Below are 252,897 nucleotides of genomic sequence, written 5' to 3' on the forward strand. Positions count from 1 at the left end.
ACTTCTTAATCAGCTGACTCTGATTTTGTCATGATTAAATCATCCATCATGTTGTTGCCGTCAAACTTTAAACCCACCCTCCTCTCAGCTGTCGTCAGCCGTCTCCATTCGCCTCCAGTTCATCATCAGCCATCGTCTTCATCCCGTCACCAACAAGCAGCATCTAGGCTCCATCGGGGAGATATCTTATTCCACCCTGCTTCGCCTTCCTTCTTAAAATAATTGCCGAAGACTCATCTGACATATTTAGTCATTCAGAACGACGTCTCTCCTGATTTTAAATGGACGGCACATAACAGCTCAAAACCCTCAAAATGAATCACCCACTGAAAAAATGTGATGATGCAATTATATTAATATGCAAGATGTCAAACTGAAGAGGCCACATTTCAATATAGCTGTTCACGTTGTCATATTGGGTTATTGTTGTGTTTTCAGATAAACTGCGGCCCGAAATACTCGTTAATGGATAGAGAAACTTCTACAATCCTCTAAAATCACATTCAATTAAGCTAGAAACGAGGCTGACAGTGAGAGTGAGACACAGTGCACTCTGAGCAGGTATACAGTGTAGTACCATCAGTCTTCATTAGAGAGAGCTGTTGCTCCATGAGCACGTTGTGACCGCTGCAATGAATGCAAAAAGCCTGGAGCGACACTTCTACATGTTCAGTCAGACATTCATAAAAACGCGTGAATCGCTGAGAGGAGTTGTCGTTTACCTGTCAGTCCATATTGCCCGGTGTAGTCAGACATTTACATCACCCTTCTCCATCACTCCCCACCTACCCTCATCACTGTACTCCTCTCCTCTTCCTCTTCCTCCCCCCATCCAGCTCTTCATCTCTCTGGGGAGCCCATCAGGCCATTTCACATCTGTTGAGTGGTAGAGGACTGTGAGGACCTGTCAGGGGCTCTCATTCGGTGGTGTTTTATGGGACTGAAACCCTCCAGTGCTGCAGTACTCGAGTGATAGGAACGGAGGAGGAGGAGGGACGTGGACGGTGACTGCGTTCCACCCTGTGTGCAATTCCACCGGAGCATTCGTGGCACCGTCTCCTCTGCAGATTTAAGGTGACTGCATGTGCCAGCTTTGGGATAATTTACAGCTTGTTTACACCCGGCCCGCGTCCCATCAAATCCCTGAAAAAAGTATGAGGCAGCGTGTGTGTGTGTGTGTGTGTGTGTGTGTGTGTGTGTGTGTGTGTGTGTGTGTGTGTGTGTGTGCGTGCGTGTGCGTGTGTGTGTGTGTGTGTGGCACCATGTGGTCCTCTCCATCCTTCAATTCCTCTGTCTATCTATCTCCTTCTCCCTCCCTGTCCTTCTCTCCCGCAGCCCACCCCCTTTCCATCTCTCTCTCTCTCTCTCTCAGACACACACACACACACACACACACACACACACACACTGACACACTCATTATGATGAATCTGATTAATGAAGAGGCTGAAACAGTGCCAGTGGGTACTCTCCTTGATTTGACTGCCCACTCCACAGCTGAGCTCCACGTAACGCCAGCTGTCGTCCATCACACCATCTCAATATTTGGACTCCAATTACACACGTTTTCTCAAAAAGCTCAGTAGACTTTTTCCATATGTTTTCTAGGTATACAAGCAGGTGTATAACACATTAACGTGGTGTGAGGGGAACTAGCATGTCAGCACAATAACATTGTGGAAGGAAGGGGTTCATTAACCCAAATGTTAATGTTCAAATCATGAACAAAGCAGTTTTACTTGGCTATTAACATCTTCAACGGGGCAAAGTTATGCAGCTGCTTCTAACATCTGTTTCATTTTGTGACCTGAATGAAAGCTGGAACATGTTTTGGATGTTGGAAGATGCTTTTTAACCCTCTTTAAATGATAAGTTCACCCAAAATTGAAAATTCAGTCATTGTCTACTCACCTCCATGTTGTCTGTAGTCTACAGAACATTTCTGGAGCCTCACAGTAAAACAGCGTTGCAGCATTTTCCTGACACATAAAGCGTTTCCATAAACAACTGACTGGGGGCATGTTTTAAAACATAAAAAAAGAAAAAAGAAAATATAAATATATAAATATGTACAGCTCATCAAGCATAATCCAAGTCCCCAGAAGCCCAGAGAACCCAGACTGATTGATTGAAAGATTATTTACACCCTTGACACGTAATCAAGCTCGTGCACCCACTTCAGACGAGGTGCACGCAAACACTTTTTGTTTAGCAGCTACAGTGAAGACTTCAGACCTAAAAGGGGTGTAAATAACGTCTCTTCAAATCCTTTTTGGATCACAGGTCCTCATCTCCTTCAGTTGTTTAGGTGAATGCTAAATGTTTTGTGGGCAACAAAACTTCACCTGACTTTCCGTCAGCATGGGGATTTTTTTTTCCTTTACGGTAGGTTTGACAGTAGCATAGGTGATGCTGTGGTTGAAATCCCTATTCTAGCAAGTATAATTTACTATGTTCGACCTTTTTAGTTTAGCCTGTTAGCATGCAAACATTTGCAAAGTAGCACAAAACACAAAGTACAGATGAGACGGGTGACGGTCATGTCATTAGTTTTGCAGGTATGTGGTTATTTTTGATAATCAAAGTGAGTATGAGACTTTTGAGATGTTTCACTCACAGACACTGCCGTCTCCAGAGCAACACCTCTAAGACTTAGAAATTCCTTTTCACAGCACCATATCCGCCAGAAAAACAGGAAATATAATCGGCAGCATACTAAAAACAGTACATACAACCACATACAGTAAAACCACACAATACCAAAACTGCAATTACAATCCACACTCAGGCCTGTTCAGGCTTTTCCCAAAGTGAGCCCTTCTGCGCCTCAGTGCTCTGTACCTCCGCCCTGAAGGCAGCGGGGTGCGATGGTGTTGAGTGGATGTGTGATATCCTGTTCTATTGAGGTTGCAATGTGTGCAATGGTCATATTCAGCTCTTTAAGGTTGAGCGTGGGGAGACCAATTATCCCGGCAGCTGTGTCGGTTATATGAGTGTGGCCCAGTTTTTAACAGAAAGCAACCGATCACCTCTGTCATCATTCGGTTTTCACATCGACAGTATATAGGTGAGTCAGTACGTCAGCAGGAAGATCTCAACTCACGGCTCGGTCTCCAGGATAAAGCATTTATGCAAATCACTGACGCATTCGCATTAGTATGTGTCGCAGGCTGCGTGCCGTACTGGCATTTCAAAATGTGTCACATCACATTGACATTACATGTTTACTGTCATAACGCGAAGAGGAGGGGACAGCGGTGCAGTTACAGGCAAGAAGCTTGCCAAGCTAGTGACTGCAGTTTGAGACTGGCTGTTTCATTGAGAGGTGTGAAACCACTGGATATTTGTAAGGAGACCTCAGGCTGTGTGGTAGTTATTTTTGACGAGGGGATGGGACATCTCCTCGTGTGCTTGAGGCGACCAAAACAGGATCTTCTCCTCACGCTAACCAAGTGATTTTGTTTGTTATTGTTTGCCAAAACCAAACCATAATCATTAGCAACCATAGCGCTGTCACATCATAAAACTGAACACTCAACATATCCATGGTTTGCAATCCATTACTATTTATAACTAAAATCAATATGTTATTCATTCATCAGTGCAACTGTTTAACTTTAAATGCCTACCTTGAACATTAACTAATGACGAAACAGAGGCTGAAGTGAGATGATTTAGGGGAACACAAATTTGCAAGTGCGCCACAGAGTCATGTGACCCGACAGGGTGTGATGAAACACTCGCTGAGTGGGAAAGAGCACTACAAAGGTCATGATGTTGAGTCACAATACCCCATCCTCACAGTCTAAACAGAGACTTGTTGACTCCAATGATCCAACATCTGGAACACATGCAGTGTGCAGAGGCGTATGCTGTGTTAGAGTCCAGCCAGTTTTCCTCAAAAAAACTGAATAAAGTTATTTCAGGTGCTTTGTAATAACAGTCATGGCCACCAGGGGGCGGTGCAAGCTCCTGGGAGAAAAAAACACTGCTGAGCTTCAACTGCTTGAATCCATAAGAGTACATTTAATTATTCCCTTTCTGCCCTTGTGCCTCCTCCAGCTTTAATTTCCAAACGGGCTCCGTGACAAGTCACATCAAACCAATTTAAAGCACAATGCGTACTTTTAAGATTATTTTAAATTCAATGCTGAAATTTTAATATTTCACACTAAATGCCTGAAAAATGTAATAACCGATTGAGAGTCATGTGTGGGAAGTGAGAGGAGAAAAGTACAGCAATGAGAGTGAGATAATGAAATAAGTACCACGAGGGAGAAAAATGCATGAGAAGGGGAGAGATGAAGGGAAAAGTGGTGACGGACAGGTCCATAAAATGTAATTTGGCGGCTGGAGGAGTGGGAGCAGGGAGCCCCCAGGTGGACATACTGTATAGTGAGTGGCACAAAGCAGTAGGTGTGGAGGTAATGACTCATTAGTGCTTAAATTAAAGACGGGTGACTGTCTCAATGTGGATATCAGTCAGCGTATTTGAGTTTTGAGGACAAATATGACGTGGTGGCGTGTTATCTCTACATGTGTTGAGGTTTGTTTGAGGACACTTTCTGTAGTTAGCGATTCATATTTAGGTTCGTGTGGGGAAAATCCCTGCTGGCTCGTCCACACGGGGGTCACAGTGAGGACAGCTGACGGAGAACTGAGTGCCGGGGGCCTAAATGTATCTCTCCCAGCTGAAGAGCAGTCACGCAATGCTTTGAAGAGATGTCCCCAGAGTCCGAACTGATGTTCAAGGTCCAGTATCTTCTTATTTCTGTCTGTGTTGATCAATGGCAGCTTTTCAGACTTGTTTATTTTGAGCAACAACCTGAGGTATGAAAGCAGGCCGGTTCGGCTCACCGCAGATACGCTGTGTAGTTACCCTCAACTGACATGGCCACATATTTAATTCACTTTATTGGGACAGCAATGTATGGAGACAAAGACACTACTGATTACTGCTGAGACTGGAATTCTGTCAAGTGGCCGTCCAACACAATCGGCAGAATAAATGTGAGCTAAGTACGTCTCGGTAAAACCACGGATAAGATCAAACTTTAAACATTTCTTTATGTTGCAAGTTTATTGAATTTTCTATTTCTCTCTTGTCACAATGCTGTGCTTATGCTCTGGTTAAGTAGACGCACAAAAAACACTCGGTCAGGGTAAGGAAAAAAACATGGTTTGGCTTAAAATAGGTGTTTTAGTCGCCACAATCACAGACGGAGATGGTTAAACTTCCCGTGAAAAACACCTGATTTTGACGCTTGAAGGTATCCAGAGGTGTGACTCGAGCTGCAGTCAGCCGTTTGGCAGCCTTGTTGGCTTGTGTAAATGCCACCATACCCTCCACCTCCTGATGTAAAAGTCAGCTGATGAAGATACATTGTGAACATGATATGTCATGTGTGGTACAAATGTCAACCTCGTATCTGTGGTTTGCAGAAATGTTAGCTTCTGGCGACCGGGCTGGACTGTCAGGCTGGAGTGCCTTGCAAAATCTGTCACTGCTTCCATTGTTTTATAATCCGAATCACAACTTTCCACATTTACACTGACTGATTTGTGACTGCGGTTGTGTAAGATGTACATTATTAATTATAACTCCAGCAGCTGTACATCATATGCACATCTGCGCGTCACAGAGAGCGCGTAGGCCTAATTACTGTCAGCAGGACGTGTGGCTGTGTAGGTGTTTATAATTGGAAAATCAGCAGGGTGCCTGAGTAAATGTAAAGGCCTAATTGGCACGTCAGTAGGGTGTACAGCTGCACCCTGTGCAAACAGTGCAGGAGCGACCTAACAAACATCTTAATGAACGCTGAGGTCTGGATTAGTGTGTTTCGGTCTCGGCAGTTCTCCACATCACTGCAAACACACGCATGACAAACAAGATGTTTTATCGCTGCAGGAGAAGATACAGTATGTGAGCTGTAAGTAAACATCCATTATGATGTGGAACGCCTCGGGCACTCTCTGCCGTCCAGACACATAAACCTCCACAGACTGTGATTCAGACTGTGATCGCAGTGTCTCCAGTGACATGTAGCGCCATCATCAGCAAACATCGAACTCATTTAACCGTCCAGCTGTTTGATTTGTAACTGAACACCCGTAAGACAGTCCCCCCAGCTGTACTTTGTGTTTACTAATGGATAAGTTCAACCAAAAAATTATCTGGTCTTCATCTGCTCACTATCTCTTAAACAACTGAAGCAGATTAGGACTTGTTTTAAGACTTTAAAAAAACAACAGAAAACAAAAGTCTTCATGCAGCTTGCCACATGTAATCCAAGTCTCTGGAAGCCCAGAGATCCCAAATTTATGGGCGTCTTGGAGTTTTCTCATTTCTTCAACAATGATTCAAGCTCCTGTGATTTTTCTTCCACAAAATAAGTATGATCATCCATCCTTTCAAACTTCTCACAATACAGATTGTTTGGCCGGACACAGCAGCCACTCGCTTTTCTTCTTCTTCTTCTTCTTCCAACCAGTGCATTTCTGGAGGCCGCCCACTAAATTTAAAAACGTGAAAGGCCCTCAGTGCCAGGTTTGTCCGTTCTGGGCTACTGTAGAAACATAGCGGTGCAAGATAGCGACCTCCATGGACTCGTTCCCTTTGTAGATATAATGAAAACACAATGAATCTTATTTTTGGGTGATTATACACTAATTAAAACATACTTATGAATATTATATTCTATTTCTGCCAAGCCTGTTCTGCTAGATACCACTACATATTACACACTGTAATAGGTATCCAAACCTTTAAGAACCTCCTGAAAAATAGTCCCATAAAATACAAGAACTTTTCATTTATTTTGCTGCCTTTCGTCGTCTTTAATGCAGTTTTACTCTACTCTGTGTATACACATAGAGACAGACAGCATGTAGGTCTATGTTCTTTATTTTTTTAGCATGTTTTTTTTTTATGTTTGACATAGATTCAAACAGAATGAATACGCTAGTAAAAAGATGATGATACAATGATGATAATGAAAACAGTGATTACAATTTCCAGTAGTTTGATCATTATTTCCTACAATGCCGCTGCCCAGACAAATGAACAGATTTGACAGACCAGAATGCTTTGACAGATAATACTGCAGGGTGAAATTGGCCAATTATCCTACTGTCTGATATTATATCATTAAAACACCGTAGTATACTGTATATTCTATCATATCATATCCTTTTGTAGTCACTGAGGTTAAAGGAAAGTGGAGCTAATATTACGCCTCTCAGCAAATTCAATCAAAATGTCATTAAATGCTGTAACTCATCCATTCATTCACAGTGCTATGTAGGGCGGTGTTGTTTTATGTATGTTTTCAGGGTTTTCTCTGTTATATGAGCTCCCTGTGTGACACGGCTGCAGGACACGTAAATGACGAACAATTTGTAGATGTCAGAGTTTATTGGGGCAGTAGAGCAGAATATTGTTTTACCCCTGAGGTCTTTTGTCCCCCTGTACCCTCCTCTGTAAAACTCTCATTTCTGCCTCAATCTCTTTTCCAATTTTCCAGTAAAGTGTCCTCATTTTTTCTTTGCTCCTGCACACAAAGGTGTTTACCTGTTTCATGCGATGGCGAAATTACCTCAGCCATTGTCCAGCTGTGTGGGTTGTTGAGGCAACCAGGGGTCTCCATGGAAACCCGGTTCAGGGGTCAGTATATTGCAGATGCACTGTGCCGAGATGTAAAAATGTTTTAAATTGAGGCATCGTGACCAGACTTTTGAGTGAATCCTGGGTGTTCATGCTGCGTTGTTTCCTCTTTGTGTTAAAACATAGTCAAATGTCTGTCCACACATCCAGGTCCCTTGTTTTTACTCTCTGCGTGGCTTTGCTTTTATTACATTGAATTTCATGTGTTAACATGTTATTTTATCTTATTATTTTTATTTATTTAAAGGTGCACTATAAAGTTTTGGGGAGGACATTTTTATCAGACCTAGTCCACACGTACACAGGTTATTTAAACAGTACTCTTTGGTCAATGTTTCAAAACGGGTCTCAGAAACCTGGTGCTTTTTTAGGTGGGCCGGTCCCCACCCTGGTTGACAGTCGCGCCACACCACTGCAGAGGAAATGCACCCAGCGTGGGCCAACCAGCACCAGCTGGGGCAAGCCAGCACCAGCTGGGGCCTCCCGGGAGGGGACTGCACCAACACCGAGCAGCCGTCTCCTACCTCAAACAAAGGAGACAAGGGAGGAAGGCCAAAGCGCAAAGAAAAAGCTTTGTTTTCAGAAATACCCGTGTACGTGTGCCCTTTTAAACCTAATATATGTTTTTTTATTTTTTATTTTTTTTGTTAAGCAGTTTGTTGTTTGCAATAAAGTGTTGTAAATCAGTTATTGTCACTTTAGCGTGAAGAAAAAAGCATTTTTAATGTAATATATTTTTCAGATTATTTGACAATCTAGAATCTACATGCTGATCTTAAAAAAACTAACTTCACGGACTCACACAAAAACAAAAAAAACAGGCACATGACATACAAAGCTCTGTGCGTTCAGCCAGAGGTTTAGGGACAAGTGTGTGTGTTGTGGCTATAAATTTGTGTCAGTGTGTCAGGCCCAGTGCTGGTGATTAGCTCTGGTACTGATGCGCTGTAACACAATGCAGGCTGGATTAATTGAAAACTGAGCCTCCCCTGAGCCTTTATAGATCATTCGCCGTGATACGTCTTATCGTGTGCCTTGTCTTACCACAGTGCACCGACCGCTGAAGGACTGAAAGTGAGACTGATTGGACTGATGCACAAAACATTCTGTCTTTGACCGGGTCAGCTTGGCTTAATCGCTCACCTGGAAGTCAAACAACCATTTCTAGATCACAAAGAGTTTTAAAGTGGCTATGACACAGTCTCAGTTTAATACTGATGCCGCTACACTGTATGACCTACATAAGCAAACGAGACCAGCAGTGGGAAGCTTGGCTTTTTCTATAAATTATTCTTAATGACTGCCTCTGGGTCGAATTTCCAAAAAATAAAACTATTTTCAAGGCAGAGTGCTGAGGATGAATTGAGAGGTCTCACACACTGAGAAATGAAGCTGCTCTGTAGTCTGTATTGCAGACATTAACTGGCTTATAACACAGTTTCTTATGTTGGCCTTGCTACTGAGCTACATCTTGCTATTGACTTTTTAAGACATAGAAGTGTGTTGCAAATAGCCGGTATTGACGATAACCGTGATAGTTATCATGAGAAAATATTGTTATTGTCTCAATAAAACACATGATAATTTATAGTAAAAAAATCGTGTTGGAGCAGACGAGTTAGCTCGAGTTGTGTGAGTTTTTTTGGTAAAAAATTCAGCGTGTTCGTAGACAAGTCTGTAAGAAAATGGTGCTCAAGAGTACCGGCACAAGGGGGAAATACCACCAACGTGTTCACCCACCCTCATCGCCACCTTCCTGAAGATTTCCCTACGGCAGAGGGAGTAAGTTACAGTTAGTTTGCTAGCCCTGGAACTGAATACGTTACATCAACGTCTTAGTTGTGATGTTAAAGGTAAGTCATCATGATGTTTCTCTTTGTTTACATCTATAGGCACAAATAGATGCATTATATCATCACTGTGCATCCTGTAAATAGCTGTGGGACAGAAAAAAATTCTAGAAAATGCAGGCGTCTTTGTTTCAGATGCACGCTACAGCCAAATCAAGGTGCTCAACAGGTGTCGCCAGAATCAACACAAGATGAGTTCCTGGCAGCAGCTTTAAGGACAGAGCTACTGTGTCACAGTCAGTTTAGCTCGTGCTTTGATGAATAAGATGCAACATGTAATGTCACAGTCGTTTGTTTCTTAGTACAGAAACATCTGATAAATGAATGTGATGGGTTTTTCATGTTCCATTTCTAATTTGTACGTAACAGCATGGATTATTATGCAGAGAAATGATGTAGTTGTTAAGCACTTGGAGACTTAATGTCTATAGTTTGTGTACAGTCGGACAATCTGATGTCTGTGAACAGGGACACTATCTTTTTTCAGTCTGTATGTGAAGATCAGAACACAGATAAACAGAATATTAACAAAGTGTACAGTATGTGTGCGTTCTTAGTTTTAGACCTTGAGCGGTTTGCTCTCGCCTTGCGTTTTAAAAGAAAACCTTTGCAAATACACTTTTGCAAATACCTTATTTCCCCTTGGGGATTAATAAAGTTATCTATCTATCTATCTATCTATCTATCTATCTATTTTATTTGCTTCCTTACAAAGAATGAGATGAAAAAATTGATTGATTGATTCTTATGTCTGTGCGACTAATGTAAAGTGCGACCAACAGTCAGTTAGCTTACCTTAGCTTAGTGTAAAGACTTGAAACAGGAGGAAACAGCTACCCTGGCTCTGGCTGAAGGTAAATAATGCAGCTTGATTTTTCATTGGCTTTTCTTTTTTTTTTACTTAGCTAGCCAGGCTAGCTCTTTCACCCTCTTTATGATAAACTAAACAAGCTGCTGGGAGTAGCTCAGGGATCTAACAATTCATATCTGGATACAGCGTTGGATATAAAGCCATAAAAGCACCAGTGCATCACATGATGTTGTAATTCCACTATGAAACTTGGCTTCAAAGCTTGCCGCTCTTCCTGGGGGCTGAGGTAAGCTACATATTTACCAAACAAATGCAAGAAAGCAAAGAAGCATATTTCCTTAAAATGTCCGACTATTCCTATTAAGGTGCAGTTGGCATATTTAAATAAAGATAGTTGAGTGTTGACTCTCATTTTTAGTCGTCAAATACCGAAGCGTCCTTATTTGACGACCTGGTAACGAGACGATCAATTATCTTTCTTTTAGAATCACCTACTGCACCTTTAAGGCAAAGGTAGGTTTAGGTCAACGTTAGGCACATAATGGATTTCAAGGGTAAATCTAAGAGAAGGTGAAATAAGGAATACTTACAAACAGACAAAGGGAGAACCACTCTCATGCTCACACGAAGGCCGAGGGCTGATAGGTATAGATGTTGTAAGGACATACTGCATCACTTTGAGGGGCCACTGAGCTGGAGAGAACATTGTGTCCTTACAAGCACTAATGCAAACATATGTAAGTGTTCATCTGAGATTACACCCACTTTTATTCAGTGTGTAGTTCTCCGGTCGTGCATGTCCTTAAGTGCACAATGTGTAGGTACAACTTCTCCATTATCATGTGTCATCACCATCCTTTTCACTGGTCCATTCATCACTGCTCCGTGCTGAACAATCAACAGGATGAGAAAGATCACGGCCAGGGAAATATACACTTACCTCCAGACTGATACAAAACAGGTTTGAGCAGACTTCCTCTGTATTTGTTTGCATCCTGTATATAACACACACAATGTGTGCTTTTAACATTGTCTCACATGCTGTAATGGCACAAAAGGTAAGGATAGAGATCATTCTGATGAATATACTGCACTGTAGACTGCTGCAAATTCAGTTCCCTGCAGGAAATCAAGAATATTTTTACTGCACATTTGGATCCAGAGAGCTCTGTTGCTGTGCTTATTTAAAGAGATTAATTTACTTGATTACAGCTGACGGTAATTTGATTAGCTCCAGGTGTAATTTTGCAATTTGTCTCTGTACATGCACATCCGGTTAGAGCAGATGAGTAACCGTAAGATCACCTCATTTCAGCAGCTTTTGTTCGAATACGCTGAAAACGACCCACTTTCTCCTGTAACCACACCCACGTCACACTGCAGGGGAACAATCAGTCCCCATGACCGCAGATTAGCAGCTAGGTGTGTTGTGTGCATGTGCAGGTGTCTGTTTCTCCCCAGAACTTTGTGTTCGATGATATAAGAGTCTTTGTTCTCTGATAACCTCACGAGAATTTAAGCATCTCATCATCAACTGAGGATTAGCCATTTATAATTCATTCATGTATAGAGAAATCTTTTTTTGTTATGAGAAGCGCCAGTCATACTCCCATCAGGCTGTCATATATACAAATAAATACATTTCTAATGCATAATCTTTACATTTACAGGATTATAAGCACAACAAAAACAAAAAAAAAAATCCCTCTCAGACACTTTCTGTGACTGTCCGTAATCCATTTAGTGCTTTTATCCACAGATTGCACAAGTGATCACAAGTTGCAATCACAAGATGTGGAACAACCACAATGTCTGTGAAACAGGACGGGGAAAACAGGAATGTCTTTGTTGTCTTGTTTGTGTCCTCGTTTCTGATGCTGACTTGCTGCGCCACATTTTTACTAATTCAATAAGAGCCTTGAAAACAGTTGAATTAAATGTCCCAGGTTTGTTAGGTGTGTGTAGTTGGGCTTTCTTTAACTCTAGGGAGACTTTAAAAAAAAAAAAAAAGGCGTGGTAAATAAATAAATTAAGAAAGTCCTGATCTGGGTCAGTCAAACTGTCCTGGGACAGCGTTTGATCTATTATTCACAACTTCTGGCACAAACGGCATCAGGTCAGACTAATTAGGGATTGTTTACTGATACTTTGTTATGTAGTCAGAAATCCTACACACAGTCAGAGAAGTAAGTAATGCCTAGATTACATTATGTGTACCGCTGCAGTTACCGAGGCAAGACATGATGTACTGCATATATAATTAGATTATAGCAAGCCAGCAATTTAAAGTAACTCGGTTTGATAGATTGTTTCAGATAGCAGGTAAGACAATGCTGTTATTCAGTGAGTAATTCACTTATCAGCTCCGTCTTTCTAACTTTTTGAAATGTGAACACATATAATAAAGTATTAAATTTGATTTAATCATTAATCTCACTTTATTTGCCACTAGAAGTACTGTGAGCTGCTGTTTTTAAAGGGGCCCAATGCAACAATTTATTGCAATTTACATGTATTAAAGGTGCAGTATGTAAGATTTTTAGTTTAAAACATACAGTAACAATAAAAAGTGTGAAGAAATAACAGTTTTGACATCAAAGAAGTCTATGTATTGTATTCCAGCGATATCTAATGAAGTTAGCATGCTAACCAGCTAGCCTCTAGCCACTTTGCCCCTTTGATGAGTCTGATAGTAAACAACACCAACACTCCCCCTGATGCTCTGAGCTCCCAGTCTGCACAGAGTCCATAAATACGCCTGCTATAGCTGCACAGTTAACTGAACTTACTAGCTAACGACAGCAACAGTAAACAGCAGTTAGTGGTTGCCCTGGTGATATGCCGCCCCCTGTTTGTTTGGAGGGTGACTTTGAGTCTTACATATTGCACCTTTAATCGCAAACGTGAACAGATCGTAACATGACGTGAAAAATGAGAACTTCCCCGTCTCTCTGTTGTCTTTACAAGTCTGTGGATGATTTGATTAAGTTGTTTAATGATGCTGGACTGTATCATGTGCCTCTGTCCGCCCCACTAACAGAGACCAACAGTAGCTAACGTTAATGAGTCCGCTATCCACAACACAGACGTTCCACAGAGCCCCTTTAAGAAACCAGTTGCTAGTGAGTTATGACATGAGACGACTTTACACCACAAGTTTTGTGCGGGCACTGGCATTAAAATACCTTTTCCTCTTCCTCAGGTAACCAAGAAACTCTCATGAGAAAAACAATAAAGCGTCGCTCTCATCCCACCTAATGTCTCTCTATATTGAATCTGGCCAGAGATTAGATGAAAGCTCTGGGGGACGTCTCTGAATATGACTGAGAGGTTTATGAGCAGGAAATAATAAATCCGTGGCTAAATTCTTCCAGCAATCCAATTTACGCAATTGACAGTCAACTCTATTCAATATATTCTGAAAGATCCTGGTGCTAAGTCTTGTTTTTGTTTGTTTTTTTTCTTTTCCACACAGTGATGCAGCTCGCAGTGTTTTCATTGCTCCCACTCACAGCTGTATTGAAAGAAGGATGGCGTTGTTGACAAAAATAATGAGCATTAACCACAGATTTGTCACAAACCAGCAGGCTCAAACTGCCTTGAATCATCTTTAGCAACTAATGAACTGCTCCCCCACTGACACTTATAAAAAATAATTTGGCACTGCAGGTGATCCTCGCAGCGATATCGCACACATTCAATGCTTCACTGATGGGAAATGTGATGGCTTTGTGCATGAATGTAAGTAGGAATCGTAGCCGTACAGGATGTGGAGGATGAGGGTGGGGATGGTGGAGCTGTGCAGTAATTTTCCTCCCAGCCCTGAGCTGTAAGTAGGTCCCCCTCCCTCCCTTTCCTCCATCTCTTTTTACCTCTCCCCCCTTCTTCACTTGTGTTCTCCTGTCAACCTTTTACTCATCTTTCTCTTCCCGTCCTCCTTTGTTCTCCCTTTTCTCCCACATTTAACTTATTCAGCCTCTTTGGTATGTGTTACCTGTCAGTGAACAGCTTTTCTTCTTTGTGCAAACACGAATATCCATCGTGTTAAAGGCACAATATGTCATTTATGATCCTATAAGTTACATGTATATTCGCATATAAGAGACTCTAGCTGATTGAAATTAAAAATGGAGGCTCAAATTACTGTATTTACAACTGTTGTCATTTTAAGGAAAACATGTATAACTTAAAAGATTCAGATTTTTATAAAACACTTTTCATAAAGTACAGGTAGGTAAAACAATTTGAGACTAATGCACATGAAAAATAAAAATGATAGATGCAAAATTATGAAGTAAATATAATTAATCCAAGCCAATTAAAAATAAAATAGATAAAAGGCAAGAAAAACCCATTTTGAACTAGAACGGCACTCAGTAGAGTGCATACCAACACCAAGGTCCAACAGCTCCTTTTATACTCACTCACAGACACAAGCCACCTGAATACGCCTGATTATTTTCATCAAAATCCAATTATTATTCCCTGAGAACATGAGATTAAGAAAGCGAGAAAAAAAAGTCCTGGATCAGTTAAAGGGTCTCTATACTGCACTGAGACCCATCCTCCATCCAAGATTAATAGAAATCCGTTCAATATTGGTGTAATCCTGCTGACAAACCAACCAACCAACCAACCAACCAACCAACCAACCAACCAACAGACACAGGTGAAAACATTATTTCTTTGGCAGAGGTTATAATACAAAAAGTGACATAAAAATAATTAAGACATTTTAATGAAAGTGAGGCTAGTTTTTCAATTTACTTTAAGCACTTTTAGAAACTCTCAGATCCTCTGAAATAGTGTTGTAGTCAAGACCGCACCAACCGAGACCAAGGCATTACCGAGACCGAGACAAGACCAAGACCATATATATCAAAGGAAAATCATAACAAAACATCAACATATGAGTGTTCTTTTTTTTTTTTTTTTTTGGCTGGGGGAAATCTTTACACTGCCAATGATTTGAGGTTATTAGCTGTTTTTGAGACGGTCCTTTTTCACTCTTATCAGTAAGGCATGGACAAAAAGCCTATCAGCAGTGGTCTTGACCGAGACAAGACCGAGTAAAAATGCCCTCGATTCCAAGACAAGACCAAGAACCTCAAAAAATGGCTGATCTCGAGTACTACAACACTACTCTGAAACCACAATACTTGTTCAGATTGGTTCATATGTTGCAAGCATAACAGAAGGTGCAAGACCCTGCCTGAGTTTTATAAACTAGTTTAGAAAAAATATATATATATATATGATAATCATCATAGATAAACGGTAAATGTATAGTTAATTAAACTTTAATTATAGTTATTTCACTGCTAACAAACAATAAAATGCATTAAAACCATGTATTAAGATATCATAACTAATGGTTTATATGGTTTATAAACATCAGCTGCAACTTTATAATAAACAATTGCTTAAGTCAAGTAAATTTACGATTTATTAATGATGGTTATTATATAAGTTTTACCAACCAATATAATGGCTTTAATGATTCAGTACACTCATTGTGCGGTTAAGGTTTGTCTGAGATTCATCATCCTGCCTCCTTTGTAGTCTGAAGAGATGCTGCATTCACTGATTAACTGGTTTCTCAGACTGAAGAGTTGGCACGTAGACCTGCTTTAATTACTGAAAACAACACCTACCGCGGCATGCTTAACCTGCTTGGAGTCAGGAATAGGTGTCAAAATCATATGCTACGGTAAGATCGTATGACAAAGATGCCTCAGGGCACAGAAACAACCTGTAGAGCCCTGCACCGAGCCCTCCCTCCACCAGAGCCGTTGCATAATAGCAGTTACTTCAGTCCTGTGTGTGTTCAACTGATTAATCTGGCTTAGAGAGAATATTAATGCCCGAGTTCCCAAACACACATGCACAGAATTATAATGTTCTCGTTATAACCACTGAGCTCTATGATCTCTCATTTACATCTGATGAAGGGAGCTGCTCTGCCAAAGGGGCTCTGCTGGTGTCTATTATGTAAGGAGCACAGAGTGCCTTCACACGCCTTATCAGCAGGGGTCGTCGTTCTGCCGCATAGGGTTATTATTCAAAACAGATCTCCCCACATGACTCTAATAAAACCAGACAGCAAGAGGGGGACCATACATAAACAAAGTCATGCCTTTCCTGCTGAGAGAGAAGACTGTTTTAAGCTGACTGGCGTAACCAAACAAACTAATCCGATGATCTAGTGCACCTAGCGAGCCTGGAGAGACAACATGTTTGTTTCTATTGCGGAGTCATGAGGAGAGAGTGTATTGTGGTTTGAACAATGGAGTTTATTGTAAAAATTACTAAAACATACACACTTATACAAACACACTTGTCTAGTATAGACGATGCAGTAAAAACTAGGTCATTTTACTTCACACACAACCTTTAAGGCCGAAGGCTGGTTTCTTCTCTTGAATGTCCATGGAGATGTCGCGCACAGGCCAGTGAAGAGAAGTTTTGTTTTTGAAGTGGAAAGATTTAAAAACTGAGCGTGAACATATGGAGTGATTTCTTTAAAAAAAAAAGGCAGGTGAAAGACACAAGGATAAGTGGATGACCGCAGTTTAGCTGACTTGACACCAGAGTGCCTGGACGCTCCTGGAGGATGGAGGAGAAATGAGGGACTGATGGATGGAGATGCTGAGGGTTAGAAAAAGTAGGCCAGCAGGCGAGAGACAAAGAGCGTGGACACTGCAAAAGAAGAGAAAGAGAGGCTGGAGAGAAGCTCATTGTTATATCTGGTATTGTTGGAGATAAGTGTTTTTCATTTTTTGTATGTCATGTCAGGCCGGGACAAGGACAGACAGAAAGAGGCAGAGGAAGAAGAAAGAGGAAGGGTGGAGACGTGCGTCAACAACAGCTCGTGCTTTTAGAGATGTGATGTTGTAGGCCACAGCGAGGGTGTGAGGGTGTTCTGGTCTGATTTGTTTAGCGTGCGCACGCCGCTCATACCTGTTTGTGGGTTTCATGTGTACATGGGTCATGCTTTGGTAAGTAGGTCAGAAACACGCGGCATATCATGCTGATTGATCAGGGATAAGTAAATCCTCAACAGCATGGCAGTGGCCCATATACAAGCCACCACGCTCATCTTAAGTCACCTTTTGAAGATACATTAGATATTAGGGACACAGCCTTCTGTTTGTCTTAAGGACTGAAAAACAACAAACGTTTCACTGCAGGACTCAAACATGTGCAGGTGAAAGATTATTTGTTTAGTCTGAGGGTGCACGTTATTTAATTGTTTCTGATGGAAGTTATAAATGGCGTTTGGAGTATTTAGCTTAATTGTAGTAATCATTAAAGGGGCAATTTAAATATACGGCCATAATTTGGGAATATTTGCCATACTTTACAAATTAAATACAGAAAATCTGTAGGAAAAAGGTGTCCAGCAGATCACTCAAACATGTTATGTCATAATCCTTTTTTAATAATCTTTATTTTTAATCAAATTCCTTTTTTTTTTTTCAGTTCAACTTAGCAACAATGTCTCGATGTATTTACGTTTTGCAATTATGTCATCGTTAGTGGTGGAGTCCGCCATTCTAGTGCTGGATTCTAACATTATGCACGTGGCAAGAAATGATTCACCATGTAATCCTGCATTACTCTCAGTAACCCAGGGATGGGATGTAACATTACAGTACATTTACTCACTGTGTGCAGTTTTGAGGTACTGGCACTTGAGTATTTGCATTTTCTGCAATTTATACTACTGCAATTCTGCCCAGGTGGTAATTGATAGAACAATAATATACAGTATATACATACATGTTAATAAATGTATAATTTCCTTCTCCTTCTAATTTGAATACTTAGGTACATTTATTGGCAAAAAAGTACTTTTTATACTTTACATTTAGTATCAGATACTTTAAGACTTTTAATATTCATACGGGCGACTTTCACTTTTACCATCAAGCAATATCTTCACAGAATATCTCCACTTTTACTGAAGTATGACTGCTGGGTACCTTTTACAACACTGGTGTAATTTTACCTCACTGGTATCAGCCTCACTGTTTATTGTTCACTCTCCAACACCTGTATCGGAGGTTTATTATGTTTTGGCTAATGTTAATCCAACATTTCCTCCTGCTGGTAGATCACATTAAAAGCCTGCAACTGGCAAAGCATGGGGTTAATTATGTGTTTGTCTCTGCTGTTAGTGCCAACAGCGATTGTTCATCAAACATTTCCAAAGCAAGCCACAGCTGTGTGAAACACTATCTGCAATGTGTGCGTCATGAAATTGAATCAGCAATTATTTTTTTTAATGCGACTTCTCGAAATTAAAGCGACATTAGTTTGTTTGGCTGCGATATGAACAAACACACCGTGCGCTCCTCTGTTGTAGTTCTGACAAAACAGGTGCTCCAAGACTCCAAGTCTCTTGTCACCAGTCACCATCAGTGTCGCCAAATCAACCACAACTTAAACAATTTAAGTGACATAAACATGCAACATTTTTAATAAACTGATAGAGCCTCCACTCAGTGTGTCATATCACACATTGACTTTGACTGGTTCATACAGCGTGCCTCAGTTTGGAGCTTAGAGCACTGATTTATCAGCACTTAAAGTGACTATGACTGTATTCATATTTAGCAGAAAGACAAAATAAATGAAATATCTTGTTGGGCAGCACTTTTTCTCTCTGCACAGAGGGAGATAGATAGAGGGTTTGCGTGAGGAGTGGAGAAAGAGAAAGATGGGGCCCCAGGTTGGACCTTAGCTGCACTTGAGTGATAGTTTGTCAAACATACCGATTGCCACAGGCCAAGAACGCAGAGCAGTCACGGGTATAATTTAAGATCTTTCAAGCATGTGTGAAATTTAAAGCTTTTCCTCCGTTTGATGGCACCGAGCAAAACACATCATCCATTATAAATTCAAAGGCCAACGTTTTCCTCCTTTCTTGGATGGTGTTACTGACTGTCGTCGAACAGGCTCAATCTCTCACTCACTGCACATAAAGGCATACCTGTGTGTGTGTGTGTGTCGGCGGATTGGCTTGACATAAAAACACACTCATACATACGTACTTGCAAAAGCACACAGATTCCAGGTGTGGCTCAGAGCCAGTAATCAGCGGGTCATTAATCAGCAGCTGGGTGTTAACTGCACTTGTGGTTTAACGTACAATCGACCTCTCTCTTCACTCAACAGGAAAAACAATCCTCTCGACGTAAACAAGTATGTGTTTTTTTTCCTGACTGCACTTCTGTGAGAAGTAAACAGGCGTTCTCTGAAAGCCAATCTGGCATGAGAGGAGAACATGGCTGTGTGTGTGTGTGTGTGTGTGTGTGTGAGTGTGCTTGTGAGTGTGCCCATTAATGTGTCTTGCCACGCGCCTGTGTGTGAGTCTTAGCATGCACATATGTGTGCATCTGTGGGTGTTATCTCACCTTCAGGGCAGATGATTCATTACAGGCAAGCCGTGGGGTCGGGGGCCCTGTCAGCGGCTGTTGTCATGGAAGCGAGCGTTGGAAACGGCAGATCTCCTTTCAGTATCATCTTCAGATTGTTGACTTGGCTTTCTGTCTCTAGCTTTTTCTCCTTGTTGTCTCCTTAACTGCTGCATCTCTCCGTCTTATTTCTCTTGCTTATGATTTTTTTTTTTTGCGTCTCTGATTTCTTGCTTTTGGTAGTTTTCATTATATCTAATATAAAATAATTGATAAAATAATTGATAAAAACAAATACATGCGCATCCTTACTCTGTGTTCAGACCACTGCTTTTACTACAATGCTAAATGCTACTTATGCAATGTGGCATTTTTCTGTTTTCCCGAACAAGCGGCAACATGACTCAAAATGACTCCGTGGTGGACACACACAACAGGTCACAGTCAAATGCTCAGATCTTCTTTTTCGTGTCCATTTCCACACTGTAGCATGCACGCGGTCACACACGCACACACTGAGTCCCTGCAACCAAGCTGTATGTACATATGGCTACCATATTTATCTATCTATCTCCGTTCAGCTCGGTGTCTCTGGTGGTGAAACCCAGCCCGGCCTTGGTAAACTGGTTTGAAGTGGAAATTCAGAGCAGGTGGCTGTGAAGAAAACGTGCAACACAACAGACACCCGTCTGACTGATTGTGTTTGATTATATGTGACGGGTATTGTGGAACACTTGTGAGTCTTTTCATTGGACAATACTTGTTTGGATGGTTACGCGACCAGAAGTGGGTTTAGAAACTTTTGCACGGGGGGAAAGACCGGTGGCGCAGTTTGAAATTGTTAAATCAGTAAAAGTGTGTTTAGTTTTCTTATTTAAAGCCCTAATCTGTTTATATAAACAAATATTTGATTTTTAATAGTCACATTGTTATTTTATTATTCAATGTTATAAATAAATTCCAAATGAAAGAAAGAGCCACATTATTGTGTCTTATTGATGTCAATTTGCATGTCTTTGGTTGTTTTGCATCTCTTTGCAGTTGCTTTGCGACTCTTTGGGGTCCTTCTGCATCTCTTTGTGGTGGTTTTGTGTTTTTTTGTTGTCATTTTGGATCTCTTTATGGTCCTTTTGCATCTCTCTGTGGTTGTTTTGTGACTCTTTGTAATCATTTTGCATCATTTCGTAGTAATTATGTGACTTGTGATCATTTTGCATCTCATTGTGATTGTTTTATATTTCTCTGTTATCAGTTTGTGTCTCTTTAAAGTAGTTTGGTGTAACGTTTTGATCATATTCCATTACTTTATGGTCATGTGTGTCTCTGCAGTCATCTTTCATCTCTTTGTGCTGGTTTGATTGACTTTCTTTCAGAGGTTCTGACACTAAAAATCAAACTTCCTATCAGTCTCTGACTCTGGCAGGGGAGGCACCGGTGATGGCCAATCAACTTCCAGACGGTGCCTGTTCCACCCCTCTGGACTTGCCCCTGTATGTAAAGGCCTCAGACTCTGGACATACATGTGCAGACGTGTGCAGACATCCAACCATGTGGACAAAGTCAAGTTTTCCTCTGCTCTTAACAAATTTCATTGTTGATTCACATGCGGGCAAGAATGAATGATGACATCACTCGAACAACGTGTGTTGTACCCATAAAAATGAGAAGGATTAGTACTTAATTAGCGATGAAGGGAAGGGTGGGAAAAAATAACAGCAGATGGGAGGAATGAGGTATGTGGTAATGAACTTCCAGGCCTACAGACAGAGACCACATGAATGCCTTTGGATCTCTGCAGCAGACTGGCTGTTCAAAGAAACTGTGGAAATGAAGGGTTTTATTCATAATCCAGTTAAGAGTCCCATTGTGGTAAGAGAACAATTTAAAGCCACATATGATTGTGTTTCAAGGTGGAAAGACTGATTTAGAAAAAGTTTCTTGTGTGTATCACACTGAATACACAACCTCATCTCAGCATGGATCTGTAATATCACACTGAGAGGATAAATAACCCAGTCCCGGTAGGTTTCTATCCCTGGTGCAGATCCATTCTTATTTAATATTCTAAGACTCAATTTCTATCTCACAGACATAATCTCTGCCATAATCTCTTCTGGGTCCCAGTATTATCTATTAGGCTGTCTAAATGGATGTTTATTCCTCTATCTCTTTATCAAACCCCTGTCACAACTCTGCAAATGCCTGTGGCCGCTTCTTCCTGACATGACTGTCAGATGCGATATTATCTAGATGGAGGCAGAGCGCTATCGACAGACAACAGGACAAACACCGTGTGAGGAAGCAGCGCGGACAGATACACCATGGTAAATGTCAGCTTTAATTGGATGCCTATCGTTTAAATATTGCCCATCAAGACCAAATAAACAGCACGACTCCTGATGACAGGATGTGAAGCTAATGTGCACCTGAGGGTAATAAATTCAGCCATCTCAGTTATCAACAGCTGCTGGGGGAGGACAAATACCAAGTCAAAAGTGAACTGAAGGGCACTCTAGACTGTTTGTTTAGCTCATTAGCTCTTGCTACCCGTGTCACATCTAAATCACCTTGCCGTAAGCATACCAACATAGTCGATGAAGTTGTAGGTAAGCAGCAGAATACTGAAGCAGCAGCATTAGTTTCAGGTGAAAGGTCTTCTGAGAGACAGCATTTGCCTACAAAGTCACTTAAGGACGATAAAAAGCTTCTCTACTTCTGCGGTTTTTAGCAATGCTAAGTGTTTCAGTTGGTCACTTCTGTGTTGGATGTAATCTGCATGAACAGAAACACAGAAATGTGTGTTCCAGTGAGCATGATGTCACATCACATTACTGACTGAACCTGAGGTTGGATGAGGAGGCAGCAAGACAGTTAATGTTACATTGCAAGCTCGATTAGATCCATTAATCAATAATGCATTTCATTTCCAGGCTTAAATAAATGTGTCACGATGTGGATTGATATTTCAGAATTAATTTACACCCTTTCTATCATATTATGTAAAGCTATGAAATGGCCATGTTAGCGAGATAGTGGTTGAATGCTAACGTCTGCTGTTGTCACTTAAGCTAATGAGCTATCAAATTGGTTGCTTTACCCTGAAATGTGGCCCCGTGTCCCTCTAGATTTTCATCATTCACATCATGGTACACAACAGTACGACATTTGAGCGCCCCATCCTGAGCGTGACATCAGAGTAAAATATGGTCTATTGCAAATGACATTTTGGTCACCTGGCTTTTCCTCTGGAGCTACCACGAGGCCGACATTTGTGATTTTAATGTGACGTCTCCTCAAATTATCAAATGAACAGCCAATTATTTTGATAGAGACATTCATGCTCACCTCTGGATGAATTTGTGATCCTCTGACTATTCATCTAGTCCAATCCTCAAGTCAATTTTTTGTATTCATCTAATAATTTGATTTGTGACGCAGTGAACATGATTGTATTTCTTACAAAACATATCGTCATTGTCAATGTTAGCACGATGTTAACTACTAGTGTAGCTGGTCTGTTCAAGCAGCTATTACACCTATTCTTAGATTTATTATTAGGCAGTGACATCTAGTTGGCTTCGTAATTATGTTGAGCAAAGGAAGAAGTCAGTGACAACATGTACATACTGAGGAGGTAAGGTGAGTGGTTTGGCCCTAACCCTTAACTCACATAACGTACATAACAAACATATATTAACCCAAACTATTACCTTTTCCTAAACCTAACCAAACTGTGACTGTTTCACATTGTTAACCACAGTTTTTTTCCTCCCCATATTTCACCTAGACCCACCCCAACCCCGCCTCTGACCGGGATAACTAACCACCTAACCCTAACCCTTACCCAACCAAGCAAACCAATGAAGGCAAAGAACACAAGGCAGACAGAAGCATCATCAGAATCAGAATCAGAATCAGCTTTATTGGCCAAGTATGTGAAACACAAACAAGGAATTTGACTTGGTTATTCTCCGCACACGATGTACGATCATAGGGTGGGTCTTCACTGAATACCTGTGGGATTGAATCATGCACATTAACCACATGTTTATTCTTGTTAACATGACGTAACCATACTTCGACCTGGTGTTCGTCTGGTATGCCTGTCGCTGGCCCTCTCCAACGGTCATATGTTGTTATGGGAGTCACCGGCAAACAACATATTCTGTCATGCAACTATAAGGACGTGTTGGCACTTTGCTGTAGACTAATTGGTCCTTTGTTGCCATCAGTTGTCAACAGATGGATGAAAGGCAGTAGCAGATAAAATGGGTTCCTACGCACAATTTTAATAGAATATAAAAACATGAGCCTGTCAGTCCTTTCTTGGCCTCTTGACGGCAACAGCAGCCAACAAAATAATTTCATCTCAAAGTCCACTTACTCGCCTGTTCTGGGGCTTTCAGCTGTGTCACATGGTCCTCATCAGCAGACTGAGTTCCCTCAGTTCCACTCAGCTGTAGATTGGCACTTGAGCAAACTCCACCTGCTGATGAGGACCATATACAGCTAAAGGGGAAGTGTGCGAATGAGTCTTGAACAAAACAAACACAACTATTTTAACCATCACAAATTGTCAAAACTTTCATACTGGTACCAGCGTGGCATTGAAACACCAGTCAGGACATCGTTTCAAGACGGGAGTGATTATAACAAAGTGTGACCGGAGGAAAAGGAAGAAGCACCCTGCAGTTTGGCACACTGACCTATTGATGTGAATCTGGTGCAGGTGAACGATAGGCACAAACCAGATTACAGCCACACAGAGAGTCGGAGTGAGAGAGATTAGTGGGCATTTGAAAGGGGAGAAGGGAGAGGGATTTAGCAGGATGAAGGAGAGGAGAGGACGGAGGATTATGGAAGCCAGAGCCCGGATCCCAAAATAATCCTCTCAGTATACTGGGCTTTATGCGCTGTGAGGCAGAGGCCAGTTTGACATATTAAATTGTCGCTGCGTTCATGTGCAGCAGTTTGAACGAGGAATGTGTGATGACTTCTGTTTTAGAGCTGGAGGTGTTTGGTTACTTCTTCGGTCTGTTTCTCTGACCCATCACACACACACAGAGTGCACACACACACACACACACACACACACACACACACACACACACACACACACACACACACACACACACACACACAGCGGCAGGCGCGCTCATTCCATCTGCCTTAATCTGGAAAGCTGGTCGGGAGCTACGTGCTTGTATGTGAAGCGCTAAGCGCCTCCTTCTTTCCATGCTCCATGTTCTAATTTGGGTATTGCCATGGTTACATAAGATTGAGGGTCAGGAGGTCAGTGACGTTGCAGGCGAACACCGGATGGATGTGTCGCTGCTTCATGGCGACAGAGAGACATGCTCAGGGACATAATATAACCCGAGAAAGTCGGCAGATGAGGATCAGGAAGGAAACCATAGTCCAAAACCAGCAAAATGGGAGGAAGAGGAAGTTTACAGTGAATATAATAAAGCAAAATAAGCTTACCACACTTTTCCCAGCATTGTTTTTCTTTAACTATGCATTCAGGAAGAAGCAATACATTACTGCCTCGCATTTATGTCCTTCCTTTTTCTTGACTTGTACAAGTGGAGAGGCTGGACATATGGAAAAGTGTGGATAAAACACTTGAGGAACAATAGACAGAGATAAGACCATAAAGCGCTGTAGGTGGTGCTAGGAGACTGTATGTAAAAGTGTGAGCTAACATGGAGATATGATTCAGGACAAAAGCGTTCACAGTGGAAAAAGACAGAGAGAAAGACAGGGGGAGAGTCGTCGCGCATGCACACCAGAGAGACAAGAGAGGGAGGGGTGTGAACGCTCTGTGTTGCTCCACTAACCTACTTTCCATAATCTCTCTCTTCTCCTCATTTCATAACTGTGCCTAAGTTACATGATACACTCGTCACCGTACCCACGCCTGCAAATCAATTATTTTCATCAACGCTTGTTATTGATGGTTGTGGTTAATGTCACAGGATTTTCAGAGGGTGTGCCCGCTCTGCTTTGTCTAACACACACCTACATTTCAAAGAGAAACACCAACATAAAGACGAACCTCGTGAACTGCTGTAAACTAATCTTAGAGAGGCGGATTCTCAATCAGAAGAGCCGTTTAATACACATGATTTCACCCTTTAGATAAACAGATCGTTGTGGTTAATGAAGCATTTTTTCAGTTTATCTTAACGCACCTTTTTTCATCAATAGTTTTAAAGCTTAAAAGCTGAACCTGGTTTTCAACATTTTCAGGAAATGGGAGGCAAAAGAAAGGAAAATACAGCGCAGCAGCTGTGTCCACATTAATTCCTCTACCAAGATTAGTGTTTGTTAATCCAGTGATATAATGCAGAGCTCTTACAGTGCTGCACACAGCTGAAGGGAAACTGAGGACACAGTAGCGTCTCCTTTAATAAATATTGAATTAAGTACCGTGCTAAATGTTGTCTTTATAATTTCATATGTAAAATCTCTATTTAAATTAGTATTAGTAATTTTAGTACTAGATTATAATTTGGGCCACCTTTAAATGGATGTTTCTATGTTGTCTTCTATCTCCCTTGTTCAGTGTTTGTCTCGTGCATTACAGCAGCAGCACTTACATAACAACCAAATACATGCATGCGTCATATTTTGTGTTGAAGGTGACAGAAATGTGGGCTTTTTTTTGAGCAAGCAAGGAGGAATTAGGAAAACTCAAATGCACATTCATCATCAGTATTGTATATTGTGTCCATGCTATTAAAACTAATGTTAAAATACAGATTTCACAGTTTTTGTGCCATACAGGATCATTCAAGTGGAAGTCTTAGATCGTTGTATAATACCATGCAGTTTTTTAGATTTTTAAACGCATGCTCTCGTCTATCTGAGCATGGTGGACATTCATTTCAGCAGTAATAGAATGTAACTAAGTATATTTACTCAAGTACTGTCCTTAAGTACAATTTTTGTAATCACAGTAACACATTTTTAAATTATTTTATTTTATTAGATAAAAAAGAAACACTGATTCTGACAATCGCAGAAATGCTGAATATCTGATACAATAGGCTGATAATCAGATGACCCAAAGTTAAATGTTAATATATGTATAATTTTACTTTTACTTGCTAAAGTTTAATACTTAAGTACATTTTGTTTCTATGTAAATGTGCATTTAATATCTGCCACTGTAAGACACTCTGTATAGGTGACTGTCACTTTAAACAACATTATATTTTAACATGATGTCTGTACTTTTACTCAAGTGTGACCTTTGGGTACTTTTTACAACACTGCACTTCATTATGTAACAATTTTTTTTTTTTTTTAAAGCTGGAATTTTCTGTAGTTTTGACTATTTCCCTTAAATATCGTCGATTATATGAAACATAATGTTTAGATCTGGACTTTTCTGCCAAAGTTGACATAACACACACTTTACATATGTTATATAACTTGTATCAGATATTCTGTCAATGCTAATTGTAAACTGTGATTTTGCTGTTCTGTTCTGTACATGGATCTCTCCTCTGTGGCTCCTCCTGAGGTTTCTTCCATCTTTTTTATTTTATTTTGTATTTTTTTAAAGTTTTTTTTTCTTAATATGGCAAGTTTTTCCTCACTTGAATCGACAGTAAGGTCACTGTGCGGGTTGTAAAGCCCACTGAGGCAATGTGATTGTGATTTTTGGGCTCTATGAATGAAATTGATTTGATTTGATAACTGACAGAAAATGAAACAAAGCTTATTTGAACTTTGAGCTCCTCTCTTAAAGCCTACTGTACGTGCTAAAGTCTAAAGTCTGTCAGTAATTCACAGCCCACATATCGAGGCTTGTGATTTATTCCATAACCTATAAACAACCACCGCTCCTTTTCATTGGGGCTCAGTGGGGAGTGAGAATAAAACTCCGCTGCTGACCATTAAAAAGGGAAAACGATGTGGCGGGAATTAAAACTGTGCACTTGTTATCAAACAGTTCCCACGCCGGCTCACTGTCGCTCGGGACTGACATACTGCCACACTTTCCCACGCACGCGAGCGCTTCCTTGAAGCGCGCTGAGGGTGGCGCGCGCACGTCAGCTCACGGGGCACGAGGCGGGCGGACCGCGGGGTGAGGATCATGTGTAGTCCACGCGCCGAAACTAGGTTACAGCAGCAGAGAGCAGGACAGAGCCGAGAGGAGTCGCGCTGCCGCAGCTGAGTTATTACTTCAGAGGTGTTTTACCACAACGGCACGTCTGAGCCTGCGCAGAGTCCACCGAGAGCCACCACGTCTGATACGCGCTCCTATTTATGTTTAAGGTCGGCGCTTCTGGAGAAAAAAAAGGTAGAATATCCATATGAGGATTTGGTGTTGTGTCAGTTTTCAGCTGCTCCGCTTTGGAGCGAATAAGTGCGCGTCCCTCCCAGTGCTGTTCCTTGACTTCGTTTCCACCTGGAGTTGTACGACTTGAAGAGTTGGCTACACTTTCACCGCCGACATGAGAGGTGAGTTGTTGTTTTTTTTTTGTTTGTTTGTTTTTTTAATGTTTCTGTCTTTGTGCAAATCATCACATTTGTTTGACTCGCCTGGTATTTGCAAATGACTCCTGTGAGTGTGATAAGGCACCGCTTTGAGAGCTAAGTCCGAAGTGCGTAGGCTGCAGGCGCGCACTGGAATAAACACCAGATTGCATAACGAAGAGAAATAAATTAAAAAAAAACTCTTTCTCGATTTATTTAGAGTCTGTGTAAATATTTAACATGTCACCTGGTTGATATTGAAAGTTTATTACGCGTTTAGGCTTTATGTGCGCATGTTGCGGTGTTTTAAAGTGGGATATTTTTTATTTTCAGTCCGTCTGCAAATATGTTTCAATACGAAAATGTCCTAGAATAGTGTGTTTGTGTTGGACTGTGACGTTTGTTTTGTGCATTTCTTTAGTTTTCCTTGTGTTTGAGCTGGGTTACTTTGCTTCACCGGCAAGCGACTCCGGTTATGTAAGAGAGAGAAGGGAGGGAGGGAGGGAGCGGAGTGATTCAGAGGCTGTCAACCCGCACGAAAATCTGTTGTCAGGGTTTGTTCATGGTGAATAAGTAGTCCCCTTTTCCTTGGATTTCTCTTATCTTCCAACCTGCTGTGATTTATTTCACTTTGGTATCACTTTTATATGATGAATGCATGAGTTTGACAGATTTGCTGTTGGCACTTTTTTTTCTTCTTTTTTTTAGTTTTTCTTCACCGTGCATGGTGTTTTAATGTGCCTGATGTTTTAACTCTGTTTTTACCAGTTAGTTCATGAGCCAGCGTGTTTTTGTTTTCAGCCTCAGCAGTATGGCGGCCAGTGAGAGGGGGTGTCAGAGAGAGAGAGGGAGAGGAGGTGCTCCATTGACCTAGTTCTGTCATTGAGGATTACAGCAAGTGTGTGCGTGTGTGTGTGCGTGAGGGTGGAGGAGCATGGTTTGTCGTCACCACTGATGAGACAACGTTGATAATTTAAATCAGTTGTGAGGGCAGAGCGCTCCTCTTTGCAGATATGAGCCGAGCCTGATATGAATGCACCCTGCAAGATGCACGCTTTTTTTTTTTTTTTCCTTTTAGAAGATTTTATTCATGAGATGTGAGAAGAAGTATCAGCTCTTGTGTATTTTAGCAGTTGGAATTGATGATTGGCTTTGTGGCGCTGTGAGGTCAAAGTCATGCACCGCTGTGACAAGCAGGATATGGGCACAGCAAGCCCACATGTAACCACGAAGCACAGCAGGGTTCAGTTAAGCTCAGTTTCCTCTGTCAGCTAAGGTTACTTACATCAACCAGAGTGTGTTTCAGTCCAGTCCAGCACGGCTTGTCAATCTGACTTTGAAAACTGCCACATTATTCGCCAAATCATCCCCAGGCTTCGATTAAAATTAATAAAAGGAGCGTATGGATTTAATTGTCTGAGCCCGGTGATTGATTGCAATCAACAGTGCAGTCGGACTTGTTTGTCCGGAGTTATTCTTGTAAACTCTTCTTTTCCCCACAAACAGGTTAGGCAGGTAAGATAAACAAACATCTTTAAAGCAGTGTTAGATTTAGTGCCTCAGTGCAGCTCAGTAGGCCCAGGATCAGAGGTAGCGCAGCAGCAAAGAGGAGAGGCCCCCTCTTTGCTCCCCAAGGCCACTGCTGTGCTGAGCTCAGCCCCAGAGCCACTATCTGTTGAGTGTGCAGCCTTGGGCAAGTTCACAGTGAGCTACAGTATGTGTCAAGGTGCCCTTTCTCTCTGACAACTGCACGCTAAGATTCCTCTCGCCTCATCTGAAGCTTTAACTCTCTTGACTACTGGGCATGCAGCTCTTTCTGCAGCACACACTTGTACACAATGATTACATAAGAATAATATTTTTATGTCCTTTAAGTCGATAGCCCGTATCTATCCCCCAAGAACGCTCAAGGATAAGTGACATCCAAACAAATAAAGAGATTTTAATTCTCGCTGCAGCACAGTCCTAAATTTGTTCCTGCGGTTCGGAGCAGCATGCTAAATTACACGCTGTGCACTGAATTCCTCAGTCTGGAGGCCCACTTGGGTTCGGGCTGCGCAAACAGCACGATCAAGTGAATGTACTTTATCTCCTCTGATCAATGGCGGGGGATTACAGAGGCACAGAGGGTGAAGCCTGGTGTCTTGGCAGGTGGGGCTTTGTTGTTCGGCATGTGGATGTTTATTGTAGGAAAAGTGGGGAAAAGGTGCAAGTATGAAAAAAGTGAAATCTTATTCATCAGAAGATTGTTTGCAAGGAATCTGTCAAGTCATCCAGTTTGAATTTCTGGTGGGATAAAAAAAAAAAATAACCAAAGGGAAATACAAAAAGTCAAAAGGGTTTCAGTTTCTTCACCTGGTGAGGGTGTGTGCACAGATGGAAATTCTCTTCCTCAACACTGTCGGGAAAGTTTTACTGCTGATTACATTGTGCCGACGGTGTCACAGAAAGATAAAAGGAAATATTTCCCGTCACAAGGACGGAGAGATCATCTCACAAATGAATTAGAAAACATATGTAGAGACGTGTGTCTCTCATTTGCCTCTCTGTACATAATGTACACCATGACGTTGCTGGAAATGTCCCACTTTTGTCTCAGTATTTCTTATAATACACATTTTTATAAAACACTGTTTCTGTTAGAACACTTTATTATAGCGACAGTAAAGTGCACCAGGTGTGCGCTCATACCTCTCATGGTGCTATCACGGCATCTGCTGAGTAATTACTCAAACCTGCCGTGCATTTTGAAAGAGCTTGGGGTGAGTGCTAGGCCATACTGTACTATTTGCCTCCTGTAGGTAGGTCAGTGAGGAGAGAAAGCTGTCATTACTGGGAAGAAGACACGTGGTAGTTTGACGCCCTGCAGATAGAGAGAATGGCAGACAGAGGACATTAAAATAACTGCCAACTTTGACCGTGCAAAGCTGCTCTGTTGGTAATCTAACTTTACAGTATGTTGCACAATACGTAACATATGCCTTTCCTTCCATTGGGGCCCGGGAGCCCCTCAGAATGTAGGTTAAGTATACAGTATGTCAGGTAAATGTAAAGTGCAAGGTAAATAGGACCTTGGACTCTGTTTGATTAGCTGGGATGAGAGGGCAAAGTCTCCCCTGCACAGGTTTACTGCACTGATTAAGAAAAGTGCTGATCGACGGAGACACATCGACACAGACACAGAAATGACTAGAAATCAGCACAATTGGCAGTTTCGTAATGTTTTTTAAGTTTCTCTGCAACGAGGTTCTAAAAATATAATACAAATTATGACTGAATTAATTTTTCAGTGCTCTGATTTACAATTTTTAGGTACTTGTTCTCTCCTTGAGCTTTCTAGTTGCTTTGGAGATTTAGTCTATCAATACAAAGTATGATCAAGAAATAAGTATTACTTGATTGAGATTAACTTTATTGATCCTCGAGGGTTAATTTACAAGCTAGCCTGCAGATAAAATGTGTATAAAGGTAGTAAGTCTATCTTTAACAGCTTCACCATTGAAGTGACGAACACATTCAGGCATCAGTGAGTCTAATTTAATAATGTACATCAGGGCTCCAGGGTGCCAATATTTTTGTCGCACATGCACGACTAGTATAAGATCTACTATACTTCAGTACAAGATCTCAGGTATTCATCTAACCTGGTCAAGTTACATAATTCAAAAATATTCAGCTATGACTACAGTCTGTATACAATAAAGAGATGATTGTGTTATTAGTAGCAGTGAAACACACAGAACTTTCTATCGGTGTTGCACAGAAATGTTCTAAGTAAACTGATGGGAATAAAGAAACTGTTGTTCAGGCCTGAGCTGGGGTGCAACATACCAGAAAATGAATGTTCTCAGAGTAGACTGTTTCATGTGTCTGAGACGGCCCCGTTAGCGCACTGTAACTGACATTGAACGTGGTTTTACTTCTGTGCCGTGTTGTGATTTATGCAACATTTATTTGCCATTAGATCAGAGCGGCAGAAGGAATCTCTGGGCAGCCAACTGCGCCGGAGTAAAAATAGATTTATGGTCAAGCTCAAACACAGCTGAAATTTCACTCAAATACTTGACATGCTGCAACAAGTTGAGAGCTACTATTAGCTACGTGTGTTCCCCCTGCTGCAGCTTACTGTACTGATGTTTTTGGAAGGATTTCCAGATGTTGCGCAAGTTGTAAAAACCTCCACTGTGGCGGATTCAACCGGTCATCCATCTTTTAGTCATTAAACCTCGCATTGTTTAACCTCCAAAACAAAAAGAAGAAGGCCTCCGCCCTCTTTTAACTTACGTCAGATTTGATTCAACCTTAAAACCTGCAAATAATCAGGATGTGTCCCTTGCGAGGCTGCCTACCGCCACAGGCACCGCCCCCTTCACTGAATGGGAAACTGTGTCAGTGGAGCAGCTCCTGCTCCCCGAGCCTGACGGTGCCGCTCAGCTGACAGGCAGGTGAGGCGGCGAGTCCCAGAGAAAGCCGCCCACTCCGCAGCCAATAGGACGGGGGAGGGAGGATCGTCACACCGTTGCCAAAGCAACCACCTTTGAATGAGTGTGTTCGTGGAATGCGGCCAGACAGCAGTTATATAACAGGCTGAAGGGTGGGGTGAGGCTCTGGAGGGGGAGCGATAGAGGGAGCAGTTGATTTTTTTTCCATTGGCCTTTATTTATTTATATCTCTCAGATGTGTCAGCCAACAGGGATTCTACCCAACCAGAAACACTGAAATATGTCACCTACACTGCACATACAGCCTTTGTTTAAGGAAATGTCGTGATTTTCAGGCTAATGTCAGTCACTTACCTCTTTTGCTTTGCCTCAGCGTGTGACGCATTTCTGTCCCCACACACAGTGACTCATGTGATTGGTCCGTTTGTGAGTAGTTTATAAGATAGCCTTTAGAGGACAGCAATTTTCTGAAGAGATGTGTTGGCTGGTCGGAGCCGCTGCCGCTGCTGCTGCTACTGTTGCTGCTGCTACTCTTGCTGCGATTTCCAGGTTACCTAATAACCTGTGTGACCCAGCAAAAGTGGTTTAGCGATTGTTTGGCACACCCTGCAGCCAGAGCCAAATCAAATCTCGCACACAGTCTTCACAGTAAACAGTGTTGTAGTTGTTTTGTGGGTTACAATTGTAGGCCTCGGAGGGTTCGGCCGCACAGCAGTAAGCCTTTTGTTAACCCGCTAACAATTTGTTCATCTTTGGAGATGGAAAAACGGAGTGAGAGAGAGAGAGAGAGCGAGAATGAGAGCGAGAGAGAGAGAGGGAGCTGTGAAACTTTATAACCCCGGGCCTCAGCTAATGCAATTGACCTGCTATTCTGGGCTTGAGGAGGCCCAGCTACTTAGATAAACAACATAATGAAAAGAACAGGCTGTTCCTGGGTAAGAAGGCTCAGGCGTCCACATCAACACAAGGTGTATAATGTATAGCCACCTACAGTAGTTTGCTTCGTCAATCATGACACTTCTCTTGTTTCTTCACACTCCTGTCGCACTTTTACATGGTCATCATTATTAAGTAAAACTTGTAGCTTTTGACTATTATGTAATTTCTTGTGAGTCTGCCTGCACTGAGAAATTTCACATGCGAGGTGGTGGCTGTAAATGGATACCAGCTATATGTTGTCTAATATGTGCCAATATGAAAAGCTTGCGTTCATTTTAATTTTTTTAAATCCTAGTGAAGTTTATTGTTTCAGTGCACTGATGTCATTTTAGACACTAGTCTTTTGCTCAAGTTATATTTTTCACAAGTGATTGCTAACCACGTCGGAGGGATCTGTGCATTGTATTAGCTTGTTTGAGTAAGAAGTCAGGGTGTTGTAAAGTAAATACTCATTATTTATAGGCTGTCCACTTCATTTGATTTGACTGAGGTCTTTTATTGACAGTATCTGCAATCAGTGTGATAGGCCTCAAAAGTCAATGTTGAATGTTCCTGTGACTTGCCTCCATTTCACAATGCTGCTGGATGGTGGCCAAATACGTGTTTACATTGCTGGGTTGGGCTCTCTGTACATTCAACCGATTAAAAATGTTTTAACTGACAATCAGTGATAGGCACAAATACATCAAAAAGTATGGTGTTAATTTCAATTGTTAAGGCAGCTGACTATCAATGAATTAAAACTGCTTGAAATTTGCATCCCCACCATATATGTTTATCTATATAGCAATTGCATAACAACTGAAATCTCCTCACATGTGTGTGTGTATCATCGAAGGGCTGCAAAAATTATCTTTATTCCTTATATCAATTAATTGTTTTTTGATTTTCTCCATTAATCAATTAATTGTCCTTCGTTTAAAATGTCAGAGAATAAAGAAAAATGCTCGTCAAGTGACATCTTTGAATTAAACAGTCCACAACTCAAAAATAATCACAGACTTAAAACAGAGAAAAGCTTCAAATTCTTACACTGGAGAGACAAGTTTTCTATGGACCACCTATTTATTGATTAATTGATTAATTGGCTATCATCGTTTTGTCAGATGCAAGAAATACACATTGTTGTGTCTGATATTATGCAATGATGGCAATTAGTATTTCATAATGCTTTCCCTGTGTTTTGAGGTGCCTGATTAAAAGTGTTTTGCTATTTTACTGAATTTTTTCACCCCTTTCCTCTTTCAACAGCTCAAATAGAGGTGATTCCCTGTAAAATCTGCGGGGACAAATCATCAGGGATCCACTATGGTGTCATCACCTGTGAAGGCTGCAAGGTGAGCTATAACCTCTTCCTCATCAGTAGTTGGTTGCAGTTATTAATAGGTAAAAACTGATCTAACAGAACTTTAAGGTGTTCTTGTTATAAGGCATTTAGATGCTCACTGACTCACTTTGTGCTTGTGTTTGTGTCTTTGTTTGTAGGGTTTCTTCCGACGCAGCCAGCAGAACAATGCTATGTACTCCTGCTCCCGACAGAGGAACTGTCTCATTGACCGGACCAACCGTAACCGCTGTCAGCACTGCAGGCTGCAGAAGTGTCTCGCTCTGGGTATGAGCCGTGATGGTGAGTTCAGCTCCTCGATCTATATTTAATTACCTCAAGAGTTTCCACCTCCCACTCTTTGCTTATCACATTGAATGCGTCATGTAATCCTTGTTCCACCCGGACCATACCTTCCTGAATGTTTAATCATCGTCTTTACATCCTCCTGTCGCAGCGGTCAAGTTTGGTCGAATGTCCAAAAAGCAGCGCGACAGCCTGTACGCAGAAGTCCAGAAGCACCAGCAGTCCCAGGAGTGTGCGGGGCTCGGTGCCCGCGAGGAGAACGGCGACATGGCCAACCACGGCTGCAACTACAGAAGAGGCTCCAACGCTGGGCTCAGCGATCTGGATGACATCACCACACTGCCAGAGGGTCTGCTTTTCGACCTGCCGCTGACCCCAGAGGATGGGGGTGGAGACTACTGTAACCTGGACATGCTGGGCGGCAGTGCAGGCAGCAGCTCATCCTCTCAGAGTTCACCAGAACAGACCAACTTGGACTTTGTAGACGGCAACCACAACATCAAGCACGAGTACCAGCTGTTGCACGACTCTGGTCTCTTCTCACATGCTATCCTCAACCCGCTGCCCGAGGGCTGCTCCCTGCTTGACATCGGTCAGTATAAATCCTTTAACACCAAGCTACTGTATCGTGGCTAAATGCCCTAAAAACAACACGGATCTCATCTGCCATCTTTCCCTCTTTTCAGAGCGTATAATTCAGAGTGTGGTGAAGTCCCACATCGAGACGAGCCAGTACAGCACAGAGGAGCTGAAGAGAATGGCGTGGACCGTGTATAACCCAGAAGAGACACGCTCATACCAGATCAAGGTATATATGACACAAGCATTTATCTAATGTAGTTTATCTAATGTAGTACAAGGACTTTAAACTGGTTATGAAGTAGTCACAGCTTGATACTGATGCCTCTGTAAGACGAGACCATCAGCGAGACGCCTGGCTACTTCTTTTTAATTATTCTTAATGCCTGCCACTGCGTCCAATCCCTGCAAAATCAGATGAAAAGATATACAGCCCGTCGGAAGAGCCTTACAGTGTTTTATTTTGCCAGGCAGAGCTTTGCAGCCAGGGCATTGACCCGTTGACATTATGCAAGACAATGACTGTCAGCTAATCTGACTTCCTGACACCAAAGGCAAAGACAATCGGCCATCATCTGAATTCCTCAGGAAGGATCAGCAAAGGGAGAACCGAAGAACAAAACAAATTCTAAAGGTTCTGAAATCAGGGGCAAAAACACAAGTCAATCTTGGTCGCTCATTCAACAGATAAGGAGAAGTGTAGTATTTAAAAGGATTAAAAACAAATCCTGATTTGGCCCTCTTCCTCCTAGACAGGCATGTAAAATGTGGAATGGGGAACTCTATCTGTTAGCTGTTGTCTTCCGTGAAACAGAGGTGTACGAAGGGCACTAAAACAAGGCTTTCTTTGTTTCACCATCCTGAAAAAAAAGATGTTTTTAACCGAGGAAAAAAAAGCCCGAATAAGTTGTATCTTGTTTTCTCTCACTTCCAAAACAAATGCACGCGCTAGCCAGATTAAGATCTTTAGGACTTGAGGTGGTTCGAATCACAGGGGCCGCCAGAATCAACAAGTGTTTTTTTATATTACTATATCTTATCTGATCACGCCCTCTTGTACGAGGTTTACAGAGGAGTGTTTTCAGTTTGCAGCCTTGCACAAAAATCAACAGTGAAGAAGTTTCCCCAAAACAAACACAAGCGCTCCCTTCTTATCGCTGTAGTCCAGCCATACGGTGTACATCCAAACATTTTTTTATCGCACATTTGCTACAAGAGAAGCAGCAAATATTATCAAACACTGGGTCAGGACGTCTTTTAGCGGTAATCACATCAGTCCTGGATGTCTAAATCAGAGTCAGCAGAGAACAATGCAACTTTTATGACGCCCTCCGGTTGCTGCAGTTCTAATAAAAGCCTCCCTGTGTTTTTCTCTTTCAGTCAGCTGAGGTGATGTGGCAACAATGTGCCATTCACATCACCAACGCAATCCAGTACGTGGTGGAGTTTGCCAAGCGCATCACTGGCTTCATGGACCTCTGTCAGAACGATCAGATTATCCTCCTCAAAGCAGGTCAGTATACACACACACGCACGCTCAGCCTGTAGTCTGAAATCTACACATATAACAGTCAGGAGCCTCCAACAAGGCAGCCAGCCTGCTGCGCGTATGTTTATGACTCTGCAGACGTGTAGCCGTGACAAAGATAGCTGCTGTCAAATGAACGGTATATAAGCCTCAAGTGGGAGCTGACTTCACAGAGTTAAAAAAAATCACATGGGAGCAGTGTGACTTGAAAGGTGCATGGTTGCTCTGCTTCTGAAGAATGGCTGGCCTTGTTTTCATCACGCTGGTCGTCATACAGTAAAGTGCCTCAGCTTGGAAGTCACAGAGGCCTCAGTGTGATCTATTTCTTCATGTACTGAAGGGTTGAAAGAGATGGATGGCTTCCAGTGAGATGCAAAACAATAAATCAGTCAAAACAAGAGATTAATAGCTTTCAGTGGCAGCCAAGTTATTTTCTTTCGTTTTCTCAGATGGCATTAAAGTGCAGACTTACGACAGCTGTGTATTATCTGCTAAACCTGGTCAGCGCCTGAAGGGTGGAGAAAGATAACAAACAACAGATAACAAATCCACAGCACCACATCATCAACTGTGACACAATCACTTACAACAACCAAGATGCAAACGTGTTCTATGTCATGTGTGATCCAAAGACTAAATGACAATGTGCATTGTCTGCCTTGATTACATTAATCACACCCTTAGTTGCGCTGGTGACTGTTTCTCCTTTCATTGATATTTTCCACATCATTAATGCTATATGACCATTATCTCATCATTATCTCTGCCGGCCTAAGCCTGGAGGGAGTTAAATGTTCGGTCATGTGTAGACACGTGTGTCGCAGCTAATCTCACATACGACTGGACCCGTCTTTTTTGTGCACATTTATGACCGAGCTCCATATCATAATTTATGTTTGTATATGCTTCTAAGCTTTTTTCTCTGTGTTTTGTGCATTTGTCCACAGGCTGCATGGATGTCCTTCTGATCCGTATGTGTCGGGCCTATAATCCCATCAATAACACATTGCTCTTCAATGGAAAGTTTGCCAGCGCTCAGCTCTTCAAAGCTCTCGGTAAGTCAATACACGAGCTCGATGAAACGAGGAACAGAGGATTTGTTCTGTTTCATCTTTGTCAAGTTATCACCGTCGGTTGTTCTGCTTTTGCTGATAACTTTGTTTTCCTCCTCCTTCACTCCAGGCTGCGACGACCTTGTGAATGCAGTGTTTGACTTGGCTAAGAGCCTGAGCCGTATACAGATGTCTGAGGAGGAGATGGCTCTCTTCAGCGCTGCTGTGCTGCTCTCGCCAGGTGAGATCACATTTCTTAAACTAAATGAGACAGACTTGTATGTACCAGCTCACTGTAGTATTTACACCCATACTGAATTCGTGAAATAAACCCGTAGAGGCTGTTGTACAGTATTTCCCACATCGAACCCCATGACCCTACAAGTCAAGGAGAAGAAATGTGTTTGCTGATACTGTCACAGACTTTAATGCACTTCAGATACACCTATAATCAGTGGAGAATTATAACTTACATCTGCAATGCTGCACCCATGGCAGCAGTACTGGCGCTGACAGGATTTTGGCTTAACTCCAGTGTGAAAGTCCCTCATTTCAGTTTTCAGTTCATTATACTAGAGTCTGAAAATCAGCTTACAGAAAAACAAAAAACTTGTCACTGCAAAGGCATTTGGCAGCCTACTGTTCAATCTTGGATGATAATGAGTCGTAAAAAACTGCGACAAGAACAGGTTTGAAAATGGTCCCTGCTGACAACTGCATTATGATGCAATGTTAATAAAAGTTTGATCTGTTCTTTTACTGTTGAAACAACAAAGCGAAACAACAACAAGCTAGCAAACTTCACAATGGAAATGGCGAGATCTGATGATAGATTGCGCAGTAAGGCAGGCCTGCGTGGCTCTTTTGCATGAATTTAGCCATTTTAATGCCAAGGAATGCAAACTGTTCCAACAAAACAAGCTCCGCCCCAGACAATCTTGATTGGTTTGAAGAAATACAAACAAGCCAGAACAATTTGCCCTTCTATACCAGAATACTGATGGGTACAGCCAGACCTTCCTCTGGCACTTATCTCAGACAAGTTGCATGTCTCTACAAACTCATCTTTTATTATGTCGTGAAGCGAGCGGCTGCCTTAATCAGTCTGATAAGTTACAACATGCTTTAAAAAAAGGTCAGCAGTTGTAAAATATACAACAAAACACTAGTGCCCTCTATGGTAGATACAACATGATGAAGTGCCCTCTTGGATGCTCCTCCAGTTGGAGAAATAGTGGTGAAGTGCCCTCTCTTAACTATAAATATATCACGCCCCCCGGCATACATGCGGTGCCCTTTTTATTTTATTCACCCCTGCCCCTCAAACATCCTGACTCCGCCACTGCAACAAAACACATGTAATGCTCAGTGCGTTTTGTATTATTCACACACACATTGTATGTAGCAGGCAACAGTAATGACAACACCTTGTCACTGTTGTCTCCCTCAGACCGACTCTGGCTGACAGATGTTCAGAAGGTACAGAAGCTGCAAGAGAAAGTGTACGTGGCTCTGCAGCGCTGCCTACAAAAAGAGGGAGCATCAGAAGAGAAGCTGGCAAAGGTACGAATCCTGCTGCATCACTCGAAAAACGGATGTTTAATTGATGCTCATTTCCTCTTTTAACTCGTTCTGCTATTCTGTATCTCCCCTCTAGATGGTGTCCAAGCTTCCCATAATGAAGTCCATCTGCAACCTTCACATCGACAAACTGGAGTTTTTCCGCCTGGTTCACCCTGAGACAGCGTACACCTTTCCACCGCTGTACAGGGAGGTTTTTGGCAGTGAAATCACCTTCCCAGACTCCACAGAGGGCTAACACCGCTTAGCGAAACAGCGTGATTCAAATAGAGACACTGGGGTGTAGGGAGGGGGAGATATAAAAATGTGGCAACCAGCTGAGGCAAAACCAACCAGCAGCTCAATGACAATCCTGCACGCTACACTTTAGGACACACTCCTCTCACCTCCCGCCCTGCAAGCTAGTCCGCTCAGCTTCACCGTAACACTACAGGAACTGCTGCTGGGTACTCAGTGCATGTTACCTCTTTTTTTACGGAGAAATTATTAAAGAGTAGCCTACGTAATTTTTATTCTCAAAAATATTTTTCTATGACGAGACCTTAAATCTCTCATTGTGTCGAATTCCTCTCAAGTGTAAATCTGACTTTCACCGTTCTCACAGTTCCTGTAAGCTATCGTTGAATGTACCCCTCTTTCCCTTAACCGCTCAGCACAGCCCTAGGCTTGATGTAGAATGTACATACTTAAAGATCCTCAGCCACTTTGTGGAGATTTGCAGTAATGATGCCTGTTTCAGTTCTCAGTTTAGCAACAGTTTCATTCAATTTTTTTCTTGGTAGCGCCCACATTTTGCAGTTTTGTGATGTATGAACAAACTGTTTAAAGGGACCATGATCAAACTCACAATCAGACAGGGTTTTTCTTTTTCTATGTTTTTTTTTTTTTACCGTGTGAATTTTGGGCAACAGTGTACGCCACCATTCACCTGCAAACTCTTGCACACAGAGCACAAAACATAGCACTTATCCTGATCTTTGTAGGTATTTTTACTAGCACACTCTCAGACACTGATGTAAGTGAGCTCTTTGATTTTTTTATTTTTTTTATTTTTTATTTTTATGCAATCAGTGACCTCAGTCCTAATACCTTTTCCCCTTTTTTGGAAATGCCACTTAGAGAGCGAGATTGAGAGAATCACAGCGGTATTGTGAAAGTATTTTTTTCTCATATAACACCTTTATATAACCATTTAAGATAAGAGCAGTCATCCTGAGCGAGCAGCAGGGTAATGTTGTACTTGTGCTCAGGTCTCTCAAACACACTGCCTGCTGGGGGGTTCTGGGATGGAAAGATTGTTGTTGCTGAAAAGAAAATCCAGTTGACCATTAGCACTTGTTAGAATCCAAAATGAACTCTTGGAACAAGATTTTACGGGTTCGCACTCAGACTGCCATCTGTGAAACTGATGTTAAACCAGTCAGAAATGCTAGATACGCCCCCTCCGCGCTGTAGATAAGCTGCGTGAACAAGGTGCTGGGCGGCCGACCACTGCGGGGGCTTGTGCTCTCACGGAGGAGCATCTGGACATGCCCACCCCTCCGCAGAAGAGTGCCATCGCCCCCAAAACATCCAGCAGCATCTCAACCAACAGGTTCAAAAATGACTTTTGGAGTAAACGATGTGGAAATGTGACGGTGACTACATGCTCGGATGAGGGGCAAAGACTAGAGAGGGGGCAGGTGGGTGATGGTCTTATTTAAGCTCCTTAGAGACACAAGTTTGAGGGGATTTACTGTCTGCGCCAACTTTCACTGCTTTGGGGTCAGACGGCCTGCGCTGTCGCTTGCAGCCAGCCAAGGTGTTCTGATTGGACAGTTCAATCCCAAGTTCCTCTTTCCCCCACTCCCTTACTACCTCACCCTCTTCAAACACTACATGGCACAGCAAAGGGTTGACAGAGCCATCAGCTACCCCCCTGAGTTAGTATTTCTGCGTTCATGCCAGAGAGCTTTTTTAAAAAATTTAAAATTTTGAAGGCCAGTTTTGACTAAAACTGTCATAACAATGTGTTTTTTGCTCTTAAAACTGGACAGAAAACAAACTAAAATGCTGGATCTGCTTATACCAAATATGTGTTTTCTGTCATTTGAGAGCCGGTAATGCCTTTGGGTCCAGGAAGCCGTATTTAGATACAGATCTCTGTGAAGAAAGGTCTCTGGAAAAACACCCGGGTGTGTCCGGATGAAACCTTTTTCTTCAGGGGGACGGATTCGATTTCTGTAGAGAAGCTACTAGAAACAAGTTAATCAAAGAAAACTGTAAGACAATCACATGATATACTGTTGGAGCTCTATTTAATATGTCAGCCAGGTTTTCCTTGCACTGCTGGAATAGTGCTGTCAGCCATACGTTATTTTATCTCACATAGTATGAAGTGGTGTTACCCTTTTGAGGGGACGTACAACAGTGGCATAGTGGGACTGTGCAATAATGTCTTTCCCATTGTTCTCAGTATGTTGGGCCTTTGTTGCCATCTATTACATTTGAATATTTCATAAGCACTCCAGCACAGTAAACCTCGCAGCACTAGTTTCACTTAGATTGTAATTAACCAAATATACAGCCAACCACAACACAGGTCAGCAATCAGCTGCCGTGGCCAGATGACACTTAGAGATTGTAACAAAGTGCAATACTTTGTGCGGCGAGTCCTCGAATGATAGACGTGCTGATTTCAGAAGAAGAGTCAGTGTACTTTCTGCAGGCCTGAACGCTGTCCGGGGGGCAGCGCTGAAGAGCTGCACTTACATTTCTGTTTAGAGTTACTCAGGGAGATAGCTGGGCTCTCTGTCCTACAGTGTCTGCAGTTAGTCTAGCTAAGCAAGACACCTTGCACCGACATAGAAGACCTTAAAACCTTGATCACTGTGTACAGTATACATGTTCTTCTTGTGAATGTTTGATTTCAGAAGTATCAAAGATTTTACCCCCGTCTAATATCATTATTGCAAGACTTTTTTCAGTTTGAGTCATAGATGAATTAGGATGTGAAAAAAAAGTAAATATAATAAAAAAAAAAGATATATATATATATAAAAGATCGATTATAATCTCTGAATCTTGTGTTGGTTTTGTTGTGATCTTTTGTTTCTTAATTTTTATCCTTACATGTACTGTTTTATTTTATTTTTTTCTCATCAGTTTAGTGTCCTTTTTGTCTTGGAGAGATGTAATTCTATTTTTTTAAAAAGCGTTTTTAAAGATGTCTCCCTAAAAAGTTTCTCTTTTGTCATGATCCTTCTGTTTTATGATATGTTCACTCTATTTTAAGATTATTATTATTAAATCAATATAGATTTTAATAAGAAATAATTTATGATATGTTATGGATATAAAGCCCGAGAGGTTTTATCACAGTGTTATTGCACAATGGTGATACAATATGTGGATTTAAGAATGTAATAAAAGTCTTTTTACAATTAAATGAAAACTTTGTTGTGGTTTTATCTTATATTGTTTAAACAGATTGCACTTGCAGTACATTTATCCCAGTTTCATTAAACACAGAGTTTAGTTCACCTTTATCACTGCTTTTTCTGCTTTGGTCAGATGATACAGCCAGACAATATATTTAATAGATATATATCTTAATTTGCTATTCAAGGGCATTTTCACACCTAAAAGATGTTTAATGACTAGTATAAGTTATTTACATTAGTACAGTTACTGTGCTTTGTTTCAAAATAACCCCTGTTAGCTGCCTCAGGTGCCATTCACATAAAGGATTTTATAACATGTGCTTTACATCACCATGCTGACATTACACTGTTAGATAATACAGTATATGTGCTATAATTACAGCTGTCCTATATCTATATTTGTCACACTGTCACGCTGTCTATTCAGCATGTGAGTTTTAGTTATTCTAGTCCATATACATTAACGCAGGGGTAAAGAATATCCTGCACTAGGGACATGTAGTGCATTATCACCACCATATTGTAGACAGCAGCTGTTCAGAGATGTATGTTTGGTTGAGTTCAGATGCCTCCATAAAGCACTTAGATACATTTTCAATTAAAATAACAGGGAATGAAAACTCCATATCATCATTAAAAAACAAAAACACATAGTAGTTAAGTCACCATTAACAAACCTGGCAACCTGAGAGGAGTAACTTAGCCTACTTTGATATCCACTACGACATTTCGGGCCATGAAATTGAAAGATTTTGTTACATAATCAGAAATGTAATCAAGTAATCGTTAACCATAACTACAATCTAACTACACACATATACACATATAAGCTTTATTTTGGAGCTTTTGGAGGATCCACTTCTGAAACGTCTGAAGTTTTCACAAAGAAGAAGAATCCAGAGTAACCAGCAGGTCAAGAAATGTCGCTGATGAGATTTTCTAATGTTTTGAGCACCGCAAATGAAATTCAATCCTTCGTTACACTGGGACTGTGGCAGGAATTTCAGAGATGTTCGCTTCAAAGCCTTGTCCCATAAATCTAGACTATCTAGAATCTAGATGGTTAGATACGGTTAAGGCAAAGTGGGAAAAGATGGGAGCGTTTGATGTTTCCAAGTCACGGCTGAAATGCCAACCAGATAAGGAGGGACACTGTCATGAGGCCCCAGAACTAACTGTGTGTGAAGAAGTTGATTTAACTGTAATTTCATTTCAGGAGTATAAACCAATATGATAAGGTCCTAGATTTAGTTTTAAGACTACCTTTTGATCATTGTTTCTACAGTATAGAAAAACTATACACTGTACATTAGTGAGAGGAAGGGAAGTTTTTTTTTTGCCTTAAGGCAATCCAGCTATGTTTCATCACATGCATGTAACAACATGAGACATAAGATACTTTGTCACTTGTTGTTCTTTGCTGATGTTGTTATTTTTCACCATAAAATCTAAGTGTCCATAAATAGACCTTTTGTCATTGTAGGAATATAAGAGGACCAGAAGCAATAGAAAACAAGGTTAAAAAAGAAAAGAAAAACAAGGTTGTTGGAGCTATTTGTTTGTTGTTAGTTTTGCTAATAACAAGTAGTAATTTTTGTTTGATTATTCTCGATGTTTGCTTTATTTAGATTAGAGTTTGATAGAATTTTTTTCTGCTAGTTATTTGTTTCCTCCTTTAGCATGTTTAGTTTTGTCTAGTTAGTATTTTGTTTGATTTTTTTTAGGAATTTGGGCAACACTGTGGGCACCCGAGGTCATATAGGCAGGATAGGAGTAGGACCATGATGCACCTGGGTGGGCCTATGTTTTGCAGGATCCCTTTGTTCTTTGTCTGCATGATTGTTTCTTGTAAAATAAATCATGAAAACCAAAGGAATGTTGAATGGACATTGAACATCTTTTGCCTGCTTACATTACAAGCCCGTGGTGCAGCAGTGGCTCTTTGACTTTTATTTTGAAGTTTGATTTAAAGTTTGATTTAGATTATTCGACAAATGGCCACTACAAAGGTAAATAAACAACATAAATATGATGAGGTAGATCCTCTATATACATTATTAAAATAAATAAAGGCACCTGGGATGAGGCAGGTAACAGTGACAGTGTAAATAGTGCAGTATACAATGATGGAATGTAACTAAGTACATCTACTCAAGTACTTAAGTGCAGTTTCGAGGTACATTACTTGAGTATTTTAATTGTATGCTACTTTTTACTTCCACTCCACTACATTTTGAACACACATTTTTCACTTTTTACTCAACAACATTCTTTCGACAACTTTAGTTACTAGTTAATTGGCAACTTGCTGCTGCATCAGAGCCAAAGAAGCACATTTTTACCTGAAGAAGACCATCTGTGGTTGAAATAATCAAATCAGTCAGATCCACATCAAATAAAAGACAGCAGTGTGCTTGGTGTTTGTGAAGTTACTCATGACTCAAGTGATTTTTTAATACTTTCATACTCTACTTTAAGTAGTTATTTTGATCACTGCCTTTACATTCTAAAGGCAGAGTAACAGTACAAGGTAACAGTACTTATGTTTGAGTACAGTTTTTGGCTACTCTACCGACCTCTTCCTGCACTGTCTCTGCATATTAAACTGACAGCTCTCAATAAGACAGATATCTGTGCGGGAGAGACTGAACGAAGAAAAGAGATGAGGAGAAACTGCACTGAGGATTTTTTTCACCAAAGAATAAGACAACACAGGTATTAACATGTAACAGCTCCATGAAAAAGATCTCTCTCTCTCTCTCTCTTTCTCAATCAACCTTTAAAACTATATATAATGACTCAGAAACTAGTATTTCGGTGGAATCAACCTTTAAAACTAAATATAATGAATCAGAAAGTAGTATTTGGGTGGAATCAACCTTTAAAACTATATATAATGAATCAGAAAGTAGTATTTGGGTGGAATCAACCTTTAAACTAAACAAAAAGTATTAAAGTCCTGACACTGCGGTCCTAAGAGCGCAGCCTCCTCTGCTGCAGGGACGTGGTGCAGGGGGCCACAGTCAGTGAGTCTGCCTCTTCCTTTGTGAGTTGTTGTCTGAGCTGGGAACATCTGGCCTGTACAAGGAGTCCCGCAGCAGACAGTCGGGTGTGTCCCCGCTACATCCAGCAGGGGGCGGTGCGCACTCACACATGAATCCATTGGCGCCTGCTGTGTAAACTCGGGAAACTGATTTCTTCTAAGTGGCTGGTGCAGATTTGGAGCTCAGTGTGGCGTACAAGTGTGCCCGAGACTGTTTGGATTTTAGTTCGGGACGTAATATCGTTATTTTTAGTGGATTTATCACATTTCTCTCCGTTATCTGCTGTGACAGTGGGAAGAATCACCCTCTCGACGTGGACGTGGTCAGTTGGCGTGTCCCGACTTGGAGTGACGGCTGTGCAGTCCTATGATTCATCCTAAACATTTTCTGCACTGGCCCCTTTTTCTAACAAACTGTGTCGCTAACTTTAGTTATATCGTGACCTATTTTCACCTCCGTCGAAAGTTGGAAGACGACCGGGCTTCAAGATGTCTGTAGCGGGCTTGAAGAAGCAGTTTTATAAAGCCAGCCAGGTTTGCAAAACTTTTCTCTAAGCTAGCAACTGTCATGTTAGCAGCTAGCCTCGGTTAGCATCAGTAGCTAGCGGTTTATAGTCGGCTAAGTTAAGGTTAATATCGCTTTGGGTTGTGACAAGCAGGAAGCTAATGTTAGAAAGGCTTGTGTCAACAATAAAAATGGCCTTGTTCTTTTAATTAGTTGGCACTTTACGGCTAACTAGCGCTAAAGTTAATGAGCATCTGTCGGACATGTTTGCCTGAACGTTAGTTGGAACCAGTGTTGACTAACTTTAGCTAACTAATGCTAATAATGGTGTCATGCTAATGACTGTTTTTATGTATTTAACATGTTGTGTTTTTAACTTTCCTTTCCCGGCAGTGCAGCAATTCAGATTTGAGTAAATACATCCTGTGGTAAACATTAGCTAGCGCTGTTTGCCTAAGGGGCTCTCCGGCTGACTCAGAGCTCGTAGAGTAAAAAAACAATGCACGAAAAGGTCGTGAAATATAAACCAAGCAAGCAGTGACACATTAAAGTCAGCAGGTTTGGACCTCTGCAGAGAAACCTTGTGCATCTGTGTGGCAGTATAACCTGAACATGAGGTTTTAATAGTGCTTATTTGGGGTGAAGACCCAGTTACCTGTTTTCCAGCTGTGTTTTTTTGTCAGTCTTTTGTTTGGGGAGCCAGATCAATAATTAGGGCATTTGAGGGGAGTGACTCTAAATGCCTCTGCCAGACAGGGACACATAATAGCCTTACTGTCTTATATTGTCCTAACCTTGGTGTGAATGTTTTTAATTTTTGCCAGCTCTCTCTAGCCATGGGCGGGGACGGTTAAAAGGATTTTTTTGAGTCTCTTTTTCTTCGTACCCCTGCTGATGTAAGCAGGAAAGACATTTGGTTTCTGCAGCAGCTTCCTGTCAGGAACAGAGTCAGATCCCTGTTGGATTGAGGAAAAATAACACGAGGTAGAAGCTGTCATGTTGGGACTGTTGGCACTGACTGTACTGGTAAAGGTGTTTTTGGAGTGGATTAAGTGGAGTAGTGCCTGAAGTGACCCAAGAAATGATGCAGGGAAGGAAGTGAGGTGGGAAGACAGTGTGCTGTCCCTTTATTTGACTGCAATGCAGCTGCTTTACTTGCCAAAACTCCTTGAGAGTCAATAACTCTTGACATACCTTAGATTTTCTACTCTGGAGGCATGCAGGAAGTTGGCTATGGAAATGGTTTCTCTGGCCTGTAGCTCACACGTCCTTGTTTTTCTCTTTTAATGTCTGTCTTCCCTGTTATTTGTTTTTCTGGGAGTTACTCTTCACAAAATGTTAAACCCTGAAATGCCACACTTGTTGGAGCACAAATAAAGTGACTCATAGACGTTTGAGGTGTGACAGTGGGGGGTGATGGCTAATCCTCAATGGAGATGACAGATTTCCACAGTATCCAACAGGAAATCCAAGAATACTTCTCTGGTTTATCAAATTTATTTGTGCACCGATTGTCATTACAAGTGTTTCAAGACCTTGTGTTGTTTTGCCAAAGCCCTCCGCATTAGCACCAGTCCAATTGAAATAAATGAATGGGCTGTGTTTCACGAGCAGGGCTGAAGGTGATCTGGATGCGGTTCTACTGTTTCTGGCCGACCGTGGTAATTATGTTATTGGGCATTAAGACACGGTACAATCAGGGCAGATTAGTTAATGGCTGCTGGTGATTTAAAAAGTAGATTAGAGTTTGGTGCAGACTTTATCTGGGATTAGGTCGTACTAATAAGGAGTGATAACCAGTCTGCAAAATAATTCCTATTTAAATCTTGGAAATTATTAGTTTTAATCTAGAGTGAGCCAATAAACGGGTGCTGGCAATGCTTGAAAGACTGCAGTTATTAGCTGTTTAAAGGGGGTAATGGTAGTTTTAGGCTTTCTGATTTACTATAAATAGCCGAAAGTAGAGCTGGAAAGATTGGTCGATTAAAAGAAAAATAATCGCCAACTATTTTGGTAATTGATTAATTGTTTCAGTCACTTCTCAAGCAAAAATGTTGAACATTTGTTGGTTCCAGCTTCTTAAATGTAAAGATTTCCTGCCTTTTTTTTTTTTTTGTTATTTATGATAGTAAATGAGGAGTCATTCGGTTTTGGACTGTTGGTTGGACAAAAGACGCAATTAAATAACATCACTTTGGGCTCTGGGAAATTTTTGTGCGTATTTTTCTTTTAATTTCTTTTACATTAATAAACTAAGATATTAATCGTGAAAGCAATTGGCAGAATAATTAAAAATGAAACTAATCATTGGTTGCAGGCATGTATGCATGGAGGTGGGAAAATATTTAAAGTGAAAACCACCACTGAAGTGTGTTTACAAATCTTTGGGAGTTAAGTGTATTAAGCCTTTTGTGGCTCCACAGGAAGCTGCATGTAATCTGATAAATTGCCCCCAGTGATGTCACTGGCTAAATTGCGTTATGGGTAATGTAGGTGCCATGTTTTGAAAAGGAAGAAGAATACATGGAATAAAAAAGGTGATATCTCTGGCTCGGCTTTATCGATTGATCATTTATTCTACAATGAGTCCAACAGTGTTATAGACGTGCAATGCCAGACCAGTGGACTACTTTTCAAAACATGGCGCCTGCATTACCCACAATGCCTCTTAGCCAATGAGTGACATCTGAGATTACATGCAGCTTCATATGGAGATGCACAAAGTTTTATATTACTTTTTTCACATATGCACGTCCTGTAAACACACACAATGTGTAAAATTGGTGTAGCGACCCTTTAAAAGCGCAGACACCAAGAGGCATCATTTAGTGAAGTAAGAATGGAGGAAGATTTAAAAAATGAATCAAAGTGTTTTCCTGTTTGAAGTGACTTAGGCTCCATTCATGTGTCAAGAATCCCTTTTTGTTTTTTGACCAGAAAGGCAGCTGAATCTCTCACACCTTTTTATATCTGATGACAGTAGGATTGTTTCCTCTTGAGGCGCGGTGTTCAGATACTGTGATGACAGAGCTCTCTTTTTATATCTAGGTCTGATCTCCAACCACACTGACCTAGTTTTATAGACACAATGTTGCATCTGTAAAACAGCTTTGCTTTTTACCCTTTAACGCGTCACGCTACAGTAAATACACAAGAGTTTTCTCATCTATAGTGGTTTGCCCTTTCAAACTTTCTCTGGCTACTCATTTAGTATTTAGGCCTGTGTGTAGGTCAGCATTTTGGGCCTGGTCCAGCCTTCAAGTCAGTGGATCTAAACTAGATCTTTAACTAGGCTTTGTGCTAATGAGCTGACATTTAACTTACCGCCAGTAGCTTAAATACCCAGTCATTATAATGAATAGGATACCTGTTAAAGACTGATCCCTTTGTGTAGCTCTATGCGTGTTTATACCAAAACTTCCCAAGGAAACCTTTTGTGGATGTTTTTGGGCTCCATTCCTTTAAGCCTGTGTGCATGTAAATAGTAATGTTACACTGACACAAGAATCTGATGTTTTCATTAACAGAAGAAGAAAAAACAACACTCAGTGGCTATCAAAATACTCCCGAAATTCCCTTTTTCTACTGAGCAGTAATGACTCAAATCTAAAAGAAAAGTTTAGGGTGCTAGAAAATATAAGACAGGAAAACTTTAGCCCTGCAGACTGCAATATTTCTTCAGACGCAGGGAGTCAAATGCTGAGTAGGCTGAGAGTTGAGGCTGTATCTTTACTTCTGACCTGAATCCCCCAAGGCCCCCTGTCATGTGCTTTCTGCACACAGCAGAGATTCTGCAGTATGACTTGAAGATCCCTGACTGTTTAACAACAGTCTGGCAGCTGCTGCTGCTGAGGGGGAGCAGTAACCACTACGTATTTAATTTTTAACCCTAACCCTTTTGTTAGAACACTAAATAGAGAAACAATTGTTTAAATTAAGGCTGTGATGTTGAACTTTGTGACTACATCCCAAACTTTACTGCTGACACACCCGTGTGAAGGAGGATTTCCTTCAGACACAAAAGTCCTGGGAATTCCAGTAATCCCTAAAAAGGTCACCAACGGTAGTTTGAGTCATGAAGGCAGTGACTCATACGACTGTCGCTCTGTCACAGATAAGTGAATTTGATTAAGGAAAGGAAAATGGCATCTTGTTCAAAGGATTGTAGATATTTACATATGTGAAAAGGTCATGTGGTGAATCTGTAAAGGTGTCAGGAGCATTGTGCTGAGTTATACAGGGCCTCTGTACAACTACACAGTCGGCTAAAAACTCATATTAGTAGACCTAGTATGCAATTCCTTATGTTATGTTATATAATGTAGATACTCAGGACTCTAGATAAGATAGCATACATAAGTAATCTTTGAACCTATGAATCACGTACATCTTCTCTAGTGGGATAAAAATATAGAGCAGGACTTAAACATAAAAAAGTCCCCTATAAGAAAGTTATAACATCCACCTCAAAGTCTTCAGGAACATCAACTATAGTGTCATATAGCATAAAATAAAAATCTAAAAATGCACTTCTGAACTAATCGCCTCTTTTTCTGGGCCTCTCTTGCAGTGTGTCATTAACTCTCCAGAATGTTTGAAATGCTCACGCTGTTAACACTGAAGGGCAAAATAATTAAACATTAACATCAAGGCTGCTTCAACTTCCCTCAAAACTGAAATGCACAAGACCATGACAGATTAATTACATCCCAGTTTGACGCAAGTCGTATCACTACAAAAGTGCTGTGAATAAGACTGGCTGGAATTTATTCAAAACAAAAGAGAAAGTAGTCCGTGTGGATCACTTTTGTCTTTGCAGAATAATAGGTGTCAATGTTAATCTACAACCAAGGACTGTTGCCATTTTCATTATCATGCTGCTTGTGATTGGAGTTATTTTCTGCCCATTCCACTTTGAGATACTCAGATAGGGAACCATGTAGCTCATGGCCACAGCAGTCAAGGATTGAAGTACCTTGCGAACCCTGCTTCTAATTTAAGGAATTAGCCAACAAGGATGTTCAAAAACACATGTACCGTGCATGCACAGGAAAGGGACTGTTTTCCATTTATTGGCTTTTGTCTGTGGCCTGAAAACATGCTGACAGATCTCGTTTGGAAATACATATGCTTGCAATCAACATGTTTTAGTCTACTTAAGTTGTAGCATATTCTCTTGATTGAAAGAGAAGTAATGGAGTTAGCTTGTCCAAAGCTGTTGTTTTTTTTTCATCCTGCTAAGTGTAAACAAAAAGGATTGCATAACACGGTTTGTGCTGTTGTTTTTCTTCGCTACACTGTTATCTGTTGTTCTGAATTCATATGTTGTTATCTGTACAACACGGGATGAGCCATGTTGTGCTCCACATACATATTTCTAAATGAGCTTTTCACTATGGCATTTTCTTCACAAAGCAGGCATGTGAATGATTAAATTTGAGATGAGTGTTGGCTTGATCCTCACTCAAATCAAAACCGTATGAGCAGCATTAGTTCATTTGCACTCTTTCTGCCTTTCCTCCCCCTTTCTCCTCTCTCCCCTCTCTTTCTGCCTCACTCTAGATGGTAAGTGAGAAAGTCGGAGGTGCTGAAGGAACTAAACTAGACGATGACTTCAGAGACTTGGAGCGGGTAAGAGAAGCATCTTTCTGTTGTCTTAAAGAAAAACATCTTTGGCCAAAGCTGTAGGCGTGGATGGAAGCCTGTGGGGTTTCAGTTGTTGATGTTTACACCTCATTTAAAGCATGACATCATCCTCTGTTGGTTCAGAAAGCCACAAAGTTTATAAAGCACTTCAGGCTCTGTGGATGACGACAATAACTCATTGCCATTAGGTTTACATTATAGTTAGAATGATAAGTCAGGTAGTTCCACAGAAAATCAATCAGCAACATTGTGATAATCAATACCTCTTGATAATTCTAATTTTTTAAAGCAAAAATGCCACAATATATAGTTTCCAGCCTCTTAAAGGTGAATTGCTTTTTCAAATGCGATAACAAACTGATCATGTTATTTTACTTTTTTTTTTTTTTTTTTTACATTTTGGGCAGATAAAACCCACACTGGGCCCTAGTTTACATTTTTGTACAGATGTTTAAAAACACAGTTTAGCCGATGCTGAAACCGATGTTTTGTTTTTGTTTTGTTGTTGTGCTGCTCTTTTTTCTTTGTGCGTGAAACTTCATTATAGAAAAAAACATAGCCCTTCATTATTCTCTCATAAGAGCACCATTTCAATCATACAAATGTACGAAGTGGCCTTTTAATATACCTTTCTTTCACATGAAAAAGAGAGGTACTTACATAGCCTTACAAACTGACAGCAGGGATGTCAAAAGCCAATAACTCATGAATATGCCAGTGCAAAAATTATGCTACCCAACAGGAAAACATTGGCCACTGCCATATGTGAATGTGATCAGGTTGCAGATTGGACGATAGCAGTCAACAAGGCAAATATATGCAAATAACTCCTTTGCCTGTAACTGTTTTGTTTTAACTCTATGACTATACTAGCTCTGCTGTACACTGTGTGTTTGCTGTGTTTTGTAGAAAGTAGATGTGACCAGTAAAGCAGTAGTGGAGGTCATCTCCAAAACATCAGAGTACCTTCAGCCCAACCCAGGTGAGAAGAAAACCTGTTTTCACGTGTTTATTTAAAATGTGTGAACTCTTTGATTAAGTTAGTTTCGACTCTTGTCTGCAGCATCACGGGCCAAACTGTCCATGTTGAACACCATGTCCAAGATACGCGGTCAGGTGAAGAATCCAGGCTACCCTCAGGCCGAGGGGCTGCTGGGGGAGTGCATGGGCAAGTATGGACGGGAACTCGGAGAGGACACTAACTTTGGTAGGTTGTGTGCGATTCCGTGTGTGTGTTTTGTGGTTTAGGATAGTACATTCCTGACAGAGGAATGTTGAGGTTTGTTATTTTGGGATATTGTGTGGTTGTGCTTGTGTGTATGTGGAGTATACCTAAAATACTGACTTATACATTGCACCCAAACTGCTTACAGGGCTTATGAAATGCTGTTTGAATGTTTAAAGACCTGAATTTCTGTCTATTTGTGTCCTGTGTTTTTTTTTTAGATATTATGTGTTTCTTTAGTCTGATGGTGATATAACTCTGTGGTGTTAAACTATAAATCTGATGTCACTGAGCTTTTAATCTGTGTCTGTGTGGCTCAGGTGGAGCACTAGTAGATGTTGGAGAAGCCATGAAGAGAATGGCAGAAGTCAAAGACTCTCTAGATATCGATGTTAAACAGAACTTCATCGATCCATTGCAAGGGCTCTGTGATAAGGACCTCAGAGAGATACAGGTACACTGACATGCTGTTTCACTGTTGGTCAATCTCCCTTATTGTGCAACATGAGAGGAAAACCCTTCAAACCTCTTATCATTATTTCCTCAAACTGTCAAATTTCATTTAATGCAACATAGTGATCTCCTCTGTGCCCCCTGCTACACTAACTATGGCTTTTATCACCGCAGCACCACCTGAAGAAGCTGGAAGGCCGTCGCCTGGACTATGATTACAAGAAAAAGCGTCAGGGCAAGATCCCAGATGAGGAGGTCCGACAGGCCCTGGAGAAGTTTCACGAGTCAAAGGAAGTGGCCGAGAACAGCATGTACAACCTGCTGGAGACTGATGTAAGGACTGATTTATTAGTCTTCAGTTTGTGGTGTCAGTGTCTGTCCTCTGCAGCATAATTTTAAGCACGATTTAGACACTGAAGTCCCTCTTTAAAATAATATATGGTTTAAAGTAAGGGGTTACTTTTCTTATTCCTTTCCTCAGCTACAAACTTGGCTTCTCATGTTAGCCATACTTGTTTCCACTGTCAGCACATGTTTGCATGCCTTAGATCTAAAAATACTGATTGCAAGGTTCTTACAGCAATAGAAAAATCAATAAAATCCTGTCTGTAATGTAGCAAGTATGCATATATTAATGAAAAACATTTCAAAGGGTAATTGCAGTTATTTTTAGCCTTGGTCTTGTGGTGATGTATCGTGTGAGAACATTTCATTGGGTTCTTCCTCGTCGAGCTTCACTTTCACATTAGATGGCTTCTGTCCAACACACACCCACAAGACAAACACACCTATAGTTACACCTACAAAGAGCAATGAAACACACCTGTTCAGCACAATAACACCGAAAATAAACACATCTTTAAATACCTGCATTCAATCACTTATAACATTTATTACTATTTGGGTTGGGGAATTCCAGTGTTTGTTTGCCCTGTACATAACTGAAGGTGTTCAGAACAAAATGGCTTGGAGCATTTACAGCACAGCAGTTGAGGGGCTACTGATAATGTTGACTGTGTGAATATGACCAGTGCTACCAGGAGGAAGTCTGTCCGTTGCAAACGTCCTGTTATTTCTCTTGTGTCAGCCTCTTTTATGTTGTTCCCCATTACTATTGAAACACTTCGTCGTAAATTTGAGAGTGAAAGATAATTTTTGACCTTTGGACCTGTAAATAATTTAAACTGAAGGTCTACTTACAGTCCTTAGATGAGTTTGAATGCTCAAAGCCAATCAAGAGTTAAGATTATTGTATAAACATGTACATTATTTATTACACATTAGCGACTAGATAATCCATCCTCCAAGGTGCAGGATGTGACCACATGCTGTCACTTGCTCTTTTATGAACTGTTATTTATGTTCTGAATGTGGAAATGTTTATCCATCTGGATGACAAATACAGTACAGTAATTTAAGAAAATTGATTTTGATATGTGTGTGTGTGTGCGTGTGTGTGTGCGTGTGTGTGTGCGTGTGTAGATAGAGCAGGTGAGCCAGCTCACGTCTCTTGTGGAGTCCCAGGTGCAGTACCACAGACAGGCTGTGCAGGTGCTGGAGGAACTTTCTGACAAACTCAAGGACAGGTGCAGTCATGAAACCTGTTGCACACACATACCAACATACTGTATAGTGCATCTGACTGTGCAGCTTTCCAAGGCTGGTTCAGCCACAGTTACTTCTTAAATATGTTTGGATTTACTGTGTAGGTTTGGAAATGCAGAACATAAGTCAAATTATCTTTTTTTCTAATAGGATGAATGATGCTCAGACTCGACCAAGACGTGAATACACACCTAAACCCAAACCTATCTTTGACTTCGGAGAGGACAACCATTCAAATAACGGCTACTCGACCTCAATGGCGATGCCACCTTCACGCAACTCGGGTAAGAAACGGCTGGTGGGCTTTGATGATGAAGTGGCTGACACCACAGAAAAACAAAATGAGTAGGATCTCTCTCTGGCATTATTTCATATTCATCCTTACAGTTATGTCAGTCTCTAAGCCACACAAAAGGGCAGCATAAGAGCTGTGGAAAAGGACTGTTTTATAGCAACAACAACACCATGTCCAGCTGTTTCTACACACAAAGACACACACACACACACACACACACACACACACACACACACACACACACGATGGACTAAGCCAAAGTAGTGTGTGTGTGCATAAAATAAACTCTCCACATTGCCAACATGATTGCTCAAGAGCTGCAACCAATCAGTACCACTGAGCAGAAATATGTGAAACAAATCCAGTTTGTCTCAAATCCAGTTTGTCTCACTTTTTCCTGTGGTGTGATTGAGGCGTTGTAAATGGTGGCATGCACTGAATGTTTGACTCTCGACTCGGCCGTTGACCATGAGAAAATGGATGTCTGTTTGTGTGTGTGGCCTGCCCTGTCATCTGGCCGGCCTTTCTCCAACTGACCTTGTTCCTCTTTCCTGTGACATCATCAGAGCCGTCTTTTCACTTGGCCAGATTGTCCTTTCGGAAACCCAGATTGCGTGAGTCACGGATAGTGTGGGCCATTTTTCCCCGTCACAGTTTTTGTGGTGTTGAAATGGTGCAGTGTGCCTGCACAGCTTCTGGTGTGAAGTGTAGGAAGCACCATAAAAGTTGCTTCTCACAGATTCAACACACTGGTCTATAATGCATGAGTAGTTTAACAGCATGCGTGTGTTTTTTGTTGTTTGTTTGTTTGTGGTATGAAATCCACATCCTGTGCTTCACATGCTGCAGCCTGACTTACTAAAAGTTGCTAACACTTCTGCAGCCACTGACCGAGTCTTCAGTTGATTCAAAATGCAGTCATTAACACACCCTTAAAGAACAGTCAGGATGTTCTTAAATAACAAACTTTCAAACCACCCTTTTTGTTACAAAATGCACAACAAAATGGTGACGTTGGTGAGTTTTGAATTCAGTGTGAGGCACATTTGAGCTTTTATAATCCAACTTTTATTACTGTTACATTTGTTCTAACAGTATTTCAGCATTTTATTATTTATGTCCCACCGTGATATTGTGTAGTTGGTGGAGACCAAAAACAAAGCAGAAAGAGAGTAAGTATTGTAATTCCATTCATCAGGTGGCAGAAAAGAGAAAAGAGTGATAATGTTGCTCCATATCTGCTGTAAGCAACTGTTTGCTAATGCTAAGTTCACAGTGCAGGATTTTAACCCTGATCTTCCACTCGCTGACGATTTATGGAGATCGCCGACAAAAAGCTTCAAATCAGAGGCAGATCAGCGCGTGCTTTCACGAAAAATGGTCGGTACGTGTGAACTTTTAAAGGACGCAATCCAACAGGTCCGCGACGTGCACTGGATAGCAGGCTAAATATCTGGTCAGGACCAAGCTACGGCCAATGAGAGCAGATGGTCCTTTGCTGTTATCTGCAGTAGCTCTTTTAACAGTCTTATCATCCATCTATTCGTATGGAGCAAGCACAATAATAGCTCATAGGTTTTATCAGAATACACACAAACAATTTTCAATATTTGTAATGGTGTCATCCTTGCTGATCCACAAAACAAACAGGAAGTGACACATTTCAGTGCAAAAATAATCCTTGCTGTCCATGCATCCTAGTCCATCCTCACTCATATACTTTTCTTTTACTCCCTTGTTGTTTCATGCGCTCAGCGCACAAACAACTTGGACTGCTTGGGCCGCATCATTCCCGTGTCCCGTCTAGCGTGCGTGATCTTGTAATTCGTGACCCACTGTCACTGATCACTCATGTAGTCTGGTAAGCCATGGCTGTAAGGCTCCGGATCACAAGACAGAAACTTGTGTAGTGTAAAAAGTTGTGTAACAGGACAGAGATCTGACGACTTTGAAAGACACGTAGTGTGACCAAGGCATAACATGTTGATCAGGGCTTGTTCCCATTGCCTCCAAGTGGCCAAAAATCGTTTTAAAGTAGCACCATCAATAATTGCTCAAGATTGTGTTTATTCATCTATGTTTTGATCTTGTTGTCATAACTGGATATGGCCGGTTTCAGTTCTTTTCACAGTTTCTACATCAATATCAAAAGCTCAGAGGGAAAAGTGTGTCAAGCCTGCTTACTGGCTAATTAGCAGTATTTTCACAGTTTATAATCCTGCAGATTTGCCACTTATAGACATTTAGTGTAACCTGACTACAGAAAAATGTTTGTTATTGTTGCTTCCAAATTAATTCTATGAACGGTTTACATAACCTTTGCGGCCCCTGTAAATTGATACAGTACAGAGTAAAACACACAGAATGAGTGACCAAAGCTTTCCCCATCTCGAGCCTGCCCAGCACTCTGTTGGGTGAATTTGATACAATGAGAAAATTGTTGGGAGACAAAAAGCCTAGTTTGTCTGTGTGTGGAGCCCCACTCTCACTCTGCTGATCTATGTGAGGTCACAGCGAAAGAGATAGAAGGAGGAAATGATGGATAACGGAGGAGGACAGTTATACAGAAACACGGAGTCATAGGATGTTGTGGTTTTAAGTCAAAGATATGACTTGTCAGCAATCCTTGGCTCTTTTGCAATGTTAACTGTAGCACATGTTAATGTTGTTCTAACATTATATTAACCAGTATGAGCTATAGTGTATGGTAAGTATGTGCAGTGTGACAACCTTTTTGTGAAACTGGTACTGCTGTGATCCTTCATGCTGTCAGAGAGCATCCTGAATTTTTGGAATCAGAGTTTCTTCTCATTTTCACTCATTCGTTTACTCCTTGTGTTTCGTCAGCCCCGGAGCAGCCGAGCTGTAAGGCGCTGTACGACTTTGATCCAGAGAACGAGGGAGAGCTGGGCTTCCGCGAGGGCGACATCATCACCCTGACCAATCAGATCGACGAGAACTGGTACGAGGGAATGCTGAACGGCCAGTCGGGATTCTTCCCTCTCAACTACGTTGAGGTCCTCGTGCCGCTACCACACTAATAAAAACAGAGCAAGGGAGCCGAGGAGGAGACTGACGGAGAGGAGGAGGAGAGGGCGAGTAGAATAAGTAGAGAGGGAGGAAAGTGAAGCCAAGGGATGGTCCGCAGAATATTCATTTTCACCTTCAGCTCCAGCACCACGATCACCAACGAGCACTTTTTGTCATCTGGAGTTCTGGAGAAGATGGTCACATTTCAAAGTCCAGAGCAGAATATCAGCCTGTTCCACTCAGAGGTTAAAGGGTCTAAGATGGACACAAAATGTCATTACTCGCTATCCGGCAGTCGGAAACATTTCTTGAGGACTAACTTATGACACATTTATAAGCAATATTTTTCTTTTATCACAAGTTACTGATGAAGACAATTTGTATTAAATCTGATGACTGGGGTGACACATTTATGCTATCATTTCTATGTGACTGCAGTCAGTTTAAAACTCAGGTGGTCACCAACTTAACAGTCAGTTTTCAGACTGTAGAGGCCAATTCGAACCTCACAGTAAATGTCACGTGTAACTTGACTGAATATTATCCTCATTTCAAAACCCAAAACTTTATTTGTGCCCACCTCAGGACTGGAGCGCATCCGTTGATGCCACCTGCTGGTGAGACTGAAAGTTGCCTTTAACTCAACTAAAATGGAACTACACACGACTAAAAAAAGAAATGCATTCATATTTTTAATGAGACACATGAGCCGACGTTAGCCTCAGATCTGTGATTTGTACCGTTTTCAGGTTTTGGCCGATTTGTAATGCTCTTTTTAAAAATCTCTAAGCTGAGCACTGACAATAGCTTAGATGACAGCGGGCCTGACACAGTGGTTTCCTTTTATTGTTTCAGTATTTGATTTATGTTTGTCTCAACCTACTACAGTAAAGGTAGAACTGCTTACTGAATATGTGAGAAAATGTTGTAATTGCACCTTGGTCCTCAATTGAGATTGATGTGTGTGCGTGACAGACTTCACCAACACACACAGACCCCAAAGTTCAATGCAGACGTTGCACGTTTTTGTCACTTGAGGCGGCCGTGTGCTTGTTGTGTAGAGACGCAGGATGATTGGTCGTTAAGTGGTTGTTGGTTCAATAGAGGAGACAGAGCCAAAAAGTTTATAAAATGCAATAAAAGCATATCGCTCGCTTGTTAAACCGCTAACTATTCTGTTACACAGCCATATATTCATTTAGCTTGGGGCCTGTTTGTCTCTGCATGTTAAGCCTTTATTCAGTCTTTTGACTCCCTGTATCAGGCGCCCGTTAACCTTCATGCAGTGCCTGAATTGATGAGGCTGCTGGCAGCGACTCATCACTAACTGTCCCACTGTTTATGTCTGCCCTCGTGTCTTTGAGAATGTGAAATTCATCTGTGCTTTGAAACCTTTTCTCACCCTGTGATTCTGATTATTCACAACGGCTCTGATTAGAGCTATTGTTAGTACGTTTGGGCTGATGTAGGCGGGTGTTCCTGTTTAATTAATCTATTTGGACAAGGCTGGTTTCTTGTCACAGTCCACACCTGCAGATGGAGTCTTATCCAACATACAGTGTTGAGTATGAGGAGAAGACCTGGAGCGAAAGGGAAAACATCAAGGGAAAAATAAGTGTAAGCTGGTTTCCGTTTTGACTCATTTGGAGAGCTTTTGTTACCAAAACATGAACCCTCACCCAACAATCATCAGTCCTGCTGATTTTGAATTGAGGGGGGGGGCAGAAAAAATTGAATTGTGAATGAAAACTATGTGCTCTTTTATCTTTTTGCTACATTTCCCCTCTTCTTATCTGTCCATCACTCCACGCTCCAAACACTTCCCCCACTCCTGAGTCTGGTCCTGGTCTAACATGTTTACATTTCTGATCTTACTACATTTCGATGTTTGTATCAAGTTCAGGGCAAAGTTTAAGGACTGTCGGGGGTGCTGTCTGGATTACACTGTTATCAAAAAAGTCCTTGATAGCTTTTGTTTTAGTGCCTTTGGAAAAGAAAGGAGGGAAAGTAATGCAACTAATACAGCAACCAAAACCTAACCTAGCTACTTATGAGAATGGTTTCTTTTCTACTTTTGGTTTTATTTCCAGCCGTTGGCACTTTTCCTGTGTAAAGATGAAATGCATGTGTGCACAATTCTGCACATTTCTGACACTACAGGCAGTTTCCTGGACATGTGTTGTTTCAACTAATGTGAGGTTAACAGCACACCACCAGGGGAAACTGAGTTTTTATGTTGATTTTAATCCATGTTTGAAAAAAAAAGTCCCACTGATTTCAGTTTTTAAAGGGCTATGTTTGTTTAATCAGTCTTAAATGCTCCTTTGAACATCATTAAATCATTCTGGCTCTCTATAGTATTATTTTTTATATACAAGACCTTAAAACATTTAAATTGATCTTTGCATGTAGTCCTATATTACACCTTGTAAAAATGTACGTCTTAGATTTAAGTTGCCTTTTTACTTTTGGTATGAGTACAGAATTTAACCGCAATATTTTGTCTTTTATTATCAAAGTATTTGTACATGCTTCTTTTCTTGTCCCCCACCTCCCCCTTCTTACAATAAATAAAACAGACAAATGTGTAATTGTTGTGTTTGATCAATATTGTGGGGGGGGTTTTTTGTTTTGTTTTTTTTACTTTACTTGTACTCATCAGTTCTTTTTTTTAAAGTACTGATCTGTTTTAAAAGTTTGAACATCACTACCAACTTTTCCTTTAAAGCAACCAGTTGCACGTCTTTTATGCTGTTATCCAATGCCTCTGGATAAAGTTTAAAAACACAAAAACAAACAGTCGTGTTTAAATAGTTCCAGTGTGTATATTTTAATGCTTTGTGGATCATCAGCAGGCTTAAGGCATTGCTCTGTCTTCGTACATGTACATCACACAATCCACAGTTAGTAATAAATACAGTACAGGTATAGAGGAAGCAAATATCTGTCCTAACCAACAGGACTCATGTCTCACACAACCCAACAGGGAGACAGTAGAGGGGCACATTCACAACACAGCACACAGCCCCCACGCACACTCACACTCGCACACCGGTTCATTAAAAAAAGTTGGCTTGGCACAGTGGAATTACTTGCACCATTTTGACTTCGAAGACAAACATTCACAAAACCTACTGCAGAGAACAGTTCATGTCAAACCAACACACGTGTGCATACTTTGCTAATGTAGTATGCTTTGCACTACTCATTTTCACTTTTTCCTGCCAGCCACTGATCCATTGGTCAGTCTATAAAGGCAATTACAACACATTAAAAGTTTACATTGTACATATCTGCTCATACCGAGGGACACTGGCACAGATAGGCACGTAGGTCCATGTGTAAATGGTAAGAGGCCGAACAGGCAGGCGGATATCTGGTCCATATTTAGTGTCCATCTGTAAAATATTGGTTCTCTGATCCGGTGCGCTCTGGTTTTGTGTATCAATTGTACATTTTTTCATTGTTAAATACAAGCTAGTACTAATATCAGATTTCTCCCCATAATGCTATTTCAATATCAAGCATGACCCAAGCACGAGGGAATTCAAGGCATCTTTGTTTTTCTTGTGTGTTTTTCAAGCAGGTTTTTACATCGTACATCCTCCAGCCGCTCCAGCCCTGTCAGCACAGAAGGTGTTTTGAAATGTAGAGCGGCCACATGCATACACGAAGAGCAGATCTGCTCAGTTTATGCTGCTCAGCTGACTGTAGACGTGCTCTAAGATCTGAGAGTAGGCCTGGTCTTTGGGAGCGTGGCAGCTCAGAGAGCCCTGAGGAAGGAGACACAAAGTTGTAGAAGTGAGGTTGCCTGCTGAAGTGTGTGTGAGGGTGAGATTGTCAGGAATGTAACGTGATAAAGAGTTGAGGTTTTCTATCATCCTACCTTGATCTTGTCCATCATGGTCGTATCAGGACACCAGTACTGGCTGAACTGGACGAGGTCGGGAGCTGTCCTGTAGTAGTCAACTAGCAGCATCTGTGGAAAAAACAAACAGACGTTTCTTATAATGATTTACAGTATTAACAGTACTGATGTCTCTTCAGTGTTTCCATAGGACTGAGGCTGTACCATCTCATTTAGAACATCACTGGTGAGGAAGTTGTCCTGTACATAAGTGACCTCGACAGCAACTGGGATACCGTAGTCGTTGGGCCTTTGCTGCAAGAAAAGCAGACGATGCACAAGTTTAGAAAAAACATGAGCACGGGTGTGTGTCGGAATTAATAGTATCAGAAAAGACTAAACAAAATAATAAAATTAGATTTACCCATGTCCTCACCTCAGGGGGTGGTACGACCCAGAATGGAGTTATTGTGGACGCCACACCTTGATTGCCGTGATAATAAGGACCTGAAAGTGAAACAAAGTTGAAAGGTTAGTGGCGTCAAACCTACCTGACTGGTTGAAAGCCCAGGTATTACTTCAGGTCTTCTCTCCCTGCTGAATGAGGCTCTTTAGAGCAGTCCACAACAACTGCTGAGGGGATCTTTATGAGGGTATCCAGCTGTTAAACATTTATTATTTACATGTACAGTATTTCCATCAACGTCAGGCAACTGCTGAGGACACTTTACCCCTCATTCAAGTGCAATATTTCAACTCCATGTTATCAAGTGCATATACTGCTATCTGTAGACCCAATCACCTTATTACATTCTTATTGGTGTGCAAGTGTTTGTGTAGTTCAGCTCATGATTCACTATTCCTGGCAATGGAGTACACTTTTTGTAATAACAATGCATACATACAATATATTATAGATTCTTTCTCCTGCTTTGTAATGTGCATTGTATTATTTTGGCAATAGTATTATTTCATTTCAATATAGTTTCTTGTCAAAGTATAATTATACGTAATCCCACATTGTATATAAATTGTGGCACTTACCACAGATGATGCCCAGACAAGGCTGGAAGCCGTTGTTAGAGCCCTGCAGCCTCAGCTGATGGTCCATCTGGGAGTCGATGTCCTGCAGCGACGGCAGAGCCGGACCTCGCGGGTGACTGTGGTACCAGCCCACCAACGACAGCCCGCGCATGAACAGGTTCTGACAGATCTGGAGAAGAGTCAAAGTGACAGACGCTGATTAGAATAAAGCCTTACTTTGGTTTAAAGATGTTTTACTTGAGTGAAAGTAAATAAATGCGTACTAGCACACTAATTATTGTAGACACTTCACAGAAGAAGCTCAGCACTTATTGGAGAGACAATTCTAATTGTTAGAGCAACACACTAAACACAAAACCTTACCTTCCTGTTTGCCGAATTTTGTTATGGCAGTTGGTTTTTAACCAACTTCCCACTGGAAGAAGTTGAACTACAACAAAGCTACCCTCGGGAGAAATCTAAAGCTACTTAGACAAAGTAATTCACACTACTTTGTAAAAAAATGTATCTAATTAGCAGTGTGCATGTGCAGAAAAATCATAGGCCCCACTATTCATGGGAAAGTGTGTGGAACGCCAGCTTCAGTAGAGAAGTAAAAATAAAAAATCCTCCCTCTCCTTTAATGGCCCATAATTGTTTGCAGTTTCAGAAGTTTACTACACAAAAGTGGTAAACAAGTAATTGAATCACTATGGAAAATACAAATGTAGTTGAACTTCCTGCAAGTGGTTCAACTGGTTTAATTACATCCAGTCCACGACCCCCCAACACTGCTTTAAAATACATGTCCTATTCATTTTTTGCACTTCCTATTCTGTTAACTTGTCCATTATTAGTGCTTACAATTTAAATAGAGTGTCTTTTGCTACATAGTATTGTTAAATTGCTAATATTAGTGCTCAAAACTAAAGTGAGAGAACACAATTTCATGTTAAGGTCTTTGTCCTGGGACATTTCTGTCCGTGCTGCTGATCTTGAAACACTTTTGTAAGGCTGAAGCTTAATAAGTGCAATAATTTAAGCTAAAAAACAACAAAACTCTTTGGGGTTAGCACATTTTATCGCACAGCAGTCAGGATAAACCTCCCAGTGATGGAAATACAATGTCAGTTTTTGGGTTTCTGGCTTTTGGAAAGACAGATGCATGATGACTGGCTGCAGAAATGTCCTCAGGCACTGGAAGAACTTGTGAATATTTTAAAACAGATGTCATTCACCATCATGTTTACTGAACAGAAGGCTCACATGCTAGATGTTAGCGCAGACTACTGATTCATTGTCCGTGTCTCACCTCCTCCTCCACAGCCGAAGCAGAGTCTCTGTCCGCCAGCCTGGTCCGACAGGGGAAAGCCCTTAAGACCGTCAGCACTGAAATAGATCCATCACAGACAGGAGGGTGCTGGAGTTAAAGACGGCTTCATTCTCATCTTCTACTAACGTCAATTTCTTAGTAACTTTCTCATCACGCTCACGTTGTGTGTTGGTGTCCCATCGTCCTCCGAGGTATCCCACCACCTCACTGGTGGTCAGGTGACAGTGGAAGTCCTGACGAGGATAAAAAGCAGGTTAACTCGGTCCCTTCATTGTTCATCAGTGGTCATTTTCCTGTTTTAGTTGTGGCTGCTTCTTACCATTAGCAGCAGTACATTACTGGACACGGCTACATTGAAAGGCTGGAATCTGTTGATGGCTGAGAAGGCTGACAGCTCCACCAGTGTGTGCGGATCTCTGAGGACACAAGTTAGTGTTTATTACAATCTGATTCACTCCTTTGGTCGCATGAAACTACGCTGATACTGAAAAGTCAGTACCTGGCAGCGTCCCTGGTGCCCAAGGTGCAATATCTGACAGGAATTCTCTCTCTGTCGGCTCTCCGTGAAACTACAACATCTGGAGGATTGAAGAACGTCTGTTTGAAAGTCTGTTGAAAACCACATAATTACGAAACGTGTTTTCAGTTACGAAGAAAAGACAGTTATACCGTGTAATCCAGGCTTGTTGTTCTTGTTCTTCTCATCTGCCTGCACGGCTGTCTTCCCTTCCTCTTCATCCTCGTCATCATCCTCCTCACTCACAAGGCTCTGTCACCACAAGAAATAAACACAATGATATAGACTGTATAACAGTGTTGCATAAGATTTACAGGAATGTGACCCGACACAAGATAAATAACAGTACGTTTGTTTGTTTGTCAGCAGGCTCGCACAAATAATACCAAACAGATTTCCACTGAACTTGGATGGAGGATGGTTCTCGACCCCGAATAGACCTCATTAACTTTGGGTGCAGATCTGAATAAAGGAAGGATGCAGGACTTTTTTTTTCACTTTCTTTAACATTGTGAGGTCGGGCCTTTTTCCACATTTTCTTTAATTTCTCAGGGAATAATGCGTGGATCTCGATGACAAAAATCTGGCGAATTTAGGTGGCTGGCATCCGTGTGTGAGTACAATTGTGACCTTGACACAAATTAAACACACAGACTATAATACAAAAAAACAAAAGGTTAAACTACAGATTCCTCTGTTCTCTCACCATGTCGGCACTGGGTTGGTACTTATGCAGCCAGGTGGTTTTGTACTGGACCAGCTTCTGTCCCCGGTAGCGTACAGATGCCCAGCCGCAGCCAGACTTCTTGGCTGGGTTGACCAGACGTTTGCAGTGTGTTGCCCAGGCGCTGGGGGAGTTGAAGATCTGGCCCGTCTCCACCCATCTGATTTTCCCATCATTCAACAGGTCTCCTACGAAGTTCTTACCCTGAGGGAGCAGAGCAGAGAGACATTTTGATTAAAAAACAAGACGTGTGTGTGAGTTTGCTCCATTGAAGTCTCTGTTTAGTGCATTTCATTGCCAGTGTACCACGCTTGAACAACACATTCGACCTCACATGATACTAAACTACCATAAATAACAATTTACAACTTTCATATTGTGGTGTGTGTTGTTACCAGGTAGTGGATGGCGAGCGCGCCGTCCCCTGGCTCCACCAGGCCGTCCTTGAGCAGCACTCTCAGGGTGATGCCTCTCCGGGTCAGCAGGGAGCCCCGACCGGAGCTGGACCTCAGGTCTGCCTCCTCCCCTCCACTCAGCTCCTCCTCGTCCTCCTCTCCTCCATCCTCCACCACCTGTGGAGAGCTGGGTGGCTCCGAGCCTGAAGAGACACACACACACAAACACACATCTTTTATCCTAACGTGCACCAGTTACATGCGGGTGTAATGTTGATGATTTTTAAAAGACACAATCTTGGTATGTTTGATGCATTTAATGTGTGCTCACATTACTCAGAGGCTTTAAAATGAGCCAGAACAGCTGGCTGCCAGTTAAACATCTGTATATCACAGTCACATCAGGACCAAAGCCAATGCAAATGTCCCATTATTGTAATTACAATGACTTTATAATGAAAGCCCCACTGTAATGGCAGCCAGCACCATTCATAATTGCAGCATGCTAAAGTGATAGCAGTCCCATCCTGGTGAAAAGAGATCTCAAGGGGGAGAAAACAGCCAAAAGATAATCTAAATTGGCATTTCATTAATTACGGCTAAGCTATGCGGGTTGGCCTTTGTTTCCACCTCCCATTAGGGCACGGCTCTCTCCGCAACAGCAGGCCTGTTTCCCCCTCCTTCTGTTAATTTGCCTCAGAATCACAATTAAAGCCTCTTTCATTATCCTCACCCATATCTCTGACCGCGTCGGAGAGCGCCTTTAAATCCAACTCGGTCCAAAGCTGCTCCTTTCCAGGGCACCGTGTGGGGCCGAGCTGCGGGGCAGATCTCACAGATACGGGCCTGCACTTCGGCACACTAGCTCCGGCTATTATTCAAAAACATAAAATGAAGGCGTCTGTGGCTCTGCAGTGTAGTTTCCTTGTTGTGTTGCTTTAATGTCAGTTCCCCTCCCCTTTCTTTCTCCCTCTCCCCGTCCTTGTCACTCTCCCTGTGTTCTTCGGAGCGGGTTTGTCTGGCGCGCCGCGCCGGTCTCTATCTGCCCTTAATCACACAAACATGACACCAAAAAACACCACAAGGTCGTTGAGAAGAGAGCACAATCGACAGGGGGGGTGGAGGAAATGTCTGGAGTGTTACTAAAAATGTAAACAATGCAGCGATACATCTGCGTTTCCTCCGGAAAGATGAAGTGTCGCGCCGTGCGCCTGAGCCGAGCGATATTTAACATCCAGGCAGATTAAAAGTGCATCGTGAAGATTGTGAGCTCCTCACATATGAGAAACACTGCACGGGAGCTGAAGCCAGTGATTTGTGTGGTGTGATAATGCGACCCCGTCCCCTACTTTCTTATGCACACAATGGTTTTCTTCACTACACCGAGATGTTCCTTCTTTATCTCCGGAAAAGAAACGCATCTACCGAGGTGCAGCCTGCGGAGGGCAGCAAACCTCCAGCAGTGAGTCCTCGCTGGGTTCAGTTCCTCTCACACCCACGTGGTGGTAATACAGGTCTGTGTTCACACGACAGGAAGCAACCCCCCAGCATAGTATTACAGGCTCATATTAAAGGGGCACTGTGTGGTTTTTGTTTGTTTCTCAGAGGAAAATAAGGTCGAAGCTCGAAAGGTGGCAGGGTCCGCCATATATAAACAAAGTAAAACAATACAGTGTGTTGTCCTTTAAGGTCAGTTTGTGCATTCAGTTCATTCAGTCATGAAAAGAGAGCTTGTTATCACGTTATCAACATCCGGGGGTGGCGCGTGAATACGGAAGGAATTTGGGATGCACCTCTCCAAGGACTTCTTATTACTGGACAAAGCGCTGGAGGTGGAGCCCCGTTCATTCCTGTGAAAGCTGTTCAGTGGTGTTGTGAAGCCGAAAATGCTCGACTTCCCAGCTGTGAAAATACCTGGATCGCCAACCGAGCCAGCAAACTTCTGGTTAAGCTCCCGGCTAACTTGAATGGGGATAAAATAATTTAATTGTGCGGCTCTTCTAGACTTTCCAAATGTTATTGGACCGTATCTATCCACCATTTTGCAGACCTAACCCTTCTTTCACAATGTGTCTGTTGTTATTTTCTGTTACAACTGTGACCGGCGCATTCGTGACGTGAAACGTGACGTCGGTGACGTACAACGTGACGCTTCAGATAAAAATCACAGACGGTATGCCTTGCCTGAGAAAGGGCTCAATAGGCGATTTTTAGAAGGTGTACCCGCGTTTAAAAAACCTGTGTAGACCCAGTAATTATGGTGGAAAAGGGATATTAGTTTGTTTCGGTGTAAAGCTTTGAGCCAATGAAGCCAATAAAAATCTCTCTACTGATTACTTCCCAAAAACTACATAGTGCACCTTTAATACCAGGACTATTATGTCACATATTATTACCTTATGTAATATTTCTTGGATAAACGTTTGGTCTTTGCCTCACAAATACTTTATTACTCATAAAATTAGCGAGGTTTCATTGAAAATGATACATACGTTTTACCCTGCAAAGCATTTCCATGAGAAATTTAAAGGTGCAATATGTAAAAATTTTAGTTGAAAACATGAAAAAATGTACTAAAATTATTAACAGAATGTGAAAAATAACAGTTTTGACCTTGACTGTGATGAAACGAACTATGATTATAAAAAAGTGAAGAAAAGGCATGAATCTATTGATTAACCTGCAAAATTATATTGACATAAATGCAAGTTATGAGCCAAAAGCCCTGTTTTAATGTATTTTACAAAGATTTTAAAGCCTATATAAAGAATATTTAATCTTGTTACAACAAAAATGTCATAAAAATTGTAAATGGAGGTTTTGCCTGTAAAGTGTGTAATTTATGAATTTACAAACTGTGCCTTTAATTAGAATTTAAATAAAACATTTTTTTTATTTATTCACTTTTTTTATGTATTTGTTTTATTTGTATTTATTTATTAGTATTCTAGAGACTGAATGTTGATAGAAGTGAAGCCGTCACAACTCTACTTTAAACATTAGTGCTGAGCTGCCACACGATGGAGCCATTTTGCATTAAATAGGTCATGAAAGGGTCAAATACATGTACCATCATGTTCAGGTTCAGATATAGATGTGTTTCATTATCATATTATCATACCTGCTGCTACTGGTATTTAATCAGGTGATGTAACTGTTTTATCCGAATATGTTATACCCCCCAAATCATATTCAACAAATTACTAATTGTTAGATAAATGAGTGTCTCCTTCCCTGGTGTCATAAATATGAGTCTGTGACACAATGCTGCAGTATTTTCTTAATACATACAACCAGATACAGTATTTGTACTCACACAAACTTGTACTTGTCAACTTGAAAACCAGAATTTATTTCAGTAGTACTGAACAAAGATTTTACATTATTTGGACATTTAATAACTGTAACAAAATGACATTAATTATACTGCCAACATCTGAATGTATTTTTCTGACACAACCTTGTAAAAGTACACGCTGCAGTTTTACATTGTCTACCATCACTTTAAAGGACTTTACAAAGAGTAACTGTAAAAATGGCAAGAAAATACCTTAGCTTTTGAAGAACCTTAGCTTTTGTTAAAAAAGTTAAATTCATGTTAAATGACGTTATGTGAATGTAAATATCCTTTTTTTAAAAGTATATAATATGCGCAGACAGAGTGTCATGAAGTTTATTATGATGCATTCAGTGGCTTCTTTTCCCCCGTACAAACCAATACATCTTCCAGATGTATGCACTCCTGTTGAGTGTGCAGGTTGTGATAATGGGTATTAATAATAATATTAATATATAAAACTGTGTTACTGTCGATGGCTATTCAAGGCAACAAAATTGAGACTTAATAATCAAATTATATTTCTCCATAAAGTTACATTCTGTTGCTTTTAAGAGTATCAGAAATGTTACAATAGGCTTTCCTCTACTACCATCACATAGCAAAGTAAAGAGAAAATGAAATCAATCAAACACAATTATCAGCCCTGAACAACTGAGTCACACATACAGGGCAAGCCTGGTCATGTTTTACTTCCCGTTTACTCCCATGTTTATGTAAAAGTTAATATGCTGTTCATAAATCAGTCTTGTCCCTATCCTCTTTGCTTACGTTCTGTTTTACTGAAACAGAAGCTAATTTGTTGAGTAATGAGGACGTATCACCACTGTGAAGGTGAACATGTTTGAGTGGCATGGACAGATTAGCTCAGCACTGCTCGGGACAAATATGATAGTCTTATCAGCAACAGCATCAAATTCCTCAACGTGGACCACGTACCTCCCTTCACACTCAATAACAAGCTGATTCTTGTACTCAATATTTCCCTCCATCTCACCGGGCAGAGCACTGTTCTCTTGCTCAATCTTCAAACTAACAGCAGGCAAAGACGGGCAAGTGACATGTTCAGCTGAACAATCTTCATCACTGATATACACTCTTGCTTTCCAGCGCACATTGCTAAAAGTAAAATAGGCACTGTTATGAACAGGAGTTTGGAAGTTAGATGTCAGATTCTGGATGAGCTGGCCATTAAGACTGTAGTAATTCAAATTCTTGTAAGCTTCAACATTGTAGAAGTCGAAGGTAAAGCTCCATGGGCTGCCAGTGTAAATCCTGGATGTGTAGACGTCTTGTTCTTCTTTCAGGTCGTTGAGCAATGCTGCGGAGGGCAGAGCATTAAACTGAAACCCCTGCAACTTACTGGCAGAGTACTGTGAGCCGTTGAGAGAGAACAAGTCCACAGCCGGTATCATTGGGAAACGGATAAGCTTCAGAAGGACCTCAGGAATTGTTGTGTTTCCTTGGGCTGCCGCCCATCTCTCCAGTCCATTCAGGATGACCATTTCACTTTGTACCACAAGGTCCGACCGAGACAAAAGAGCTTTGACAAGACCAAATGGAAGATTTTCCCAGGCTGGGGAACGGATCAGCGCCTCACAGTTCCATGCCAGGAAGCGAACATAAACTTCCTGTAGAGCCTCATCATCTGTAAGAACTGCATACTCATAGATAGAGTTGAGACTCTGAAAAGTGGTATCCTCTGGAAGAAACGGCCTGAAAATACTTAAAGTCTCATTCTGAAATTCAACCAGACCCCAGTCAAATGCCATCTTGAGAATGCAAATGGCAGATGACAGTGTAACTTTGATTTTCCTCGTGTAGAAGTATCTGAAATGTAAACATTTTCATTAGCATGGCTCAGCTATTTCTAAACGAGTGCATAAAATCAGACAGACAGTGACTCTGAGTGATTTGCTTTTACCTGACAAAGTCGTTGGCGTGTTGACTGCAGACAGACGTGACACCAATGATGAGGGGGCTGGAGTCTGGCTGTGAAATATCGAGGTTTGAGTCCAAAGAAAGGATGACCCTGTGAGCACAGATTGTCTCAATGGTGTTGTCCTCCTCCACCACCACCGTGATGTTCAAGTCACAGTCACGCCCACTATCAAACAGCTCCCCCAGCTGGTGAGAGAGGTTTGCAATGTGGTACAAACTGTACTCTTCGCTTGACTCTCTTTTGGTAGATTCTGGGCACAGTTTGAAGAAAAAATTAGCATCTGACTTTCTTTATTTCTTTATGGATGATGTAAAAGTCTTAGCTACACATTGCCTTACCTTTACTGCATCTAACACCAACATCTTCACTGTGACCACAGTTATTGATCCCCCAACCAGGAAATTTACAAAGGAGCAGGTTTACCTCTGTCCCAACACAGTCTACATTGTCCATCCAGATGTTTCCATCGCCTAACACAAAATCAACCACAGAATATGACAGTGACAATACAGCCAGTTGTACTAAATATTGCTCAAAATTACATATTTTCATCATTAGTGTTTGACACTCTTGTGCCATACTACCTTAAGTTTCAGAAGGTCAAAGTCAAATTGAGTTTTCTTACCCTCGCCAAATGATACCATAGCTTCGCTTGCACCAAAGAAATGGAGCTGGCGACACACTGCCTGCGCGTCATTTATGTCCCAGTCATCATCACACACAGTCCCCCAAGATCCATCATGAAAGATCTCCACACGGCCCTCAGAGGGATCTTGACCACCAGCCAGCCTAATAAAACCTTCCTGACCTTTAGAAACATGTAACGTCATAACCAAGTTTAGTTATCTGTGCCATATGGTTTCTAATGTGATCAAAAAAGTAGCATATTATAATATTTAAGTTAAAATACACACATATATTAACTTTCACCTGTATTGCCATTGAGAATATTGTTATTACCAGTTACATTTTATCATATTGATCTCATGCATAGTGGTGAAAGACACTGAGAGAAGAGGGCTGGAAAGTTTCTGGGGTGAAAATATCTTTTTTTGGTTTCAATGTTAAATTAAGCTCTTTAAGTGAGTTTACTCACCAGCAGACAAGCTGAAGCTCAGGAAAAGAATGCAGAATAATAAAGTATCGTCTTTCATTTTAACGCCAGTCCACTGGAGGAAAGAAGGAAAACAAGAAAAATTTATTAATTACTTCGTAATTGAGTTACTTGTGCAACATTTTCAATTAATAACATTTACTAGTAACACCTGCAGTATTTTTACAGTGTGGTAATGGTACTTTTACTTAAGTAAATGATATGAATACTTCCTCCATGACTGATTTTCAAGAGACATAGGAATATACTCTGAGTGCATTTCCTACGTATATAACCCAGTTTGCTCAAACAGATTCAAATACAACTTTGCTGAGCATATGGTGTGACTGAAATTTGGTGTGAGAAGCACAAACTTGTCCGTTCAGGTTCTCCACACAAATACAGTGTGATGCAATCAGGACCCCATTAATAATTCTTGTTAAATATAGGAATTAACTTACCAGGAATCAAAATGAAGTGAACCAAAGAATGATGTCGCACTTAAGAAATAATAAGGAGAATCTGTGCCCACTGTATTTTATGCAGTTATTTTCCAGGAATCCCCACACCCACTGAGGGGGTGTTTCCGAGAAACAGTTTGGCACTTGATGCCACATTTTAATCCCACAATAGAAATCTTTTAAATTCCAACTTCACAATGATTGCTACCACAAAGGCAAATATGTATGCATGTCCTCCTGTGGGGGCCAAAATGTGCATCTATTTTGAATTGTTTACTTTTGTTTAGGCAGTGCACATCATTGTTATCTTGTTATGATTTCTGCTAAGAGGAAGTGGGTGTGGCCTCCACATTATTTCACCTGCGCGGTTTGTTGGCGGGGTTGCGAGTAGGCAAAGAAGGTTGAGTGAGGCCCAACATTTTTTTCTTTGACCGTAATTTCCACTTAATTTTGACCATAACTTTTGTTAATAAAATCAACAAACACATCTGGAACTGGACTCTGGTTTTTCGTTCAACGAGTCACAGCGAGGAGCCTGCTCTGCCTCTCAGCGGACTATCCCAGATGCATGGGACACCAGGTGGGAAACCACCCGCCCGAGTTGCAAAGTAGGAAATCTCGCAGCTGTCTCGCGAGATTTCCCACTTTGCAACTCGGGCGAGTGGTGTCCCATGCATAGAAATGATAAAGAGTAGACGCCGCATCGACCATAGACGCTCCCATGCATCTGGAATGCAGCACATTTATGAATTAAATAAGCCGCTACATCTTAGTGTAAAAAAAAAAAAAAAAAGTACATTCTTGACACTGCACGGACAGGATTTTGATCGCATCGGCAAGCGCAGCGGAGTTTGGGATGAATGAACACTTCGGAAGGATAGAGGAGACGCACTGACTTTCAGCAGAAGCGCATCATGGCCATAGGAAGCGGTAGGCGGTTTTAATGCCCTCTGGGTACAGCCTATTAAAAGTTTGAACACCGTCGGAGGAGCTGTCGCTTGTCCACTGTTGGTTGGCCTGCGTTGCGCGTCTTTGGAGATTTCTCTTTGAAGTGTTTTGCTGTGTTTGTGGATAAAACGCGCATATTGGAAAATGCGAAATGAGTGACACCAAAGGAGTGGACGAAGTGGATGAGAGGAGACCAGTCAAGCTTACAGCTAAGGCTTTGGCTTGCAAAATTGAAAGTCTTTAGAAAGAACGACAAACAAACGTGGGGAAAAAAATTAAAGAGATTATAAAGGAAATTAAAGAGCTCGTGAAAAATGATGAAAATGCAAAGGATGTGCAATTTACATTGGAGAAAGCACATCTTGGAGGAACAGGAGGAACAGCTGGAACTGGAAGCAAACATTGCTGCCACTGTGGCCAAAATGAAAGTATTAAGCGCTACAAAAGGATCCAGTGGACGAAGTAACCTCTCAAAAGTGTCCGATGGTGCGTAGTCATATTTTGCGAGAGGACAACAACAAAAGAAACCAGTTGATGTTGAAACAGATACTTTTGTACCCCAGATACTTGGCGTACATACACGTGGACAAATACCCCCAAAGCACAGTGTATGTGATCCACAAACAACAACAATAACAGTTACTGACAGAGCTGCAGTTGCTTTACACAATGTCCGTTAATAATTACCATACATTGTTTCGCAATTGCTATTGTTATATTGTAATTGTTAATTTTGTAATTGCAATCTCACTCACACTTCACGCACAGTCTCACTCACTCATTCACACACACGTGTCTGGTGAGATTTTTAGAAAAAATTAATATTTGGCACTTTGGCATACACTGGTGTTATATCTGAAACTTAATTCTCGCATTCCATTCACTCTTTATTTAGAGCAAGTACTGACAGGTGCCTTTGGGGTGGCCCTTCCTACTTTTTTTGTGTTAAAAGAAGGGATGTGGAGGGGCCCCTAGCTAAGTTCGCCTTGGGCCCCCAAATTGCTAAATCCGCCACTGCTTTTAGCCCATATGTTTGTTTTTATTAGAATCAGAATCAGAATCAGAATTCCTTTATTTGTCCCGCAAATGGGGAAATTTCTTTGTCACAGCAGCCAAAGGACAGTATCACACATAAACAGTAATAAAAGTAAAAAATAAACAATATAATAAGACATAAGAAATAGAATTTAACTGGTATATACATAATATCTACAATATGAAATCGGTATTTACAATATGACATAGTAATTACACCAAATTATTATTATTATTACACCAAAATGTTATCCAAAGGACACTTTCCTACTCAAATGTATATAAAAAACGTGTTTTTAAAAACTACATATAACATATAGTGTGCAGTTTATACATTATTAAAACTACAGGGCCACCATTGATCGGCTCTGATCGGTCCGGCTACACCATGGTGGTGGCGTTGCTAAGCAACCTTTAGCTAGCTGCTACAAACGAAGTGGAGGAAGACAAATCAAGCCCGCGAAACATGAAGAAGACAAAGGACAAAAACTAAGTTATCTACCCAATTTGAACATTCAAACAAACAAGCGGGACAGCAGCTACAACCAGTGCCCTACCTGGCTCTGGTTCTTGGTGCGGAAAGAGGCTTCATAGCGTTCAACAACGTGGAAACAATGAAGACACACACGACGTCCACGCAGCAGGAGGAGCAGGCGAATATCGGCAAGGTGCTCACTTTTCTGCGAGAGTGGGACCGAGGGGACGGGACGGTCCGCGGCCGCATGCTGAGCACTTTCCTGGCTCAAAACGCAGGGAAGACGTTTTACGAGCTGGAGCTGGAGTTCGCACAGGTTGCCAGCCTCTTCCTGGCTCGACTCACCACCTGGATGAGACTCACGTATCCTTCATGGATCAGGTTGACAAGCCTGCTGGTGCTACAACAGTTACAACTGTTGTTCTGGACACAGCTGTAGTCTTACACTAATTATAGTCTATTGTATTTATCATATACCATACTGTATGCCCAGGGGCGCAACTACCTACTTTCTGAGGGGTATGCAGACATATTATAGGCGCCCCCCCCCCCCCCCCCCCCACCACCACCACCACCCTTTTTTTCTATTTTCTTCAATGTTTCACACACTTTTATTTTTCATATTTCAGCAGGTGATCAGCAACAACAAAAAACAATGTAATAACATGTAGCAGTGGGTCTGTATTGCAAATATGACATTATGGCATCTAAACAACAGTTTTTATATGTTTCAGTGTTACCACTACATTGTTACATGGCGTGCCCTTGCACTCGCCCATTTATCAAGAATGGCATCAAATGAAATAGACCGTGCCACACTGTTTTCAATTGAGATCACTGCTAATTGGGTCAGGCGATCATTGCTCATACTCGAACGAAGGTATGTTTTGATAAGCTTCAGCTTACTCTTTTGAAAGGTAACACTCTGAAGTTTTTCCCCAAACTGAAATAATCACTGTAAGTGCTACTACCATTGAGTAATCTAAGTTGGAACACACTGAAGTAGAATGTTTTTATTCTCGCCTGAATTTTTTTTTTGCAATCAGATGCCTGCTCCTCCTCCTCGTCCTCCTCCTCCTCTTCCTCCTCCTCCTCCTCCTTCCCATCATTATTCATACCTTTCATACATTTCCAAATGTTTTTAAATTAACTCAATAATATCTCATAAGAAACAAATCTCTATCTGTCACTAAATGAAATCATATTCCTGGCATCTAAATACTAAGTAACGTTTTGAAAGAATAAAGAACGTGTTTCAGTATCAGATCCTTCCTCCTCTCCTGTCTCTGCTGTCCTCCTGCTGTGAGCCTGCACGTTAGAGGGAGGGGCTGCTTGTCTCAGTCAGCAGCGGTATACGAGAGTTTGCAAGGTATTAGATTTGTGACAAACTATAGGATTAACGATTAGATGACACACAGACAGCTTTCTTTTTAGCTTGTTTAACGTTAGCTGCTCTGCCCCGTGCTGCGACTGTGAATGCGGAGACGGAGCAGATTAAAATATCGTGCTCTACATGTTCACGTTAATGCATGTTGAACAGGTGTACTGATAAAGTTTTGGTAAAGGTTTTATTACACTTTACTAAATAGGAGCATTGACAGGAGCATCACTACAAACATGTTCCTTTATTTTTCTTGACATGATCTGTAATCAGTACACAGTTGCAACAAGACAACAGTAACCTGTCGTTTTACTAGTAGTAGCTTTAGCTAACCTGAATATTTACAAGCCTCCTCTTGATACACTGACATAACTTACCCACTGTCTTTCAACCACTTAGAAAAACTTTTTTTCATTCCCTCAAAATCTTTATCCTTCTCCCTCTTTCTGTTTTGTGCCCCCGAGAGCATTCTCTTCTGCCTCTCCATCTCTGCCCCCCGTCTGTCATGTAAACAACACGATTCAAAATGGGGAAAAAAAAAAAAAAAAACGCGCTCCAGCGCGTGCTCGAGGGGGCGCGCACTGGAACGGCTATAGTGTGTTGTGTGTGGGAGGGGGCGTGAGGAGGGGAGGTGAGGGAGCGGAGGGGCGCCTAATGACATGCCTCTCTGTTACTGATCATATCATTGATTTACACATGCACAAACAGCTGTTAAATACATAAAATGCCGACTCAAATTTTTTTTCCCCCCATCGCTTTGGCGCCCCCTCTAGCGCGGCGCCCCTATGCGCCGCATATAGTGCATACCCACTTTTTGCGCCACTGTGTATGCCCCATGTTAGCTGTATGAGCTATAAAGCATATATGTATTGACTTTTGACAAAGTGGATGATGAGGATGTGGACCTACAAGCACTTATAATGATGGAGAGCTGGATTCACTGTCACCTTGTCCTTCACTGATTATTCAGATACATGTTTGGGACATTCTTAGGCCTGCAGCTTAAAGCGATTGGGATTTTCCTTTCAGCATCAAGCCAGTGAGTGGGATGAAATACTACTCTAAACTGCCGTATCTGTGCCTTACTCTTTGTGTCACTGACCCACATTTCTCGCCTTCCTCAGTGATCAGTACCTGATGGAGTTCGTGGAGGACGGAGGTGTCCTCACTCTGCTGGAGGTCATGAGCCGCTCTCGGAGCAAAGAGGAGGAGAAGGCAGAGGCCCTCCGTCTCCTGCACACTGTCTCAGATGCTGGTCGCAAGTACAAAGAGATTATCTGTGAAAGCCGCGGTAAGTTTTATAAAGACATCTGTATTTTATTTTAGGGGCCGCAGCAGCCGTACCCTCTCTTTTTTTGTACATTCTTGCAGGTGTAAAAGTCACAGCAGAGTGCCTGGTGACGTCAAACACAGATGAAACCAAAGAGACAGCATGCACCCTCCTGCGGTCCCTGTCCCATGGAAACCCCAAATATCAAAACCAAATCTACAAAGGTCTGATTGCCCTCATGACCTGTACCTCCCCTAAAGCCCAGCAGCTGGTCCTGCACACCTTACACACCGTACAGGTAAAGCAAACGAGAGCACACTGAGACATTTATTGATGCTGGCATTGTCTTCATTCTCAGAGCATACACGTGCCTTCATCCTCACTCCTTCTCATATGTATATCTTTTTATTTCTTTTCTTTCAACATTAACTTAACCAGGATGCTGAAAAACTGGTTTTGTATTTTTATGGGAAATTTGATATATTAAACATATGAGAAGAAATACAATAGTTGTCTTTCTCTGTGTCACTCTCTCACAGTCCAAAATGAAAACAGCCCATCCGAGCATTGTAGAGCCTCTGCTGAATACGCTCAGGTCCCTGCACCTGGAGGTCCAGGATGAAGGTAAGCAGAACAAATGTTGAAGTAAACTTTTGCTGTGGCTGATGAGTTGGTTTTTTTTTCTGTTTGTGCTGAAACTTGATTGAAATGATAAATTAATCCACAAGCCAACCTTCTCTCTCCCTGTGTGTATGTTTCTGGCAGCTATTAATCTGATCTCAGACCTGTCGTGTTACGATGTGAGGTCGATGCTGCTCAGCGGACTGGTGGTTCTGCTGAGGCCTACTAAAGGAGATGTACAGCAGCACCAGAATCATGACGGTAACAACTTGGTCTATTAGTGTGTTGGTTTTTCAAAGTGTCCAACCACGTTATGCTAATATGGCCGCAATTTCTCAAACAGATATGTCATTTTCCATTTTCTCTCGACCCTGTTAATTAATGTGTTAATGTTCTGTGATTGTTGATATTATTAAAATATTTTGTTGATACATACAGTCCCACCAGAGTCTGAGATAATCAGGACAACTGGATCTCTTCCTGTGTTTGTGCAACAAGCTGCTGCAGCTAAAACGATCCGGTACGGACACAAACATTGTCAGAAAATGACTTGTGTATTGCTCTGTTGACTCTAATAGTTTGAGCTGTTGCCATTCAGTAAGGTTATGTTTTTACGGTTTTGTTGAATGTGTTGAAGCTTGCTGGCTGAGGACAGTCGAGAGGTTTCCCGTGAGCTTCTCTCTCTCGGAGTGATCCAACATCTTCTTCATGCTGTGGGCAACAGAGAACACACTGATGCCCAAATACAAGCCAGTCTGGCCCTGGAGGTACAAACATGCTTTCATATAAACTTAAAATATGCACATACACAGATGCATGCATACAGCTGTTCATGATGATTTCTCACTCATGTTTGTTCCAGAAAAGTCCATAATTTCCTAGTAAAATAAACCTCTGCTTTCATCTCTGTCCAGCACTTTGTCCGCTCATACGCAGTTATTGAGGAACAGGTGGAAAGAGTCATTGGCAGCACCCTGTTTGCAGCATTTATGGTAAGTTTTAATAATATGTTAATATAATGATGGTGTTGGTAAAAAGGTTAACGTGAAAGCTACTGAAAGGCAGCTCTAACAAACTGTATCGTCTTTCTCCAGCACAAAGCTGAAACTTTGTACATGAATTTGGATGAAACACAGGCAGAAATCCTGCTGACTAACAATGTGAACATAACTGAAGGTAAAGAGTTATGAGTTCATCTTAGAGTTCGTCTGAAATTTGTCTTTTTCCCTCAGCTGCCTGTCGTCTGTGAGAATAATTGTTTTTCATTTTGTTTTTTACATTTCAGTTTTGGACGGTGATGAACAGTGAATGCTGACGAGAGGAACAAATCATTTGCAGCAGATGAAGACAATTTTGTGTGAATACTGTTTGTATTCAATATATTTGTTATTAAAAGTTTAATTTTTGTTTTAATGTCTACTTTTTTCATTCATTTCATTTTTCATCAAAAACAGTAATAACTTTCAACTTGCACTGTGTTGTTATTTATAATTTATGGTGAACTTGTCTTACTTTGCTTTACACAACATGTGACTTTAACCTATCAGAGAGAGCTTTCAGCATTTTACTGACAATGATCGTCTCCATGATAAATGACATTTTGGTTATTTTGACAATGCACTAATCAGTGGTGAAATGTAACTGTATACATTTTTTTCAAGAACTCTATTAAAGCATACATTTAAGGTGATAGTACAGTCTTTTTATGCCGCTTCCTACTTTGACTCCACTACAGTCCAGAAGGAAATGTTGTTTTTACTTGTTTTTACCACGATCATTTTGCAGCTTTAGTGACGAGTTTAAAGTTTGCTTTGATATAATAGTTCCTGGAATAGAGAGCATTGGTCTCAGTGAACCGTCTCCTGAATATACGTATAAAGATTTAAAAAAAGAAGAAAAGAAATAAAGTGATTTGTAAACTACTACTATGCTACTAATATACTACTATAAATACAGTACAACTGAAATGATTCATCAGTTGACAATATAAATCGGCAACAGTTTTGATCACTTTTCATGTATTAACATTTCATGGTTCCAGCTTCACAAATGTGAATTATTTTAATAATTTTTATTTATTCATAATTCTGTTCACAATCACTGCAGTTGTTACTTTTGGGCACTTGGCTCTTTATTGTTTATCTATTTTATGAATGGAGAAAATAATCACTGTATTAATCCACAATGAAAATAATTGCAAAATAATTTAACCAACCACAACAGCAAAATTGTGTCTTCACATTAATGCATGATAACAATCTAATGATATATAACTGAATAATATCACAGGAGACATTTATCTCTGAATACTTTTATTACAGACTTTATCCTGATTACACTTCACATCCTTTTTACAGTGTTTTGTCATATTTGTTGCCATATTAGTACTTCTACCGCAGTAACACTGGCACTAATGAAGTTAATGCATCCTCCAATACAGTATAGTCACTAATAATCAATATTAAATGAGTTGCACAACCAAATAATCCGCCTTTACGTAAAATTGCTTTTGATCCGCCCACCGGATGTGACGTCAAACGCTCGTCTCCTGTTTCCTTGCAGCTGATTGGACGAGCAGCGGCCGTCCGTCCTGAACGTGGCGGGAGTGAAGTGAGTCCGTGAAGGCAACACGGCTGAGAAATAAAAACTGCACATGAGGAGTTTGATCATGAGCAGGTTACGTTCAACGATGCACAAAGGCGAGAGAGCCGGACTGGAGGCGGCAGGAGCAACGAAACCGAAGCGGAAGAGGTCAAAGACCGCTGTGAAAGAAGGTACCATGTTACTTCATAAAAAAGACTTTGGGTACTTAAACGTTACAGTGATGTATCCACACTGATGTGACAGTGAATATACAGCAGTACAGTGTTTGCCTGTCTGCAGACATCCCTGAAACATGCACCAGATTTATGAGAGACTTAATAAAAGCAACACATGCACAGTGTGTAATACAATCTGCATAAATACCACCACTGTAATGTTTACATGTGTTGTTAAAACTCTGTCAGAAAGCTTTTCATTCAAATATGTGGTGGATTTTACAGCCTCAGGAATAACTTAAAGGTTCATGGAGAACCAGACGTTATCCTGTGAGCTCATCTGATATGTTCAATTTCATGCTTTTACAGAGAGTAAACTGTTAGTATAGAAACAGTATTATTTATATAAAGCAGGCAGTGAAGTAGGAAATCACCCCAGTATCACCTATTCTCTTCATGCTCTGTCAGCCAGTATATTTGATACCGATAGACAGACAGGGCCAATTATAGGTCTACCCCTAAATATTATATTTTGTTGACTTTGAGTAAGTGTGATGTTTTTGTTCCTCCAGAGGAAAGCACAAGTCCTTCCTCGCCGTCCACATATCACACTTTCCATGATGCTGCTGATGTGGTGCTGCTGCGCTCTCAGCTCCTCCGCTGGTACGACGAGGAGAAGAGGGAGCTGCCGTGGAGGACTCTGGTAAACACAAGCATCTCTCCAGCTGCTTTTTAGACACACGTTCGGCACGTTTTGACAAACTTTGCGTCATTGTGAAAGTGCAGGAGGTGTTAAATCACCCACCCTTTGATTACACACGTTAAACAATGTAAAAACAATGCAAACAGTTACTGCTGACTAATATAATTGATCGGCTCTTTGTATTTCTTTTCCAGGCTGAGACAGAATCAGACCTCAACATCAGGACATATGGAGGTGAGACGATGTTTTCTCGTCAGAATCACACAGTTTTAACAGCTGCCGACACCATTTACATTAGTTTTCTCTCCTTTTTTTATTAGTGTGGGTTTCAGAAATCATGCTGCAGCAGACACAAGTTGCCACAGTAATAGATTACTACAACAAATGGATGAAGGTAGGTGGCAGCGAGGTCTTCACTGCATTAAAGTGATATGTTGAATGTATTGCACTGCATCATGGTTAATTTAAACACTTTCCTCACTTTGTTCCAGCGGTGGCCCACGGTGCGGGATCTTGCAGCAGCTACTTTAGAGGTGATCACTAATAAAGCAGTTGCTGAAGATGATGGCAGTTTAAAAATATAACTGATCTTACATAAAAATGTATTGATTTCATTTCTGCGCAGGAAGTGAACCAAATGTGGGCGGGCCTTGGCTACTATTCCCGAGGAAGAAGGCTTCATGAGGGAGCTCAGAAGGTCTGTGTCGTGCTTTGTACATCTGCTCCGAGTGCATCAAAAAAACAAAAAAAGGGTCATAGTATGGTGTTTATGTCATTACATGTAATTAGAGGTAACTATCATGTTTTAGGTGGTGTCAGAGCTTCGGGGACAGATGCCTCGCACAGTCGACAGCCTGCTGAAGCAGCTGCCTGGAGTGGGACGCTACACCGCTGCAGCTATAGGCTCTATCGCTCTGGGCCAGGTTGGTCATCACACACAAACACACACACACCTGGAGACACGTAACACTTGTTCGATGCTGAAGATATGTGTTGCCTAGGTGACAGGAGCGGTGGATGGCAATCTGATTCGGGTGCTGTGTCGCCTGAGGGCCATCGGAGCTGACAGCACGAGTCCTGCAGTCACAGAGGCACTTTGGTGAGATTAAACTTCAAACTATCATCCTCAAGGAGCCTGAGTTTTGACTTTGGTACAAGCGTCTCCTTTAATATCCAAGAATGTTGTTGGCGCCGTTGATTGACAACCGCCGCTGTTTGATAGACACTGCCCCCTTGTGGTTTACTATCCGTTTGTTTTTTATTTGACATCGGGACATCAGAGCAAGGAGGATGTGTGTGCATGGCACGAGCCATCAGAGACAAAAATATGGGGAATATTATCGCCAAGGCCAGGAAAAAGAAAAAGAGTGAGGGTGACGTCACCAGCACAGAAAAGGCGGAGCACTCGGAAAAAAAGCTGAGTGCTGCACCTTTCTCTGGGCGGCCACAGACGCTCTCTCCTCAGTGGGAAGAATTGAAGAAAGATCCTGGGGCTCAAAAAAAAAAAAAACACCATGTGAACCTTATGTTTTCAAAGCACAAACAAATAAAGACTTTTAAATGATTAAATATAGTCTTAAGATTCATCGTTTTCTTTGTTTCAGGAGTCTAGCCAACACGCTGGTGGACCCTGAGAGACCCGGGGACTTCAACCAAGCAATGATGGAGCTGGGAGCACGAGTCTGCACCCCCAAAGGACCGCTGTGCAGCCAGTGTCCAGTACAGTCACACTGTCACTCTTATCGCAAGGTAAAAAGCACTGCAAGCGCTAAACATGTGCTAGTAGATGTAAGATGTAAGCTCACCGACAGCAATAATGCACAGATAAATAAATTCAAGCACTTTCAATGATCCTTGTCAGGCTATATCATTACAAGGCCTTGCTTTATTTCCCTCAAATTCAAGTGCAATCATAGATTATTAATGCCTCGGCTCACACTGTACATGATGCCGTATGTATGTGCAGGTTCATGTGAAACAAGAGGAAAACTCCAGGAAGCTGTTGGGGAAGCTGGACAGGAAGCCGTCGGTCCTGCCTGATATAGAAGACTGTAGTAAGTGTTCCCAGTCCTCTCACACCTTCACCAAGTCATGCTGTTATATCTAAGTACTGTCTCCTCTTCCTTCAGTGAACAGCGGGACATGTCCGCTGTGTCCCTCCGAGCCCTGGGATGATGAGTTGGGTGTGCAGAACTTCCCCAGAAAGCCGGCGAAGAAGCCGCCACGAGTCGAGCGAACTCTGACATGCGTGGTGATCCGGGAAGGAGAAGAGGGAGAGGACGAGTACCTGCTCACACAGAGACCAAACAAAGGTCAGCGCAGTAAAATGAACTCGTCTGTCGGCTAATAGAATGCTGTTAGAAATAATGTGTCTCTGGTGTCACACATTACATGTTTAACTAGTTTTGCTGTCGCGTGTGTGTGTGTTGTCAGGTCTGCTGGCAGGCCTGTGGGAGTTTCCGAGTCTCCTGCAGGAGGAGAAGAGCTCCGAGGTGAAACAGAAGAAGGCGCTGTGTGCCGAGATCAGCAAGAAACTGGGAACCCGCCTGACCGACAGCCTCCTCCAGTATGTAGGAGAGGTCAGCGTCATGTTTATCCATCACACACGCTTTTATGTGCACATAAACTCTTTCTGTAGCTGTGTGACCAGCCTCTCGTGCATCATTCATGGGCTGTTTGCAGGTGGTCCACATCTTCTCCCACATCCACCAGACCTACGTGGTTCACAGTGTGCGTTTGAAGGACGGTGACACACGGACGCAGACTGAAAACGCGCAGTGGCTCAGCAAGTCGGCTCTGCAGGAAGCTGCTGTGTCCACAGGAGTGAAAAAGGTTTTTATTTTGTTTACTCTGTGTGTGTGTGTGTGTGTGTGTGTGTGTGTGTGTGTGTGTGAAGCCCTGCTGTGTGACTGAGGTCAGCTGCACCTGCAGGAGTGGACTTGATTATGACTCGTGGAAAGCGGGCAGTTAATTACAGTGAATTTCCCGTGTGTGACATTACAGGATTACATTGATTTGAAGTTTTCCCTGATAATAAGCGGCAGAAACTCTGGTTTGTTTCGGCACCTACTGAGATTTCTTCGATGCCCCATTTCGTTCTAGTTGAGGGAGATTGTGTTTATTCTTCAGCCCAGTTGAGTGAGCACCAGTCATCTGGGCTACCTGCATCAGGGACATCCTTATTTGTGCAGGTGTTGCTTGCCTTATAAATAGCCGGACGGCTGCAGCTTTTCTTTTTTTTTGGTTTATCTTTGGTTTATCTTGACTGAACCCCTTGAAACCCAATCCCCTCTATACACCTTCAGTTTTTAACATTTGATTTCATTGCAGCCTTGAAGAGTTGTAAAACCACATTCCAGTTTGATTATGCCCTGAAGAGGCATTTGTTTATCACACAAGTAGTTGACACTTCCTGTAGATTGCATCTACTAGTATGACTTTGCATTTATTCTGGGCATTTCCTGCTTGTTTCCTGTGTAATCCATTTATAACTATATATTATTAAACCTTTGGGTATAATGCCACACACCGGGTGTGTATAACAATTATGAGTGCAGTAATCCTGTGCAATCATCTGTTATGTCTATGTGAAAGGTGTATATTCTGTACTTAAAGGTGCTGTATGTAAGAACTGGCCACCTGTTGAATTCATAGGCCTATCCAAACAAATAGGGGCAGCGTATCACTGGAGTAACTGCTAACTGCTGCTTCTGTTTGCTAGCAAGCTCAGTTAGCCTCGCAGCTTGCAGATGTATTAGTTGACTGACTGGACTGTGAGCTCGGAGCACAAGAGAAGTGTTGGTGTTGTTTACTATCGGACTGTCAGCTCTTGAGGTAAAAAGTGGCGAGGTGATAGCTGGTCAGCATGCTAACTTGACTAGATATTTCTGCAACACAATACTAATTATTATATTATTTCTCTGGTTAATTTAAGTAATTTTTTTGAATGTTTCAGACAAAATTCTTGCACATTGCACCTTCAATCAACATTTTGTTGTATTTTCTATTTTGTTCTTGTTTTTTTGTTTCTAGTTTTAAAGTCATCTATGTCTCTGTTTTTCCCTCTGCTTCTGACTCTTGAGCTGCTCTAACAAGTGAATTTCCCCTGTGCCGAGTCAATAGAGGTTTTATCTTATCTTTCAGATTGTGAAGCTATGTGACTCTGTGGACGGTCAAAAAGATAAAACCACTAAGGCAAGTACTTCTGAATATTTATGTATTTTTTTTAAATATACCTCACCCTGAATTACTGTACTAACGGCAGATTCCACTTTTATCATTTACGTCTGCTCGTCTCGTTCAGGATGGAAAAAGACAAAAGACCGGCGGCACAAAGAAAGCACAGACCTCTAAAAAGCCTCGACTGGGTGCAGCTCACGGCGGCGGCAGACAGCTCTCCCTCAGCTCCTTCTTCAACACAGTCAAACAGGAATCTTGATGGAGTTGTGTGTGAACGTCCAACGTGAAGTCTTTACACGAACGTGTGCCTTTTTGTTACAGCGTCACCCCTGTGGTGCAGTAGTGATGGAATTAGACACAAAATGGCATCAAAATTATTTTAACAAGATCATTTTTTAAACTTTTATAAAAAAATCTGTGTATTGCTCCTGTGATACTCCTGTTGGGACTCAGCAGTTATATATGATTCATTGTAGATGATGTTTTTTATCACTGTATTATTATGATGACTAGTCTCGCTATAAAGTTACATTGATGGCATCCTAAAATAAGAGTAATTTCATGTCAGGTTAAGAGCCGTTTCACGTGCATCTTGTGAAATAACTGTCACGTTTATTAGCACAGTAAATCTACACTGTTTGTGCAAACTGTTTGTGAACAGTTTGTACTTTTGGATAGTGAAGCCCAGACACAAGACAAACAGCAGGATTCATGCAAGCTGATGGCACGTGTCAACTGTCAGTCAAGATACACTCTGTCATAATTTGTCATCGAGAAAGGTTTTTAAAAAAATCTATTTTTGGTCAAAATAAAAATCTGCTTTCATATTGTAATGAGTTTCTGTCTTGTTACTGCCACATGCCGAGTTATTTCATTTTATGGAAGATCTTCCTGGTGTGTTAAATGACTGAGAAGCTTTCACCGGTTATAGCAAGAATAAAGAAACCTGAAGAGAATATATTGTAGCTGTATTGATTTGGTGTTTTTCGAATGAGACAGACAACTGGTATTATGTGTGTGAATACTTCTCAGTCCCAGTCCTGGATTAAAGTCCACTATCAGTGGGTTTTCTCCACTGAGGATAATTTTCACCACTGAACTAACAATAGGTTTAACAGAGAACAGAAAATGGATCGAAATAATTCTGTATTACTTTAGAAATATCACAGCGAGACTGCTCTGGCCTCATTGTACTGGTTACCCATGGTTTTTAGAATTGGTTTTAAAATTGTATTGCTTGTTTCTACTGTGATCTCACTGGTCGGCCTGGCTCCTTCTTATATGAATGATCTTTTAACTCTTTACACTCCTGCTTTGTTTGCTTACATCTGCAGACCAGCTGCAGTGTCAGAACCAAGGGCAAGGCTTTAGACAGAAGGTGGTAGGACATTTGCTGTAACGGCTTCACAACTGTGGATTCAACTGATTTTGAGGATCAGGCGAGCTACTGTGTCCTCAGTGTCCTTTTCAAACTCACTTTTATAAAATGACTTTTAATTAGTGTATTTTCTTGTTTATGCTCTGATTCATTTGTTTATTCTCGAGATTCTCTTTGTCTTTAATTAATGTTTCCATTTATTAGATTTTAAATTTCCTCCTGCATTTAACTCTCTAATTGAACTGTGTACTTGCTGTGTTAACTTTGTAAACTTGTTTTTTTTAGAAGTGCCATATAAATAAAGTTTATATCATTATTATTATTATTGTTGTTGTTGTTGTTATTTAAATGCAAATATATATATATTTATTTATATTTGAATCTATTTATGTATATATCTATATTTATCCACTGGTGGTTATGGATAAATATGGATCAAGATTAATTAATTTTGATCAATTTTACAACAGGGTTGCATATAACAAGACAGAGAATGTGTCTAATCCTTATATGGTCCTCAATAACCAATTATATATATGGATTAATAATAATAATAACTATAATAATAATAATAATAATAATAATAACAACAATAACTATAATAATGATGATAATAGTAACAACAATAATAATGAAAATAATAATAATAATAATAATAATTATTATTATTATTATAATAACAGTAATAAAAATAACATGGCACAAAACAAATGAAAAGTGGGATCATGCACTACTGACAGTCACTCACGCTCTTGAAGGAAACAGCGCCCCCTGCTGTGATGAACGCGCGACATCCAACTGTTCCGCCCTGAAAAGACAAAAAGTTCTTCAAACCAAAGCGAAGAAAAACAGGAAGTGATCCAAACCTATTCAGTTACTTCCTCCTCAGGTTGAAGTGTGCTCTCCGTATCTGTAGCTACTGTGTGCACAGATTGATTCAGTGCCCTGAGCTGTAGTGTAGTCTGCCGCCGCCGCCGCCGCTGCTGTTTGTTTGTGTCGCAGCCGGTCGCTCCAGTCTGTCCTCATTCATTTACCTCAAGGAGGACGACGACCTGATCCGTCCGCAGGGCGTGCTGCTGCTGCTGCCTCTGCCTCTGCTGTTGCTGCATGTTGAACTTTGCTAATAACTGGTTACCAGCTTGTGTCCAAAGGTTCTCCCGCGTGTTGAAACACCGCCAGTGAGTAGACTTCCGTCTTTGAATGCTGCAGATTTGAGCGTTTGTGATCATAACTCTGTATTTTCCCCCCCAGATGGCCTCTCTATGGCAAAGTGTCCTCTCTGTGCACCAGAGGATAGTGGAGAATGGAGGTATGATTAAGATTGTTTTTCCTCTCGTAAACAGTTTATGTTGCCTCGGGTTTGCTCTGCTGTTGCATTTGTTTAAGACATTGTCAGTGTGTAAGACAGGCCTGTACTGTGTGTTCAGTGTGGGGGAGTTGTGACATGCAGATGTGCCTTTACAATGACCGCTTTGTGGCTTGTCACATGCACGACCACCGTGACACTATTCAAATGGCATTATCTTGTTACAGTGGTGGATGCATAGGCAAGGAGGAGAAGGAGCAGGGACCCAGATTTATCAGACAAAAACTGATTTATATGCTTTTTGAATGAGGGTTTGGTTGATAAAACTGCAGACAAACTGTAAAAACCTGACTGTTCCTGTGCCGACTACAACAAAAACTGTCTTTAAGAAGAGATAAGAGTTTGGGGGAATCATCGCAGCCCTTAAAATGTATAACTCGGATGCTTTAATGCTCAAAAAAACACATCAGTTGTCTTGTACTGTCCTGTGTTTCAGCACTGTGCTCCCCCTCCCTGTGAAACGCTTTGATTTGGCTCCTGTCTCTTTAAGGCCCCCTTCCAATACCCAGTCTCCTCTGATTGGTCAGCTCGCACACGCCTGAGCCAGCAATGTTTCTCCAATCGGCTCTGTGGTGTTTTCAGCGTCACTTCTGCTGAAAATATATATTAATTATGCAAATGTGTGACATGGTGACGACGTGTGATGTCACAAAGTCTCGGGATGTTTCAGGAGGGTTTTCTGTGGGAGAGAGGAGCTTCTGTTTGTGTGGACTTTAAACTTATAAGACCTTTTACACACACAAGAACCTATAAAACACTGTCCCTTATAACTTATTTCCAAATGATGCCTTCAAGTCCCTGACTCAGAGCTCTGTGTGTTCCAGACAAGAGGACGGACCCGTGGCTGCTGGTCTACTCCCCCGTCCCGGTGGCAGTCATCTTCCTAATCTACCTCGGTGCGGTCTGGGCCGGCCCCCGTCTGATGAAACACAGACAGCCGTTTGACCTCAAAGTCGTTCTCATTGTTTACAACTTCGCCATGGTCGGCCTGTCTTCCTACATGTGCTATGAGGTGTGTTTTTTGCTGCTTTTTAACATTAGCACCATGGAAATACTCAGATTTACTTGCCGGGTTCGAATATTTAGTTTACGCTGCTGCGTCCTCGTGATTTAAGTAGTTATATTACTTTCATTTGAAGTAACTTTCTGAATATTTACATATAGTTCCTGGTCACATCCTGGCTCTCGAACTACAGCTTAAGATGTCAGCCTGTAGATTACAGCACCAGTCCACTAGCAATGAGGGTAAGTATGTCTCACTTCATACTTTGGTCACTTTTGATGTGTTTGGTCTGTCACAAGCTACATAATTCACCAAATGAAGATCCTACCAGACAGCTGATTGCACTGTTAAAGCTAAAACATACAGTACAATATGTACAACTCGTGGTTTCCCTCCTCTAGATGGCCAGAGTCTGCTGGTGGTTTTTCTTCTCCAAGGTGATAGAGCTCAGTGACACGGTAAGTATCCATGAAAACATTTGATATTAAAGGATTTGAGGTGTATTAGCGAGAACTCTCAGGCGTAACTGTCTCCTCTTTTCATCTGTTATGAGCAGTTCTTCTTCATCCTGAGGAAAAAGGACAGTCAGGTGACTTTCCTTCATGTTTACCACCACGCAACAATGATCTTCAACTGGTGGTTGGGAATCAAGTATGTGGCCGGCGGACAGTGTAAGTCAACTGTTTTGGTAACAAGTAGCCTGAGTTTCAAATGGAGCGTATTCTATATGTATCTTATTGTTAACAAAACCCGCCCAGCTGCTTTCATGTACAACTTAGCCCCTTTCAAGAACAATTAAAACATGTATTTGTGATCCGTTTTTTAAAAATGGAACAAATGGTTTTTGGATCAAGTGCCACCGACAAGTTAGGCAAGTTGGAAGTTATTTAGAGATGCGCTAACACACCGCTGGTTTGGGTCTTTTTAGTTAAAATAACCATAGAATAGTATTTTTTCCACATTCTAGATATCAGTAGTTCAGTTTTGTACCCAGGGGCTCAAGACAGAGGGAGTGAGAGGTGTGTTTATTGTGTGATTGTATGATGATGTTGAAGTTGGAAAAAAAAAAAAAACAGGACTATGTAATTCGACAGATGATCAGAAGACACAAGATTTTTTCAGAAATGTAAATAAGAATAGCTTAATGACAATGTTTAAGGTGACTGAACTGTTCTGAAACTAAATCTAAATATTGAGATACGATGGACAAAATTCCACTTTAAAATAAGTAAAAAAAACAAAAAGACAAACAAGGTGTTGCTTTCTTGCGTTATGTAAGTGAGAATTGTCTAAAAACAAGCGTCCTATATCTGACTGAAATATAATTTTTAAGTCTAATGAGGTATTTTGAAGTTTTTCAGTTTTTGCAGTGTCCTCAATTCACTCACTATCAATACTTGAATCGTCCGTTCTCTACATCTTTTATTTCCTCATGCCACTCTGATTGCTTTTGCTTGTTCGATCCACATCCTGCAGCCTTCTTCATCGGCCTGCTCAACACCTTCGTCCATATTGTGATGTATTCGTACTACGGCCTGGCCGCCATCGGCCCTCACATGCAGAAGTACCTGTGGTGGAAGAAATACCTGACGTCTCTGCAGCTGGTGAGCGTCTCCTCTCTATAAGAACAGAGCTGAATGTACGTCATGTGTGCGGTCTGAACTTGTTCTGCTGCCTCTCCAGGTGCAGTTCCTGATGTTCATCCTGTACACAGGCAACAACCTGTTGACAGAGTGCGATTTCCCCAACTCCATGAACCTGTTGGTGTTCGGCTACTGCATCACCCTCATCATCCTCTTCAGTAACTTCTATTATCAGAGCTACCTCAACAAGAAGAAGCAGAAGTGAGACGTCCGCAGTACTCACCAGCGTCCACTAGAGGGAACAACATGCCCACAATCTGCAGGGTTTTCTTATTATCAGCTGCCAGTTAAACAGTCAAACCTAACGAGCACAATTTGAGTATTGTTTCTGCATTTGTTTGTATTTTATATAAAGTGTGAAACACATGCCAAAAAAGACATTGTGTGATCATTCAATTATTTATTTCTTAAATTGAGAAATGACAAACATTCAAATGATTGCTGTAAACAAACTGTACATTTTATACATATTATAATAATAACAAAGTAGGTTGGTTTCTCTGCATTATTGCAGAATTAATGAGTTCAAACCCTCCTCCAGAGATAAATCCAAAAAGAAAAGAAAACAACAACAAAATATGGAAATGCAAACAATTTTTTTTTCCACTTTTACAACAAACACGGCAAAATGATATATTCTTTTCTACACTTCAGTCTAAAATAGATTGAAAAGATGTAGATCAGAGAGAAAAAACATGAAGAGGAGGGAGAGGGCATTTCATTTCTAGTGTCTGAAATTTATATATTTAGACTGAAATAGACGGCATGTGAAGTTTGATCTGAATAAACTGTGAGTGTCTTAGCACCAGTGTGAGTCAGATTCTTTGTACATGATGAGATCTTGGCCAATAAATGTAATTCTGTGCCTTTAAAAGACAAAAGACTTCTTCCTTTTAATCATAATTCTTCAGCTACATTACTAAAAAGAAAAGGAGACTTCTTTGTGATTTTACTTGTTTCATTACTTCATTTATGAGTAAAAATCAGAAGAGCAGGATTCAATAGCGTTTTTTAAAATCATTACAGTATTGAAAGTCTCTCTAACCCAGTGGTTCCCAACCTAGGGTTTGGGGCCCCCACACAGTCACAAGACGACTCTAAAGGGTCACAACGCGATTAAAGGGCCCTCAGGGTGATTAAGTCATTAAGTTGGAGGACTTCCAAGAGTTAAATTAAAAACAGAACGGTCAAAATAGATGCAGAAGAGGCTGCAAAAGTTGCGAAAAGTGCAATTGAATGCCACTCAAAGTCGGAATTCGTACTTGCAAACTCGAAACCCATCTGCCCCGACTTCATAATACAAATACAGTATTTGTGTTAGAATAGTGAATGGAATATTTAGATATGTTTCCAAGTTTAACAGAGCCGCTTAATAAAATGCACAGTATAATGGCCTTTGTACCTCGTGTGTCGTTTCCCTGTCCTATTTTTTTTTTTTTTAATTTATGTAAGAAGGCTGTACTGCCGAGGCTTCACTTGTGTGTCCACTCGCCAAAGGCATATCATCTTGTTACGGTCTTTTTGTTTTTCTGGCACTTCTTTAGGTTTTTCCTCAGAATAGAAAGCTCCCTTCTCTTCCACAGAAGTGTTTTTACAGGCTGAGTAACACAGTACTCCTCGTGACAATGAAGCATGAGTTCATGAGTAAAATTGTCTGAAAACACTTCAACAGAATACATAAGCAGAAAAAACCTCAAATTATGTTTTTTTCCCCAAATCTTTGCTTATTTTGTAATGAATCACTTACAAACAATTTTTGGTTTACTGGTTACAACTGGCAGACATCTGCAACCAGTGATGAGACATCCTTGAAACAGGTTGGGAACCACTGTTTTTACCTACTCGGACTATGAAACAAGTAATTTGTACCATGAGGGTTCAGATAGTGTCAGATAAGCAGCGCATCCTAGTCATCTAAGCTGACTGACTCCAGACTTTTTAATGTCCGTCTCATGTTGCCCATCTACCATCCATCTGGCAGCTAAGTAGGTCATAATGAGCTCTAAATGATTGTGATTTGCTATGTGAAAAAAAAAGGAAACAGTAAGTAGAGATCCAAGTGTGACAAGATGGCTGTGGAGAGAGTTGGACTGCTGTGTGGTAAAGTAGGTGTGGTGAAGCGTGCCCTGCTCCAGTGTGCCTCTATGTCTCTGTGTAAATGGAGGACATGTGGCTCAGGCTGCGGTCGAAGCTGCCCACCTGGAAGAAAACGCTCTCCTCTGGGCTGGAGGAGAACTGGCACCCCGCGCCGCCCTGCAAATCCTGGGTCAAGCTGAAGCCTGGAACGGACAAGATAATGTGCAGTTGGTCGTGAAATCAATCATTTTTGATTAGTCTCGCATATAGGCTCTAAGGTAAACTGTCCTCACCTGCGTTGCCAGTGTTGCTAGTCGACATGTGGAAGCCATTGTGCTGATGGGAAGTGTAGGCGTGAGAATCTCCTGGGACGTGGGCGCCACCGACCGTCTGCTCCATCCTGTAGGAATCTCCAAAATGGAAGCAGCTCTGAAAGCTGCCTTGGTATTCTAGGAAATGAAGGAGGATGCAGGGGAGCAGGGAGCAGGGAGGAGGAACAGAGGAGAAAAATAGAAACCAGACTTGATCAACTGCTACCAGCCTGCACGGCTGATTGTCTCCAAGGTCAGTGAGCGTCCGCTCCATCCGGCTGAAACCCGATGTGGATCTCAAATTATGACAATGCTATATTTGTGCTCGTGCTAACTGGGCCAGCCCCATAGTATGCAACATTTGTCCCCATCGTCTCAGTTCGTACTCAGGATCGACCGCAGGAGTCACGATAATGGGAAAGCAGCCTTTCCTGGAGCGCTTTTACGCAACTCCCCGACCGCAGCGTGGTTAGAGAGACGTCCATGTGTGGATCTTTACAGGGAAAACAGTGTTTAAGGCATTAGGAAAAAAGCTCGGGAGTGACAGCTGAGCCTGCCATGTTAGGGCGCTGAGAGACAGCTGAGTACACGAGCCAGCATTTTGTTGGCTAATTCGGCGCAGGAAAAAGGCTTCCGGCATGTGGTTTTCCCCACTCTGTCTCTACGACTCTAATCTCTTTCTGTCCTAAAAATGCTCTGACAGAGCCACAGGGCAGTATGGCTGCTCGAAGAGACAACTTCCTCTCTCTGAGGCCTTTCATGTGGGTCTACGGCTACAGTGAGTTTAAAAAAGTACACGGGTGCTCTTGTGTGTATTTAAGTTATCCGACATTATGAATTCTCTTATAGGAAGTTATACAGAAGTGACACCTGCAACAGGACACATATCAGAATATTACATTGAAACGCCAATGAACATTTTCACATCAAGTTGAAACAGATTTCCTGATTGAGCCAGATATCTTCGAGTCTGTCCTACCGTCATTAGCAGACTGATGGTGGTGATAGTGAGAGTAGGGCTTGTGCTGATGGTGGACATGCTGTTTCTCCAGAGAGGGTGGAGGAGGAGGTGGCGTCCCCGTTCCCTTCATCCCCGTGGAAAGAAGGGTTCCCGACACTCTGGAGGAGACACAGAAAAGTTGAGCGAACCTCTCGATCAAGTATTTAGACCCCTCTCTAGACAATCTGTGTAATTTCTCAATAAAATGCTTCATGCATTGTGACATCCCAATCAAAGTCGGAGCAACATGCCGGCCAGCTAACCACATGATCCGACAAACCCAGCGGAGCAGTTAGTGATCCTAAACACACAGAAGAAGAAACATTCCAGGCGTGTGGAAACTCGGGCTCCCCACACGTAATCGTCCTCCTACCACATATTATGATCTTAAGTCAACAAACAGCAGAGTGTGCATTCAAGTGAAACCAACCCACCCCCACCCCATCCGCACACACACAAACACACACACATGAACACACACTGCCCACCATTGCAGTAACTCCGGGCTTTGTGGCCCAGAGAGAAGAAAGCACAATAGTGTTTACATTCATGACTTTTGAGAAAGAGAAATATTAAGATGACATGTTTGTGACTCTGTGGAGAACAACCGCGTTTTCCACATCAGATTACATTTGTGGATATTGATCATTTATATAAAACATTCAATACAACAGCCTCAAATAAAAAAAAAAAAGACATTATCTCAAACTCTTTTAATGGAGCGTACTGCTCAGTCACACTGTGCGCTGGGAAAACCACAATCAGGCGATCAAAGAAGTCAAAGCGAATGGTGAAATATTACGATCAAACCACCTGATGGTAATCCCCCCGTTTAGTGTCACAGTTAAACCTGTTCACCCTGTAAAACTTGCAGAACGCAACGAGCTCTCTGCAGCTCCAGTGAGTTTGTGCAGAAGCTGTCATCAGCAGCTGAGACCACGTTCTGTACAACATCATATCATCTAACATGAAAAGTATGCTGTTTCTTATTTTAAATTTAGTCTTCGCTGTTAAGTCTGCACATCAAGGGATTTCTAAATATTTGGAGGGTTGCATCATGCACTTTAAGGGGAATTCCACCTCAAAATCATCAAAGTTGGGGAAACATTAGCGCAAACCTCCTCAGTTTACATGTCTGTCTCGGGCTGAATACTTTGAGCGCCTGAGTCACTTTTCCATTATCATGACACAAGTCTGACCTGAGTCACTTTAAAGGAATAGTTTGAAAGTTTTTCAGGATGACTCCTATTTGATTTCTTGCAGAGAGAAAAGTGAGACCACTCTCACGATTAGCGTGAAGCTAGAGCCAGGACATTGTTAGCTTAGCACAAAGACTGGAAGCAGGGGAAAACAGCTAGCCTTGTTCTGTCAGAAGATAACAAAAGTCTGCCTACTGGCACCTCTAATCGCATCCTCAAGGAAGTTTTAAATCAAATTAATCTCCATAAATTCTGCTAGAACTAGAATTTTGTCTAATCAGAGCAACTTTTCGTGAAGATGCAGACATGTCGGACACGAACGTCTCACATTTACCAACAAAGATTACTGCTAAAGACCAAGCCAGGCAAATCTCAGATGTTCTGCACTAAAGCGGAAGTAAACTGTCTCGAACCACATTCAAGGTTGTGGTGGACAATGAGTCACAGTTTGATAAACACTTTTCTCCCGCAAAACAAACCTACAGCAACACATGGACAACAGACAAATCACCATGACAGATCCAGAGTTATTGCAAGTGCTGAAAAAATATGCATGCAAATAAAAAAATCACTACTATTTTTCCAATTTTCTCTTGCAGCCAGAGAAATCCTGGAGGGACTATCTAATACTCTTTAATCAGTGTTGTTTATTCATTCTATGCAAAAACAGGTACGTATTTAACAAGATATTATGTGTTTACTGGTGAGCTGTAGAGGAGCCAGTAGGCGTATTTGGTAGCTGTTTCCCCGTTTCCAGTCTTTATGCTAAGTGAGACATATCTAATGTGCTTCTTGTTCCGCCTTCATACGATCACTTTAATAAATTCAACCAGGAGCAGTGAGAGCCACGTCTGGTATTTATTCAGCCACTTAAATGTTAAATGTGAAAGTTAACAAGAAACTCAAAATGACCACCGACTTAACGACTTCATGTTGTACACTTGACATTAACTTAATGAAACAGCAATCTGGTCCAAATCCAGACTGATAGCCAACAGACCTGCAGAGCTTTTTAAAAATATTCAACAGCTACTTAGTACCCTCTCATGAGTGCATATCAGGAATGCCAACACATAAACTGCTGCTGTGTTACTATGTGCTGCTGTGCCGTGGAAGCATATGGTTTGCACTAAGCGCTATATGAACGTGATGACAGAGTGTTGCTGGAGGCGGCCGAGCCCTCAGATGACTGCTCGCTGCTGGCCTGGCTGGAGCCGACCGTATGACCTGCTGCTGCCCGCGTGTGGGGACGTCCCACCCAGCACTCAGTAGCTGGCCTGGCAGTGGCTTTGTGCAGGTCAGAGGGGGGCTGATGAAGGGAGATGGTAAACGAAGCTGTGAAGAAGTTCCTGCCAGTGCTGAATTTATTTTACATTTCATTTAGCTGAGGGACATAGCTTCAGTGCTCGCAGTGTGTCTGCCTTTATTAATAGAGATTATCGTAAAACTGTGAATAAAAAATATATTTTGGCGTACTCTTATTACTGACTCCATAAGAGAACTTGTGTTTCTCTCCTGTGTGTCTTCTTTCTGTTTGTCGGCCTCATACACATATAAATGGATCCCCTGACAGTTTAAAAATATGATGTTTGAGTATTTCACTGGTCATGTGATTCTGGGATTTCCATTACACTACCCGCCAGTAACTAAATACATTTTATACATTTTTATGGTTATATTCTACTACATTTCAGAGGGAAACATTAACCTTTTTATTAAATTAAGTTATTTTTTAAGCTTATAAAATGTGATGTATTCTTAAAAGGTGTCATTTGTAGGAAATGACCAGGATTTAAAGGCAGCTCCAGAACTACAGGGGGCAGCAACACTGCTTTTTAGTAAAACTGCTGTGGCCCAGATCTGGCCCACAACAGACACATTTATCCGGACCACATACCAAGTGTCATCATTCCATGCTACCACACATGGGCCAGATAAAAGAATTAGTGAATTAATGAAAATTGTATTCCATGTCAAAGCAAAACAAAACAAGTTAAACTAGTTCAACAAATAAGCAGAATAAAATGAAAAGCATGTTCCAAAGTTTGTTGCATTAACAAGCACCAACATGCCAGAAAAGAAGTAGGAGGAAGTATGCACTTTATTTAATCCTACTCCTTCACCACAACTCAGTAATTTACCAATTTACTTCCTGAATGTGTCTGGTACAATTTTGCTATCTGATTACTCACTATTCTGGACCTGCTACTCTTTGCTGTAGCTGTGTTTGGCTGTAGGGACTTCCACTCTTTAGCAGGCATTACTTGGCAGAGGACGAAAACAGCCATATTTTCACATCTAAGTCGTGAATTGAGGATGTATTTTCACCAAACCATGTTGTGTTTGAATAAAGTGTGTTTTACGATGCAATTAAGCTCATCTTAGTTCGGTAAAAGAGAGCAACTTGAATTCAGAAAGTGTAAGGTTGCAATTTTTTTGTTTAGTGAGGAAAATAGGTGTAAAAATATAACTGTAGGGGCTATCAGACTATTGACTACTGCCTCTTGTGGTACAAAGTGGTACTATGAGACAGGATGGGCTGGGGGTAGCTAGTTAGCGTGCTAACTTCAGTAGATATCTCTGCAACACAATACAGCATAATTGACATTTGACATAACGTCAACACTGTTGTTTCTTCACATTCTGTTGATGATATTATTTTATCATCTGCACTTCAACCAGCTACAGTAAATCTACTATCTAATACATACATACATCTAATACATCTAATACTAATATTTCAATCATGTAATATAACACAGAGAGGGGCCATTTTTTCTGATAATAGGCTTAATTACTCAAGTAAAAGTATGAACACAGAGCTTTTACTTGTAAATGGGTATTTTTATCGTGTGGTTTTGCTGGTATGCCAAAGATCTTAATACTTCCTATGTCACTGCTCCTGTTCTGCAGGATTAGCTACTTGATACAACAGATTTAGGTGATAAGATTGATGCCAGCTGGTTTGGGAATTATTCTAAATAGGAGGTTTTTCGCTCTGCATGCTTTTTTCCTCATCATCATGTTCATATGGCTATCAAATGTAAGTGTTTAACTGTAAATGGACTGCACTTGACCTCCATGTGTACCTCTACAAAGTTGAGGAAGCTTGTGATGCACCTTGTGTTAGTCCAACTCTGGAGAAGCTAGCTGTTAGCGAGCGTGGCTAATCCATGGGTTGGCACGGGCCCAGTGCGTGGCCATGTGTTCCTGCAGAGAGCAGCATTCCCCCAGGAGCTGCTGTCAGCACAAACTCAGGAAACAGTTATACTGTTCATATTTTTACAAGCTGCCTCTATGTGCAGCTAAAGTGAATCATAAGCTAATCACTGCCAGCTGCCCCCGGCCCTGCTCTCGCTGGTCTCTAGCTTGCTGGCTACTCAGGCTCGAGGTATGAGGGGAATCTTTCATATGCAGCATTAATCTCTCTCCTGATATTCATCTTCACTGACCATCCTGCTTTTTCCAGCCAGCCCACCCACTCCTGTCCCACTGCAGTGAGAGAGTGGTTTGACCGGTGACCCGTTGATTCCTGAAGGTAGAGTCGGGGGGGGATTTTAAGGTGAGGCTATCAGATTGATGGACTCAATATAAGAAATATTAGGAAGGTTGAGGAGGTTGGGGAGAGTGTGGACAGATAGCTAAAATACCCTTGTGTGCTGTCTACTATAGCATGTGACCTCAGCTGCTTGAAGATGGTGTCAGGAGGAGATGTTAATACGGAACATTTTTACAGTGATGAGCTAGAAGTTTTATGAGACCTCACTCTTTGCTCGGTGACTTTGACTTGAGTGGCTCAGTGACTTTTTCTGTGAGTAATAAGGGCAAGTTGATGTCATTTGTGGGAATGGAATTTGTTTATGACTAAACTCTGATCTCAGTAATGCTTCAACAGAAAGATGAAAAGGACTTCCAACCTGAACTGGACCCTGAAGTCCAGACAGGATGGCTTGTATTCAGGCATGTGTGCTTGCACATCAACTACAACTATGATCCAGAAACACTACTCCCAAGTTGATGTACTCTTGTTGTGTTAAAGAGAAGCTGCCCTTGGACTCCTGCCTCCTTGTACTGAGGCATGATGGGAGAGAAAGAAGATTCATGAGCAGTCCTGCTCTGCTCCTCGTTCGTCTTCCTTCACCTGTAGCTAACTGTCCCACCAGGGAGCGAGGATCAGACCCTGTCCTCCACAGACCCTTCGTTCTCAACAAACACCCTCCACCTCCCCTCTCATCTCCCCCCTTTGTAGCCGAGTATTAAGCCCCTCTGATGGATGACAGGGGCTGCTTTGGCGCAGACTGGTGGGAACACTTCTGGTTCTGGTTAGCAAGCTAATGCAGTGCTTGAGAGACAGACTACAGTATCCAGGCTAAAGCTAAGCTAAAGCTAAGCCAGCCCTGCAGGCCCCAGTGTGAAGAGCACAGCCAGGGCTCGGGAGAGATAACTGCCCTAAACACACAGGATCCGTCCTTAATCACCATCCGTCTTGGAGGAATATTGACAGTAAATCATGTGAATCTTTTCTGTGCGTTAACCGTTTGTGTAGACGGGCTAATTGAAGGCTGAACATTTTACAACCGAGCACCACAAAATGAGTGACTGACCACACGCTGCCATGAGCGACTACCTCAAAAATGTTTTTGTTTGGGCTGCGAGACTGACACTCATTTTCTGGATCATTTGTACAATGATAATGGCTGGAAGACAGACAGTGTCGAGTTACGAGCCGTGAACGTCCCCCTTCAGAGCAGGAACTCTTAATGTAGCTCTGTGCCGTCTCCGCCGCCGCTCTAATTCAATTAGCCCGTGTCAATCACTGCTGAGGTATCAAACCACCTCGCACCAATATTTGCAGAGGGGCTCTAATATCAATACGCAGGTGAAGGCGGGAGACTCTCCCCTCCGCAATTATATAACCGCATATGGCTGAAGCAGTGAATGACAACATTTACCACCCATCTCTCTGTGAGCACAGGCCGCCATGGTGGAACAGCCATCGCTATGAGAGAGAGACTCACACGCGCATGCACTCGCGCCACGCCGATCACTAAATGTATTTTAACTGGCATATTTTAATATTAGCTTCAGAAAAATGACACTGGTATATACAAAGTCAAAAGAGTCTAAATGGCATATTTGAGCCAGAGTCAACACATTTAGCTATGAGGTCAGCGGCTGCCACACTAGAGGCAGGTTAGTTTGATAATTTTGTCAAAATGTTTAATGTCCTGCTAAACCGTTTGGGAAAAACAAGTGCGGCCCCGATATTGACTTTGGCAGCAGTCTGTATACTCAGGGCTTTAAACATGTAAATCAAATGCTCCATCTTCAGGCAAATGTGAGTAGACATTTCATGCCCGGCGAGGTGCACTGTAGGACTCTGCCACAAACTCGCTTTTTGACTCCTCAACCCCACCCTCCGTCCACACGGTGATGAACAGATAGGGGACTACAGTGTGCGTGTGTGTGTGTGTGCGCGTGCGCACTTATGAGCGTTTTTGGGTCAAGCATCTTGATTTGATGAAATCTGCAAATTTGGAAATTGCCGCAATTTTAATGCCGCTTTGTCATCACGTCAGAAGAATGTAGGAGCTTAAGGTGGGAAATACATACATGAACACAGGAGATTACTTATATGGCATGATGGACTCTTACGTTACATGTGTAAGCACCGCCAACCACACACACACACACACACATACACAATGTTCAGATGTTCCTCATCAAGCACCCAAAGGAACGAGCCCACATCTCACATCCAATATGTCACCCTGCCAGTGTAACCGCTCTTACAGCATCCCCTACTCAGGTCCTTTCACTTTCCATTTCTCTCCTCGAGCTGGTAATTGTGCACGCCGGCGCGAGAGAGAGGCACTGAAACCGCAAGGTAATTTCAACAGCGTTCTCCTCCTGCTTTCAAGGCTTGAAACAACACATCACCTTCCAGATGCTTCCAGGGCGACCTGACGTTTCTGAGCGGCGCTCGGACGTTTACATCCAGGCGCTTTCGCCGCGCCGGCCCGCTGCACTGTTTGTGCTGGACGTCTGCTGTGCCTCACACCCCAATCACATGCAATCATGTGTGTTTCCTGGATTACTATATGTAAACTCCTCTCACTCACACACACTCCCACACACGGAGACGCACACGAGTACAAATACATGCACGGCCCTGAGAGCAAGAAAGCCATCAAACCTCATTCTGTCATAGGCCTGTGCTGTGTATACTCTCATAAAAGTGTATATACACACACAGACACCCAAAGAGCAGACCACAGAGTTAAAAGAAAGCATGTTTACGTAACACGATCACTTTTGTTACACAGGGCTTATGATGGCTGATTCCATCCACTCTTTCTCAATGTTATTAAACTGTAAAAGACTGTTTTCTTTCTCTACCTCCCTGGTTTTCGGCACATTGTTTAGTACAGTACACACTGTGCCTCCTGACGACACTCGGCCTCTGCAACTCTGCTCCGCTGGCTCTCTGGGGAAATCATCAGCACTAATAGGAAACATGCTGTGCCCCTCACACGCACACACACACACACACACGAAAAACAACACAGATGCATGAAATGCGTTGTTCGTTCCTGCTGAAGTGTCCTTGAGCAAGACAGCTGCTCTTCAACAGGTTTCTTTGTGGTTACTTTCTGGTATCTATTGACAGAGGCAGCTTTCTGAAAAATGTGTTTCTGTCAATTAATGTTTTCTTTATTTTAGTTTTATTTTATTTTAATTTAAAACAGGACTGAAAAGAAAACTCGTTTACGCCTTTGCCAAAGATGTCACATGTAACAATAGGCTACTGGCACACTTACTAAATAACACTGAATTGTCTTCAGTTTGACAGTCTTCTCTTTAAAAGTATGCCCAGTTGTACTTTACATAATTATCTGGCAGATGCATCTTCTTTGAATAATCTAATGCAGTTCATTGTTTGTATCTGTCATACGCTATGATGGTCTGTAAATCATGAATGCGAACAGATTTGCACAACGTGAATGTTTGGTAATGTTTTCTGTTTTCACAGAGAATTTGAGGATAAAACACCTCACAACGTAAATACCAAGCGATGATCCTATCACGCTGCTCTGACAGTTTACCCTCATTAAAGTGTGAATCATGTCCGGCCAAGCGGTTTGGTCATCGTGCTGATGCTGTCGTATCCAGTGGAGATATGGGACCTTACGAACACTGATCCCAGTGCCAGAAATAGAGCCGGTGACGTGTCACGTTGACCCCGTGGTGACCAGCACGGCCCCACTTCCCACCAGGGATGTCTTAGTGGTTGTGGACTTGAGTTTGTTTCCAGAGAGACGGCCAAATAGGTTTGTCAGCAGGACCGAGAGGCTTAAGCTAACATGATCTAAGTGGGTTCGCCCTGCGGTTCTGCCTTGATAAATAGATGAAAAACAATGGAAACACAGTGTGAGGATCATAATACTATCAGTGTGATTAAAGGAGGGAGAAAGTTCATCTGACCTGCGTGGGTTTGTAGTTATGGGGATGCTTACATGTTAATGTGTAAAAATGGTAAATATGTTGTCATCGGCAATGATTTCGGTTTTGTTTAGATGTTGCTCTTGTTCATCTCAATCCAATTTTCATGACTTTAGTGAGAAAAGTTTGTCCTAACATGACTTTACCTCACGTATTTGAGTTCACTGAGAAGAAGTTTTGGTCATTTGACAGGATTGTGACAAATACCTACATGAATTTTCCTCTCATTAATCAGGAAAATGTACACTTTTACCAGATTTAATGTTTATATTTCCCACCCTTCTGGCACATTTATGATTTCGCCTCCCTCCACAGTGACCCTGAGTGTCAGAGTGAGTATGACACATCGCCACAGCTGAATACATCCATGTGACACATCCACGGAGGACTCACCCGTCTCTTGGGCCATCCATGGCAGCCAGTGGGGACAGGTGGTGAGGGCTGCCGAGGTCCCGGTCCAGTCGGTGTTGTCGGGAGGGGAGGTCAGTGGCGGAGGTGGAGGGGGTGGGGTTTGGGGTCGGGGAGAGGAGCTCCACGGAGGCGCTGTGATGGGGGGTGCTGGAGCCAGTGTACAGGCCTGAAAGACAAACAAAGCTAATTTGTTAAACGTGCCAAATAAACTCAAGGGCCCTGCGCTCCATTTTTCCTTTGAACAAATTAAAAGCCATTTCATGGCAACGGGATTTTATTTTGACAACCTTCATCCAATCAGAGAGCTTTATGAACTGAAATTCTGTGTTTGAGCTGTTTGTGATTTAGGGTACATTGTTTGTGCTGCCACAGGGATTGGCCTTGTTTGTCCTTTTTAGCTGTTTGTTCTTAATACACAATAATAAACTAAAACGTTACACATGTTCGAACAGTGACTTTAAACAGTAGGACATTTAAAAGGGGGAAAAAGTTAATGGATAACCTCTGTTTTGTGTGTGTGTGTGTGTGTGTGTGTGTGTGTGTGTGTGTGTGTGTGTGTGTGTGTGTGTGTGTGTTTGTGCATGCTGACACTCGTGGTCATGGTTATGTGAGCACGTGAACGCGTATATGTGATGTACTTCTGCATGTGCTGCATTCACGCTGCACTGAATAAGTCATTTTTTAAAACTTCTTGGAAAAAAGAAGGGAATAGTATAATTTCCTGACTCGTAAACGTCCAATATATCTTTCACTTTTCAATCATCGAGTATTTCTAAATCATATTTGATTAACATTTTGATGACACAGTGGTCTGCTGGGGGGTTTCATTCTCTACCGGAGCCAGCTGCATGTAGCCAACTTTTGTTTGATTGTTGCAATCTGTGGACTCAGAATACACTTCAAACCAGGGCTGCAACTTATAATCATTGTTTATGTATTAAAAGGTGATTTTTCAGTGGAAAATTCTCATCACAAGTTCACAACTTCCCAAGATGATGTCGTAAAATGTCCTCATTGTCTGACCAGTAGTCCAAAACCCAAAGGTACTCATTTTGCTGTCATATAAAACTGAAAATCAGTAAATATCTTTTCATTCAGAAGCTGGAAACAGCTAGTGTTCAGCCATATTTGCTGGACTACATTTCTCCAGGAAATCCCTGTTAATTTGTCACCACATTGCGCATATGTCTGCCAGTCTTGGGAGCCGCACTTGGACATATCAGTCAACAAATCTGCTGTACTAAATCTGACCTTTCCATCAGTTCCCTTGACAAGCTTCCACCATTTTAATGCGAAAATGTTGCTCCAGGGAGAGACTTGTGGCAAATCATAGTGAATTCTAAATATTCAGTCAAGAACTAGACATTGTAGACAGTGAATCTTAGTAAGAAGTTATACTTGATCTCCACTTGTTCTCCCAACACAATAAATCTGCTCTCGCCATCTTCCCCTCCGTTTATCGGCTGATTTCTTTCCCAGCATCCACGAGGACTGTCTGGGGCAGTTAACCAGCGACGAGCAGAGGAGACAGGAGGAGATGAAAGGAAGAGAAAAGATCGGTGCTCCTGGTTTTGCCGTTTGCAGGTCCAGCTGTTCTCAAGTGGAAGCATGCCGAGGCCTGATCTGACAGCACTCTGAAATGGTTACAAGCTTGATTCATTACCCCCAAATCATCAATCACAGACCTTAAATGTTTTCCCCTTTAGCCCCAACATCTGCTACCAGACCGGCAAAACAGTCGACAAATAATGGCTGTGATTGCCTCAATTTCGTCGCTAGTTCCTTGTGGAGGGAGAGAGAGGGGGGGACCTGGTGGCACTCTTTAAGGGTTAGTGGAGGATTATGTTGTGGACATGTTGTGGATTGGCTCTGGTCAAGTTCAGGAAGAAAGCTCTGTGCGAAAGGGAGATGTAGGGTATATCAGCCATTCAGCAAAACAGCAGGAGCATGTAAAACGATGATGAGTCCTTCCTCTGGTTAATCAGAGAACACCCTAATTATGCTCTATAAAACAGAGAGGGGCTTCTCGTAAGTCTCGCTGCAGCCATGTGAATAAGTGCAGACTTATAACAGGCGAACAGGAAAACAAGTCGAGCTCTGACTGGAAGCATGACTCATTTTCTGCTCCACAAGTGTTAATGATGGGATGGCTGCCCACTTTGCCCCACCTCTTCCATGCATCCTATTGGCTCGGGAACAAAGTGGAATTCATGTAAATGGAGACCCTGCATGCCAACCTGCAACATCTTTGCTGGCCTCGAATAACACCGCATCTCCAAATGACTTGGCATTGGCTCACGAGAGAGCTCCTTTGGGCTTTAAGACATTTAAAACAAGAGAGCAAGAAAACGTCCACTCAGAAACAGAGGGAGGCAAAGGGGGAGAAGCCAAGACTCTGAGGCCTGGTTCCACATTCAAAGACAAGTTGAGCGTTCACAGTCGTCAACGGTGCGCTGGAGTTCCAGCAACAACAACAGAAAGCGATGGGGAGTCTGGATGGGGTACAGGCGGAAAACAAGGACAGATGTGTCCATAAACTGAGGAAGCTGCGGGGCAACTCTCTTGTCTTTAAGATTGTTATAATGATTCATTTATATCTCTCTTGTTCCCGATGCAAAGTTGTGTTGACATTTGGCGATGGTCAAATTCATCAATTAGGAAAATGGAAGTTTAAAGGCCACATGTGATGAATAAAACTTTCTGTTTGTTACTGTTGGTAATGGTTTTTGCAGTCTTTGCAAGACAAGATGACAGTTTAACATGATATGGTTATGAGGTAAAAACCAAACAAACAAAAGTGCAAGGTCGTAACACTTCCTTCTAAACTTAAGTTGTCCAAGTGCAGTCCAACAGCTAAAATGTTGATATAAAATGTGTATAAGCAATTAAAGACAAATTATGGTGGTGTAATTTGCTTATGTTTGACCAAAGGCGCCATATGTTTGATTTTTACTGCCTGAAAGCACAACATTACCATAATACATCTGCAGGAATGTCGACATGGCTGTTGATTACCACCATTGACTTGGTGATTGCTTTGCCAGGTGTTGGGATTTCTGGCGGTCAGACCTCACTTGCTGGCCCGTTCTTCTGTTTTGGAACAAATACTCCCTGGCCATCAATATTTTGAGACACGGCCAGACTCTTGCATTCACTTTGGGAATTGCTCAACCACAGAGAATGATGCTACTACCGGTGTCACATGACATGTTGTATTGCATGTGTGAGGTATTACTCATTAAAATGTGTTTATTTTAAGAATCTATGCCGCAGTTGACTTACGTTCTAGTATGTTTTATGAAGATTTGAAATGAGGAAGGTGTCGTGAGAAACTTGTCAGTTAGATTTGTGGTGTTCAAAATATTAAAAATGTATACACGGAAGCCGTTAGAGGCAAGTAAGTAAAATAACCCAATGTCCAATTTTTTAATTTGATCTAAATGGTTTTCCCGTCTGTGTGACACAGATTGAACATTTTCTCACGTTTAAACTTTTTCCACAGATAAAATCAAAGTAATTTAGAAAAAAGATCCCAGGAAAAACCTTTTTTGCCTCCTGCTTGACAGATCAGATGAAAACAATATTTAAGAAACTTAGAAAGATTATCCCAAGCTAAACCTTTTTCCTTACCCATTCTTAAGTCATGAACACAGGAGAGACAGTCAGACTTATAAAAAAATAATTTTATGCGTCTCTCTTGCCTCTCAGGGCTTCCGTATATATCAGATACAAAATTATACAAATGTATTAAAGGGTAACTCCACCAAATGTACACATTAAGTGTGTTAACAGGTCTTGGGGAGTACTACTGCATATGTGAACAAAGTAGTATAAAGCCTTTTGTGGCTTCAGAGGAAGATGCATGTAATCTGATGAAATGCCTCCAGTGATGTCACTAAGTGGCTAAATTACATTGTGGGTAATGTAGGCGACAGATTTTGTAATAATGTAGGTAAGCATGTGTGAAATAAAAAGAGCAATATCAAAACCTACATTACCCAGAATGCAACTTCGTCACTGAGTGCATCTCTGGAGGTGATTTATCAGATTATATGCAGCTTACTCTGGAGCCACACAAGGTTTATATGTCTTTTTTCACATATGTAGTAGTACTCTCCACTTTAATGTGTAAAAATTGTGGAGTTACCCTTTAAAGGTAAACATATGAGAGTAACTTCAAACCAGCTCAATATGACCAGTATTAAGTTATGGCCAGCAAAAGGAATATAAGCTTGGTGTGCCTTTGGAAAAGGAGAGCAGGAGAGTTTCCAAAATCTGAGACAAAAATATGACTTGGGGACACATTATTTTTCCAGGAAAAGTCTGTTTCTTAACTATTCCCAAGGTTAAAAGGAGGCAGGTAATTAGACGTCAGAGAGTTGGATGTGGAGACTAAAGTGTTTTTCTTGGAAATGTCAGAAAATAACACTTTCAAGAAATTGTATGTAAGTGCTACAACAAATACTATGATATAAGGTCCCTCTGAGTTGCATCATACTTAATCTCTGTAATTTCTCTGAAGGAATTATAACAAATACTTTACAAAAAAAACCCAACAACATAATATCATGTAAAACAAGCTATGATGAGGGACTGGGGGATAAAAGCACCACTGACACAAGACCAATGGCTACCAGATGGCTTCAGTGGTAGTCATTGGTCTTGTGTCAGTTCATTATAAATGATTCATGTATTCCCCAAATGATTTGTTTTTCTGTTGTTATTAAAAGTTGCAAATCTATCTCTAACAATGGTTTAAGTGGAAAAATAACACATGGGAAGTACACTGAAAGAGAGAGCAGAGTTCTGAGTTGTTGTTGTTGTTGTTGCTGACAGAAGTATTCGATTACTCAGTGGGAAGAGATTACATTATCAGGGTGTTACATGACAGAGCAGCAGCCTGTGTGCACCTGTGAAGATGTCTTGGCCCAGTCCAGGTGAGCGTCCATCTTTGCCGTTGTAGAGGTGCTGCGAGGAGCTGGAGCTCTGGAGGTGCTGCATGGACAGACAGTCACTCAGGACGTCCTGCTCCAGGTGAGGACAGGGCCGGAGCTGTCATGTAAGAATAAACAGAAACATGTTTACAAGAAATTATGTTGAGTCATTTCAAGAGAACTCCATCTGGTTTGCAAGATTACACAACCCGAGAACAAAGCACAGCTTCAGTTGTGTCTATTTGTAGGTCTGACTCTATACAGGGTGTGTTTTGTTTTCTCTTTTTGTAATAATGTGATTTTAATGTTGATTCGAAACAGTTACTCAGCAAATGAGAATACACTCTCAGTCAGGGGGAACCGGAGAGAAGATCATACACTACTTTTTGAGTCATTTGTTGGCCTTGGACAATGTGGTAAGTGATCATGATACCAACTCAGAGCCAATGTGAGATTGCTTCTGTTTCTCTCCCTGCCAACAGTAATGGGGGCAACTGAAGACACACTTAAGCTGGAGAGTCGATCACACGGCATGCAGAAGAAACATAAACCTGAGACAACTTGTATCAGTTGGAGAAATGGGACATCTGCCGTGTGGATCAGCGGAACAGCTGACCTCTGTCTTATATATCAGGGGATTTCTATGTAATAAAACATTATAGTTGTTGAGGTACAACCACGTCTTTCCTTTTACAGGAGAGACAAGATTTACCTTTGAAAAATCTGTAAATGCAACAAAAGGACTGAAACAGGACTATAGCTGACTATCAGAAGAAGTTAGTAAGAAAGACACTTTAAACAAATACAGCATGTTGTGCCAGAATAAAGACGCTGACAAGAAGGGGAGTAATCAACTCAAGGACTCCAATATCAGATGATGCTTTGTGGACAAACAATCAAGTGGACATGATCTGGTACAATAGATCTACTACTCATCCATATTATACTTATCTTTTGTGCCATAGACCTTCATCGTTTTCCACAAACTAATAAAACACATCAAAGATCCACAATGTTGCACTGAGTGACATGTTCCTTAATTATGATAAATGAAAATGCAATTACGCTAAACTAATCGACACTGTTATTTAAAATGTACCCAGTTTACATCATCATTTAACATTCTAACATCAAGTGTGGTACCAGATCTCAACCATGTTCAATTACCTACTGTATTCTTCAACTTAAAGGGTTCATCTGTAATATAGTAGCAAGCTAATTTTAGCTTTGTCAGTGCTATAGCCTGGCAGTTACTATAGCACTATAGTTATGTTAGTAACTAGTCTCAGTTTGAGCTTAAAGGTCCAGTGCGAAAGATTTACCGTAATAGGCTACTGTAGAAACATGGCAGACTTTGTGGAAGAGGACCTGCTCTAAATGTAGATACAAAAGGCTCAGTCTACGGTAATGAAAACACAAAGATTCTCTGTTTCAGGTGATTATACACTAAAGAAAACATAATTATGAATATTATAATACATTTCTAACCATTTACCGTCCTAAATACCCCTAAATCTCAACACTGGGCCTTTAAGAACAGCTGTTGCAACTGTTTCTGTCATCTTTTGAATTCACCATATGTGCCTTCAGTTCAGACATGTAAACTGTTTGTTAATCAAATTTGTATTTTTGTCATCATGCTGGGATATTAACTATCTTCAATAAGACATATTTATCAGCAGAGTGTATAATAATAAGAGGCGATGACTTTACGATGCCAAGAGGCATAAAAACCTGGCAGTGTTGCCTTGAGTCATGTGGACCAACACGAGTCAAGTGTATGTTTAAAAGACAGATGACAGGTTCGATTTTGTTCACCAGGTTTTTTCTCCATCATCATTTTAACCGTATCAATCTGCCCATCTGTCTCCTCATGTCTGCCTGTCCGTCCATCCATCCACAAATCCATCCTTTGTTATTCCACGAAAATCAATTCCACGTTTTGATTTTGTGGTTGGACTGTGGTTGGAAACATTCTTCAGCATTATAACAAAAAACTACTTTACCCCCTGATTATTCCCACAGAGTTCATCGACAGCAAAGAGCCAAGTGGACAGATAACAATTATATCATTTTACGTGTCCATGAGTTATATCTTTTAAGACATATCTGGCCAGCTAACTTTTCAGCGTGGTTTTGCTCAACAGTTTTACAGCTGGCAGCATCCACGTTATGATTTCACACTCAGATACCGTGTGTCAGTAAATGTGTGTGCGCATGTGCTCCTGCAGAACATTCATCACATGTAATTGGGGTTCTGTTTTCCCCACAGCGACACTCCTAGTAGATTTTCTCTGGGCTGCTCCAAGAGTGGAGTAAGAGCGTTTGTTTGACATTTGTCCATAACATCTGGCCACTGGGGTATTCTGCAGTACAGCTTATTAACAATGCTACAAGCACACATGTGTTTCCCTTTACGACGCTAAGCAAAAGAACACATCATCCAGCCTGCCACTATCCAGCCCCTTCCACAACAATGAGCCCATTCTCTCTTATTTACCCGCTTCCAGTCCGGGAAAGAACAGGCTTTTTGACCATGAACATGATGAAATGTGGTCAAACCTGATCTATTGTGGGGGGAAACGATTCTCAAAGATACCATTCTACCACCCAGGCCTCACAAACCCCTCAATTAAAGCAACTAGATGGATCTGTGGATAATGCACATCAGGACATGAGAGATTACATACAGAGGTCTGTTTGTAAAATCTGTAGCTCTACCGTAAAGTCCTGCTGGAAGAAAAAGGTCCACAGTCGTTCTTCGTCATGTAATCTACATGATATGCAGGCAAAGGCAACATATGTATGTGCAGTATTTATGTCCACTATGATTTGTTTTGACTGCAAAATGAATAAACACACAAAAAAATCAAAATCAAAATAAAATGTGATGGATGAAATTCCTTTTTAAATCGATAGTCAAATTAATTTACAGCCAGCTTTAAGTTGGAGACACTTCATTTATCTTCCAGTTGCTCTTATTGAATGATGAAATGCGTTAAAGAAGTCAATCAAAGAAAAATACAATGATCTATATTTTTTGTTGCCTTTTTGTTTATATTTTGGAGCAGTGTGTTTTTGACAATTTCGGTTTTATTTCTTGTGTGGGCTGTTGTTTTAATTTGTATTTCTTGACGTTGAAGTGTAAATAAAGACCGCATGAGGACTATCAACTACTCTGGGGAAGCTAACGCGGTACCATTAAAGAATAAAGACTGAATGCCAAAAACAAGGAACTTACAATCTTAGAAGGTGTCTTACCTTTCTACGCACCTGTTGTTCTTTGGCCGAGTGGATCTTGACATGTTTGCGTAGGGAGCTGGGATCTGTGTAGCGCTTGGTGCAGCCAGGGATCTGACATGCATATGGTTTCTACAAAGACAGAGAGAGAAATTTCACATCAGTTTAAAGTGTGAAATACATTTAAATCCACTTTATTGTGAGGAAAGAGATACAGGAAATGAAGGTGTGAGTAAGAAAAAGTAAAACGCATTAAGTTTGAAATCTGTTGTAGTAAAGGCAAAGTTAAAGTCCTACCTTTCAGCTGAGGAGGACAGAATTGGAAGGAAGAAGAAGAGGGAAAAAAGCATGAAAAAGAAAAAAGAAAAGATCCATTATAAAATATTTCAAAACCAAATTGTCTCCCTGTAGATATCTTAAAATTCAGGCAGGAAAGCCCCCCAAATTTTATATATTGGATATTGTGAAAAAATCAAGAGTTACATGTCATTAAATCTGTCTAGTGGTTCTCTGTACCATCAGTCTGTACGTCAGTGTGTACGCTGACAGACTGGTTTTAAGGAGGCGGATTAGAGTAGCAGACATGACATCTGTAAAACAACTGCAAAGTCATGGAGTTTCCTCATCATTTCACATTCTTCTCATTAACCAAGCAAATATAGCATGTAGCTAGCTGATTGAGGGATTTTTCCCCTCACGGCAATTTTTCTTTCATCCTCAGGAATATAAGTTGGCCATTAAAGTGTAAGGGGATACGCGTCTTTATTAGCTCTGCCTCCATGCCTCAACCTCCTCTGTAAATAAGCCATTGTTATTGCAAGGCGCTTACAGTGCCACTCATCTTCGCCATGTTTGTTTTGCCAAGCAACGTACCCCAATACAGCGCAGAACCTTGAGCGAAAAAGAAAATCAAGCACAACTTCTGTGTAGAATAAATATCATTAAAGCTTGAAAATGATTTTCCTCAAAGTGTTTTTGGCAGGGCCGGCGGCTGGGCAGGCACAGTGAACGCCTTAGCAGGGTGTTAATGTGAAGCCGTAAGCATCGGGGTCCCAGATTAGCTGTATCATTTGTCCTACTGTGGAAAGAGTGGGTGGTGGAAGAAAACTCTTAACCGATAGAATAACACAAGTCTGCATTCAGGACTCTACTTAAGTAAAAGTTATGAATGATTTACTATTTCGTGAACCAAAAGCATTGGTGGCTATCCAATATGAGAACACAGGGGGAGAATATTCTGGAAATATAAATATATATATATTTTAAAATAAACTTAAAATGAATCTCTTTCAATTAAGTTTGGCAGAAAGTGGTGAATTTGAGTTCACTGATAAAAAAAAATCTCACCCTCTGCCACTACAGCCTTTGTTCTACCCATTTTATTCTCTCTGGCCGTCTCATTGCTTGTGCTTATACCCTGAATCCAACTCTCTGACATGAGGTAGAGTGAAGGAAAACAAAAAGTAAGGAGGACTTTCCACCATGTCAAAGAAGAAGAGACAAACTGAGAGTTAATATTTTTAATCAGTTTGATTAAAAAACTCTCTCTCTGTTTCCACATGTAAGAAAAAATAGTTCTGGTTTAATGGCTTTGTACCCTTTAAGATTAGAGGACACTCCTTTGATATTTTCCCTATCATTAATCGGGATAGTTGCATTATATACTGGACATGTTTGTTTTCTTTTAGGTTAAGCAATTGAACAAAATGGCCTTTGGACAATGGACAAAAAGAGGGTGAACACATTTAAAATAGTTCTGAGAAACAAATTTAGTTCCATATTTGTATGAATCTTGTAAATGATCTTAATTGAGTTGAAGAGTTGTTTGGAGAGTTTTGTTCTCTTGCAGAAATGTAAATATGGGACCTAATCAAGTGTCCGATGAGTTGTATGTTATTCAGATTGTAAAGTAAACTTCTGAGACAAATATTTGATTTTGTCTTTACTGAATATAACTCAAGGGATGCAGAGCATTTACCATCAACATTAACTGAATAGGGGATTTATATAAACACAGTCTTCACTAACTGAATAAATTCAGATTACAAAATCAGTATATCCCAATACTATCCTTGATTTCTATGATTAAATCTTGTTGCTATATCGAGTAATAGTCTCAAACATAGAGATACTAACAAGAGGGGTTTGTATTGATATCGTTGACAAGAGTAGAAATTACTGAAGTACATAATTCGAGGAAAACAACTTGTTTACTCCCTGGCTGTGTTGGCGTGCGGATGGTGATAAAGTGAGGTATTGGTTGGGTTACTGAGACATGACGAGTGGCAGCGATGGCTGACTCAACATTTCCTTCTCTCTCCACAGGTCAGAGAAACAGGCGAAGCTCTGTCTGAGCTCGCAGCTCCAATCCAAGTCTGCTACGGCCCAAGCTGCGACTCGGCTAATGGAACTGATCGTTTAATGATCTGTGGCGTGTCACTGCCAGCGTACAGCGAGCGAGAATGCCACACTGCTCACTGAGTGACAGCAAATTAAAGTCTAACACTGTCAAGATGTGAAAAATAAGCATTGAGACTTGGACGGCAGCTCAGGTTTTTAATGTGGGTGTTAAAGCGATGGAGGGATACAGTATGAGCATACACACCCACACATAAACTGACTGGCATTCACAATTAAATTTGTAATTTAGCGTACAATCTAATCCCTGAATGGATTTTGTAGAAATCTAATTGCAGCTTGTACCTGACACATGCTCACATTTATTATCTATAATTTCAGGCAGCCATCCTTTCTGCAACACAGTGACCACCCAGACTATTTTAACTGTTGGCTCGACACAGGTTAACCATTAATCTGCTCTGGAGACACTTTGGGAGGTAAGACAGAGCAGAGACTTGGTTTCTGACCGTGTCCAGGTGAGTGCGCTGATGCTTGGCGCGGTCGCTTGAGTTGCTGAAAGCTTTCTGGCAGCCGGGGTGCTGGCACAGGTACGGTTTCTCTCCTGTGTGGCTCCTCAGGTGGATCTTCAGGTTCTCCAGACGGGAAAACGCTTTGTTACAGCCCTCGAACTGTGGAGGAAGGAAGACAACACACACACACACACACACACACACACACACACAACAACAACACAGGAATGCATGCACACACCGACACACGCACAAAGACAACCACACTCAGGCAGGTATGCACGGGACCACACAAGGAAATAAACATGTGCCCACACACACACATATACATGGAGAAGCACACCAACCCACACACACACACACACACACACACATACACACACAGAAAAAAGAAATCAATCTTTGTAAAGCTGGTAAATTCTGGTACAATGTGGGCTCTGTATATGTGTGCGTGTGTGACTCAGAAAGAAGCTGTCCCACTCTTTTCCTCAGTCCCTTGATCACTCGCACAGCTGGAGGAGTTCACTCTACACCACATATTCACCGGCTATGGAAAAGTGAGAGACGCTTAAGAACATGGGTGGTATAATCGCAAGCATTTTTTCCATGGCTCTTGAATTACGCGGCCAATCCGAGAACCTTTGTTGAAAACCACGTGCACTTGAAAGACAGCGGCAAGCGTGACAGTACACCTGCCTCAAGGCTGCCGCTGCATCTAAATTGCACGGGAAACTGGAGTGTGCCGTACAGCGGCGGTTAATGGGCTGTAATGCATAGCTTGAGATAAGTGTTCTGCTGTGTATAGTGCATTAGACTGACAAGTGACAGTGACTGTAAACAAGCTCATATCCGACCCAGCTTGGCCCATTTGATCCAAACCACTCAGCCAATGAACACCACAGATTTGTTAACACGTGAATGATTCATGAAGCGTCTCGCATGTCCACTGCTGCTCTTAGGCAGAAAACATGGCTGATTGGTCGATGAGGCGGTCAATGTCAAGACCCCCTACAGGGGCTGCTGTGTAAAGAGTCACATAGCGTATGGGAAGCATAGCTCGATGTTAGTAATATCTCAATTATATATTCAACAGCACCTTGACATCAATATACCTAAACTTAACAGTCACAGGGTACAAAAGTGAGGAGCTCATGTTGGCATCCTTCGCCTGTGAGCCTATGAGGACTTCAGATGCATGGCTTGTACAACTGCATTAAAAAGAGAGAGGCAGAGGACAGCTGGACACGCGAAGGTGAAGACAAAGGAGTACAGAGAGGTGGAAAAGAGTATAAACTCAGGAACTAAACGTCCCTTTTGTGCATTTCTATTTGCATTTGACGGGCTGTGTTTCTCCAAGAGTTGAGGGGGTTTCAGCTTTTTGCGCCTTCATTTTTTTTTTTTCAGAACCCCCTGCGGCCAGCGCTGCCGCAGCCAAAATGGACTACCCTCATTAAAATGAATGGGAAGATAAGTGTATATTTCCAAGAAACAATAAAGTTTGTAAATTTGAACAATAAATATATTATCTTTGTACGTTTTTCAAATAAATATAGGTTGAAAAGGAATGGCAAAACAATGCTTTCTGTTTATATTTAACTTTACATGAAATCCTAACTTTATTGAATTGAGGGTTGTATTTTTTTTTTATAAATATAGTGAGAAAGATAAGATAATAAGATTCAAGAAATGTTTATTGTGTCAAACAATGAGATGACTGGAGACATTAATTCTATGCCAATCACCTAAATATGAGGTTAAAACCACTGAGAAGCAGGCAGCCAGGAAGGCTTTCAGTGTGATGAAAACATGGTGGAACGACTCTGTCTCCAAACTCTGAAGTTTCCACTTCGATGTCAGACGATATCTTCTAAAATAAACGCTTCCCTACTCTTAAATCTCTCTTAAAACCAAGTTCTTTCAAAGAGCTAAGCTGACCTGAACAAATACAACTTCACGGACAAACTGTTGAGGCGCTGCGGTCGCTACTGTCCATTGTAGCCTGACCTTTAGTGAAGCCTGCCTACAACAGGTCGGGTTACGGCTAAGGAGAGAGTGACACCATTCTTCTAATGGGCCTTCAGCATCATCTGGGCTCAATACTCATCCCTGGTCTCCTTCATTCACTCACACAGCACAGGCAGAGCCTTCTATTCACTGAGGCTCCATTTAATATAGGCGAAACCTAAGCCAGTCATGGTAGAGCCGTGTTGGGTGACCAGGCTGATCTGTGGGTGTATGTGCCTGTGTGACTCAGTAAGAGAGTCTTAATCTGCCCGATTATGGCTGCACCACGAACAGCTCCGCATGAAGTTTGATAGACCATTGAGCTGATGAGTTTGGACACAAATCAACCTGTAAGCATGATGGTACAGATGCCTTTTCTTCCCATTTTTTTTTTTTTCACAACAAACTAAACTTGCGAAGTGGATTTTACTGAAAAAACTCAGAGCCACATAAGAACATTATGTACATTACCTCAATTAAAAGTCTAGTGTGTAGGATTTAAGGGGATTTACAAATGGACTATAATATTCATAATTGTGTTTTCATCAGAGTATCATCACCTGACACTAAGAATTGTGTTTTAATTGATTTAGAATGAGCCTTTTATATCTACAGAGGGAGCGGACATGGACGTATAATATATATATAACTAAATATAAATATAACTGCATACATAATCAGAGGCGGGCCCTGTTCATTCTTATGAAAGTTGAAAGTCAATAGCCCATGAAGCCAAAACAGTTCGACGTCCAAATATAAAATTACCCAGATCTTCAGCATTGTGGGCCCCACAGAGTGCGCACACCAGACCGCTAACTTGACCGAGGATACAATTATTTAAATGTGCAGCTCTTCTAGACTTACCAAATATTATCGCACCTAATTAATCAAATTCTAATAGTGAAACAAGTCATTTGGTGGGCGTTATGAAGCTCAAAAAGCTTATGGGAGAACATATGACGTTGTAATTACACGGTTTGGCTACTATGACAAATTGGCTTCAAAACCAGGCTTTATTCATGGGGACTTGGGAGAAGGTCCAACTCCTTGGAGTCCACCATGTTGCACCGCCATGTTTCTCAGCCAGCCCAGAATGGACAAACCAAACACCGGCTCTCGAGAGGGCCTTTCGTGTTTTTAGTGGCCATTTATAGGGAGGGTCGGACTAGGGGTGTTACATTGGTTGCAGTCTACAACCACACTGCCTGATGCCACTAAATCCTACAAAGTGGACTTTTAAATATCATGTTGTTGTACTAGACGGGCGGTCTGTGTTATGAGCCGACAGAAGGCAGGACTGCAGCAGGACTAGAAGAGGCTGACTCTGTTTAAAACATTGATGCTTAGTGCTCACACACAGTCAAAGTTGATGGAAAATGTTTCCCTGCTGTCCAACTCTTGATGATGTTAAGATGCTGTCCATATTATCCTCACCATCATTTTGCTTCTGTTTACAATTACCCCCACGCAAATTCAAAAGATGCACTAGGTGTTCATGTATATTTGTATATGAATAACTGTATGAGATATATGCAGTATAAATACTGCATGAAGGAACTTCCATTTTATTATGTTACCCTGATTTGTATAATGACAATTAAATAACCTTGTACATTCTAATTTACATCAAGAAATACCTGGCCAAAGAATAAGTAAACAAGACTAAGATTTTGACCAAACATTTTTGATATTTTGATATTTGAGTTTTAATGCTCACTGATATCGACACATTTCAATCTGTAATTGAAAGGAGGTTCAACACACAGCTGGATGTACAAGACTGTGGCATTTAGGGTCCATCTTATCAGCTACGTTTGGACCTGTGCACTGTATGGTGTGGGTAAAGCTGAGATACAGTATTATCAGCAGAAATGCATGACAACATGAGTGACTTATTGACTAGTCAGCACCACATAAGTCATAATGAGGCAGAGGACTAAAATGTAGTATGAATAAAAAACCTGAATTCATCAACACATTCTGTCCAGACATATAGCCGTGGAAAATGAGTTCACATCGCACAGGGTTGTACAGCAGAAGTGTATTATTCTAAAGTCATGCCAATCAAATGTTTCGGATGGAAACGAGAGACGCGGTGAGGGTGGGAAAGTTTAATAAAAATCTCAGCACTGAGGAACATCCACACTGCCATACCAGTCATGACAGACACGGTCTACTCTGACTCCTGAAATATGGCGCCGAGCATTTGAGTTTGGAAAACAAACACGCCTATTATTGATGTGCCAAATGTGTGTATTTATGTATAAGGGAATAATCACTCTTTCATTGCTTTCTTTTCCGCAATACAAATTTGAGGCTAAATTATAGTTACGGGTCCGTGGAGGAAACCGTGTTAATCGTGTAGAGCGTATTATTACTCTGGAAGCTGGACTAGCAGCGAGACGGCTGAGCATGAGGTTTTCCTGCCTGCTGGGAAACCAATAGACACCGCCACCTCCAGGCATGGACACTACCCAGAGCCCTGCATGAAAAATCTTATGCTACAGTAAGTTGTTTTGGCCAGCCTGCTGGTGAAAATGACTTCTTTCTGTGAGTTCGTAGATTATTGAAAACCTACTTGGGGTTTGGATATTTGGAATGTGCAGTTAAAGCCCAGCACTGCTGCTGAAGGATGAAGGATGTGAAAGTGTTTTAACAGTTGATGTGGGCTGTATGTGGTCTTATATTGGTAAAAAAAAAAAAAAAAAGTGACCCATGGCATTTATACATCCGAAGTTATGGGTTTGATTCCCACCAAATTGACCAAAGTTAAAAATATAGTGATGATATAAGACTCTAAAGCATGTCAGTAGGCTCTCTGTGTCGTCCATAAGGAGTTGCCTGAAATATAAACTGTTTAGAAAGTAATGAACACACAGGTTAAAGTGGCATAAACAGAGCGGTGGAGGCTTCTGACACAGGATTGATTTTAGCTTTGATATTATCTATGAAAACAGTTTAGACAGCGCTAATCACATTAATTGCTTTAAACATGTTTAGTTTTCCTCTCTGAAACCTCCGTCTAAGGTAAACGGGCAGATAACCGCATGAGGGGAGCGGCACTGGCAGTGTGGAGGGATTTGATCCCCGTTTGACACCATCTCACTCTTGAGTGGGGGGTTCAGTAGCTCGGTAAACATTCGGGATGACAGCGGGGTCTTGACATGGCTGAAGGGGGCGAGAGCGGGTTGAAAGGGTGGACAGGCAGCTGATCACAACAGACAGATTATGGGCCCAGCATGCAGGCGAGTGGAGGCGCGCCTGAGGCCTTCATGGGAAATGACTCCTGACTGGCAGGGAAAAGGCCAAACAGTGTCGGGGCTAAAAGGCAGCAGTGTGCGGCCCTCCTCGCATGCGGCGACTCATTAGTAACCTGCAGGAGCTGCGGATCATGGAAACAAACCAGCCGTTATGGAGGGGTGTCGCAAGGAAATATGGCTGCTGACATGTAGGACAAAAATCTGATTAAAAGCTTTAATGAATGGTGTAAGAATAGAAATGCTGAGAGAGAAGAGAATTATAGTTAAGGTAGAGGTTTTTTGGGGAAAAAAATCTGACAACGGACCTTGCAGCCAAGGTCATCAACTACAGGAGATTTTTTTCCCACAAGAATAAGCTCCAGGATTTTCACTCCTGACAGTCGAGCTTTTCCGCGGTTGCTACAGACGCGAGGGAATCTCCTTCAGCACTGATATATCTCTCTGGCCCAGGGCAGTAATTGTAGATCAGGCCTCTGACTAATGATGGGGAGATGGGATTCAACTGTTACGGCTGCTTACTAGCATGAAATTCACTATTACTCATGTTCATAGGGCCCCCCATAAAAGGAGAAAAAGGTTCTCAGAGACTAACCTCGACCGGTTCTCTGCTGTGATTAGTTTTACCTAATACATCCAGGCTCCTTTACAGCCAAGCCTGACAGACACGATGAAGGGCAAAGAGTAATGGTGGCAAAAGAAAACACTGCCAAATAAAACATGTTTAAAGTGCCAATGCTCAAAAGCAGCCTGTATAACTTTATAGGTATGAAAAAGGGGGTTTGGGGGAATGAGTAGGTTTATCACAAGGTGTCTTTCTCTGCCCTGACCAACGAGGAAAACCACCAACACTTCAGGATCTGTTCGGAGGGGAGGCTATGGAGCCGAGTGCCCCCGCAGCCGATGGGAGGAACATGTGCATTTAATCTGCCTGCTTCCAAATGCCCTGTGGCAACCACAGCAAAGAGCAGAAAAACGTAAATGGATGAAATTATATCCATATGATTCAACGAGACAGCTAAGCAGAGGCAGGTTTCTCATGCGCTTCGTCAGGATACAAAATTAAACACAGCTTTGCTAAAACATTCGCATTACATAGTTTACATATATCATTTCCACTGCGGAGCGGGACCCTTTTAGCAGCCAGCCTCATCTGTTGCGAGTAGGATTTTAATTTGAATCAAAGATAGCGGTTGACTTTCTTCTCCTTTTTCTCAGAGCAAGAGACAAATTAATTCACACATACTTTCTTCGCTTTTCCAAAACGCATCTTTTCTCTCCCGTCTCCCTCACTTTGTCTAATTTTTGGGAAGCCTTGATTTATGAATGGTGAGAAATGAGTACCCACAACAGAAACGACTCAAAGCGAGCGAGTGTTGTCCAGATGCGAATAAACAAGCGAACGGAGCAAGAGCTCAGCCGATAAATTGGTGGGAGGAAGTAGTCATGTAAATGACTAAAGAAATTGTTCTTAACAGCCATTTTGCACTCATGCCTGAATAGTTTGGGGGCCAGATTAAAAACTATGTGGATGGCACAACAGGAAGCATTCCTATGATGACTTAATGAGGCTGCTCACATAATGAGCCGGCCCAGCTGTTTTGTTCCTCTCGCAGACTGTTAGCTGGAGATTGAGGAGGAAGTGTAGTGATGGATCTGAAGCGCTGTTCCTGCGGTGGAGGCCTGGCAGAGTGCGAGCCTGGCTGCACAACAACATAGTGAGGCTTCATGGAAGCACTTAACCTGCTGTGATTCAGAGGCCTTCATTCAAATGTCTACCAGCTCTGCAGCCCTGCATCAGATTAGAGAGTTAAGATGTGATTTCCTCTTTAACCGGGCTGCCTGGGGTTTACCGGTTCACCAGGTTGAGGGGAAAGGAAAACAGGGTCACGTTCTCAAAGAGATGAAGCGGACTGACAGGGAAGAGGATATGTCGTGTGTGTTATCATGCAGCGTTAGAGGAGAACCAAACCGATTTCCAGCTCCATTCCTCTGTTGCTCCAGTATATTAAATTTTCCTTCTGGGCAAAGGTTCAGGGTGTTAAGAAATAATTTTCACACAGTTATACTTCACACTCAACTGTATGAACACAGCTCCTTTCAAACAGAGTCTACTTCTAGCAAACATTAGATCATGTTTCTGATCGCGTCCATATCAATGCTTCTCAGTGAGCCAGGCCCTTCAAAGACAAATGTGTCACCTTGTTGGCCTTATCTGTCTGTTAAAGGAATAGTTTTTTGGCATTTGAACAAACTTTCTTTACATCAGTGTTCCATAATGTATCATGCTGTACTCAAACATGATAAAGTGTTTTCAGGATATTTGGCCCCCAGTATCCGACTGGAGTGCAAAAGCCTATTTTCCTTTTAACAGGCTGCCCTGAGACAGATCCTCCAGATAAGGTGTTTTGGTCTTAAGCCTTGGAAAAAAAAAATCTTTATGGCTCATTTGCTGTGAGAAAAAACCCTAAAACTGGCTTATTGACACAATCTTGTGGTTTATTCAAATGATTTTATTTCCTTGAGCACTTATTGAGCAGAAATTGTTATTAAAGGACCAGTGTGTAGGGTTTAGAAGCATCCAGCAGTGAGGTTGCAGATTGCAACCAACTGAATACCCCTCCCCTCAGCCCTCTTCTTCCAAGTGTGTAGGAGAACCTAAATCCTACACACTGGACCTTTAAATAACAAATTTACTACACTGTTTTTAGAAAACTAATTTATTATAATCCTCAACATTTAATCTTGCGTTTTTGCAGCCTTTTTTCAATGTGATAATACTCTAATTAGACCTGAGTCGTGTTCAAAATGTAATGGAAACGACACTAGGACTGCTGTCATGAATTTACCAGAAAAGACTTAATATAAAATGCTGTCATATTTTCGGTGCACATCTGAAAGGGGCTTTGAATGTTCCTACGCAAAATAAATTGATATTCTTCTTGAAACCGGTAAGATTGAAAGATGAGAAAGACGCATTGTGCAGTTGAATATTGGCTCAATAATATGAGGGATTTGGGGTGTTAGTGAGGAGACACATGATCCTGTGACCTCTCATTCAGTGAAAGGCTTCTAAAAGAGCCATCCCACTTTGTCTCCAGACAGTGTGTTTATTCTCACTACCAATCCCGACCATTTATAATGGCTAATTAGAGTGCAACACAAAGCTTCCAGGGCCACAGCCATTAGCAACCATCAAGGCATTAATTATAAACCCATTCACGAAATCCGAGCCTGCCATGAAAAAGACAGACTGGGGCTTACGCAATGAGAATCCTAAACATGATCTGTGTTCCGAGCCGGCGCCTGGACTGATGTTACTGGCAGTCAATGCAGGATCCTGTTTGACGGGCCCATGAGCTACGGCGTCCTCTGACACCCGGGCTTCAATCTGTCCAGCACCTTTCACTCACACCTGCCTCTATTCTCACTCTCGCTTTCTCTCTCTGTCTCGCTCTTCTCTCTCTTACCCCCTTCTGCCAATAAGCTCCTCTTGCCGCAGCCCTACAATGGGCTGTTATATACCTCAACGTGCTCCATGACTCAATCTTATATCGATGCTATTGGGGGATGATAGACACCAATTCAGCAACAGCCAGTAATGACAATATCATTATGTTTGATTGATCCACTTAATTGCTCTTTTGTTTGACTATTAGATAAATACAGTACAATCTAATGTGATGACTGGCCTGTTTATATTGGATCATCACAATCATCCATTATTTTCTCCTTCCTCTGACTTCTTCACAGTCCTTCTGGCATCGTAACTTTTTGTATTTAGGCATTCATTTGATTTCCTTTCTCCACAGCTATTCTTCTTTTCCCCTAGACGTAAAAATATTTTTGAAGTGACAAACAAAGACAGAGCTCTATCTTCTTGTCTCTTTTTATTTTAACTTGCTTCGTCTACTTCTGCTGTAATTCCCTTAATTTCCCAGGGACAAAACTTTCTAAACAAAAAAACAATATCTCATATTACTTGATCGAAAGGCAACATGTCTGATGATTTCATTTCATTTTGTTCTATTGAGGCTGCTGCTAATGGAGAAATTGGCATCTTTGGATATTGCCACAGGTCTGGAAAGATGCCACTGCTCTGGCAACAACTCACGATTTTAACCAGTCATGATTTAGGGGGAAATAAAAATCTTGAGCTAAACCACAGCATCAATTGGTAGAACCAAAGCACATTTCCAGCAGTTGATTTCTAACAGGGTGGAGGTGTTTTAGGTTTGTTGTGTTTTTAGTGTACTGTTTTGTTTTTTTCTACCATTTTCCTTCCAGATAGTAATTCCAATACTTGAATTTGGTTTTTGGCTGATACCATCTAATAACAAGGAGTTAAAAATATATATATTTATTATTAGTACTATTTTTTAACAGCTACATAATACTAACCCTGTATGTGATATAACCGGTGCCATTGTTGTGTGGCCTGGCTCAGGTTAAACCCTTTATTTAATAAAAACAGAGAATGAATATCATAGAACTTTCTTGCATCATTCTAGTTTGACAGTCAGTCATAACTAAAAACGAACACAAACACAAACAACAACGTTGAGTGAAAATGAGCTACTTGTGCAGTAGAAAATCTTGCATAAAAAAAGTTGCATACAGGTGTACGGGATACTCCTGTGAGTGGCAGGGCACCGCTTTGTGGCTAACAAATAATGTGCCATCAAATTGGTGCATAGTCTTGCGTACTCGCCGACACCCGATCCAGGCTCTACTGGAGGCTTTTCAAAGCAGGTATTGGAACAACCCTTTTTTTTCTTAAGTATGGATTTTTCTGTGGTCAGAGAACATTTCATGCTCATGAACATGCCCAACAATATATTTTTATTTTCAGATAAATGCAGACAGAAACACTATTTATGTGTCATTTCCATTTTGTGATGTGATACCAGATAATGAGGTGGATGTGTTTTTCCATGCTGGCCTTTAGTTCTTGGATGACAACCTGACATAATGAATACCACAGTTGAAGTCACAGCATTCCTGCATCTACGAGACTTGTTGGGTAAAGAAATAAAAGCCCTTCTCCCTTTTTGGCAAACCATTCGTTGTCCACACAAGGCAAGAGTTGACACAGCTGTCCAAAGGCTTACGCCTACTGTAGCATACACTGGGCGACTCTATAACTCTGACGTGACAACAAATAAACACTGCAGAAGTCCAGCGAGTTGCCAAACCAAATACCTTAATGCCAGAAGCGCTATAGCATTCAGACAGAAAACATGCCAGCAAAATTAAACAATAGGTCAACATGGCATTGTGATCAACACCAGCCCAAGGTCTCCAGCAGGGTTTAGGGGAAGAGGGTGCGTTTATGCAACCCTCTGGAAGGGAACCAGACCACAAAGCCTTTTGGGTAAAAAAGCAGCTGCCCAAGAAATGTGGTGCAACAGAAATGCCACGGTGCCCTTAGATTTGTTCACTCCTCAACATGCCAAGGTTGTGTTCTTTTCTGCTCTCTGTGGGTTTCGGGGCCCAGTTTCCAGCTATGTCGATACGGCTGGTTGCAATATATCAGACTGCGCTCGACATTCAGTGTGTCAAGTCAAATCACGGCTCAGGCGTTCTCAGCGAGCACATCACCATTCATTCACATTTCAATAAATCAATTTACCACATTTCAGTATATAGAGCTCTGTTCATATTCAATAATTCAGTCCATACTAACATGTCCGTGCCCGCTGTCCTATAGGAAAACACATTTATTTGAAAACCGCTCCTCATACCTCTGCAATTACGACGGACTCAAGCAACACGCCATCGGCAAAAATCCCAAGGTACCATTATTCACTGGTATTCTTCGGTAAACGTTTTCATATTTATGGAATATTTCCTTCAGAAATACTTATCAGACATATGTTTAGGTTAGCCGTAACAACAGTCCCAACCTGGTACTTGTTGGCCTCACAGGATTTGCCAGTTAGAGTGCAGGCACATTACAATACACATTTTTTCCCATATGCAATATGTATTTCCTGGCTGTACTTAAAATCATGCATGACCTAATCTAAATTTCTCTGCCTTTCAAATTGAGACAGGCATACTGGTGATATTGATGTTTTGTGTGTTTTGCCCCCTGACACGAATGCAGCTTGATCTACAGAAAAACGACAGCTGTTACATGACACAATCTGAAAGACTGCTGTTATGGGAAGCAGGACGAACAGAAGAAAAACAAAAAAGATATGCTTTGACTTAAAGGCTTCTTGCTTCTACTCTAATTCAAATAACTATACCAATCTGGTCCTAAATCCCGCATAAACCTTTTTACATCGATGTTAAACTAATTCCAAAGCAGGCTATATGTGAAACAGATGTTTTTAGAAGTGAACAAAAAACGAGAGGGCTTCTTTCTGGAGACAGTTAGAGATCATTGGGGTGTAAAACTCTACGGGGGAGAGGTAAATCCAAGCTTAAATATCAGAGTCTCTGTAGTGCCAGTTCTGCTGGGTCACACAATCATAAAATAGAGTAATAACAAATTGGATCAATCTGTGTATTGTGTCCTTATTTGTCCCAGTACAAAAGATTCTTGGTCCTGTCTGTCTTTCTCTCTCTCATTCCACCCCTCTCTCTCATTATCAATCATTACAGTAGATGTGGTTTTGGTAAAGGCTCACTGTTTTGATATATGTGCCATTTAACACCACAATCCACGCCTCAGTTTTCTACTTGGATCTTTCCATGTGTATCTGTCTCCACTCTCTCACTCTCTGGTGGGCATTTGAAAACACACCGAAGGTCTTGACAGTATAAACACACACACGTCTCAGCTTGGATAGCTTGCTCGACTTGTAACAAACACTCGACTTGTGCGCGCAACAGCTCTGCTAATGCTTCAAAAATGCTCTCAAGTCCGCATTCAGTGCATACCAAATCACTTGTCATGCATAATGCCTTGTGATGAATTCTGGGCAAAAATGTCGTTTTTTGGGATGACATCAGTGCAGCTGAATTGCCTGTCTGGCTCCGTTTCTCCAAGCCTTCACTCCTTCTCTCAAACATTCAAATTAAACCCGGCACACTGACCACAGAACACCGCAGTGCATAATTTAAACTTGACACCCTTAACGTAAACACGTCTTTCGCTACATAATTTATCCATACTTCTCTTAATGTTTATTTTGCACGGTAGCAACTCAGTTTCTCATATATTTTAGCTGCAGATCCAGCCTAGTCTGCTGTGGTGCAGTGTGAGTCTGGCTGGGTGGAGGCATACTGTCATCCTGAGTTTGTGGCATGGCTCTCAGACAGAAGTGGTCTCGGCCGTTGTGTATAAATGTCCTTCTTGTTAGTTTGTTTGGTGGGTGATGCGAAGGCGGCTAGAGGTAAATGTTGCTCTGGACTCGGTTCTTTGCAGTGCCTTCTGCCACACTGACAAGTCAGCAAAAAACAAAAACAAACATTTGGATGCTCCGAGAGATTTACCTCTGTTCAACACACAAAGCACACACACTACCAACCGACCGGTTAGGTGGGTATGTTTGCAGAGTGGTTACGGTGGTGCAAATTGTGCCTGGTCACAAAAACGAGGCCAGTGTGTGAATGTGAGGAGTGGGAGAGGATGGTAGTCTCAGAGGAGAAAGGACCCGTTATGTCTTTGCCCCCTGAAATCCCACAAACACACGTTGGCTATAATTATCTGTTTGACTGTGGCAAAGAAACGGTTAAGTACGCCGCCACAATGCACATGATCCATGACGGTACACAAAACAAAAAGCACTACCATTGAGCTCCAACAACCTGGGGAAATTTTAAGATTCGAGAAGGTTTGCATCTGAGACCCTGAACACACACCCAAGCCTCATCTACCCGATGTATTAGTAAACTGATCTGGCTCAGTAGAGAGGTTAAACTAATTAAGGGTTTGGATGGGACACAATTATGACACAATCTCTGTGTAATGTATAACCAGCCGCAGCCCTGGGTCTTCAGGTTTCCGATACCAGAGCGTGATTAAATGTTGAGGAAATGGGGAAACTCAAAATATTGCATTCCAGACAAATGCAATTAGTGTGTATCATATGTTCTAAATCCTGCATGCTTTGATACCTGGTGATGAGTTTGAAAGCAAGGTAGCTGTTTGACCTTTTGAATTTAAGATCATTGTAGAAGAGTAGGATATTTTCAAGAAATACTCAACCGCTTATATTGAGATTGTAACAACGATATTTATGTTAAGTGTATTTCTGAAAGCGACAAGATGCAGATATCCAATATGCAGTAACATTTCTCATGCCATAGATGTTTTAAACCATGGATTAAGGAAACAGCTTATTCATTTGAATGAGAGCTGCTCACCCAGCACACGCTCTGGAAAAGTCTCTCCTTCTGCCTTACATGGGTGCCCATAATTCTGTGCATAAATGTCTGGCACAGTCTATTTGGTGGCTTGATCCAAGTTAAATTTACTCGGCCAAAAGTTAGCATGCTAACATTTTTGTTGTAGCAAATTGTGATTTATGATTATTATCCAGCAACCCCACACCTGCAGTTTCAGACTTGCCAACTTGTGACACTTACTGGCAAGAGTTAGCATGTCTTGAGCAAGACATTATTATGCAAGAAATGAACATACTTTACCAGGAAATCCTAACTTTGTCACTTGTCCAATGAGAATTTACTAAAAAGTAGTATGGGATAAGGACACAACTGCTGACGTGCATCATAATGACTGAGAAAAAGATTGACTGAAACTTTAACATTGAGTTAAAAATGTAAAACTGACGATGTCTTAAATCTAAAAACATAATTAAATAAGCAAAACTAGAACATTTTTGCACTACACTCACATTCAAGCATATTGAATAGTCAAACACTTAAAAGCATTGAATGTTAGCAATCACAATAAATATATGAATTACATACATTTTTACCTAAAGAAATGAAAGCCAACAAAAGAGATGCAAATCATTTTATAAAAATGTATAATTTAAAATGTCAACAATAACCTAACAAAGTTATTTAATTCATATTTTGATAAGATTTTAATTATTCAACTGGATTTATTTAGATTTATCTATATTTCTATATGTAGTAGAGCTGCCCAATTAATAGAAATATCAAATATCAAAATTGAAATATGGCCAAGTGTAATATCCAAATCACAGAAGCTACATTTTTTTTAAATAAAACAGATCTTATTCTCCAGTTGTAAAAAAAAACTAGAGCCTGACTGGGCTGAGCCCTCAAAACTGCATACCGGGCAGGCTCTGAATATAAACACGTTTGTTTGGTTAAGACCCCAACAAATGTCACATCATCAATTTTATCATATTATATTTATGTTTTTTTGGTTTTTTTTGTGAAAATAAACATGTGACGCAAAAATGACCACTCCCTAATAATGGATCATATCACAATAGTAATATAGTGTTTCGGTGTCTGGCTAAATAAAAAGATCCAGTGGGCACGATGAGGAGTATGTTGCGGTTGCGTATGTGCAGTAAGTGTTGAGTGTTTCAAAGCCGGGATAAATTCAGATCTAAATGATAGATAGTGGGAGAGAAAGAAAGAGGGAGGGAGTGGTGGTGCTTTGGGGGGGGCTGGATTGGAGACTACTGGACTACATTACTACGAAAGATTGACTGGAAATCTTTTTTCAGCCTGACAAGAACTTGGCGTGGCCCTCTCAACAAGGAAAACAAGCAGGATCCATCAATCCAGGGCTTTCATTCATATGCCAAAACATCAATCCCAGAAGTCCTCTGCCAGCAGTTTCATCATACGAATATCACATGTGGACAGTGTTGTGTTACTATTAGCATGACGACCGGACTGCCAAGCAGCACAGCAGACCTGACAGAAAGACAGAGGATAACCACTGGATCGGATTATGGGTTTGTAGAAAGAAATCAGACTATCTAGCTACCTGGTGAACTCATTTGCAGAGGGAATGACTGACAAGGTTAATTCTGATGATTACTTAATGGGTAGCAGAGGGATGGGACCTTCAGATAAAGTTATCTATGCCAGGTCCTTATTTGGGCCTGATTAGGTCTTTGCATTAGTGCCAACTTAACAGACGTGAAGAGCTCTGTTTTCTAAGCATGCAGTTACTCCTGACATACTGAACCAATGCCCTTTCTCGGCTATTGACCCTGATTATTTTCAATGAGCCATATACAGATCGCTCCTCTCCCACTACACTGGAGTGAATATGAGTGTGTGTGTACAGCCTGAGGAACCAGTTGGCCTTGCTGATCCACAAGACTTTGTGTTGGTAATTTGGTTTCCATGCATGCCTGAGCTCCTCGGGTCAGTCTGAACCTCTGCATGTCGTTGCTGTCGGGCACAAAACGTGATTGCTACTCAGGATATTTTTAATGTTTTTATCAACTAAATTACATGCCATCTTAAAAAATGAGAAAAGGTTTCTAAGCTCCTGAAAAAACAACATTTTGCAGGGAAAACCTCTATATATGAGTATTTCTTCACCTCTCTAAGCTCTCTCTCCCTTTATGACAGGTAGTTTTGGTCCCGGTGGTTCAGAAACTGGGCTCAGAGATTGCGGCCTTTAAACTGTCCAGACAGGCCAGAGTGTCAGAGGCTCATACGGGTACAAACACATTAATATCAACGTCACTCGCCGCCCGCACCCAGCGCCCAGACAGCTCCAGTTTCAGGCGGCATTCAGAGGAAAAGTCGGGTCATGTGCTGAACCTCAGTTTTAATTAGCTAATGGCACTCCCTGTTCCATCTCCTGCGTCTGAGCTGATTGCTCGCAAAAGACTCCATTTACTCCTGAAAACGCACGCCATCTTGGCACCGACCCACGCTCTATGTCTCAACATCTGCTGCCGAGAGATTTTGCCACTCTCCTCCAAAAATCAGTCTAGTAAATCTAAATATATATGTTTGCTGGTTTCACACCGGTGAAAAAAGAGGAAATTCCATGATCTACACTTTTTTTCCAGAGGGCCTCAAACATCCAACTTTCCTTCAACAAGTGGTTTGACGGAGTGGCTCAGTGAGTGTGTGCGTCTCGGTGTTTGTCTGCGTGTGCGCGCATGTGTATGTGTTTGGGCAGGGTCCCATTAAGCAGCTAATGCTGGCTGTGTTCTATCATTGTGAAATCAGCGAGTGGCTCTCTGTCTCGCCTTTGGCTCCAACATATGAGTAACACTAAAGCATGTGAATCTACCCTTTTACGGAGGAATTTTATTTTGTTTTTAAATAGCTGTCCATTACATCACCATAATGGCATGAACCCTTGGAGAAAAAAATTGAGGACTTCTATTAAATAAAAAACTGTAGTACTGTAAATCACGTGGATAATGAAAACATGTTAATCTACTTACATAATGAGATATAAATCACCATTAAGATCACCTTACTTTACTTTCCTACAACTTAATAAGCATGCATTAATAAATGTGTCTTTTAAGCCAGATGCAAAAATAAAAATCTAAATAGAGCCTTAATATTGTATCCAAGCCAAACTGTCTCAGTTACATTACCAGAGCTTTTGTTAGACCTTTGCAGAACTTAAAAATACTGCATCTTTCCAAAATAATCTTACTTTGAAATCGTGCATGTAAAGACAGTAGCGTGACTAAACCACTGATTCAGGTTTCGTGTCTTGAACAACTGACTGAAACCTTTATCCCACAACAACATAACCAACAAAACTATTGTTTTGAGTAGTACCAAAAAAGTATGTCCAAAAAAACTGTTGCCAAAGAAACCAAATAAGGCACACAGGCCTGTACTCCAGCCTGAAGTCACTCAGCCATATAAACGCTCTGTCCTTTCCACACAGAGAGCTTCTGTGGTTTAGGAGGATATTTTCTGACCTTCATAGCTCACAGTTCAGTTTTCAGACGCTTCAGATTTGCTGGGCCAGCCTCTGACAAAGCAGAACAATATCAAAGTCTGGGACCATGTCAGGGTTGCTCTTGCTGGATATATTTTTAATATTTATGCAGACGCAGGAAAAAAATGTAATAAACTAAAACAACAACTGAATTAGGCATGAAACACAACAGGATATTGCAGAGAGATTATGTTGTTTCCTTTTCGCCGGTGTGTCCTTCAGCACTTGCCTGCCCTACACAACAGCCCAGGGCTGCCTTTAATTGGTGGGGAGAGGGAACCAAACATATTTTCTAAAAGGTAGCAGAAGTTTTTAAGAGGCACGAACTCAGCCATCTGCATGTGGAAGGAACTGACTTTTATTTCTTAAATGCGGAATTTCTTAAAATATTAGCCAGGTACAGACTGTGACAGGCCCACGCAGGGGTCGGGGTAAGACTTGTGTGTTGTGATAATGACTTTTTCCTGCCAAGACGCAGCATGAAGCAAATGCTGTGCAGCTGTATGAAGGAAAAGACATACAGTATATAAACACAGGGAGAGAGGTAGAGGGAGTAAGAGGAGAGAGATGTGTTATGTTTGGATGTGAGGAGAGCCCTGTTTCATGAGCGCCCGCTGGAATCTGCCGCTGGAAAGATAATAAAGGGATTAGCTCTGGTTTTTCTAGAGCATTTGGTCCTAAAACAGAATGTCTCATCTGCTTCCTCTATACGAATTGCTCGAATTCTTGAATGCCTTTGTCTATTGCATGAGCACAACAAACACAAGAGGCATCAGTGCTAGTGGCCAAAAAGCACAGAAGCTCAGACAAAAAAAATATGGGTTTGGGATGGACACAACAAAAATACATGAGCACGCACACTCTTTCAGACGCACACAGAGACACTAGGTTTCCTGCAAGTACATAGTACTTACTTAAATCCGTATAGACTGTATGCAAACACAGTTACAAATACACACAGAGAGTGTGCTTATTTTCTCTGGCCCTCTAAGTTTATCTGCCGAAGTCCCACATCAACATACATTCAATCCCTGCTGATTATACGTGTTGATTCAAGCTTGAAAACATTTCACAGTTCTGTTTATGTTCTGTCAGAAAAGCAGGAGTGTTACAACCCAATGTACTATACGCGGAATCAATACTTCCTATTGTGAGAGTCAATGGAAACAATATCCCCATTTTCATATTTCTGCATGGCTGTGAATTTGTGTTTGTATGTGTGCTTGAAATAAGGGGTGACCGGGAGGTGAGCGTGTACAGCAGAGTTTCAGAGTGCCTAAAGCACGCAGACAGAGTCCAGTGGCTTGTCCACACTGAGCCGAATTGTTCCAGTGCGCACATATGGTAAACATCTACAAAAACACATATAAACACGTACTGTGGAGGTGTCACAGCGACTCATTCATGCATACACCTACATGGCATACTGACATTCACTCAGTGTCTGTTTGCCTTGTGTCACCCGAATGGGACTTCATTCCATGTTGGATTAAAGATCCACCGGCACAACGCTACAAAGAGCAACAACAACGAAGATGAAAAAAAAAAATGTATGAAAGCCTTTAATACAACACACTCTGAAAGAATCACCAGTTGGGGAACACACAAAGCAGCAAATTACTTCCAAATTTTTGGTTCACGCTGAGCCAAGGAAGCAGAAACACTTATTCCCCCGGAGTGACGCAGAGCAGGGAGAACAGCAGCAACAGTTGAGTTTGTGTCTTTCTTGGCTTCAATAAACATTCAGCTCAGAGATGTGCTAACAAGTATCAGAATCAGTCAGAATCAACATAAAAGAACTTATCCAACGCCACAGAAAACTGCCATAAAATATAACTTTATAATAACAGACCTTCCGCTAATTTTACAACCCATTGTTATCTAGAAAAATAAACAAGACCTGGATTTCTTTTTCTCAAAAGAAAGAAAAGGGCCTTGAGATAAAACAGGTGCTGCAGCAATATCGCAGACTCAGTATTTCAATAATTAGGATTTGGATGGGATCCTGAACTTGAAGAGCACCACTTCTGACAGGGGCTTTGGGTGAAGCCGTGAATTGAGCAAGACTAGCAAATGTTACCGACTAACCCTCTGTGGCTGCCTTCTCCAGACTACTACATTTCTCCTCATGTTTGACTTGGATACGAAGCCAATTCACTTAATACTTGTGGGACAGCTAAACATTTAAAGCTCCCATTTAAAAGGATCAAGTGAAGGCATTGTTTGGTTATGTTAACCATATGTGTTGGTTTTTCATGATCTGAATCCCCTCTCAAAAAACAGAGTGCTCATGAAAATAAACATGGCTTCGCCTACACAAATTGTGGACTAATTGTGTATTTGGACTAAATCATTCTTAAGGTTGGAGGGCTTTTTCCATTTGCTAAGGGATGCCTGGGAGTGACAGCTTGACATTGATTAGTGTGTTGACTTGTGCAACTGGAGCTTTACCTGTAAAGAATACAACCACAAATCTATTTAAACTGACAAGGTAGTGCTGCTCTTACAGCAGCTCACATCTTCAGTGGAAAAAAGCTATTTTTTACATGTTCCACTAAAAATAAAGGAATTATAATCATGAGTGCTACTCAACCAAAACAAAATAAAAGTTAATGTTGAAAAGTAATCAGCAGTGAAGCAAGTCCAGTCTTGGTTTTGAACGAAATGGACGTGTATCTTGTTGAGGAAAATTCATCTTGAGGGACTGTGCTATGTGCTTGTGTTTAATTCAAACGAATAAAAAACATTTTTTAACAGATGGCTGCAATTATAGGACAAACTAGACTTGTATAAAACATATAAATACAACCTAATACCTTCAAAAAGAAGCAAAAATTCCTAAAATTAAGACAGCTGACCAAGAGGGGATTTTCAACGATATTGGATGTGCGTGTTTGTAAATAACCTAAACATTGGTGTCTGTTTTTTGGGTCTGACTGTGTTATGATGACTCACCATGCACTTGTTGGGTTTCTCTCCGGAGTGGACTCTCATGTGAATGAGCAGCTTGTAGCGGGCGTTGAAGGGCTTGTAGCGGCGAATGCAGCCAGCCCAGAAACAGGTGAAGTCCTCACCTTTGCGCTGGTCGATGTGGACTTTCTCAATGTGCCTCACAAGCTCCTCCTGCTGCTCGTACGCAGCACTGCAGTCAATCCAGCGACACACCTGCTTGTCGGCCAGTGCTCCTCCTCCGACTTCTTCCCGCTCTGGAGCTGTATGTGACCCATGAGGGCCTCCAGAGGTCGGTTTGAGTCCCAGGGAAGAGGTTGGTGCTGTCTGCTGGCTCTGGTGGTGCAGCAGGCCCCCAGGACTGGGCCCCACGTATTGGTGCAGGTGGTAGGGCGGAGGCATAGCAGGGCGAGAGGGGTGGTGAGGGTGACGAAGGTGCCCGCTACGACCACCCATGTGATGGTGATGATGATAGTGGTGCTGAAAGAGTTCGTCTTCACTGGGAGAAAAATCATCCAGGGGCTCCTGCTTTAGAGTGGCCCCTGATCTTTGGCCCCCGTCCAAGAGCGCCCCAGCTTCGGCCCCTGGATGCAAGATCCCAGACATCAGGCCCCCACTTATCAGTAGCCCCAACCCGTCCGAGCCTCCTCCTCCTCCTCCCACGCCTCCCCCAGCTGTTCCTCCAGCCCCACGCCCCTGCAGCATGGAGCCCCGCTCCTCACACAGCCCCTGGCTCTGCCCCTGGCCCTGCTCCTGCTCCACTGATGACACTGAAGAGGAGGACGAGGAGGAGGAGGAGGAAAGGGACAGCAGGCAGGTGGCAGGTGAGGACAGCTGACAGCTCTCCTGTAGCGTGGTCTGCTGGGGGCTACCGTGAGGTGGGGGCCTCTGGGGGGCTTCCCGTGAGCAGGAGTTAGAGGGTGGGGATGTAGAAGAGGAGGAGGAAGAGGAGGAGAAGCCGGCACTGCTGGCGTGGCTAGGCGAGAGGTTAGTGCGGAACCCGTTGACGCAGGCAACCATCGACATCTGGGAGGAGGAGCAGATGATGGCGGTGATATTGAGCTCCTCGGACGCAGCGGCAGTAGCTGATGTGGAACCTGTGGCAGCAACGCTGCCAGCAGCGGCGGCGGACTGTGAGGCCAGGGACAGGCAGCGTCTCTTCAGACTGCTAGCACTGAGCAGCCGCGCTGAATGACGGGAGCCTGTTGGGGACAAAGCCAATGGGGAGGAGCCATCTTCATTATTAAAGGGTTGCACCGCGTCCCCTGACACAGTACTGCCTACACCGCTCACTGTGCATCCGCCTATACCGTTGTTGCTAACATGCGGCGCTCCAACTATGTTGTTCCTTGTCGTTCCCAAAACTTGGCCTGCCCTACAGTTCTGAAACCCGGCCTGAGACGTGCTATGGTCCCTGGATGCTGTGTTTGAGATCTTGTAGCCCATTGAGTTCTCCTGTTTGATTGGGTAAGGGAGAGAGGAGTGAGTCCCGTTGGCATTGCCGCAGCCTAGGCTGGGTGAGGCCCCCGGCAGGGTCCTTTGGAAGGCTGAAGAGGATCTGTAAGGAGAAAAGACACAGAAAGGAATATGAGCGCTATTAGCTGACAGGCTGATGACAGATACTGGCTGGTTGATCCTTCCCACCAGCAGCACTGTCAGAGTTTGGCCTCCTGCTTACCCCTCCTCCTCCAATCATTCTCTCACTTTATATGAAAATCATATGATCCTAAGTGAGTCCAACCAACCTAAAATATTTATATTTAGCCTTTCATTCATTCTAAGTGACCTTCTGGAACAATAATTAACACTGTGCAGGACATGGTAAGGATTCAGTGACATAAGGTAATGGTGGCCACCAAGTTATATCCACTGCTGATGATCTAAAGTGTTTTTATGAATAAATGAAACAGGATCTTCTGGTAGTGAGAGGATATGAATGGGCATTTATAACTAAGAATAGAGAGAGGGGGAGGGATGGATGGCTACTGAGACAGAGAGGCCACTGGCTAGTGTGTCCATCTGACAGGCTTTGATGACACAAAGGGGTTAAACCCAACCCAACATTGGGGATAAATAGGGAGTCACCTGTTTTGGTGGCATAATTGCAGCCTATGAAGGGTCACCGTTTACAATACTGTGTATTATGGTGGGAATCTTTGCCCTGCTGAATGGGGAACCCAGGTCAGATTTCTCCATGCGTTGCTGTGATCTCCTACATAATCATTCCTGTCAGTTGGCTCATTATGGATTTTGTCCAAAGCCCCTGAGTGATGTGAGAAGAGCTCTCTTTTCTCCGGGCTGTCTCATGAAGGAATCGTCTTTGTCTCTTCCCTCCGAGCACGCTGGGGGAAAAACAGAGCTAACGCTAGCTAGGGCTGGAGAGAGCCAATGGCAGACTTTGTCATCGTTGTTGTTAATAAAGACTTGACTACCCTCTCTTTCTATTCAGCAGCGCTATTTCCTGTTTGGCTGTAGTGAAAATATTGAGAGACAATATGAGAGGAGTGAATGTCTGTCGGTCGGAGGGAAAAGTGAAAAGGGAAAGAGCGGAGGAGGGGAAAGGCAGAGGACAAACCCCACAACAGAGAGCTCGACTGGAAACTCAATCTGACTTGACCAACAGTAGTCAAATATTTCACAACAAAAGAATCACATTAGTGTAACATAAATGTTGTACTCTGGACCCCTTCGGTGTGTTTTATGAGACTGGGTAAAGCTTTCCAGCTACATATGTGTGCATTAGATTCACAATAGCAGGGGTAATAGAAAACACATTGTACCTGCAAATTGTTAGTAATGCTACACCCAACAGGAAACATTCTGAACTGGAACAGGAACAAAAAGGGCAATGATAGTGACGGTTTACCTGGTGTCTTGGTGAGGGCCGTCCTGCAGAAGGAGGTCGGGTGTGGGTCTGTCGCAGTGGAGGCTCTGGCTATAAAGCCCCCCTAAATGACCCCCCACCAGCAGTGGCAAGCTCTGCCCACATCGCATCAGGGCGCCCTCAGCGTCACCCAGCACAGTGTCTACATCCTTCTCTGAGCAGTAGGCACCATTCACTGGAAACAGAACAGGAGAAATATTACTAAACGGGGGAAAATCCGCATGAGGATATTACAGTGTGTTTTAGCCAGCAGAGCACTGACCCAGCGTCACTCTCAAATTAAGAACTGGCTAAGCAGATTGGACTAAATGATCTACTGACTGCACTGGAAGAATAATCAGTTTATAGTGGGACCCATGCCATCACTGACATGTTGAAATCCTATTAGATTATGAATATTCTCTTGAGGGATAACTGCTGGCTGCCACAACTGGAGTATCTAGTGATATATGGAGAGCTCTTTGGCAAAGTTCAACTGGTGACAGTAAGAATAACGCCAGAGAGATTTATTGCAAGATATTATTGCTGGAGTAATTGTACTCCAAATGGCGATGCGTCCATTTTGGAAAAATAAACTAGCTCAAATGAATGTTTCCGAAAGATCCAGCCAGTTAGAGTGTGAGCGCTGAATCAATCAAGAACTTAAATTACATACTGTCCTTTTCAGTTTACCATCAGTTTTTCTAATGTTATACAATTAATCCTTTTGTAAAAACAGTGAGCTCATTAATTGATTTAATTATTTGTCATTTTATTTATTCAATCGCAGAATTATTTCTTTTGGGAAAAGTGTGGTGTAAATACTCAGTGAGTGCCAGTCAAGGAAAATTGGTTCTGATTCTTGTAGATATTTCGTCTCTCATTCAAAGGGCTTCTTCAGATATTTAAGTCCATCCAAAAAGTAACCATGGTGAAGGAACAATTTATAACAAATTAATGTGTTGTATCAGCAAATGACCTGTTTGGTGAGGAAGGAGCATGGGGAAAAAGTGCTAATAATTTAAAATCTGCAATTTCTTCATCAATATTTAATTATATATATTTTTGAGTGTGTTTGTTTTATTCCTCAGACACATTTCCGAGATAACTGAGCATATTTTTAAGATTGTTATTTTTGTCATCCTTTTTATCGGACCAGTTTGAATATCTGATATGAAATAAAGGCTTTACAAATGTGAGCAGAACCATGATAAAAGTAGGAAAGAGAGAGATGAAGGTGAACGAAGGGCCTCGGTGTATTAGGAAATATTTGTGAAGGGTAAGCTGATATCCCCACACACTCGTGTGCAGGCGTCCACGCGTCCCCTGTTCCAACTTTCCTAACTCAATTTCTCAAATTCAATTTTCTCCTAACGATGTTATTGACAATGTTATCGCACACCATGAGCTATTATAAATAAAGTCACCCAAACACCCTGAATGTGAGCGAAAACATAAGAAAGGGTACTGGAAATGAATAAAAAGGATATAAGGGGGCAAAATGTAAAAATAGTGAGAGAAATATATCCAGCAAAACGAAGGAAAAAAGACTGAAAAACAGGAGAAAGACATTACAACATGAGTAACAAATGGGGAGGGAGAGTAAACAGTAGAAAAGAGAAAGGGAGGAAGTGTTTTGGAAAATGGGAAAAAGGTTACAAGAACGAACAAAAGACGAGAAAAAACAATGGCACTTTGTGAGCCATATTATCCTCTGTTTTAGGAACATCTTTTTACATTTCCCTCCTACAGATGATGTATGATTAGTCTCCTCTGCATTTGTCTCGTCACGGGTTACAGCAGAAACACAAAGGAGCGTAGAAAGGGCCGGGCGAGCAATGCAAACGGCCCAGTATCGCCAGGGGACCGTAGGAACAACGCTGGTTTCACTCAAAGCTGTTAACAGAAGGCAAAATGTCTTTCAGCTCTGGTCTGTTTTCAAGCAATACAAATCATTCTGTTTACCAAATTCTGGACTGTAGTGTCTTTTTTGTTTTATTTCTTTCTTTTTTTTAACTGCTTATTGGCTCACCAGTGTTTCTGTATGAAAGTTTCAAGGCCTGCTGATGTGAAGCCAAGTGTTTCCCTGCCTCAGGTCAGGGGTAATTCAACCAGGATGGCCAAAAGTGACTTGAGTCAGGTTAAAGATGACTAACATCATCAGAGATCTTTTAATTAGGTCTTGACTGTCCGTATGCATGCACACAAAAACACAAACAACCAAATAAAATCAATGTCATCATAAAGCACTGGATGGATTGGCAGTCGGTCAATGAAGTCTTGACTGGATGCACATGCTCTTTCTCACACACATATCACAGTCATCACCATATAAAACACAGACCCACACCAGGCGGCCCGGTAAATGTAACCCCAATTATGAGACGATGCTCTTTAAAAGCTTAACGCTCTGTTCCACAAGACAACGCTCGCCAGGAAAAGTCCACCACATAAATGAGTTAGACACAGAGAAAAGACAGAGATGATCCCAGAACACTGATTACCTATATGCAAGGTTTTTAACTAAAAGAGACTGATAGTACAACCAATGTTCTCCAGCATGATTATCTTGGATATGTCACGTTAAAGAGTCTTCACAGCTGCAAATCATTGAATTGATGGGAAGTTGCAATGAGCTTGGTTTTTAATGTCTTTTGCAAAACACTATACCTTTTATTAGGGCTAGCTATTGAACCTGAACACTTTTTAGGCACCAATATTGTAATATTGTAAAATACAATGTTTGAAATGTGCGAGTTCTGTGCCGACATAACATCATGAATTAAAAGGCCTCCACCAGAGACCACAAAAAAATAGGGTCCCCCCTCAGAGTTGCTGTGAGGCAGGAGTTGTTGGTCTTTGTGACATGTGGGGGAGGAAAAGAAGTTTGTTGCTGCTCAGTGCACTAATGGTGCAAGACACTCCATTAGATCGTTGGCAGCAGCTGTTAGTGTGTTTCTTTCAATCATATCATTGTTATTTGCATTTTCTTAGCTTAGCTTGCTCAGTATAGTTAGCCATCTAACGTTTCTCCAAGCTTCCGAAGCTGAACACAGCTAAGTAGTTTAAAACAATTTTATTTCTCGTCTTGTACGGCTGCTTTTGTTCAAACAACATAAGATTTGGCAACTTCAGTATCCGACCCTATCTGGTATCGTCACAAATATCGAGGAACATATGCTCTTAGTGAACGTGTTAAGGAGAAGGCCAAGTTAGGGAATGCTGGATCAACAGACGACCATGTTGACCAATATTATCAGGTTGGCTTATCACAGATATATCAGTATCGACATTTACGTTGTTGAATATGCACCAAAATGCAGAATAATTGGGATAATATATAATTATAAAGTTCTGAGTGAAGTTTACTGTTTCAGTGTAATGATGTATTTTTTTGACACAATAGTTTGACACACATTAGAGGGATATTGCAAAAAATGTGTACATTGGCCAATATATCGATATCAGAATTTTTTACTCCCAAATATCGGTATTGGCCCCTAAAAATCGGTCGAGCTTTAAACTTTTAAAGTCCCATTTGTTTTTAAGATGTTTTTCTCTTGTCATGTTCTTTCCTAAGAAGTTACAAAAAACATCTGGAATTTTTACTTTCACAAGTGTTTTAATTGGATCGTAGAGTTTGCGTGACAATTTGTGGCAGATTCATCTATCAGTCTGTTAAAAGAGTGTCACTCAAATCCCTCTTGCATTCCTTTAGTTCAGTTCAAATACAAAAAGGTAGCACTACATCCAAAAGGGGCTTAAAAAAGACCTGCTTGCTAACAGAGCGTGTCCAACAGAGCGTTGCATTGTGTTGCGAAAGCTCAAGTGGACCTAAGTAACTCCATCCTACAGACACCTTCTGAGCGTCTCCAGGACATTGAAGTCGGAGTGTTAAATGAGTGTTAAAGGTCTTGATCCCCCTGCTGCAGAAAGTTGGTTCACCACTGATTTAGAGCTTTGCTACATTAACAGAATCAGTCATGCTCAGGTTGGGGAAACAGGCTCCTCAACATATGGTGGCCTGGATCGGACCCAACAGTAAATTCAGTTTATATTGAATGTGCCATGGTAATTCAGCGTTGAACATTTCATTGTGTGTTAGAGCCTAGTTTGATCAGGAGGTGGAAGCCAGAGAGAGCATCAGGGACTGAGGTGAAATGTAAGACCTTCCAGCAGCAGTGACAGGAGGGAGAAAGGAAAAAAAGAGAGAGAGTATGTGTTTATGTGAATGAATGAGTGAGAAACTGTGAGACAGAGAAAGAGAGAGATGACCATCCCTCTTTTAAATGCGCAGAGTTCAAAGGTGGTCTGCTGAGCAGGGCAGCTGTGTGTACATCATACTTTACATTCCTTTGGCTCTGGATTTGAATATTTCCATGAAATGTTCTGGGGAAAACTTTACCGCTAGCAACGCTATGGAGCAATATTTTTATAAGTAGGTCCCCTATCGGCATTTAATTAGTCTCAATGCCACCACACATAAAAACCAGGCGCGTGAACGTGATGTAAGCGCACAGAACTGTATTCACGAGAAGAAAACGATAAGCACAAGGGAGCTTATGGAAGCTTCTCCCACAAGCACGTTGATATTGCCACTCTTTTGATTGGTCACTTGAATACTGACTATGACCTTTGATTGGCTGCTTGGTTTGAACACTGACACAATCAAACCAGACCCTCATGAAGGGGGCAAGTAAGTCTGACAATAAGTTAACATTTTTCAGCAATCTCATTTCAATAATGTTTGAAAATATTGATTTTGTTTACTGTATCCATCCACTAAAGACCTAATGATCTGTGTTAGAAAAGCTAACATCACCTTGCAAAAGTTCGCCAAAGGTGGGTTACTGTGGGTGCTGAAAGAAACTAACCAAAGGTGAAGAGACATTAGCCGCCGTCTATTCCATCCCCATCTCCAAAGTCTCACAAGTCAACTTGACGTGCGAGCGAGTGTCTAGCTGTTGCAACTGTTGATTCAACTGATCAACAGTTTGTGGCAGTAATGTGCAAAGAAGCATGGCAATACAACCCACAAAACAGAAGAGGATTTCTAACAAGTGAACATGGATGTGAATGATACAGGTTACAAAGAAATCTCCTTTGTAAAGTGAATGTTTTCACCACATTGGTTAGACCTCAAGGATTCACTGGTAAAAAAAAAGACAAAAAAAACACTGAATGTGAATATAACTTTTGTTTGTTCACACAGAAACTCCACATTGCACTTTTCAGATGATTTAAATATGTGGCCACAGTAATTTCAAACATTCCTAGCATTTACAGTTAATCCCCTCCAGATTATCTATGGAGATAGAGCCAAGCATTGCCCCCAATTTTAGTCTAGCACCTTCGAACAAGCAGGGTGGGATGCTGCTCTGATATACACAGTTGCAAGCATTCAGGCCCAATTAGGAGTGACGCTGTAGGGGCGTGAGATCAGGCGAAGCAGGGGCAGAGAGAAAGACAGAGAAAGAAAGAGGTACGACAGTGCCAAAAGCACCAGGGGCAAATGTTGTGTTCAGTACGGAGACCATGTACAGATGTGCTGGCTCATCCTCACAAAGAGTCACTGATGTCAGCGTTGCCAACTAAAGACATGGGCACAAATAAGGACTCTATTGTTATCCGCCTCTTAAAACAGGGACTGTGGATAAGGAACAATCCCTGTTGATAACATGTCTAATAACCCTCTTACATCTAAAGTGCTATGTTCCGTTCCATAAATGTCATCACATGGTATCTATTCTCTCACTCTGCCACATCTACTCTTCTCTCCTGTATAATTAAAGTAGCACATTCCTTCAGTGAGCATCACTGCAGGCTGACGGTAAACTGAGGAGCTCGCTGATATGCACAAAAGGAGATGACAAATTAAAGGAACAGTATGTCAGTCTATACGCTCCATTTCACATGAATATGAAAATTAATGCTTCCTACAAGAGTGTAATTATAAAGGGATAAACGTGGTTATTCGAGAACTTGTTTTTGGACGTGTAGGATTTATTTTTTGGCTGAGGTCGTGGAGGCAAACAAGTTTCCAATCACCCTGCAATACGCTTGCTCTGATTTCATCTATTTGTCATGTTTCCTTCTCGTCAAAATCCTTTGGGAACACGGCGCACAAAGCCGTAAAACTCAGATGCATCATGATCGTGAGTGGAAAGAGCTTTTAATCCTTCTCCTGCTGATGAATGCAGCCACTGTGACCATGGAGGCTGAGAAATAAGACAATAGACAGGAACAACGAATGAATGCAGACTCAATAATTCTGATAATTAGGGCACGACTCACTCTTTAGTGGGAGGTTGCGGTCAGTGTGACGGTACTTACATTGATTGTTGAACACGCTTCACATACTGGACGAATTTCACATTGGGAAACGTGGCCAGTTAGGGTGCGCTGTAATTGAACACCTATTCAGGCTGCCTCAGGGGCTGATGATCAGAGTCATGTTCAAGTTCAGCGGTGTTGTGCCTTGGCTAAAAAATCTCTCCTGACCTCAGTGACTAATAAATGACTAATAAAGCAGAGCAGACACATGTCTCCAATCTAGCAGAGCATAACCCCTTCTGAAACAACATAGCTATTATCCCAAGATACGCAGTTATGACTGCATTACCATACAAAGCATTCCAGTCTATACAGTATTGAAAAGATCAAACCACATCATCACATAGTCGAAGGTCTATGTCCCTGTCTCCCTCAATGAATCCCTCTCCTTTCTGCAGTCCTCCACAGACAATACCAGTCCTCCATCTGATCAGCAGATGGTCTGGACAGCATTATTAAGTGTAATTGGTGGTAATCTGGGGCGATTTTTTATTTTGGTGACACTTCATCTTCTATAATTCTCGCCTCTCCCTTTTAAGTCACCTAAGCGTTGTGTTAAGTGCCAGAGTGAGACTTTGCTTGTGCCAGCGTTTAATGTGTTCAAGTCTTCAGAGACATGCGGGCCTCAATGAAAAGCAGATGTAGAGATGGATGGAGGAGGAAAGGAGAGCGATCAGAGGTGTACTGTACTTGAAGCAGGAGGAGGCTGTTGGAGGGGGAGCTGGGTGTTGGAGAGGGAAACGGAGTGTCAGGAGCGTGATGCAAACATCTGAACCCAAGGTACAACAAGCTGCCAAAACCGCAAGACAGATGCCTCTGGAAATCCAGTGTGACACCTCAACTGGCCCCACTTTGGCTCCATAAATCATACACTCAGCACTTAAACAGTTAATAATGATCATTTTATTCCTTGCTGCACCGAACACCCCCACCTGCCATCGCCCACCCCCCTCCTTCCTCTCTGTCAACAAGAGACAGGTCAACAGATACAAGTGTGCAACAGCAGGCAGCAGGACTTTGTAGAAGGATGCTCTGGTTGTGCGTCTTGTCCGGTGCAGATGTTGCGTATTAGGGTCCAAAGCCTTCCCTGGCCTCTCTGAATCTCATAACTCATGTCTATATTTGTGTCTGCGGCATAGGCCCGGAACTTATTTGTTTGCTTAGTAATAGATGTATGATTGAAAAACCTGGGGGCACAAGTAAATGAAAAATAACAATGTCTACTCCTCTTAAAGCAGGTGCAGAGCAAAGGGGAGAAGAAAAACTCTATTAAATTACAGTTGGAGCACAGAAATGTCAGTGTTTTCGTAGCAGGATTACCAGTACCAGCAGACATGAGAACTATCATGAGGATAAAATCAATTTGTTCCAGCTGATTTAAGCCGCTCTCAACCAGGTATCTTTGTTCCTCCCTGTTTTCTCATGCTCAGCTTGGTCGCACAATAACCTCAGATTGGCTGCTAGAAAGTCGAAAGTAATGCAGAGGGACTCGTGGTTCCAGATGCTTGAAGCTTGTACTATTTCTGGGCATAAAAATATCCTATTTCAGCTCCAAAAAAGTAATAACATTACAGAAATCATTAGTATATATAACAACAAATGAGCCCAGTCATCCAAGCAAACCTCTGTGTGGATACATCTGGTTGTTCACACTAAGTGGCACCAAAGTTTAAGTCATACTGATGAATTCAGCGGTCAGTAAATGATTAGCTCTCCTGCCTTTTGGAGAAGAGGGCACATGTTGTGGGAAGCAGGCGTCCTCATAATACCAAGCTCTTCAAATGGAGCAGTGCTAACCGCAGTCATGAACATAAACAAATAGTTGGCAGCCAACAATACTCCCATCTCCAACCCCATCAATTTACCCCACCCACCCCATCTCGGTGCCAGGCTCGGTGCCCGCTGAGTCCCAAAGACCAACCAGTTTACCACAGAGAGGGCGATGTAAGTCAAAACCCAAACACAGGGGAAAATGTTGTGGGATTATGTGACTACACACACACACACACACACACACACACACACACACACACACACGCACCTCTCTCTTTCTGTCACTCACACACCCAAACCAAAAAGAACACACTCACACTGAGCTCAGAGGATGATGCACTGAATGGCCGTTGGTCATTCCTGATTGCTTCCCACAACCTCCTACTAACCGCCACAGCCAATCATTATCTCTGCTGTCCCTCTTGATTAACATAATTAAAACTTTACACTTGCACATGTCACCACCTGGTGGTAGCACCTTGTCACTGGTTGTGCCCTCTGGGCCATCCTGTTTGAGAAGAAATCCATGAACAGGTGATGCACACCAAAGAGCTCAGAAAAAATATTCTGTTATCAAATTATAATTTTAGATTTGCCTCTAAAGCAGCTCATCATCAGCTTTGTTGCACGTGATTCCTTGGACTGCAAACATGACATATTTTATTAGAAGATCTGATCCCACCCTGATAAGTTCAGTGACCTGGCAAGTGACATATTTTGATTTTTAATTTCAATCCAGGATATTGTTCCAGACATTGTGTCGTTTTCATTTTTTATTAAGTCACTGGTAGGTAAACCTCCTAACTTCATGAAGGTTATAATTTCCTGTTCAGTTGAAACTGTTGATTTGACTTAATAGTCATTTTGGCAGCTGTAGCTTGTGGTGCTGTTGAATTGTAATACATTACATTGAGAGCCCTCTCTGATAGCACATATTTATTTAGTTAACCCTCTTTGTTCACTAGCTTTAGCTGGTTAAACCTTTTGAACTAGCCAGTGTATATCCCGAGGAACTGATGTATACTTTGCACAGTTTTACATATATAAATCCTAATTTTGCACCACTCTGTTACATACTAATATAAAAATGGAGTCACGGCAGTACCAGTCTTTTACATTTGCGTCCCTATGCTCTCAGTGTAAGCTGCTCTTTAAATAAGCATCAGATGCTCAGAAAGTGATGTGTTTATGTTTCGGAGAGCTAAAACAGTGAGATGATCAGAATCAACAGAACCGAGTAATTAACATAAGCAATGATAACCAGATGATATCTGAACAGAGAAAGACTAGAGCTCAGCATACAGAAACCCAGACTTAATCAGCAGGAAATCCAAGGAAAAGGCCTCATAGTACTTGAAGACACTGTTTGCACACTGACCTCTGGGAAGCTCCATAAGAAGAAACACCACAGCAATGATTGATTATCACAAAAATAAGCATATCTTCTATCTTTAAGTCAAACTCTTTTAGAGTATTTGTTAATATAACAAAAATGTGCATATTCAACAAACCACTTCAAAGTCACCAGTAGCCACAACTCTATCCTGACAATCACTATCATAACAAGATTTTGCCCACAAATCTGTACACTGCCAGGATTAATCACAGACAATCACAACTTTTACAAGAAGTGCTCAGCCAAACCACATCCTATAATTTGACTGAAAAGCCACATAATTGTAAAGGCGAAACAGTGCACAAAGCGTCAGTAAGGCCTGTGGACTGACTTGATAGACCAGCGGACTGACAAGACGTGATGCACTTGGCTGGCAGACGTGACAGGGACGTCTGGCTTAGTGACAGACACCTTTATAGGGCTGCTGAACAACATGGCTCCGGAGCCGGGCCAACAGTGCTGAAACCTCGGCATGGGATCAGGAAGTGCTTCAAAGCCAGACAAGAGGCTGCTCTGTTTTGGGAGGCAGCAGTTAATACTGGCAGAGTAATGTAGCCCAGTCCAGAGGACTGACGAGCGCTCGTCACACTGCACCCTCAGAAAAAGTGTTTAAGGTGAGACCGGTACTCTTCTCAACAGAAACAAGTTATTTCCAGCAACAACTAAACATAAATAATGTTGCAAAGTACTTTAAAACATTTCAAATCAATGTTTATTTGAATGGTTTTAAATACGCTATTCCTGAGTGGCTGTGTTTTTGTCTGTGTTTGCACTAATGTGTGTGTATGTGTTCACTCATGAGAATAACCAGTGTATATAAATCTGCTGTAAAAAATAAACATGGCGATTTAGTGCAGAAGCTGCGTTTCCCTCGCCTGAACAATCGGCCTCAGTTTGTCTGTGTGCCCGCTCGAGTCGTATCAAAACACAGCAGTCATCCCTCTGAAACTGCAGTGAAATCAAAACCATTTGTCAAACATCAGCGTGGCCCTCCATTTGTCAAAATTACTATAATAGCTCAATAAATCTGCACTGTAAAGAACAGCTGGGCTAGAAAAAAGCTTTAGTCAAACAGAGGTCATTTGTAATGAGAGCTTGATTCTCATATTGACTTAAATTCAATGTGACATACTGTAGCAAAAAAAAATGACAGCACAATTTTATGTCCCTTGTTTTTCCATTTGTGTAAATGCAAATTGCATTGAGAAATGTCATGGGTAAAATAACAGACCCAGTCTTTGTTTCTTTTATAATGACACAGTTCCTAAGTATTGGTAAATGACAAAATGAAATCCATAAAATTGACTACTAGAGCTGAGTTATGACCGTTCTTTGAAAAACAGCATATTTGGACATTTGAATGTTCATATTCCAAAATGTTGAGGATCTTAAAACTTTGTTATTGTGATTAGTTTGGTGTTTGCATGTCCAGTTTCTAGGTGTGTAGAATGTGATCAAGTAGTTAAGAAGGTGGCCAGGTAGGTAAGTTAAGAATTGAATAGAGAAGCATTTATTGCTGTATAAGACCAAAGGAAAAAAAACAACTTTTTTTCCAAACAGCCTTTGATGAAAGAGACTCAGGGGGATTTGAGCTTTAAGCTAAATGCCAATACACATGGCAACATGCTCATAATGACAATGCTTACATTCTGATGTTTAGCAGGTACAATGTTTACAATGTAGTTAGGGTTAGTTTTTAAATCTGGTGTCTCTAGTGACTTTTTCGGGTTGTACGTCAAACCAGCAATTGGGTTGCCAGAGGTGAAGTGGGTGAGCTACCGCAGCCATAGATCAGGAAGCAAGTAAGATTATGGTGTGGCCTATGGCGGGAAAAACCTTAAAGCATTGGAGATGGAGCGCTAACCTGTACACATACATCTTGAGCACGCATAAATGGTGTTACTCTCACTCCCACCATAGTGGTTGAGAATTGAAAATGAAATGTGTGAACATCATGCTGGTACAAAGCCAAAGCCATTAAGATACATTGTCTGGGAACCACAAATGTCTGTACAAAATACTCTGTTGTTCTGCTGTACCTCCCATTACTAATGCTTTGTTAGCCTAACTCATCAATGTCCCTGTGACGTGTTCACTCCGGTCCGAGAGGCTGTCGCAACAAAACTCACAGTACTCCTTCAGCCCTCTTCAGCCAGCACCCAATATTTACAAGCAATCCCAAATCTGTGAGAGAATTCGATTGAACACAGATGGCAGGAAATTCCTCGGAAATGACAGTGGCCAAGCTCAACCACAGAACATGAGAGTATCTCCGTGTAGCAGACGCATCGAGGCCCATCTGACAGGTATCTGTCTTCTTCTCGCCCAGCACTGCCTCCCGCCATCGATGACAGTTTGACAAAAGTGGAGATTTATATGACTTCTGTAAAACAAGTGATCAATTTGCAGCAATTACTGTATATCTTTAATGGTTTAGAGGCAGCAGTGGGGGAGAAATAAATGAATAGTTAGGAAAACGTCTGGAGGAAAATTCCCTTGATGGCCGGTGGTCCAACTGAGAGGTTGAATTTGAGTTGGTAATTAGATCACATTTGAATGGAGCAACATTTGAAAATGATTATTTTGTTACCTACACACAGTGCACATAACCTTCTGTTATTCTCAGAGGGGATGCTAGTTGTTTAAAACAAGGGCCAAACCAGATGTTCTGTGAACCAAAAGAGGAATCCAATTTCACTTCCTACTTCTTTGGTACTTTTTGTTGTTTTAGCGCAGGAAGAATAATGGAATGTTACTTTGTGAAAAGGATATGTTCAAAGCATGCATGGTAATTGCTTTGGCTTTTGAAGTTTCCGGTTAACGTTGAGGCCAGCAATTCTCCACAGTGTCCGTAATGAATATTAGCTAGTCGGGGTGTTTAGGGGTTAACTCACCCCCAAAATGGAGCTCTTTGAGAAAAATTTGTTTTTCAAAAGCCCACAATTTGCTTTGACAGCAGAGGCACAGAGGGGAAGCTTTTATTTTGATTTGATTATTGATGTTGTTTCATGTCACTGGTTTCCAAACCCTTACATTTCAGCACACAAAGTAAGCAGTCACTACTCAAACATAAGTATCCTCAAACACACAGGGCACAACACACAAGGGAAAGCACACTGTAACAATGTGAGAGGATTCAACTGTGGTACAAACATTATCTGATGATGCACTGCAATTCAGCAATAAGTGAGATGACTTCACGTGTTGTCAAACAGGAAATGAGGAAGATCACTCAGCTTGAGTCAAGAATGACACTGTTCATTTAAAAATGATTCAGAAAAGTTTCATAAGACTCGAACATTTTGTTAAATGATAAAACAATTCCCTATTGTTGACAATTTTAACACACAGCAAAATGGTGAATATTCTGGAGCTGACTCAAAGAGGAACTGTGCACAGCAGTCAACATCTGCCACCAAAGGGCATTAACTTGGCTGAAAAATGACCGTAACCCGTGCTAGAGAGGAACCTCCTCCTTGACTCAGAGGGCACCACAGTATTTGGGCTTTCATAGATATGTAGAATAAATAAGAGAGGGCCCCACTGAGCAAACCTGTGTTGAGTTTCAAACCACACATACCTAAGGAAGTCAGCAATACCATTCTTTTATTGTGTGGGGAGTCCTCATTCACCAAAGGCTTTGGCACGGAGGCCCACCCCCACTCACGACCGCACACACACACACACACTCACAAACACAGATCACACATAGAGACAGGAACATGCACTCTAGGTAACTCGAGATGGACAGTCCACCAGACATTATACATCACTCCACATCAGACGGAGCTGCTGTGAGGAGGATGAGGAGGAGGGGCTGCAGATCATAGTTGACCTCTCATCTCTCTACAACCTCAGGAAGAGCCCACTGTTTGAGCAGCGATGGCATGACTCCTGCGCCCCTGTGGTTACAGGGACTAAGGCACAGTGGGGCCTGTAAAAACCTAAAATGGTACCAAATGACACCTATGGAAAACACATTCAATCTTGTGCGGTGGGAGGTCAATACACAGCTATTTACACAGACAGCAGCGCTCTGTGTTGGAACGGACAGGGCCACCATCAAAGAGCTTTATGAGCAAATATATTCTCACTGCGTAAGCGTTTTAGATGTCCAGGCATTAAAGAGCCTCCTGTGTTTTCCCTTCTCTTGTTTAATGGCTGTAATAAGATTCCTTTTATTATGATTTCTGCTCTCACTGCGTCCCTTCACCGTGTGAGTCAGCCAATGGTTACGGCCAAAGTGAGACGTGAGTTTTGTCTCAGAAGTGAAAGAGTTTTGTCTCAGAGTCGGAACCTGTCACTCTGTTATACTGTGACTCAGCCCCAGAGCCTTCAATAACATCACAATAACTGAGATATACAGGGCATAAAGAGGTATTTAATTTGGTACTTTAACAAGATGTCAAAGTTTTTTTTTGTTTTAGTATATCCTGACGCATGTGGGATAAACAGTGTAAACTGTAAACAAAAGACAACACACTTGATCTATCGCCTGTAGACCAGTCATCTCAGGTGAGCTTGCATGGAAAGAATAAATGAGAGTTCCCACAGATCCTACTTATACCTTGCTTAGTACTAGGGTTGCAGCAGTATGATTATTTCACTTTTCAGTCATGTTTTTTCAATTTCAGTTGGTGTTAAGGTCAACATTTGTGGTGCAGCATGACAATATGTCAAAAGTTAGATTTACTGCTGAGGAACTAAGTACTAAATGTTTATTTCAACCTGTTTGAGATAATTGTAGGTTGTTTTAATATATTATCTCTTCACTAAAACAATCTTATCCTGAATCAATATTGCCTATCACTTTACAAGTAAAGACACATTCCTCTGAATTCTGCAGATCCATTTTTGATCACTACTGAAAACTGTAAAAAAATAAATAAATAAATAAATAAAATCAACAGATTCCATCTGGGTCTGCTCATGACATATCTAAAGTTCACATATACAGTGAGTCACATAAACCACATACTGCTACGCAAAATGCATGGTACAGTTGCATACCATTCCACCACTCCCCAGACCTCATCTGCTGTCATTTCTCTATTATCCACTCGTGAATTATAACAATAATAATCAAGTGAAAAAGTTAGAAGAAAAAAGAAAAGAAAAAACTAAGTGGAAAGAAACAGAACAGAGTGTGTTAAACCCAAAAGGGAAAACTGGAGGTTGCTAGCTGATAGATTTTTGGATGGGTCTGTGGTGAGAAGGGGTCTAATCAGATGATAACGAGCACAAATAAAGAGATCATTCTTCATCACCGTCTTGGCCTCTGCCCTGTGTGTTGTTTGGCTGCTCTTGGCCCGAGAGTGCTATGTCTGAATAAAGAGGGAACCTCGAAAGGGCTCTGGCCTGTACCATGTGTCAAGCCTTTCACATAACCTGGCATTCATTGTGAAGCTCTTTTACGAACCATAAAAAATATTCATTTCGCCCCTGACCTGTTTTCCAATATAGTCTCCAAACCCATAAAAGGGTTTGCTTTTCATTTATTTTTATTTGAAGAACTTTGAAATGCAAATGTTTGTTTCCTTGCACGTAAAAATTGAGAGAAGCCATCTTAAAAGAGAAATTTGATGTGAAATATGAATTCTGGCCATTTTACATCATCCCTAACATAAACATGCGGGTTCTCAGTGCAAGTCTTTTTGTGCTGTTAAATGAGTGTACTTTGGCAGGCTGCAGTGTACATATACTGATGCTTTGCCTCTCTCGCTGGACTCCTTCATGGCTCAGAGCTCTTGAGGCTTGTAGAAGACTGGCATCTTTACAGTGGCCTAGGTTGGCCATATTTTCGTGTCAAATGACAGGCCTGGCCCTGTAAAAGTGGGCGCTGTGGTAAGCTGTGCATTTACATTTACAGCTAAAGCTATCAAGGACATGGCTAACGAGTCCTGTTGACTTTTGTTGAATTGCGGTTTTAGAGGTTTTACATCAAATACTTCTTTAACTGCAGCCTTTTCTAGCCTTCATATGAAAGTACATCCACGCTAAGCTTCATTTTTTTTAAAATATTCTATTCAGTTTATAGTTACTGTTGAACTTCCAATTTTTTTTCTCGTTGGAATAAAAAGCAGCATTCTTTGGAATGATAATGACTGTGTTTTTGGAAAAACTGTTGAAGATTTATTGTTCCCAGTGTATCAAATTGTTCTAAAAAATTTACAAATAATAAAAAACGCACACTGGCAGTTTATGCTGGTTGCCAGTACCCCGCTGCCATTTATGTCCAATCAGATATGAGTACCAAGACAATCAAATGCATAACAATGCACAGATGCATAACAATGTCTCAAAAATAAATTGGAGTATTCATCACTTATAAACTACTGAAAGCATATATACTGTTAAATTTCACAATACATCCTGCATCATAGTCGATAGTGAAAACATACTTGCAATGTTTCTTGCAATACCTCTCAAAGGCGACGAGTTACAGCACAAGTTTTGATGCTTAATTCAACATGTCAGGCTGTTCTACGTACAAAGTCCGACTCTGTGCCTGAGCCTGGCAAGAGACCTGAAGTGGTCAGAAAATGTGGCTAGGCACATGTTAACTGTGACGGTGTACGAGAAGACGAGGCAGAGTCGTGTCCACTGAGTGTTGGCGGTTGTGTTGTGATCAGGTGGAGTGGGAAAAGTAGTTCAGCAGTAAAACCAAACAGCTTTGTTGGAAAATGGGTAGTGAGAGCGTTTGGGGTTTGGGGATTATTAAGATTATTAAGACACCAATGAAATTTGGTAAAAGAGGCCATCTTTCATCACCTCTACCAGTATCATCTGCTAACAGTATCTGTTCTGCTTTTACCCCTCTAGTTAGTTGGCAGGAGACGCTGTGATGATGCAACTGTGTTCGCTGAACCAGTGATCATCTTAATCGCAAAATCGTTCCATTCAAGCCAGACAGTCAAAATCTTGGCTGTTTGGTTTATGGTTGTCAGTGTGAATTGGTACTTGCTGATTTGGGGGATTTATTTTAACAGTAAATGTAAATCACAGTTTGAGCGTATCGAATGCTTAGAAGGAGAAAAGAAAGCAAGTCAGTTTATTCTACTATTTTTTTGTTTTTGCTTTGTTTGTAACCCATTATGTAAAATACCACAAGTTTTCACAATGTAGCGGAGAAACAATGCTTAAAGTTTATTTATATAGTTCTTTTCCAATTCAGACAACACTATCCCTGAAATATATAATAACCGACGAAACAATAAAACCCTCCTCATTCAGTATGTTTGTGCTCACTAAACATGTCTTGCATCATTTCACCAACAAATCCTGAAAAGCCTGTAACACAGTAGGCCTGTGTTCCTCTGCATGACAGCAAACGCACTGTCAAACTCCATGGAGCGCTGCAGAACGCACCGGGCTGTGTAATGCTGTGGAACAAGCAGCAGGTATTTGTTAGTTAATCAGCGTTTGAATTAAGCTAGAGGACGAGGTTGTGTTCAGGAGCAGCGGGGCTGTTTTGACTAAGCCATCTCAGCGAGGGCCCGGTCATGGAGACTCCCAGCATTTGTTAAAGATTAGTGGCCTAGTCCTGCTGTACTGAGCTCAGGTCAGGCAGAGTGCAGGGCTCGGACGTGAGGCAAGTTTTACCCTATCTCTCCCATCTGCAGCTCTCACACAGCATATCTACTAGTCCGGGTACATGAGACACGCTGAATAATGTGATTAAAGGTTTTGGAGCGGGGGGGTTTGGAGTTCACTGAGGGGAGATTGTACAGAAGTTGTCCCTTCAGGAAGCAGCTTTACCCAGTTTGACAGACAGTCACTAAGGTCATGCCAAAGAGCCACTTATAGCATTTATATAGTAATAAGCCTATAAAGATTGTGCTTCTTATGCTATGTGCTAAATTTCCTACACTGTGTACCATCTGTGTATATTTATTAACTTTGTGTCATGTTTCGTTGGTTTCTTTTGTATGGGAGTGAGCTATCAGATGTGAACACTTCCAGTCAGAGTATCTATGCTAAATAAAGGAATAACAATAGACCACATGCTCTCCGCCTATCATTAGCCAAAAGACTAAATGAAAACCAACTGTGTGGGAACAATAAAATAATTTGTCAAGGGAGAAGTGTGCAGATAAATTCTGCAAAGCATTTTCCAATTGGCTGAGGCTCGGGTACGCTGGGCCAAGTGCTCAGCACCTGGCTGTCACGGCTCTGACGCTGCCTAATTCATTTCAACTTTCAAACACATGCCTATTAGATCACTGTCGATACGAGCTGAAAGTGCCTGATTAGGCTTTTTATCGGTATTAGTCAACATGTGCTGTGAGCTGACTTATTAAGGGCAAAAGTTAGATAAACAGAAACGAGAGAAGAGAGAAATCTTACTCTGCTTTCATCACTCCCTCTATCCGTCCACTAAATCTGTGACTCAGCTTCAGTGAGGACATACTGGGGAAAAAGCCAGATACTCATCCTAAATATTCTTGTCAAAAACTGCTGGTGATATATAAGGAACTGTTTTGAGAAGGTTAACTGGTTACTGAAACCATGGGAACCCGTGTCTTGTCTGTGTGGATAGAAAAATCTAAGCGTATCAGTTTTAGGGGGAGTGAAACTCCTCTCGATGAGTTTTCGCTTCGTCATAAAGGTTGAATGCCGAGGTGGGAAAAACGGCAGTAAATGCCAAACCAGCTAGGACAGCTACGTTCTAGTTCACATTAGGCTCAAATTTCTTAACTTCCATTTTTAAAGTAACCTGCCCACCATCGCCATCTTTATTAAATATGAAAGAAATCAAGGCTTGGAAGGTTCAACAGATGACGATCCAAAACAAACACTTCGAACATTGATGAAAACCGACATCTACACGTCTACACCCACAAACCGCAAATAGCTAATCACATACAGTGTGTGCAAATGCATTCACAATCAAACACAGATATCAAGTATGTCTTCAACTGTCCTAAAGCATTTGATGACCATAATGTCTCTTTGGAGATTGGTTCAGTTGTTGATAAATATCAGTGGCTCAGCACTTACTTATAAGATTTCTTACTCTCGAAAACAAAGCTGCGTGTCCCTTTTGGAAACATGCAACAAGCGGCTGACCAGTGTTGCAACAGATGTCATTCTCAAGCCAAAAAAGCTAAAAAACAATAACATTTTATTAACCTCTCCACTTGACCTTTCTGTTGGATCTCTGCTCTAATTAGCTGGCAAAAAGTGTGTGTATCTTTTATTAACTTTTCAAGGTTTTTATGTGCAGAGTTCATCAACGTGTCCGTCTTGTCCTCCACTTTGACCCAAACATAAGCTCACACACACACACACACACACACACACACACACACACACACACACACACACACACACACACACACACACACACACAAGTACTTCCACTGTCCAAATCCGCTCAGTACTAAAACTGCCAACAACGAGCCCCATAAGAGATCTTAAGTGTCCAACATGATGTTTGTGTTAAGCGGTGTATTATAGAAGCCGACTTCTGGGTCTTCGGGGGAATGTTAAGCATGTTAATGAAGAGTGCATACTGAGGCTATTACTCAGTGTAATATGGATCCATTTACAACACTTATTGCACAGCCTATGTGAGTTTAAATGGAGAAAAGGAGTCCTACATGTAGACCTGGCAACAGTGAACCAAAGAAGAACAGAACCGATTGTCTTCAACAAAATTGCTCACAGCAGATTGTTTCCTCGTTTGGGATTAAAGGAAATGATGTGCACAGCTTTCTTTAAAAGCAATTTGATGTAAGCAGACAGAGACCACAGGAGCCAGAAGATAACAGATGTCACTACTGCTTCCAGTGGAGTCTTCTGGACTGAGAGATGTGGTTTTCAGTTCCAGAGGGTGAAATCAAGCCGACATCTCTGGTAGACAGCGACATCAGAAGAGTGACTACAGGCCAGTATCATCTTTGATACCTTTAACTCCCTGTTTGGCAACCTGTCCGTCACAGATGATTAAACAAAAGACACTGACATGTGATTGACAGATTGAATAGACGAGCCTCTGACTAGCTAAGAAAATTGACTTGGAATATGAACTAGAGCCTTACCGATAATAGATTTTTTGGGGCAGATTTAAATCTTTTGCAATGACCCCTAAAATGTGGTTATCAAATACTGGTGACAAAAACATACGTACAGAAGGCAGCATATTTTACAGCTCAACAATAAACTTTGTTGTCTAATATGACATCAGTGCACTGAAACAATAAAGTTCACTTGAGCTTAAATAATTTCAAATAACCCAAAGCATCTTTTTCTGCATTATGTTCTGTAAAAAAAGAAAAAAAAATATAACATATAAACCGATACAGACCGATATCTGTGATGGGCTAGTATCTCGGTCGGACTCCATTGTGAACACACAGTGCTAACTCTCCTTATTAAAAATGTTGTCAAAGTGCCCTTTAGGCCCTCGACCTCCATCTGTCTGTGGTTGTAGCTGGATAACTACCAGGTGTTAGGGTGTGTCGCTAGCATGAAGCAGAGTATTCCATGAGAAAAACATCCACTTTTAACAAACCTTTAGTAATACAAGTCTGCTGTTTCAGTACTACATGTGGAGTTTTCACACAGAAGATACTGTATTCCCACACAACGAAAAAAACACACTCCCCATCATCACATCATGGGAAATTGCATCTTTCTTATCACATACTTTATCTCCTTGCTCTGATATTAGCCCACTGAAAAACAGCCTTGCCTTTCAAATATAATTGTCTGTAAAAAGTCTGTAAAAATAACCCCAAGCATTACAGATCACAGTGCTGGCACAGAGCCTCTAAACTTTATTAACATCCAGAGTCGGCCTGGCGAGCCTCCCAGCTCCCTGCAACTTGGACTTACAAGCATTAACCTGAACAGGGCTCCATCCTCACTTTCCCAAAATCCTCAACTTCCTCTCATCTTGCAGCACTGCGCTGTCCAGATTTGCTACTAAAACAGAAACATTTTGACAAAACACCAGTCCACCTGTGCTACAATGCTGCCTGTGTGCTGACACTGGACGGACAGGATGATATCAGCGCAGATGGAACTTTGGAGGGTTTGACTTCAAGCTATAATAAATTTTGACTCAAAGATTTTCTTGCCAGTGCTTTTAAATATATCATTGAAAGGATAATTCAATAGATATTGACTCTGAGTGATGAAATTTGGCTCTCTATCTAGGACAATAATGTGTACACATCTATACCTGCCAAGACATAAAGCACATATCTGAGTCCAAATTTGAGTACAGAAGTGCAAGTTGTCACGCTCGGGGTTTGTGATTGATGTCGTCCCACATCGTTCACAGACAAGCAAGAGCTCTTGTTCTCTCAGCAACCTTTATGGCGTCGTTCCTTTGTGCACTTATTAGTCCTGGTGAGCACGTTAATACAGCGCGAGGCCTGGATTGCGTTGCACATGACTAGAGAATAAGTAATTCCTCCAGAATGCTGGGCTTCTATTAACAAGCACTAATAAAGTATATAAACTGCACTATTAGACTTTATAATGTCTTTCATAGTCCTCTGGGGCAACGCCAGCCAATGGTGCAGTGAGCTGGCTGGGCACTGCCCCATGGCAGCTTCCTGGCAGAGACGGGGAGAGAACAAGAGAGAGGATAAAACTCAAGCTCTTTGGCTGCTTTCTCCTCCGCTCTAATGAAGGCATTAAAACAGCCTTGGTTCGCATCGTGTTTGCCCATTTGTTTTTGACCACTCAGTTGAAGCCAATGTTTGATTGGCTGGCTGATCAATCTCCAACATGCCCAGCCTTGTAAAAAAAGGCCATTTCAGACACCGTTTCAACAAGTTGAGACTGAGCTTTCGAAACTGTTGCTGTTGGTTTTAAATGGTGATCTGTTTACATAGCTATGGTACAAACGTAGCAACTATTACGTGTTGTGAATGTTACACACATCTTAGTTAAAATTGGATGACATGACTGACTCACACTTCCAAAACTGCCCGTTCACACTCAAACAAGCTGTGTTCTTGCAGCTTGTTTAGGGAGGTCACTGAAGCCCTGATCTTAATTTCCACATCTCTCTCCTGCCATCTCTCTCTCTCTCTCTTTCTCTCTGTCTGTCTCTCTCTCTCACTCCAGCTGACAGCTGCGAGGGCCCAGTCAGCTCTCGGCCCCGCTCTGGCAGAGGCAGCGCAGCGGCGGACGGCCGTCTTAACTGCCACAGTCAGAGTGGAGCGGATTTTTCTTTGATGAAACACAGCAGCATCGAGCCAAGAACAGCAAGTGGCACAGCCGAGATGTAAATCAAAAACCCACCCATGTGCTAAGTCATACACAGAGAGGTCTGCGAGAGGAGTCGCTGCTGTCTGAAAATGCATGAGTAATACAGACTCTATAGACATGTGGTCAGCTGTGGCACGTCTGTCCAGGCGAAGAGAATCAGAAAGAAGGAGAGACATATCTTTATCTTTGCTACACACAGTTAGCCCAGTCTAATTCATGAGATCTGGCAGCTTAATCCCCTCATCAGCAAAAGTGGAGCGCGTGAAACTTTGTGAGTACTTCTCAAGGCAAGGTTTAGGCTAAAAATACATTTTATGATGACATATCTAAGCCAGCTCTGCAGCTTTTTCTTGATTAAACTGAGGCCGGAGTACATTTCTATGGTATTCAAGTGATATTTCGACACTTACTCAAACCAGATCATAGTTTTGCTGTGTGCCTCAACTTGAATTCATTGGCAGAAAGAAAGTCAGAATGCCTTTGGTTACAGTGAGATGCCATAGGCATACCACACTGGTCACATAAGAATGAGAGCATCTGACCCGACTGACACTGAACACGGAGAAGGAAAAGGACAGTGCAGAGGCATTAATGCTAAAAATCTAAGTTTTCTGTCCGTTTATTTGTGGGTTCAAACATGCAAATGTTCATTTTCAACTTCAGAGGACCAATCAGAAGATACACAAGCAGAAAGAGTCACAAACTCCCACAAATCTCCTTCTCTCTCTTTGAATGCAACCTCAGTGAAGCTGATGCAACACTCATCTCCTCCTCTGCCACTTATCTCCTGTTTCCACCCACGTCATGTGTATTGCTGGCCAAGTTTGATTGAGGTGATTCAGCCAAGCAGATGCCAGACCAGGGGTGTTCTCTCACTCTCCCTCTCTAGTGGCTGTGACTCAGGAAGCGCTCTCATTCCATTACCAAGCATTCCCTCGTCAGCTTCTCAGCCAGACAGACGTTTACGGGAATACCGCTGCAGAATCATCACCGGCCCTAAGCTTTATGAATCAATGGAACATGCTGCAAACATTAGAAAACATTACACCCTGAAACACCCTTCCCAGGCAGCACCCTCACATTTGCCCATAACTCACTGCTGAGCTCATGCAAGAAGCAAAGACGTGGGCTGAGGTCTCTCTTTGGCTCATGGGAATGTACTGACTGCTGAGAAAACTTGTGAAAAGAATGTTACTATCAGTGTACTACTTTGGTAGACATAAATAGGCTCACATGTATCAATCAACCTGATTTAGAGCCACAAATGCAGAAAAGACAGGATGTCTGTTATGGCGTGTTCAGACTGCAAAATATTTTTGTCTGTTGCTTCATATTAGGCGATTATACAGTCATAAATTCTTGCCATGGCTTGGACGAGAGACATGACAAGACTACACGATGCTTCCAGAACAATCATAGCTCGCTGTCTTCAATGACATGTGTGATGTCACGAGGAAGAAAGTGAAGGGGACCAACTTCCTGTTCAAACTGTCTCATTTTCGGAAAAGACTATAAAAGAGAGAAAGAGCGAGAGTGGCCTTTTCTCTGTTTCACAGTTCCCCCTCGGAGCACTAACAATATCACTCCGATTTCGTTTTGCCATGTTTACAGTTGTGCAAAGGACAGCATTCTGTGATCTTATTGGTCAACATTTGAAAAAATTTACATTACTTCAATACACTACACTGGATGAAACTGTTGTCCTGCCTGACACCCATCGTTGTTCCCAACTCGACGGTTGACAGATCGGGCTATAATCAGGCTGATATCATAAAGTCTGAGCTCAACATTAGTCACTTCCTGTTGACATATTTGGTATGAAATATCACTGTGTGCAAACTGACAAGTAATGCCAAAAACTGACTGAGTAACTTCTTTACAATCCGGTACAAAAATGTTCTTGGTCAACCTTGGCCGTGAAACTAAGTGAACCACAAGTTCAGTAAAAGGTCAAATCTCTTTTAGCAGCAGTGACAGCAAAATGCTTTCTCTGAGGGTTGACCAGTCTTTCTCAACATCTGGGAGGAATAGCTACTATAACCTTGACCTGCTGATACTACCTTCTGGTATTTCGACCGACAGAGATGTTGAGATCCTCAGTTACTCTGCCAAGAGCTCAAGTTGACCTATTCTCTTTTCCACAGTGAAGAGATCCGCAGAAGTGGCTTATATTTAGTGTCTTGCTGATGATTCAGCAAGGAAAAATAATAACTGCTTTGAGGTTAGCAATAAAAATGTTACGTTGTTGTCCAATTAACAAATGTAAATGATAAAATGACAACAACAAAAAAATCTAGTTGTGTATCTGAGGATTTGGATATAAGCCACAATTGTTGTTCAGCTTTATAGAGTATAATCAAAAATACAATAACAGAATAACAACTTTAAGCCAAATTAATATATAAATCAGACTTACTGAAGAATATCTATGCTTAATGTAACTCTATATCAAATGGAAAAAACTCCTATTCTTTGTAAAGGACAGGATTAGGGTCAGCCAAATTGGCCTGCAAATGGTTTCTTCTTCCAATATCTTCCGTAAAAGATGTTTGGAGGCAAAAGTAATTTGATTTCCCATGGTCTTATCAAATTGTGGACTTGAAATTTTCATTTCACAGTTAGATTGCCAAACCAGACTATGAAGCCACAGTGAATAACTAATTGAAAAGTGACCATGTGGGAGATCATAATGCTCTTATTTACTCTGCGTTGCCATACCTGCCAAAACTCCTGATTTTTGCTGGAGTCTTCCTATTTCGAACCCATTCTCCCACTGTGCTCCTGATTGGTAATATCTCCTGCTAATCTCCTGATTTCATAGTGTTACAAATCCAATGGAAGAATGGAAGTGTCTCAGTTTCTTGTGGGATGTGTGTCATGGTACCTGGCAACCCAACCCAGAGAATCCAAGAAATCTCTTCTCTTTGTCACAGCATAATACTGGCAGGTATGCATAGCCTTAATCTACACACGGAGATCAAACTAGGACTGATTTAAGAACCTAAACTCTTAAAATGGTGACCCCAATTTAAACTGTGGTCAAAGTACACACCTAAATATTTGCACTGCATCATCTCTCAATCATGCCACCCTAAAGATCAGTCCGTCCATGAGCGATACATTTTCTAAAGATTTTTGACTTGGTATCCTCTCCTTGGTCTTTATAACACTAAGAAACAAGTCAACACATCACTAATACTATGTAACCAATTAACAAACACTTGAGTCACTGACTCAGACTTCTGCCATACCCCTGATTCAGCTGAATGGGTATAACAGCGACAACTGACTCACACTCACGACTCAAAACCGACAAAATTTGCTGAGACCCAAGATGTAGAAATACTATGATCCATCCATAAATCAAAACCAAACTTGAAGCAATTTTCCAAAGTCATTTAGGAAATTCAAAACCCCTTGAAACTGCTAAGGCAAACCTTTTCCCAGAATTATAGCTCTATTTAAACTTTTATGTGACATAAATCTGAAGATTTACTCAGATCTAAGTCCCAAAGCAACTGCCCAAAGAAGGCACTGGAACACACAGATATTTTACCACCAGTTTACTTGTTGGTTAGGGTTAGACCATATTTTTGACTAATGTGATGATGAATAATATGTATATTTTTTCAAATATTTGCATTATCAATTGTACTCTGTTTCAGATTTTTTTTTAATAAGAGCTGCACAATTAATCAAAATATTATTTAAACATTGCTAAAGGTAAAATCTGTCAGAACAGCATTATAATGAAGTACAGCAGTGCTGCAGAGACGCCCTGGCCCATAAATCTTGTTCTCCAGATGTAAAAAAACAAAACAAAAACATGTTTGTTTGGTACAGATTCCAACAAATGCCACATCATCATGATTTCATTTTTTTTTTTAGTGACAATAAAAATTGTGTTGCAAAAAATATGTTTATCAGGATTTTTTTTTCACCATATCATGCAGCCAAAATTTTTATAGAGAAAAAATATTACCAGGCTTTCAAATTAATGATAAAGTCAGATAAAATTAAGACCTCCAAAAATAATACAAAAATAAATAAAGAATGAGTGACTTCATTCATGTAATATGTTTCTTTGTGCAGATGCAACCTAAACTATTCACAAGCCACTGGGACGGTGTCATTAAACGTTTCACACAGCAGAGGCTCATAGAGCGCCTGTAGTGGTCGGTTGTTTCGCATAACAGTTAGATTATCGCCCCGCAGCCTGACGTCTACAAATGCTGTGGGGGGAAACACAGGAAACTAAGTCACTTTAAGGAAATTCAACATTAGTGCCAATGCCACCGCAAAAAAAGTGTGTGTGCATGTACATATGTGTGTGTGAAAGTGTCAGTATGTGGCATGTGTGCATAGTGTGTGTGTTCAGCATATACTGGCACAGTGTCAGTATGTATTAGCAATGGCTGCTGGTAGGTTTGTGTGCTTGCATACAGGTGTGCATACTGCATATATAAATATTGCATGAACAGGTTTATAGGAAACATGTCACGATGATGTTTGATGGCCAGAGACAACAAGACTTGGCCATTAAAAAGTAAAAAGTTCAGACAATGATTAGATCCCAAACTCATTTTTTACAGGCTGAATCAACAGACAGACCTGTGCATTTATCTGAGGGAGGGAGTGTGAGACTCTCGCACACTCCTCTAACTCAAACATTTTCCTCAAACAGGCACACAGATTCGGCAGCTTCGTCCCGGCCAGGAGAAACTTTAGTAAGGTATCAAATGATGCTAAAGTACACACTTCATTCCAACCTGATATTCTTTTTCAAGAGGGATCAAGTGTTTTTCTTTGCAAGGAAAATATTTTCTTTGCTGGTGGGCACTAATATTTATAGCACAGTGGAGTCGCAGTGAGAGGATGATCAGCCACTGTTCCACTCACGAAGAGCAAAGCACACGGTTTCGACGCAAAAGGTGTGACACAAGTCACCGCGATTTGTGCGTCGTTGAACTTGGTGTAAAGAAAAATACAGAATCATTTTTCTTGGATTTATGCTGCACAGTGCAACGGTGAGGATGCACGGAAACAGTTAAGGGTTTTGACAAAAAATATTTTTTTCATCCAGGATACCAGGCCCGTAAAAATCAAATACATATCTGTATCGCGAGCCTACTCATTCAACGGCACCTCAGCTCCATAACTCTTTATTAACACGCAAGCTCTCTCACACATTGTCAATCTTTTTCTTTCTCTCACTTATTTATACACTTGTAAACACAAGTAGATGCAAACACACTAACACAATAAAACGTTAATGTAGAATTTGCACTTTTGGGAGTAATTAGGAAATCGGCAGTGCCGCACTGAATTGTGCACTGCAGCTTTCCTTCCAAAAAAAAATCCTACATTGAGGATTAGATGAAACATCGGCAGAACATTTTATTTAATGACATTTATCACTGAGTAATCGTTCACATTTCGCAATCACAGGGTACATGTAAAAGGTCAGGAATCTCCCGTCTGAGGTAAGTCTTTCCTCCACTGTCTCACTTCCATCAGGATAAATATTACAATCTGTGTTTGTTCAGAGATTCCTTTCAGTATAAATCTAAAGTAATGGTGGAGAATGCAGTTTAAACTCCAGCTCTGTCCCCAAATGGGAGTATGTAATATGATCTGCCTGAAATGAGGCATGATACAAAAGACTGATGAGTACTGAGATCACCTTCATACTCTGTGCTCACCGTAAGAGACTATAAAACAACACATAAATGCATGAAATACAGCTCATATGCACATAGGATAGCAACGCTAGGAGTACAAGTCGAGCTGAAATATTACAGTCAAATATCATGTAATAATAATAATGAATTACACATCATGAATGTGCAATACATTTAGGGTTTTAGTCGAATCAGTATGTGCTTAAGGAACATGATTTTTCACTGCAAAAGGAGGCGGAAAACTATTTTAATCCACAAACCCACAAAATATTGAAATTATTAAAACATCATTCAATTGCCTCGCAGAGACAACCCAACAAAGAGATACGCATGTGTCTGCTTCAATGTTAATCTGCACAACATAATCCACAAACACATCTTGCATTCCCACAATTTACGGGAAGCGAGTTCAAAAGCGTCACAAAGACAATGAGACGATTCATTCTGGTCCGGGATGCTGGGGATGGAGGGCTGAGGGCACAACTGTGCTCCAAGAAAACTCATAAATGCTGAGACACATTCTGCACACATATGGTTTGTGTTTAGCAAGAAGAAACAATAATCAAATCCGTTGATCCTCTTCTTGCTGCAAGGATGATTGCTAATATAAAAGTCTGTTCCGTCTAATCATAATTTAGGATGGGGCTGTAATTACCTCCGCCCTCTCACAACAACACTCTGTCTAAACAGGATGGAGGAGCAGGCTTCCACTGAGATTTAAAGCCCAGTTTCCACTCTGGATACGATCTGTGTGACAGCGCTCATTTCATCTATGTAATTGTTTGAACATTTTTGCCTTCACTGATGAGCCTGTGTCAAAGTTTCTTTAATTATTTTATTTATTAAGGCACCAAAGGAGATCTCAATAAGAAGTGTGGGAAATTTGAGCAGACTGACTTAATTATTTTCGTGTTATAATGTTGAGAAAATTGAGAGCGAGAGAAAAAAACAGAATAAATATTTCTAAATGAATCACTCCGTCAAAACTTCAAGTTGCCAAGTTTTCCATATTTAACTTATCGAGCCAAGATCACACTAATCCTCCCAGTGAACTAAACGCTGCCATGCCTTGTTAAACATCCATAGGAAGTGCACACTTGCTTGGCACTTATTCCACATACTATACATCACTTCACATGGCGCTCGTGTGCAACAGAGACTTTGATTCTGGTGTTATTTATGAATTGGCCAAGGATCCAAGAGAGCTCTGGTTTTAATTAACAAACAGGGCTCTCAACACAAATACACAGCACAGCTGCATCAAAGGATGCTCTTGAGGAGTCCATATGGAAGCTGCATTATTTTAGATGACGGCTTTTAGCAATCTCAAACAACCTTGAACTGATAATTGGTCAAATTGGCCAGACTGACACAGTTGCAGTTTGACTAAATCTGTTATTGTTATCCTTATTGTTTATTTTAACGAGAGCAATAATCATTACTACATTAAAATGTTGTTTCAGTGTATCCGTAATGTTCAGAAGTCTCTCGCCTTTCTCATCTAATCACACCGATTGAACACTCGGATCTACGGGGCCTACCTTGCGCGGGTGGGAGAGGGAGGCATGAGCGCGGAGCCTTGGCTGACAGATGCGCCTTCTCCTCGGACGCGTTGAGTCTCTTCGGGCTGGCGCAGCTCATGTGAGTCGGGGTGTCATGGGAGCTTCGGCAAATCTGAGATCCAAAACCGCCGCTCCCGGCTCGCCGCGCACAGATGTCCGCCTTGCCGCCGTACACGGCGAGTGACAAGCCGGTGAAGTCTGTGAAAGTCGGGGTCTGACAGTGGCTGACCATCCCGAACAGCGCTGAGGGGTTCTGCATCGATGACTCGGCTCTCCCATGCAGTGTGCAGCCGCTGCTCACATTACCTGCGCACATGAAAAGGGAAAAAAATAAATCTGCATCAACACGAAGACAAACTGTTTGTTTTCACTCGGGCAAGAAAGAATCAACACATCGGACAAAACGCTGTAAACTTCGGGGATCTGGCAACACCTACCTTCTCCAATCAGCCAATGAGGAGCAGGAAGAGTCTAATTGCGCACATCAGCATGTTTATCGCAGTGGAGGGGGATGCATCTGCGAGCCTGATCGATAGCATCCTCTCTGTGAGGATCAGCCATCAGCATCCCATGCGTCCCTCTCCTTCCCTCCCTCCCTCCCTTTCCTTCCCTCCCTCGGTCTCTGATTGACAACCGATAGCTCCACTGCTCCGCGGGATTCAGGAGCACCAATGAAGACTGTGTCCGTGTTTCTGTGGGAGGATGAAGGTCTGGATCAGGACGGCTGTGTTTGTAGCTCCGAGATGTGAAGCTTGCGAGCTCCTGCTATGAAACCTGGCGTGTTCCCAGTCCACAAATGTCGATGTGAAAATGTAAAGTAGGTCGTTCAAAAGACTTTTCAGATTCACTTAGGCTATTTTGCTGCATAGCCTTTTTAAGTTTTATATAAATATAGTTTATTGCGATTTTAATTTGGCAATACTGGTCTTTGCATCCGCTGCTCGGTAAGACAGCAGCTGCTATTATTCTTATTCCATTATGTCTATTTTATTTTGTTTAAATCCCATTTTAAGACAGATTGAAGAGGGACTGAGACGCACAGGAAGGCCGACTTTTAAAAAAAATGGATGTGAATTCTCATAAACCACTTTGACATAATTTACTGAATGTTTCTTTCAATTCTTTATGAATTATTCTTTGGATCAAGGTTCATTACGTCTGATCGACTGCATTCAAAAGTGGGCAGTCACAAAAAACTAGATCAGAATGATCACCTGGATATATTTATATTAAATGGTTTTAATTGGACTTACTGGGTTTAAAAAAATAAATAAATAAAAAAGCTATGTGTAAAATAAAATGATTAACATCTGCCTAACGTTCATAATCACGCGTTAAATTCAGCTTTCCTATAATAAGCCCGATGTTAAAAGAGCTGCTGTTCATCTGATGCAGTGTGTTAATGTGGGGAAATGCTATTCTGCAGCGCCATCTACTGGCCTTTAAGTGGAAAAGGCAAACTCCTAACTCGGGTCACAGAGTTTAAAACGTCAGTAACAACACAGGCTGTGGGTATTATTATGTAAGTACAAGGTGGATGGAAGAACTGTCAAGTTGAAGTCGACAAAAGCTGTGGAAGAAATGTGGTGGTGGGGTGCGTCCGTTATTTGTTCCAGTCTGAGGTCTGTAAAAATACGGAAATGCACGAATGATGCTGCCTTTGGGTGCTGTTGGAAATGTGAAGATCGGCACCAGTTGTTGAAATATGCAGCATAGAGAGAGAGAGAGAGAGAGAGAGAGAGGGAGAGAGAGGGAGAGAAAGAGAGCACTTAATGTATATTAATAGTTTAAGCACTGGATATCGTGTTGCTTCTGGCATACTACTGTATGTACGTTTCTTCACTGTTACCACGTCCTGCTGTTTTATTTTCAGTAAAGACGTTTAGAAACCATATGTATCAGATCTTCAATAATTTAGAGATGCATGATACACATTTATATTCATAACCTGTAGTTTAGCACACCACGATGATCAGTAGCCTATATGTGAACTGTTCAAAGATGTGATCCAGGAGCTGGGGGACAGCTCATCGGCATCCGCTGGATATCTAGCAGGCTAAATATCCACCTCATCATTACCAACCACGGTCACGACTCGCATGTGTGATTAGTTCACACTGATTAGTTCATTAGATTTTGAAGCGCGAACAGCACAGCAAACCGACAACTTTGAACGTCATGTAGTGTGGCGGAGGCATAAGGCACAGTGAGCAAAGGTGGATGATTCAATATTGTGTATAGCTTTAATAAGACTTGTTGTGTTAGAAGTTGTAGACTTTGTCCCTTACCTCTGAGCTCTTGCAGAATATGCATTTTCCTGCTTGTTTCCTCTCATCTACCTGTCACCTGGCAGACAGTAACTTGGACATGGTGAGTGATATGATCAGATTACAGGCCCCGGTGCCAAGATGAGCCATGGACCCCTATTGTTCCACCCAGGTACCTGCTAGCAAGGAAATGAAGGGATGAAAGTCAAGGAGAGAGAGTACACAAGTCAGTCATTTACAACAGCTCTTAGCTTATATCATCAGTAACCTATAGTATGTGTCCATTACAGATGAAGTGGCCTTTTGATAAAACATTGGGAAAATGTGTACTCATTTCACTCTTTAACATTTTTTTATGGATTTGAAATAGCATAAAAGAGCAACTCAAGCTCAAAGAGATTGATTTTTTTATTAAGTAAAGTAACTAAAATTGATTAAAAAGTAATAACATTGGGTTAAGAACTGTCCAAAGCATTAATAAAACCTGGAAGGATAGTTGTGAACCATCATCTTCGAGGAAGAAATGTGGTCAGAAAAAAAGTCTTGAATGATGCAAAATCACTGAAACGTTTTGTGAAATCAAATCGTAAAAAAATCAACAGTAGAACTCACGGCTATGTTTAATAGTGAAAGTAAGAGCATTTCCACATGCACAAAGTGAAGAGAACTCAAGGGATTGGAACTAAACAGCTGTGTAGCCTTAAGAAAAAACATTTATCAGTGAGGCTAATCGGATAAAAAGGCTTCCCTTTGCTTGGGAGCATAAAGATTGGCATCTGGAGCATGGAAAAAGGTCTGATGAGTCCAGATTTACCCTGTTCCAGAGAGTGATGGGCGCATCAGGGTAAGAAGGTGCCTTCCGTACAAGCCTATGGGGGCAGTGTTATTATCTGGGGTTGATTCAGTTGGTCAAGTCCGGGTTCAGCAACGTTATGTGTTCAAAAAATGTGGTCAGCTGACTACCAGAGTATACTGAAGGACCAGGTTTTTCCATCAATGGATTTTTTCTTCCCTGATGGCATGAGCATATTCAAAGATGACAATGCCACGATTCATCAGGCTTAAACTGTGAGACCGTTTAAGGGAGCATGAGACATCCTTTTTCACACATGGATTGGCCACCACAGCGTCCTGACCCATTGAGAATCTTTGGGATGTGCTGGAGAAGACTTTAAGCAGCAACCCGACTCTCCCGTCATCAATACAAGATCTTGGCAAAAAATGTATGCAACTCTGGACCGAAATAAATGTTGTGACATTGCATGAGCTTATCAAATCGATGCCACAGCAGATGCCTGCCATAATCAAAGCTAAAGGCGGTCCAACAAAATATTAGAGTGTGGAAGCGTAGATAGCAGCAGTGCTCCAACACAGTATTTGCCATTTGAGTTCTAGGAAATACGAGCTCAGAAAGAGGCCTTGAACGCAGCTGTTATCAAAGTCGAGCCGTGTGGGCGTTTAAGCGACAACTTCAGCACTCAGGTGGCAGTTTGGGGAGCGACAGCTTGAAAGCTGGACTCCACCACCAAGAAGCAAGCATGTTTTTGCAAAAACTGATGGTTTATTGGTCGGTAGCAGGCATGTTTTGCTTTAGGGTAGGAATCGGTCTCATATTTCAGATCCTGCACTTCATTAGTCCAAGCTTCGCCAAGAAGATAGCCCTCAAAATGGGTGAAAAGGTCACCATGACCCAGAATCCCAATTTTAAGTTTGAAGATTGGGGTCTGACATTTGGCTCGAAAGAGTCTATCAAAACCGCCTTTCGTGTCATGTGGATGGGTCTCAGACAAGAGGCTTTTGTGGGAGGAGGAGCTCCGGACTCACCTGTGGTCACCATGAAGGGGGAGAAAACGAACATCTGCAAGTACTTAAACGGTGAGTTATGAGACATGTTGTATATATCTCTCTCTGCTCCTAGATATTGAGCTGTTTTATTTTTCTCTGCAGGCAACAGACCGCTGGTGCTGAGTTTTGGAAGTTGTACCTGACCCCCGTTTATCTTCAAACTTGAGGAGTTCAAGCAACTCGTCAGGGATTTCAGTGATGTAGCTGACTTTCTCGTGGTCTACATCGCGGAAGCGCATTCAACAGGTGAGTGAAAGTTGCCAGGTTGAAGTCATTAAAACCATAACATGCATCCAAAATCTACAAGTGGAAGGTTAAGAAAGAAAGAGCACTTTCCTGAAATACTTGACAAAAGATAAACTCTTTAAAAGTTTTTTGAGGATGGATGTGCGCCTTGAAAAGTACTTAATTTTTAAAGTATAATCTTTTTTTTTTTCAATGATCTTCACCACTTTGCATCCTGAACGAAAATCCCTGCAGTTAAATAATTTAAAACATTTACATTTAGGGCATTTAGCAGATGCTTTTGTCCAAACAGACTTACAATATGTACATTTGTCACAAGAAAGAAACCACAACATATCACCGTCGATAAAGTAAGAATTATCAATGATACCTTAAGTACACAAGTGCTATGATTTGAGAACAGTGCATAGATGTTTTTGTTTTGTTTTTTTGGGGGGGGTGGGGAGTCATGCTATGCAGGGTCGAGGTGATGTCTGAACAATGTTTATTCTTGCATGAATACATCACTTGAGAGGTTAAACAATAAAGCCGTTCTTTGAGTCTTGGTTTGACTTATGTTACTATATTGTATCAGGTCTAACAGTCCAATGTTGAGTTTAAAAAAAACTAAATATTGAAAGTCACTATAGAAAAGCCCTTCAAGTCCCTGAGAAGTAGCTATGTGCCTACAGATCAGGCTGTACCATAGTCTGTGCTCAATTAACCCGTGACGCTGTAACACACTTATGTAACCACTACTATGCAGGATTTACTAAATGCTCCTTCTATGTCCTGCTGTATTCTTTATCTCTGTATCAGATGGTTGGGCCTTTACCGGCAACTTTGATATCAACCAGCACCAGAGCCTGGAGGACAGGCTGTCTGCAGCACAGATCTTGGTTCAGAAGGAGCCCCTGTGCCCAGTGGTTGTGGATGAAATGAGTGATGGTGCCGCCATAAAGTACGGCGCCATGCCTGAGAGGCTTTACGTGCTACAGGCTGGGAAAGTTGTCTACAAGGTGAGAATATTTTATATGGTACTCTATTTTATGTTATGTGATCTTGATTGGCTCCTGTTATGCAATCGTTTGATTAGAGGTAATACCAACATTATGGGTGTAAAGGTCCCTACCCTATCTGTTATCATGCAATTGCGTGAGAAGGAGCAGTGAAAGAAACAACACTCAAGGCAACAAAGACATGTCTCTCACGTCTTTTGTTGGTATGTTCTTTCTGATTCCAATGAAAGCATGTTGGCTTTATTTAAAGTGTTTTTGTAACGTGTCATTAACAGCCCACTCTGTGTTTCCTAGGGATTGGAGGGGCCTTGGGGCTACAATCCACAGGAGGTGCGTTCGTTCCTGGAGAAGATGAAATAAGGAGGTTGTCCAGTCATGTATTAGTCAACATCTACATGTAGTTCTATAGCTGTTCTCTGGCATCTGGTAAATCATATAACATGTATAACCGTCCAAGCTTTCACTGATATTGCCTTCATGCTCTCCTGTACTCCAGGAAAATGTATCTCACCATCAATCTCTGATCTTGAACTCACCTCTGTGTTTCTTGGTGACGGCTACAGATAAAACCTTTGGCTTCTGTAGCCAGATGAAGTGAAACACACAGAAAGTTCAGTCAGGAGTTTGTGTTTTTGAGGTATCACGTAATGTACAGGAGATGTGACAGTAAAAGCTCGTTTTTCTCTTGCAGGTTTGGTTGTCTTTGATTATACCAGCAATTTACCTGTATTAATCAATAAAGTTTTCTATTGTCGATGAATGCTCCAAGGTAATTGCCCAGGGGGCTGCTTTTTACAAACGGGGCTCTCAACACAAACACACAGCACAGCTGCATCAAAGGATGCTCTTGAGGAGCCCAAATGGAAGCAGTACTATTTTGGTTGATGGTTTTTATCAATCTCAAACAACCTTGAACTGATAATTGGTCAAGTTGGCCAGACTGACACAGTTGCTGTTTGATTAAATTTGGTATTGTTATCCTGAACAGCACTGAGGGGTTCAAAATAGCAGCAGCAGCCAGGCAAAATAGTAGAGAGGTTAACATTTATTCAGTGGTGAAGAAACATATGACCTAACATTATATATACAGTAGCAAGTCCTCACACATATTTCAGGTGGTCGTAGACCAAAATGCAGAGCTTAAATTACACTTAATTGAAGTTACTTACATACGAGGCGAGAAACAACACTGAAGAGGGATGCCAATGATGCTCCATGTCTCCATATGGGGTTAAATTAATAGTAATTCGCTAAGCAGTTGTTTGCTAACAAATTAGCGCCGGTTAGGTTAGCTTCGGTTTAAACACTGATGCTATGTTAGCTAGCCCACTCTTGCTCTAGCTAGTGGCATCCAGACCCAGAGTCTGTAGAAATATTGGAATAAATTGTTTTAAACCTGGGAAAATATTTTTAAATACCTCTGGAGAAGCAGTTTAACAGGTACAGAAAAATACTTCTGGACTTTTCCTCCTAAGTTTTTCTTGGAAACATCAGTATTAACCGTTACCTGACCGAACCACGCAGCAGCGTTCAGGGTGCTGTGTGGTTCGGGAGACCGTAAAGTAACCTGACATAACTTCGGGGAGGTAACAGGTAAAATGGAGATGTTAACATCAGTTTAAGGATTAAAAAGGGGGGGAGGGCGTAGGAAATGAACGAGGAGACGTTTCAAGGGAAACGGAACCAAGCCTGATTTTGCAAGGCAACTTCAGTGCTCCAACACAGCATTTGCCATTCCAGTTCTAGCAAATACGAGCTCGGAAAGAGGCCTTTGAACGCAGCTTTTCTCAAACTCGAGCGGGTGGGCGTTTAAGCGACAACTTCAACACTCTGAGGGCAGTTTGGGGAGCGACAGCGTGGAAGCTGGACTCCACCATAAAGGAGCAAGCATGTTTTTGCAAAAACTGATGGTCTATTGGTCGATGGCAGGCATGTTTTGCTTTATGGTAGGAAGCAGTCTCATAATCCAGATCCTGCGCTTAATTTGTCCAAGCCTCGCCAAGAAGATAGTCCTCAAAATGGGTGAAAAGGCCACCATGACCCAGAATCCCAAATTTAAGTTTGAAGATTGGGGTCTGACATTTGGCTCGTTAGTGTTCATCAAAACCTGCTCTCGTCACTTGTGGATGTCTCTCGGACAAGAGGCTTTTGTGGGAGGAGGAGCTCCGGACTCACCTGTGGTCACCATGAAGGGGGAGAAAACGAGCATCTGCAAGTCCTTAAACGGTGAGTTATGAGGCTCGTGTTATATATATAGATATAGATATATCCTAGATATTGAGCTGTTTTATTTTTCTCTGCAGGCAACAGACCGCTGGTGCTGAGTTTTGGAAGTTGTACCTGACCCCCGTTTATCTTCAAACTTGAGGAGTTCAAGCAACTCGTCAGGGATTTCAGTGATGTAGCTGACTTTCTTGTGGTCTACATCGCGGAAGCGCATTCAACAGGTGAGTGAAAGTTGCCAGGTTGAAGTCATTAAAACCATAACATGCATCCAGAATCTACAAGTGGAAGGTTAAGCAAGAAAGAAAGCATTTTCCTGAAACATTTGACAAAAGATAAACTCTTTAAAAGTTTTGAAGATGGATGTGCGCCTTGAAAAGTACTTAATTTTTAAAGTATAATCTTTTTTTTTCAATGGTCTTCACCACTTTGCATCCTGAACGAAAATCCCTGCAGTTAAATAGGTTAACATGTTTATTCTTGCATGAATACATCACTTGAGAGGTTAAACAATAAAGCCGTTCTTTGAGTCTTGGTTTGACTTATGTTACTATATTGTATCAGGTCTAACAGTCCAATGTTGAGTTTAAAAAAAACTAAATATTGAAAGTCACTATAGAAAAGCCCTTCAAGTCCCTGAGAAGTAGCTATGTGCCTACAGATCAGGCTGTACCATAGTCTGTGCTCAATTAACCCGTGACGCTGTAACACACTTATGTAACCACTACTATGCAGGATTTACTAAAGGCTCCTTCTATGTCCTGCTGTCTTCTTTATCTCTGTATCAGATGGTTGGGCCTTTACCAGCAACTTTGATATCAACAAGCACCAGAGCCTGGAGGACAGGCTGTCTGCAGCACAGATCTTGGTTCAGAAAGAGCCCCTGTGCCCGGTGGTTGTGGATGAAATGAGTGATGGTGCCGCCATAAAGTACGGCGCCATGCCTGAGAGGCTTTACGTGCTGCAGGCTGGGAAAGTTGTCTACAAGGTGAGAACATTTTATATGGTACTCTATTTTATGTTTTGTGATCTTGATTGGCTCCTGTTATGCAATCTCGTGATTAGAAGTAATAGCAGCATTATGGGTGTAAAGGTCCCTACCCAATCTGTTATCATGCGATTGCGTGAGAAGGAGCAGTGAAAGAAACAAAACTTGTTTCTTGGCACGGAGCCAGGCTGATGTCTTCCCTGCAAGACATGTAGGATTAGATAACAAAGACATGTCTGTCACATCTTTTGTTGGTATGTTCTTTCTGATTCCAATAAAAGCATGCTGGCTTTATTTAAAGTGCTTTTGTAACGTGTCATTAACAGTCCACACTCTGTGTTTCCTAGGGATTGGAGGGGCCTTGGGGCTACGATCCACAGGAGGTGCGTTCGTTCCTGGAGAAGATGAAATAAGGAGGTTGTCCAGTCATGTATTAGCCATCAGTCTCGACCAGTGTTGAGGGGTCTCCACATGTGTCAACATTGTAACCAGCATATATTACTGATATATACATATACTGATGATATATATTTTTTTGTAATCAAACTCAAATGAATACACTGCAACATCTACATGTAGTTCTATAGCTGTTCTCTGGCATCTGGTAAATCATATAACATGTATAACCGTCCAAGCTTTTACTGATATTGCCTTCATGCTCTCCTGTACTCCAGGAAAATGTATCTCACCATCAATCTCTGATCTTGAACTCACCTCTCAGTGTTTCTTGGTGACGGCTACAGATAAAACCTTTGGCTTCTGTAGCCAGATGAAGTGAAACACAGAGAAAGTTCAGTCAGGAGTTTGTGTTTTTGAGGTTTTCTGTGTAATGTACAGGAGATGTGACAGTGAAAGCTTGTTTTTCTCTTGCAGATTCCAGCAATTTAATCTGTATTAATCACTAAAGGTTTTTATTGTCGATGAAAGCTCCAGGGTAATTGCACAGGGGGCTGCTTTTTACATGATGATTACAGTGCAAACCTCTGGTAACTGTAATCTGATGAAATAGGACTTAAAAGTTTGCCTTCTCTGAATTATGGGGGAGCATTTAAGTGCAGTAAGCATCTTGTTAAACAATCTGCATTTCCTTAAAATGTTCTTATACAATTTATTTTTCAATGTTGCCTTTATAGTATGATGATAAATATTTAACCTACAAGGACTCTTGCATCATTGTCTTAATTTGTACGTCACATATGACCCAAAGTGTGTTTCAGTTCATCCACTAATTATTGTTTCTCATCTAATGACCCTGGTTCCCAAATGATCAGTTTGTCAGTTTTCATACTTCTTCCACTCAATGAAGCTGGATGGAAATGGGGAAAAAAAGCTATAGTTAAATCACGTTTTCCCTGGAAAAAAAACAAAGATAATTGAAGATATCGCTCTCACAGTAGACGATTAAAATCAGAGGAAATACCAGAACTGTGTGTAAGCCAGTGTTTCCCACACATCTGTACTTGTGTTGCCAGATCTCTGGGTCGCCGTGACTCATCCTCTCTCTCCCCCCGACCCATGAACACAAAATAATACAGTCTGCAAAGCTCCAGAGGGTTTCTTTCTTAATTTTACATCGTGTTTTTCTTCAGAGAGAACGGCTACATGGCTTTAATGTTGACATACAGGGCAGTCTTCCACCACATCACAATGTGGCCGTTGTTTGCTGTCTTGTCTGGAAGCGATAAATGGTAAACGTACTGTACTGTATGTGGGTCACGCAAGTTCAGTGAATCCAGACCAGTCTGTGCACATGTGCATACATGTGAGCTGTGGAGTATGTTGTTCAGGCCCTGAGTTAGTATGAGTTAATACCTAACTGTTAAATCTTTCCACATCCATCGATGTCTCTAAAATGATCTAACATGTCTGCTATAGTGTTACGCAGCAGTTTAATCCAAGTTTTGTGGCCTTCTAAGGTCTATGTTTTACTGATGAATTTCTCTGCATGTGGTAAATGAGCAGAACATGTTTTTTTGATAAAGGAAAATAGATGGTGTGTAGATGCAACAGATATTTTAATTTCCCTCAAGGTAAGTATAATTAGACTCCCAACAGGATGTTTGTAATTACTGGCCTTCCTCTTGTCTTTGTTATGTTTTTTTTTTTCTTTCTTTCTTTCTCTCCACACCGACACTCAATTAAAAACCTGAGCATATATTTGAGTGCACTTAAAGATGCCCTCCTCTGCAATATGTCATGATCCAGAGAGTGGTAGTGGTAATGTGGGCTGGACTTCACCCGTTAAAGTAAAAGCAACTGTGAAAAGTAAATCTTGTAGAAAAAAGTAAGTAATATCTAAAGATATAAAGCACAATCGAAACCTTTGACTAATCAAATAAGACTTAGACTTAAAAAACTACGGGCTTGTAACTCATGGTAATCAGTCTACTATAGGATATGGTAGTGAACAAAGCAGTTCTGTGTGGCTACAGCTTTCATAACATTAACTGTGTGGCTCTGAAGTTGGCGAGCAGGTTTGGCTGCTGCCCAGCCAGGCCACATCCTGTGGAAAGCAGCCAGCAGCAGCTGAGCCTCGTTTCCTATTGTTAGACAGGAACCAGAGCACTGTCAGATCCTCCCCAAACATGGACTTTTGTAACGATTCATGTCTGAATCTTAAAGTCAAACCGAAGACAGCTTGTTTAATATGTTCGTTTGCTTTTAGAGAGGGTAAATACTGTGTCTAGGCCAGAGGTCTTTGCAAAGCAGTTGAGTCCTCAGAAGCCCACCAGAGGGCAATGTAAAGCCATTTTTACTTCAACAGGAAGGCAGTGGACATAAGAGTTATGGGTTTTTTTTTTCCTTTGGCTCCAAGACTTTAACAGGGACCCATGTGGCTGAATTTGCATCATCTTCAAAATCAATTGGCCCTTAAAAGTATTTAATTTAATAGTGTAATAACCTCAGCTGCTGTACTGAATCATGTACAAATTCAGATGGCAAACCCTTTTCCAGACACAGCTGAAGGAGAGCAGCCAGGTGAGTAAGGTCGTTTGTAATCAGAATGCAGGTGAGATTTAGACCCAGAAAACTCTACTGCTCTGTCCTGTACTTTGAAGGGACCCCAGGTCGACCCAACCTCAGTTACAGATGTTGCTGGATGCAGGATGTGAGCTGTGATGTTTTCAGGTGCCAGTTTGGGGAACTGCTGAATGTCCACATTGTCCTTCCAAATGTGATATTTAAAATATCTCAGATTGTGTCTCCAAAAAGTATTAAATGATATAAACATCGTCCATGAACATTTCAGAGTTACCTCCGCAACGTTATATTTTTGTCCATGTCCATCAATCAGCAGGATTACACAAAAACTAAGTGGATTTCCATTAAACTTGGATGGAGGATGGCTCTCAGTCGAGAAAATAGACCCCATTAACTTAGGGTGTGGGTCCAGATAAAGGGACAATCCAGGAATTTTTTCACACTTTAACATTGTGAGGTACGACGTTTTACGACATTTTTATTAACTTCTCAGGGAACAAGCATGGATCTTGATGAAAAAAGTCAAGCGTATTTAGGTGGCTGTTATCTATGAGTGATTACATTTTGATGCAGATCCAATATATTAAATATGTTTTATTTGATATTAAATTAGACTTGATTGAATGCATGAGGACTGTTGGGCTTTGGCAGAGGTACACCCTCTTCTGTGTGCTATTCTAGTGAGTTTATCTTCAGCAACGTTGGCTGTTTAATAATTAAGAAAGCAACTCCCATGATCCCACACTATTTGTATCTTCTGTTTTGAAGGCGAGTTCTCGAGCAGAAGAAACGACAAACTGTGCGTTTAAATCTAATGCAGTATGAAACTATGTTCAAGCAAAATAAAAACAAGGGACACGGATAGTTAAGTTATTGTAAAATTATATTAACAAGCAATCTTTCCTCAAATTTGAAATAAAAAAATATCAGCAAATAAAGGCAACATAGGACAGATGTGTATAATGCGTAATGTTCACAGGAAAAAAAAAATTCTCATCACATTTACAAGACTGCCGCTAAGTTTATAATGATGCCTACTAGAGTCGGTTTAGAAAGCTTTGACTAACTCTGAATAACTGGGGCAATATATGTAGTCAAAGATTGTATCAAAATATTTAAAAAATGTGAGGGTGGGCAAGAGGGGGCAGGGCCAAGGGGACAACCAATGATACAGGAGGGAAGTATGAACAACCAATATGTAAGAGAGATTAAAATGGGCAGCTCATCCATAGCCTTTTCATCATAATCAACCAAACTGGAAATAACACGGAAGGCTACGACGATGAAGAGCACAGAGTGTTAAGCACAGACAGGTAAAGAGATATACACCACATCTTAAAGCAGGTGTCCACATAGAGAAGAGCAGCACTAGGTAGTATGTTGTACACAGATTCTCAGCATTCATGCACTCACTTCTTATGTCGACGTCTGGTTTCCCTTGACGGGACACAACAGCAATCCAGCCGTTTAAATTAAAAACAGCCAAGAGTGCAGAATCGCATCGCTGTCAATGATAAGAGACTGATCGAACGGGATCAATTTGACATTGTAAGAACCATCTGAGCACTTACATACTGTGAAATTTCATCACAATAAAAGCCGTTCTTTCAAGTCTTTTCCCCTTTACAAACCTCTTTAAATAGAAGGGTGGGCATTGGGAAGAATAGTACATTATTCATAAAAGGTGGCCACAGAGTAAAAGGCAAGAAATCTGAGTCCTATGTCAACTGACTTGTGTGACACAGTATGCATGGCGATAAGTAAAATGACAAGACAAAGACTTTCCAAGCTCACAATGCATATACACACTCTCCAGTGTTTTAAGTGACAAAAGCGGAGACATTTCCTGCACATCTTGCACCACAAAGCAATAATTAAAAAGTACAAGAGGTAAACTTCAACCTTTTTTTCTCTCTTCGCTCTAGAGTTGAGAGGGACTGAGAGGGTTATGGAGAGAAGGATGGGGAGGGGGGGGGGCTCTGCAAAGAACATAAAACGTGTCATGTATGCATTTTCAGTAGCTGGTTTTGTCACACTCGGGGTTGTGATAAATGGAGAAATTGTCCTTCATTTTGAGCAAGGAGCAGTAGTCGCCAGCCATTTCCATTTTTCTCCGATCAGCATTCTGGCGTTAGTGTGGAACCAAAATGGCGCCTGTCCCTGATTCGGTGCTGATGTGTTTTGGCCGTGTCCTATAGTGAGTTCAGATCCTCGGAATGATGGCAAATAATGTCGGTGTGGGGTGGAGGGGCGGGTCACACACTCATCGTCATGGTTGGAGAGTACTATGGAGGCACAGAGAAGAGAGGATTAAAACACCTTTTCACCACCAGCTGGCTCTCCACACTGTAGTCTGATGTTAATATGCTGCGACTGTGGCTTCACTGTGTGGTCAATAGTGCTCTAGCTCCGGCTTCATCAAAGTACAATTACAGTCCAGTGATGTTAGCTGAGGAGCGAAGCGGAGACTTACGTTCTCGCTCTGAAAGGAGTGGAGGAAGTTTCCACTCAGCTCCCCGTCATCCCTCGGGGTCCCAGGAGGATTGCTAATGCCACTTAAATTGTTTGGGGAATTCTGGAGACAAAGAGTGCACAGTGTTTTAAATGTATAAAATTTCACTCTGGTCAAGATTACGCTCTCAGTGCAAAAACAATCTGCATGGTTACACCATTTACCTTGTTCATTCCATCCATATCACCGGAGCCTGACAATGAAACAAAATGAAAAACAATATTTGGTATCGTGGTGATTTTAATGCAGTGGCTCTACCTGATATACAATATATTTTCCTCATTTAGTTTGAAGAAATATGTCCGTGTTGTGTTAGTAAGTGTGTTGTCGTGAGTGGTGTTACCTAGTGACCCGTTCATGTGGTGTGGTTCCATCCCAGCCATGGCTCCCAGGGGTCCGTCAGAGCCGGGGCCCATAGGGAACTGGAGGGAAAAGAGGACAGCATGGACTCAGTAACCACAAGTTAGCATCTAACTGGAAGTCAACCATACCACAGACTAGCAGGCTCAAAATAAAAGTGACATAAACAGGAACTCCGGTACAACACAGTGCATATACTTATTTCTGCTACTGCGAACCTCAGTACCCTCTTCTAACTGAAAAACCTTTGTTCTGATCATTTCAGCTCCAAGAGAGTCAGCGGCTGAAACACTAGCCTACAGTATCGAATAACAAACACTAATGGAACCACTATGACAAGTGTATTTGTTTTGTTTCTATAAAAATGTCTATTCCAGATCTCTGGGTGCAACTCAGGAATATGTGCTTAGGTGTCAACTAAAACTACTTTTTTTGCAAACCAGCTGAACATTGTGAAATAAACTATTTAATAAAGCAAAAGATTATGTCCAGTGGGGTTTTTTCTGTAGTTTCCTTTCTCTCGACAGCAGAAGCTCTGGGTGATATGTGCGATTCAAGCATTTTTTCAAGCACTTCCCAGATACCTACAAAAATGTCCAGACTCTCGAAGCCTCCATCATCCGATAATAATAAATAAAAAAATAAGTTTACAAAATGCCTTTATACCCACAGCAATCAATGTGTTGATCACTTTGTTTATTTTACCAGCTGTTCAGACTGATTTCATGTTTTAATCATGATTGTTTATTTCTTGCTAATTTCAACGTCAAACAAATATGATGATGGTATTGTTTCATTTCAAATATTAAAAGACTTTAGGTTAATTAATTAAGCGTTTTCTAAACTTTAAATACTTTGTACAAACCCTCAATTAAGTAAGAAATATATATAATAATTTCTAACTCCAACAAGCATGAAATTTATTTTCCTAGCAACATGGATGTATACACCAGAGGATGGAAATCACTGTCCCACCAGCTGAAAGCAGCCATTACTCAGAGGAGTGTGTTATGATGGTAGATGTCAGGTGTTTAGTTAATGGTACAAGCTTTACACAACGATCAGTGAAGCTCACGCTGAACACCTCAGCTGCTTAATTGTTGTCCTCTGTCAACCACTTCTTTTTTTAATGACCGGCATTACATTCACAGGGCTGACCTTAATGTTTAGGTGTGCTGTTAAAACAGATTGCCGGACAACGTTATGGGCTGTGGGCTTGGTGCAAAAGGGATATAAGTAATACAGATTTATGATAATGAGACTAATGCTACTTCTATTTAACTCAATGTTCAAAATATCCACACTTAGAATGATGAGAAGGAACATACATTATTTCGGTTGCCGGGTCCAGTGTTGATCATGGTGTACAAATTGTCACCAGAGTTGTTTGAGTCTGAAAAAGGTGCAATCATACATACAATTGGTACTGGATAGTGCATGAAAAGGTTACTGATTATCAGCTCAGCTAACAGAGGCACTAACCTGCAGGGCTGGGCATAATGGGAGTTCCTGGGGGCCCCCCACCTCCAGAAGCACCCTGTGGAGAATACATTTAAAAAATTATAAATTACAAGTTAACATGTTAAAATTATCTATAAAATCTTATTTTCTTAAGCTAAAATGCACATAATGTGTGTAAGTTAATACGCCAGGATGTGTTCTCACCCCATATGCACCAGGAGAGGGTGATGAGTAAGGCATCTGTAACCAAAAACACAAACATTACAGACCAGAAATGGGCGAGTGCAAACCCGTTCTATACCTCAAAATGTCATCATTCATCATTTGATCATCCTAATATCATTACGGCCGTCTGTCCATCTGTCTGTGGAAACCTTGACACATAATACTACAATTACATCCCAGACTAGAACCTTGGAGCACATTAGACTGACTGCAATCTGACCCAGCATTTTTCTGGCCGTCTGTGTGTGTATTTGTACTCACAGAGTTGGCATTGTTGGGATTGGGCCATGGCCGGCCTGTCCCTGGGCCCCTGGATGATAGGACCAATGAAAATTTTAGTTTGATAATGCATTAAAGTTGAGAGACTTTTTGAAGGAACACATTTAAAAATTCTAAAAAAAAGAAAAGGCTCACATGTTAACTCCTGGCATACCAGGACCCATGGTGTTGTGTGGAGGCCTCATCCCTCCACCAAAGTTCTGAGAAGAAACAAAAGAAAAATCAGCAAATCTTAGGATTTAAGGTTGGTTTGGATTTGGTACAGTATTTAAACCAGTTTAGTAAAGAACCATAGCTAATGGGTCATCAAGGCAATGGTGATATTATTCCTGGTGAGTAGAACAGCCTACCTGAGGGCCGGGCCCCATGGGTCCCATGCCTCGTGGGCCACTCATTCTCTGCATGGGCCCCAAGTTAGGATGGCCTGGAGGGGGAAAAATGTATATGAGGGGAGAAGCCAGGAAATAATTTCTTATATGTAGTTTAAGTGAAAACAGTACTGAGTCACACCTTGTGGTCGTGTGGGGTCCATGCTGGGCAGCATGGGATGAGGGCCTGGTCCTCCACCTGGTGGCTGCAGGGGATCAGATACGAAGGCCCAATTATGACTGCAACTAACAATTACTTTCATTGTTGATATATTGGTTGATAACTTGTCAAAAATGTCAATTAGTGTTTTCCAAATTCGAATTTCAAATTCAGGTTAATAATTTGCAACTAATCAATGAATCGTCTCTGCTCTAGACCCAATGAAACTTCAGTTTTACATGTGTGCTATGCATTTTGCATCCATAGTGTGTGTGTGTGTGTGTGTGTGTGTGTGTGTGTGTGTGTGTGTGTGTGTGTACTCTACCTGGTTGCCCATCCTGATGGGAGGACCTCTCGGGCCTCCAGCGAAGCGAGGCGACATGAATGACTACGACAGAAACGACATCGCTCCATGAGATTTCAATAAGGAAGTGACATACTTCTCTCAAAATGAATTATTTCTTAACAGCATGTTTGGTGAATATTGGAAGCAGCATAACGCATTGAGCTGAGACGAATGCCAAAGCATGAAGCATCAGCGTCGAAAAGCAGCGTTCCCAAATGGCCGCAGATAGCATAAACAGAGAAAAAGAGAGAAAGAGGGAGAGGGAGTGTTACCTGACTGTGAGGTCCCATCATACTGTTAGGGGGAGGAGGCTGAGGGTGAGGAGAGCCCTGGGGACCAGGTGGACCCTGTGGCATCGCACAAAATAAAAGAGGCAAGGAGGAAGGTAAGAGGAGGGAGAGAAGGGACGATGAGACGAAGAGAGAAAGATGGGGCGAGAAACAGAAAAGAGGGGCAGAGAGAAGCAGGGTTACTGCAGGGCAGAGGACAGTTGGAGTGCAAGAACCAAAGTGTGGCGCAAAAAAATGTAAAAATGTCCAAAATAAGTTGCTCATTTTAATGTAACAAACACAGATAAAGAGAGCGTCTGAGCAGAGAAGAGCAAGCAAATGGCTTAGCCTTGGATGAGAGAAAAGAGACAGAGAGGATGTGTGCTCTTTTGCCTGTCAGTCAAGACATTAAGAAGCCTGCTGCATGCAGCATGTTATCAGAGCTAATTTCCCTGAATTAACAGCGTCAATTAAGCTCTATGCAATTAGCTGTATAACAACACTAAACACCGGCACTGTGTCGCTAATGTTGCTGATCTGACAGAGAGTGAGGGGTCTAATTGAGCCTCCTCCAATGGATTCTGGTATGGAAAGTATGAGTGTGTGCGTTCATGTATCAATGTAGAATGTCTTTCCTGATATTAACATGATCACATAATGAGTCACGCCTTTGTGGCTTCTAGTACATAATAAGCTGGTGGATTTAAAGTGAATAGGTTGGTCTAGCAGAGGCAGAGCAGCATTGGGATTTTATGTCACCTCTTAAGAGCCACAGTTCCACACCGTTGCCTGCCAAGAGTTTATCCTCACGAGATATTGATTTACAGTAGGTGCTGCACCTTTCGATTTCTCCATTAGGGAAAATGGCCAGGCCACGCCTGCCTGTTTACAGCACTGGAGGGGCTCAGCCAGACAGAACGTCTATGACTATTTACTACAAGTTCACTGAGCAGACTGGAGCAAAACAAAAGACAAAAGCAGTATATGTGGAGAGCTACAGCTTCATATGACCGCATTTTACAAAGCTGGAGTCTGGAGCTAGGAACACTTTGATCGTTAATTATGAAGTGATTTATTGGTAAATATCGGGGCGAAGTCAATTTAAGAGAATTCCTAACAGTAACAGACAGTATCAATATGTTGATTGGCTGACCTGGAAAAAGCCAGGTGGCATGGGTCCTCCTGGCATGCCCTCACCAGGGGGTATCCCTCCCATCACAGGACTGGGTGCTGCTGCTGCACTCTGAAACAAAGGAGAGCAACATCACAACCTCTAATTGTGCTGCACATGATAAATTGACCAGTTAAGACAAAATGCAGTCTCAGTACACATATGGAACTCTCACACGAAGATGAAATGACGTCGTTGGAGACCTATTTTATCTCACAGGAGGAGCACATCTGAGGAATCGAATATTCTCTTGGACAAACACAGTGATGCAGGCAAAACCTGTGTTACCTATCGATCTGAATGGGTTAATGTGCATTGTGTGTCCAAGGTTCATGAGCCTTGTACACACTTAATGAAATTCATTCAATGTAATTGCTGTTTAAACATCATTTAACACACCTTTGACTCATCGTCAAAGGGAAAGACACTACCATACTTTCAGTAGACCTGCATCATCTGTGGGTTTCCAGTATGTTAATGGGGTCCTTTATTGAGGTTTCTGAACCCTGCTGATCCAGAATCGAGTGGATCAGATAAGTATTGGTGGGATTCACTGAGTCAGTGTCTCCAAAGTGCTGCTGCACAGCAGGGGCTTGCTGGGCCGATTTCCTGCTCAAACCGCAGCCCTAATTCACTAATGTGCCATTTGCTTCGGTCACACGCTCCTAATTGACTGAGTTTTTCTTCCCTGTAGCTGAAGCAATCTGAGATGGGCTAATGTCCTCAGAGCTGTGGGGTTTCGCATCCAAAGAACAGCTACAGGACGAGAGAAGCGCCTTCGGCCTCATTTGTTAATGTGCAGTTCTCTCGTGTTCAAGTGTAGACATTCGCAAAGAACAATGATTACTACAGGGATGGATGTATCAGAACGTATACACACAAAACACACCTTGTCTCTGTACAGAGCTCTTTAGACATCACTGGTCAATAGCCAACACACTCCCTGATATTGACTGCACCCCCCCTAATTATATCTGCTCAGGCTGCAGGGCCACTGTGAAATACCTCAGCAAGGAGAGAAGTGAGGCCACAGGGAGAAGTCACGTCTCATCAGGCCCCACCACCACTGGGACACGGACACAGAGACACAGACAGCCTGTAAACCCTATTTCTTTACTAGGTGGTGCTAAGAGGGGGAAATGCAAGACTGAGAAATTCTCAAACCTGGCTAACATCTAAGCCCTTATTTTTAAACAAAAGCACACTGCTATAAATGTGTAGGAGAGGAAGTTTCAGCTGCTCCATAGATGTAATCTGCACTCCATGTACTTCCTCACCCATCTTGACCAGTTACTCTCTACTATCAGCCAGTTAATGTAGAAAAGGTTGCTCTCAGAATTTGGTAAATCTGTGTATAAATAAATCTGAACTAAATTAATATTTAACAAGATACAGACATCTGACAATCTGCAATGACTCACTAAAATTCATTGCCTGATGAGAACTGACTTAAGAAAATTGCTCATACACCCAGAAACCATCAAAATCAAATATGATCCCACTGAGTTGCAACTTGTCTATGATGCTTTTTTTCCAAAGGCAGAGGAAAAGACTGCTCATTCAGTAATGATAGTTTGTACTTTTTTCTGACGTTTTTTATTTATTAAAAGTCCAAGTCAACACAAGAATTTTATTTTGGTGAACCTGCAGAGCCTCCATGAAGTTACACTTTGGCCTGTCAACCCCGATTGGGTACTTGGTACCGTAATTATTCAATTCTTGTTAAAATATCCGTTTTAACGCCCCAAGGTCATGTTAGCAAAATATCCTGCCTCTAATACATCTCTCGGTCAGAAGGGTTTGATAACCACATTTGAAGGATCACTGCAAAAGAAAAAAGGATGAATACGGCCGATTTATCGATCAGAATTTTTTAATCCCAAATATCAGTACGTGCATCAGCACTAAAAATCTAGTATTGAGCGCAACTAATTTCAAACGGAAACACAAATATATGGCACACAAAGCACAGAGTCGACCAATCTCTGAAGTATAACGAGGAGCTTTAGGTAGGATTTACACTCAATTATTGCCATTTCTACCTTATCCACTCACAAATACACTTATTCACTGGGTTTCTTATCTCTGCCTGACACGAGGCAACATTCATGCTGACAATCAAATGAATGGCAACCTAAGATGTGATATAAAAAATAACATCCTCATGGCATCATTGTAAGCGACTGAGGCTCTGAACACTGCTGTTTTTTAGCTGTAAAATAGGTGAGCAGGCCCTGACCAGTGAGACTATGGTATAAATAGAACACACTGACCACACAAATTTAGCATACAAGCATATCTGCCTGAGTGATTACAATTAACATTGACATAACCCGTCAATATTCAGTATATACATATATAGTATCTCTATCATCTGACCATTGCCACTGAATTGCGAAAATCTAGTTCAGCAGTCTTTTTGTCATATAATCTGTGGTCAAAGACAGCGCCATATTGGGAGTATAAACATTACAACTGCTGGAAATATAACCAAATCCAAAAATGTCCATATATAAAAACTACCTGTTTGGCAAAAATTGAGCTGCCCAGACAAGCTATCAATACGCAAATAAACAAGGTTGAAGTTAAGATCCCATCCCGCCTGACTTGGAAGGAGTCATCCAGCAATTACCACATGTAACCTGCCTGGCCTGACTGGCAGACCAACACACAAAAACTCTGGCTAACTATTTGAATTATTTCCATTCATTTTACAAAAAATGTTTTTGATAAGCATCTTAGTAGCTCATAATCAAAGTAGAACTGTGACAATAACAGAAAATGACTTTTTTTAAACAGCAGTGATGCAGTTAAAACACTTTGGGAAGGGAAAATCTCAAGATCTACAGCCTCAGTGTTATTTCTACTGTTTTACTCTTTTAAATGATTACATACTGCTTTATGGTTTATGACGGCAATAAAAAGCATTATGATCACAGGCTGGGAACCTTGTTCAAGGTGTTGTTGCAAGAAGAGGAACAAGTTTCCGATGCATATATTTAAGTGAGAGTATTGCGAGCAGTTCCCCATGCCTTATTAATATCAAGCTTTCTAGACACTCCTGCAGACCCGTCTTATTCTGTACACCATGTTGAGTACACCATAAAGAGTTTCATAAGTCAGTTGCATTATATGGTAAAGGGGTTATTCATAGTTCTGACCTCACCAAACTCATGGTAACTAGTACTTTGCTACTTCCTCACAAGTAATACTACCACCCTGTAGAAACCTCATATTTCATGAAGGAGAGGATTTATTTAGATTTGGCATTTGTGTATATTCTAAAGCTAAATTAGGTACTTTTTTTTTCAACTTGATCAGCTCCAAACAACATGAATGCCTCACACAAAGCCATGTGTTTATCTATTAAAGTCTTCACTAGCCATCATAGGATATTTTTTTGTGTCATAGGCACAGCACTGATCCTTAGTTTTTACTCAGGGGATCTAAGTTAGGTCTACAAGTGTTTATATTGTAACCATCAGTAGTCCTGTGCATCAGATGCACAGACATTGGCAGTGGATCTATGTCCCAGGCTGCATTTTTACAGTTTAATGCATATTTAAGTTATCAGTTGCATAAAGATAAGTTGATAAATTGCTCTTCTGTGTGGGAAATATTTTGATCAAGATCAGTAATAAGTAGTTATTTAACTCTCAGAAAGTGTGTGTTATATTTAAACCTGAAGGCATTAGGACATTCTGGGGGGAAGAAGTTTATTGTTCATTATAGACAAAGACTGGTTTAGTTTATGGCTAGGTTCAGAAAACAACCACATTGTCTGGCCCCTTCACAGTGAAACAACAACTGCAGATTGTTTCGCTCCCCTGCAAAGAAATAATGAAGTAAAACAAAGCTGTACTTAAGGTATTGACCACAAAGGCATAAAACAAAGTCAACAATCTACACGGCTCTGTAAAAGTCACAAACTGTTTGCACGAATGAAAGGTAACGTGCATGGCAGGTTTCCAGGCATCTTGTGTTAGATCTTTATCATGTCCCACTAAAGCCCACAGCTGTGACTGCTGGACTGTCCCAAACAGCCTGATGTTGCTCTCGCTCTGAACGAAACATGTCTCACCACTAACAGACTCTCTGGTACAGGAAAGGGGGCAGATGTCTCAGCCCTGCCCCGGGCTACACAGCTCTTGTCTGGGGCCTTCCTTACAACTCCCCAGGGGACCTCCTATAAGTTAGCCTCCCCTCACCCTCCATGATTCAGCGTGTATATGTGTGTACTTAAAGAGCACACGAGCCAAACAAATTTCCACTGGATTCTTGAATCACTGAAGGAGGTCACAAAAGGCCAGAGTGGCGGCGGATGTGCTCATGCACTCCTTTCAAAAACAAAGAAAGAGCGGGGAGAGGGACACACATTGGCGGTGTACGAAAGTTGATCTAGTACTGTTACGGTTTGCCAGAAGAGTCTGTATATTATTGTTTGCTAGAGCTATATTGCTTTATTGGTGCATAGTTTAAGTGTTTATTATTTCCCTGATTAAGCAATCTGTAAATATTAAGGCCTACTTGCTGAAAACAAGAAGTACCTATATATAACCCAAGTGTATCTAATAGCTGTTGTAAATAGAAGTAACTGTCACATTTATTTGGATTTATATTAAATTTGAGACTAAGGATATTCCTAACATTCCTTCCCTGACGTTTAAACAGAAGTTTAAACTGAAGACTATTAGACTAGTCTAAAAGCAATATAACATTCAGGAAACAGTCGGAGCTGAGCACACTTTAATCTGTACGGTTTAACATTATCCCCAAAATTAAGAGCAATTTGAAGTTGTTAATCACATTCTTCAATAACCAAATTGGAGTTTAATCTCGCTGGCACCCTGGTGGAGGGTGGTTGCATAACATCTAAGACGCTACAGTTAGCCGACATTGTTAACGCTAATAACGGATGCTTGTTGCTATAAAACATTTTGAATGGGAAGACGATGATGTTTCAGTGCAAATTATGCCCATGTAATTTAAACGGACAGTGTTTTATATCTGCTGCTAGAGGTTTCTCTATCAAAACAATGAACACCAAAGACATAGTTTGGTAATGTAGTGAAGTAGCGAGGGATCACAGGAGTTGTTGTCTTCATTGTTTAACAACCACTGAAAATCTTTCTGAAGTGACTTGCAGAAATGTTCACGGACAAGTTAATATATTAAATTTGCATTTACGTTAAGTCATGTTGACAACTTAATTTACTTACTCTCTGTTCTATCATCTAATGTTTCCCTGAATGTTGTAGCAACAGGCGAGCAAATGAAAACTAATAAAATTAGGGTTTTTTTTGGTTCGAACATTGCTGTAAACACTAAAGATAATCCAAGTACAAAACTCAGGAATCTATAACAAAGCGCTAGTAATTTTCAAACATTTTTATGTGGAAATTTTACATATTGTGTCCATTAATAAAATAGGAATGAGTTTAACCAGCTAGTATTTCTGGTGCTAGAGAGGGTAGCGACATTTAATCGACCAGTCGTGCAAATCCCTATTCAAGACCATTTATTTCCTTATGTTTTATTTCAGACCACACATGCCGTATGTTCAACACAGGTTTTGGAAAAAATAAACAAGCTTTCCTACCACAAAGGAATCTCTGACCAGAATCAGTTCCATAGCGTATCAACCCACAACAGTTAACTGAGGTTACAGTTTGTCATAGGGGGAGAGAAAAAATGTAAAGAGGGTGAGGATGACCAAGAGTTTGACTGGGAGGTAAATGTGAAAAAGCACGCGTATACAAAAAGAGAGACACAAAAAGAAGGAGAAAAAAAAATTATATGTAAAAGGGGATGTAGGAGAAGTGATGTGGACCACCCAACTGACGACTCCTGACCTAGCGTGCGCTTAACAGCCTCACTTCTTCCACTGGAACCGACGCTCAAAAGAAACCAGCCCCTGTGTTTAGCTTGTAAATGTTTAACCATCAATCAACATCATAAAACCCAGTCTGGATCCAGACTGGATGCTCCCTCTCTCTCCCTCTCTAGTTACTTCTCACAGGTCCCCTCCACTTCTCCTTTCCCCAACCCCCTCCTCTTTATATTCCCTCAGCTCCTCCTCGGCGGCGGTGGATGCTGGGCATATGCCACAGTGCCACTCCCCTTTCCTTTTTCCCAATCTGCCCCTCAGCTCTGTGACAGCCATCAATCAGGCGCTGACGCCATGGCGACGGGGCCCCTCGGGGAGCGTTCATCAGGCCCGCCGGGGCTTTATGAGCCCTGCCGGCTAACAGAGCAACGCTCACCTCCCCCACACCTAGACAAAGGCGAGGGTCCAAGGACTTGTACTGTCCACACACACACACACACACACTTGCCTGACCACCAACATCCACAAATGAACACAAGGAGAACCAACATCAGAGCGAAGGGCAACCACAAGATGTCGGGGAGAGCCAGCCACACAGAAACTCTCAAAGCTCTTCACCACAGCAGCACACAGCCCAGACTGACGTTTCACTGTTTCCTCATTTGCTTAATGTTTTCCATGTTATGGAAATGGTCTCAGTCAAACCACAGGCTGCGATCTAACAGCTTATTTTGTGTTGTTTAATCTTTCAGAGCTGGACTGAGGAGGCTGCTAAATTATTCAAAAAATATGAGTTCAGGTGTTATCGCAAAATAGCTTAATACAGAGAAAATCTAACGTATGGCAATATGATATGTAAATAATGATCAGAAACACTATTTCTGCATAACAGATAAAGATTTCTGCAATCAAGCACTCAACAGTATTGCAATCAATTACTATAAAGCTTGCTATGTGATTAGAAGGCCAGTTTCAAGCAAAATGCACTCCTCCTTTGTCTGCATGAGTTACAATAATAAGGATGGTGGTTCCTGAAAGGGCAGAGCCACGCTGTAGCCTCTCTCCTGGCTCCCAGGTCACCTGCCAGATCAGGAGGCCTGTTACCCTGACAACCCTTTCTGCCAAGAGCAGGACCAACATCTCCGTTTTAACCCCATCTCATCTGGTACATAACCAAACTGCCTACAAATTTGGATGTGTATCAGTCATCCCGAGAGGACTCCTTAACCTCTAACGGCTTTGCTTGGCTGTGCTGATGCAGGAAAACCTGAATAAGTATCTTTATTTTATTGACATCAGCTGCCCGTTTCTTCGGGAGAATCACAAAGATGGGAAAGGCAGAAGCCACTGACAAGCAGTTCACAGGTTCTTTGATCCTCATGAGGCTCTTTTTGATGTTCCTTTTGAATGCTGACTCAAAGCTGGAAACAATGCAGCACACGAAGACAAAAAAGTTTCTAAAATGGCATAGTTATCAGGATGCAAAACACCCGTACCATGCAAATACAGAAGCGCCGTCATAAGAGGATGCACTCCTGAGCGACATAGATTTTGGATCTGAGACTGCCCCTGCAGTTCTTCAGTTTCAAACCCATTAGGATTTTAACATTGCAGGTAATATGCTTCGGCATGCACTTGAGGTACTGCACATCAGGTCAGCTGGAGGTCTTTGTCAAAAATCAAGCTGTGTGCATGACACACAGCAGGTTCTTATTCGTCTTCACAACTGAGGCAGGGAGTTCAAGCGTGGCGCGGATGAGGGGGAAACGCTCGACAGGTCTGACTCAGGACGTGCTGACATCAGCATCATTTTCCCAGAAGCCCATAAAGCTCATTGTTGGGCGCATCATTCGACCCACTGACAGGGCAAGATGACCGATCGTAAATTCAGGAGGAGAAAAAAAAATACTGGCCCAATTTGCATGCAGCAGTTAAATACGGCCAAAACAAAAGTGCAGCGAGGAATACAAAGGAAGCCAATATCAGACAGACATCGTTTTAGGGTGAATCATTAAAACATTTGGAGCTAAATGGGAATCGTGATAACATCAAGTATGGCAGCTGTATCACCCATGAAGGGCAATGTGCGAGATTTTGTCAGGACTTGAATGTTGACAAACAGAGATCATGAGTTATTTGCTCCAACAAAAGAGAAATTCTAACTCATTGCACAACCCGAGTGGGAGGCGCATTATTACTATTATACACCACGCCTTAGCCTTGATAGAAAAGTTGTTGTCTTCTTTAGCAGAAGAAGACAGAGCAACCTGTGCAACAGTGTAAGCACTACTCACGTAGTCATGGAAGGCTTTTGCTTCGCTGGAGTGGTCACATGTCTCTCTCCTCTCTGGCGCAGCGCAATACAAGTCCCAGAATACACTGTGGACAAGACAGGCCATGAAGCAAACTAAGCCACACAAACAACCCCTGGACATGTTACATGAAGACATGAACATTATCCCTTACCACCACCAGGAGTGTAGGAATCCAGGAGGTTCTCCGAGTGTTATGTTTTTCTCCCATCGGATCTAGAAAATTGGTTGCAAATGACGTACATTTTAATATTGTTGTTCCTAAACGAGCAAAAAAGTGTTTAAAATGTAGAAATGGCACTCTAGCATGGTGAAACTTTCCCCCTAAATTGCACATACCTCTGATAAAAAGGTCTGTGCAGACTTCTGTGCTCCTATGTGTAGCAAATACTCGTAGACATACAGAGCCAACCTGTGTGGGGAGAAAAGAAAAAAACAACAACATTATTTTAATTCAACAAACTGGCAACAAATAAACGTCAAAACTGCTGGTTAAATCTTCTTCAACTGGCTCCCTGAGTGACCAGAGTCGTACAGGCCCCCTGAACAATGGCTGCCAAATAGCCTATGCCAAAAAATTAAATGGGGACTGTGTAACCAAGACCTGGTTAGTATTCACTACAATGAGGAGGTTGGAAGAAAGTGCTAAAGCAACAGTACAATTTAACGTCGTGATGTTAACTGTAAAAAAAATAAAAAATTAAAAAACACACACACACAGCACCAGCCTGCTGTGTATTAGCTTGGTACAGTATCCTGGTGGCACTGATGGGGCTGAGGGAAATAAAAACGGAGCCCATCTAGAGCGCAACAGAGAAAACAATGTACTGTGTGGCAAGGCGATGTTATTGTTTTCTCCTCTCCGTGCTCGCGACTGAATATCCGCAAAAATATGAGACAACCGCCCGTTGAAAAAACAACCAAACTGCTGTCGGAATCGGTGTTGGGAGACAGCAATGAGCCAAAGGCAGCAGAAACACGGCTCAGGGGAGGAATGGCGAGCAGACAAGGCGGTTCATTCAATTCCATTCTCGGTAGGAGGAAATCGCCTCTTGCTAGCCCGTCCAGCGAACAACAGAGAGCAAGAGGGAAAAACTTACGAGGCAAAAAAACGCACAATAATAAACGTTTCTGGGCTTACTTTTCTCGTGCCTGGCCGTCCGACGGCACCGGGGTGCCTTTGCCTTTGGGGAACATTGTTTTGTGTGGGAGGACGCCCGCCTTCTCTTTCTTTTTTTCGCTATTTCATCTGTCAGATCATCGCGGCCGCGACCCTCTCGCACTCCAACCGCACTCCTGCTCAACCCGACGACTCAACCGAGCATGGTCCGGGGGGAAGAGGCGGGGCCAGGCCTGACTGACGCGGCCGCCAGCCAATGAGAGAGCGCCGTTCGCCTTAAGGTCTGCCTTTTCGTGTTTTTTTTGGTTTTCTGTTTTGACGTTGATAGCTGCGATATCAATGAGCGTAATTGAATCAAGAAATTAATAGTTCCTCTAATTGTTTGCTTGACTTCAGCTGGCATATGCAGTGTAAATATATTCTTCTGGTGATCAATTCAAAAGTTGTTGTTTTATTCTTTCCAAAATTAGGCATATATTTCACAATAAAATTAATTGGTATTTGGGAAAGTATTTATAATCTCATGGGTACACAAAATGGGGTTCAGGGACCCATAGGACCCCCTGGGATTGTTCCAGTGTGTCCTTATAGCAAATAAAGCGAACCATATATTTTCATTTTAATTCCAACAATAAATAACACAACAGAATATTGACTGGTTCAATGTCTATTTTTGTTTAATACACTTTCTGCAATTAAACGTTCAAAAGCAAAATTCCTATCAGATGGCAGACCCTGCCATAAAAATCTAATCTGGACTATTTTTTGTCTGTTTAGTGCTCCCTCACCTGAAAAAGTTTGAGGACCACAAATTTTAAGGAATATTTCTAATGTAAAAGGATTATAAAATGTATATAGTGTCCACATTATTTAAGGGCTAAGGGCAAAGTTATTTATTAAACAGTATTGCTTTTATTGGATATATTCAGTCAATATGTTTGACATAAATAGCCCTATGCTTCTATATTTTATGGGCTTATCAGCAGTTTATTATGTACGAAGAACAATTAGTTTTACCCTAATTATAAGCCCTTATAAGGTATATGAGAGATAAGAAAGCCATAAAGCAAATATATAGACCCTAATATACATAGCATATCAATTTTAAAAGTCTCAAGTACCTAGATAAAGACTAAAGGACATTTCTTTGGTTTAATTAACTTTAAATCAACGTTTTTTGATTGTTTGTTTTTTTTAAAAGTTCAAGTTTGTCTTGTTATCGCCTGTAAGCAGCCCCCAAACATGAGGCCACCACAGTTCCACCTTAAAAATGTGGACGTTGCACTACAGGGGATAGTCTCTCTCCCTCCCTCCTCTCTCTCTCCCTCCAGTGGTGAAAGCCTTTAGTAAAGCCGTGGTTTGCGTGTGCATGTGTGTGTTTAGTAAGTTGTTGTGTTGTGTTGAGGAATGGGGGAAATCAGAAGAGTCGCGGTCCGGGTCGCAGCAGGCTGCAGTGTCCCCGCCGGTGTTCATGTTTGGTAGCCGCTGTCGCTCACTGTCACGTGAAGGACTTTATCTCGACTGCAACATCAGCAGTCACTTTTAAATTGGGTAAGCCATTTTTTATTTAGCTTGTTTTCATTGTGAAACCTGCCCCCCCGTGTTTACCGGTGACGACTTGTGTTTTTGCAAAGTAAATACCAGGCTTTAACTCCGCTGTAGTCCTCCTCATATGCTCGTGGTGAATGTCTCATTTCTCTGTAAAGGTCACGGCAGCGCCTGTCATCCACAACAGGAAAGACAGGTGACCACTGCTGCTGAGCCCCACTGGAGCAGAAGTTATGGGCAAACACTTGTATCCCAACAAATAGTTTCCACGAATACCACATTCAGCAGCATGCCTTAAAATAGTTTGTGCCCCAAATAGTTTCTGTCCCAGCTTGATTAAAACTGCTCTTTGAAAAAGGCAAGCCGGAGCCTGCACATTTAAAAAAGTTTGCATGTTTATCTGCATTCACTGCATCATGTAGCTACAGGTATTTCAGGTCTTTCTTTATCCCTCAGCGAGAGGAGAAGTGTTGCAATGAGAAAATGAGTTGCAGATTATTTAAAGCGTCTTATGTTGCAGCATTGGCTCAAACTGACTGCTCATGTTTTTGTAGATTCAGTAGTGGATACAATCTAAAAGCTACAAATGTCTGTGTTTTGGCAGTGGTGCTTCTAGAAATTGAAATGGAAAGCCTTTATTGTCGTTGCACAGTGTACAACAAAATGTCAGCGCAAAGTAAACAATCAAGTAAGTAGGTAAAACTCAACTCAACATTTAAGTTAAACAGCTGTGTTGCAGCAGACCCCTCTAAACACAGAAAAGATAGTATATGGCAGGTGTTAGTATCTCAAACAGATCTGACTTCCTTCCACGACCAAAACTAAATCGCAGTTTTCATTTCGTAATTTTTTTGTTTGTTTTTTCGTTGAATTGGTCAAAGATTACATTGCGTTATATGAATCCAAAGGTTGAAAATGACAAATTACGAGTGCTTTTGTTAAAGGTGCAATGTGTAAGAATTGGCCACCTGTCGAAATTCATACTCCAAACAAATAGGGGGCAGCATATCACTAGTAACTAGTAACACGAGTAACTGCTGCTAACTGTAGCTGCCATTAGCGAGGCAGCTCAGTTAGCCATGCAGCTAGTGGTCCAGACTGGGAGCTCAGTGCAGCAGGGGAGTGTTGGTGTTTACACTGTTACCACTCGTAGGAGATGTAGACCGTGATGTGTGGGGCTAGCTGGTCAGCATGCTATCTTTGGTAGGTATTTCTGCAACAATACATAGATGTCATAAGATTTTTTAAAATGTATTTACATTCAAACACTGTTGATACTTTAAGTTAATTTTAAAAATATTTTTACATATAGTACCTTAATTATTCTAATTACAGTGGAGGCCTGAGCTCGTACCAAGTAGCACCTTTACTGAGTTTCTCTGAGAATTTTTCCAATCAGGACATAATCCAGATACGATGCTGAAAAGGCCCTTGTTTGACCACCTTGTTTACAACTGATGTAAACCAAATTTTTTGACTGCATCAGAACACATACATACTGTAGATTTGTCTGACATATTTGATGCCAGTTCCAGTCTTATTTTTTAACATTGGGATTACAGGTTGTAGCTGTAACTCTTAGGTGTGGTAACAAAATATCCACACAGCAATATTTTGTATCTCGCCCTCTTGAGGTATGGTTATCTATACACTGGCACCAAATATCGACATTTTTAGGCAGGCACTCAAAACAGATTCCCCTGACAATTTGACTTAAGACTTAATTTCCACAGATGGAAAATAAATTAGTGAGCCATAGTTGTATCCTTCCTTAAAACATTTTAAGTTCAAAATGGTTTTGCTGTCTGGCAGTTCGGCCTTTTGCCTGTTCATGGTTATTTCACATGATGTCACACAGACAGTAAGTTGTGGTCAGCATGAGTGATAAAGAGGAACTAAGCTATACCTCTATTTCTGTTTTTCATCTTAGTTCATGTCAAATTTTGTATGGGGGTGCTATTGTTAGTTAGTTAGTTCTTCTGTAACTATTTTTTCCTCTGTTTCTTCTCTGTGTAGTCGTGAGCTATGACGTCAGAGGGGAACCATGCAGACTACATGCCGGACTCTCTGTTCATTCAGGAGAGTGAGGAAGGGTACAGAAACCCCACTGAAGTGAAGATGAGTCAGATCGTGCTGCCATGCCATGCCAACCACTGCGGAGAGCTGAGTGTTGGACAGCTGCTGAAGTGGATGGACTCTACAGCCTGCTTGTCTGGTAGGAAAATATCAGAAAAACTTTCAGTAGTTTTCCTACATCACGCCATGGACCTCATGATATAATAAATAACCAAAGTTATCCAAGAATATTTCATCATGTCCACTGGAGCGTAGCAGGAAGTAGGGAATGTGCAGTCTGAATCAAATCCTGATTATTCAATCAAGTAATTCCACAGCCAATATTTGAAAACTGGGTCTTCAAAGTGGTGTGACATTTCTAAACTAAGCTCTCAGGTAGACACATCAATTTAAGAGTGTGTACAGTATGTAAACAAACACAATTGAAATTGTCAAAAATGCATCCGTACAACACCTGTGCCTAAGCATTTAATGTCACAGTCAAATTATGATAGTTGCTGTCTTAGTGTTTGACTCGGCCATGATTTGCTTTGGTCTCAGACTGGACTTTGTCTTGACATCCTTGAAAGGTGAAAGACTTAAGAAAGACTCAACTATGACAGGCTCCTCGACATCCTTTAAAAATGACAGAGGACTTTGTTACAGTTTGACAAGTTGTTGCTAAGATTTTTGTTGGTTGAACTGCTGTTTCCAAATATATATATACATCACAGTATGATTGGATTTTCCAGATAATCAATGAAGTCACCGTTTAAGGATGAAATAATCAGACAGGAAGGTCTCTTTCTGGTTGCTCCAGCAAAATAAGTACCTGAGATTTAAAAGGCACTTAATCACATTAATGTCTGTTAATTGATTGCCATAAAGTCCAGCCTGCCCATTTATTTGCAATATTTCCTATTTAATACAAAAGTATTAAGGAGACCACAGGATAAATAGTCTAAAAATCTGTTAAGGTTGACAATTTTCTATTGCCTCATGGAAGCAATAGATACTGTAACACTTATGCATAAATATATCCTAGTTATATAAAGACCAATTCACTGAATTAAAATTTGAAACCGGTCTGAAGTCTTTCTGTGTGATAGATTATGTCTGTTTGCCTTTATACGTGCACATAGTTACAGCTCATAAGCCTTCACTCATTACATGCTGTCACTATGTGTCTTTGTGCTGCACTAGCTAAATATTTGTGTAATCTCTTCCAGCTGAGAGGCATGCAGGTTGTTCCTGCATCACTGCATCCGTGGACGACATCCATTTTGAACACACCATAGGGTAAGGTATTAATCTTGATGCTGCTTTATCGAGTCGCATCTACAACTGAGTAACAGAGACAGACTATATTGCATCCATTGACTATGGTGGAGGCTGTTTTTGTTGCAAAGCAATAGCAGTGGTGTCAGTGATTTTTAAAAAAATTAATTAATAAATGGATGTTGTAGTTTTAGTCTTCAAATAATGGGCTACTCCAGTCACAGCAGAGATGTTCAGGTCGTGTTGATACTGTAATCACTGCTCCTTGTTGATGGTAAAGAGAAGTGTTTGTGTCTGTCTACTCCAGGGTGGGAAAGGTTGTCAACATCATAGCAAAGGTTAACAGAGCCTTCACATCCAGCATGGAGGTTGGTGGACGTTGTTTTTGATTTCAGCATGGTGAACGTTCATGATATTTCAGTATGAATCAAATGAATGTGGTGATTCTGTTCATTTCAGGTGGGTATATTGGTGACTTGTGAGGACCTTTACACCGACAGGCAGTGGAGGGTTTGCCATGCCTTTGCAACCTTTGTTGCTAGACGAACTGAAACTGGGAAGGTAAGAGACAACAACCAAAACATTGTTACAAAACCATTTTACTAAAGCCGATTCAACATCCCCTGTGTGCGTTTTTTGTGCACAGGTACAGCTGAAGCAGGTGATTCCTCGCACACAAATGGAGCAGATGGAGTACAGCCTGGCAGCAGAGCGGAGGAGGATGAGGCTGATCCATGCTGAGATCATTACAGACCTACTGAGCAGCAGCACAGCTCAACTGGGTACAGGCAGGGCTTTATAACACAGCACTTGGCCGGGCTGCACCATTTGGAATCTGATTGATTAAAGCTCCACTTTTTCTTGCTCTCACCAGGAGAATGCCAGGAGTATCAGGATGCTGTGCCAGCTGAGCGGACACGAGTGGAGAGCGTGGAGCTGGTGCTACCGCCACATGCCAACCACCAAGTCAGCACCTTCGGGGGCCAGATCATGGCCTGGATGGAGAATGTGGCTACAATCGCAGCATGGTGCGAAGATAATTCTTCTGTTTATTACAGTATATTTTCAAGTCGAAATACATTTAAGAAAACAGTTGGACATTTTAAGGAATATAATGAGAGATGAAAAGAGGCAAATCATGTTAAATTCAGAGCTGCAGCCAGAAATTGTTAGACATGGTAATCAGTGAGCTTTAGAGATGCTGGTGGGTGCGAGGATAGCGGTTTCCATATGTTTCTAGTCTTTATGCTAAGCTAAGATAACTGGCTTTTAGCTGTAACTTGATATTTAACTGGCAAATATGAGAGTGGCATATATCTTCTCATATAACCCTGGGCAAGAGAAGTGTATTCCCAGTTATTCCTAAAAAAAAATCTAGGTTGCTGAGAGGCTATCTGTAATGAGGCCAAGCTTCAAAACGGCAACAAACTACAAGAGAGTCCCACTTTTTTCTCTTTATCTCGGATCTAGTCGCTTGTGTAACGCTCACCCAACCCTGAGGAGCATTGATATGTTCCATTTTCGAGGCCCGTCTCATATCGGTGACAGACTGGTACTGAAAGCCATCGTTAACAACGCCTTCAAGCACAGGTGAGTCTACACATCATGACGAATTAGCAAGAATAACGCAGAAGTCAAATAACTCTCAACTCATCTAAGTAATGTCCGCATAAATTCAACTTTTATAACTCAAATATTGACAGTGTTTATAGTGCATCTCTGTGTGTGCATATCTTTTTGTGAACCCACGCCTGGCCTGGATACACGGTGTGATTCAGCATGGAGGTGGGCGTGTGTGCTGAGGCCTACCAGGGTGGAGAACCTCTGCGCCATATAAATAGTGCTTTTATGACCTTTGAGGTGCTGGACAGTGACAGGAAAGCACGAACGCTGCCACGGATACGACCTGAGCCTGTGGTGAGTTTTCTAAGTGTTGAAAGCCCATATTATACAGTTGAGTGTTCAGCCAAAAAAAGCAGAGTTTGAGTACAGAATTCACAAAATGAGCATCCTATTTCGATGTTTTGAGCTTTAGGTTTTCCCGTGTTTTACAGGATGGAAAAAGACGTTATCAAGAAGCTATTGCCCGAAAGAAGATACGCCTTGATAGGTCAGTGTCCCTCCTTAAACAGGTTGCGTTGTATGTGCATCCCACTGATATCTCTATATTGTTGTCAGTATAAAAGCTGATCCATATGCAAAAACATATGTTTTCATTCTTCCAAAGGACTCACAACACTGTCATCTGCTCCCTTAAAAACTTTATATTTACTACGTTAGGAAAAGTATGTTTTGACCTAAAGTGAGTCTTTACTAACCCGACGTGCCAGATGGTTAGTTACACAGAACCACCTGAGAGGTCTGTCTTGGAAACTGTTTGGAAACAGAACAATAATTAGTTTGACCCATTAGGGTTCAGCCACAAACACAGAGCTTGACGCGTGGAAAAATGGATTCCCTCGAGATCTTGCGAATCCAGCTGCCTAACAAGGTCCAGAGGAATCAAACAGACACAGGTTTATTTCATTTATAAAGGGGAATGGTGCCAGTTTCCATCCATTTCACACCTTTAAAACCCAACACAAAATATTGTAATACTGTACGCCACAAAGCAACATTATATGATGAGTCATTATAAACTATTACAAAACCAACAAACACAGTGGAAGAAACACAGATCATATTACACGTTTTAGTATAAGGCACTGGAAGTCATCATTGCTCCGTTTGTGCAGTGTTGTTCTACAGAATCCATTGTTTACAATACTCAGCAGCACATGACTTGGCAGAGCGGCATATCACTGAGCTGAGCAGACTTTGGTGCACAGTCTGTCAAGAATAATAAGTTCATTGTTCAACTGCAAAATACCCTGCCTCCAGTATAATCTTCACTCCACTGTTTAATAACCAAATGTGCTGGATCACGGCTAAAATGAAAAAAAAAAAGGAAAGGTTGTTGTGTTGGCCAAGTTCTCAGATCTTCCTTTTGTCCCTCCATGTAAATCACTGTGCCCTACATGTTTTACAGGAAATACATTATCTCCTGCAAGCAAACTGAAGTGCCTCTGTCTGTGCCCTGGGATCCAAGTAACCAGGTATTGCAATTTCTGGCAAACAGAGGCACGCACGCTTAGCGAGGCTTATTAGATATTGCCACTGTATTCAAGAGTTCAGACAACCCTTTGTTTTTCAGATGTACCTGAGCTATAATAATGTATCGGCACTGAAACTAATGGATACCAGAAACAACTGGGTATTAACTTCTGAGAAAAACAAGGTCAGTACTGTTTGTATTATTATCATCCAGGATATAGCCTGTTAAACAGATACAGCTGTTGTGACTCCACCATGCATTCTGATCTGTATTATTTTGGACAAGCTGCACAGTCATAATGGCCGTCCTGGAAGGAAGCCCATGTTGCTTTAATTAAATTGTGGAATAATGCAGAATAAGTCAGAAAACGTCGTCTAAACCGACTCCTGCTCCACCCTTCTCCAAAAGTCATTTTAAGAGATGTAGAGAACAAGAACTGACTTCCACCAATGAATTAAGCAGTTTTGACAATAGTCAGATTTCAAAATAACTGGAATAAATCCTGTTCATACACGTAGAGCCCACCTCCTCTCTGTGGATGTGCTCCATTCTTAGGTCAGGCTGTACACGCTGGAGGAAAACCACATGCTGTGTTTCAAAGTGGAGATGCACGTCAGCGTACCAGCAGAGCAGACATTCCACCTCCTGTCAGACCTGAGGCGGAGAAAGGAGTGGGACCGGCACTATGAGTCAGTGACATATACATTTTTGGACTCATGCGTCATCTGGCGCACTGCAACATACAGTCAGGAGAATAAGCTTCGAGGATAATGTTGATGTCTTTCTATATTTTTTCTTCTTCATTATCAGTAAAGCGTATAAAAACACCAAAACCAACAATGTTTTGGTCCGTCTCTCAATACTAGTTTATTTTTAAAAAAGCTCAGTATTTTCCTGAAATAGCCTGCTACTGTTGGGTTTTCGTAACTGTTACCCAAACAAGAGTAAATAGTATTTCTCAGGAGACTGTGGATTAAAACACATTTAGTGCTACAGTGAGTATTTACAGCAACAGGAAGGTGCATGTGGGATGTTCCAAAAATAAACAGCAGTGCCCGTATTCATGGCAGTTGAACAACATGTCACCGAGTGCAACAGAGAGGTTCATCGCTCATCACTTTTGGACAACAAAGGAGTTTTATGGCACAGTGGAATACAAATAGATGAATGCTGGTTATGGTCTTTTCATTGGATTTGTTGACATCAGGTGAAATGTAACTTGTCACCAGCTTTACCTCTTAAAGGTCCAGTGTGTAGGATTTAGGTGCAGAGATAGAAATATTAAATTCGTAATTATATTTTGACGAATGTGTAATTACCTGAAACTAAGAATCCTTGTATTATATAATAATATAATATTTTTACATTTCCTTAATACGGCTAACTGAACAAACTAGCTAATGGCAGCTAGCCATAGCCAAAGTATATATGATAAGTATATATAATATTTTTTTCTGCACTTGAACTCTGGCCATTTCTTACATATTACACCTTTCAATACAATGAAAAATATAATTAATTATTTGTATTAATTGATGACAGCAGTGTGAGATGTTGAGCTGATTTAATTCTCCACCTTTAATATCTGTATATTATCACATGCTCATTGCACAGGGAATGTGAGGTGATCAACCATGCAGATGAGGAAGACACCCTTTATCGCATAGCCACACCGTCTGTCAGTAAAGGGGGCAAAGGCAAGGACTTTATCTTGTTGGCATCCAGGAGGAAGCCATGTGATGCCAGGTGTTGTAACATACTACATAATAAACACCCTGCTCATCTCATTTTACATTTTGCTTCTTGATTTCCTACTCCAAGATATATTATATTTCATAAAGTGTCTTGATGCTATCCTCTTTTGTCCCTCTCAGGGACCCGTATCTGATCGCTCTGCGTTCTGTCACTTTGCCCACTCACCCTCCCACGGAGGACTACACGAGGGGAGAGGTGCTCTGTGCTGGCTTCACAATCTGGGAAGAGTCCAGTACTGTCACCAAGGTTGGCCAAATGAGAAGGGCACGCAGTCCATGCGACCAGCACACTTTTGCAACACAACCCAAAAGTAATTAAAAGATGCATTGGTTTAATTGCACCATATTTGATCTGATGCTTTTCTTTCAGATAACCTACTACAACCAGGCCACACCAGGTGTCCTCCCATACATCTCCACGGACATCGCTGGCCTCTCCTCCAGCTTTTACAGTGCGTTTTCTGCCTGTAGCGACTTCCTGGAGGCCAACAAGGACAGCCTGGCTGCTCTGCCGCCCTCTGCGCTGTGACACAAAAAGTGCTGCCATGGTCTATCCCAACAAGAGGAGCATCGGTAGGAGGGATTAGGATCATCTCTCTGTCTTTATTAATTTTCATTTTGTTGTGGAGGTGCTGCTCTCTTGGATTGAAGTGTCCCACCTTGAGATTACAGATGTTTCTGTGATGGATTTGGTTTTTCAAGCCTTTAGACCTTAGTTCTCTCTGGATGACTTTTTGAAAATGAGTTAATTCACTGTATACAGTAGTTTTTTTTTTTTTTAAAGAACTTGCTAATTGATTTCAGCAAGATTGATAGGTTTGACGCAAGACTGCACAATGTTTCTGCAATGTCTCTTGAATTTTAAAGCTTGTGTTACACTAATTTATAGATCAATACATTTTTGTAAATAGGTTTAAGTATTTAACACACTCTCAGCAATCTGTTATCTTGAGATGTGTCGTGTTTTTAATGGCATTACCAGTCTTTAGAGAAACTAATGTGAGGATAAGAGAGATGTTTTAATTGGCCTCTTTTTTAATATAGTTTTCTACCTCCTGAGATTTTAAACTATTTGATTAAGACTTAAGTTTAGTGTGTAATGCTGTTTTTTACTTTGAGATGTATGATTTTCTAGCACAACTCTTGCACTGATTGTATAACATGTTGACTTTCTATGGCCAAGACTCACACACGACGAGCTGTTTTCTTGATTGAACCTGAAACAATAAACACGATAGACCAGTGGATTATGCTCATTTCAGCTGTTGAGTCGGTGTTCACCTCCCTCACCCTGCATTCCTCACATTCCTTAATCGTTTTTTTGTGAAGAAAAAACAAAGAAAAAAACAGGCTGCAGTTGTATCCCACTGTAACTTGTGGTTTTTGTGTTGTGATAGCTGCACAGGCCAGCAGAGGAGTGTGTTGGAAGTGAAACAGTAAAAGCCTCTGCTGGCAGCCCTACTGGGATTTAAAGGAGTTGGTAGCTCCACCTGCTTTCCAGGTATTGTGTTTGTTCAGTGATCATCCTGTTATGCCTCCTGGACAGCAAAACCAGGGAGGAGTAAAAGCACAAGTGAATGCATCTGAAACGATGAAATGCTGTCAGACACGAGCCCAGTCAGTAATCCTGTGGTCCAAAGCAATCCTGGATGAGTGCATTATGTGTGCTGGCCTGCAGTTTGACGCTCGTTGCCAGTTCTCACCACTCTGCAGGTCTGATGTGTGCTATTCTCAGTCAGTGAGGCAAGCTGTCCTCATCAGTGCCCACTTTAAAGCCACCCTCTTCTCTGATTTCTACAAATGTAGCATGCCTTTGCCTGGTATCCTGCACCCATCTGTGCTCACTGACTCTGAGCAGTTTCAGGGCAGCCTTCATCTGAGACTGGTTTAGTAACTCATCCTGCTCATGGTTGTCCTGAAAGCTGTAGGCTGTCATCTTGTGAGGGAACCTTATTGAGAGAGCTCTGACAGCTAAGATCTTAACTCTGGAAGGATGATGTGGTTGAAGGTAGCAAAGGTCCATGCTCTCAACAAGGTTATTATAGTTACCCAAATCTAAATTAAAAACTGAAACTAAAACTAGACTTTATTAGTAAAGAAAAAAGGATTTAGTTTCTATAAGTCTTAAAATTATATCCTGACAGTGTATAGGCCCTATTAAGTTATAGAAAATCTTGGTGCACCATTAAATGAACAAAGAATAAGAAAAATAAGAAAATATTTTGGTGGTTGGTTTCCAATTTCTTAATTTTTCATTATCTTTCCTTGGAGAAACACAGAACGGGAAAGGGTGGTTATATTCAGGCTACTCCAGCTAGACCAGATTTTTGATGAACAGGTATTGTGGCTCGTGATGTCACCGTGCACGCCCCGCCTTTTGCAGCACAGTATCACCTGGATACAAGAGAGGGTCTGAAACAGAGAGGTCTGCTGCGCTTTAGTTTGATTGTTTATCTCGGGTGTATTTAATCGACATTTGAAGCGACAATATGAGTCGGGAATACAACCCAAAGTTACAACTGGCAACAAGCGAGAAACTCAGAAAATTCAACTCTCTGCGAGGTGAGTTTTATGTTTTATTAACGTGTCATGTTTTGTGGTTTAATTATTGTATTTTATTATAAATTTGCAGGTGTTTTCTTTCTGTGAGTTTGGAGAAAGTCATTGACAATAGAAAGTTATTTACCCTTATATGTGCAAGAAAGTCCACTTTAACATTATTGATAATGAATATTCTTGCAAGTCCTGGTCAGCAAAATGTACTGGCTTGACGGAAATTTGGGTATTTTGTTTAAACAGGAAGAGAAGCTAAACTAGCCTAACGTGTTTGTAATGATTTAGGCCTCTTTATTTTTGATTAAAAAATATATAATATGTTTGTATTTAAAAAAAAAAAAAAAAAAGATTATTTTTAAAATCTTTATTCACTGGCAAAAAAACAAACAAAAAAAAACTCCTTGAACTTCAGGCTACTCCAGTTAAACCAGATTTGTGATTAGCAGGTATTGTGGCTCGTGACGTCACCGTTCACGTCCCGCCTTTTGTCAACACAACGTCACCCGGAAGTAAGAGACTGTCTGACACAGAGAGGTCTGCTGCGCGTTAGTATGAGTTTATCTCGCGTGTATTTAATCGATATTTGAAGCGACAGTATGAGTCAGGAATGTAACACAAGGTTAGAACTAGCAACAACAGAAAAACTCAGAAAATTCAACTCTCTGCGAGGTGAGTTTTGTGTTTTATTAACGTGTCATGAAGTTCAGTGACAGTTTGTTTCCTCCTGCTGTGTTTACCTGTATTTTATCAACTGTATCACCTGGCTGCTTTGTCTTCGTGAAGGCCGACAGGTGCAGCCCGGTGAGTTCTGGGACGTGGTGGTGCTGACCGCTGCGGATGAGAGCCAGAGAGAGGCGTACGAGCTGCAGATCAGTGGGAAAGTTGACAGGAAGGAGCTTCCCCTTGGAGTTCAGTACAAGGTGTTCTCAGACCCACCCGGATCTAAAATAGGTGAGCGAGACAGACTGACGCTCTCAGGTGTCACTCCATTGTTGCTGAGGGAGAGCAACAATGCACCACGTTATCATAATTATCATAATTATTATTATTACTAATGTAGCCTTGTGTTTTCAAGGGAATGGAGGCGCCACTCTGCACGTGCTGCAGCAGCTGAGTCACATCTATGAGAAGACTCTGGGCAGTCTGAGAGTCATCATCATACATGCAGGTTTGAGATGTCAATGTCCTTTTGTTGCTGTCAGACATTTAGATAAATCGCACGAAACTTATACCTTCCACTGCTTTTCATCAGGTGCGTCACAGCAGCCAAAGGACAGTTCAGTATAACAATAAACAATAATAAAAGTAAAAAATATAATATATAATAAAAAGGTAAGAAATAGAAATAGACTCGTATATACATTATATGTACAAATATAAACAGTGTAATTATAAACAGCGTGGGCAGGGTATTGTTATTAATAAATAATGAATATGAGAATTGCCCAGTTAGTGCAAACCAAAATGAGAAATGGGTTATGTATAGAGTTTTTATTGCACAGTGCACAAGTGAGGTCTACTGGGAGCTGGTTGTAGAGTCTATAACTATTAAACATGAATCAAGGCTAACTAAACATAATCATAACCCAAACAATCCCCAAATAAAGTGCCCAAAAAGGCACCAGCCTTCCAGGAGGGAGAGAGAGCCATCTTGGAATTACCTGGCTTATAAAGGCTCTTAACAGGTGACACCAATCACTCAACGAAGTGGGTGGGACCCCGGACCACCAGGAAGAACCTGAAAAGAGGAGTAAAGGCAGGAAAGGGACAACACAGATACTGGCCTAAGGCCTTGAGCCGTCACAGTGAATTTATTTGACAACTTGACAATAATGACAGCGTAACAGGTACATGCTGCGAACACCTATCTCCATCATGACCCTGAACACCAGTAATGGACTGCAGACAATTTATGGATGGTTTGGGTTGCTTATATGCTATAAAAGTAATAGAAAATCCATCAACGCCAATGAATTGTTAAAGCTACTTGCCAAAGTTTGATACCAGCCAGTAAAGCAACTATACTTTAACATGATGTTATAACCTTTCTCTTAAGGTTCATCACTGCAACGCTGCTCCACTCACACACATCAAATAATCCAAATCACCAACCACAGTTACTGCTGCATCCATAAAAAACTGCCCACACACACACACACACACGTCCTGAAGGCTTTTCTCTTACTCAAGTAATCTCTGCCACTCCACTTTTCCTACAGCAGACGATCATCTACACCTAATTAGTAACGTAATGATTCATTTTATTATTGATGAATCTGTCAATTCTTTTCTAAATGAGTTGATTAGTTGTCTGGTTTACAAAATGTAAGAAAGTGCTGACAAATGACGCCACTGTTTCACAAAGGCCATGGTGAAGTCTTCAGATGTCTTGTTTTGTCCACAACCCAAAGAAAATCAGTTAACTGAGATGTTTTGTAATATAAAATAAATACTTTGCAGGGAACACAGTTGCTCTGATGATGAAACAAAAATGTGAGGAGTTCATATGTGTATAGTTTTTGTAAAGCTTATAGCATCTTCATAATGATTCTGATGACATGTTTTTGGTTTCAAAAGAAAGTGTCAGAAACTGACTTTTAATTTAGCAGGTGAAAGTTAACTACAATTTTTTCCAAAGTTCAGAAGTTGATTGCAAATGTTCAAACATTTAAATCAATGCACATATTGTATGTGACGTTTCCCACTCTAACATGTCTCCTCTCATCTTTCCAGGAGGCTTTAGTCAACGTTTGCCCAGTGCCAGCGCCTTGGGGAAGATCTTCGGCGCTGTGCCGCTTGGTGACCCTGTCTACCAGATGCTGGATCTCAAACTGGCCGTATATGTGGATTTCCCCCTGCAGATGAAGCCCGGTGTGTTGGTGACCTGTTCGGATCACATTGAGCTCTACAGTATTGGAGAGGATCAGAGCATCAGGTTTGACCAACCAGGCTTCACAGCTTTAGCCCACCCCTCCCCGCTGTCTATCGGGACTACGCATGGAGTGTTTGTGTTGGATTTGAATGAAAAGTCTACTCACTCAGAAATGCAGAACATTTCCTGCCTGCGCTTTCTGCACAAGGTGAGCATCGATCAGATGAGAGCTAACGGAGCCATTTGTAAAAGGCAGAGTGGTTGTTTTTCTCCCTCTGATGCTGAGTTTGTCTACACAGACAGCACCTATTATGCCAACTTTGACTCCGTGAAGTCTCTTCTTAATCTGCTGGAAGAGTTGGGCCCTTTCAAGTGCGAGATAGACGCATACGGGGACTTTCTCCAAGCACTGGGCCCTAAAGCCACGATAGATTACACCAGCAACACTGCAAATGTCGCCAAAGAGGAGAGCAGCCTGGTGGAAACCCGGCAAAAGATCTTCCATCTTTTAAAAGGGACTCCCTTGAATGTCATCGTCCTGAACAACTCCAAGTTTTATCACATCGGAACCACACCAGAGTACCTCTTCCACCTCACTGAGGATGTGGCGCTGAGGACTGAGCTGGGTCTCCTGTCAAGTGCCTTCAGTGTACATGTGAATGAAAGCTCTGAGGGCTCCTCACAATGCTGCGTCATGTGCAGTGTTGTTGATCCCAGCTGCTCTGTGGGAGCTGGATCAGTGGTGGAGTACTCCAGACTGGGAGCAGGAGTTTCTGTAGGTAAGGGCTCCATCGTCAGCAGCTGCTGGGTCAGTGCGGGCCTCTCGGTGCCCGATGGAGTCTTCATGCATTCACTGTGTGTGATTCACAAGAACCAAACCAGGTATGTAACTGTCGTGTTTGGGATTAATGAAGACTTGAAGCGTGGTGTTGAAGCCCCTACATACCTGGAAGAGCTGAAGCTCTTTGGTGTCAGCCTGGCAGACTGCCTGTCCCACTGGGGGGTGAAAAATGAAGACCTGAAGTTCTCCGGAGATGCATCCAGCTGTAGTTTGTGGAAGGCTTGTTTGTTTCCTGTTTGCTCTGACCCGCAGAGCTCATTCTCAGTGTCTCTGGAGATGCTGCAGGCCGTCCTGAGCGGGTCCACATTCACTTTACCAAAAGACACAACGCTGATGTCCATGGAAGAGTCCTTACAGTGTAAGAACCTGGATGAAATGTTGAAGTTCAGGCAGGGACTACATGAAGACATCACACAGAGAAAATGAACAACTGAGTTACTGATATTACAGGTCATTTGAGAGTGTTTATGTTGTCAGTTTCAGTACGAAACCACATAGATTGTGAATTAAAATGAAAAAAAAAAAATCATTGATATCATGCTCATCCAATCAGATAAACTTTCAGAAGTCAATCAACAGAAACATTTTTTGTAAGTGTATGTTTCTGCAAACCACTGACAGGTTAACTTTCTTTCTTCTTTATTATTATATTTCTATATGTTTTTTATTTTATGTTGTGACAGTGTTGTGACAAAACCATTTGGTTGGGGCTGCGGAAAATTCATATGTTGGCTTATCTGGTTTCGTTGCCACAAACACGACTGGAAAATGTCCCGATGTCTCGTTGAAAACTGTCCAGTAGCCTCGGAAAATGCAAAATAAAAACATTTTATTCTGGCGACTACACTGATTTTATTTTATTTCGTAACAGTCAGGACTATGAGCTTTTGTCAGCTGTTTAAAGTTCTGATGTGGATTCTGTCATCTGATCATCTGTCATTCTGATTAAAATATAATTTGTGGTGTATTTAAGAAGCATTTAGCTTGTTTCCTCTTCCACATTTCCCTGTTTTCATGACCAGAGGTTACCCGGTTAAAATGGCAGCATCAAAGGTATAAAGGTTGGACGGCAGACAGAGAAACCAGTTTGGGTCATGTCAGCATCTTGGGCACTGCTCTACATAGACATGTGCATTGTCTTATAACAGTGTGAAGCAAAGGTTGCTGTCATCTAATCTTTCTTAATAGGCCATTTTGCACAGCAGACATTCATTAAAAACATTAGCTGCTACATTGTGGTTATAACTGCAAGATTAACCTGTGCTTCTCCTAATATGACAGGTCAACACATTTATTGTGAAAAATGCAGAGACAGAAAAAAATTACTGAACCACTGAAAAAGCACCCAAACTATACAAAATTGTAAAGCACATCAATTTAAAGGATAAGTTCACCCCAAAAAAAGTCATTAACTACTCACCCTTATGTTGATGGAAAGTCTGGTGAAGTTTTGTAGTCCACTAAACTTTTCTGGAGCTTCACAGCATAACAGCGTTGCAGCACTCAGATGGGGACTTGTTTTGAAACATAGCAAAACAACCAAAAAATGGGCAAAGCATAAAATGACTCCATACAGCTTGTCCAGTGTAGTCCGGAAGCCCAAGACCCTAAACTGATGAACCCTTCACTGTTACTGCTAAGCTAAAAAATTTAGCTCGCATTGAGGATGTGAATAATGTCATTTCAAATGAATTTGGGAACCTTGGGCGAGCTGTATGGAGCCATTTCATTAATTTTGGGGTGCTTTTTACGTTTTAAAGTCCCCAGCTGCTTTAGTTGTTTGGGAGAATGCTGCAGCTCTGTTTTGCTCTGAAGCTCCAGAAATGTTTTGTAAACTACGAAACCTCAACTGACTTTCCATTTCTTGGTGAACTTATCCTTTAAGGCCGTCAGCCAGACTGGTAGGTGGTGGTGCAGAGTGTTGATCGTCTGCTTTGTTTTTATGCTGCACACACATACACAGTCACAATGATACACGCCTGCTTGCATTTGGAGGGAGGTCAGTTGTCGTAGTTGTTAGGCATCCCACTCCAAGGTGTTTATTTTTAGCCCACAGCCATGATCCCCCTTTATCTGGACCTGTGCAATTGTGGCAGAGAGAGAGATTGTATTACTGCTTTACTCTAGTAAACCAAACTGCACAGCGCATAGTACAGGAGAAGGACCTTATCAATGGGAAATTACAAGTCAAGACCGTCTCAGACGTGTACAGGTAATGGCCTGTTTATGATTGTGTGAGAATATTTTAATGTCAGACGTATCCACAGCCGGAGAGCAGGGATTGAATTGAAGGAGGAAAGTCTGGGGGAGGGGTTTACTCTCTATCACACACAAGTTGTATAAGCCCTTTTTAAACTCTTTGTGAGTGATCATTATATACACTGTAGGAGTGCTCAATACAGTGCAGTATGCAGATGTTTGTCCTTTTTTTCTGCAAATTTAAAGATAAAATTAGGCATATTATATGCGTATGAGCAATGGAAATAATGTGATTAAATTATTATGTGTAACTCTGATGATGGGGCTGTGAAGACGAGTGGAAGAAGAAGGTGGGCGAGTCGTACTCTGTGATCGTGGAGAAGTTGGAAGACGACCTCCAGCTCAAAGACAGCGAGCTTGTGGATCTCAAACTTGCTTTCAGGTGATTTAGTTCACTCTGTGTGTCACAGTACAATCCACATTTCATCTAAGTCCTTTTTATTATGGCTGTATTCTCCTCAGTCTGCTTACTTTTCTGTGTCGGCTGATGTTGATTTTGTGATGCTCAGCTCTGATGAGGCTTTTCAGAAGGTGAATGTGAGCTACCGAACAGAGAAGGGGCTGTCGCTGCTGCATCTCTGCTGCGTGTGTGGAGGTATGCATGACTACTGGAGGCTATTTATAACTCAACAAACAGTGACAGTGGAGGGAGGGAGGGATTACAATGGACTGACTGACATTATTGTTTGAGGATGACCTTAAACATAACACTTTGACATAAACAGAAGATATAAGATAAATTGTACATAAAGAATATACATAGTTAGATTTAGTGCATTATTCCACCCTGTTCTTTGATGATGTTTTGTTGACATATTAGTCAAGTGACATATTTTACCAGCTCATAATATTTGTGACCAGGTAACAAGGCCCACATTAGCACCCTGATGCTCAAAGGCCTGCGTCCTTCCAGACTGTCCAGGAATGGATTCACTGCCCTCCATCTGGCTGCTTACAAGGTGAAGAGAATAAAAGAGAAATATAAACGCATTTAAAATCTTTACTTTGTTTCCAGATGCAATCTACGCCTTTGTCTGTGTGTTGTTATGTGGTGAAGAGCTGTCTATGTTTTACCACATTGTGGAGTGCAAGTACACACAAAGCCAGCATGATTAACTCCAGCTCTGAAGTGCTTTGTTGTGATGTGGTAAAGGCAGAGCAATCAGAATTAAAAGCGAGTGATAGTAAAACAGCAATATGGCTCGTGTCTGTACCACAGGATAATGGTGAGCTGTTGACCGCACTTCTCCATGGAGGGTCAGATGTGCAGCAGGTGGGCTATGGTGCCCTCACTGCCCTGCACGTGGCCACCATAGCTGGGCACCATGAGGTGAGAGCTTTTGTCCTCAACGAATGTGAACAAAATACGTTTTATTGCTTTTGAACATGCAATTTTCTCCCACCAGGCAGCAGATATACTCCTGCAGCATGGCGCTTTTGTGAATGTTCAGGATGCTGTGTTTTTCACCCCGCTGCATATTGCTTCTTATAACAACCACGAGCAGGTAAAGTGCTCTGATCAACTATCTCTGCACTCTTGACCGTGATGAATAAAGCTGATCAGAAATCACTTTTCTCAGGTGGCAAAGCTGCTGCTGAAGTTTGGGGCAGATGTGAATGCGAGCGGGGAGGTAGGTGACCGTCCGCTGCACCTGGCTGCAGCCAAAGGTTTCCTCAGCATCATCAAACTGCTGATGGGGGATGGCAGCAAAGCTAATGGTGAGACCTGAGACTCCAAGAGTGCTTCTTTACATTTACTTTAGAGTCACTTGAGTCAACGGATGGATGTAAATCAAACATGATAGCTTGGGTTATTATATACTTAAAGCTTCAAAGTCATGTTGGTGGTACAGTGTCTTGTAATAGGGTGAATGGTGTCTCTGTCTCAGCCACTCCGCCCCCCTATCACTTGTTTCTGCACTATGCAACTTCAGTGAGAGGGTAGGATCACAGCGTTACATACTTTACTTCAACATACATGTTTCCAAGACATAACATTGTGATGACGTAATGAGTTTTGTCTGTAGTCAGCACCTGGGATTTGTATTTACGAGTTTATTCAGTCATGAAAAGGAAGAAAGTTTGTTTATTTAGTTTGTAAGCCATAAAAAAAATCAGTCAATGAAGATCTTTCTCTTCTGATTAAAATGTTTTCGCCAAAACTACATAGTGCACCTTTAAAGGTTTTAAAAGTGTTACACGTTCAAGTACGACTACATATGTGAAAAAAGTGGTATAAAGCCTTTTGTGACTCCAGAGGAAGCTTCATGTAATCTGATAAATTGCCTCTAGTGATGTCACTCAGTGGCAAAGATGTATTGTAGGCGCCAAGTTACCCTTTAACTATGCTGTTCTGTAGTTCAATGTGAACTTTTCTGCTTGCCTCTCTCAGTAAATGCCCAGGACAACGAAGATCATGTTCCTCTCCACTTCTGTGCCCGCTTCGGTCACCATGACATTGTGCGCTTCCTCCTTCAGGGCAACTCTGACGTACAGCCTCACTCTGTCAACATCTACGGGGACACGCCATTACACCTGTAAACAATGTGCATTGTTGGCAGCCTTCTATACGTTTTTTATAGGTGGCGTGTAATGGAGATGAAGTTCTGTGTTGACTGTTTAATCAGGGCCTGCTATAATGGGAAATTTGAGGCAGCTAAGGAGATCGTACAACTCTCTGGCACAGAAAGTCTGTCAAAGGAGAACATATTCAGTGAGACAGCACTTCACAGGTATTGTCTCACACAGTGTATTTATTTATAATCTGCAGAGCACAAATACATTCATACACATTGGCACATTTAATTTATGAGCATCACTTGAACCTGTGACTCATGCTGCTCTGAGGTGATAATGGGTTTTGTGTCACAGTGCATGCACCTATGGTAAAGACCTGGAGATGGTGAAGTTCTTGTTGAGCCGGAACGCTTTGAGCATCAATTGCCAGGGCAGAGACGGACACACAGGTGACTAGTGTACATTTACTCAAGGTCCGTACTTGAGTTTAAATTTCCTCCCACTTCATGACATTTTGTACCTCTAACATGCTACATTTCAGAGGGAAAACTTCTGAAAAACTTCTGATCAACTGAACAGTGTAAAATTTGAGCTTAAATAGTTAACAGATTAATCTTTTAGTCGATTGGTCAGTTCTAAAAATAATTGTCATTTTTCATGCAGAAATGCCCAAAATTTCATGGTTTCAGCTTCTCAATTGTAAGAATTTGTGACTGTTTTTTGTCTTTAATTGCAGTAAACTAAACAATTTGGGTTAAGGTTGGGTTAGGTTTAAGCTGGTTGGTGGGGTCAAAACAAGACATCACTTTGAGCTTTGGATAATCGCGATGGAATATCGTTTTGCAAAGCGATCAATAAATAGATTACTGCAGAAAAAAAACAACCGGCTACTCTATAATTACAATCATCATTAGTTGCACCCCTTTATATAATTGGTAAAAATAGCTCCTGCTTTAACATGAATGCATAAGTAATCATGTATAATGTGGTATATAATTAGATATACATAAACATAAAAAGGGCATTTTTCTGCATGAGTACTTTTACTTTGATACTTTAGATATATTTTTCTAAGAATTACACACTTTTACTTTAAAATAATAGTATTTTTACAATGTGGTACTAGTACTTTTACTTAAGTAAAGGTTCTGTAGACTTCCTCCACCACTGGTTGAAACTCTTCTGTTCATCATGTGCAATTATATAAACTGTTTGTTGTGTTTACAGTACAGTTATGTTTTTATTTAGATTTGTGTGTATACCAATAGTAATAAATGTCCCTGATGACTCTGTTATTCAGCTCTACACAGTGCCTGTTTCCATGGCCACATCCGCCTGGTGCAGTTCTTGCTGGACAACGGGGCGGACATGAACCTGGTTGCCTGCGACCCCAGCAGGTCCAGCGGGGAGAAGGACGAGCAGACCTGCCTGATGTGGGCTTATGAGAAAGGTCTGTGTGTGTGGGTGTGTGTGTGAGAGAGAGATAAAGATCTTAGCTATCAGGAGAAATCTGATGAAAACTTTAAACTCGAATAGTGTGTTTCTACTTCAGGTCATGATGCCATTGTCACGTTACTGAAACACTACAAACGTCCAGATGAGTCGCCCTGCAATGAGTACTCCCAGCCAGGAGGGGGTGAGTCAGTGACCTCTCTAGAAATTACTATCTGGAATAAAAAGTCCTCCCTTTAATGTGCCTGAACGTGTCGACTCTCTTCCAGATGGCTCCTATGTTTCTGTCCCATCTCCTCTGGGAAAGATCAAGAGCATGACTAAAGGTAGTGAGGTGGAGTGAAGCACAGCATATTTTCCCTGCACTTCACATCACTGTCAGCTGATGTAACAGCACACTGTTGGTGAAATTAAGGGGCGGTGTGAACTACAGATATGTCTCTGGCTGTGTGATATTTATACCTAATATTTTAGAAAGTAATACACACATTTAAACCCTTCAGTCTGAATGCCCTGATAACTCCATAAAAATAAATTGCTCCTTTTCCCATCCAGTCTTGGCAGAATAATATAATATCCATAGCCTCTTTAATCAGCCACAATCAGCCAAGATTTTGAAAAAATATTATTATTAACTGCTTTAAATCTCATCTTCTTGGCAAACATGTAGTTCTAAAAATGTTGCTCTCTATTTTCAGAGAAAGCAGAAGTCCTCCTCCTCAGGGCCAGCCTCCCATCTCATTTCCACCTTCAGCTGTCTGAGCTGGAGTTCAATGAGATTATCGGATCAGGTAACTCTCAACGCTCATATGTTCTCAGTTCAATTAACGAGTTTCAGATAATCAGATGACATCGCTGAAGATCATATCTGTTTCACACTCAGGCTCCTTTGGAAGAGTCTACAAAGGCAAATGTCGAAACAAAGTTGTTGCCATAAAACGGTAACAAACCTCTAAATTTGACATTTTGCATCCCATCTTTGGTAAGAAAATAACAAACTGATCGGTTCGACTCTTGCTTGCAGCTATCGAGCCAACACGTACTGCTCGAAGTCCGACGTGGACATGTTCTGCAGAGAGGTCTCCATCCTCTGTCGCCTCAACCACCCCTGTATCATCCAGTTTGTGGGGGCATGTTTGGACGACCCCAGCCAGTTTGCTATTGTAACCCAGTATGTCTCTGGAGGCTCTCTTTTCTCTCTGCTGCATGAGCAGAAGAGGTGAGGAAGTGTGAGTTACACAGGGGAGCTTACAGTTTATTTTTCTGTCTGTTATAGTCTAATGCCCACTGAAATACATAACCTACTAAACTTTATAACTTCCCTAACATAGTATGGCTGAGTCCCTGCTGCTGCAACCTGGGTTTGAATTCCTTCTTACTCTCCTGGATTGCCTCTCTCTCTCTAATTGAAATTCAAATAAAGCAGAAATGCCAAAAAAATAAGTTTTAAAGGCACACTAGGCAGGATTTGTTGGTTGCTGTTTGTAACCACAACATTCAAAGTTGGCATCTCCTCCCCGCTGAACAGGCGAGACAGAGATAGAGCAGTGGTTGCTGAGGGAGCTAGAGCGTAAATAAAGAGAAGGAGTGACGTTAGGGAGAACAAAGCAGTAAATCAGAGAAAGAAAACGTTATTTTCTGATTGTTTAACAGCTGCTTCTTTCATGAGGACAAATAAACACGCCCACACCTTTGTAAATCCTCCAGATTTTATGTGAATGCAGCCTGAAGCCACACTTCATCCTGTCTCCTGTTTGCCTCTTTGCTGTGTGTGTGTTTGTTGTAGCTCAGCCCAGCCCTCGGTCAAATAGACACATGGACCTGCAGCTCTTTATACATCCATGACGAGCAGAGAGCAGAGGATAGACAGCGATGTAATCTGCTCGCTAAGTTTTATCCCAACCTCAAAGGTTGAGCACCAGAAATCAAAATAATAGGAAACTAAGAAAATGCAGGTGGAGGGCAGTGTTTTCTGCAAATACAGACACTGCCACACACTTCCAGTGGGTCATAGATGATGATTTAGACAGATTACTTTTGTACGAGTCAATACATTGCCTTCGAATGATTAAAGTCAAGGCAGGCTAACATCGGATTTAAACTGAAACTACTGTACACAGTCATGCAATTCAACAAAACTATCTTGTAATGAATTGCAATGCAATATCCATTCATCATTTACGTTATTTATCAACAGTGTTGGGTAAACACTAACAAACTAAAGCTCGAAGACCACAGAGGTGGGTCAAAAACGCAAGAAAAACTCAGCATTTTAAGTAACTTTTTTGTTATGACATATTTAATATTATATATTAAGGACCACTGTATTACATTGCATTCTGCCTTTAACGTTATCCAGTTAAACTACTTTTAAATTAAGCAAAGAAAGCTTCAAAACCCAAGCAGAAGTTCTGTGAATTCTCATGCTGTGAGGTGTTAACATCAGTAATTTGATATCCAATTGATTCCTCATCCTGACGTCAAGATCTGAAACTACCTTAAGGAGTTACTCAGTGACCGACAAAAAACATGTTTGCACAGCCGAGAGCCTCAGGTCTCATTATCCTCCTTGGAAGCGTCCCCTCACCCATCTCCCCCTCTCGGCCGGGATCATCATTGATCCAGATGAAGTGTTCCGCTAACTGTGTGGCCAGGTGCTGTCTTTATAGACTGTCCTATTGATCTGTGTAAAGTGCTGTGTGTGATTGGCAGGGTCCATTGACCTGGCGCTAAGTGGCTGCTACTTTAATGATGTGTCAATGGACAGGCTTATCGACCTGCAGTCCAAGCTCATCATTGCCATCGATGTGGCCAAGGGCATGGAGTACCTGCACAATCTCACCCAGCCGATCATCCACAGGGACCTCAACAGGTGGGTGCCACAGTAGTAACATATGTGGTAGGTCGATATTGGCAGGCTGAATTAACTGTGGTCATTACTAATGATATTTGTGTTCCCTCTAGCCACAATATTCTGCTCTATGAGGATGGGCATGCAGTGGTGGCTGATTTTGGAGGTAGGATACATTTTGCAGTGTTTTTTCAGATTACATGCAGCTTCCTCTGGACACACAAAAGGCTCTATACTTGTTTTTTCACAGATGCAGTAGTACTCTCCAAGACCTGTGAACATACTTTAATGTGTAAAGTTGGTGGAGTTACCCTTTAACTACCAGTAGATGTCCACTGTCTGACCGTCGCATGTCCTTCGCTTCCTCTACAGAATCTAGGTTTCTGCAGTCCGTGGAAGAGGATAACATGACCAAGCAACCGGGGGTCAGTGCTGTTTCCTCCTTTTGATTTAATTGATGACGCACACGAAACCCTTTGGAACGAGTTTTCGCCTTCTTTGGCCAAATTTCTCTCACACCAAAGAATAAGGCACTTTGTATTAAAGTGTATGCTGTTATTTTGTGGGAGTACAAGCCAGAGCTTCTGCTGGCTCCTGCCATCAATTACCCACTAGCTAAAAAAAGAAAAAAAGAAAAGAAAAACTGCCTTCATGCAGATTTTGTCTCAATGTGCTGACTCATCACTACCCAGAGTGCTTGGCCTGCAGTTTGGTGTTAAGTGTGTTTCATCTCTTGGGAACTGCCTGTTGTGAGTAAACTACTTGCCCTTGCAGGGACACAGTCTTCATGTCAGTAATTGGGACTCATTTGTGTGTGTGTGTGTGTTTGTGTGTGTGTGTGTGTGTGTGTGTGTGTGTGTGTGTGTGATGTCCTGATGTCTTGAAACATCACAGTTCTATATTTTTTTATGTATGTATTTTATTCTGTGTGCATTTGTGTGTGTGTTTGTGCAGAACCTGCGCTGGATGGCTCCTGAGATCTTCACTCAGTGTACTCGCTACTCAGTGAAGGCAGACATGTTCAGCTACGCCCTCTGTCTCTGGGAGCTGCTGACTGGAGAAATTCCCTTCGCTCACTTGAAACCTGGTGTGTTTTTCTTCAAGGTCAAGTCAAGTCAAAGGCTTGAAGGTCCAGTGTGCAGGATTCAGGGGCACAAATGGAATGAAATGTTATATGTTTCCATGCGTCTATCCTCTGAAACTAAGAATCGTTTTGTTTTCGTTACCTTAGATAGAGCTTTTATATCTACAGAGTCCACCATGTTGCACTGCCATATTTCTACAGTAGCCCAGGACTGGACCAATCAAAGGCTGACTCTAGAGGGAGCCTTTCGCGTTTTTATTGAGGCGATACCTGCCAACACTCCCGATTTGCGTTGGAGACTCCCTACTTTTAACCCTTTCTTTCGCTGTTCTCGTGATCGGTTATTTCCCGCGTTGATCTTCCTTAAAATTTCTTAGGTCTACAAATCAAATGGGTGTTTCTCAGTAACTGTGAGGGATGTGTGTTGTGGTACCTGGCAGCTCAACCTAGAGGCAGAGGTGAGCACGCTCTCACAATGTTTACAGACGATGATATTTTTTGTGATTTTAGATTTTTGATCACTTTTTTGGACATTTTCAAGATTCAGGATTCATTTAATTGTCCCGTGGGAGGTTTTGCTTGCCACATTTTGTATGTTTTTTAAAAAAAAATGTATTTTACATGAGCAATGGATTTAAGAATGAATAGTCATTTTACTTTTACATCCTTGTCTTTGTTTTATAAATCTGTTGTGAAGGGTTAATGTATATGGGGCTGATGCATTGAGGCCATTTTCAGGTGCCCCACAAAATCTCCCTCTTTTGAAAGCCTAATGTTGGCAGGTGTGATCACTGCTAGATGCCACTAAATCTTACACACTGGACCTTTGAATTGAGATATCAAGGTCAGGGAGCTTGTTATGAGGTCACATTGCTTGTCGACCGAGGATGTCATGTCAAATAGCTGTATTTTAATCATAGTTTTTTATATTTTACAATGTCAAAATAAATTGAAAAGGCAGAAAACCATCAGACCACATTGATTTTCCTTCTGTCTTCAGCTGCTGCTGCTGCAGACATGGCCTACCATCACGTCCGGCCTCCTATTGGCTACTCCATCCCCAAACCCATCTCTGCACTGCTGATGAGAGGCTGGTACGCCTGCCCAGAGGTACATGACCTGATTTCACCCCATTTTGAATTTCATGTGCTCTCGACTCATTCACAGTACATTTTACACTCAATATAGTTTATAAACACTCAAAATTGTTGGGATTGTTTTGTAGTTTCAAACTGTAAAATGATCCTTCATTGTCATTAGCTATCTAGACACACTGAAGCTCAGAGAGGCAATTGATGCTGACTCAGCTGCCCCTGCAAACACGTGCAGCAGTAATGAATGGCTCCATTCGTCCCCAGGTGATACATTATCGCACGGCTGTTCACATTTAGGAGCAACACATGACCTGGACGATCCTCGCTTCAGTGCTGAGATGGTAGTAATTAGCCAGGCGTGTTTTTTTCCCGACCTCATTAAGGCACATTCTATCACGGCAGAGCATGTTGGCACATTTCTCCCTCTGTGGTACATCTCCGTCCTGTTTGCCAACCAGTTGCTCGCTCCCTCGGTGATCGCCTCGTCCCCGTACGGCTTCGTCAAGACACTTGACGGCCAGCACAAAGTTTCATGTGCACGCATCTCTCATGGTGCTTCGCCTGTATTGTACAGGTGAGGCACCCAGTGATCAGCTCCTGTGGGGTTAAAAGCAGTACATGCTGCACTGTGTTTACAGGATTTGCACTGTGAAATGTTTTTGTTTAAGCCTGAGAGAGTGAATGCTGCAGGGTAAGCAGATAAACACTAAGCTACTAACTGTACTGTTCCTAATCAGCTTATGATATATAAACTCTAAAGACTTCTATTCAAAAATCTTCTCATCTTGTTTTCATCTTCACTGTGCCGTCTTATTGAAGCAGTACGCAGACAGACCTTGGCCTCTATCTGAGGATGTCATGTATAATTGAACAGCTCCGGGGTGGCAGCGTTTGTTGTTTTACAGTGAGGCAAGAGATCTGAGGACTGCTTTTGAAGCAGAGTTCACCTTTGCTTCATGTGTGGGTGGACTACAATGAGCTCAACATACAGGACAGTGTTTGAGAGAATACACTTGTGTCTGTGCCTGATGTGTTTAGTTGTTCAGCATTGAAGCAGGACAATAATTCAAGTTTGCTTTTCCAATTCAGGACCGGCCCGAATTCTCTGAAGTGGTTTCCAACCTGGAGGAGTGCTTGTGCAACGTTGAGGTATATAATCATATTTAACACTGCAGTGCGTTACATATAAAGTACGCTGCGATAATTAAATCGTCTCAATTTTATCTGTATTTCGGCTGGTGTGTGTGTGTGTGTGTGTGTGTGTGTGTGTGGCAGCTGATGTCTCCAGCCTCCAGTAACAGCAGTGGCTCCCTGTCGCCCTGCTCCTCCACTGACTGTCTGCTGGGGCGAGGAGGACCCGGCAGGAGCCACGTGGCCGCCCTGCGCTCCCGCTTTGAACTCGAGTACGCCCTCAATACACGCGCCTACGCCTTCTGGACTCAGAGGTAAGAAAACTCAAGCAACGTCGCAGACAGGTGAGGGTCCAGAGAAGAAGGTAAACCTACAGCACACAATGACGGCATTCACACTCACCCAATAACCCAGCTATTAGTTGTGGCTGAGTGGGGGTATGGTTTAAATGGCGTCATTCCCATGTTCCCCAGATTTGTGTTGCACTTAATGAGAACATGACAAAGTGTCTTATGTTCCCAGGGTCTTATGTTCCCTAGCTGTAGTGTTAGGGTTATTTGACATTGTTCCTATAACAGATGTCATGTTGTAGCCCTTCCAAGAACATTTCTAAGAGCTTTGATTGCTTGAAAATATTTGCATATTTTGTCTCTGCAGCCAAATAAATCTGAGATCAAACTGAATATACAGATGTTGTTTCTAAAGTCATCATTGTAGAGGGAACACAGATGTCCAAATTTCTTAAAGTCACTTATACGGTTAATTATCTCGAAGCTTACCATGTGGATATGCCTTAAAAAGTAGTAAAATAAGGTTGAACCAAGAAGGTTCAGTTAAATGGGCTTTAAACTCTGCTAACAAGAACTCCAGAAACGTCATGTCTGGGCTTGCTCGGATTTGTAGAAACGACTCAGTCTCAGCAATTGCTTTGCCAGTAACATGTAGACCAGTTAAGATACTTACTGCAACAGTGAGGAGTGGAGTTGCTCGGATACCGAAAACAGGAAACAAAGGAAAGCAAATGCAATAAAACATGCTTGGCGTTCTGACCGAGGAGGAAGGTCTCCATTAGACACCCGGCTTTGCAGTCTCTGTACTGTGTGTGCAACAGTGTGTGTGTGTTTGTGTGTGTGTTTGTGTTTGTGTTTGTGTGTCCCAGAAGTTGCAGCCTGGTTACAGCTTTGACCCAGAAACAGGAGGTGGGGTTATTGTAGTGTTTCAATGACTTGTCAGTAATTCCCTTGAGCTACATCAAAGGTTAGACAAAACCTTTCGGGATGTTTATTTCCCCTCCAAAAAAGAAGTGTGTTTAACTGTGTCAAATCAATAATCACTACTAAAATAATCATCATTTTATGAAGCCGTGTGCGGATCGTGTGTCATCCCATCAAACCTGTCATCAATTCTGATACCGTACTCCTGCAGAGGTAGTGAGAGCAGCCTGGTATTAGTTTGGGCATTACATATTGAATTTCTTCTGCTTGTATCTGGATCCATCTCATCTGTCCTTCCCCATGTAAACTAAGCAGTATGTATTTCTAGACCAGTGTTGCTTCGCAGTGGATTAATTTGTAATGACTGATTTTATTTATTTTATTTTTTTAGTGAGCGCCGTCGTGCATCTGGAGGCCTTTCACTGGAGGAACTGAGAAGGAACATGCAGTTTTCTCCTATTGATCGAAACGGTGTGTTTGCAGACAACCTGTGCACTGATACTGTACAGTGACAACCATTGTGCTGACAGTGAAGATGGTGCAGTTTAACACTTCAGTAGTGATGTTGGGATGAGCTTACAGCTTTTAAAGACTTGTTCTTACACAATGTTGCTTTTTTTACCAGATGTTGATGAATTATTTTATCCTCTTAAATCTTAAATTTAAGTATTTAGATTTAATAGTTCACTCTTTCAGTTTCAAACTTCTTTGCAAAACAAGCTTCAAGTTCTGCTCCTGGATCAAAACACAGTACTTTAAAACATAAGGCTAGTGCTATTCTATATTTTTGTTTATTGTCAACAAATCCCCAGAGAACACCTAAACCAAAACAGTTTTTGTCTAAATTACCTTGTCTGTGGCACGTTGCCCCCCGATAAACAGTCACAAATTTAAAGGTTAATTTCTAAAGAAGATCTCAAACAGCTGGGAGCTGCAGCGTTTATCAAACGTCCCTCAAAACGGGAGTAAAAGGTGCACTTGTAGGAACTATTTTCAGAGGTGGATGAATACACATTTCATGCTTTAGTATTTCTGGCAGCAGGATGATAAAGAATGTGTGGAGATGTGTGGAGACTTTTTTTGCAAACTTTTGAAAGTTCGCAAAAATAAAACATATGGTGCATTCCCATAAACTGTTCTGAGCGAATGAACTAGGCTACGTAAAGCGTACTTTCATAGGATGACGGGGTGTAGGCTATATGGCTACATCACGTGTGGATGTGGAAGTAAACAGAGGCTAGCGGTAAACAAAATGGAGAGAGGTCTTCAGAAATTACTTTCAATAGGGTTAGCTGTAATTGTCCTTGCATGTCAGCGAGCATTGGCCATGTTGCATGCTGTCTGGAGACGATGTGCCTACTGCTTACAGACAGCAGAAACAGCTGATCAGTCTTGTGACTTGAATGTTCACTACGTCAGAGTTTATTCTGCAAATCTGTTTCCATCAAACATTAACTGATTGCCAAAAGACAAAAACCACCTCAGGCGAGCGTAAACACTTTTTTTCCCCCCGCAAATTAGAGGATGTTTTTGGGAATTTTGCCGTGTCCATAAAATAAGTGAATAAAATTAAAATTTCTTCAAAATGTGCATAAAAACGCTTCATGGAAACACAGCTTCTGTTAGTTTGGGTGTTTTCATGGAATTTATTTCCAATAAGAATAACTTTCCTCTTCTTTCAGCAGTAAAACTATTCACAAATGACACTGCTCATAAATGGTGTCAGTTACTGACTTGTCTCTTTTTTGTCAGGGTACGTGTCTGATCCCATGAGCACCATGAGATTCTGCTCGTCTTTCAGCAGCAGCGGCAGCTTCGAGGACAGTAACTAAACCTGCTTCAAGCTCCCTCTTTATTAATATTTTATTTGTGGCTGTTTGGACGTTTCATTTGAAGTAAAACTGCATAAATAGTAGTAGGTACAAGAAGAAAATATTGCCAGCGGAACTGTATTTAGTTGTAACATACTGTATATGGACGAGCTGTAGATGAAGTGACAGTACCCTCTCAGTCTGTAATATTTAGTTTTGTGCTACATTAAGTTTGTTACAAACATTTTTTAAGACTTTGTTGAGGCTTTTAGACCTTGTAAATACTGTATGTGATAATCAATTGTTTTTGTGTACATGGTTTGCCTAATCTGAAATACAAGCTTCAAGAATCCCAGTCAGTGTTCACACATCTTCATTCAAGGAACAAAAAGCATGAAGTCATCATCCATCTTTTGTTATCTAATGTTTTTATTTTTATATGAGTGGCCAAATCACACAGGGGTTCAGTCATTGACATGTATCAAATTAACAGATGAAGCCTCACAAACCCAGATGAAAAGGCAGTACAAATAAATATTCAAGGGACAGTTACCGAAAAATCAAAAACATGTATTCTCCTCTACCCTGCGGTGCTATTAAAATTATCTGCTGTGAGTCGCAGAATTCTGGATATAACAGAAACAGAGATAGCTCGCTAACTCAAGGAGGACACCGTTAGTGTTTACATCCTGCATTGTCATGAGGAAAGCGTCTTGTCCATGAGTAGATGAACATGAAACTGCTCACAATGAGGCCAAAGGATTACTTTGAGTAACCGGGTCAAGATTGCTGGTCATTGCTGTTGAGTTTTTCACGTGTTTTTTTTTTAAATGGCAGAAATCTCTACAGTTGATATTTCCACAACTCGGCAACTCACACCAAAACAATCTAGATGGAAAAATAACACTACAGGACAGAGGAAAATGATGTATTTCTGATTTTGCAGTCAACTTACCTTGAAGAATATGTTTCTTTCTAATAAGAGGTAGTGTTAGCAGCAATAATGCACATTATGTGCCTAAACTTGACATTACACAATGTTACCACTGTTGTATTTAACTAATTAGCAGCCTAATTATCAATTAACCATTAATGTTATCTAAAGTTAGCATTCCTGATGTTCCACTGCATTTATTTGTCTTGACATCATCCAAACATATAACCACTTTAAAACGCCAAAAGACTCAGATTATCATCGACACAGTGCAACTCCTGTAACATCGTGCCTGTGCCCGGCAGTCATTGGAAATGTAAAGTGCACTAACTAAGCTGCAGGAGTCCAACAACGATGAATTATTCAATCATATGTGAGCGTGAGTGGGAGAGTATCTGTTTACAGGTAATAGGTGATAGCAGCCGTACTTGATACCTCACACAATCTACGCCTCTTTGTTATCAACAATAGGAAGAGACGGTCTATTGTAAACATTCATCAGCAGTCAAAACTCATCGCAAAGCTTCTTTTGGGTGATTGAAGGATGAAGGCTACCTAAGAAGAAGTCATTGTAATGTAAACACAGAAACCACAAGACACTTGACCTCCGCTGTCAACACTAACATCAGATTACATTTCCTGATCGCTACAGATATTTTGTTTCTAGCTCTTAATCTGATTGTCTAATCGCTGTGTGAAGGCACTTTCTGGTAAATGTCTGCAAGTCTTGAGCTTTTTATATTTTCACTTTTAAAGTCTTTTCTTCTTTTATATGTTTAAGGCATCACTGTACCTCGGTGCCACAGCTCTAATGACCACTCTCCGTCCTCGCAGCAGTCAGCAAAGGGTGTGAACTTCGACCGAACAATGTTTCATCCACTGAGAAAGTGCTCAGCCGGTCTTTACTGAGAGTGTGCTGGATGTCTCGGATTAGCTGCACGCCTCTTCTGTCTCCGCTGATGCTCTCGTCCGGCGGTTTGGGTTGAGTCTCTTCAGGAGGGGACTCCTCCTGGCTCCCATCTTCTGTAAAATCAGTTATTTCTGTCACTTCTCGACTTCTTTCCCACGTTTCTTCTGTCTCTTTCAGCTCATCTGTCTTCAGTTCAGAGAGCCCTTCTGGACCTGTTGAATGCTCACGGTGCTCTTCTGTTTCGGATGAGGGTAGAGGATCTTTGATCTCTTCAACTGTTGTTTGTTTTTCACTCAAGTCCGGCTCGTTCAGCCCATCGGTAGTTTTCTCCTCAGCTTGGTCCTCAGAGACGCTCTCATGTCTGCCACTAGTGACTGAATGATGAGTACCTGCGATGCTTTCCACTTCCGTTTTGGAAATATCAGTTTGCTCTGTGTTCTGAATTAAACCCTCTTGAACTTCATCGTCTTTCAGAGATCCTTCGCTTTCTTTGTTCTCTTCTAGGTCTCGCCCTTTCACAGACTCTTTATCGTTTTGTTCACTCTCTGCTTCTCGTATTAACTCTGTCACCTCAGTCTCTTCGGCCTCTTTGACAGGGTCTTTCTCTGCATCTTCAGCATGACTGCTCTCCACAGCTTCTTCTTCGGCTTCGTCCTTTGACTCATTTATACCTTTTACTGTTTGCTCTTGTTCAGCATTTTCAGACATCTTTACCATCTGAAGTGGACTCTCCGATCTCTGCGGCTCTGTAGATTGTGTCGCTTCTTCATCAGAGTTGGATACTTTCGCTTCTGATCCCTTAAAGTCTTCTAAAGGTTCAACAAACGTCTCAAAAAACTTGGATTTTTGGTGCATGGTCACCCAGTTTTTGACCAGATCTGTGCTGTCTTCTGTTGCTAAGGCCTCTGGGGTTTCTTTACCTTTTGCACCGCTCTCTTCTGTGTTTTCAGCCTTGTTGTTTTGACTAAGCGGGGACGACTGTGCTTGAGGTTTGAACAGCACACTCGCTCCTTCCTCCGAGGCCTTGCTCGCCTCTTCTGTGTCTCCATTTTCTCCGTCGGCAGCAGAGAGGTCAACAACAGAAGTGTTTTCCCCAGCTTGTGGGTGTTTGTCTGTCTTAGACGGTTCGCTGGACTCGTCTGGAGCTGTATCATCTAAGGGTGTTGAAGATTGTCCCTGATCAGTTGGGGATGCAACAATCACCTCATTGTTGTTACTCTGGATGTTATCGTTCGTTTTGATCAAATCTGTATCTCTGTTTTCATGATCAGGCTCAGATATGTTGCCGTTTTCATCTTGTTTTCTTTCCTCTCCTTCCTTTCTGTCATCTGATTTAGATTCCTCTTTTATTTCCGTTCCAGATGTCTCTGGTTCACAGTTGTTTTTCGGCGATTCATCTTGCTTTTCCACACTCTCATCCCCTTCCTTAGCCTCGCTTTCTACCACATCAGTGTCAGAGCCCTGATCAACTTTGTTGTCTTCATGTTTTTCAGCACCGTCTCCTGACTCCACAGTTACTTCTTCTACCTCTGTGCTCTCATCTTCCTCAGTTTTTATCTCGTTTTCTGTTTCTTCTTCTGTTTTCACGTCATTTTTGCCGTCAGTTTGAGCCTCTCCCTCATCCTCGTGAGTTTTGATCTCCGCTCCTGTAGAAATCTCTCCATTTTCAGCATCAATTTCTCCATTGTCATTGTTGTCGCCTCCTTTTTCAGCTTCTTCCGTCACATCTTCACCCTCCATCCTGTTGTTTGGTGCCTCCTCAGGCTCATCCGCTGCATTTGCTGCTTCACGGTCACCTACGTCCTCTGACTCAACAATATTTCCATCAGATATTATCACATTATCTTTATCCAAGTCTGCTTCTGCACTTTTCTCAGGTTCTTCTACAATCTCAGATGTTTCTTCTCCCCCTGCAGTCTCGTCAGATGCCACTTTTTTCTCTTCAGATTCTTCATCATCTTCATTCTTGGCAGCTTCACTTTGCTCAGCGTTGTTCTCATTCTGATCTTTTTCTGCCTCATCATCCTTTTCTTCATCGGCAGCTGTGTTTGTCTCACTTATCTTTTCACCCTCAATAGCTGTATCAGTCGCCGCTGCCTTTTCTTCAGATTCTTGCTCGTCGTTTTCGTTCTTGACGCATTCACTGTCCTCATCTTTCTCCTTCTTTTCTGATTCGTCTTCCTTCTCTTCAACTGCAACTTCTTCGCCATGAGTTTTCTCTGCTTGTTCATTTGCCTTTCCTTCAGCGTTTGAGTCACTTTTAGTCAACTCTGAAATGTTTTCCTCATCTTCTACCCTCTCGTCTGTCTTACTCTCATTATTCTCCTCTCCTTCTGTTTCGTCTTTATCATCTGCTTTGCTTTCCTCACTATTGTGACCTTCTGTTATCTCAACTGGATTTGTTTGCTTTTCTTCCTCCTTACCTTCCTCTTCACATTTCTCCTCTACATTATCATCTAATTCCACAGATTTTTCTGTCTGCTCTTCTCCCTCATCACACCTTTCCTGTTGATTGTCATCTTCCTTAGCCTCCGCTGCTGACACTTCCTCTGCTTCCTCTTCTATAATATCATCTTTATTGCTCTCATCTTTTGCATTGTCCCCACTTGTTTCTGCTGTTTTTTCAACTGTGGTGTCTCCGCTCCCCTCCAGCGAGCTGCTTGAATTCTCCGCTGTGACTTCTGTTTCTGTTGCTGCGGCTCTGTCTTCGCTGTCTTCCTGCTGCCTCTCCTCTGTGTCGGTTACAGGTGCCTCTTCACAGTCGAGGGCCTCCCGCTCCTCTGAGGGCTCTGCTTTCATCTCCTTTGTCTCGCTCGCTGTCATCGCCTCCGCCTCTGCATTATCTGCCGCTGCTGTCTCATCAGTCTTTTTATTTGGCTCTGATACCGATGACTCATCCTCTTCACTAGTTTTTGCCCCTTGCCCCGTCTCGTCGGGCTGCGCCTCAGCCTCCACTCCAGGTTCCTCCTCGTCTTTCTCTGCAGCATCAGTGGGTTTCGCTGCTGCCTCTTCTTGAGGCTCTGAAGTCTTGTCATCTTCAGCCATTTTCTCTTCAGATACAGGATGCAGAGCTGTATCCTCTGATTTATTATTCTCCGTTGTGTTTTCTTCTGAGGCAGCCTTTTCATCTTCTTCATCTGTTTTGACCTTCTCTTCACCGTTCTGTTGGGGTTCTTGTTCCGTTTCAACCTCTTGTTCTTTTGGATCAGAAGTCTCTTCCGGATCCAGTACCACCACTTCAGCTTCACCACCAACCTCTTCCTCACATTTGGTCTCCTCTACGAGGGTCTGCTGCTGCTCTGCGCATGCCACTGATTTCTCTGGAACTGCATCTGCAAATACAATCGACAGATATTTTAGGAAAATATGGATTCTGTTGTGTAGCTGATTCATTTTAATAAGAAAATGAGAATCTGGTACCCTTGTTGTCCTGCGCAGATCCTTTACTTGCGGAGTCCTCCTCCTCCTCAGTACTGGTGTCGCTCAGTTCAGGCTCGGAGCTGCACTGCGGCTCCTTCAGGATTGCCTCTGCCAGCTTCTCCTGCACAGATTTGGCTTGGGGAAACAAAAAGAGACATTAAGCAAACATTTAGGCCAGTGCAGGATGGACTGATTGTGACGCATGATGTCCGGATGTTAAAATGAACGAAGCAGAATTTGAACAACGTAAATCCAATGAGAGAACTGAGCCAATGAAGAAACATCCAGCCATGAATGAAACAAAGATGTCTTTAATCTTTACAGGTGCAAACATAAGGGAGCAACACAACATGCGCAGAAAGAAACAAAAAAGACATAAACAAGCATCACTCAGTACACAACCAAAATGGAAACACAATGCAAACTTCATGTAGTTTCAGGATGTGAACGCTAGCTAATGAAAAACACTTGATTTTGGCACTGAAGTGTTTGTGCAAGTAAATCCCAGAAGCACAGTCTGAATGTGGAAACAACTTTGGTTGAGGAGGTCTACCTACTTGTTAATAATACATTTTCTGAACACGTGATACTTGAACATGCAGTGACTCTTCACAGCTGCATATTTTGAGCTTTTTGAAATACTGAGACTTGTCCAGTATGGAAATTTATGTACTTCTACATCAGCGGCTGCTTCCTCCTCCTCTTCTGATTGCATTGTTACCCCCCACAGACGTTTCCCTTTTGTTTTTACAGAGCTATGTTTGGAAATGTTTGTTTACGTCACATAAGTTTTGCTTTAACTAGATAGAGCGGCATTGTGCAGCTTTAAAGGAGCTCTATGTAACAATTTGCAGCAGTTTATAAAAAGGCGTATTAATCACTTTTTTATTGGCAATATATGAGCGAATTGTAACATGATGTGAAATATGAGACCTTCCCCGTCTCCCTTGGTTGTCTATACAAGCCTGTGGTCGATTTGTTTAAGCTGTTTAATGCAGCTGGACTGTGGATTTCTTTGAAAAGGACTTGGGTCGGATTTTCCACGACAGTTTAAAGGGTGTCGCTTTATGCACGTTCTCGAGTGCCTCGTCTCAGTGCCTCTCTCTGCTAACAGAGAGCATCAGTAGCTAACGTTAGTTGAGAAATGGAGCCCGCTAACATAAGTGATAACGACCAGCTTCCAACACAACACAGTTGTCCACGCAGCCCCTTTAAGAACAAATACAATCAGTAAAAAGCAACGTTAGGAAATGTTTTCAAACCTAAAAATATTGCCAGGAGTGATAAAATTACAACCAAAATTTTAAAGGTGAAACATTTTGAAAAAAAATATTTGACATTTAAAAGTGGATCAGACAGAAATCCTCAAACACAAACAAGGAAAGATAAACAAAAACACACAAGTCATTTTTCCACTATTACATTTTACAACAACCCAACAATGTTTCTTCAAATATCTCAAACTGACACTACAGGGCTGTACACACCCGGTCCGGTGGCACTGATTCAGACTCAAATAAAGTGGTTGTTATAATAGTGGAAAAACCTCCATTCAAGATGGATCCATGTTCTCACTCAGGTGAAAGCTCCAGAGCTGTATCTGTTGGTTTATACTCACCCCTCTCCGGTTCCTCCTCCTGTTTGCACTCATCTACAGTTTTCTCAACCTCTCTGTCTCCGGAGGTGTCATCACTCTGCTTGTTCCCAGCGGGAACGCTGGTGTCAGAGATGTCTATCTCTGTGCTGTCCCCCGCACTGTTGTGTATGTCAGAGTCTTTCACCGCAGCAGCCTCGGTCTCAGTGACGGGGTCTATTTCATCTGGTGGAACAACAGTTTCCTCTTGATCGACCTCTTGAGGTTGGTCTGCTTTCTCGTCCTCTCTGGAGTCTTTCACGGCTTCAGTATCGCTTTCCTCTTGTTCGCTGCCCGGGAAGCTGGAGCCTGAACGAGACTTTATGTCTTCTGCGCAAGAAAGATGAAGCACTTTAAATTCTTTAACAAAAAAAAAATCACTCTCCAAACTCCCATTTTAGCAGCAGTCTCATTTCAAAGTAGGAAAATACATCAGACGGTTTGACACATATGAAGTTCAACATCTCATTGAAATCTGTGCTCAAAAATCAGAAATTAGTGTTGGCCTTGAAAAGACAGAGTGATTCTGTTTTTCTTCATTAAAAGCAGTTGTCAACTGAATAAATTATGCTTTTAACTCTCATTTTGTTCTCATGCAGTACTTGAAAGATTTTTTCAAACAAGGGATTTCACCCACCATCCTTCTCGTCGTCCTCCGTCTCAGAGGCATCTCTCTCTTTCACCTGCCTTTGAGTTTCACTGGATGGAGACGGGGATTTCTTTTCTTTTGCCTTGGCATCTTCCACAGGGCCCTCATCGTCTGCTTCAAAGTCTTCCTCATAATCTGAAGAGGAAGATGTACAGAAAAGTCATTGAGATACACTGTACAGAAAAGATCTGCGAAGTCTGTTACATAAATGCCCTGTTTTTGGCATAGTCACTGTACCATCTCTGACTTTGTCCTCCCCAGCTGCTGTTTCTTCTTCGACTTGTGTCTCCATGTCCTGCTGTTGGCTGGTTTCACACTCTGAATGGGATGCAGCGTCCTCTCCAGCCCTCTCTGTCTTCATCTCAGGAGCATCCTTTAGGCTGATGAATGACTCTTCTCTTCCTCTGTCCTCTCTGACCCTCTTTGGTGGAGGAGTGGGCTTTTTGTCCAATCCCATAGCTATGATGCACCTAGAGGAACAGTTTGTACTCCATCGATTTATTGCACTCCTATAACACGATGGGCAAAAAAAGGCATTCTTCCTCCTCCTCCTCTGGCCTACATTACCCACAATGCAACTTGATTGCTGACAGTTGCTTCTAGCTTAAAGCAGAGATGAGGAGATCGCTATAGAGGTCTGGTGAGCTCACTTTTTTTCATTTTCAAACTAATAGTCTTCAGACCCAACTGACTCAAGTGACATCACTAAAGGCAATTTAGCAGATTTCACGCAGCTTCCTCTGGAGCCACCAAATGCTTCATACAACTTTTTTTCATATATGCAGTAGTACTCCCCAAGACCTGCGAACACATTTTAATGAGTAAAATAAGTCACACAGTTTGCCTTTAAGAAGAGACCTTACTTGTAGCAGGGAGAGGCCCTCTCTACGCTGGAGAAACCAAAGTGTCCGTGCCTGCCGCCAAGTCTGGAGCCCTTCCTGTGTTTGAACTCGCAGCAGGAGCTCAGGCGCTCCACCTGCAGCCCATTCAGGAAGAAGGTCAGGCTGAAGGGGTAACCTCGGTGTCGCCTTGAGATAAACTGGAACGTCTCTGAGGATGGAGATGAGGAGTGGGAACATTTTCAAGACAGGTAACAACAGAAATAACTCACTATCCTTTAGACTTGGTGACCCTTTAACAGAGTTGTTTTGTTTGCTCAAAGTCATCTAAACGACTGGATTTCCCTTATTTGTGTTCTCAATCATACAACTCAGGACCACAGACCCTCACACTGACCTCCCTCGCGGAGCATGCCCTTGTAAACACACAGGTTCTCTCCTCCACAGTGTTGCTGAAACACTTTGACCTCATCCCTCATGTCGCTCAGGTCGTGGGAGAGATGCACTGATTTGCCAAAGTACGTCATGTTCACAGACACTCTGCTCTGGTGCACAGAGCTCCTCAGCATGGGGGGGTCCTGGACGGAGGAAAAGGCAGGTTGGGGTCAGATTGATATCAATTTAATCCAGTTTAAGAAATGATTTTGGCTTCCAAATCCCACATTTGATGCAACTGATCTAATGTTCTAATGAGATTTACTCTCTATAATGACAAATATAATGCAAATAACTGATAATTAAGCAAATATACTATATTTAACAATACTTTGTGGATACGGATGAAGTAATAGAAAATCTATACACTGTACTGTGTTTGCATTTTGGCGAACAAATGTATGAAACACAGAAGTCCTATTTCATAACCCTGTCCTGCTGAGTCTTGCAAAAATCGAAGCATCGCCCGGAAATTTTAATTGTTGTTCCTAATTAATCCGAAGAGGCTGCAGGTTGTAAGTTTGTTGTGGAAACTTTTGCCGCCAGGGAAAACATAAAGAGAGATAAAAAACCTCATTGACGTCAGCTCCGCTGGAGGCAGTGGTAGGACGCAGTCTGCGGCCTCTGAGCGTGCCGCTGGTGTTGACCTTTAACCCCCTCTCCTTCTTCTTCGTGGTTGGAGGCACTGGTGTGACGAAGTTGTTGATAACGGGGAGGCAGTAGGGTGAGATGCCTCGAGAGGCCTCCTTTGTGTTCAAACGTCTGCGTGACTCCATCTGGGAGAGAGTTTAACAGTTATTCATCCGCATGTGGTGTGAAAACAGTACAGCACAGAACAGCACATCTTTAAAGAGCCGTTTCCAAACACTGTGACCAAGGGTAGATAATATTGGTCTCACTGTAGAACCAAACAAAAAATAAAAATGATTTTATCTGTAGAGAAATGCTCCTCTGTGCAAGCAAGCACTTGAATGGAGGACTGAATGAATGAGAGTGTCTCATGTGTCACGGCCTCACGGTGCAGTTGAATGGCTGGTCGTTCTCATTGGAGGAATCGAGGGGTCTGTAAGGGGAGCTGCGTCTGAGCGACGCCGTGGTGCTGCTACTGTGGATTGGCTTCAGACGCACCGGCCTCTGCATCTTCCCTGGAGCCGTGTTGGGTCGAGATGAGCCCGGCTGCAGCACACATAACACACACGCACAGTCGGCATTCATGTTTATTGCTGTGGAAACCATAGCAACCAATATAAAATCTTCAGCAGAAATCTTACATGCTGTTTTATTTTTATTTGTTCTTATTTGTAGTCACATTTTGTATTGAGAAGCAATTTGTAATCTTGTTTAGATAAGTGCTATATAAAATAGTTATGATTATTATTATTATTATAACCTATAAATGACAGTCCAAACTTCATACACTGAATACAACACAAAGTATACAAGACTGTGAATTGTATTGCTTAATTTGGCATTATTACATGTGTGTTGTTTTTTGCATGCCACCTATGCATGCTGCTGCTATTCTCAATATGTTGTGGTATTTAATTTAACGTTATCTGCCCTTCACATTCAATCCAACGTATCACCGTTGATGTATTTCAAACAAGCCTCGGCCTGCTGAAGTGTAAGATGTTTGCAGACTCAAGAGGTGAGAGATTTCACAGGGTAAACAGAGATTAAGGCCGGCATTACCAGCTATATTTATTCTGGCATCAAGGTCTGTGACTTTTCATATTTCAAAGATAACACACTTCTAATCCCACTTCTTCATTTGAAACACTCGTGTTTGCACACAGAGCAAACAGCAGCTGAGACAGCTCTTCAGACTCGAGTGCAGAGATCATAAGCGGGCGTAGATAATGATTCTCATCACAGACAGACGCTCATCGCCTGAAAGAATATACACAAGTCACTTGTGACCGAGTTTACATGATTAAAACAGTCTTTAATTTGTTTTTGTCCATTGAAGTGAAATTGAGGGTGTCTGGCTGGAGATGAAACATCATCAGCAACATCACACACGATATCTCAGTTCATCAAATTATTGACAAAACTCAGAAGGATGGTGCATTGATACGTGTCTGCATGGTAGATAAATCTGATCTGAAGGCAGCAGGCATTTATCTTAGCCTAGCATAAAGACTGGAAACGAGGAAACAGCTAGCCTGGCTCTGTCCAAAGGTAAGCTGTTGCCCAGCAACCAGTGGAAACTCAAGGAAGACTCATGGCCAAGAAATAATCTGGCACATTACCCACAATAAAAAACACAACTTGTCATATTTACTACCTTGTATGGATAAAATATGTAAATAAGTGATATTTAGAGCTTTCCCCTCCTGTCTTTATGCTAAGCTAACTGGCTGCAGCTTCACATTTATTGTACTGACATGAGAGTAGTAACAATACTACTCGTCTATTTCTCATAAAGAAAGTCAATAAACCCAAAATGTTGAACTATTCCTTTAACTAAATGTCATCATTTTATTTTTTACACCTCATATTTGTATCTTGTATAACACAGGTCTGAGTGACATATCCATCTTACACTGATTGGCCTAATGAAGCTTCTTTAACTAAAGGCTTTAAAAAACCTGTGTTGCATGACGGAGACACAGTAAAAGGTCAAATATCAACGGCACTTGATCGGTTCCTGATTGGTCAAAAGGTTTCCTGTATCATTCGCAAGTGACGACATATTAAATGTGATATGACACCGGATTAAGACAGATGTTTTGACTCACGGACTCAGAGGATTCAGAGTGCTCCCCCTCTGGCCCAGAGTGCTGTTTTCGGATGCCTCTGGCGCCTGTGGGTGGGCGTGGCGACAGGATGCGGATGATGTCTTCTTCATACCTTTTACAGCGATCCACCTTCCAAATGAGACCATTTATTAATATTGTCGCCTTTTGTTTTCAAATTGAGATATATTTGTATAAAATTACGTATTAATAACGGTGAATGATAATTATTTAAGACAAAAATTGGACACTCAAGGAGGATGGTGAGTCATTAGCTTACAGAGCAGTGTTTAAATGTAAATGATGTACCTTGATCTTGTGCACTCTTTCCCTCCTTGCAAACTCCTCCAGTCTCCTTTTGATCTCTATTTGGTGGACACGCTGCACGGAAGGAGGACAGAGAAGAAATTACCATCATTTAATATGCAGGGAGAGGCACAGTTTAGCTGACAGTGTTTTGACTGTTGTTGTTCCTCTGGTACACTGTGTTCCCCCCACCTCCATCTCCAGCACTTTGTGGAAAATGGCCTGGGCCAGGCATTCTCGAACGTGTCTCTGGTGGGCTCTCTGAGTCAGCTTGTGTCTGTACTCCTTCTCTGGAACAATACGGCCACTCCGGGTGATCTGATGACAACAACAGTGTCAGCAGGGTTCAGTCTATACAGGTTTGTGAGGGTGGTTTTCAAACCGAGGTCACCGGCAGCTGATACTTTGTGTAGAAACACAACATGAACATAAATCAGCAATGGTAGGTGTTCAACTATGAATCAAGCAACTCCCATCATCCCACGCTACTTCACAATATCATCAAACGACACCTTTTGATTCTCTTCTAACTAAACTTACTAACTTTGTTTTGTTTGCATTAAATCTGCCAGATAAAGTGTTTGTTTTTTCCATAAACAATGTTTAATGCAGCTGTGCTAATCAAGAGCTTATTAGTGATGAAAACTACCTAATAGCTAATATTTAATAAAACACGATATCAGGCCCTGATCATCATCACCATCACTGTCATCCTGTTGACGTACCAGTCCGGCTCTATGCAGGTGTCTCCTGATCCGAGTGTTGCTGAAGTATCCAGCGAGATGTTTGTCTGTGAGACTGTTGTAGGCTGAAATAAGTCTGCAGGAATAGAAGAGACACTGAATCAATCCCAGGCAGCTAAAGAGACTTCATTTTCTAAATAAAAGTCCACAGGAGAAACTCGAGACTTCTTGATTACAGTTAACAGAAAACCAGAACCTCAATCAAATGCTTTACTGGGACACAACACCATGTTTGTTTGTTGTCCTCATTAACCGGACATCAGCTCGTCCACAGCCCGGCTCGTCTGAAAGTGTCTTTCCAATGCAGGTTTGATTTCCTCCAGCATTTGTGTACGAGACAACAGGATCTTACAACTATAGGGTCTGTTACCGGTGTCCGATTACACACCGGAATTGGAGGGGACGGCACACTTAACCCCGTCTGCCTCCGCTTTGTGGCTCTGGCTTGTTTTGTCTTCTGTCTTTGGCAGCAGATTTCTCTTTGAAACAAAACATTGTGGATTGACTGTCACCTGTTATTTTATACATGACACTCTCTGAAACTCTGGTGCTTTGAGGAGGCAGAAACACACTGTATGTTGTGACAGTTTGTCGAGAGGAGTGAATATATGAACTATGTTTGTTTCTGCACACTTCTCCAACAGCAGCTTTTAGTCCATTATGTCTCTGTGGAGTTAACAGGGTTTCCAAAGTAATTAAAATAAACTAAGCATGGATACAATTTGAAAAAAAGTAAAACATAAGTGTGACTCAGTTGGACCCGGTGGTGAAAGCATTCAAGTTAAGTCAGATACTACATAAGAAAACTGCATTAAACATTCACTTAAGTATAGAAATGCTGGCAACACACACATGTAATCTAGTATTATCATATTACTGGATCATTGTTATTGATATCTATAAGAAGAACTTTGAACTTTTTTGTTAGTTGTTCTTTAACTCTTATTCACTCCAACAGCAGCTTTACACAGTACACTGGCATATTTTTTGAGTCAACTAGGCTAAAAGCAGTTCATTATGTCTCTGTGGTGACTATACGGCAAAGCAAGTTTAATTGTATTGCACAATTCAGACACTCATAGTATTTACTGGGGCATAAAATTACATTAAAACACATTAGAAATGGCATTTAAAATATATTAAAAACAAGTAAGAAGACATCAAGAAACAAAACATTAAAACAAGTTTAAAAACATTGGAAAATAAGCTCAAATAGCTTTATATAATGCTGCAAATTGTATTTAATATAAAGTAAGTTCCTTAAGTAGTTTAGAACAATAGGCACATGGCATGTGAAAGAAGTTTTTGTAATTGACTTGAATTAAAGTCAAATACAACAGAAGAAAAATACTTAAATACAATTATACAAGTATTAGCAGATGCACAACTGTGTTATTATATTAGTGGATTATCATTACTTATATATCAATATGTAAGCTGCACTTTAACGTTGCAGTTTAAGATGGACCAAATTCTAATCACTCAGATTTTATCAAATCTAACACTGCGTCTTATTTCAACTGTTTTTAATATAAACTCCTGTAAAGTAACTGTAGCTGTCAGATACACATGGTGGAGAATAATGAATCAGCACCTCAAACTTGACTTAAGTGCTGTAGCCTCGCTCAGCAAATGTACCTGAGCCCATTTCAAAACTGGAAACTGGTACTGACATTTTTACAAAACTCTCCATCTTTGTTTCTGCCGTTTCTTCTTTAACTTTCAGATGATTTAATGCCATTTGTTGTTCACAGTAAAGCACTTTGTTTGAGAGAACTGCTGTTTTAAAAGTTTTGCAACTCAGTCTCAGTCTTAGTATCAACATTACAGGTAGGCTACTAAATCACACAAAAGTAGCTAGTTGTTAGCTGTTTAGCTGTTTGGTAGTCATAGGGGCCTACTGGTAGACTAACAGTAGCTTCAGCACAGCCAATTAAAAGTAGTCAATTAGTGACTATGTTGCTCGACAATTTAAGTGCATTTCACTGTTTTTCAAAGTACAGTATATTCAAAACTAAGAGAGACTGGTGAGCTTAAACGTCTCTGGCCTGAACTTATATCTAATAACACAGACATGGACTAACACTAGTTTAACAGGAGCCTGTATCTCAGCTCTCTTCACTCCTCAATATAAAACATTAAACTGTACCCACCCCGGGCTGAGGTGACTCATGGTTTCCAGCTCCTCGCACTCCCCTTAAAAAATTATCCTCCCACAGTATTTGAGGCTCGGAGGGGTCGTGGACTGTCCTCGGCGTCAGTGTGAAGTCAGCAGTCAGCAGCAGCGGAGTTGTTATGAAGTGTCGCGGTGGACTCAGACCGAGGCTGCACTTCTGCCGGAGCGGAACTGATGACACTCGCCGGTTACCATGGGAGACCACGTGACGATGCTGCCAACGAGGCTGGTTTCCACTTACAGAGAGTCCCATCAGCATGTAAACACTGAGGAGGGAGGACTGTTCTGGTTCTTTATTTAAGCAGACTGAGAGTATCAGACAGCAGCATTTATTTCAATTATTCATAGTACATTTGCGCTCATTGTGCAGTGCCCTAAAATGCCCCCCCCCCTGTCGCTGTCTCACTGTTACTGTATATATGATGTTTATTTAATAGCCTACTTGTTCATATGTGTGTTACCACTTTATATAGCCAGCTGTTGGGTAGTTTATTCTACAACAATGGATGAGATCATCATATAAGTCAACTTTTTTCTATCTAAAAATATGACTTTTCAAGAGCTCATCAGCCTCAACACTGGAGCCCCCCCAGGGCTGCGTGCTCAGCCCCCTCCTGTTCACACTGTACACCCATGACTGCACTCCCAGACATCAGGAGAAGTCTATTGTGAAGTACATGGACACCACCACCATCATCATCATCATCATCATCAGCCGTATCATGAACAATGATGAGAGCTCATATCGGGAGAAAATCGACGATCTTGCAGAGTGGTGCACAAAACCAAGGAGCTGATTGTTGATTTTAGAAAAAAGGACGCAAAGACAAACACGCCTGTTTGCCTCAGTGGAGCTGAAGTGGAGCAGGTGAACAGTTTTAGGTTCCTTGGAGTTACCATGAAACCTATCCTGGTCAACACACATCACCACCCTGGTTAAAAAAGCACAGAAAAGGCTCTTCGGGAGCAAGATCCTGGTTCTTACAGAGAAGCAATAGAAAGCATCCTGACTGGAAGCAACACAAACTTGCATGGTTCGTGCACGGCCCAGGACAGGAAAAATCGACAGTGGGTGATTAAAACCGCCCATAACATCCCTGGTACCCAACTTCAGAGCATCAGCGACATTGGTGAAGTGAGGTGTTTGCACAGAGCCCAAAGGATACTAACAGACAACACCCACCCCACAGTCTGTTCACCCTGCTGCCATCTGACAAAAGATACAGAAGTATCCGCTGCTGTACCACCAGACTACGGAGCAGCTTCATTCCTCAGACTGTAAGACTCTTGAACTCATGCACACACATGTATGCACTCATATCCCAATATCCCGAACTAATTTAGAGTAGTGTTATATTTTCTAGCTAATCCAAGAGGATTTTTTAAAAACAGTTAATTTAGCTTAAGAATCAGGAGAAACATCTCAACTCAACACCTCATCAATCAGTTTATCATAAAAATTCAAATCACAAAATTTGCAGATATGTGGTTTTCTCTAGACCGGAAGTGAAAAAAGTAATCTGTAAAGTAGTAACTTAATCTGCCTGTTGAATGTAGTGGAGTAAAAAGAACAACATTTTCCTGTAACTTTGCACTGTAAACGTCAGGAAACAGGTTACCTCAGAATTACCAAGTTAAGTAGACCAAACTTGTACAGGCTAAAAAGTTTTAACAACTTCTAATTATTAGTCACCTTTACTTGGTGATTTTGAAGCAATTGTTTTCCTTGATTTTTTTAAAGTAAAGTCACTTAGTCAGATTTTACAGTGTAGTAGTACAAAGTTGGAATGGAAATAAATAGCCTCAGTAATCATGTAAATACAAGTATTTAGTACAAGAATCTGTACTTAAGTAAGGTACTTGAGTAAATATTACATTTCATTACTGTGGCTAAACCAGTATACTGTAATACACACACTCAGCTACTCTTAAATACAGACTCTTTACTTAAGTAACATAACAGTATAATGAAAATATACGAGCAGTGGTGGAATGTAAGTACTGTACTTAAGTGCAAATATGAGGCACTTGTAATTTACTTAGTACAGTAAACTGATTTAAAAAAAAGGTGCCAAAGAAAGTGAGAAACACTGGTTTCATCTTTAATAACTGAAATACTCAGGCGAAGAACAAGTATCTCAAAACTTTACTTAAAGGTGCTCTTTTGTAGTAATTTACATGTATTAATCACTTTGTTATTGGCCATAGGTAAGTGGATTGTAACGTGACGTGAAAATTTAGACCTTCTCGTCTCTCTCAGTTGCCTGTGGATGATTTGTTGAAGTTGTTTAATGCTGCTGGACTGTGGATTTCTCTGTGAAGGACTCAGGTTGGATTTAATTTCATCATTAAGAAACCTGTCATACCTGTGTAAATGTACACAGTAATTTCAATGTCTAATGGAAAAGAAATAAACTGTTAAAAACAAAACACCCTCAGAATCATGTGTGTGTATATATATATATATATATATATATATATATATATATATATATATATATATATATATATATATATACATAATTATTAATCAGTGTATTAGATATTTTAAGCAAGAATAACTAATGGCAAAATGAGAGCATGCTGATTAGTGACTACTATAATATCCCCAGAGATCTGTAATGGAAAGTGACTGGCATAAAACTGCTGAATAAGGCAATCGCTTATTGGACAGTGTGTGTATCTTTGTGTATGAGTGTGTGTGTGTGTGTGTGTGTGTGTGTGTGTGTGTGTGTATTCGTGTGTATGAGCTTAGTCTTTTTTCCCTGGCAGCTTCGTGGGGACAAGAATGCTGGACAATATAACATAAATCATTACAATTTTGGGTGAGGACTTGGGTTATGGTTAGTCTCCAGGAAATTAATTTAAGTCTATAATGTCCCCACAAGATGAAAGCTAGTGTGTGTGTGTGTGTGTGTGTGTGTGTGTGCTGGACTGTGTATTTTGTGTGGGAGTACTCATAGAAATGATGGTGCTGTATATTGTGACTATTTGGTATTAATCAAGTTAAACACAAAACTGTATGATCCTAAAATAAACATAATGAACTCAGGTCAAATCACAGCTCCAGCCTCTGATTTTAAAGGTTATAGAACACACGAGCTGTAAACATATCACCACAATGACAACATCACTGATTCGGTGACTGTTTCCACCTCAGAAAATACAGTAACATCACACCTCACCAGGAGGACCTTCAGCTGCAGGTCCTCTGTGGCCCTCTTGTGGAGACGGTGGAAACATATTTTTGCTTCAGGACACAGCATCATTTTTTTTATTAGTGTATGGATAATTCATGAGCCACCTCTTATGTGACACTAATTAGAGCAACATCTACTCTACAACAGATATTTAAGATTGTATATTTGGTCAAATCAAGTGTGGTGGCTTTGCACTCTGCTGTCTATCTTCCAGTGTCTCATTGTGTCATGTTGTGTAGAAGGATGACACAGTATGTGAGACAAAGCCTTTGGATTTTGTGGCTTATTGTTCTAACAGATTTAAGTGTTTTATCAGTTCCAGAGTTGACCAGTAAGAGGAGCCATGTTTCTGTCTGAAGATGTGATAAAAGCTTTGGAGTCTCTCTCCGAGACGGTCAGAGAGGAATACACTGTATTATGAAGGAAGGGCAGAGGGTCGTTCTGTGATTGTGTCTTCTAGCTGACGACTTACCTGTTCACATTTGCAACAGAGGGCACGGGGATGTTACTGTGGAGTTGCTGATCATTCTGAAATGAGCATGTGACATAATGCACTGCACACTTTAACATGAAACTTGCAGAAACGTTGTTCAGGGTCTTTCTCAACAATACTTGAACATGATGCCAGACGTAGGACGAAAGAAGTTTATCCTGCTACAGAACCCGTCTCAGTTGGCTTACATGTGCAAACTTTCTGCAGATCCTTCATTTCAAAACATGCAAAAGTCTGATGACAATAACACAAATCTAACTCCATAAACCAGCACCTTACTTCTCTTGCAAAGCCTTTTCTTGTAAAGCATGAGGTCTGGACCAGAGGCTACAAAGTGAATGATTTTAGTGAAAAATGAATGTACTGTACGCATAGACAAATTACAGTAATCACAGGCAGGGTGCAGGGTATATTATATGAATTTGACAGTATAAAATACTTTGTGAAAAAAAAAGCTCAAAGCTTAAAACACAGGAAATAAGCAGCAAATTACATGTCATTAGTTATTTTTACTTTTTTTTCTGAATGGTATTAATGTGGTTTGTGATTGGCTGTGTGCAGCATACGTAACTCTTCCTACCGTCTGTGTATATGTGTGTGTGCACGCTGGTCAGTTGAGCAGCTTAGATTAGAAGGTATTACAGGAATTTATCTAGAGCGGCAACAAACAAATCAATTCATGGATTAGTTGTCAACAATTAAATGAATCCAATTTTGATAGTCGATATATCAATTTGATAAAGAAATTATCGTCAAAATAATCTGATTCCAGCTTCTTTAATGGGAACTTTTTCTGATTTCTTTACTTCTCTGTGACAGTAAACTGAATATTGTTTGGTTTGTGGACATTGAGGTCATCGGTTTTGGTAAACACCGACAGACACTCTTCACCATTTCTAACATCTTATAGACCGAACAACTAATCGATTGATCGAGAAAATAAATGACAGATTACCTGATAATGAGACTGATTGTGTCAGTCTTCGATACAGCGCTGTAAAACAAAAGACTGAGGCAGACTCGAGGCAGTGCCTTGAAGAAAAAAATCTTGTCGTTTAGTTTAATATTGATTCTGATTGTGATTCATTAAATCGCGTGAATCATGTAAACAGCAATACAATTTGATTGTTGTTTCATAAGAATGGAAAGAGAGAAGCAAATTTGTTGCCCTATTTCAATGCTACAAACATAAAAGTAATGTTCCCAGGATATGACAATACAAACAATAACACATACATGAAGACATACAAGTATAATAATACTATTGTTTTTTCTCCATTCAAATCAAATCAAATCCAATACATTTTATCTACATAGCTCAAAATCACCATCACATTGCCTTAGTGGGCTTTACAATCTGTTCAGTGAACGCCATCCTCTGTCCTTCGACCCTCGCTTAGAGTAAGGAAAAACATCCCAGAATAAAAAGAGCCTCTTGTAGCAGGGGGAGAAAAATGGAAAGACACCGCAGGAAGAGCCACAGAGGAGGGATCTCTCTCTCAGGGTGGACAGACACTCAATATATTAAACTTGTTGTTATCTTTGTTGCCCGTTCGCACTCACCAGCATCTCTGTTTCTCTGGTTTCACACCGGGACGCCAACACACACCTGTGGATGTTTGAAACAACGAGGCTGCACAACTGAGAAGGAAAAAACAAGCTGGGTGACAGATAACATCTGTGTTTGTATTGGCAGGTGAATCAGTGTTTGGTTTCTGTCACGAGACATTTTACTGAGAAAGAACTGTTCAAATGCTTGTTCACAAAATTAAAAATGTCTTTGGACGTGAGTTAATAAATGTCAGAGGCAATATTATTATTCTAATACACTAAAATAGGCTAAGTCCCTGCAGCTGCAAAACAAATATATCGAGGAAGAGTTTGATGTAACAGTGTGGCTGCCATATCAAAATACACATGTGCTACTGCATGAATGAATGTGAAATACACTGAGATCTAAAAAAAATTTTTTTCAGGCCATCTCGTTAAAGTAGATACTGAATATAAAATCGTTTTTGATTGTCGGAGTTCTTCGTGAATCATCAGAACATGCTTTTCCGAGCTTGATCACCTCTAACCCTCACATGTATCAGTGGACATGAACATGGGGGTGAACAGCCAGGTAGATGATACCTGTTTAAACATTCACTACCTGTCACACCGGTGGAATTGAACTGGATTTGCCCTGAATGCTCGCAATAAACACAGTAATCAAGGCAGGCATTTCACCAGCACTAAACGCCTAATACACAGCGCAGGTCTTAAAAGAACAATTAGCGTAGAAATAGAGGAGGGGTGATTATAAATTCCATTCAGGAAAGGGTCTTGGCTGTAAGCTGGGAGGTGGCAGGGAGATGTCGGGGAGTCATGCAGCTCTGAGATGGGGGGGGCAGCGGTTTTTGCAATCAGCGTTAAATAGAGCAGTTTTGTGCCTGTGTGATTGTCAAGTGGGCCATTACTCGTTGATAAGAGCACTTTTTCCTTATGTCGCTCTGATTGGGCTGAGCATGCTGCTCCCTCTCGCATGCTGTCCCAATGCAATCAGGCCCCTCTTTCACCGCACTGCCATTTTCACTGCTGTGATTTCCACCCGATCCCCCCATTGGCCCCCAGCCAACGCAGCTCCCACCTCCTCCCCTCCAACTTCCCCCCCACCATCCCTCCTCCAGCAGCCCACCTCCCCCCCTTCAGATTCGATGAGTACCCATTTACAGCAAGGAGAAAAGGTCATGCCAAACTCGTTGTGTCAATTGTAAACCACCCCAATTCGCGCTGATTTCAATGAAATAAATGAGTAGGTGCAGCCCAAAAGAAAGCAAAGGTCCATGTGGAAGTAGCAAATTAGGAGATGCTCTCAGAGGATCGCCGGGGCCAAACGCCCAGTGCTTCTCCTGGTCCATCTCATACATATGTTGCTCTCATTGTATCCTGTCTTATTCTCAGAAGAAACTTTTAAACATTTTTTTAAAATAAGAGATCTCTTTGGATGTAAAAACATACCAACGGTGCCATTTTTGCAACATGTAAGATGTAAGATAATAGATCAAACATTATTTTAAGTAATCATTCTTTTGCTTTTCTGGGTTGGAGCTGAATCATTATGTCTTTTAGAGACCTTGTGTGATTGTGAGGTCTACTTCTTGATTTTATTAGTCTGTCATGTTCTTGTTTATGCACTTATGGTAGGCCATGTAACCAAGTCCCCCCTTTGTTTTGGCTTTAATTCTATCGCTGCAGTTTGTAAAACAATAATAATAACTGCATAATTAACTTTTCTTTTGAATATATCTTTTCGTTTCTTTCTGTCAGACCTTTTTAAAACCCACAATATACAACATTATTGAAGTGATTACTCTTCCATTTGCCACAAACAGGACTTTTGATTAAGGTGACCAGGCTACCATATAAGTAAATATTATAAGTTTTGTATTTTATATGAGCTGATGCAGAACTGATGACACCATATAATAACCATCATTAATGAATAAATATATACTTAATTAAACTTTAGTTTATAATTATTTCATTGTTAACAAATAAACTCTTTATAAACCATTTATGAAGCAATTGTAAAGGTTTATAAACATCAGTTACAACTTCATAATGATGATCTACCACGACCCACCACACATAAACACAAACACTCATGAAATATGGTTGTTATTGTTGCAGTGTTTTAATGTTTTATACATTTTATGTCTTTTTATACTATAGTGTTAATTTTCTTGACAGAGATGTTATCTCTGTCTCCTGCTACAGATATAAATTAACTGTTCCTGTCAAATAAACAAATAAATAAAATAACTAATACACAAAGCGTTGAAAAAATAAGTTGCAACTTTACAATAAACAACAGCTCATCAATTGTTTTTATTAAGAATTGAATTGTTTCCTAACTATGAAATAGCTATTAACTAAAGTGTAATTAAGTGTAAATGTATCATTTATTTTTTAAATCAAAATTTTAAATATTTAGTTTTTTAACCTGCTAAAGGAGGGACAGATTCTTCAGGACCCTACAGTGAACATTAAGCTCAGAAAAGTTATCATTATAATCATATCTGTTGAGGACCTCCACAGTAAATAAAAGTTGAGGATAAATTCTATTAATGGTGAACAAATTATTGTTAAAACTGCTTTTGTTAAATGTATTATAACAATGCCACAGTTGCATAATTCTCCAGGAACCCGTTTGCCATCATGATCATTGACCTACTTCATAACTGTCATACTTAATGATTAAGTATTTATAGATCGCACTGTGTACCGCAGCAGCCTCAGACATAAAGCAACACAGCGGCAGACCTAGTTTCTAAGTATGTTGACAGATGAGGCATTTGTTTTTGTCTGGTCCACATCACTCAAAACATTTACCAAGTCAGCCATGCAATGTGGAAAATGAAAACATGCAACTGTTGCACACACAGATTTACATCTTCCCCAACGTCTGTGGTCATATCAGGTATTCGACAGATGGTGCGTTGGAGTGATAAAGACTTTAATGTCTGAGTCAGGATTTGTCTCTTCGTGATAAAATGCTCGGTAGGCACTGTAGGTATTATACGTTTTGATGTTTCACATTAACACCGTCTTATCCTCTCACCTTTGACCTCTCCATCAGAGCTCATCACCGAGGCCAAAATAAAAAAGCTTCCCCAGGACTTTTTTTCCTACTTTAAAATGTAACAGAAAGCGGTTGTCTCACGGGCTGCTTGAGTGAACTCTCTGCTCTGCAGCCTGCAACGCTTGAGATGCGTTATCTGATAAAAAAGCATTCATCTCCACCAGGTGGAACAGGACACATCTCGATGGAGGCACGCTAACTCCTTTATCCCCGTGAGATGATGCGATACGGATGCAGACTCATGCTGGTGCAGGTCGGACTGTTATCCCGTCAGAACACAAAATAACCTTTTTTCTGGTTGTGTGTGTGTGGCGGCTGGGATGGGTGGGATTGCGTGAGCGTGGGTTGAATGAATAAGTAAAAACGGCAACTTCTGTCACTCCTGTCCCTCTGATCCTTGTAAAGTATCTGTGTTACCTTGTATAGTGTCCCCCGTCACTGTTTGGATGTGGGCTGCTTTTTCTGTTTTGTCATGCAGCTGAAGAGGCAAAAACACTACGAAGGCCAAAGAGCAGCGGTGGAAAGTAATTAAATACATTTACTCAAGAACAGGTAAACCTTGTATCTAGCTGACATTGGCTTTCCCTCCTCATTGTTTTGTTTCAAGCAGATTGTGTATTTATACGCGTAAAAACAATTATTTTCCTCCGTTTTGAGATCCAAAAACCCAATATGAAGCAAAGTATTTTAGTGGTATCTCTTACCTAGGCTACAACCATAAAGCAGTGTTATTACACCAGTTAAGGAAACAGAGTGGTGTAGTTTGCAGTCATAAAACCCAGAAATCAGTTTGCATTTCTGCACTTCCGGTTCCCTCGTCTCAAAGTCAGTGGGTTTTTTGAATGGGTTTTTTTCCGTTAGATGCCTGAAATAAGGTCTGTGGTTACCACAAGCTGAAGATAGTTACACATTTTGTTCAACGACATAAAATATATCAGTAAATGTCCCAAAACTGAATTACAGAGTATCTTAAAAACAGCGGTTGCTAACGGTGACTAAATGAGACTACAGAGGTAAACGTCAGCACAACGCACACGAAGACTCGCCTACTCAATAGTCCGTCTTTACAGGCCGACTTAAGTTACAAACTGTTCTAACTCTAACTTCACCACTTGTAGATTTACAGAAAACGTGTATAGTAAATGTGCAGTAAGACACTTAGCTAGCCTAACATTAGCTTTTTACTTCTAGCGATTTAATTTACGCTTCAAAAATAAAAAAAAAAGTTGGTGGTCATCTGTAAAGATTATCTCGCTGGGCAAAAATCCTACAGGTTGGCCGACAAAAATACATCATCCCTGTGGTAGTGGCGGTGGCACTCATGAGGAACTGTATCGGGGTGGCCATGGCTCCTCCGACCATCTTTGGGGTGCCCCTGGGCAGTACAAGAGTTGGGGTGTCAACAGGGTTCAACTTTGTACGTCTCAGGGTGGTTTCCAACCTGGGGGACTCATACATTTATACGCCAATAAAGGTCGCAAGATCAATCTTTAGGGGTCGTAAATGGAAGAAATGAAACATAACATTGAAAGTTGTTTTTTTTCCCTTCTGATTTCCTTTTTCTCTTCTGGATTACAGAGTCATGCTTTCTCTTTGGGTCTCCTAAAAGAGGGGGTAAAAAAAAAAAAAAAAAATCACAATCCAGTTTGTAGGTGACGAGGGATTGCAAGTAAATACTGAAAGATTTTAAGGGATCACAATTATCATCTGACTCAATTTTTGGGGCTGATGCTGATACCAATTTTTAAAGAGTGAAAAATGCTGAATTGGATATGCATCAGCCAACATACACACATCGTTTCATCAGTGAATCAAATCCTTTTCATATTGGTGCAGATCAGGCAACATTTAGGCCGATACCGATATATTATTGTGATAGGCCAACATCAATATATTGGTCAAGCTCTAGTCAAGGAACCGCTGCCCAAACAGATTAATAATTAAACATTATAAAGTATTAGTACACTAGGTTAGGTACTTTGTCTCCTATGTTGGTCAGAATCAACATAGCTGCCATGTTCATGGGATAATAACCGGGGGTGGAAAAAGTTTTCTGGCCATCTGAAGTGACTGTAGTAGTCGCCTTTTATAAAAAACACTTCAAGACCTGCACTCAAAGATGTGATTAGGTATAAGGACAGAAATATAAACAACAAAATGCACTAAAAGTAGCACAAGTAAATGTTCTTGTTCTGCAGAATGGCTGCTGAAAATATCCAAGTGTTTTTATTTTGATATGTTTAAGAACACTTGGTGATTGTGGTTGATTTTATTAGATCACACACACAAAAGTAGCCGGCGACTACAGGTGTCAGATGAACAGTAAGAAGTACATTTCCCACAGAAATGTGTGCAGCAGATAA

At 41.4% G+C, this 252,897-nt stretch overlaps 15 protein-coding genes across 25 annotated transcripts; 10 read left to right on the forward strand and 5 right to left on the reverse strand.

Annotated features, from left to right (window-relative positions):
- Positions 1 to 27,834: 27,834 nt before the first annotated feature.
- Positions 27,835 to 43,405, forward strand: rorca (RAR-related orphan receptor C a). The gene is made up of 10 exons (XM_084355950.1): positions 27,835 to 28,218; positions 34,866 to 34,951; positions 35,100 to 35,241; positions 35,396 to 35,836; positions 35,931 to 36,052; positions 37,204 to 37,336; positions 38,299 to 38,406; positions 38,534 to 38,644; positions 39,854 to 39,966; positions 40,061 to 43,405. The coding sequence occupies exons 1-10, from the start codon at positions 28,212 to 28,214 to the stop codon at positions 40,220 to 40,222; spliced, it is 1,425 nt and encodes a 474-aa protein (XP_084212076.1). The 5' UTR covers positions 27,835 to 28,211; the 3' UTR covers positions 40,223 to 43,405.
- A 3,150-nt stretch (positions 43,406 to 46,555) lies between these two features.
- sh3gl1b (SH3-domain GRB2-like 1b) lies at positions 46,556 to 61,799 on the forward strand. Of its 2 annotated transcripts, XM_084355760.1 has the most exons (10): positions 46,556 to 46,983; positions 52,517 to 52,585; positions 53,510 to 53,582; positions 53,664 to 53,807; positions 54,146 to 54,279; positions 54,453 to 54,611; positions 55,761 to 55,864; positions 56,034 to 56,167; positions 56,745 to 56,792; positions 59,026 to 61,799. In XM_084355760.1, exons 1-10 carry the CDS (start codon positions 46,939 to 46,941, stop codon positions 59,217 to 59,219), a joined length of 1,104 nt encoding a protein of 367 aa, XP_084211886.1. In that variant the 5' UTR covers positions 46,556 to 46,938; the 3' UTR covers positions 59,220 to 61,799. The 2 variants fall into 2 exon arrangements, with proteins under 2 accessions (XP_084211886.1, XP_084211885.1); XM_084355759.1 differs by lacking the exon at positions 56,745 to 56,792 and having other exon boundaries at positions 46,560 to 46,983.
- Positions 60,242 to 68,412, reverse strand: mpnd (MPN domain containing). Its single transcript, XM_084355758.1, has 13 exons — positions 67,781 to 68,412; positions 67,048 to 67,250; positions 66,635 to 66,856; positions 66,081 to 66,180; positions 65,911 to 65,989; positions 65,731 to 65,827; positions 65,572 to 65,644; positions 65,391 to 65,467; positions 64,100 to 64,268; positions 63,480 to 63,562; positions 63,281 to 63,370; positions 63,095 to 63,187; positions 60,242 to 62,981 (listed from the first exon to the last, which is right to left on the reverse strand). The coding sequence occupies exons 1-13, from the start codon at positions 67,782 to 67,784 to the stop codon at positions 62,895 to 62,897; spliced, it is 1,377 nt and encodes a 458-aa protein (XP_084211884.1). The 5' UTR covers positions 67,785 to 68,412; the 3' UTR covers positions 60,242 to 62,894.
- Positions 68,413 to 70,386: 1,974 nt separating this feature from the next.
- On the reverse strand, positions 70,387 to 73,941 carry LOC311258520 (galectin-3-binding protein A-like). The gene is made up of 6 exons (XM_084354857.1): positions 73,881 to 73,941; positions 73,423 to 73,495; positions 72,952 to 73,134; positions 72,665 to 72,796; positions 72,309 to 72,576; positions 70,387 to 72,214 (listed from the first exon to the last, which is right to left on the reverse strand). Exons 2-6 carry the CDS (start codon positions 73,478 to 73,480, stop codon positions 71,179 to 71,181), a joined length of 1,677 nt encoding a protein of 558 aa, XP_084210983.1. The 5' UTR covers positions 73,481 to 73,495; positions 73,881 to 73,941; the 3' UTR covers positions 70,387 to 71,178.
- Positions 73,942 to 76,264: 2,323 nt separating this feature from the next.
- Positions 76,265 to 81,300, forward strand: armh1 (armadillo like helical domain containing 1). 2 transcript variants are annotated; one of them, XM_084354852.1, is made up of 11 exons: positions 76,266 to 76,701; positions 78,690 to 78,758; positions 78,844 to 79,010; positions 79,091 to 79,287; positions 79,529 to 79,613; positions 79,755 to 79,871; positions 80,049 to 80,130; positions 80,248 to 80,377; positions 80,525 to 80,602; positions 80,705 to 80,786; positions 80,896 to 81,300. In XM_084354852.1, the coding sequence occupies exons 1-11, from the start codon at positions 76,478 to 76,480 to the stop codon at positions 80,916 to 80,918; spliced, it is 1,254 nt and encodes a 417-aa protein (XP_084210978.1). In that variant the 5' UTR covers positions 76,266 to 76,477; the 3' UTR covers positions 80,919 to 81,300. The 2 variants fall into 2 exon arrangements, with proteins under 2 accessions (XP_084210979.1, XP_084210978.1); XM_084354853.1 differs by lacking the exon at positions 80,705 to 80,786 and having other exon boundaries at positions 76,265 to 76,701.
- A 715-nt stretch (positions 81,301 to 82,015) lies between these two features.
- On the forward strand, positions 82,016 to 88,084 carry mutyh (mutY DNA glycosylase). The gene is made up of 15 exons (XM_084354082.1): positions 82,016 to 82,384; positions 82,942 to 83,072; positions 83,267 to 83,306; positions 83,393 to 83,466; positions 83,564 to 83,605; positions 83,698 to 83,769; positions 83,882 to 83,995; positions 84,074 to 84,171; positions 84,677 to 84,821; positions 85,039 to 85,126; positions 85,202 to 85,384; positions 85,506 to 85,651; positions 85,755 to 85,904; positions 87,216 to 87,266; positions 87,376 to 88,084. Exons 1-15 carry the CDS (start codon positions 82,264 to 82,266, stop codon positions 87,508 to 87,510), a joined length of 1,590 nt encoding a protein of 529 aa, XP_084210208.1. The 5' UTR covers positions 82,016 to 82,263; the 3' UTR covers positions 87,511 to 88,084.
- A 1,385-nt stretch (positions 88,085 to 89,469) lies between these two features.
- On the forward strand, positions 89,470 to 93,019 carry elovl8b (ELOVL fatty acid elongase 8b). Its single transcript, XM_084354083.1, has 8 exons — positions 89,470 to 89,807; positions 89,881 to 89,938; positions 90,820 to 91,007; positions 91,160 to 91,240; positions 91,400 to 91,456; positions 91,555 to 91,669; positions 92,475 to 92,602; positions 92,682 to 93,019. The coding sequence occupies exons 2-8, from the start codon at positions 89,881 to 89,883 to the stop codon at positions 92,844 to 92,846; spliced, it is 792 nt and encodes a 263-aa protein (XP_084210209.1). The 5' UTR covers positions 89,470 to 89,807; the 3' UTR covers positions 92,847 to 93,019.
- Positions 93,020 to 93,028: 9 nt separating this feature from the next.
- On the reverse strand, positions 93,029 to 174,931 carry glis1b (GLIS family zinc finger 1b). Of its 6 annotated transcripts, none has more exons than XM_084354077.1 (12): positions 174,590 to 174,931; positions 170,353 to 170,507; positions 168,044 to 168,370; positions 139,095 to 139,287; positions 136,235 to 137,786; positions 116,183 to 116,344; positions 113,337 to 113,447; positions 110,052 to 110,193; positions 105,124 to 105,307; positions 96,008 to 96,147; positions 95,011 to 95,166; positions 93,029 to 94,920 (listed from the first exon to the last, which is right to left on the reverse strand). In XM_084354077.1, the coding sequence occupies exons 2-12, from the start codon at positions 170,375 to 170,377 to the stop codon at positions 94,784 to 94,786; spliced, it is 3,129 nt and encodes a 1,042-aa protein (XP_084210203.1). In that variant the 5' UTR covers positions 170,378 to 170,507; positions 174,590 to 174,931; the 3' UTR covers positions 93,029 to 94,783. The 6 variants fall into 6 exon arrangements, with proteins under 6 accessions (XP_084210203.1, XP_084210206.1, XP_084210202.1 ...); XM_084354080.1 differs by having other exon boundaries at positions 113,349 to 113,447; positions 170,353 to 170,510; XM_084354076.1 differs by having other exon boundaries at positions 170,353 to 170,510.
- LOC311258037 (type I iodothyronine deiodinase-like) lies at positions 171,826 to 177,799 on the forward strand. The gene is made up of 5 exons (XM_084354085.1): positions 171,826 to 172,206; positions 172,279 to 172,422; positions 173,221 to 173,420; positions 173,715 to 174,111; positions 177,505 to 177,799. Exons 1-4 carry the CDS (start codon positions 171,870 to 171,872, stop codon positions 173,778 to 173,780), a joined length of 747 nt encoding a protein of 248 aa, XP_084210211.1. The 5' UTR covers positions 171,826 to 171,869; the 3' UTR covers positions 173,781 to 174,111; positions 177,505 to 177,799.
- Positions 175,184 to 177,799, forward strand: LOC311258036 (type I iodothyronine deiodinase-like). The gene is made up of 4 exons (XM_084354084.1): positions 175,184 to 175,646; positions 175,724 to 175,867; positions 176,432 to 176,631; positions 176,979 to 177,799. The coding sequence occupies exons 1-4, from the start codon at positions 175,310 to 175,312 to the stop codon at positions 177,042 to 177,044; spliced, it is 747 nt and encodes a 248-aa protein (XP_084210210.1). The 5' UTR covers positions 175,184 to 175,309; the 3' UTR covers positions 177,045 to 177,799.
- A 2,679-nt stretch (positions 177,800 to 180,478) lies between these two features.
- On the reverse strand, positions 180,479 to 196,236 carry ssbp3b (single stranded DNA binding protein 3b). Of its 2 annotated transcripts, XM_084355715.1 has the most exons (18): positions 196,045 to 196,235; positions 195,243 to 195,315; positions 195,058 to 195,119; positions 194,886 to 194,970; positions 186,747 to 186,836; positions 185,597 to 185,671; positions 185,304 to 185,366; positions 184,961 to 185,024; positions 184,801 to 184,874; positions 184,586 to 184,650; positions 184,433 to 184,481; positions 184,151 to 184,186; positions 183,968 to 184,022; positions 183,814 to 183,878; positions 182,469 to 182,547; positions 182,290 to 182,318; positions 182,087 to 182,188; positions 180,479 to 181,898 (listed from the first exon to the last, which is right to left on the reverse strand). In XM_084355715.1, the coding sequence occupies exons 1-18, from the start codon at positions 196,098 to 196,100 to the stop codon at positions 181,869 to 181,871; spliced, it is 1,152 nt and encodes a 383-aa protein (XP_084211841.1). In that variant the 5' UTR covers positions 196,101 to 196,235; the 3' UTR covers positions 180,479 to 181,868. The 2 variants fall into 2 exon arrangements, with proteins under 2 accessions (XP_084211841.1, XP_084211842.1); XM_084355716.1 differs by lacking the exon at positions 185,597 to 185,671 and having other exon boundaries at positions 196,045 to 196,236.
- Positions 196,237 to 197,316: 1,080 nt separating this feature from the next.
- On the forward strand, positions 197,317 to 206,999 carry acot11b (acyl-CoA thioesterase 11b). 2 transcript variants are annotated; one of them, XM_084355714.1, is made up of 16 exons: positions 197,317 to 197,574; positions 199,588 to 199,786; positions 200,856 to 200,925; positions 201,212 to 201,272; positions 201,364 to 201,465; positions 201,557 to 201,686; positions 201,779 to 201,932; positions 202,375 to 202,494; positions 202,683 to 202,821; positions 202,959 to 203,014; positions 203,933 to 203,999; positions 204,098 to 204,181; positions 204,554 to 204,687; positions 205,613 to 205,744; positions 205,873 to 205,999; positions 206,123 to 206,999. In XM_084355714.1, exons 2-16 carry the CDS (start codon positions 199,597 to 199,599, stop codon positions 206,279 to 206,281), a joined length of 1,725 nt encoding a protein of 574 aa, XP_084211840.1. In that variant the 5' UTR covers positions 197,317 to 197,574; positions 199,588 to 199,596; the 3' UTR covers positions 206,282 to 206,999. The 2 variants fall into 2 exon arrangements, with proteins under 2 accessions (XP_084211840.1, XP_084211839.1); XM_084355713.1 differs by having other exon boundaries at positions 197,318 to 197,574; positions 201,551 to 201,686.
- A 1,777-nt stretch (positions 207,000 to 208,776) lies between these two features.
- On the forward strand, positions 208,777 to 212,865 carry fpgt (fucose-1-phosphate guanylyltransferase). The gene is made up of 4 exons (XM_084354613.1): positions 208,777 to 208,977; positions 209,092 to 209,259; positions 209,384 to 209,476; positions 211,042 to 212,865. The coding sequence occupies exons 1-4, from the start codon at positions 208,905 to 208,907 to the stop codon at positions 212,445 to 212,447; spliced, it is 1,740 nt and encodes a 579-aa protein (XP_084210739.1). The 5' UTR covers positions 208,777 to 208,904; the 3' UTR covers positions 212,448 to 212,865.
- Positions 212,866 to 214,189: 1,324 nt separating this feature from the next.
- On the forward strand, positions 214,190 to 227,603 carry tnni3k (TNNI3 interacting kinase). The gene is made up of 25 exons (XM_084354612.1): positions 214,190 to 214,233; positions 214,554 to 214,662; positions 214,790 to 214,875; positions 215,142 to 215,239; positions 215,500 to 215,610; positions 215,687 to 215,785; positions 215,861 to 215,999; positions 216,673 to 216,817; positions 216,908 to 217,012; positions 217,152 to 217,246; positions 218,098 to 218,247; positions 218,350 to 218,433; positions 218,519 to 218,575; positions 218,948 to 219,040; positions 219,133 to 219,190; positions 219,274 to 219,468; positions 221,017 to 221,121; positions 221,214 to 221,266; positions 221,473 to 221,525; positions 222,055 to 222,187; positions 223,185 to 223,294; positions 224,368 to 224,427; positions 224,554 to 224,723; positions 226,015 to 226,094; positions 227,376 to 227,603. Exons 1-25 carry the CDS (start codon positions 214,194 to 214,196, stop codon positions 227,453 to 227,455), a joined length of 2,508 nt encoding a protein of 835 aa, XP_084210738.1. The 5' UTR covers positions 214,190 to 214,193; the 3' UTR covers positions 227,456 to 227,603.
- A 283-nt stretch (positions 227,604 to 227,886) lies between these two features.
- erich3 (glutamate-rich 3) lies at positions 227,887 to 242,370 on the reverse strand. 2 transcript variants are annotated; one of them, XM_084356192.1, is made up of 14 exons: positions 242,195 to 242,370; positions 240,024 to 240,117; positions 239,491 to 239,616; positions 239,302 to 239,373; positions 238,996 to 239,124; positions 237,272 to 237,430; positions 236,827 to 237,030; positions 236,217 to 236,397; positions 235,844 to 236,030; positions 235,218 to 235,450; positions 234,969 to 235,115; positions 234,317 to 234,658; positions 232,699 to 232,833; positions 227,887 to 232,610 (listed from the first exon to the last, which is right to left on the reverse strand). In XM_084356192.1, exons 1-14 carry the CDS (start codon positions 242,212 to 242,214, stop codon positions 229,177 to 229,179), a joined length of 5,463 nt encoding a protein of 1,820 aa, XP_084212318.1. In that variant the 5' UTR covers positions 242,215 to 242,370; the 3' UTR covers positions 227,887 to 229,176. The 2 variants fall into 2 exon arrangements, with proteins under 2 accessions (XP_084212318.1, XP_084212317.1); XM_084356191.1 differs by having other exon boundaries at positions 234,317 to 234,661.
- Between the last annotated feature and the right edge of the window lie 10,527 nt (positions 242,371 to 252,897).

The sequence above is a fragment of the Pagrus pagrus genome, assembly GCF_965226575.1.
Source record: "Pagrus pagrus genome assembly, chromosome: 6".
Taxonomy (NCBI): Eukaryota; Metazoa; Chordata; class Actinopteri; order Spariformes; family Sparidae; genus Pagrus; species Pagrus pagrus.

What these genes read in the sequence shown, in the direction of transcription:
- rorca (XM_084355950.1), top strand. An exon ending in CACGCTCATACCAGATCAAG is followed by an intron (nt 36,053 to 37,203) that starts GTATATATGACA and finishes TTTCTCTTTCAG; the next exon opens with TCAGCTGAGGTGATGTGGCA. An exon ending in TCAGCTCTTCAAAGCTCTCG is followed by an intron (nt 38,407 to 38,533) that starts GTAAGTCAATAC and finishes CCTTCACTCCAG; the next exon opens with GCTGCGACGACCTTGTGAAT.
- sh3gl1b (XM_084355760.1), top strand. Translation starts at nt 46,939, where the DNA reads ATGTCTGTAGCGGGCTTGAAGAAGCAGTTTTATAAAGCCAGCCAG. An exon ending in GCCACCTTCACGCAACTCGG is followed by an intron (nt 56,168 to 56,744) that starts GTAAGAAACGGC and finishes TGACATCATCAG; the next exon opens with AGCCGTCTTTTCACTTGGCC. An exon ending in CTTTCGGAAACCCAGATTGC is followed by an intron (nt 56,793 to 59,025) that starts GTGAGTCACGGA and finishes GTGTTTCGTCAG; the next exon opens with CCCCGGAGCAGCCGAGCTGT.
- mpnd (XM_084355758.1), bottom strand. An exon ending in GTAATGTACTGCTGCTAATG is followed by an intron (nt 65,645 to 65,730) that starts GTAAGAAGCAGC and finishes TATCCTCGTCAG; the next exon opens with GACTTCCACTGTCACCTGAC. An exon ending in CCCCTGAGGTGAGGACATGG is followed by an intron (nt 63,371 to 63,479) that starts GTAAATCTAATT and finishes CTTTTCTTGCAG; the next exon opens with CAAAGGCCCAACGACTACGG.
- LOC311258520 (XM_084354857.1), bottom strand. Translation starts at nt 73,480, where the DNA reads ATGAAAGACGATACTTTATTATTCTGCATTCTTTTCCTGAGCTTCAGC. An exon ending in TATGGTATCATTTGGCGAGG is followed by an intron (nt 72,797 to 72,951) that starts GTAAGAAAACTC and finishes ATTTTGTGTTAG; the next exon opens with GCGATGGAAACATCTGGATG. An exon ending in CACGCCAACGACTTTGTCAG is followed by an intron (nt 72,215 to 72,308) that starts GTAAAAGCAAAT and finishes TTTACATTTCAG; the next exon opens with ATACTTCTACACGAGGAAAA.
- armh1 (XM_084354852.1), top strand. Translation starts at nt 76,478, where the DNA reads ATGAAGACACACACGACGTCCACGCAGCAGGAGGAGCAGGCGAATATC. An exon ending in ACCACCTGGATGAGACTCAC is followed by an intron (nt 76,702 to 78,689) that starts GTATCCTTCATG and finishes CTGATTATTCAG; the next exon opens with ATACATGTTTGGGACATTCT. An exon ending in CCCTGTTTGCAGCATTTATG is followed by an intron (nt 80,603 to 80,704) that starts GTAAGTTTTAAT and finishes GTCTTTCTCCAG; the next exon opens with CACAAAGCTGAAACTTTGTA.
- mutyh (XM_084354082.1), top strand. Translation starts at nt 82,264, where the DNA reads ATGAGGAGTTTGATCATGAGCAGGTTACGTTCAACGATGCACAAAGGC. An exon ending in TTCATGAGGGAGCTCAGAAG is followed by an intron (nt 83,770 to 83,881) that starts GTCTGTGTCGTG and finishes ATCATGTTTTAG; the next exon opens with GTGGTGTCAGAGCTTCGGGG. An exon ending in TCCTCCAGTATGTAGGAGAG is followed by an intron (nt 85,652 to 85,754) that starts GTCAGCGTCATG and finishes GGCTGTTTGCAG; the next exon opens with GTGGTCCACATCTTCTCCCA.
- elovl8b (XM_084354083.1), top strand. Translation starts at nt 89,881, where the DNA reads ATGGCCTCTCTATGGCAAAGTGTCCTCTCTGTGCACCAGAGGATAGTG. An exon ending in CCAGTCCACTAGCAATGAGG is followed by an intron (nt 91,241 to 91,399) that starts GTAAGTATGTCT and finishes TCCCTCCTCTAG; the next exon opens with ATGGCCAGAGTCTGCTGGTG. An exon ending in GTATGTGGCCGGCGGACAGT is followed by an intron (nt 91,670 to 92,474) that starts GTAAGTCAACTG and finishes CACATCCTGCAG; the next exon opens with CCTTCTTCATCGGCCTGCTC.
- glis1b (XM_084354077.1), bottom strand. Translation starts at nt 170,377, where the DNA reads ATGCATATTCTGCAAGAGCTCAGAG. An exon ending in ATGGATGGCCCAAGAGACGG is followed by an intron (nt 96,148 to 105,123) that starts GTGAGTCCTCCG and finishes TGTCTCCTCCAG; the next exon opens with AGTGTCGGGAACCCTTCTTT. An exon ending in TAGCAACACTGGCAACGCAG is followed by an intron (nt 94,921 to 95,010) that starts GTGAGGACAGTT and finishes TGTCCGTTCCAG; the next exon opens with GCTTCAGCTTGACCCAGGAT.
- ssbp3b (XM_084355715.1), bottom strand. Translation starts at nt 196,100, where the DNA reads ATGTTCCCCAAAGGCAAAGGCACCCCGGTGCCGTCGGACGGCCAGGCA. An exon ending in TTCCTACACTCCTGGTGGTG is followed by an intron (nt 194,971 to 195,057) that starts GTAAGGGATAAT and finishes TCTTGTCCACAG; the next exon opens with TGTATTCTGGGACTTGTATT. An exon ending in ACTCCTTTCAGAGCGAGAAC is followed by an intron (nt 181,899 to 182,086) that starts GTAAGTCTCCGC and finishes GTGCCTCCATAG; the next exon opens with TACTCTCCAACCATGACGAT.
- acot11b (XM_084355713.1), top strand. Translation starts at nt 199,597, where the DNA reads ATGACGTCAGAGGGGAACCATGCAGACTACATGCCGGACTCTCTGTTC. An exon ending in AACAACGCCTTCAAGCACAG is followed by an intron (nt 202,495 to 202,682) that starts GTGAGTCTACAC and finishes GGTGTGATTCAG; the next exon opens with CATGGAGGTGGGCGTGTGTG. An exon ending in TAACTTCTGAGAAAAACAAG is followed by an intron (nt 204,182 to 204,553) that starts GTCAGTACTGTT and finishes CTCCATTCTTAG; the next exon opens with GTCAGGCTGTACACGCTGGA.
- fpgt (XM_084354613.1), top strand. Translation starts at nt 208,905, where the DNA reads ATGAGTCAGGAATGTAACACAAGGTTAGAACTAGCAACAACAGAAAAA. An exon ending in CCCACCCGGATCTAAAATAG is followed by an intron (nt 209,260 to 209,383) that starts GTGAGCGAGACA and finishes TGTGTTTTCAAG; the next exon opens with GGAATGGAGGCGCCACTCTG. An exon ending in AGTCATCATCATACATGCAG is followed by an intron (nt 209,477 to 211,041) that starts GTTTGAGATGTC and finishes TCATCTTTCCAG; the next exon opens with GAGGCTTTAGTCAACGTTTG.
- tnni3k (XM_084354612.1), top strand. Translation starts at nt 214,194, where the DNA reads ATGGGAAATTACAAGTCAAGACCGTCTCAGACGTGTACAG. An exon ending in GGATGGCAGCAAAGCTAATG is followed by an intron (nt 216,000 to 216,672) that starts GTGAGACCTGAG and finishes TGCCTCTCTCAG; the next exon opens with TAAATGCCCAGGACAACGAA. An exon ending in GCTGGTACGCCTGCCCAGAG is followed by an intron (nt 223,295 to 224,367) that starts GTACATGACCTG and finishes TTTCCAATTCAG; the next exon opens with GACCGGCCCGAATTCTCTGA.
- erich3 (XM_084356191.1), bottom strand. Translation starts at nt 242,214, where the DNA reads ATGAGTCACCTCAGCCCGGG. An exon ending in ATGAGTCACCTCAGCCCGGG is followed by an intron (nt 240,118 to 242,194) that starts GTGGGTACAGTT and finishes CTATTCCTGCAG; the next exon opens with ACTTATTTCAGCCTACAACA. An exon ending in ACTCTGAATCCTCTGAGTCC is followed by an intron (nt 237,431 to 238,995) that starts GTGAGTCAAAAC and finishes TGTGTGCTGCAG; the next exon opens with CCGGGCTCATCTCGACCCAA.